Source organism: Vanellus vanellus (genome assembly GCF_965231255.1).
Source record: "Vanellus vanellus genome assembly, chromosome: Z".
NCBI lineage: Eukaryota > Metazoa > Chordata > Aves > Charadriiformes > Charadriidae > Vanellus > Vanellus vanellus.
Genome location: NC_138908.1, coordinates 76,850,346 through 77,052,361, shown reverse-complemented (window position 1 = coordinate 77,052,361; position 202,016 = coordinate 76,850,346). Strand labels below are relative to the sequence as shown.

The window sequence follows — 202,016 nt, the reverse complement described above, 5'->3', positions numbered from 1 at the left end:
CATGACGCTATCTGAGGACACATACAAGTGTGTGACCACGCATGCTCACATTATTAGTTATCAGGGTCTTCTCCAGGTCTGGGGTTAGCTGCTTACCCTGTGTACTAGTTGCATTTTCTATTACCAGCCACTGAATGCCTGCCTGAGGGACAACTGTGTAAACTAGCAAGTACTAATGCAGTAAGCAACCACTTCCTGAAGCATTTAGGAAGTCTGCTCCTGGCTTGCTGTATTTTCTCCAACACAAATTGAAGAGCAGCAGGATGCATCTCATTGCTGTCACCAAAATGGGCTGGATTTCCTGGACTTTCCCAAAGTCATGATCTAGTCCTGCCCTCTGCTTCAGGGCCCTCCATGATGTGTGTTGAGCCCCGTTGTCCCACGCTACTGGCGGATATTGCTCTAAAAGCACAGCCTCATGCTGTCAGGAAACATAATTCATACTGACCCCTTGCCAAGCCAGGCCATCGCCCCAGCGAGCAGCCAGCAGGGATAGCTTTTATTATCTGCTTTCCTTCATTTGCTGCGCCTCTCAGCTCAGGAAAGGAGGGTGGTGAGATTGCATCTCTTTCCTGCCCAGGTGCTGCCGGCCTCCTGCCCTCCCAATGGCCCAACACCTCTGGTTCGTGGCTCTGAGACCACCTCCTACAGCGAAAATGGCTCCCCTTGCATGGGATGCTCATTTTCTGCTTGTCCTCCTAGGGTGCGAGACCCACCTTGAACCACAGCCTCCCACCCTGAATGCCCTGGATGTGCTGGAGAGAAGGACAGTGCACGGCTGCCCTGCTGAGCTGGCCTTGCGCAAAGGCTGGAGCTCCTCCTTGGATCCATCTTGCTTTTCTGCAGCACATCAGCTGAGCCATTCCATTGTTTGGTCAAAGCACCTTCCAGGCAGAGGCTTGTGTGGCTGTAAAAGGAACAAGAGTGTAAAACCATCTCTTCTCCGGTAGCCTGCACCCTGCACTCCAAACAAGCCTGCCCAGTGCTCCTATCAGGGTGCGTCCGCTGTGCCCAGCCTCTGGGCGGCCTTCGCCTTCCTGCTGGGACAAAGAGCCCTTTCACACCCAGTGTTTTTCCCCAGTAGCTGCTGCTGCCTCCTGGTTTGGACCCATCCATTTAACTTAACTATTTACACACACAAAGGCAAAGGCCTTTTTTTCCCTCTGAACTTCCTGTGGTTTGGCAGTGGCTGCCGTTCCGAGGTGATGCTCTGCCCCAAAGACATGAGCCTGTCTTTCATGGTTCAGCAAAGCTTTGCATTTTCTCTATTGTCCCACCCATCTCCTGTCCCCCAAAGCACTGCAGAAAGATGGAGGCTGGGGGAAGCTTTGGGAGGCTGGGGCACTGTGGAGCTGCTGGCAGGGGAGGTTAACCTGGAGGCTCATCTCCCCACATGCATCACTCAGACCCACGCTGAGGACCACTGTACCAGTCCCCTCCTCCCTCCCGCTGCACCTCTCCCATTGAATTTCAACCTTTGGATTTGTTTATCTTGACCTGACAGACTAAAGATCTCTCCGAAGGGCTTTCAGCCCTGGTGTGGACTGCCACCCCATTGATAAACCACTACATTAACCTCCGGCAGCCTCCCACATCTGCGCTCTTCTCCAGTTTTCTCATCACTCTGGTGTCTCATCTCTTTTCTGAATCCTTCCCGTTCAATATCGTTGAACTACATGCTGGAGGGGAAGGATGACACAAAGTGCACTGCAGAGACATTTTGATGAGATGGACAAAGACCACCGCCACCCCACAATCCCTCCCTGTATTTATAGCCCCGTGTGTTTGGGTTAGGGTGGGAACAGCCCCCTTGCCAATCTGTGTGTGTTCTGCAGGGCTCTGGGTGATTTCAGAACAGCTCAGGCTGCCTAAAGCCAAGTGCCGTACAAAGCTCCCAGTCTCCAAACTGGTATTACCGATTTGTCAATCCCAGCAGAGGACAAGACAGATGGAGGAAAACGTAGACAGCCATAACCACACAGTGCTGTCTCATTTCTGTACAAGCTTCACATGGCCCATGTGCAGCACTCATTACCGCACCCCACACTGGGGCTGCACTGCCCGAGCTGTGAGCACAGACCAGGCAGTGCAAGAGGAGTGTGTGGCCCCTGCTCGAAATGCTCAAGGGCTGCTGGGGATCTGGGAGCAGTGCTGGAGCCCCCCCTGCAGCGAGGCAGGCCTATGGCAAGGTGACAGGCAGCTAGGGACCCTTGGGGACAACTAGCACACCTCACCCAACCCCCAACCCCCTTGACTGGCCCAGGTCCTGGGGGGCAGCGCAGGGACCCCCTCAGAGGTGACAGGGCCAAGCTCCCCTGGGTGCAGGCCGTGTGCAGTTGGTACAGGCTTTGTCCCTCCATGAGAGGACTGGGTCTCATCCCATGCAGGCCATGTCCGCCTGGTGCAGGCTGCAGACACCTGTGCTAGGACCAAGTTACCCTCGGTGACAAGCTGTACCCACCAATGCCAAGTCATGTCCCCCCTAGTGCTGGCTGTGCCCCCTGTCACAGGGCCAGGTGCCCCCTGTGACAGGTCCCAGCCCCCTGGTGCAGGCCATGTCCCCCTTAGTGCTGGCTTGCCCCCTGTCAAAGGGCCAGGTGCCCCTGTGACAGGCCCCAGCCCCCCGATGCAGGCCATGTCACCGCCAGTGCTGGCTGTGCCCCCTGTCACAGGGCCAGGTGCCCCTGTGACAGGCCCCAGCCCCCTGGTGCAGGCCATGTCACCACCAGTGCTGGCTGTGCCCCCTGTCACAGGGCCAGGTGCCCCCTGTGACAGGTCCCAGCCCCCTGGTGCAGGCCATGTCCCCCTTAGTGCTGGCTTGCCCCCTGTCACAGGGCCAGGTGCCCCTGTGACAGGCCCCAGCCCCCCGATGCAGGCCATGTCACCGCCAGTGCTGGCTGTGCCCCCTGTCACAGGGGCAGGTGCCCCTGTGACAGGCCCCAGCCCCCTGGTGCAGGCCATGTCACCGCCAGTGCTGGCTGTGCCCCCTGTCACAGGGCCAGGTGCCCCCTGTGACAGGCCCCAGCCCCCCGGTGCAGGCCACGCCCCGCCATGACAGGCCCAGGGCCCACCCCGTGACAGGCCCGAGCCCCGGGGTTCAGGCCGCGTCCCCTCAGTGCAGACGGTGCCCCCTCAACGACAGACCCAGCTCCCCCCGCGGTGACAGACCCGAACCTCCACCGCAGGCCGCGCCCCGCCATGACAGGCTCTAGCCCCGCCCCGCCCCGCCCCACCCCAACCCCCGCCCCCGGTCCCGCCCCAGGGCGCCGCTTCCGGCGGCGGCGGCGCGCGCATCCGGCGCGTGACGTGAGGCGGCCCCGGAAGGGCGGGGGAGGGGGGAGGGGGCAGCGGGGCCGGGCCGGGTCGAGCCTCCGGGTCTCGTCCCCGTCCCGCGTCCCGGGTCCCGCCGCCATGACGCTCGCCGTCTTCTTCGGGTGCACCTTCATCGCCTTCGGGCCGGCGCTCGGCCTCTTCCTCTTCACCATCGCCCGCGACCCGCTGCGTATCATCATCCTCATCGCCGGGTCAGTCCCGCACCGGCACCGGCAACGAGGGGGGTGGTGCCACCGTGGGTACTGGTGTGGGCCTAATGGGGGCACTGGTACTGGTATCGGTACTGTGGTGGCACCAGTGTCGGTGCTGGTACGAGTATAGACATGAGGGGGTACTGGTACCAGTGCTGGTACTGGTACCAGTATTTGTGTGACAAGGGTGCTGGTACCAGTATGGGTGTGAGGGAGGGTACCAGTATGGGCGTGACAGGGGTGCTGGTACCAGTACCAGTACCAGTACTCGTACCAGCACGGGTGTGACAGGGGCGCTGGTACCAGTATGGGTGTGACAGGATTGCTGGTACAAGTATGGGTGTGACAGGGGCACTGGTACCAGTGTCGATGCTGGTGCCAGTATGGGTGTGACAGGGGCACTGGTACCAGTGTCGATGCTGGTGCCAGTATGGGTGTGACAGGGGCACTGGTACCAGTGCTGATACTTGTACCAGTATGGGCGTGACAGGGTTACTGGTAGCAGTACTGGTGCTGGTGCCAGTATGGGCATGACAGGGGCGCTGGTACCAGTACCAGCGCTGGTACCAGTATGAGTGTGAGAGGGTACTGGTACCGTGCTGGTACCAGTATGGGTGTGACAGGGCCCCTGGTACCAATGTCAGTCCTGGTACCAGTATGGGCATGAGGGGGAATTGGTACCAGTATGGGTGTGACAGGGGTGCTGGTACCAGTGCCAGTACTGGTACCAGTATGGGTATGACAGGGATGTGGCTGGTACTGGCAGAGGCAGAATGGAGGGACCAGTACCAGTGCCATTGTGGGTACGACACAGGCACCAGTACCAGTACTCATACTGGGGCTGCTCTGGGTGCAATAACAGCACCAGTACCAGTACTCATACTGGTTGCTATTGCATGACAGGGGCATCAATATTGTTTCTCTTAGTGGTGCAGTCATGGGCACGTTAGGGACACCAGTACTCATACTGGTGGTCATGGTCATGATGGGATCACCAGTACCGTTGCTCATACCCTCGTGTGAGTCTGGTGGGGGCACCAGTATCCAGACTTGTACTGGTACCATTGCAGGCACAGTAGGAGCACCAGTACTTGTACTGGTACTGTTGTGGGTGTGACAAGGAGCACCAGTACTGGTGTGATTCCTTGCACAACAAGGGTAGCTGTACTGGTATTGTACTGGTACCATTGTGGTCACCGCATCACGTGGACATGTTGTGGAGGACACTGGTATCATTAATGGCATGGCATCAGTGGAACACTGGTATCAGTACCAGTGCAGGGTTGGTAGTGGTACTGGTGCATGCGTGGGATCAGTAGGGTATGGTGCTGGAACTGGTACCAGCGTGGATGTGAGCCTGGTGCTGCTACTTGTACTGGTGTGGGTACAAGGGGGCCACTGATGCCGGCTCTGGTTACCAGCAGAGGAGGATTGCAGGCACAGCAGTGATACCAGTACGGGCGTGACCTGCCCAGCACTGGTACTGGAACGGTGCTGGTACTGGTAGCAGAGTGGACAATGTCAGGGCACAGCTGCCAGTGCCGGTACCAACACGGAGGGGTGCGGATGTGGTGCCGAGGGGCACAAGCATGGCAGCAGCACTGGTACCGGCACTGGTCCCGGCACAGCACCAGTGCCAGCAGGCATTGTCTCTTGCAGGGCTTTCTTCTGGCTGGTGTCACTGCTGCTCTCTTCCCTCATCTGGTTTGTTGCGGTTAAAGCCAGCGACCCCCGGGATGAGAAGTTGCAGAAGGGGCTATTGATATTTGGGGTGATGTTCTCTGTGCTGCTGCAGGAGGCCTTCCGCTTCCTCTACTACAAGCTCCTCAGGTAAGGGCATCCCTAACCCCGCTCCAGTGCTGTGGGATGGTCTTCCCATCCTCCTGGCTGTGGCCCTGCCAGTTTTCAGCTGGGAGCTCCTGGGGTGTGGGGGATGCTAAGGGTGGCACCAAGCCACATCAGTCCTCACTGGTAGCGTGCTGGTGGTACCTGTGTTGATACGTTGACCTCTAGTGGGTCTCAGGTGGCAGAGCAGAGCAGTCCTAAGGTCTGGAGGACCCAGGGCTGAGGTGGTTGGTAGCGTCTTCCTGAATTTGGGACAAGTAGGCTGTGGGTTTGGGCTGCTGCAGAACGTGTCACATCCTCTCTGCCCTGGTGACTAGCACTGGCAGTGCTCCAGCAGCTCGGGGGCACGTCAGGCACTGAGAAATGCCAGCTTTGCTGTATGGGGGACAGAAGGGTTAGGGGTCTGCCCTGGCCTCCTGGCAAGTCTTGTTCCTTTCTTAGGGACAGTTTTATGTGAGCAGGGACAGCCTGAAGGTGGTTTCGGGGCTCTATGGGGCAGCACGTCGCCACTGGCCCTGTGCTCGATGCCTTGACCAGCCCGGGGCAAAGTCTCTGCGCAGCCTGAGCAGCTCCCGGCCTCACTGCTGCCACCAGCCCAGAGCGCAGGGGCTTGTACCACCTGATGGGTGAGCATGCGCTGCACCCTGTACTGTGTTCGGACGGATGGATGGACGGACAGATGCTGTACCAGGGTTGGGCAGGCAGACAAGGGAAGGTGATGAAGAAGGGGTGGGCATCCCTCATACCCACAGCCTTCCTGGCTGGCTGGGCACTGGCAAGGGGCCGGGGGAAGGCAGGGGAGGGGGGCCAGCTGCGTTGGCTTGCACCGCTCCCTGCGGCAGGGTGCTGCCAGAGGCAGGCAGACAGAGGGTAGCAGAGCTCCACGGAGTGGCCTCTAACACAAACCACTGCATTTCATTCGCCCTGGGGATCTCTGGTTGCAAGCGCTGCTGTCCTCGCTGGGCTGAGGAGCCATCTGGCATCTTCCTCACCTGCCACACCTCTAGCTAATAAAAATTATGAAGACCACCTCTCCCAGTTTCTTCCCCAAACGAATTTTTCTAGCTCTTTGAGTTCTTCCCTGCACCTTCTCCATTTCTTTTCAACATCTTCTAAGAGTGTAAATGCAAAGATCAGGTACACCTGCCTGGCATGTGCCTCCCCCACCGGTGCTGGGGCTGTTTTCCATGCAGAGGTGCTGCTTGCTTTGCATCTGACATCCCATTCACCCCAGCCCTGCCCTGCGGGGCTGGCTGGCATTCGCATCCATCTGTGGAAAATAATTCTGTGTGGCTTCTTGTGGTTTTCATGTGCCAATTTTTCTGGTGGTTTAGGGCGGTTGTGCAAATGCCCTCTGTGGTGGGTGTTGCGGTTTGTGATGGGGAGGTTATGAGGAGGGTGGGATGGTGCAGAGTGAGACCCTGGCTCCTGCCTGCTCCATCCTGGTGCTGCACCGTGCCTCGAGAAATGGCCAGGCTGTGCCGGGTTCCAGCATGATCTTACCCCACAGGAAGGCCATCGAGGGGCTGGTGGCCCTCAGCGAGGACGGCTGCTCCCCCATTTCCATCCAGCAAATGGCATACGGTGAGTTCTGTGCAGAGTGGGGCACCCCAACTGCGGGTCCAGGGGCAAGCCCAGGCAGGGCTGGGCATGGTGCTGGGGGGAAGGGGAGGGTTCTCACACCAAAACTGGTTAGGAGGTGCCTGGAGTGTCCCTGGGTGGCTCAGGGCCTGATGGAGTCCTTGTCCTGGCAGTGGCTGGTGTGGGCTTTGGGCTCATGAGCGGCGCTTTCTCCATGATCAATCTCCTGGCAGACGCGTTAGGGCCTGGCACTGTGGGCATCCATGGGGACTCGCAGCTCTACTTCCTGACCTCAGGTGAGCGACCAGCACCCTTTGCCCATGTCTCTCAGAGGCAGCAGACCTGAGGGACTGGGGCACAGCCCCTCTGCTCTATGCTGCACCTCTGAGTCAATCCCTGTACACATCTGAGCCCCTTTACAGTCCCCTGCCACATCTCTCTGTGCCAAGCCCTTTGCTCCATACCCTGTGATCTTCTCTGCTTCTCTTCCCCATCCCTCTCACACTCAGGGTCTGCCTCAGTGCCTCCCAGTCCAGCCCAGCAGTGCTCCTGCTGCCCTTTCCCAGCTCCTCTCTGTCCTTCCCTGACCCTGCGGGCTGGGCCAGGATGGGTGGTTCCCTGTTGACACCCCTCTGCCTCTACTTGCAGCTTTTATGACCATGGTGCTGATTTTCCTTCACACCTTCTGGGGGATCCTCTTCTTCCACGGCTGTGAGCACCGGCGCTGGTGGGAGATCACAGCAGTCGTTGTCATGCACCTTGCCGTTTCGGGGTCGGTGAGTAGCTGGGAGCAGAGCTCTGTGCTGAGGCTTGTATTCGGGGGTGGCCATGGTCTGTGTTGGTCACCATGCCAAGGAGGGAAACAAGCCTTTGGCACTAGTGGGGCAATTGGGTTTGGGGGACTTGCAGCTGGCTCTTCACAAACCAAATCCTCATGCTGGTGTCCCCTGTCCCACTCTACTCATTGAGGCGGTGATGCTGCCACCCGCTTATCCCTGTCGTGTCCCACCTGCTCACCCCTCCGCTCTCCTGCCTCTCTCCACAGACATTTTTCAACCCCCTGTACGTGGGCAGCCTGGTGCCCTCCTACCTGCTGATGGCCACTGCCGCTGCCTGGGCTTACCTACTCTCTGGGGGATCTGTACAGAACCTGCGGCGCTTCCTGCTCTGTGAGTCCTGCTCCATAAAGGGGATGGGGGACCCTATGGGTACCAGGATTGGTGCTGGGATGGGAAGAGGATGTCACTGGGGCTGGAACAAGGGCGTAATCCCTTTGGCTGCCAGACTGGAGGAGAATCTGGGTTTGGGGGCCGTGGTCAGGTTGTTGCTTCTCCTGGAGGAAGTGGGTGGAGTAAGGAGTCTGGTGAAAACTGACCCCCTGTCCTCTTGTTCCTGCAGGTCTACGGAGTGGAGCCAGCCCCCAGCCGGGATCCTGAGGCCCCGCGGGATGTTCCTGTCCCCGGCCACCCCTGCCCTCCCCTCCATCCTGGCAGCAAGAGCAGCCGTCACCTTCTCTGCAATATCTTTTCTCCTGGACTGGGGGACCCTGGCCAGTGGCAGCCAGCGGACCGGTGTGGCTGGGGCTGGCTTGCTCTGGTGCTGCTTTGGGAGCCCTCAGAGAACAGCTCAGTTTTGGGGGACCTGGCTTTGCTGGCCTCGCCACAAGCAGAGCCCCAGTTAGCCTGCCTGGGAAGGATGCTACCTTGGACTGCTGGAGGCCTGAGCCCAAAGAAACCCATCGCATCTCTCCCCACCGCAGAAGATGTGCTGTCCCCTGTGCCAGGGCTGGGGCAGGGGCTGCATCACCTCCTCACTGTGGGGTGGAGGAAGCAGCTTTGCAAAGCAGTGTCACGCTCTGGGTTGGGGCTGACCACTGCGGTGCTACTTTTTCCACCTCTTTGCGCAGCCTCGCTGCCCTGGGAGCTGCAGCCCCCGTGCTGGATTGCGGTAGCTGCAGTGAGCCGGCATCCTGGTGCAGGGAGGATGGTGCTGGGGTGATCTGAGGGGACTGACAGCACCCAGGACAGGGGGAGGATGGGGAAAAGACAATACTCAAAGGGCCCAGCAGACACGGAGGGGTGTTGGAGGGCTCAGGAGGAGATGCAACCCCAAAGCTGGTGCCGGCACAGCTTGGGGAGGGGATTCAAGGGGCCATTCCAGTGGGTCATTGCCCTCGTTTGCATTTGGGGGGGATTTTCAGGTGGGCACCAGCCCTAATCCTATGCCACAGGGCTGGAAGGGAGAAACTGCCACCAGGCTCAGGGCTGAGAAGGCAGTTTTATCCACAGTGGGCTTTTATACCAATAAAAAGAAGTACCAGAGACAAGCGGGGCTGTGTGTGGCCAGCAGTGCTGCCCTTGTGGGGGGAGGGTGCAAGCACCCTGCAGCGGTGGTGGCAGTGGCTTGTGCTGGTGTGACTGGTCTGGCAGTTGCAGACCCCCATTTCCTGGAGGTCTTGCTCCTGCTCTCTCCCTCCTAACAGGAGCTGGGCTCTAGTTTTAGTGCTTTGGGGTGGAGGCTGCTGAGAGCTGGAGGAACCTGCAGGTTCCTCCCCTCTGCGGGACCTGGCGTGTTTCTCTTGGTTTTGGTGTGGCCATAGAGCTCCCTGGGGCTTGGCTCCAGCTGCATTGGAGCCACCAGGAAAAGTGGGAGGTAGCTATGGTAGAGCTGGAGGGGAGCTGGGTGGGGGCTGGCCAGCAAGGAAGCAGTGGCTGTGCCACCTTCAGCTCTGCCTTTCTCCAGCCTTACTAAGCCACGGCTATGTTTTTCCAATGCTTTGCACAAATAAGAGGAGGAAGAAGTCCCAGAGCGATGGAGGGCAGGGCCAGGCTGTGCAAGGAGCCCTGTGCTGCTTGCTCTGGAGCTCTGCCCAGGGCACAGAGGTGGATGCTGCCTCTGCCAGTTGGGAAGGGGTTCCTACATGTGCCTCTCCGCTGTGGATCCAGCTCCACCGGTCCCCTTTCCTGCCCCACAGCTTCGCACAAGGACAGTGGAGAGGGCTTTTTGTTTTGTTTTGGTTTAACCTTTTTTTATAACAAAAATATCTGCTGGGGCCAGATACTGCCCCAGGCAAACAGTCCATATGGGCAGCCCATGCAGCCGAGGGATGCTGGAGTACTGTCCCTCCCTTGGCCTGGGGTGGGAGTGAGGGGAGGTGGGGTGGCAGGCTGAACCGGTGGGCCTGGGACTGCCACAGAGGCGTGGGGCTCAGGCGGTGTTCTCGGTGCTGGCTGCCGTGTAGATGACCTTGGATTTGGTCGGTGAGTCCAGCCTGGTGGGGGAGGAAGGAGCGTAGTGTTAGAGCAGGCAGGGAAGCCTTGCTAACCCATCTTGCTGCCCGAAAGACCACCCTTAACCCCTCTTCTCATGCCCCTGACCCGTGATACGCCCTGCGCCACCTCCTCCTGCAGCTCCCCATCGCTCACCGAGTGTTCTGGCTGCGGTGCTTGTAGATGTACAGCAGGAAGGCCAGCGCTGTGACGGCAAAGAGCACCCCGAAGAGCACGGCCAGCACATCTCCTGCAAGCCAACCACAGGCACGTTACACTGGGGATGGCTCCCTGCGGCTACTGGCTGAGGGAGATAGGGCAAGGCTTGAGCAGGCTGGTAGCCCAAAGTCAGAGGGGACACAAAGACAGCAGCCATGGCTGAGCATGCTTACCTGCATGAAATGAAGAGCTGGAGTGTCCTTCTGTAGAGGAGACAGAGGTGAGAAGATGAGCACCAGCTGCACAGATGCTAGGGCAGCCCTACCAATCCACCATTGCTGCCTGCCTGCCAGCTCAGTACAGGGCTGCCAGCACCCCCCTTCCCAAGCAGGTACACCCCCCAGCTCCCTTCCCCTCCTTGGGGCCAACCTGAACCTACCTGCTGCTACTGAGCCGTCACCACCTGAAAGAGAAACAGGGCAGTCAAGATGTGTTGGGGGAGGGAAGCGTAAAGCCTGCGGGGCTTCGGTTGCCTGCAGGACTCCCCGTCACCCATCAGCAGGCAGGATCCCTGACCCACAGCCCACATGAAAGCCCTGCTGAACCCAGCCAGAAACTCCCCCATGGCTCCTGCCGCCTGCCTGGGAAGCAGATGGGCAGAGTGCTGAGCACCGCAGCACCCCACGGTGGCACCAAACCATGCCAGAGAACCCCGGAGAGGGACACAGGGGTGAGCCCCGCAGGCAGCGATGGTGGGGATAGCTGCCTGCAGCGAGATGGTGAGGAGCATCGCGGCTGGAGGCAGCCGGATGGCTGTTGCTGGCAGGGCACCCTGCGCGGGGATGACTTGGTGGCCCTATGTGCTGGGTGAGGGCTGTGCTGGGCAAATATTTAAAAGCAACGCTGTCACGCCAGGTAAACAGCTGCATTATCGTCTGTACAGGGCTTGGGTGTTGCGCGCAGAGTGGCACTATCTGCGGGCCGTATCCAGCTGCGTGGCCACTGTGGGGAAGCCGCCACCTTTGCCCAGCAGCTCTGGGGGGCAGGAGTGGCCCTCCTGAACTGGGGGTGACTGGGGAAAGATCAACAAGTGTGGGCGCAGGAGGTGCAGCTGCAAGCGAAGTGAGACATGACGCCACAGCACTCCGTCGCACTCAGCAGCCCCAGGGCTAAAGCAGGCAGCTACCAGCACTGAAGCGGGGAGAAAAACCCCAATAACCCCATGCATGCAAGGCGGGGGGCCAGTAACCCCATCTGGGAGTACTGGAACGTGGTCCCGGCACTCCAGGAACCAGGGCTTTGAGGCTTTGTTAAAGTGGGGGTGGTTGGCTAGAAATAGCAAATAAGGAAAGAAAAAAAGGTGAGCTGGCTGACTCCCCCCTCATCCCAGCCACGGTGGCTGGAGGCTTTGGAACAGCCTCAGCAAGAAAGTGGTAAAAGAAAGGCTCAGAGGTAAATGGAAAATATGATAAAGTATCTAACAGGTTTACCAAAGATAGAGCATGCCAGCCTAACCCGATATCCTTCTTTGATAAGTGATATTCTAGACAAAGAAAACGTGGTAGATTTTATCTCTCCCAACTTCAGTGGAGCATTTGATGCAGTGCCACATGGGAAACTGCTAGCTAGGCTGAAGACCACGGTGATTAAAAGCCTGGAGCCGTTGAGCTGGCTGCAGGTGGGATGGTGAAGGGAAGTGCCTTGCACCACAGTGCGCGGCATTGCCCAAGGGCCTGGGACCAAGCCTATGTGCTGTTTCTGTTAGTCACCTTGACACAAGGTGTGGGAAATGCCATCAAAACAGAAAAGGAACAGGATGTTGGACAGAAAAAACCCATTGACCTCAGAGAGCAGCAACGGGCAAGAAGAATTCAGTGGTGCAGAGCGATAGTCACACCTGAGGATTAACAGGAATTTCTACTTATCACTGGAAATGACCAAGGCAAGAAAGCCCTTCGAGGACGAGCTGAAGACAGGCAGATGGGGATGTGTTGGGCAGGGGACTGTGCACCCAGCCAGGATGGCAGCGTGGCCCCACTGGCAGAGCACAGCTTTCAGGAGAGGACTCTGCACTGCCCTTCCCACAGGGCTTGGCAGTGGTGTGCTTGCTGCAGCTCCTACTGAATTTGGCTATTATGTCTGGGGATGAAGAAGCTAGCTGGGATGCTAGGACCTGGGTGTTTACCCTTGACCATACATTCGTTAGTCCTGCTACTGTTATTTCTGTATGACCAAGGATAAAATAGTTCCTAGAAACCGTTTTTCCCCACACAAGGTAAGACAAGCGCAGGAACGGTGGGGAGCGGGACGCCAAGCCCAGCGCGCAGCTGTAAGTCACCTGCCAGTCAGGGCTAAACCTGAGTGCAAACGCTGCATTTCTGTAAGAGACATGGAGCCTTGGCTCCCGCTCCTTGCCCCATCCCTGCATCCAGGTGCAGCCTGAGCACGCTCACGCATGCCTTACCAGGAGGAGGCTGGTGCTTCGTTGAAAAGAGGGTGGTCTGGAAGCTCGCCAGCACCCGTCGCCCGTGCAGGTCCTGCGCCAGCCGGTAATTGTTCTGCAGACGTTTGCTGTCATCGTTTCTCAGGCTCGTCACCAGCGTTAACATCTGTAAGGTGAATGGCGTGAGCAGAACGGGGTGCATCCCGCTTTTGGGAGCCAGGCGAGCACTGGGGGACCGGCACAGACAGCGCACGTGTGCAGGGAGAGGCTGGGCAAGACCCAGCACGGAGTTCATTGCCCTGACGGACCTGATCATGAGAGAGCAGCATGGTCTGGTTGAAGATCGTCCACTTCACTGTCTGGTAGCAGGGAGGGGTGGTCAGAGAGCCATTGTAGTGGAAGTAGAGTTTCAGGTTGGCAGGCAGCAGACCCGCAATGTTGAATCCAGGCACCAAGACTTCCTCACCTGGGATAAGAAACGCCACGGGAGTAAGAGTGGGCAATGGAGGACACCAGGCAGGACTGGCATGGAGATCATGGGCAGTGCCAGGGCCCACACTGCTGCCACTGGTGTGCTGGAGAAAGAGCAGTGGGTTTGCCCTGGAGGCTGGGGAAATCACGTGTGAGCAGAGGGCACCTTGGAGAGCTGTTCCTGCACAAGCTGTGCTATGCTCCCCTTCTCATGTATGTACGGCAAACGTCTGCTGCGGCCTCTCTCGGCCATGCAGCGTGTTCCTCTGCTGGGCTGCAGCCCCTGAGACAAGTACTAGCTGGGACAGGGTCTTACCTTCTCTTTCGATTTTGTACAGATGCTCAAGTATTTCCTGGTAGTATGGGTTCTCCCTTGGCCCAACCTGCAACACAGAGACCCCACAGCAATGCCAAGGGCAGGGGCCGAACAGAGACTGGCTGGTGATGGCAGCACCAGCAGGGAGGTATCGCTGCCTGCGAGAGCCACCTGATCCCGGTGACCTCTTCCTCCTATCAGGGCTGCTCTGCCCTCTCTCCCCTTCTCCCCAGCAGCACTGCACCATTGCCAGTCCCCAAAACTGTGGCTGACTCTGCCCACCCCAGTCCCACCCTCTGCTCTTCTTGCCCAGGGCTGGTCTATGGGACTCACCTCCAGGAAGGCTCCCAGTACGGCCAGGCCATCTGGGTGGACCATTGCCTCATTAAAGCTGTCGTACTTGGTGTTGTAGTGCACCACGTGGATCTGGAAGGCAAGCATGCAATGGATGCAGGACAGGCACCTCTGGGAGGTGTTCACCCCCACAGGCCTCCATCCTGCCAGAGCACGGGCTGGGGGAGACATAGAGCTGTGATGACCACCCGTCCTAGGAGGGGAATGTGCTGGTGGGACCGAGAAAACGTGCTGCTCCAAAGCAGAAAGCGTGGAAATCTGCCTGTGGGAACTTCCCTGGTGGGGGACAGCAAACCAGCACCCTGCCCTAGATGCTGGGGGGGGTCGTGCTGCAGAGCTGGCCTCCGTGTGAGGGCAGCAGCTAGAGAAGGAGGGATAAAACCAGCTGGGAGCTGGCAGAGCAAGAGGACAGTGTGTACAGAGTAAACAGTCCCTGCAGCTCCCAAAGCAGGCTGCTCACAGCCGCCCAGGGAGCTGGCTTCCCCAGCGCGGGGACCACCACAGCTCCTGCTCCATCAGCCCAGGACCGGGCTGCGGCACTGGGGACAGGCTGCGCCGCTTGCGTGCGGCCAGCCCCAGCCCACCTGCGGGCTGAAGGTGGTCTCCTCACCTCTGCACCACAGGCGGCTGCGTGAGTCTGGCTCAGCATGAGAGCATGGCCTCCTACACCGAACTCTGCTGCTGCGGAGCTGCCCGGGGAGCAGGGATGCTGGTCGGGGCTTACTGCGTTCACCCAGGGACCACCAGGGCTCAGAGCAAGACAGCGCTCCAGCACCGTCCCTGCTCAGCACCAGGAGGGGAGAGGATGCGTCCGCTGCCACAAGGGCTCCTTACCTCCGCAGCGAAGCGGCGCCCGTTGACGGTGTGCTCCGAGCCGGGTCCCGACGGGGAGCCCCAGTGCAGGTGCAGCTGCACAGCGCGGTACTGCTGGGCATAGCCGCCGGTGATGGCCAGTGACTTGGGCAGCTCGAGGAGGACTGTAGAGGCAGGAAGGAAGAGGTTGCTCAGTAAAACACAAAGCCCAGTCCATCCCACAGGTAGGCAGAGGAGATGTCGGCAGAGACAGAGTCACCCTGGACTTGTGAAAATTGGTCACAACAAACTTGCTTTCCGTCTTTCATGAGGCTACAGGCAGGTACTGACACCCAGAACTGTGCCAATGCAGCAGGGTTCAACTTTCAACTTCAGGTTATAGGACATCCCAGTAAATACATCAGCTTCAAAAATCGCTGCTATGAAAATGCTGGAAAGGGAAGAGCCCCTCTGCAGAGACTCCCAGGAGCCAGCTCCAAGCCAAATGTTATCCAACAATTTATTCAGTAAGTGAGAAAAACACAAAGAGACTGTGGACAAAATTCATGTAGAAAGATATTGGCAGAGTGGTGAATACCTATGAGAGGGCAGTTGGACACAGAGAGCTGCAGCGCTTGGCGAGCTGGGACCTTTCAAATAAAGTAGCCTGCAAGTGTCTGACAGCATTGGAGCTGGTGGCATGGAAGCATTAAGTCTTTTGAAAGCATTTAGAGCTAAAATTTTGCCTCTTTGGGTATGGTAAATATATACTTGGTTTAGATGGCTAAAGCACGTTAAAGTAAAAGGCAATCCTGGACTCATGCAGCAGTGTGGCAAATCTAAAAGCTGAGTTACCTGCACAAGCAGCAAAAATCTCAGGAGCATCCCTGGGCCCCAAGAAAGGCTTCTAAGCATCGTTTCCTCCTTTTTAGTATCAACTCTTTTTCTTTCTCCTTCTTTATAGGTGAAATGTCCCTTAGTCACATCGCCGAGCTAGGGCACAGGTTCGGGATTAACTACGTAACAGGGCTGAGATGAGTCATTTGTCCTCTCCCTGTTCCCCACCACCGGGCCACTGGGTTCAGAGATACAAAACTCAAATATGGGAAGTGGGAGAATGCTCCCTCCCTGGGAATTTATCTGCTTTTACTTTTCTTTTGTATACCTAAATCATTGCATTCCTTTTACTAGCTACCTGAGTTATTTTCAGGTCCTTGAAAAAGCTAATACAGCACATACACTTTATATTACAGAAAGGAGTAACTGTACAAATATCTCACTGGACTGGCAACTTTTTATTTATTTATGGCTTTTCATAAAGCAGACTGGTAGTTGCCAGAATAATAAAAAAAAAGCCATCTTATAAGCATGTGAGAAATTACTTCCCCTTCACCCCCCCCCACCCCCCAATGAAAATGCTCTGACTGCTTTTCTAAACACCCAGCAACACCAGATACCAGGGTGTCTAAAATAGCAACTACTGAGCTCAACGAGTTTAACTCTGCAGGCACGCTAGGGCAGGAGGCCATAATATAAAGCTCTGTGCATGCACGGCACGGCTGATCTAACCATGCACAGCGAGTCCAACCTCTTGAGTTTGCTGTATACACAGGTCAGCTCCATCTTGCTAGCTACCAGGGCAAGGAGGTGCCTTATCGCACCATCAGAGAGTTTTTAAGTCCCTTTCTCCACCACCTTTTCTTAGCTCCGAGACTGGCAGACACCAGCGTGCACCAGACACTCGGCTTGCTCCCAGAAAAAGCTGGTAGCAACCAGGACCCACCATCCCCAGCTGTGGGGTGATGAGCGGGAGATGTGGTTTTTCCATATCTGGCATGGTGAGACTGATGCTACAATAATGTAAGTTGTGTCCAGACTTTCCAAAAAACATTCTAAAATTGGAGAAGGGAAACAAAAGACCTATAAAAGTTTCTTAAGATCTTGAGATAACATCCTGAAGCACAGACTTAAAGAAGATGATCGACGTCGTGTCCTAAAAGACCAAGAGGTAGGTACCTTAAAGGCTAAGCCACAGCAGAGACTGACTAGTCCTTTCAAAGTGAAATGTAGGGGAGGAACCAGTGACTTCAAACCTGTGTCAGAAATACCAGGGACACATTTTGAAAGGAAACGTGGGTTTCCTGGAGCCAACTCCCAAAGGCAGTGAGTGGCGAGTCCTCCATCTCCTGGTTTCTCCCCTCCAGACAGGAAAGGACCTATAAAGGCTCAACATCCCCATGCCCCTTTTGGCCTTGAAGGCAACATGACTGCAGCCTGCAAGAGAATCCCCTTGCCAGAGCCGAGAGGAAGGGTGTCAGAGAAGCCCAGTCCTGCCAGGAGAGGCTAAGCGGGCTCTGATTGTGCTCCAGCATCTACCTGTGCCTTTGCACCCACCTGTGTGCCCGTTGTTCCTCAGCTTGAGCTTCTCGTTGGCGGGCAGGCTGTAGCCAGAGAGCTGGATTGGCCGCAGCTGGGGACTGAAGATGGTCTTGGCCGTGTCAATGTTGATGGGCGACTGCGCAGTGCCCGCGCAGTCCAGGTAGTCCACACCCCAGTGGTCCCGGTCTGGTACGAGGAGGAAGGGAGGGACTGCCAGTGAGACCACCCAGGCAAGGAGCCCACCAGAAAGGAGGTTTGGTGGGTGGTGAGGAAGGGGACAGGCACTGGCCAGGCAATAAACCATGCATGTAAGGTCAGTTTCCAGCAAGTTAGCATGGGAGCAGCTCTGTGCCACCATGTGACTGCATGCAGCTGTATCAGAAAAGGTCTCGGAGCATGGTGAGCTGCCAGGAAAGTCTATTTTTGGGGTGTTTGGGAAGAGCGCGAGAAGATCATTTACAAGTGGACTTGGCAAGCCAGGGAGCTGCTGCTCTGCAGCTCATCACACGCTTGTTGCCTTGCACAGCCTGGCCTCTGGCAGGTATCGACCTACCACTGCGCCCGCTCTGCTATTCGAGCAAGGTACCACAGTACCGCTGGGATGACACCAGCCCACAGCCACAGGTCTGACCGGTTCCCGGCTGTTAACTGCACCAGTACGGTCCTGCAGAGGGCCAACTCGCATGGCTGGGGTGGCTGCTTGAACTGCCACCTCTCCCCAGTCCCATAGCTGGCATAAGCATGGCTGATGCCCCAGAAACCTCCCCTCGTGCTGCAGGGTGCTGCTTCTAGCACGTCTTGGGCCAGTGCAAGCCATGGTTCACCCCCAGCCCAGACCCTCTCAGGATCCCCATAAAGATGGAGCTGGGTATTAGCAGGTCCAAGCCAACCCCTGGTCCCCAGTGGAGTGACAGTGCCATGGCCTGGCCCACCACCGTGGTGGGAAGGGGTGCATTTTGCACCAGCGCTTGCCGCGATGCCCATCATGGGTGCTGTGGAGAAGCCCCCTAAGCCATGATGGGATTGGCAGGACCGGGCAGGATGGGGAGGCAGGGTGAGAGAGGTGAGGACACAAGCTAATCCCTGGGCTGGTCAAAGTCCCAGCACAGGCTGCGAGTCCAGCCTGGAGAGCCTAGCCTTGCTCCCCTGCTTGGCAGAGGGTCAGGGGAGCTCCTGTTCAGGGAAGTTCCCTGCCCTGAGGGGGCATCCCCCCGCACCCAGGGGGATGGGGGAACCCTCGGCAGAGCCGATGCTTCCTGCTCAAATCAGAGCCACCCCCAAGCTCTTCAGCCCAGCCACGCTCAGGTCAGGGTCAGGCAGGAGGGAAGGGTGAGCCCTGGAGCGCTCACAGGAGCCCTGTAATCATTAACCACGGCTGGCTCAGGCCCAGGGTCCGCTGGGTGGTAGGAAAAAAGCAGGAGTAACTGCAGGGTATTTACCTTCATAGCTCCAGTGACTGTGGCCAGGACCTTGAAAAAAAAAGAAAAAAAGAGAAAAAAACCCCACATGAATGGAAGAGAAAGGTTGGCAGCAAACACACCTCTGCTAGGCAGTGCTCCCAGCCCTGGCAGCAGGTCTCTGGGCTCCCACTGCCTTCAGTCGCCCTCCCCGTCTTCATTTTCCCTCTCCTCCCCCTGCCCTGGCCAGGGGGACGCACCCGGAGGGCACTGCCTCCTCTGAGAAGGGCCAGGTCTCCTGCACGCACCAGCCAGAGGGAAAACCCCTGGTCTTGACGCTTTGCCATCATCCTTATAATGGAAAAATCACAGATATTGGCTTCCGTCACTGAGCAGCTGTACCTGCACTCCTGCAGCTACTCTGGAGAAGCCAAAACCTCCCCCTGTCCCAAGGAAAAGCACTTAAGGGGGCAGGTCTGTGGCTTCCCTGATCAGGCTCTGTAAGCAAGAGCAACTGGGGAAGCGGCCGTCCTGGTGGCACTCCTGCAATGCCGAAGCACTGGAAGGGATGTGGGGAAGAGCAGCTCCCGCACCACAAAGAGCAGCGAGCTGCATCGCACCCTCCTCCTCCCGCCGGGGAAAGCAGCCCCAGGACTTGCAGCAGCAGAAGCAAATGAGCACCAAAACCTTCCTCAAGAGCAAGTGTCCCTACCCTGCCGGCAGACTGACACAGGAAAACGTGCCAGAACAAACACCCAGCTCCCGTCTCGGCAGCCCCCTGCCCCAAAATCCGCTGATCACCCCAATTCCCATGAGGAGCTGTGTAAGGGTCCTACCATGCGCAAATCCTTTCCCTAGGAAAAGCAGGCAGGAGGATGGGGGAGCCTGTACCAAGACTTCTGCATGCCCCATGTCACCCATGGGGCACACAGTGGCCACGGCAGGGCAAGGATGTGCCCTGAGCCTCCCATGGCTGGGAGTGTCCCCAGTGCACAGACCTGAAGGGAGCAAAACCCTCCTGTGGTAGGTCCTGAGGATATGGCAGTGCTCCACACACCAGCCCTTGCACCATCACTCTCCTCTAGAGCTGCTGGCAAAGCCTGTGCTCCCAGCACATCACTGAAGATGGCCTTAGTGGTGCCCCAGAGCCTCATCTCAGACGGCCCTGATCATGACTTTGGCTGTCACCAGCCAACACCAGCTTTCCACATGCAACCAGCTCCAGCAGGGCTTGGATTTGCCTCAAGCAGAGAAACATGGCCCGGAAGGATCATCCCCATACCCCAACTGGCACGACAGGTAATTCATGGGCTCCTCCTCTGCCTCGTCCTTACTGGCTTGTTCATCAGTGCAGACAGGCTGTTGGCATATCCCAGCCCATGAGGGCAGGGGCAGAAGGTCCCAGGTTGGGAAAGGCTTGGGGCAAAGGGGGACATTCCCCCAGCAGCAAGGGGCAGCATCTACACTCACTGGGATCAGCTCCCCAGGGTGCAAGGACACGGAGGAGCATTTAGCAGGTGCAGTCCATCCCCGATACCATGTCTGTCCCTTGGCGGGGCCAAACACCCGCCGGGATGCAGGAGTGGCTCAGCAGGCGCTGCTCTGGTCCCCATCCCCGTCCCCACCGCTGACAACAGCTATCGACAGCCCCTTGCTATTAATAGGAGCAGATTCCAGCTCAGGGGTGAGAAAGGAAGAGGCACACTTTCCCAGGCCCAGATGTCCTGTGCGAGGACCCCAAGCCCAGCGGGATCCTGCCCTCCTCTCAGCAAGGATCCAGGCATGGGCGCTGCTGGGGGCCTTTGGTGCAGCTGCTGCCCTGGAGAGTGGATGGCCACGGCAAAACACGGCTGGGAAGTGCTGGAGGGGGCTTTGGGGCACCAGGAGTTGCAGAAATAGGACCAGCCCTCGGTGCTCCATCCAGCATCTCTGGTGACTCATCTCTGCAGTGCTTCTGATGCTCGGGAGCGATGCTCAGGAATCTCTTGCCCAGGCACAGGCTACTCCCAAAGGCATACAAAGAAGGTGCAGCAAGCAGAGGGCTGGGCAAGCCACAACTGCCCGCATCAGGCAGGAACACGTGTGCCCCAGGACTGGCTGCAGTGCCCTCTCCATGCCTCCTTGCATGGCACTGCCCTGGGACGCACCCAGCTGTGCTGCAGCAAGGTGAGATTCATCCTGCCCACCTTGCTCATGCAAAGGTTACCTGCTCCCTGGACACTGGCTATGCACCAAAATCCAGAGTACACCGACCCTCCTCTGGGAACACCCTGTATCTTCCCCCACCCTGCCCCTACTCTCCTGCCCCATCTGTCTCCATCATGTGCATGAGGTGGTCATGGACCATGTTTGCTGCTTTCTAGGCAGGATTCCCCTCCTGCAGCACGAAGGTGCCTATCAGCATGGGGAGCCCCCCCTGCCCTGAGGGGCACTCACGCCGGGGCAGTCCTGGCACAGGTAAGGCACAGTCGCCCGGGGGTGACACGCGGTGCCTTGGCTCACTGCACATGCCTCAACCGGCACAGCCCGCCCCGGCACCCCGCTTTCTGCTCACCTCCAGGGACTCTGCCTTGACAGAAAGCAGCTCAAACATCATATCGTAGATTGAGCAATAGCACCATGCTGGCACCTGCCCTGCTGCGTCAGCACTGTGCCACCCACCCCAGCCTCCCGTGTGTCCCCCCCGCCGTGCCCATCTGTTCCCACAGCCAAGGGGGCTCCGGACCCTCCTCGCGGCCTCCCACAGCCTCAGCTGGAGCAGCTTTGAACACCCCAAAAGCTGCGGCTGCACCCAGGAGTCAGTCCGATCCATCCCAACACAACAGAGTTCCCCGGGGGGGGGGCGTGTCTCAGCATCGGAGCCAAGGGGACCCACGAGCACTTATGCACGTACTGAAGCCACCTGAGATGTGGACGCAGCTACGGCATGGCCAGGCCGCCCACTCGGGGAGGCATCTCGCAAGCCCAGCTGTGGAGGGTTGGGCCACCTTGGCACATGCCCTGAACATCGAGGTGAGCCCAGCTCGGGCACCGGGCGTCTGCCCCGACCTCAGCGTGGCTCAGAGGAGCCCTGCAATACTCCGGTCCCTTCCACGTGGGGGCATTCGCAATCTCGCAGCCCTTTGCCATGAACATTAACCCACTGCCCTGCCCAAACGCCTATTTGCATAATTCCAGCCTGCCTCCCACACTCCCCGCTGCCGGAGCACGTCTTCTCCCTCGGAAAGCTGCATGGTGCCAGGTCTCCTTTCTGCTGAACCGCTGCCGCTCACCACAACAGACGTGGCTGCACCTCGGCAGCGGGTGCTGCAGCTCTTTGCACGCTCGGCCCTACCTCTTAGCACCCACAGCCCCGGCAGGGACTAAAAAGCATTTCCAAAAATCTAAGGGGGGAAAACAACCTTGCTGCTGCGATGAGCTCACTGGGAGATAACGTGCAAGAAGAGGACTCCACGGGGCTCCCAGCAGGAAAATGTAGTAGGGCACCAAGACGGAGCTGCCTGCCATCTGCATGTTCAGCCATGCAGAGCCTCTCCAGTCCTGCCGAGCACCGAACACGCCACCCCCTATCAGCCGGCGATCCAGCCGTGTCTCCCCCTTTCACTCGCTCACTCCTTTGTGCGTTCTCCCCCTCCTCTGTTGTTCGCTCCCTCTCAGCCCTCCCATTTTGGGATCCTGGCTCTGCCGCCAGCGCCAGCTCCCTTCCCTCCTTGACATCCAACACCATCCAACAACACTTTCCTGCCGAGTTCAGGCAGACGCTGCCATTACCAGCGTGCTGCTCGGCATGTCCTGCAGCCCGGGAGGAAGGGTAGGAGCAGCTTTCAGCAGGGTGAGGAGCCCTGCACCGATGCAGCAGGCTGCTCCCAGGAGACCTCACCATGGGGACATAAGGATGAACCAGGCACTCAAGGGACTCAGGATCATGAGCACAGAGCAAGGGGCACCCCTCAGCAGACCAGAAGGGAGACCAGAGGGTCTGCTCCCTCCATCCTCAGCTTTTCACATTTTAGGGGATACACAGCCTGAAGCTGCTGCAGGGCACCTAACAACACCGAAATGCTTGTGCCGTTCACAATGTGGATGCTGCCAGGCAGCACCGCAGCCATCAGTTCTGCCTGCTCACCTTAAACTCCAGCAGAAGTTCGAAGGCTTGTGTGTGGCGGGCAGGGCAGAGGGCTCGCTTCTGGCTCTCCTACGGGCTGGGCACATGGTGCCCTGTGCTCAGTCACAGGGAGCACGGGGATCCTGCTAGAGCCTCCTCACCCCACTGGGACCCAGCCCTGGGCCAGACCTGGGTCAAATCACTGTGGGATGAGGCTGGTTCACAGGGAGCGCCAGGGCAGGACCACCTTGCTGTGCCCCTAAGGAAGAAGACCCTGCCTGCAGATCAGCCCCAGACTGTGGGGGGACCAGTGGGAGCTCATGGCCCAGAAGGAAAGCAGGGTGTTATTCCTGATGCTCCGTGAGCCAGGAGGTACCAGGACACACAGAGGTGCACAGAGTGCAGGTCCTAAAGCAGAGACCAGCCACAGCAGCCAGGTCCCAGCCTACTAAGCACCTCCAAGCACCATGTCCCTTGAAAGCAATAACCTGATCACTGTACCTGAGCTGTGCCGCGGTGCTCACCCTGCCCACAGCCAGCTCCCCAGGACAGTCTGTGGCAAGCATGGCACAGGCATGGGGTCTGGGCAGCAGGCACACAACCCAAGCATCCTTCTGCCAAGCCACACGAGGAGCCTCTCTCTGTATAGGAGGGCTTTGCCATCCCAGCCCAAACTCTGCCAGCACAGCCCTGGTTTCTCCATCCAAACACCCCCCCCCCCATGCAGCACCCATGTCCTTTCAGCCCAGGACACCACCCCATGCGCTGCCCATGGGAGCACTGATCCTTCCCAAGCCTGGCTGAGTTAAAGCCCCTTTGTGTTTATAAACCCACCACAAGCCTTTGGGATCAGCCTTTAATCTGCCACTGGTAGCACAGGTCGCCACAGGGATTGTTCTTTGTGCTCCTGGGGGAGGGCTGCTCGGGCTGCGGGACCCAAGACTGAGCCAGTTTCCCCCCAGAGGGGCAAGGGTTTGGGTGGAAACCAACTGCACTGACAAGTGCCAAGGGAAAAAAGGAAACAATTGCAGGGCAATTGCAGAGATCCAGCAGAAGGGGGGAAAAAGTGGGGAAATCCCAGGGGACAGATCAGTGCTTGGCACTGGGGAATGAGATGAATAAGGGTTATTAAGCAAGAGAAATGGGCTCAGCTGGAGGAAAAGGGCATCACAGAATGAGTAAGAAGAGGACACAGACAGCAGGACAGGTCTCAATAGGAGGGAGGGAGGAAGGAAACAAGCTGCAGTGGGAAAGGGAGTTACTATTTCCCAGAGACACACATAACACAGGACTCAGGTCTCTGGGCAAGCCACGGGCTCCTCAGAGAGCAACTCTATGGCAATGCATCAGTGACAACTACTGACTTGTGCTGAGCACCCAGGGCTGCAGGGCCACCAGCCCTACCTCGTGCACAAGCCTCGAGGAAGAGGGAGGCAGCTCACTGCCCCGTGGTGGTGCTGAGACATGCAGCTTCTAGCGCCTGGCAGGAGCCTTGGTGTGTCCCTCATGGGACTCCAGCCAGATCTTCAGCCTCTAACACCGGTATAGCATGGGCCATGCTGCCTGGTCCCTACCTACTTCCCTGCCACCTCCTACCCCTCACCTCGTCCTCCCATCTCCATCCCAGTCTCCCCACCCACCCATCCCAAACCCCACACCGTGCCCAGCCGCTATGCTGCCAGCGCACCACACCGGTATGCTGAACGCCTGACGCCCTCCCACCCTGTGGCCTGGGTTACTTCATCTCTGTGGCAAGGACCATCTGCGTCCCCATCTCTGTCCAGTGCTCAGCCTGGCAAGAGCAGCTTTAGTAAAAAATATGATTCATTGCAATAACAAAAGCAGCTCCTGGCATCAGACAATTGCCGGTCCGTACCACAGGGCAGCTGTCCCGGCACAGGTCAAGGCAACTCCTTACCACAGGCAAAACCAAGGACACGCTATGAGGCTGAGCCTGGGAAACAAACCCGCGGGCAAAGCTGGGAAGAGGAGCACAGCAAGGGACAGAAACGTCCCAGCGCAGCGCTCAGCCCCACGCGAGCAAACGCATGGCGCTGCCCCAAAATCCCTGCTGATCACTGGCAGCACCACAATCACCAGTCAGAAAAGGGACCGAGACCAAAGACCCAGGACTTTTCCCCCAAAACAGTGACCCTGAAATCTGAAAGCCCCCATGCCACCAGCAAGACGGCTTCTGGGGTGTGTGTGTGGGGGGGCACATAACACCATCCAGCCCTGAGTTCAGGCACGTCCCCCATTTCCCATCACCAGCCGTGGGGCAGACCCCCACCAACAGCGCAATGGGGCCGGATCCCGTCCTTGCTGGGCTGTGGGGGGATGGCGTGGATGCAGGGCCAGGCACAGTGGACCCCGCTGAGGAGAGAGGCCATGCTGCAGGACAAAGAGGACTGGACGCCGTCCCGCCACGCCAGGGTCCCGGGCTGGACCCTCCGGGCAGTCACAGTAAAGCACTGCTCACTGCACAGCCCCGACTGCCCCTTTTCCAGCAGCCGTGAGCCCCCCGATCTGTTGGAAGAGGGGGCTAAGCGAGGGAAAAGGGCTACATGCATGGCGGGGGCCCCGCAGCCCCTGGGCAGGGGTCGGGCTGCTCAGGGGTTGGCGGGAGCGGGGACAAAGGCAGGGACGTGCTGGAGGGGGGGGCAGCTCCCTCGGCGGGGTGATGCCGGGGGGCCGCAGCCCTGCAGGGACACCCCACACTGGAGCACACTGGGACCCCTAAACAGGGGTGCAGCAGGAGGCACAGCAGCCCTCCCAGCACCCCCAAAAACTGAGCAAGGAGGGAAGCCCCCCAGCATTGGGGACTTCTCCCGCGAACCATTAGGCATCCCAAATCCAACACCCCATGCACAGAGGTGCCCTACGCATCAAGGATCCCAAACCCAGCAAAGGGGGGGGCGGGGAGGGAGGGGTACCCCATGCATCAGGTACCCCAAACTCAGTACTGGCGTGTCCCATAGCATCAGGGTACCCAAGGCACCAGGGACCCCAAAACTCAGCGCCGGGGTGCCCTACGCATAGGGGACCCCAAACCCAGCACCGGGGCTTCCGACACGTAAGGGGACCCCAGCGCCGGGGCTCCCGCCGTGCGGGACCCCCCCGCCCCCCGTGCTCACCTTTCTCCCGGGAGTGCGGAGTATCCTCGCCGCCCTGCTCCTCGTCCTGCTCGCTGCCGGCGCCGGGGCGGCCCAGGGCGGCCAGGAGCAGGAGGGAGACCCGCAGCGCGGCGCGGCTCATCTCCAGCAAGTGCGCGGGTGCGGCTGCGGGACGGCCGGTGGCGGTGGCGGCTCCGTGCCTGCCCGCCCGCCCGCCCGGCCGCGCGTACGTGAGAGCGGGCGGGGAGGAGGCGGCGGCTCTGACTCACGCCGCCGTTACCTTTTATAGAGGCTAAAGGCAAAGTCTGCCGCCGCCCGGCCCGGCCCGGTCCGGACAGGTGAGACGACCGATGCGGGACTCGAACCCACGACCCTCCTCCCCCCACCCCCGGGGGTTGCCTCTACCCCCCCACCCCCCCCTCGGCACACTCCTGGAGCCCCTGCGCGGGGGAGCGGGGGACCCCGTCGGCTCCTCGGATCCCTCAGCAGTGGGTCTCCCCTCTCCTCAGCGATGAGTGGGGGACCCCTCAGCCATGTGCGTCCCCTCTCCTCAGTTCTGGGACCTCTCAGCCACGGGTGTCCCATCAGTGTTGGGGTTGGGACCCCTCAGCCATGGGTGTCCCCTCTCCTCAGTGTTGGGACTCCAAAGCCATGGGTGTCCCCTCTCCTCAGCGATAGGTGAGGGACCCCTCAGCCATGGGTGTCCCCCTCTCCTCAGTGTTGGGGTTGGGACCCCTCAGCCATGGGTGTCCCCCTCTCCTCAGCAATGGGTGAAGGACCTCTCAGTGGTCAGTTTCCCTTCTCCTCAGTGTTGGTGTTGGGATCCCTCAGCCATGGCTGTCTCCTCTCCTCAGTGATGGGGTTGGAACCCCTCAGCCATGGCTGTCCCCTCTCCTTAGTGTTGGGTTTGGAACCCCTCAGCCGTGGGTGTCCCCTCTCCTCAGTGGGTGAGGGACCTCGCAGCAGTGGGTGTCCCCTCTCCTCAGCGTTGGATTTGGGACCCCTCAGCTATAGGTGTCCCCTCTCCTCAGCAGTGGGTGATGGACCTCTCAGCAGTGGGTGTCCCCTCTTCTTAGTGATGTACAGTTAAGAAAAGCATTTCTTTCTATCGAGGCTAGAAGATGACACTGCTCCACTCTGGGCAAAAGTCCTGCCTTTCTGCTGCTCCTCAGAGGTGCTAGGAACCGTGTGGGTGCAGCTCAGTGTATGCACATAGTGTACCTGGATCCCTAAAAGCTTTGAACAAGGTCCTGCACCAAATGGCCTTAGTCCATCTTCATAAGACACTGGTCTCCATGGTTAAGCAGACAGGCAATGGAAGGTAGAATGACAGGTCGGTTTTCAAGGGGGAGGGAGATACCAGAGATTCCTTCCTCAGGAGCTGCACTAGGGCTTGTGCTTTTCAGCACTTGTGGTTTTCAGCATCTTCATAAAATGTCTAAAAAGCACATGAGCAGCGATAGGGCAGAATTAGCTGTGGCACTAATTTAGGGCAGTAAAGGAGTGAAGCTGCCTTGAAGAGTTCTAGGGGGCAATAATGTTGCTGAGTGACCAGGGACACCAACAGCAGATTACAGCCCGTGTTGGTAGAAAAAGTGATGCACAGGTGGTGCAATCAAGGATGCACAGCACGAGGGTGGACTTAAATTAACTAATGCAACTTATAGAAGAGATCAGAGAGTCATGGTGGTATCAGCTCACTGCTTGCCAAGAAAAAAGTGAAGTGAACATCAGGGATTATCGAGAAACAAAGAACAAAACAAAAAAAACCCATCCTGCTGTTGTATAAATCTTGGGTGAAACCTCCTGTCAGTTATTGCCCATGGTTTTGTTTCTCCCATCACAAAAGGGTTAGAATCAGAAACATCAGGGACGGGGCCCCAGGGCTGTTCAGGGCAGGGGTGGTTTCCGTGCAAGGATGGAGCAAAGCAGGCATGGCTGCCCAGCCCGGTGAAGTGAAGTCTGTGCCTATAGCATCCCGGCTTGTACGGGACTGGGGAGCAGGGAACCAGCACTTAGTCTCTCAGGATAGAGGATTTAGGGCACAATCAACTGAAATCATCAAGCAGGAAGTTTGAGCCCAACCAGCAAAATATTTTGTCATGCATTGCAGAAGGGAATGGGGGAACTCCTTTCCCCAAAAGTGCAATTTGTGCATACGCAAGAAGATATCGAACAAGTTAATGGACTCCACGGCACTGCCCGAGTCCCAGCTCTGCGCCGTGCCCCATGGGCCCCACACCTCTGATAAACCAGTTTGCCCAGTTGTTTCTCAGCCCACATCACTGGTCATCCCAGCAACCTTCCTTTATGTATGTGCTCAGCGTAGCCCGTATGGACACATCCGCATCCACAGACTTGCCATGACTGCAAGAGGGATCAAGACCTGTCAAGCAGTACAGGAGATCCTGCTGGGTCTGGGTCTGGATTTTGTGCTGAGCAGAAGGAACGACGCCCAAAAAGCTGTCAGCTGGGAACACAAACCACTGTGCTGACCCATTGCGACCTGACACGGTGGGCTCCTGCCCTGTGCTGTGCCAGATGTTCCCTCGCTCCTGGATTCTCTGGAGAGCCCTGTCTCTGGTGGTGACCTGCTGGTAGGATCACTGCACTCCCGAAATGCAGACTTTCTCATGATTCACCTTGTTCCTTCCAACACCAGATAAACCGAACCATCAGATAAGAAGACATTCATTTATCAAGGCTCAAGGAAACAGGACCGTGGGAGAAAAACAAACTATAAAACCCAATTCCAACGTTCTTTCCTTCTTGTGTTCTTGTGGTTTTCCTTATTAATGGTCTTTATCTTGAATGAAGAGGAAGAAGGCAGCTGGATATGGCAGAGAAAGGACGGGGTCAGTCTATCCCTTTTCCAGGACAAGCCCCACACTGTTCCCACCTCACACCAGGGCATGTCCCTTCTGTTTGCTTCCCCAGAGAGGTTACCCTGTGTTCCCTGCTTTGACTCGGCACAAATGGAGTAATTGTGGAGCCGTCACCTTTGCTGCCTTGTCTTTCTTAGGTTTCATTGTCCTTCCTCTTCATTACTCTTCAAGGCTGCATGTATCATATCACAGAAGCTGTAAGCACACGTGTCTTCTTTCTACCTATGATCTCTTATACTTTGTCAGCTTTTTTGTAGACATGATACTTGGCAGCTGAGGACTGTTAGAATGAAAGGTGACTCCACCATCAGCGTACTTTGGATGTGTCTTCTGGGGTTGTGGATCACAGCCCCATCCCACGAGCCTCGCAGGCCAGGTGGAAGAGCACAGTCGTTTGTCCTCCTTTACGAGGGTCACAGCAATGTAATATCCTCACCAAAAGGTGTCCCCTGGGCTTCTCTGGTAGGCTGCTGTCAGAGGAGATCTGGTCAGCTGGATTCAGGCCCCCGTAAGCAGCCCAGCTCTGTGCTCTTCTTTGCTATGACGCATCTTGAAATGCACAGCATCAAACCCCTGCTCAGCTCAGCACAGATCCAGCCTGAGGCACAAAGCACTGATGTACCGGGGAGCTTCTCCGATCCTCGGCAGCACAAGATGCACTGGGCTGAGCTAGAGTGGATGTACTTCTGGAAACACTGGCTGGTCTTGTTTTAGCGCCCGTGCTGTGGGGAGGGGAGACCTCCAAGTGCTTGTGAAAGGGTTTATTCTCAAGAAAAAGATATAATTCCCAGGAAAATTAACTCACTCTAAGGAAAGGCTTGGACATACAGAAGAACTTGTGGACTCTGGGCCAGATTCAAGTTTGTAGGAGTAATCCTTTCCCACAGGATATACCAAAGAATTCCTGAGCTCTTTTGCAGGCTTATTGTCTGTTACTTTTAATGTAACAGCAGCGGGCACTGGTTTGTCAGTGCTGTTGTTGTGCCTATTCACAACTTAGAAGTTCCCTGGATGACTTCCAAGTGAAACCAGGCTGATCTATGCCATTCATCGAGGTGAATCCCAGACACCATCACCCACAGTTTGTATTTTGCTGCCGAGATTTGGTTAGAATTGCCTAAATAATAATCTTTCCTTCAAGGCAATATTAGGCTCCACTTTGCAATTGAAAATTGCATAAAATGTCTCCTACCGAGTGTTTTTGTTTTCATCTCTATAGCTGTACGTTCGTTGTGCTGGGACTATTGGCCGCCCAAGCCCTCCACCACCACAGTGCATAGCTCATCTCCGCCAAATAACCAACTTGCAGTGCCCAAGGGTAGGATGGCAAGGCATATTTTGAGGTGAGAGTGTTAATTAGCTTGTTGCTGTCCCTTGATTTTCTAGGACAATAGTTCCTAATTTCATAGTGACCCCAACACCTGTGTTATGGGACTCTAGGCCTGGTCTGGCCAGATCCTGGTCTGCTCTTCTCTGTAACCAAACTGTAGGAAGCAGGTAGCCAGAGGAGCCAGTTGGCCTGGGAGCTCCTGGACCAGGGCCACCCCTGTGGCATGGCAGCTGCTCTGGAGCTATGTGTTCTAGCAGCTCTAGTAGGGTTGGTTTTAAAATACATGTTTTTGTGTTTCTATATACAATTATAATGTATAATATTTATCCATTTTTACCTATTGGGGAAAACCACCACCAACAAAAAATCTTGAGTAGTAAGAAACTGAATTTTATTTTAACTTCACAAGATTTGCTTCCAGATCTGAGTTTTGAAATATCAAAACTTCTGGAAACTAGAAAGTCTGACTTCAGGCAAGGTCTACATAGGCGCCTCTGGATCCCTGTGTCAGTCTGTTCCAGGTAGGCAAGCAACCTCCCCAGCAGCTGCTGGCAAACGCCAGCTACAGCGTTGTCCCAGCAGGATAAAAATGTGGAGACTCAGAGCTGGCAAACACTTCCAAGAGCACTGAGCTGTGCCACGATCTCTCTCAAGCAGTGAATAAGTCAATCTTTTTAATTACAGCAAACAGAGCAAGATTTTACCTATAGCTATGTGCAAATTAGGACTGACAGCACTTGCCTGGGCACCGAGTCTGATCCCCCTTTGTTAAAAAGCCTCCCTCGCGTGGCCTCCCTCATGACTTGATCAAGCTGTATGTGGAAAGCAGTGATCCTCCTCCTGCCCTGTACTTCCTTGGGCTTATTATAAAACCTCAGTGTTACGAATCTGCTTTGATTTTTCCATTAAAGTGTATTTATTTGTTCCTATGTGAAGGCTGCCTTTTTGGTCGCATTTATTTCCTGATGTATTTATAGGCAGCAACTCTATCCCTTCTCAAACTGTATTTTGAAAGGTTAGACAGAAGCCCAAAAGAGCTTAGCTTATCAGAAAATAAATGCTCCTTCTTCTCCCGATCGCATTAACCCTCTGTACTTCTTCAAGTTTTAATTAATCTTTTCTGAGCGTACACATGCTGAATTACATATTTATCCTATATGGAAAATACTTCTCCTGCAACGTGTAAAACTGTTCACAGTAAGCATCCAATCAGGCGGTTTGCCTGCTCTTCTTTTTCATCTTCCTACAGCAGTTTATACCAGGAGTTCTCGTTAGCAGCTCATCAGCACTCAGGAATATGAGGTTTCGTGCTGCTACAGGCAGTCTTCACAACTCTGCTGCAATAGCTTGATTTTCAACTGCAACGGCAGCGTTTCCCAGCCTCATGTCACTGGCCCATTCATGCACTTTGTGAAGGTCCCTAATGACAGTATTTATGAAATTGTCCTAAAAGCCACTTCAGTGGGTTTCAGCAATATCTGTTTTACTGCATAGTGCCTCTTTTTTTGAGGTGACCTATTATTTTTCCCTGTTTGTTTGAATCTTTACAGTCCTTATCATCTTCACTTTAATTAATATTCACACATGAAATTACTTCAAATAACTTACAGAAATCCTGGTAAAGTAACCCAGAACACTTCCTTTGTCCAGAGAGATACTAGATTAGTTTGGTACAAAATCATTTTAACAAATATGTATTGTGTTTTATCCTTCTTTCTGCTTATTCTATAACTTTCCTTCTTCTGAAGATACCCAGATCCCTTTTCTCCACTGAAAGTTATTCTCTCATATTATTATTCTCTCATATGGCACCACCTCCAGCTGGACACCAGACCTGCAAGATGATCATTGCTTCTTTCAGCTCTCAGGTTGTGAACTCCGAGCTATTTGAATACCTTAATCTCCGAGCTTTACTCTGGATGGGGTGGCTTGTCCTTATACTTGCTTTTTGTTGGGTCCTCTGCTTCTGTTCTTGTGTCTGGCAACATGGGGGCACACCCTTGTTCAGTTGTGGAGACACAGCTAATGTTTAATTTTTAATCTTTACATAGGGGCCGTCTCCCCTCCGTTGTTCCCCCAATCTCATTCAAATATCAGTGAAGGCCCTTTTGTGGAGTATTTGAGTTTCCTCTGCAGGGTCTCAACTGGGAACAATTCTCAGGTTTTGCATGCGCATCGTCACCTCCAACCCACAGCATCCTTTGCTGATTGACCACTTTTACTGCTGCTAGCAGATTCTTTGTTCATTCTCAGTATCATTCACTGTAGTTACACAACTACTAAGGGCTGGAGTTGCCTCCTAAAATATTTACACATTATTCAGGACACAAGCTTCAGACAGCTTTTGTACTGAGTTAACAAAAAATTCCATGCCGCTCTTTACTCCATGCCAAGTCCTCGTGCTTCTCAATCCAGGTGACTTCATTAACTAGTTTCTGTAATTTATTTCTCTAACTGCTGTCCTTGGAATTAAGAATCATGACTGTAAACATTTCTAACCACCTGCTTTGTGTAATTAAAATTTTATCACTCAATACAAGGTTATTTTCTGTAACCAGCTTGTACACAACGATCTCCCCACATCTAAGAAACAATGTTAATGACCATCAACTCAAGCTAGCTCCCTGGGCATTTAAATCGAGCAAGCAGTGGCTGGTGCAAGTGGCTGCAGTTAGAAGCCACTAGCAAACCCTGAGCCGCATTGTAGTCACAGGAAACTACCAAGCTACTCCCCTGTCTGTTGCCGCAGTGTGAACTGGCACTAAGGAAAGAGAAACAACATCTCAATGAATAAGAAATGAGCAGAGCTGAGGATCTTGTCTGTAATTTACAGAAAGTTGTGAAATGCTTCCTGGTACGCATTTCCCCAGAACTGCAAACTCCATACCCCAGAAACCAAACGTGTTTCACTACTGAGAAGGTATTTGATGCTGGTTAGAACTACTCAGACAGATCACTGGCACCAGGAGTGACTGCATGGTGGCTATTTCTTCCTTAAGAGCTTCTCCAAAAAGGGAAACGGACTAACGAAGCCTTTGTTGGGGCCATAAGACCACAAGCCAGATCTAAAGGAAGGGGAATTAATGGGACAGCAAGTTAAAAATAACCACTCTGAATAACACAGCGTCTTATTGACCTAAAGCAGTTAAAACAAAATAGAAAGTGCCTGGGGTGGGGGATAGGATACCCCCATGGCAGAGCAAGCAGGGGAGTTTGTGGTTATAGACTTAGAGCTGCGAGAAGACTCCCTAGACCATTCTTCCTGGCGGTGCATCACCTTACCCAGTCAGACCTGGCACTGAGCCCAGTAGCTTGTACGTGATTTCAGTCTTCCCTTCTGGGAATCACGTGGTTTGATCAGAAACTTCAAACGATGGAGCTCCAAAAACTTAGGGGGACTTGGGATTTCCCTTAGGAGTCCCCTCCAGTTGATGCTGAAAAGACAGGCTTTGTATACATTTTTCACTAGTCTGACCGTAACCCTGTGCCACTGGTTCTGGTTCTGCCGTGCGCTAGTCCAGGATTCTGAACTGTCCCTGTGTATTTTCCCATATCACAGAATCACAGAACCGTCTAGGTTGGAAGGGACCGCAAGATCATCGAGCCCAACTGTTAACCCAGCACTGCCAAGCCCACCACTAACCTGTGTCCCTCAGCACCACGTCTGCCCGTCTCTTAAATACCTCCAGGGATGGTGAGTCCACCATGTTCCTGGGCAGCCTGTTCCAGTGCTGGACAACCCTCTTGGAGAAGAAATTTCTCCTAATATCCATCCTAAACCTCCCCTGGTGCAACTTGAGACCATTTCCTCTTGTCCTATTGCCTGTTCCTTGGGAGGAGAGACTGACCCCCCCTTGCTACACCTTCCTTTCAGGGAGCTGTAGAGAGCTACGCAAAAAATCCTCTCAATAGCCGCCTTGACAAACTAATCAAATGGAGCCCTTTAGATTCCTCTCTAGAGGGCATTTTCCCAGCCTTAGAGCAGTCTGTAATTTTTTCCTGTGGCCTCTCCAATTTTCCATCAAAGTTATTTCAAAACTGTGGACACCAGAACAGGACCCTTTACGTCAGTCACAGCCTCACCAAAACTGCTCATGGAATTCCCTGTTCCCACTTACTGGTCCAAGAGCCTTGGCTGGGAAAGCATTAGCTCCTCCTGGCACAGCATCCTGGTAGGAATTCATACCATTCTGCTTATAGGACTCCAGAACCTTTTTCAGCACATGGATTTCCAGGAAAAACTCCATCATTTCTTAAGCTTGCCCTACTCCCTGCCCGCATGCTTGGCTTTCACGGGCCATGCTTTCAAAGAAACCCAGGCCACTCAGGCCTCACAGTAAATCCTTGCTTTACGGGCCTTTGAGCACAGCTGGGATTTTACCAGAGGGCCCTTGTATTAACCTCCAAAACAGACATTACCCCCACCCAGAACCAGCCTCTGCAGAACTCCTGACAGTCAGCCCAGCAGGCTGTTTCACAAGGGGAGGGAACTGTTCAGCTGTCAAACATCTCCAGAAGCTGAGCTCTGGAGCTCAGGTGCTCTGAGCATCTCTGCTGCTGCTTGTGTGGAAGCCAGCAGACAGAAAACAGGAGGTATTTTAACGTAGCAGGCCAGGGTACGGCAGGGGAGACCCAGTACACTCTTTCATCTCTGTTCTTAATCATCATCCTCTTCAGAGATGAGCTGGCAAACTAGGCTGAAGAAAAGGAAGTCGGATTCACAAGTGACGCTTGCAGGGTTGTGACATAGGAGAGGAGAGCCAAGAGCGCAGTCAGAAAGCCGCACAGAGATCATGAGGCTCTGCCATATGCCAAACAGGCTTCCCTGCGGCATCATGGTAGGGCATCCCAGCACAGCACAGTGCTCCCCCCGCACCGGGAGCACCCACCCTCCCCAAGCCTTAGTGCCAGCTGCTGACCCGCAGCCGCAGGGGGGAGGCTGCATCTTTCACAGCAGGGCACTGGTGGGATGCAGAGGGACACGGCACACACAAAAAAAGAGATTTTTACTCATGGCTACGTGGCTTAATTGCCCGAATCGGGCTTATAAAAAGCTAACAGGTCTGAAGTCCCATCAGCACATGCTAGCCTTGATCTTTCGCAGTCCGTGCCTGGGGGCCAGTCATTCCTGCATGCAGTGGCAAGCAGCAGGAGAGCAGACAGGCAGGCATCTCAGAAGGGATTTGCAGCCGGAGCTCCCACTGGCAAGACTGGCTGCAACGCAATGTGTTACTGGGGGAAGCCCACACCCATGGCTGCTGCACAATAGTGGAAACCTAAAAGAGCTACAGATCGAACAAGCCAAATGGCTCTGCCCAGTGCAGCAGAGCTGCTGTGGGACACACTGTCCCCCTTCCCAGTGTTACGGAACTTTATTCATCTTGCCAGATTCAGGGGTAAAGAGAAGGGGGAGGTGAGCCTGCTCATCACAACCACGAAGCATTGCTTCCCACCATGGAAGGCAGTGTGGTCACCTCGCATCTGCCCTGCACAACATCTGTGGCCAGTGTCCATGCAACACATCAGCTGGAGATAAAATCACCCTGGAGAAGGGCTGGGAAAGCGCTTCTGCTAGGCAGCACTCGCAGGGCCAGCCCTGCCTCCTGAGTGGGCCCTGTGATACTGCTGGGTGACAAAGGCTTGAAACTAATTTATTAGAACACTAGCAGCAGAGCCAAAAAATGGTCTTTTGGGCTGAAAGAACCAGTGCTTTGCAAACAGCGTCCCCTTGCTCACCTCCCCTTCAGGCTGTTCGAGGCTTCGTAAACCCCAGGCCAGACCTGGCCAAGGCTCTATGGCAGCCTTATACCACCATGGAAAGATCCCAGATGTTTCTGTCTTCTCTGCTTTCAGTTTGCTGCTAACTTCTGGCACGTGGCAACGCTTCAGCTCCCATCCAAGTGATGCAGCTCTTTAGGAGACAGGAGACGCCAGAAGCTTTGGACCAGAGGGGCCAGCACAAACCAGCCCCCCGAGCCTGAAGGCTGCGGCTGATAATCTGCTGGGAGCAGAATGGGCAGCCCAGCACCACTGGGGTGAAGCCCCTGTGGAGCCGGTGGGACTGCACTACATAGACCATGTCTGCACCAGTTGCATGACACTGGGGCACTGTTTTAATTTAAAATGGATTAGGCTTTGTTTTCTTTTCCGCACAATAACATTGCACGCATTGTTGGGCGATAAAACCCACAGATAACTATGCCAGCGGGGTGTTGGGGTGGACGTGATCAGCAGCACAGTACGAGCTGAGACGGCGAAGAGGTGGGGGGGAAAGCCTATAGAAATGTGCTGCTGCTAGCAAAGACAGTGGCTCCTGGGGAGGCCCTTGCACAACCTCTCAATAGCTCCTTCCCAAACCAGTGCGGAGTGGCCAGCCACCCAGAATTTGGATGACAGCTGGAGCGGGACACAGGGTGCAAGGCAGCAGGGATGCCTATGAGCCAGCTATGCCTTGTGTCACTCCTACTCACAGCCATGCGACGGCGATGGCACTGATGACTCCTGGGAAGACACCGGGAAGAGGAGGCGAGGCATCTCAATTCACCACGGCATCTATTACTAAATTGCTGTTTTTCCCAGGCTGGTTCTGCCCCTCCCTGCCTGCCTTCCTCCTGATTTTCCTGGGCTTACAAGCTCTGCATTTAGTGGGAAGCACGGCCTGACCAAGGTGCTCTGGCAAAATAATTTTGTTTCCCAGGTTTCTTGGCAGGACCTGGATATCACATGCACCGGGTTCCTTTGCTACACTAATCTGTGCCTTTCGGCTGGCAGCAGCGCAAGGCAGAAGGTATGTTATTCGCCAGCACTGACCCCGAGCTGCAGGAAGCACTCCCTGAGCACAAAGGGCTTTGGGGTGTCCCAGGGCCACACAGCTCAGTTTGGGGACACCTACCTACACCCAACTGTGGTGTTAGAGACCAGGCAGTATTTCTGCCCCCTGCAGAATCAGAGGACTCTCTAGCAAATCCTCCTACAGCCTCATGAACTCACTACACCAGTGTTACCGACCAAGGTGGCCCTTGCAGGTCTCTGACACAGTTGTGCCTGGATCTCCTCTTCAGTCATGTTGGCTCCTGGCACATGTGATGCCTGAGGAAGCTGATGCTGCCAGCGAAATGCAGTAAGAGTGCTCCCACAATGCTCATATAGCAGCTGGGGACCTGACCCCATGTGGTTCTCTCTGCTGTATTTTCTCAGTACTTTCTCACCTGAAACCCTTCATAACCTCTCATGGCTTTTTTTAGCATCAATTTTGCTGCCGATGTGCTCCAGACCAGGAATCCCTTGCTTCAGACGGTAACAAAATGCACTGGTCTCCTCTGGGGTGCTTTGTCACTGCTAGAGGAACTGCACCTCCATGCAGGCAAGGACAACGGGAGCTCCTGTGGATGTGGTGTGGTCTGGGGCTCAGAGCATGCTGCAATGTACTGTGGTAAGCATAACCAACGCTGCTGCCCCAGGCAGGAAACGCAAGATGGAGGGACTCAAGGGCAGCATGAGAAAACCCACAGCCCCGCAACACCACCAGTGTCCATCTGCCCTGACCTGCTCGGCAATTGGAAAAGCCCAAAAAGGCAAGACTGCAAGTCTGTGCAGGTGCCGTAGCAATGTGCTCCCAGGAGAGAGGTACACGGGTGGCATCAGCAGGCAGCCGCAGCTGGTAGAAACAGAGCTGCCCAGAGGAGCAGAAGTAGGACAGATGCTCTGCACAATGCAGATAGGAGCAACCAGGTCCCACTGCTGCTCAAGGGATGCCAGGATAGCTCAGAGCCATCACAGCAGGAGACTGTCCTTGCATGGGGAGGTGGCCCAGGGCACTCGGCATAGGCTGCCACACCACCGAAACCTCAAGTGGGAAGTCTGAGAAGACAGAAAAATGAGCTGGCAAGAGCCACCAGTCAGCAGCAAAGTCAACGTGCACCCTGGGTCCTCCTGAGCTCGGGGAGGAGGCCTTGCATGATGTGGTGAGGACTGCATGAAAGCCTTGCCCTGGGCCATTTGAGAGGTCTGGAAAGGTGATCCTGTGGTCTCTTATGGGCTTAATGCTCTATGAATTGACAAGTCCTTTCCTGGTGGCAATTTAAATAGCCTTTCTTGTTACACAGAGACTCTTCATTAGCAGGTATAATTACAGCAGGAATGCAGAGAGTACAGTTTTAGTTCCATCAGATGCTGGTAATTCCCTCCTCCCACAATCAGTCTTCCAGCATTTTATTTGTCTGACGCATCATATTCTATTTTCTTAGAGGGGAAAAGAGTTAGGAAAACACTTAGCAATAACAAATTAAGTGTCATTAAGTCAGGCAATCACAGAGCTGAGACTTAATGCCCTAATTTATCTAACTCTTCCTGCAGAAGAGCTCCTCGGTGCTATATCCAGCTGTTGGTGCTGATGGACGTTACATACATCCAACACTTGAGAGCAATGGAGACATTTTGCATTTGACCTGGACTGATACTGCCTCTTCCAAGAAGTTCCAGACCTTTTAGCTCCTACCAGGACAGCAGAGTTAGGACCTTGCCAAGCCAAAGCTCATGCTACAAATTTAAACTTAAAGACAGCCCCCAGCTGCTGAAGAAAAGCCCTCTGCAAAGAGTAGGTTCTCCTCTCCTACTCAAGTCCAACTAGATGAACCATCTCCTTTGGCAGCAGTCCCTACAGAAAGGGATACAGTTTGCGCAAACGGGATGAAGGAAGAGCAACCGGACTGTTTTGGATTGGGAGAGGCAGGGAGGGACTCATTCAAGTGCTAATTACTCTTGCACACAGTATAACAAACCATCGTGAACACAGTGAGAAGATAAAATTGAACAAAGATGTTAATCACTGAAACTTAGAAAGAACACAGAGCTACATTACTGTTTTACATAGATACATATATGCATATATATATGAGAAGAGGAAGTAGACAGGACCTGCAAAACACATCACAGCGAGTTTGGCCAGTGCAGGCAGAATGCACCAGGTGTTAAGTGCAAAACCTGGACAACTGCAAAGTCATCTGCACACACTGCAGAGAAACTTAGGCCATTTATTATTAAACTGCAGGCTGGCCTCTTTCTCAAAACTGCATCTTCATCAGAGGATAAAAAACAGTCAGAGAAAAACTGAAGTTAGCAAACCCCAGCAAAACGAGCGAGGAAAACCCACCCCAGATCCAGAACTCCCGTGTCCTCTGTCTCTCAGCAGGGCAGTCTTGGTGGCGTTGCTCCCCGTGCTCTGCTGCCCACTGCCAGGCTAATGCCCGGGGACAGCTGTGGGGCCCATGGAGCCCTCATCCCAGGGGAGACTCAGCCCTGGCCCCTCGCTCTTGCTGCAGCAGAACCATGAGAGGATAGCAGGGTCAAAAGAGCAGTAATGAGCTCTGGGAACTTGTCAGACAAATGTGTTTTTAACAGAATCCCAAATGAGCTGCTGAAGGGGAGCATTAGCGCTGTCACGTGGAGCACATGATGTTGGAATTCATTAAGCCTTTGATGCAGGGTTAGCACCACCGTCCCCTGTCCCAGCCGTTAGCCATCTGGCTGAAAAGCGGCCAGGTTTCACGGAATCACGGAATCACAGTTTCAGAGCTGGAGGGGACCTCTAGACATCATCTAGTCCAACTCCCCTGCCAAAGCAGGATTGCCCAGAGCACATTACTCAGGACTGCATCCAGGCGGGTCTTGAAAATCTCCAGAGAAGGGGACTCCACAGCCTCCCTGGGCAGCCTGTTCCAATGCTCTGTCACCTGAACCGTAAAGAAGTTTTTCCGTGTATTTGAACGCAACTTCCTGTGTTCTAACTTGTGCCCATTACCCCTTGTCCTGTCACTGGGAACCATTGAAAAGAGCCTGGCTCCATCCTCCTTCAACCCACCCTTTAGATACTTGTACGCCATAATAAGGTCTCCTCTCAGCCTTCTCATCTCCAGGCTAAAGAGTCCCAGCTCTCTCAGCCTTTCCTCATAAGGGAGATGCTCCAATCCCTCAATCATCTTAGTTGCCCTTCGCTGGGCTTGCTCCAGCAGTTCCCTGTCCCTCTTGAACTGAGGAGCCCAAAACTGGACACAGTATTCCAGTTGTGGCCTCACCAGTGCAGAGTAGAGGGGAAGAATGACCTCCTTCGACCTACTGGCCACACTCTTCCCTATGCAGCCCAGGATTCCATTGGCCTTTTTGGCAACAAGGGCGCATTGCTGGTTCATGGATAATTTACTGTCTACTAGGACCCCCAGATCCTTCTCCTCAGAACTACTTCCCAGCAGGTCCACCCCTAACCTGTACTGGTGCTTTACATTCTTCCTCCCCAGGTGCAGGACCTTGCACTTGCTTTTGTTGAACTTCATTAGGTTCTTCTCTGCCCAGCTCTCCAGCCTGTCCAGGTCACGCTGGATAGCAGCACGGCCCTCTGGGGTGTCAGCCACCCCACCCAGTTTGGTATCATCAGCAAACTTGCTGAGGATACACTCTGTCCCCTCACCCAGGTCATTAATGAATATATTGAACAAAATTGGACCAAGTATTGACCCCTGGGGGACACCACTGGTTACAGGCCTCCAACTAGACTCTGTGCCGCTGATCACAGCCCTCTGAGTTCTGTCACACAGCCAACTCTCAATCCACCTCGCTGTCACCTCATCTAGCCCATACTTCCTCAGCTTCCTAATGGGGATGTTATGGGAGACAGTGTCAAAAGCCTTGCTAAAGTCAAGGTAGATGACATATATGACTCTCCCCGTCCTTCACCCCAGAACCGGAGGAATGGCCTGTGTTTGCAGCAGGTCGCAGGACCCATGGAGCTAGAGCGTGCATGCACTGGACGGGCTAATTGCAGTGGTCTTGAGAAAAAATGGCACCTCTTCTTGGAGCCCTTGGCACAAACAAGTCATTCCCTACGTCCTATGAGGCTTCTTCAGAGAAATCAGATACTTCCAGAGACGCTTCCTTTCTTCTTTCTGGGAGACAGGGTACAGAGGAGTGAAAAATTTAGTAATGGAAAAGTGGAACTACAGCTAGAAGTCCTGCATTTAGTTACTGAGATCCAGAACAGAAGCACCTCAATTTTGGTTGAAACCAGAACAGAACTGCAATTGAAAGCTAAAGGTAAATGTTACAGAATGTTTCTGGCTATGGCACAGGGTCATGTTTTGCAGCACTATCGCAAATACAAAGTCCCCTCTGAAACTCCAACTCTCCCTTGTTTGAGGACAGTTTGTAGATTAACCATGCTGTGGATGTAAAGACACAGAGGTGGTTCTATCCATAGCCAGGACATAGTAAACATCTTTATAGTTTGCTTTTTAGGCTTGAAGAAGCTCAGCTGCTTTTTCACAAGAGCTGAAGCAAGTACCTGTGTAATTCCATCTCAAAACAGTGGGGATTGCGCCCCAAGACACCTGTGCAGTTCTGTGCAGAGGACATGGAGCATGTCCCACACTGGTGGCCGATGTGAGCAGTGTGGTACAGAGTTGGCTTGGAGCCAGAGCAGCACCCGTGCTAACACACTCCCACCCAGCTCTGGCACTAGCAAACACAGTGGACACTTGAAAACGGCTCTGCAGGAAACAGATCATGTCAGGAACAGTAGCTCTGGATCAGGGGTTACCATGCTGGATCCAGGCTGTCTTCTGCAGAAGCGTTTCTGTGTCCTTGCACTGCAAACACTTGCCATTACCTAACATAGCGGGACTGCAGTCTGTTCCCCCTCACTCCCCATCTCTTACAGCCTTAAAACAGAGTGATAATTGCCTACTCCTAACTGGGATCTGCATGGTGTCATGGCCTCAGTTCCTCCAGGGGAGCCACCATGCTGTCCTTGGGCTGTGCTGAGCTGCCACAGTACCTGCTGCCGTCCCCTCACTCTCCTCCCAGCACACTGCATGCAGCAGGGTGAGGCTGGCGCGGCCTCAGCTCGTCAGGCCCATGCTGTGTGGTTACTGTCATTCCAGCCCAGAAAATATTTGGGTGAGATGATGCTTTTGGCAGAAACTCTCAGCAGCTGTGCTGGTGCCCACTACACCAACCGCAGCAGGGCTCAGTTGCTGGCGGACACCTCCAAGGACACAAAGCAGCAAGAGAAACCCTTTAAAACGCTCCCCCAGGTCTCCTGACACTGTGAAGTGGTTTTTCTTCCTAATTTTCTGACATCCTAATTTGCCAAATGTTTTTGCTTGACTGGAAGCCAAACACAGCTTTGGGAACGAAATCTGTGGTGCCCTGGGGGTTCCCCTGGCTGTTAATTGCCAGGACCTGTGATGCTAAGAGCTGACCCCAGACACAGCAAGCTCGATGCACAGACCAAAACACAAACTGAAAACTCTCCAGCCTGGCCTGCCCTGTCCCAGAGCAGCCGTGAGCCTCAGAAACACTGTTCTTCCTCCAGGGACCTTGCTGCAAACATGCCCCTGTAGTCAGCAGCGTACCAAAACATGGTGAGAGTGGGGTCAGTGGCTGCTCAGAGCCCCATTCAGGTGTGAATGTACTGCAGAAGGGACTAAAGACTGGCCGTAACTTTGCTGCTGCATTTGGGTCCCAAGGTGCTGCTTTGGGCTTTAATCCTGCACCTTCTTTGGATGCATTGTGTCTTTAGTAGACGGGGGCAGAAACATAGTGACCAAGGATGGGGAAAAGGCTGAGGTACTTAATGCCTTCTTTGCCCCAGTCTTTAACAGTAAGATCAGTTGTTGCCCGAGTGGCCAGCCCCCTGCGCTAGTAGGGAGGGGCAGGAAGCAGAATGAAGCCCCCATAATCCATGGGGAGATAGTGAGTGACCTGCTGCAGCACCTAGACATACGCAAGTCTATGGAGCCAGATGGGATCCACCCAAGGGTACTGAGGGAGCTGGTGGAAGAGCTCACCAAGCCACTCTCCATCGTTTATCAGCAGTCCTGGCTAACTGGGGAGGTCCCAGTTGACTGGAGGTTAGCAAATGTGACGCCTATCCACAAGAAGGGCCAGAGGGAGGATCCAGGCCTGTCAGTCTGACATCAGTGCCTGGGAAGGTTATGGAATAGATCATCTTGAGTATCATTACATGGCACATGCAGGACAACCAGGTGATCAGGCCACTCATCATGGGCTCTTGAAGGGCGGGTCATGCTTGACAAACCTGATCTCCTTCTGTGACAAGGTGACCTGCTTAGTGGATGAGGGAAAAGCTGTGGATGTTGTTTACCTCGACTTTAGTAAAGCCTTTGACACTGTTTCCCACAGCATTCTCCTGGAGGAACTGGCTGCTCATGGCTTGGGTGGGTGTACTCTTCACTAGGTAAAAATCTGGTCAGAAAGCCAGGCCCAGAGTGGTGGTGAATGGAGTTAAATCTGGTTGGCACCAATCACAAGTGCTGTTCCCCAGGGCTTGGTATTGGGGTCAGTTCTGCTTAATATCTTTATCAATGATCTGGACGAGGGGATCAAGTGCACCCTCAGTAATTTTTCAGACGACACCAAGTTGGGCAGGAGTGTTGATCTGCTTGAGGGTAGGGTGGCTCTACAGAGGGATGTAGACAGGCTGGATTGATGGGCCGAGGCCAATGGTATGAGGTTCAACAAGGCCAAGTGCCTGGTCCTGCACTTGGGTCACAACAACCCCGCACAGCATTACAGGATTGGGGAGGAGTGGCTGGAAAGCTGCCCGGCAGAAAAGGACCTGGGGGTGTTGGTGGACAGCTGGCTGAATATGAGCCGGCAGTGTGCCCAGGTGGCCAAGAAGGCCAACAGCACCCTGGCCTGTATCAGGAATGGTGTGGTGAGCAGGACTAGGGAAGTGATCATCCCCCTGTACTCGGCACTGGTGAGGCCCCAACTCGAGTACTGTGTTCAGTTTTGGGCCCCTCACTGCAAGAAAGACATTGAGAGAGACATTGTCTGGATAACAAGTGTTATGAGGAGCTGCTGAGGGAACTGAGGTTGTTTAGCCTGGAGAAGAGGAGGCTGAGGGGAGACCTTATCGCTCTCTACAACTACCTGAAAGGAAGTTGCAGCAAGGTGAGGGTTGGTCTCTTCTTGCTAGTAACAAGTGACAGGACAAGAGGAGATGGCCTCAAGTTGTGCCGAGGGAGGTTTAGATTGGATATTAGGAATAATTTCTTCACAGAAAGTGTTGTTAAGCATTGGGACAAGCTGCCCAGGGAAGTGGTTGTGTTACCATCCCTGGAAGTATTTAAAAGATGGGTAGACAAGGTGCTTAGGGACATGGTTTATTGGTGGTTTTGGCAGTGTTAGGTTGATGGTTGGAACTGATGATCTTAAAGGTCCCTTCCAACCTTGACAATTCTATGATTCAACCTCCTCCAAAGCATCTCTAAAGGTGCCCAAGTTGAAACTGCTGGAATCTTAAGTGGTGTGTAACCTCCCATATAAAGTTGGCTGCGGGAGGTAGAAAGGTGGCTAATAGGATGCGATTTTCTAGTAGTTTCCCAGGGAACTCCAAGTTAGTACTGAAGAACCAAATTAACATGCAAAAGGATAAATGAGACATATTGGAAGAAATTATGCACCCTTTTTCATATCTCAAAACCTCCAGGAATTCTCTGAAGGAGAGTAACCACAACAAATTAAATGGAAAGCCATAACAGAGTCTGTTAGAGTGGTAAGCAGAAAAACTGAAAAAAAAATAATCACCAAACCACTCCAAAACAAAAGGCTGTTTTCATACTGGAAGCTTGCCATAGAGTGAACAGATAACAGGTGTGAAAGACCATTCAGAGAAGACAGAGGGACAGCAGAAAAGCACAGTGAGTTATCTACACTAGTAAGGAAAAAAGGGAAATTCCCATGCTGCAACCTCCCTTTGCAGGGACGAATGAGGCAACCTGCTTCGACTGAAAGCGTCAGCAGGGTATGTTTCAAAACAAATTTATTACACGAACAGTAAATGACATAGATGGCGTTTATCGAAGAGCTCTGGAGGAACCCCAACACAGATCTCTCAGCTGGTATGGGGCATGCAACCTGTTGCTTAATTCAGCCCAAAATGAGATGGATGGCATGAGACAAATGAGATGCCAGGGTTGGGGTTTTGGTTTTTTAAGAGCTTTGGATGAATCTGGGGACCTATGGCTTGTGAATCTGAGTTCCACACTGGGAATTATGAATAGAATTCCTGGGCACATAAAGAAATGGGATTAAAGGGGAAGAAACAACCCCACTCTAGCAGAAGGAAGTCATGTCTCACTCCTTAAAGGAGTGAGGAGTCTTGCTTTATGGATATAGCTGGATAGATGGGTGTACCTGAATTCCCAAAACACTTTCAGCAGGATTCTACATCAAATGTCCTTAATCCCTCTTCTCCACATGTTTATTCCCATGGTTAATAACAGGGCAGAAGACAGCGAATAGAAAATTGTCTGTGTTTAATATGTTGGAACATACCAGTGCTGTCCTACCAGGATCTGTGCTAGGGCTTGTGGGTTTTGCTGTATTCAGAAATGGTCCAAGAAAGCATGTGAGCAGTGATGGGACAGAGTTTGCTGGTGAGGCTGAGATCTGCAGTGTAGAGTAAATGAGCACTCATTGCAGAGTTCAAGAAAGATCTCACAATGAACAGCTGGATGCTAAAGTCACAACTTAAAATCAGTGTTGGTAGCTGTAGAGTAATTTAGAAGGAGAAGCCCTATGTGCACAAGGAGGGAATTCAGACCAGTTATCTCCACTCAGGGAAGTGGCCTGGGGGTTGGGTCTGTGCTTCCTCCCTCCCCTCTCAGAGGAGATATAGCGGCATTAAGAAAAGGCAGGGAAGGGGAAAAGGAAAATCAAATGCATAGGACAGAGAAGACAACCAAAGGAGAGAAATGTACCTATATAAAATTATGTGCAGCGAGTGAAGTGTTTTGGAAACGATTACTTTTGATGTTTTATGGTATAGAAACAAGGGCATATTGATTAAACAATGACATAGCATTAAATAGTGACAAGCCAAACAAATTTAAGTACTTCACAATGCATCATTTGTCTGAGCAATTAATTGCCTAGGGTGGCTATGGAGGCAAAATAATCCAGAACTGATCAAAAGCAATCAGATGCTTTTATGGAAGAGCAACCCAGCAAGGACTGCTAAACAGAAGGATACTTTTGTCAGAATAAGATTAAACTGAGTATTGCTCGAAACATGTAGCAGGGGAAGCATGACTTTATGCCTACATTGCTCTAAGTATGCCCCACTGGCCACCTTCATAGCCAGGGTCCCGTGCTGGTTTGACCCCTACACGTCACACAGTAGTTTCTGTGCTCTTGTGATGCATCAGGAGGAACAACTTGAGAAGCAAAGCCCTGGTCAAGTAGCCTGTCCTAAATGTTGCTGCAAAGCAGTGGCACACCATGTGAGTATTTGGTCTGGACAGCAAACTTAGCTAGAAGGTAGGAAAGGCAGTATCTCAGGGATGCTGTTACAACACTTCACAGGCACTTGACATAAGCTGGAGTGGCGAAGGGCAGCATGGAGAGCTTTGCCCAGGCTGAGGGCCAAACAGGTCTTTAAAACACATTTGGGGAGGGAAACTTGTCAACATACACCATAGCATTGCCCAGGAAGAAAGCAAACAACATGAGGGCTGCCACTTTTGTGAAAAGAGATTAAGAGTCATCCTTGGGTCACAGGATCATGTTCCTAAACCTCGAGTCTATGTCAAAGATGATGGCCAGACTGAGGAGAGGAGAGGAGAGGAGAGGAGAGGAGAGGAGAGGAGAGGAGAGGAGAGGAGAGGAGAGGAGAGGAGAGGAGAGGAAAAAGCAGAGCTGTGAAAGGGGGAATAAGAAGTGCTGAGAATGGAAGGAAAGAAGAACAAATATTTCTGTTTTAGCCATCCTGATGGGGAATTGCTCACCAGATACCTCAAGGGCTAAAGGCAAGCCAGAGCTCTAGTTTGGACAGAAGAGACTGAGTAGGTCTTAGCCTAGAGGTGATTAGCTAAAAGGTTATTTGCAGCTAAGATCATTCAGATGTAAAGCATGGAGGGAGATAAGAAAGGGACACAAAAGAAGGAGGCAGGTTAGGGAAGCTCTCTAAAGGATGCACTGAAGCACCAATTGCAGGGATGGACTGTGTGGGGGATGACTAGGAAGGCACAGGTTATGAAATAAAATTCCTCGCAAGATGCCAAGCCCAGAGGTCCCTCTAGCACTTCCAGTTCTCGCTCCTGTGGACTGCAGATCCTTCTCGCTGCTCTTCTTACCTTTCTGGGTGCTGGCTCTGCCCAGCTCCCCATGCCTGGGCTTCTCTTCCCAGCCTTCCACTCTGAGCTCAGCTGAAGTCCCACGGGGCATGAAATGCAGTGCTCAGGGGACCTGTGGGCTGCCAGGCCCTCTTCTGGGTGCTGCCCCTGCTCACACAGCCCAATACAGCCTGTTGTTTGCCTTTTATGTGAGTACATCCCATTCAGTTCATCACACAGTAGCTGAACTATAACATGATGTAACATGAACGGCCTTCCCACTTAGGCTTACGCAGTTTGCTCTTTGCTTTTTCTAAGGTATAACTTTCTGAGTGCCGCAAGGGAAGCTGCTGCCAAAGGAAATGAGACAGGGCTGCTCGTGCAGCTGCTCCTCTTCAGCGGAGAAGATCGGGAGAAGATGAAAGAAATCCTTAGCATAACTCGTGCTCTCACACGGAGCTGAAGCTTGACTTTGGCCATGAACTGGAAGCATGCAGACAAAGATCACGCTGGAGATGTCAAATCTGCTCTTTATACTTTAGCAGCCTATTGTATTCCTAGCTCTTCCCCCAGCTTTTCCCCACTGCTGGCGCACATTTCTTCCCACAACAGCCCAGCACAGCCAGACTGCTCTCTAGAAGCCGGGATAGACCCTGTGCATAGGCAGAGCATAGAGTATTTGCTAACGCTCCTGCTGACTGGAGCCTTGCAGAAATTATGCCAATACCTCCAGTGCTGCATAACCTCCTCAGCCTGGCAGTTTCTCACCCTTCTCTTCCCCTGATTTCTTCTTGCCATGTCACAGAACAAGCAGAAGAGGCAAACGTGGAAGAAACCTGACCTGCCAGCCCAGGCACGCTGCCCAGGTTTGTGCCAGGCTTCTGGCTGCCCAAATCTCGATTTGACTTCCCACCCGCCAAATCAGGGGCAAAAGAAATCTGTGATCAATCTGCTCTGGTTCTGTGAAGCTTGACAGGAGATGTGCCATGCACATCCACCAGAGAAGTGTCCTGACGCTCCCCTGATGTTGTTCTCCCCCACCAGCATCACTCGTGAGCTGTGCCTGCAGCAGCACCCAGGGCATACTTAGAGGCAGCTGCTGGAGGAAAGCTCTTCACCCTCCTGGGTTCAGCATTATCCCTGCCAAGCCAGAGGAGCAAACTGCTTTTTGCAGCTAGACCTCAGCCCTGGGCTTATACCACGCTCTGTGGCACAGGAACTAGGAAAGAGTTACAGAGCAGCTCCGTTACTGAAATGCATTTCTCCTATGTGTCTCAGTTCTGTGCATTAGTGAGTTCTTAGAAATGTTTTGGCCATGAGGTGGTTCTACGTGCTACCCAGAAGGCAGGCTTTCCAGCTGCCCAGTGGTGGAGGAAGCCAAGGAGAACATTAGCACAGGAGCCAAGGCTGCCCAGCAAAACGCCCCTGGGCTTAGCCAGGAAGACTCTGCAAACAGCAGCCTTTGACTGCCTGGACTGGTTCTGTCCTGAACAGCCTAAAAGCAGCTGCCAAAACCCTGCACAAGGAAGAGAAAACGTGTGTTAACGCTGCAAGGCAATGCTGGGGAGAGCCAGGATGTCAGGCTGAAACAACCACTGCTTCCCTGTCTGGTCCCCAGCAGTGCTGCCTTGTGACCCAGTGCAGCTCAGCTCTCCTGCTCCAGAGATCACAGGGAAGAGAAATAGTCCCATGGTTAAAGGCAGCACTAAGACACCGCCACAAGGAGCCTGTATCACAAAAATAAGCTGCTTTGGCCACAGCCTATGCAACCTGGACTTGGCTGCACTCGTGTCTCCCAGGGAGGAGTGAAGCAGTGGGCAGTGTGGCTGTCCTCCAGCACAGAGGGATCTGCCAGAGGGAAATGGCTCCCACTGAGGCAGCAAAGAGGGGTCTTGCCTGTGACATACACAGGAGATAAGGTTGGTAGGGGAGGAGAGCACTATTAGAGGTGGCAGTTGCACACCAGGATTGTTGGCCCATAAGCCTACAGCTTCCCCATTGAGACACTTCACATGATCCTGTGTCTACCCTCAGAGGTGCGAGCCGTTCTCCTCCATTTGCAGTCCATGACTGAACTGACTGCAGGTAACAGAAGAAAACATTGAGCTTCTCCTTATAAGAAGAAAAGAGATTTATTTTAAAATAGAACATACATAACAAGTAGCATGGTCCTGTATGTTGCAAGCCCTCTACCCTCAGTGTAAAGTAGGATGTTGTCCAGCCTGGACTTCTAATGATTCCAACCAGGATGAACAAGAGTGTTTCGCCAATGATTTCCTGACTTGAGCTCCGGCTCAGGACTGAAGGGCAGCGTGCCAGCACACTGATGCTAGGGCAGGAAATTTCCTCTACAGAAAGATCTTCTTGCCCCTTGTCTCAGCTCCTGTTCATGTGCTCCTGCACTCAACAGAAAGGATTCACCAGTTTCATTCCTTACTTGCTAAGCCCAAGCCCAGCTCCCCTTGACACCCACAGCAGCGGATACACAGAACCAAAACAGAGACAGAGGACTTGAAGAGAAAGAGGTAGGAACCCAGTACGGGTATCTGTAAGAGAACAGGTTGTTGGGAGATATCCAGTTTGTGACTATAACAGTGCGAGGCGAGGGGTCTCCAGGCACGTTGAAGTATTGACACACAGAGCGTCAGGCACTGTGTATCTGTGCAGAGTGTGACTGTTCCCATCCTCTCCCCTCCGCCAGGATGAGACTGGTCCATATACTGCAGTCTCGGCCACTGAGACTGGTTGAGTGCTGATGAAAGTTCATTTCTGCAGCAGTCCTGTCTAAAGGCACAGGGCCAGCTGGGTGCAGCAAAACCAAATAAAAACAGAAAAGAAAAAAGACTGCTGTATGTCTGGATATGTTCACCCAGTTTGGTAAGGCACAGCAGCACTGGAACAGGACAGGGCTGAGCCACTTTGACCTGCAAGAAAGTCAAGAAACACAACTCAGCAGAGGACATAAAAAGAGAGCTCTATTCAGCAATCCCAATATGACACACTTGTGGTCATCTATGCAGATCTCACACACTTTGTCTTTCTTCTGCTTAACCTCAGACACAAGGAACATCCCCTGCATACATCAATACCCACATACAGGAAAGAAGCAACTGAGTCAAACACTTCAGGGAGAGGATTTTCTCAGCCATCACAAGGAAGACAAGACAGGCCCCAGCTAAACAGCTCCAACATGAATTGCTGGGAAGGGAACCATACAGGGAACTCAGCAGTCCCAGTGCAAGGCTGCAATCCCCGCAGCGGTTCTGCAGCCAACAGCATGGTCCTCTGTCCCAGCTGACACAAATACAGGTTTTTCCAGAGGCGTACAACAGCACCCCTATTGCTCCCTCCTGCCTTCAGCAACTGAATGGGACATGGATTTACCCACTGGCTGCACAGGGAAGCTGCTCATCCACTAGATGCTTTGGACAATTAATGCATTGGGCATAGCCAACTCTGTCAGATGGCCCTTCCTGGCCCACTCCATATACTCCTATAATGCACCCAGCCTCAGTAACCAGCTGTGTTTCCAGCTGCTGAGACCTTGTTTAAAGTCTTCACAGACTACTGCCTTTTCTTATGTTCTCAGCCTTGCCTTCGGCTCATTGCATCTGCCACCCCTCAGGGCTCTCTGCCCAGCACCCACTTCTGATATGTGCCTCTCTCCACAACATTAAGCCACTGCAGCTGACTACTGTAGTGTGCAGATATGCTTTCTGATAGTACTTGTCCTTCCAGCCTCAGGTCTCCAGCAAACTGTGAGCTCCCTCCAGCAGCCTCATTATTGTACTGCAAGTACACTGTGCACCACACGTGCTGGGAACCCAACCTTGTGCTGATTTTTCCCCATTTTTCCTGGTCTCTTTGCAGTCTTGAAATGGAAGCTGGTCACTGCCCTCTGTTTTTCCTGCTCTATTTCTAGGTAGTTGGTGGCCAAGAGATGCTCCAGGTGGAGCAGGAAGGGAAGAGCCCCTTTACTCCTCCATTTCCCAGGGAAGCTGCAATTGCTGTCTGCCCTCCTGTGTGCTGCTTCCTCTTACCGTGTCACTTGGGCTCTACATCCTTAATGCTGAGAGCTTCACAGCAGCTCTGTGCAGAATTGTTCAAGGTAGTGGAAGATAACTGCAGTGAGAAGCAGAAAGACAGCATTAGCTGAGCAGTGACTGGGACACCGACCACATCACAGCCCCTTCCTGTTGTGGACTTTTCTTTGGGCATCCCAGCAAGACCCTTTCCCAGCGTCTCTCCCAGCGCAGCACTTCCATTGAATACAATGGATCCCAAGACGACCAAATACAACCTGTGACCCAGGAGCCAGCGCTGCTCGTGGAAACCTCCTCTCTCCTGCCCCTGGGTAGGGCAGCTTCACGTGTCACAGAGTGGCTGTGGGTGGCAAGGCTTGGCAGAGGATATGCCCCAGCTCACCTGCTGGATTTCCTGCATCGCCAGGCGTATGGAAGAGTGGAAACGAGGGAAGGCTCGTTGGCTGCCTATCTTCTTGCCTGAGCTTGGCTTTGTCCTTGTCTTGTCCAGGCTCTCTTCCTTTTGGCAATTCTTGGTCCTCTTGAACCACACATGTCTGAGAACCGCGGCTGCTCCTGACTGCAGACCAGGTCTGCTGGTGGAAGGCCTGGAGGGGGGGTGCTGCTCCTCTGGAGGGGCTTCTCCCTTGGCTTCTGATGGACCCAGTTTGAGGCACTCCAGATCTTCATAATCCAAACTCTCACTGCTTTTCTGAGAGAGGAAAGAGTGGTTCAGCAGTGGCTTGCAGACCCTCCACCCACCCCAAACAGCACAACAAAAAGGAATACCCAGCTGTGACTACTGCTGATATTCAGGGGACAGGGACCTGTCCCTGAGACCACCACCAGGGCCTCTCCCCCACCCCAGGACTCCCCAGTGCCCAGCTAGTAGCGTTTCCTGGTGCATTCAGAAGAGGCCAAGCTCCAGGCACCAGTGGACTCCCCAGTGCCCAGCTAGTAGCGTTTCCTGGTGCATTCAGAAGAGGCCAAGCTGCTTGGCCAGAATGGAATATCCCAAATGGGAACATGAAAGCAAGATGCTGTCGCAGTGACTCTGTCTGCTCAGGGCACAGTCCATGCCCCATTCCCTTTTCCACCTGCAGATCCTCAACATTCACCTGCCCACAGGGAACAGTCAGTATCTCCATGAAGGGTTGGATGCCCACAGTCTGGTGATACCGAACCAGTTGGGTAAGCGAGGCGTGAGCCCGGTCTTCCCCCAGGATGACATAGCGTGCATTGGGCTGCACCTGGATCATGTAGTGTCTACAGCGGCCTTTCCCCCTGGGGAAACGGACAGACAGAAATAGTCATGGAATGGGGCCACAATGTCTCTCCAGGACCTAGTCATTACCTTCTGCATTTGTCTCAAGAGCCCAGATGTGATCAGGAGCCACAGTAACAAATATCACAAAGATGCAGGAGATGCGCCATGCTGGAGTGTCACATGCTGTGCTAGTAGGTGCTGGAGGAGCAGCAATTCCCCCAAAGTCAGTGGCAGAAGAAGCCCAGCAGCCAAGTCCAAACCCCAGCAGACCCTACCGCCTCCCATGTTGTTTTCCACATGAGAACTCTGCCCTACCCTTGCCTGAGGCTGTACAAAGACCATGCCCTTGCGGCACTCTGATGGCCTCTCCTCAGGCCCTCCTCTAGACTCATCTCCTCTGCTCCAGCCGCTGCTTCCTCCAACCTGGTTTGCCTACTCAGCCACATAGCACAGCCTAAGCAGGACCTGCACCCTTGGAGCTGCAGCACCCCACCCACAAAGAGATCTAGTTTTTGGCAAGAGAGAGACTACAGTGTCTTGTCTGCTACTCCAAACTGTCTGAAGGACCCACAACAGGAGAGCCTGAGCATCACCCTCAGCGGACTCCTCTGTGGAGGGGGTTAAATCCTCCAGCCATGCAAAGCCATGCAAAGTTTAGGACCTTCTTTTTCCTTCTCTGCAAGGCTCATTACCTGTATGTCAAGGTGTAGCCCGGTCGGCTCTGGCTGATCCGAACAAGGAAGCAGCCCAAAGGCTTGTCAATCAGCAAGTTTTCAGCTTCCCTGGAAGCAGGAAAGAATTTTTGAACAGACTGTGAGCACCTGCAAGGATTCCCATCCTATCTCACTACTGCGGGAGTAGTACAGGGAGGAGAGCCTCTGCCCCATGTGTTCCTAGCTAGAGATTTCAAGACTCAGGCTTGCTGGTGCAGGGAAGCATTAGCAGGCTGAGAAAGCACAATACTCTCCGTCAAAGCCTCTCCGGGCAAGGCTGCTCCAAACCTGCTCCAGTGGTCTGACTAGTGCAACAGCAACAGCTGCCTTCCAGCACAGAGCACATTACAAAGCGTTGATGAGATGAGGAGGTTGTGCACATATACATTTCCTATGCTTCAGGGCTGACGGAAGAAGACAGGATGCTGTGGGGTATCGGTGCTCAGCACAAGGTAAGTCCAGTGCCTTGGAAAAACACCAACTTGCATTACAGCACTGTGCTTCTCTAAAATTCTTGCTGGATGGAGGTCTTCCCCCTCTCTGCCCAACAGACAAAGCAGCGCTTTGTCCTTGTCACGTGCCTTGCTCCAGGCTAAAGGTGACTGCAAATCACCAGTGCAATTTGGGATTGCTCTGGCTCCTCTGTTACATGAGGCTGAGCTTACATTGCTGTATGGAGACTTAATTCCAGCAACAGGAAGCACCACTTAAAAAGTATCTAATCTTCAGTGTCTTTGGGAAGGACCTGCTGTGTCCTTCATTGTGAAGTGCTCGTGGCTAGCCTGTATTCAAATTCAGTTAGTTTTATCTTCCAGAGCTAGTTCCTCTCCTGTGTTCTTGGAACTGTAGACAAAAGCATTAATGCAGGTGAGGACCTTGTTAATTATCTCAAAAAAAAAGAAAAAAAAAACAGAGTTACCAGGGGGCTGTCAGCTACTGTAGTGTCTTTTACTAAGAAAACATGCTGTGCAATGTCTCAGTAATGTTCACACTGATAAGCTGACAAAAGCTAGCAACTTGCGATTTAATAAGACTGAAGGACTTTAACAGAAAGAAGATAAAAACTGGAACAAGATGATAATGGTGTTCAAATGGCAGACACACTTGGCAGCAATGCCCATACACAAGTCCCATCAAATAAGGAACACTGGCAGTTACCAAGCATGCAGCACCATAGATTAATTTGCACCCAGGGGAGACTATAGCCAGAAATTCTGTCGTCTACCTGCTAACCCCACTATCTTGCTCCTATCTGATAATTGGCATAATCAGCATTTATCTGATTATCACTCTGCTTGGAAAGCAGTGCTTGGCTCAGCCAAGAGAGGGAAGTATGAGGCATACCCAGTTGCAAAATTTCAAGCATTTAAATAAAGGTTTCCTCAAAAAAGCTTGAGAGTTCACAGTCTCGTAAACGACTCCATAAGAAGGCAGGGCTTTGTGGATGTCTCTCCCAGCCTAAACGGATGTAAGTTCCACCTATGCTGCACTATCCTTAGATGGGCAGAGGTATCAACAAAAAGCCTTCCTTTTCCTGTATTGGAGGGCTTTGGGAAATCTTTCTATTGGGTACTCAGTAAAGCCTCTCTTAATAGTTTTTTACATAAAAGTACACTGAATTCTGTATTCTTCTGCTGTAAACTGAGGTCTCCTCCTGACTTACACTGAGAGATATGAGAACAGTCATAATGACTCAGACAAAAGCCCATCTTCATTCTATACTACATCTCTGCAACAGGGTAAAAGCATATGTGCATTTCTTCTCCAAGTACTTTCCCAGCCTCCCTTCCCTGCACAGGAACTATATTTAGGAACCCACAGTGGACTTATTTGCCATGAGTTTCCACAGTCTTTCCTTGGACCCATGTAAAGTTTCAGCATTTGCATCCTGTGACGGGGAGCTCCAAGCTTCCCCCAAACGGTTTGAAGCTCACAGCCTAAAAGTGAAAGGTTATGCAGATCACTCCCATTCCTTAAGGAGACAAATCTTGGCAATCCAACCTATGCACTCATCCTAAGGGTACAGCAGCTTTTGCCTCCTTGCCACAGACCAAGCTGTGGCCACCGTGTCCAGCATACTCACCTCCGGCTAATCATCCCATGCAGCCAACTTGGAAAGGCCCCATCATCCTGCATGACCTTCTCAGCCTGTGTCTCTTTGAACCAGCGGAGAGTTGCTCCTCTCTTGCATTTCCTCATTTTTACCTCTTCTCCGGTCTGTTCCTCTGCCCCCAGAGCAGGGCGAGGTGCAGAAGGGTCCAAGAAGTTATCAAAAGGAGTGAACTGAAAGTGAGGAGAGGGGAAAGTGGGCATGAAAGGAAGGCCAAAGGCAGGGGACCTTTGAAAGGATCCTTTTGGTAATGATCCCATTCCTGAGTCCCTTAAGACAAGATTAGTCACAAACTACCAACACTGCTTTCAGTTCCTCAGAGGTTCTGACCACGCTTTTTAAATAACCACAGTAGGAAAGGATTCTCTCACTTCTCATAATAAGAATGACAATGTTCTCCTGGGACCACATGCAGGAGAACATGTGCATGCAGAAGCTGGAAGACACAGGGAACCAGCACACCTGGCTAAGGGGCCCCAAGTAGAGCCAACATTGCTACCTCTGTTAGTTTGCTGCGTGGCCGTGGCACTGGTGGCTGTGATGACTTATCAGGAGGATGGGGACAAGGCTGAGGGCGCCTCTTTCGTGGCATGGGGACTGGAAGGGAGATTCTTTCTGCAACAAGAGGAAAGAAGTAGATGAAATCTAGCATCCAAGATCCATGATATCCATTCTCCACACACCCAGGATAGGGACAGGCTCTGCTGCACGGGGCATGTGGGAAAGACACAGCTTGGCGCTTCTCCCAACACAACCAGGCAAATGACCCGCACCACGCTGCTTCTGCTCCCTACAGAGAAAGCCGCACTTTCAAATGGCAGAAACATTGGCATCTCCCTGCCACCACATTGGTGGAGCCCCGAGCCCCAGGAGAGCCAAGGGCAGGCCACCATCCCCTGGAGCTTACAGCACTTTGAGGTGATCATTACACAAGTGGCCATGCACAGGGGCAGTGGGAGTGGGAGCAACTCACTCTGGGCCTCTGCTTCCACTGCCAGCTGCCGGCTTCTTTCTCTCTCTGCCTCCTCCTGTAGCCGCTGTGCCTCAGCTCTCACCTCAGCCACCAGTTTTAGGTAACTGTTCCTGCATTTGAATCCCCTGAAAACTGTTCAGAGAAAAGCTGTGGTTAGAAAAATACATGTTCATCATGACTTTGTCACTCCTTGGCGGAAGCACACTGACTAATAACCCTTCACCAGTGCAAAGCCCTCAACATTTCAGTCACATTAATAAAAAGCAATACAGACTTTAGTTGAGCAGGCAGTCAAAACCATGTGAGAACTGTGTTATACTCTCTAAGCTGTCAGATCACAGATTTAAAAAAATCAAATTAGAGATCTAAGCTTTCATCTCTAATGCCAAGGCATAGGATACTTAGAAAACAAAGTCTCAAAGAAGGTCATCTGTTAACCATCTATCCTCCCGGTACCCTTCAGACACTACTCAGTAAAAACAAAGCTTTTGCATACAGGAGATGGGATTTCATTGATGTCAGCCCACAGGATAACCTTTCCCATAAGTAGCCATCACAGGGTTCATCAGAAGCTTTAGAGACATCGCATTATCGCGCCTACTCTACCAGCTACCAAGGCATATGAACTGAAAGCCACAATGTCATTTCCCACCGCCTACGCATCTTCCCCACAGATGAGAACAAGGCACAGCATGTGACAGTCTGATGTTTGTCGTACTGTACAGTGCATAACTGGAAGCTGCTTATATACTTCAGCAGTGCAACAACCCATACAGAAGAGAAGTACAACAGAGAGGGACCAGGCAGGATGACGGTCTCCTACTCCTGGTTGCACAGTCCTCATGGAGCCTGTGCAGAGGGAAGTACCAAACTGCCCACAGCGCCTGCTCTGGAGAAAGAGGCTGCCAAAACAGATGGTACCTGGAATGGAACGGAACGGAACGGAATGGAATAAAACACACCAAAACAAAATTTTATTCCCTTCTGCCTGTCTCTGAAATTAGGAATACGATCTGCTTCACTCATATTCTTTTCCCTATCCTCAGTTCAACACCACTCACAAAGAAGCCCTTGCTCCTAGGATAGTTACTCACATTTTGGGACACAGCCAAATCATATGCTTGCCCTGCTCAGCTCCTGCTTTCTTGCTCGCATGCTCACACATGCTTTCCCTTTCCAAGGCTCACACTGTCTGATGAGGATGAGGATGGAGGAAGTGGGCATCTGCAATAAGCACTCTGACTCCACAGGACCTTGACAGGGAGATGGTGCCTGGCCTGCCTTTCTGTCGTCTGCAAAGGTGCAATGGTGGAGCAGGGACTGGAGAAAAATTTTTCCTTGACCTGGTCTGAGATCAGGAGAGTTGAGGAACTCTCCTGCCCCAGCGCTCACCTTTCTGTATAACAACTGCTGCTCTTTCCAGTCGCTCCAGATACTTTGCCAGCTGTTCCTGGTGCCAATATTTAAAGAAAAGTCGTGACTTTCTGTGAAGTTGGGGAAAGAAAGAAGCAGTGAGAAACACTGTTTGTCTAAACGTGCATCCATCATCCTTTGGAGAGGTCTTTTCTATAGTTCTCTTTCCTATAAAGTTCTCCCTGAAGGGAACCAGACAACAGCCTATGTGTATAAAGTCTCTGAAGTTCGGGCCCCCCATTCCCAGCAGCTGTGATCTACACCTACCCACATATCCAGCCTGTCAGCTCTGTACTTTGCAGTATCTCCAAGCAGCTGAAAGAGAGGAAAAAAGTGAAATAAATAATTTTCCATCCAAAGTGAACACCACACAGCCAGTGGTTTTAGGTACATAAAGGGGGATAAAGGGCCTCAATGATTCTGCATTACATTCTCTGTCCCCTGTAACCTGATCACATTCAGCAACTGGCTGTCAATCTGTAGCGCTCCTTGAGGTACAGCTTGGATCACATTCAGAAACATCAGCAAAGGGGTTCCCAGAGGCAGATTTCCTTCAACTCTGTGGGAGTTGATTCTGCAGAGCTTATTTTATTCTCAGAACTGTTTTGCCTCATTTTGTTTCCAAGCTCTTTGGAGCACACAGGTTGCAAGGTCAGCACAGCAAGACTTCCGGGACAAAGCCTGTTTTCCAACTCCAGTTTCATTTTGCAGACTGTAGTGATAAAATTTGGGTCACTCGGAAAGATTCCCCAACACTTGGAACTGAAAGCAGTACTCTAGCTGCACCACAGAGACAGCTTCTTCCCTCTTGCCTGCAAATCCAGGCTGTGAAATCATAGTGGCACTTTTTGCCAATACCTTGCATAGCAAAGTAGAAGTGGTTTCCCTTCTATCTCAGCCAACTTCCACTGTGCCACGATCTATATCCATGGTAATTCTTTTCTCAAATGCATCCTATGATTTTTGTGTCTGAAAACACACTGTGCTGCCTGTTTACCATCATCTCTCTCTCATCTATGAGATTCGCTCTTGACCTCACTTGGGTTTGAAATGAATTCAGAATCGCCAGTAACTTCAAGGAAGCACTGTGAAGGCTGGAGGAGCTACTGCCAGGAAAGAACTTTTCTAGAAGAACATTCAAATCCTCTTCTTAAAAGACTAAAAAAAACCCTCAGCTGACTGCCTGACATGCTTCATTCTCACTATCAGTCACAATTGACTATGGCAGGAAGGAAGGACTGGGAAAGTGGAGAAGAGGAGGTGGGGAGTTGCTGCCCTAGATGCAGGAAGGAAAAAGCTGACAGCGTAACACTGCAGAGCTGGAGTGATGATTACATGTGTAAGGAACAGTCAGGTTCTGAAAGTGCTGAGGGTATATTGTGCCTGTACACATAAAAAAATCTTGGACCAGAAGCATCCTATCTAGCCTGGGAGACATTCAGTGCTGGCTGCTTGCTCAGAATTGTCTTTATCCTCATCTCCCATGAGACCATCAGGAAAAGGCCTGGAGAGGCACCTGGCTGAGCCCCTGCCATACTGAGTTCAGTGGGTACCCTTGATCATTATTGTGAGTTCCTAAATTGAGCACATTAGCCAATTCTTATTCCACAGGATACCGTGGCTTTACAGCAATTGAACTGAATTGCTACTTAGCAATTCTGGAAATATTTCATTCATCATTGTACCAAATGGTTTTTAAACACTGCCTTTGCCTAGGAATTTGTGTTTCCCATTACCACAAAAACCCATCCTAACTTTGTTACTTTTACTCAGTTTGCTATATTACCTTGAGAGCTAAAGTCTCTGAAGAACAAACTGGATTGCACATAACAAAGGAAAGATTCCTACCTTTCTTTTGTGAGGGAAACATCTGGTTTAACTAGAATAATTCCATATCTGTGAAAAAAAAACCAATTCAGCAAGGTAAGACCCCATCCTTGATGTGCTGAGGTGAACCATGTCACCCTCACAGTAAACAACAATAAAGCACTGTCTTTCCCACTCAGCCTCCCACAGCAAACAACCCCATGATCTCAGGCACGTGAACTTTAAAGAGACAATTTAACTCCCTGCCCACTTCTGTTTACCAGGGTCACTTCCCTAACAATATCTAACAAGGAATATTCAGAGGTTTTAACAAACCTTTCAACAAATTCCTCAAATGAGGGTCGCCAAGAGAAACCGTCTCTTCGGATACGGATTGTCTCCAGCAGTCCATTGTACCGGAGCTGAAGCAGCACCACATAGAGAAACAAACAGAAACAGGTCATTAGGACACCAGTTTGTTCCTCTGCAGCCACAATTTCCTTCATTCAACCCTACATTTCTTTAGTTCAAAATGAAGAAGTTTCTTTCAGAAAATGTCTCCTTGGTTAAAAGACTGAATTTATGACATCCTGTAACTCTGATGATTAACCATTCTCAGTTAAAAGTTGGAAAGCATAAAAACCAATGACTGAAATAACCTCATCTTCCAGCCATGGGTACTGTTTTGCCTCTGCTCCTTAGAGGACAGCCTTTTACTTCCAAATCTGGACACAGAAGTACTCTGAGGCACGGATGAACTTCCCTCTTAATCTTATCCTTTCTTATAAACATTGAACAGGCCACAGAGCTTTCTGAACTTTTCTAATAATTTTCAGTATTCTTTGAAGTGTCTGGATTTCAGACCTGACACAATATCCAAAGACAGTCATATCAGCACATATCAGCTCCTATCAAAGCGATCCCATCTTGGCTGCTATTCAGAGTTGTCCTGGCTGACAGTTAAGAACAGTCTCCTCCAGGAATCACCAGTTTTCATGGAGAAGGACTGTCTGTACCAGCCCCCATCCAGGAGATGCCAAGAGGCATCCCAGTGCCTGACATGCAGATCTCATTGCATTCATGAAAAAGAAACCAGAGAGAACCAACATTGCAAAACCTGGACCTAGCAGTCTGTGTCACAAAAACAACCAAGTACCCAGTACCTACATGCATAAAAAGTGTGCCTACTCTTTCTCTTGGAAGGGGAAGCTCAGACCAGTCAGCTTCCAGCTATCTCCACAGCCTTTCAGTGATGTCCCTCCCCACTGAGACATGGCAGAAGTACCTGTAAAGGACATGGCTTTTCCTCACCTGTAGCAGCACCACCTGGCTGTCCACCACACCTGGCTCCTTCTGGCTGTTGGGCTTTATACAGCGCACAAAGTGAGGGTTTGCAGAATACATCCTCTCCATGAGCATCATCAGGGAATGCTGGCCAGGGCAGAGAAAGATCAACAGTCCAGCAAGCCAAAGCACTGCCAGAGGCCGACGTGCAATATCCTGCAGTGAGAACTGTTTTCCCATCCCACAGCAACTTCCCAGACTCTGACAACATCCGGATCACTCCCACCATGACCAGCTGTGCTTGGCACTCAGAAAAACCGCTGTCTACATGCTGGATGTTATAACTATGCTTAGCAGCCCGGAAGCTCTCACAAGAACATCACTGCACTCATCTCAAGGGGCACTGCAGAGCAGCAATACTTTACCCGGAACTGAGCTCCAGCAGACTGTTTTCGTGTGCTGTTGAACTTGTTGTCTGCTCCTGGTATGACCTGAAACCAGACCCAAACAAAAGGATCACCCCTGGAAGGAGTGCTTGATTGCCATTCAAAGAGTTCTGCTGGAAGGCAGATGGCAAAAAGGAGAAAGAACAGATTTCAGGGGAGGGAAGACAAGTCAAACATATCAGCAGAAGCAAGCAGAAAACCTGGTAAAAAACAAAGGAGAAATTGTTGCAAGCATATTGCTCTCTGCTCTTATTTTCAACCAGTTCCTGTCTGCTCTGATTTTCAGGCAATTTGTCAATAATAGATATCAGATAATTTTGCCATCATTTATCAATTGCCACGTGGATGTGAAGTGCAATACCTTGGCTTTCACATGAGGCATCAGTGTCCCCGTTCTGGAGATAGCGGCTGGAAGAACAGAGATACTAGTTAATTTTGTACCTTTGCTCACAGTCAACCATTTCTAAACATTGAAACCTCACTTCACACACAGGTCTCCCTAAAAATACCGAATCACAGACAGGGTATTAGGTTTCACCATGGGGAAATACAAGGAAAGAGCTAAAGAAAGGGAGAAGAAAATGCAAATATATGAATCATACAATGCAGGCAATATTATTCTCTGCCACTGAGAAGACAAGGCAATAAGGTTATTGAACAACTCTAAATGACCTTCAAAAGAAATATCATCAACAGGCATCTAACAACACAGAAAAGTACAGATAGCAAACGGGAAGCTCACCCACAGCAGTCAAGACAGAGTGTTATATAAAGTCATTTAGCTAGAAACTAATTCAGTGACAAGATGAAAAATTCAGGGAAGTTGAATTTACTGAAGGATCTAATGACAGTCTTGCACACCCTTGATGCAACAGGCTTATATGAATTACAGAACCACAGAATGGTGGAGGTTGGAAGGGATGTCTGGGGGTCATCTGGGTCAACCCCTTTGCTCAGCAAGGCCACCTAGAGCCAAGTGCCCAGGACTGGATCTGGGCAAAAACCCAATCTGAGAACAGGTTATCTCTGTTGCTTATGAACTTTCAAAGAGTTGGGACTAGACTAAGTATCTTCAGTAACAGTGTGGAAGTGGTAATGAAGAAAGATACTCCTGAGTAGAAGCACTGAAAACCACAGTGGAAAATAGAAACAAAATTCATCAGTTACTTCTAAATCCCAGAAAGTGGCATGGACTGAACAGGAAAAAAAAAAAACCCACAAACAAACCAAAACAAAGAAAATTTCTGCACCAGAAGCACAGTGTTAAGCCAGAAAAATTCCAAGCAAGCACCCACCTGGCTTTTCTTTAAATGTTTACTTTCATAGAAGCCTTGGAGACTCTGAGGACTTACCAATAACTGGAAAAAGGGAGTGTAGTGGTGGGAGAGAAATAATGCATGACCTCAGAGTTATTTAACAAGTTGTACCTTAAAAACAAAATGTGTTTGAAAAGGATAATGTCTACACTCATTGCTTGTGGCTTTCCAGCACTCTATTTTCAGTGTGAACAGCTAGAAGCTATGACCTTATCCAGCTTCATTTCTACACAAGAACAGCGTATATGGAAAGGGCCAGTGGAGACAGTCCTGCACTGGCCCCGGAAAAGATGGGCTATCTGATCTAAGGGAAGATATCCGAGCAGTGGATAATTCTCTGGAAGATGATACAACCCGCTTTGCTTTCCAGCAAGGAACGAACAGCTCTGACAGCTCGGTATATGCCAGCAGTCCCACTCCAGGCTGCAGCCCTCCCAGAGTTTCCCTGGGGCTGCCAGCTGTGAAACACATTCATAGCACAGGAGTCTCATCCCCACACTTAACTCTTGCAAGGTGGGCCTTGATTCATGTGGGATGCCCTACCATAGCAGAGGGACTTGCCTGTGAACAGCACACTGAGCAAGGGGGTGACGCTGTTGATGAAGAGCCCATGGACGTTGGCTGGCAAGGTGTCTCTGTTCTTCTCTAGAAAACCCCCAGCACTATATTGTACCTAGGGGAAAGGGCAGCAAGTCACAAGGCCAGCAGTGCTCACAGGCTTGCTGTGAAAGCCACCTCCACAGCTTGCCAGGTGCAACTGTTAAACTGAATTTACACTAGCTTGCACATGCATTTTGTAAATGCATGTGCACTCCATTCAGATGATAATCCTGAGGAACAAAACCTTGCGGATGTCACTGAGGCATTAAAACCATAGGAGTGCAGCACAACACTGAGACATCTGCCTTTTTTTGTTCTTCTTTCCTTGATTATGAAGTTTCATTTACTTTTGTTCTATGCTTCACTCTTTTCCTTGCTTTCCCCCTCTTCCCTTTGAATAGGCTTCCATCCTGTTGTTATGCATCCACTTCTTTCTCTTGCTCCCTTCCTTTCTCATGTCTAGCCTGGCACTCTCCTTTCTATGTTAGATGCTATTTTTTTTTTAAGAAAGAATATCATACGTAATAACTTAGTCAACAATGGTGGGACAGGATTACTAAATTGCATATTAAAATAACCAGAACTGTCATGTCTGTTCCTGCTCCAAAAATTATCTCCAATCAGTACATCAAAATTGGTGGCAGTAAGGTTACATACATAGTCCTAAACCCCAAGGTGCTTAGATACCATTTGAATATATAAATAATTGCCTCCACTTTCAAAACACCTGGCTGCTCTCACTGTGTTCCTCAGTGCTTGCAATCAAATAGTGACTGCTGTGCTCTGGAACTCAATAGGTAAAGGTAAAGCCATTAGACTGTCCTTTGATGCTGCACAGCGTATGCAAGGCTTTTATTTTATGAAGAGCTGTTTTAAGACTAGAGTTCCAATAGAATGATGATGAGTACAGCAGATTCCCTTTGCTTCCCAGAGGTAGCCCTGACTTTTCTCGATGGTCGTCTCTTCCTATACCTTCCACAGAAATCCCAGGGAATCCTAGGAGGCAACTCCCTGGGAACACATCACTTCTGTTATATCATTGTTGGACCATACACTCCTTAACATCAAAGCCTTATTTGTCAAGCAACACATTTCCCCCCTCCTGCATATGTTACAACAGCATTCTTCCTGCAAACAGTACATACTTTCCCAGCATAGTGAATGATGCTGAAGCCCAAAACACGGCCCCGGCCTGGCTGGAAGTGTAAATTCCCCTTGAAGCTGCTGTTTAGTTTATCCACAAATGTCTTATCAGTTGCCTGCAAGAAAAGAGATTTCATAATCAAATGATAAGGCTGCAACAAAGACCTGATCAGGGCACATGGAAGCAAAACGAAGTGCTGGAAGTGACCTTGGCTATGCAACAGTTTCATACTGTACACTCTGAGTCTCCACAGGGACGCCAATATCATTACACTGTTCTTGATCTGGCTGTCCTGTCTCATCAGTCACACGTGGGAACACTGATACTCATCCTGCTCTTTAAAGTCACACTCCAACATAAGAACTCTCTCTGCAACCCAAATATTTATTGCTACATTCCCCCACACTATTTTCTCTGACCCCTGTCAATCTCATGCATACCTGAGGGAATGCACTCTGCTCATCCAGAAGAGAGAGGAGCCCAAGTGGCTTGGCCAGGAGCAGTTTCTGCAGGGAAAGGAGACATGCTACACATATCTAAAGCAGTACAGGGCATCCACTTTCACCCACACCACCCTTTGAAGAGGTTCTTCCCAGGTACACTTCTGCCCCATGATAACAACAGCAAGACTCCTCTCTTGGCTGGATGAAGCATTCTCTTCTGTCAGTCCTCTCACTCACCAGAATAGGTTCATTATTGTTGAATGTGATAGTCTCCCAAGGCAGCTCTTCTTCCTTATAGGCAGCCTGCTCCAGCTGGAAAATGTGCTGAAACAGAGAAAAAAAGAGGTTGGAGCACCCCTGAATATCTTCCTTCCCACCCTGAACAGAGAGCAGAGGCATGGCTCTCTCACCCATGGCATCAGAGATGCAAGATGAAACTGCTCTTCTGCATGCCCAACCTGTCACTTGCTGACCTTGGTACACAAAGCAGGAACACTTCTTAGAGTATAAGTGTCCCTTCTCTGCCAACGTTGGTCATTGCTTGACCCTTCCACTCCTTCCTTCTACTCCTTCCTTCTCTGCACCAGTGGCTTCCCTGCCACAGCAAAGAAGGTTGCTGCTCTCTACCCTGCCTCACTAATCACTGTTTCTGTCCTTCGAGGCTATAGACCTATTTTTTCCCAAGCTCTCCTTCATATGCCAGGTAGATCAGTGCTCTGCTTTCTCTGCCACACAAGGTGAGATCACTCACACCAGACTTACATGGTTGAAGAAGTGCTGCAACTGCTCATTGGCCAAGTTTATGCAAAGCTGTTCAAAACGATTCACTGCAAAGTTTTCAAACCCAAAAATATCCAAGATACCTAAAAGAGGGAAGATGAGCACATCATGGATCCTGCAGACCATCCTCACAGATAGCTGTGTACACCAACAGTGAAACCTCAGCCGTCACCAATGGCACCCCTCCCATAACTCCCCTTGGAAAGCTAGTTAGGAGAAGCCCTGAAGAAGTGGGAACCCCTGGCTCCTCTGGAAAGCCAGAGTGCCCCAGAACTACAGCCCCACAGTTTCTTCAGACCAACAAACTGCTCAGAGTTGGCCAAGGCCCTACAATCTTCATGCTGCCAACTAGTATCTCCAACATGATCATGTCTTTGACAATAGATCCCTGCATGCAATCTCTGTGAAACCTCATATTGTACCTTCCCTTCATTGTGGCTGAGGGACACACATTTGAGGACAGAAGAGGAGCAAGGCAGGCAGAACTCACCTATCTCACTAAGTTCCACCTCAGGATCCACCTTCTCAGCCAGCAGCTCATTGATCTTGCAAACGATCCAGCGAAATACTCGGCCATATGCCACCTTTGCAATGGAGTCCCGAGCATCTGCACAGAGATAACAATAGCAGCTCACTGTGGGGCTCCAAGGAGAGCACGGAACACAGCACACAAGCTGGCTCAATACATTCACCTCTAGCAACAACGTCTAGTGATTCATGAAGCTATTTTAAAGAGCAGATAAACATTAGAATTATGGGATGGTTTAGGTTGGAAGGGACCTTAAAGATCATCTGGTTCCAACCCCCCTGCCATGGACAGGGACATATCCCACTAGACCAGGTTGCTCAAAGCCCCATCCAGCCTGGCCTTGAACACCTCCAGGGATGAAGCTTCCACGACTTCTCTGGCCCCCCTGTTCCAGTGCCTCACCATCCTCAGAGTGAAAAATTTCTTCCTAATATCTAATCTAAATCTTTTTTTCCAGTTTAAAGCCATTCCCCCTCATCCTATCACTACATGCTCTTGTAAAAAGTCCATCCTCAGCTTTCCTGTAGGCCCCCTTTAGGTACTGGAAGGCCACAATAAGGTCTCCCCAGACCCTTCCCTTCTCCAGGCTGAACAGCCCCAACTCTTTCAGCCTCTCTTCATAGGGGAGGTGCTCCGGCACTCTGATCATCCTCGTGGCTCTCCTCTGGACGTGCTCCAGCAGGTCCATGTCCTTCTTATGTTGGGGACTCCAGAGCTGGATGCAGTACTCCAGGTGGGGTCTCACGAGAGTGGAGTAGAGGGGCAGAATCACCTCCTTTGACCTGCTGGCCATATTTCTTCTGATGCAGCCCAGGATATGGTTGGCCTTCTGGGCTGCGATCGCACATTGCTGGCTCATGTTGAGCTTCTCGTCAATCAGCACGCCCAGGTCCTTCTCAGGGCTGCTCTCCAGCCATTCCCCGCCCAGCCTGTTTTTGTGCTTGGGATTGCCCCAACCCAGATGTAGGACCTTGCACTTGGCCTTGTTGAACTGCATGAGGTTGGCTTGGGCCCACCTCTCCAGCCTGTCCAGGTCCCTCTGGATGACACCCCTGCCCTCCAGCATGTCTACCTCACCAAACAGCTTGGTGTCATCGGCAAACTTGCTGAGGGTGCACTCAACCCCACTGTCCATGTCACCAACCCAGATGTTGAACAGCACCGGTCCCAGTATCAACCCCTGAGGAATACCACTCGTCAGTGGTCTCCACTTGGACATCAAGCTGTTGACCACAACTCTTTGACTGGGACCATTCCTTATCCACCGAGTGGTTCATCTTTTGAATCCATGTCTCTCCAATTTAGAGACCAGGATATGGTGTGGGACAGTGTCAAACGCTTTGCAAAAGTCCAGGTAGATGACATCGGTTGCTCTTCCCTTGTCCACTGCTGCTGTAACCCCTTCGTAGAAGGCCACCAAATTTGTCAGGCATGAGTTGCCCTTGGTGAAGCCGTGTTGGCTGCTACCAATCACCTCCTCTTTTTCCATGTGCCTTAGCAGAGTTTCCAGAAGGATCTGCTCCATGATCTTGCCGAGCACAGAGGTGAGACTGACTGCCCTGTAGTTCCCTGGGTCTTCCTTTTTTCCTTTTTTGAAAATAGGGGTTATGTTTCCCCTTTTCCAGTCGGCAGAAACCTCACCAGACCACCATGACGTCTCAAATACGATGGACAGTGGTTTAGCAACTTTGCCAGTTCCCTCAGGACCCGCGGGTGTATCTCATCAGGTCCCATGGACTTGTACACCTTCAGGTTCCTCAGGTGGTCTTGTACTTGATCTTCACCTACAGTGGGCGGTTGTTTTCCCAGTCCTTCTGCATCATGGGCAGTGCGGCTGCAGTCTTTGCCAGTCAAGACTGAGGCAAAAAAGTCATTGAGTACCTTGGCTTTGTCTCTGTCCTGGGTGACCAGGTCTTCTATTTCCTTCTGGAGAGGGCACACATCTTCCCTAGTCCTTCTTTTCTTGCTGACACACTTATAGAAGGATTTTTTGTTTGCCTTGATGTCCCTGGCCAGATTTAATTCAATATGGGCTTTAGCTGGTCTAACCTGATCCCTGGCTGCTCAAACAATTTCTCTGTATTCCTCATTAGATAGATATCTGTCTGATTGTCCTTGCCCGCTGTAAGCTCAAAAAGAGCTCTTTTATTCTGAAATCTTCACAATCTTTCTACAAGATCAGATATGGCATATTAGGGCACCTGTGAGACCATCTAAAATGGAAAATTTCCTTTCCAAAAAAGTCCAGCTACTTTTTAGAATATCTAGAGACTTGCTTTCTCCTCTGCAGGTCTGCTGAGTATGGATCCCCTCACTGCTAAACCAAGTGAGAGGCTCCAAGTTGTACTTGAAAAATTGAATTGTTCTGCCTCTCCTAGCCCACAGCTGCCAAGTGTTCAAATGCTGTCAGCAAGAGCAGGATGCAATTGATGGAAAACTTGCTGATGTTCTAAGAAGGAAGAGACCAAATCAACATGACCTACTGCATGATGCACTTACTGATATATGTTTTTTTTTTATTGGCTAGAGAGATGCAAGAGAAGACATTTGGGAAACAGAACTAGCTAATTCCCTATTATCATTTTTTTCTTTCATTTATTTTAAGCAATAATCTAGAAATCCTGGGTTTTCATTCCTTTTTAAAAATTTTAAAATCTTTTATTTTAACTGAACCTTTTCGTGCAGATTCTCTTGGATTATTTTCTTTTCTTATTGAAAGGAAAAACAACACCTTGCACTTGTTACTTTAACATACTTCCCTTTCACCTTACTCCTTCCCTGGTAGTGTGCTATCTCATTGATTCTCTCAGTTATTTCTCCATCTACTACCTACAGCTCTGCACGCTGCCAGCGCTCTGCAACAGCAGCCTTCCCCTCTTTTGTACAAATACCTACAGTTTCCTTCTAGGCTGGACTGAGGGAGAAAGCAAGGCTAATTCTTGGTTTCTCATTTAATCTCTTCAGTCTCCTGGAGATCAAACAAAAGCGTCATTCATGGTCCTACATGTCAGTAAGAGACTAAACAGACAAACATTGATATACTTGCCTCTGTGCAAGCAAAACGAAGGGCACAGATGGACATCTTTGTTCACAACAAGTTGCACATGTGTGGGGATACCCTTCCACCAAATATGAGTCAGTCTTTCTAGCCAGCACATCTGCAATTCATTATGTTTCTTACCTTCTGCCTGCTGCTGGGTGTGAAAACGCTGAATCTGCTCGCCACGGGTCACTGACATTGTACAAATAAGGCATTTTAACAGTTCATCTTCTTGGACTCCAAACTGACCCTGGGAAAGAGGAAACAGATGACGACAGTCAGTAGTAAACCCTTATTCTACATGTGGGGATTGCATCTCCTTGCGTCTGTGCAACGTTCAGTGTAATGGGGTCATGATTCAGATTAAGGCCTTTGAGCTCCACTGTAAGATCAGCATCGCTGTTAACATCTCACAGCACTGGAGTCAGATGCAGGCTCCGAGATCTATTACCCCTGCAGTGACCAAGCTCACTCTTGAGCTCTCTCTGAAATACTTTCTGTTTTGCTCTCCCAGTGGTGCCACCTTTCACCTTCTTCAGGAGCCAGGCCAGTCCCTGCTGAATGGTTTAATGACTTATTGAACAGCACCACACGGAGGTGACTGTGCAGGTGCTGAGATGTCTGAGTTTCAGCAGACATCAGAGTCACATGAACCCACAAGAGACAGGAAACAAAGGGAACTCAGACACAACCAAACCCCTCAGTGATTACTTTCCTAGGAATTCCCCTCCCGTGGGCAAAAACAAGGAACAGACTTGAAAAAGTAAGAAAGAAAGAAGTTGGCTGCTGAACAGATGTAGGTGGTTGTTTCAGGTATGGTGTAGGAGGGAAACAGGCAAAGAGATGGGAGTGAAACCAAAAAACCAAAAGTGCTGGGATTTCAAATACGTCAACATAAAAAGACATAGAATAGGCAGAAATATGATACACTTTTTTGTTCTGTGTTGTTAACACAGTAGGATAATGTATCCATCCCATATAATAAAAATGGGACGGTCCTGAGAAATATATACTTCTTAATCCGTGATAATTTAATGTGAAATAGTAGAAAGTTTATTTCTGGATAACCAACAAAACCTGACAGCAGTTAAGGTGGTATCCTTGGACAAGATCTGCTGAAAACACAGAACTAGTGTTCAGATACTGCACACCTGAATTTCTCCAAGGCATCATCACATTTAGTAACATATAATGTTTAATTTCCAAAAGCTTGTATTGTATGAAGTCAACAAGGCACATGTGACATTGCCATATGCAAGACACTGTTTCTAGACACATGAGAAATAGAAGCTGGGAAATGTCTCTTTGGGAATGAATAGCAGTGAATACAAATGCAGTTGTGGGGTCAAACCGTGCATTTCTGGAAAAAACTCCTTTTCTTCAGGAGCCTTCACGTTCTGAGGCAGATATGCCCTCTGCCATCTCTGGCAGGAGCAGCTCCTGCAGTCACACTGCCAGTGGGAATCAGCATCATATCCATAAGGTTTCTGTCAGCTCTTGTGACTCACCGCTGCAGCCTTCAGCCATCCCCAGGAGACTTCACTCACTTTTACAGACCCATTCCTCTCCTCAGGCTCAAAGGTCACATTGCCCAGGGACAACACACCAGCCAAGATAGCCTGCATGTCCACTTGTTCCTGAAACACAAAAGAAAGGTGACTGAAAACCTATCAGCATATAACATATATAACATGGAGGCCCCAGAAGTTGGACAGGTGAAGGAAAGGCACAGGCAGCCTGTGGGAAAAGACTCTACACAAGCCTGACAGACCCAGGTGGTTTGGAAGCAACATGGAAAATCTAGAAAGGAGAAAAACAGGACTGAACCTCAAAACAGCAGGGAGAACAAAACCCTCTACTTGCATGATGCATAGGTGGAAACTAAAAGACCCCAGAACTGACCTGTTCTTGGAAGCCCACCATGTCAAGGGCATTGCACACCTCTTGGTATTTTTGCTTCCAGCACTGAGTTACATCCTCTGTACCAAATCGTCCACTTATGTACCTGAAAAAGCGTATATCCTATACAAAACTGTCACACAACCAGCACAGCAAGTCAGTCCTGCCCCAAAGGAACAAAGCAGATCAGCAGCAGTGGAGACATGAAAGGGAAAGAAACTCTTCCAAGGTGATGCAACAAAGAAGAGGCTCCTGACCTCCTAGCTTCCATGATGACCTATAAGATCTCTTCATGCAGCTCCATTCAGATCCCACTCCAGCTTCCATTCATTTGTTTACCTGTACCAAGCTCCACAGATAGAGCCACAGGGCAGAGGCATAGGCTCCATTATGCTGCTTTCCCCTCCATCCCCAATCATGAAGATTAAACTAGTCCTTGAAGTACCTGTAGAGTGAGGGATCCAATAGCCCATATATCTCCTTTTCCTCTGCAGACAGTCCAGCAAACATGTAGTAGAAGATATGGAAATTCCTCTCCCCGGTATCTTGTCGCACTACCCGTGACTTCTCTAACAGGTACTCACTCAACTTTGCACCTCGCACTGCACACAAGAGGGTGACAGGGTTAACTTTGCATCTGGGGCTGAACTGAGCTGTCCGGCATCTCTTTTTTGGTGACAGGAGCATGGAATTGTCTAAAATAGCTTTCTTGTGTGCAACACCTTCTAGGCTGCCCAGCACCCTGGAAATGGGCTTCTCAATGCTTCATCCCATCATCTTAGAGATGTTTGCTCATCTGCTTTAGCAGCAACCAAGGCTTCTGTCACTGCAGAGTATTATTGATACTTCCCTTGCACTGTCACCCCCATATCCTTCCTGTACTCACACACTGTCCAAACCCAGGCCTCATCCTACAGCTGTGGTTGCTGTAAGATTTTACTTAATTGCATACCCTTTCCATAGGGTGTCAAGTGTCAAAATTTCATCCTCCACAAGTTCTGGCCACTCAGTCCACAGCCTCCGGTGCCTAACCATCCCCCAAACTAGTAATTGCTCTTGACTTTACCTGTATTATTCTGGAAACGCAGCTGTATGTATTTTCCAAAGCGGCTGCTGTTGTCATTCATCACAGTCTGGGCATTGCCAAAAGCTTCAAGCAACGGATTTACCTAAAAAAAGGGAGCAAGTAGAACAAGCTTTCTTCAAATCAAGTGATCCAATCTAACTTACTTGGAAACATTTAATTTTAGCATTTACTGTTCAGCATTCAGCAGGAATAGAGACCACTACATGAGTACTCAAGAGCACCTATTTTATCATATCCTGGATAAAGAAACTGAAAGAGGCAAATATAACAAAGACAAAGCAGCATGAGATGACTGAAAACAAGCACAAACTGAGTTGATCTCAGTAAGATCACTGACTCATTTGTTAGAAGATAAGGTTGGTATAACAGATTTCCACAAAGCATCTGACGTGGTATCACTAGATAATTTGACTGCTATACTACATCAATAAACAAGGTAAACGTAGCACGCAGTAAATGAAGCATGACAACTTAGCTACCGAAATTCGTACACAGCATAAGGCTCAGGACAGTGAATTATAATTATAGAAACTAACAGAGCAATCAGACCAGCTTGGTAAACTGGATACAAACAAGGTCAAACAGCAATTTTTCCATATTCGAGCAAAGAATGCCCGCCAACTGGAAGAACGATACCTTATGGTACATGCTGGGCAGCCTGCTGAACACAACTTTACTGCGTGACACTGCAATCCCAAAAGGGCTAACTTAGTCCCTGGCATTGCCAGTCAAGTCTTTCAGGGTCCATTAGGCCAGGCACTGCGCTGAGCAAACACAGCTATCCTGCTTCCTGAACCTGCTCAGTTCAGGAGCAGCTTGGCAGTGTGGCCCAAGTCAGCTTTAAGTGGAGCCACATTCCCACAACAGAGCACAGGCATTCACCTCGGATGCACCGTGAATGATACCTCACTGAAATAATATGTCATCCCAAAGCACAGCAGAGTATTTACGTGGCAAGGTTTTGGTAGTGGGAAGGCTACAGGGGTAGTTTCTGTGAGGAGATCTCAGAAGCTTCCCCCATATCCAATAAAGCCAATGCCAGCCAGCTCCAAGACGGACCCGCCGCTGGCCAAGGCTGAGCCCATCAGCAACTGTGGTAGCACCTCTGTGATACTGTATTTAAAGAGAGAGAAAAAAGAGCAGCACGACAGCAGCCAGAAGAGACGAGTGAGAATATATCAGAGCAACAACTCTGCAGACACCAAGGTCAGTGCAGAAGGAGAGGGAGGAGGTGCTCCAGGTGCCTGAGCAGAGATTCCCTTGTGGCCCATGGTGAAGACCACGGTGAGGTAGGCTATCCCCCTGCAGCCCACGGAGGTTCACAGTGGAGCAGATATCCACCTGCAGCCTGTGGAGGACCCCACACCAGAGCAGGTGGATGCCTGAAGGAGGCTGTGACCCCGTGGGAAGCCTGCACTGGAGCAGGCTCCTGGCAGGTCCTGTGACCCTGTGGAGAGCCCCTGCCACAAAAGTTTTCTCTCATTTAAGATATCACTACATACCCAGCAAACGGAATTACTGAGCTACCAACGCTTCTAATTTGTGGTCAGTTATTTCACCGTCCTTATCCACTCTTTTTTTGTGTGTCTTATGTTTTGCTCCCTGACTTCCAGTGGTGTATCGTCAGCAGGCTTCCTGAGCCTAATGCAAGTTGTCTTGCAGCAGCATTGCTTCTCCATCTTCATGTACCATTCTGTAATGACCTACCTGAAGGATCTGCTGCTCCAGCTGTGAGTTGCCTTTGCATAGGTTCATTATGTGCTGCAGCAATAGCTTCGTGCTCTCTGTTTTCCCTGCACCGCTCTCTCCGCTGCCAAGAAAAAGCAAAGGAAATTCCAGCAGGTGTAAATTGTAGTTGTTCTGCCCCTTATGTCCTGGTGCCCCATGACTTGAGAGTGCTCTCCTGTCCAAGAGTTTCACAACTTTTTTCAGCTAAACTGCACATGTGAGTACAAACTTATACCACAGCTTTACACCGTGGGTTCCATGAGGTCCCGATTCCTCCCCAGGGGAAGTTTTCTCCATCTGCAAGGAAGTACAGGTATACCTCATGCCATCACTTCTGGATGGGGTGCACTGAACAGACCATCTGCTCTGCTTCGTAAGAAAAAATATAACTAACTTCTGGAAAACAACCTCCTTCAGAAGTGACCTGATACATCAGCTCCCCCACATATGATGGAGTTGACAGTTTCCTCTTTCTTCAAAGAGATTTGCCCCATCCATCTCATATCCACAACTAAGTAGTGAGACTAGTAGTTTTGTGATTTTTCACAGAAACTTGAGACACTGCAGCAACCTCAAATCTCAGGCTTTGTCTCATATTCACGTTCATCAGCTGATTGAGAACATGGGCACACCCCCACAGAGCTGCCCGCACACCCATAGCAGCAGCGTGCACGTCACTCTGCTGTCACACATGCCCAGCACCTCCGCCTCCAAGTCAAACAAGCAGCACTTGGAAAGTGCATTTTCCCCTATCCTGGGAGGGAGAGCGTACAATCAGTAAGACAACGTGTCCTTGACTGACAACATCATACTGGCAGAGAACTTCAGTATATGCGTAGAGAAAAAAATATGCAGGAAATACTAAGGTATACTTGAGGGCAGGTCTCTGTTTCCACACCTGACCTTTGAGCATCTGGTGTGGCTTTACTGCTTTGTAGCTCCCAGTGGCTCTGTGCTTGGGATCAAGTACCTGTCATAGGTGGCTAAGTGTCTCAAATACTACAACAGATTCCTGATCTCAAGCACAGATCAGGACATCACCATCTGAGTATGCACAAACGAAATAAGACCATTTTGACAGTTGAGAACATGTCATACAGACAGCACCCCTGATCAGTGTATGGGTTTTTTTTTGTTTTCAGTGAACTCCTTTCTCCACAAAAGCACTATCAGTCAGCACTCCTGCACTCAGTCACCAAGTTCAATCTTTTCCTTCTACCCTCCAACAAGCACAACAGCTTCACCAGGTCCTGCAAACACTCCTCATGGCAGGTGTGTAACTGCCCCAGGCTGTGAAGAAAAGCAAAGTCATCTCCAGGAGACCCAAGTGCTGTACCATAGCATACCCAGGCTGTGATTAACATCCATCAGGATTGGGAAGGCAAGGGGACCCAGTGAAATTTGCAGCACAGGACAACTAGATTGCAATGAGCATTTATCACCTGTGGGCAGCTGCTGCATTCAACAACAGCTTATGAAACATGTCACCCAGACCTCCCAGATGAAGTTGGAGACCACAAAGAATAATAGAGCCTGGTGTGTCCCCATGCTGTTCTAATGTGGTCTAACAGGAGTGCCTTCCTCCTCCCCCTCTGCCCCAACTTTGCTCATGCCAAGTAATCTTGGCCAGTAATCAAGTGTTTCACCACTTGCAGAGAGCAAAACCATGAACTTTGTGTGATAGCAACACACAGACAAGTTAATAGGGTTGCGAGGTGCACAGGAGTAACTCAGACTCTCATCTCTGAGACCACAAACTGCTAGCAGAAAACAATCGGACCACTGATTTCTTGGCAAATGCCACCAGTTATTCTTTCTTGTCTTCCATCTCCCCAGACAAATACTATGACTGTTCTCCATCCTTAAGAGCCCTACCAGCAGCACCTCTTCGACCTGCTGACTCCATGACTACCACTTCACTTGCGCTTTGTGACAGCACTTTGTGTAAAGCACAGGCACTGATGGCTTGCAGGCTAGAGAAATGAGTCTGGCTGGAGACTCAAGGTCCCACCACAACACCACTCAGCAGTGATTCAGCAAGTCGTTTCCACACCACGTAGCCTGAAAATACTGATAAACTGATCAGAAGGCCAATATAAAGAAGGAAGTATTAAATCAAAGAAGCTGGCAATTAAGAGTTCAACTGAGATGACACTTAAACTGTTCTCTACAATACCCAGAAAAGGCAGTTAGTGTTTTGAGGCTTTCTCTGCTAGTTGATGCTATCTGCTGCTCTGCACAGTTTCAGCAGAACAATAGTGACATCATGAAGTACTTATGACACTGGCACGCTTTTTGGTTACAAGAGCCCATTTTTTCCCCTCCTAGTGCACAGAACCGCCCACGACAATAAGATTTTCCCTGACCAGATTCCCAAAGGTCTTAGGGCGAAAAAGCTTCTGTTTATCTTTCTGCTGATGTTTGTTATATGTGAGAAGCTCCACTTTGGGAAAACAGGTCCCTTGCACGATGTATAACCTTTACTACAGCAGTTGGAGTGGGAGTTATTTCGCCCAAGAAGAGCACCCTATGGCCTTCCCCAGAGCCGGTTAAATCTTTCCAATGCCACATCCCTTCAGAAGCAAACCCGACACATTTAGCTGCGTTACCGGCACCGGCAGCCGAGCTGCTCCACAAAAGCCAGCTTTGTTTGTCTCGCACCTCCTGCCCGCTCTCCTGTCTGGAAAGCGGGCAGCTTGGGAAGCGGCACGTGCAGCCGGCTTTGGACTCGCCAACAGCGTGGGAGATGAGCTTCGCCCAAAATTTCAGCGGGGAGAGCCCAGGGAGGGCTGGCTGGCCACCACCTGGGCCCCCCACCTCTGCCTGGCTGTGGCGAGCCCCCAGCCCGACCCTGGTTGCCCACCGAGACCTCACCTGATGACGATACACTGGCTGTGTGGCTCGCCGCCCTGGTGGCCCAGCATGGCGTGGTAGGCCCGGCTGGCGACGGCGAAGATGTGTGGCGGCAGCGTGCCCGTCTGGTGGTGCCGGTACTGCTCGGAGACCTGCGGGGAGGTGCGGGGGGGAGACAGCGGTGGTGGAGAGGTGGTGAAGGGGCTGGGGGGACAGCGGGGCCCGGCCGGCGGGGGCCCGCGGGGAGGACTCACCTCTCTCCCGTACAGCGGTAGGGGCTGGAAGGGGTTCATGGCGATGAGGATGTCCCCGACATCGGTCTGGGGGAGAGGGGAGAGCCCGTCAGCCGAGCGCCCGCCCGCCGCCGCCGCCCCCCGCCCCGGCCCCCGGCACTCACGTAGACCTGCTGCCGCAGGAACCGCTCCCGCAGCCCGCCCAGCAGCGACGCCTCGTCCAGCTCCGACAGCGACGCCAGGTCCCCAGGCGGCGGGCGACGCTCCTCCGGCGACACCATGCCTGACCGCTGCCAGCGCCAGCGCCACCGCCCGCCTGGCCGGCCGGCCGGCCAGCCGCCCGCCCGGGCCCGGCCCAGCTCCGCTCCCGCTCCGCCCAGGGACCGCCCGCCGGGGCGGGGCCGCCGTTTGAACGCGGGGCGGCGGCGGGGAGCGGCAGGTAACGGGCGGCGGGGCCTGGGGGAAGGCCCGGGCTGAGGGGGGTAGCAGGGCCCGGAGTGGGGGGGAGCAGGGCCCGCAGTGGGGCGGGTGGGCCCGTCCCACTGCGGTGGTGGGGCGGTGTAAAGCGGGCAGCAGGAGGGGGAGGGGGGGGAGGGGGGACGCAGAAAGAGCCGCCCTGAGGCCTCCGAGGCTGAGCCGGCCCTTGCGGCCTTTGTCACAGCGGTCAATAAGAGAATGGCGGGGGGCTGGAAGGAACCTCTGGAGATCGTCTAGTCCGGCCCCCCTGCCAGGGCAGGGTCACCCAGAGCAGGTTGGACAGGAATGTGTCCAGGCGGGCTTTGAATATCTCCAGAGAAGGAGACTCCACAACCTCTCTGGGCAGCCTGTGCCGGTGCTCTGTCACCTTCAAAGTAAAGTTTTTCCTCATGTTCAGATGGAATTTCCCATGTTCCAATTTCATAGAATCATACAATGGTTTAGGCTGGAAGGAACCTTAGAGACCATCTAGTTCCACCCCCCCTGCCATGGGCAGGGACACCTCCCACCAGACCAGGTTGCTCAAAGCCCCATCCAGGCTGGCCTTGAACATCCCCAGGGATGGGGCCTCCACAGCTTCTCTGGGCAACCTGTGCCAGTGCCTCACCACCCTCAGAGTAAAAAATCTACCCTTTTCCGGTTTGTGCCCGTTGCCCCTTGTCCTGTCACTGGCCACCACTGAAAAGAGTCTGGCCCCGTCCTCTTGACACCCGCCCTTTAGATATTTGTAAGCATTGATAAGATCCCCTCTTAGCCTTCTCCAGGCTGAACAGACCCAGGTCTCTCAGCCCTTCCTTATAAGAGAGATGAAAGTCTCCTCATGCCTGGCTGATGGCGTTCATCCCGTTATCCTCCTGTGAACCTGCACTCAATAAATGCAGGTGTAGCCAGACTTTCCCCAGTTTCTCTATATGACAAGTCTGATAAACTGAAAGGCTTTGGGAAGCTTATTCTGCAGAGGGAAAGTCTCCCCATACTCAGAAGTGGGAGGTGGAGCTGCACAGCCCCTGGTGTGGCTCCCTTTGCACACACTTGTACCTACTTTAATGCATGTTTTTAAGGTAATTTAAAATTTGGTGAATACTTGGATGAAGATCATTTTACTAAGACAAAGCTTGCTTTAATTAAACTATCCCAGAAAAGAAAAAACAAGCAAAAGCATATTAAACTAAGCAGAAATATTATGATTGAATGTTACCATGAGGTGGTTAACACTCTTGAGACATCCAGAGTAGCTATGCTGTGATAATAAAGGGAAGGTTTTGCAGGATATTCCAAACAAAATTTAGAATCATTGCAGGGAATATTGCTAACGGGGCATCATAAGGTAGTTAACTGTACAGAAGGTATTCAGTGGTTTCTATACAGATTCTGAGAAGAGAGAATCAAGCTGGGGTGCTTCTGTCACGTGTAGGTGAAGTATTTTCTAGTCTACCCATGAGCTCCGGACAACTCTCGCCCTACAGACCTGAGACAGAATGTAATATATTTTAGAATAATGGGAGTGTTTGCACCACTTTATGTGAGTGGGAGTGGTCAAAAGCGGTGTAACTGGTTTTGTCTGTCTTTTTTTTTTTTTAAGTTATTATTTGTTAAAATAATTTGGGCTACAAAATGAAAATCATGACTTCAACCTTCCCTGGCTAAAGGTGCTCTTCAGATGGTAGCATTTTAGTCTATTATTGGTGAGTACTTTGTAACCACAACCTAATGCTAAGCTCTTGGATGGTATTCCCTGCAGTGCTGCCTCTCCCTCCGCAGGGGTGCCAGGTCTGCCCTGTTTGACCAAGACATGGCCTCGGCTAGGCTTGTGGTTGTGTCGTGAGCGAATATGAGGATAAACCTCTGGAGAAGCTCCCGCTACTATAAAATACTGCACATGTCCCTCAGCTATCTAGACTTTTGCTGACTCATGAAATGAGCCTTGGTACTCATTTGATGTGAAGCTTTGGTTTCAGACATTGATTTAGATATCTAAAATGTCTCTGGAAGACTGTATTTAACAAATTCCCTTCTCTATGACAACACATCTTTCTGTATCAATGTAGTTCATCCATGTGGGAGCCAGAATGTATGTGGAGGTATCTCAGCTTCCAGAGAAACTGAAGACTTTGTGCTGTGGCAAGTGTGCAAACAGCCTGCACTGCCTTTTGATCAAAAAGCAAAGCAATATTGAACTGGTGCTCTGCTAACACATGCCTCTTTCTCTGAGAGAGGGTGATAAAAGAGGGAGTGCTTTTCTCTGTACCAAAACCATGATGCTTTTGCAGAATAGCAGCAGCAAAGCCGGTTAATAAGTGAATAATGTGATTTACAGCAGTTGCTCAGTCTCTCTCATCTCTGAAACCACAAATGACTGTTGGAAAATGACAATGCAAACCACTTGCATCTTGGGAACTTCCATGGGAAAACAAGCAAGAGTGCTCCCTTTCTCTGTCTCTTCTCTCTTCTTCCCCCAGCAAAAGTTTTATGGCTGTTTTCCACTCCTACCTGCAGTACCTCTTCCGTCCCTTAACTTCCTTGGGTTTATTGGAAATTTTGCCTGAAGAATGCGGCAAAGAACAGGAAGAAGCAATTTGTGGATGGAATTGTATACTTGAGATTTGCTTACAGATGTATCGTAATGTACTGCTCTTGCTTTCACAGTCTAGTCTTTCTAACACTGTTCTTCTGGTTGATGCAGGGCTTACACGCGGGTAAGAAAGCAGAAGGAAACTTAATAATGGTTGCTGGCAACTGACTTTCCTTCTTTCATAGTAGAATGTAGAGTTTGTAGCTCAGAATCCTACCCTGTGGCTTAGGTTGTGCAACTGTTGTGTGTCCATCTCTCTTGGCTCTCCAGGATCAGTTACATTTCTGTATGTCAGCTCAGAGACTGCCATGAGTGACTTGTCCCTGCTGTTTATGGCCGGATCAAACACTGTTGAAGAGCAGAGGGCTCGCTGGGAGAGAAAGCGCAGCCGGACAGCCAAGGAGCTGCTGGAAACAGAACACAAATACCTTGAACAGCTGGATTTGGTGGTCACAGTGAGTATTTCGGCTCCTTCTAATATGTGGGTACCTTCAGGCAGCACGTACTTGTTTGTGTTGTCGTGAGGAAGGGACAACAGAAAGACTTTGCTACATCTCTAGTGCATGGGACAACTGCTGGGGCTGAAAGGTTTTTTTGTTGTTTTTCTTTTACTGAGAAGGCAAAGATAAATTATTAACAAGGTGGTGAAAAACAGATGCATCTAGGAATAATGAAATAGGCTCCACCAATGTTGTAGTGCTGTTCCACACATTTACAGTTATGGTCAAAGTTGCCAAATGGCTTACATCTGATAATAAATATTCACAACAAGACATTCACAATATTTGATATCCTTTTGACGTCAAGAGTGTGTAGGCTGCAACTTCTTGCTTCTGCTGTGTGTCAAGAATAACTTTTGAATGACCTTTGAATTTTACCTGTTTGAAATTCTCTCTTTTTTCCTACTTAGTTCTTTGTGACAATTTTAAAAGCCAAAGGGACACTGAAAACTGCTGTGTTGGAAACCATATTTGGACCCCTGGAATCCATATATTCGGCCAGCCAGTAAGTGAACAGATTGATGCGATCCCTGTAATTATATGCGGAGGACGCTATATTGGTGAGAAAGTAAGATTTCAGGAAATAAAGCTAACACCTTGTAAAACAGGCATTCACTTGTAGCACTGCTAGCTTTGGTGGCACTTGCAGGTGTACCCAGGAAACTGCTGATCTGTATCCACATATCTGGATGGCTAGTTGCTCTCTGGATAGTGGTTTAGACCCAGTAAATCTTCTCTGTGGTATTTTTAAGGGATGTTTTGTGTGGCTTACTTTGTGACCACCAAGCACATGTTTGGCACAGAAACTGGATGTGAGGCAGCGACTGATGAAGGAAGGTCAGCATAGGATTGAACCAGAGGGAGCTGTGAAAATGCCATCAGTAATGTACCCCTCACGAGATATCTTTGATTGTGCACAGTGTTCTGTCGCTTCACCTGGAGAGAGGGAATCTGGGACCAGGATTGGAAAATTTCTGTCAGAATCTGGAGCTTTATGGCCACTACGCTGAGAATTTGGAGCAGGCAAATAGAACCTTGAAGGTAAATATCTCCTTTATTCTTCATATTCTTTCTTCCCTCTTTCTCCATTCTGTGAAACAGCTACATGCTTCCCTTTTTCTTGTTTCTCGAGTGATCGGTTTTCTTCCTTTTTCTGGGCTTCTGATATTTTCTTGGTCTTTCTTCCATAATAGAATGGTGAGAACTTCTCTATTTATTTAGACCTTGAGATTTTTTAAGCTTGTTTCAGGTGTTTGTGTATGTATGTGCATATGCTGAGCACAGCTTTCTCAAACAGAGTTCTGTATTTACTCCCACTCCTCCTTGGCTGGCAAGCCTGGAGAGTTTGTGGTGGGAGCACTAGGGGACAGTGATCTCTTTCTGGAGTATTATCAGGTCTCCTAGTCTTTCCCACTACCACTAACTGTATCCTAACAGTGGGATTTCCTTTTCCTTCCCAATTTTTTTTCTATGGTAGAAGAAAAATTTTTCTTTCCCACTTACGTCTGCAAATACAACCTGTCTTCCAAGAAATTTCAGAAGGATATATTTTTATTCCAAAGTCTTGACAGCTGTATATGGAATTTAAACCATCTCACTTCCAGTTTTTGTCTATGCTTGTTCGCAGCTGCAGGATGTACTGGGAAGTCCTTCTGTTCTTTTTACAGGCATATATTCACACTTGATTTCCAAAGAGAAAAAGCCATTTTGGATACTTGCCTTGAGGTGGTGGGAACATGGGGTTGCACCGCTTTGTCTTGAAATGAATACCAAAAAGCCACAGGTTTTCCTGTCTGAGTCAACCTTCCTTCTTTTCTTTATTTCCATTTGCTGAATATACTAGCTTTATACTGCTGTGCATGTACGAAGAGGGGATATCGCTTCCATTACACGCTGGGAAATCGTGGTCAGAAGAAAGAGAATTGCTTGCCTATGGCTACAAAAGAAGTTGTTGATGCTTTAGGACTGCAATCCTAAATTCTACGTTTAAGAGTTTCAATTGTTCCAAGCTCTGGTGCAGTCTAGAGCACATATTTCTTTCTGTAGTCTCAAAGCTATGTCTTTTCTGCTGCACACAGGAGCAATTGAGGAAAAATAAGTCATTCCGGCGGTTTAAGAAGCTCCAGGAGACTCGACCTCAGTTTCAAGGGAGAAAGCTAGAGGATCTTCTTCCTTTGCCCCTGCAGAGGTTGCACCAGTAAGTATGCAATTCTGAGTCTTCAAGGTGTTAGTATGAGAGGGGAAAAAGGAACATAACAGTGTCTTGGTTGCTATGGGAGGTAAAGTTGCTTAACGTGTCTCAAAATTGGAGCATATAGACAGCAATAAAACAGACTTGAAGATGTACCTATAAAATAGAATCAGTGTATGTGGATGGGAGCTGATGCAGACAGATAGCTGTTTGGCCTCTGCTCCTAAGCCCTTCATCTAGCTCTTGGGTAGAACTGCAGTGGAGGCTTTCTGTCATCTTGGGAAGCTACTGAAGTTAGGCCCTGAACAAAAGCCAGAGATGGTCTCACTCCACTTTTGTGTGGGTTGCTGACCTGGAGCATCTCTTGTAGATGGTTGCTTTTGGGGAGAGATGAGATTAATGAAAGTGAGGGAACTTTTCTCCCCTCTCTGGTTATCAGGACCACATGCTTTCCTCGGATTTGGTGCCTACTGCAGTTGTCCGAGCCCTGGACAGATCCTGTCTGGATTGCTGCATTCACCCCTTGAGGCATCATCTCCCCTTTGAAGAGGCAGGCTGACAGCAGCAGGCGAGTCCTCCATGTCCTCAAGGGCTGCCCTTTGTTGGGGAGGGTATATGGGTAATACAGAGCACAGGTAGTTTGTTGGGAACACAGATGCTGCTGCTATAGAACAAGTAGCTGCTCTTCAACCACGACCTTATCCACGCTAAAGCAAATGTGAGAGATCGAGAGCCTAATTTCTTTGGAAATAACTAGGAGTGAGCATACCACAATTTTTCAGGTAGCCTTATGTAACCTTTTTAATCAGCTTCTCTTATGTTTATAAGCTTTCTTTTTATTGTAATTCTTTGGATTGTTCTTTTAAATTTCTAAAATAGCAGTATATTTGTTGCTGTCCAACAGTTTGGAAAAATGTTGGCTTTTTAACAGAAGGTCTAACTTTTTCATTAATCAGCTCTTTCATGTTCAAAGTTCTTCGAAACTCTGTTACATATACTGCAGGTCATATGACTTCTGCCAGTTGGTGAAGCTATTCAATGTGACATTTATTCTGCCATTTCAGATTGAAAATAGTTAGACTTTATTAGGAACAAGCATTTGTGGAGATCTGATCCTTTCTGGTAAAGGCTGGAGAGGAAAAAAGAAAAAGGCGGCTCGTAGTTCTTATAGAAATGTCTTTATTTTCTTGTGCGGGCAGGAAACATATGGTATGAATGCTACCATTCAGACATAAAAAAATTTAAATAATTCAAAGAGAAATTTGTCTGTTATTGAAGGTATTTTTATGTGAATGCTAAGTCTCATGAACTTAAGTGATGTGTGAGTTTGCTTTTATCAGATCGCCAGGAAATGCCAAAGGCTTGCAAATGTATAAAATACTTGGGTTAATTTAGTTGATAAATGTGAAGATAAAATGAATGTGATCAAAGAATTGTGACCAAATGCTGCTTGGTTAGGTTTAGAGGTGTGTACTCCATCTCCTGGTGGAGTGTTGTTCATTACTGTCTCTAATAGGAGATGCTGCTGTTCCTGGTATCTTTTTGTGAAATAGAGCTGCTCTCTCTATCTTAGGTACAAGCATTTCTTCAGAGACCTGCTGGAGAACACCAGCCCAGACAGTGCTGAGCACCAGAGACTTGCAAGTATGATTCCATCTGTAGATACTGGCACTCTCATCAGTGTTAGCCTCCTTGCTAATAACATTTGGATTCTCATCTTCTGTCTAGTTCCAGAGGAAGAAAAATCTTCCTTTCTCTGGGGTTCTAGTGGATTACTGTTTCCCTTCTCCATCTTGATCAAGATGTCCCTGAGAACACATTGGGAATAAAAATGTAGAGTAACCAACTGGGAAAGTGGCTTGGGGGTTAGGTCAGAGAAATGGCAGCTCTATTTTTTACTATGAGGGTGGTGAGACACTGGAACAGGCTGCCTGGGGGAGTTGTCAATACCCCAACACTGGAAGTGTTCAAGGTCAGCTTGGACAGGGCTTTGAGCAACGCGATCTAGTGAAAAATGTTTGTCTCTGTGGCAGGGGAGTTGGGCTAGGTGATCTTTAAAGGTTCCTTCCAACCCACAACCATTCGATGACTCTGTTGGTCATGTTCCTTAGTTTTCTGGGGTAAATCATGTCCTTCATGCCATATTTACTAGCTGTTAACACCACTTGTGGGGCATTTTTCCTGTTTTTGCTTCCAAATCCAGGGAATTATTCCTCTGTCTAACGTTCCATTGGCAAATAAATGTTTTCTAGAACCGCAGAAGTGTTGGCTGGAGAGAGGCCTCTGGAGGTCATGTAGTCCAATCTCCTGCTGAAATTACTGAACAAATCTGTTGTTGATATTTGGTTTAAAACATTTGTTCTTAATTTCTTATCTTATAATCTTATCTTTTCACAGCAAAATAGACAAGGCCTAATATGTACTCATTTGTGATAACCTCAGAATATGCTGCTGTAATTTCAGAGGCTGTGAAATCTGTTTCTGAGGTAGCTCAGTGGGTCCAAGACATCATTCATAAGAGAGAGAACTCATTGCAGCTACTTCGGGTTCAGAAACTGCTCAAAGGACACAAAACCCAGGTTTTGACTCCAGGTGGGTCTTATTGACAGCCCTGTTTTTCTTCTGCCAAGCTGAGATAACTGGAGATGTGCTTACCTTCATCTCTGACTCAACTCATATTAACCAGTTTTCCCCTTGTGCGCAAATTCTATGGTGGTAAAGGAATATAACTAGTAATTCAAGCCACATTTTTTTTTAATTAAGAATTTTTGAGTAAGGATAAGCAGCAGCTTAATAGCCTGACATTCAGATGGGAGAAGCTGATGACATGTAGTTAGAAAGTTACTAACAAGAACCTAAGGAGGTCAGGAGTGTAAGTAGGTCCTGGGTGAGAATGAAAGACAGACATTAAATAGTTTTAGAAGAGTCTAAGTAGTGGTGTTGTCCCTACTCCATTGCAGAAGCCACAGATTTCTGAGTATCAAGGACTGTGGTGTTTTTCACCTTAAGCTACAAGCTTCATGGAATTGTACTCACACCCTTAACATGAAGAATCTTCCTTTATCTGCATGGTTAAACTGTGCCAGAAATCAGAGTATTTGTGTTGATAGCTGAGATATATAAAAAAAGTCACAGTCACTGGCATGTAGGATCATCTAATTGGATAACAGGTTTCTTTATGACCTCTTGTGTGACCGAGTGCTCTCCATGCCCGAAACACACTCCAAGCTACATATGGAATATTGTGACAAATGTGTCCAGTCTGGGCAATTATGAAATGGTCACTTGGGGCTTCACCTGTGCCCTCACTAGACACTGCTATTGCAGAGGTCATCTAGAAACAGTGCTGCAGCTGGAGAGGAGTGTTAAAGTCACTGTGTCTAAAGGTCTCTAAGGCATACCTCCAGGTACTTGTGAATGTGGTGGTAATTCATATATGTGGAAAAAAACATCCCCCAGTGGGATGGGGGGGAGAATTGGAAGAGTAAAAGTAAGAAAACTTATGGGTTTAGATAAAAACAGTTTAGCAGGTAAAACAAAAGCCATGCATGCAAGCAAAGCAAAGCAAGGAATTCATTCACTACTTCCCATCAGCAGGCAGGTGTTTAGAGCCAAGCACAGGAAAGCAGGGCTCCATCATGCATAATGGTTACTCAGGAAGACAAACGCCATCGTTCCGAACGTCCCCCCTTTCCTTCTTCTTCCCCCAGCTTTTATTGCTGAGCATGACATCATATGGTATGGAATATCCATTTGGCCAGTTGGGGTCAGCTGTCTCGGCTCTGTCTCCTCCCAGCTTCTTGTGCATCCCCAGCCTGCTCGCTGGTGGGGCGGTGTGAGAAGCAGAAAAGATCTTGATGCTAAGTAATGCTTACACTGCTTACACAGCAATAACTAAAACATCCCTGTATTGTCCGTGCTGTTTTCAGCACAAATCCAAACTAGCCCCATACCAGCTACTAAGAAAAAAATTAACTCTCTCCCAGCCAAACCAGCACAGGTAGAAAAAGAGGTTAATTATCAGAGGTTGCTATTCTTGAAGATGCTCAGTCAATGGGCAGATTAATTTACAAGTATCTCTTCCATTCTTCTTAGGATCCTTTTGGTGGTGCTAGCTGAAAGGGAGCTAACACAGGTGTGCTCTGCTTATAGTGAGCATGAGCATGTGTAGGGGTGCCTGACTACATTAGGGTAGTGCATAAGTAAAGAGATAAATCAATTATCCTGAATGACAGAACTAATAAGGTAATCCCATGACAAAAAAAAACCAACACCCCCAAACAGTATAGCTAGACCAGACATGGCCATTGTTTGAAAGTGTTGGGTCCACTGCTTTTTTTGTCTCCGAATATTCTGAAATATGTAGTAAGACAAGTATTGAGGGTCTGTAGACACCTTTCCATTATCTAGAGAATTGTGATGGTCGTGTTTTCCTGTAGCTGGCATAAAATAGGTACTATTGGATGTGAGAAGTAGAAAAGTACAAGGCAGCTGGGTCTTGACAGTTTTGGGCCACCTTTCCAGAAACAAGCTAGCTTTTGCAAAACTTTTAAGATTGCATCCTATTACTAGGAGGGAAGAGGTGAGAACACATAATGCTATAGATTCAGAGAGAAGGGGCAGCTTTGGAGTTGGGTGTCTCATGTTTGGCAGTGTCTCTGAGATGTACTGGTCCCAATGACAAGAGACACATCTTTCCTTGCTGCCTTACATATTTAGGGCGAATACCATCTTGGCCAGAACTGCCTCTTTAACTGTTCTGTCATCCCGAGCTTCCCTAGGGATATTTCCTTGCCCTCCTTTCACAAGAATTTCCTAAATTGTGTGCCCCTGGGAATCCTGAACACGGATCCCAAGACTGCCAGCACAGTCCAGCTCAAACTGTATGCCAGGGAGTCTGATCACAGCTTAGCCTGAAGAAAACAGTTCCAAGTCCAACCCCATGCTGCTGTCACCTTCCTTCCATTTGTTTTTTTTTTTAATCGTGGACTGATTCCTGCATGTCACCCTTCTTTTTCTCAGTTTCTTATTCAGATAAGAGGAGTGGTTCCTGTGGAGTAAGCTAAGCAGGAATTCACTTGCCTCTATGTTTTGTGACTGTAGCATACTAAGTAAGACAAAATCCATAAAAATTGTGTTGTTTTCTGAAAGGTACTTACTAGTTCAGCCAAAAGCTAAGGCACAAAAAACAGTGGCTGAAATTCTCTGGCAGGTGTTTTCCAGACCAGGCCAGATGGCAATACCTTGTTATGGCTTTACATTCTTATCAATAATCTTATTGGCAGGTGTCTTCATAATTCCCATGAGTTGATGGCTATCTTGTACAATCATCCTTCTAGTTAGAGGCATTGCTTTAATTATTCCATTTTGTGTAGATGCCATTTTTTTTATTGCTGCCTACAACTAGGTTTATCAGATTGGTTTGTTTTTTTCCTGCTGATTTGTCTGCCTTTTGTTTTATTGCAATTAATTTCATGGGTAGATGACACTGGACTCTATTCTGTAAGAGAAGGTTGATAAGGTTACCTGTTTTAGAGCTTCCTTTTAATATATTGTTTTGTATCACCTTTGTTGTCTTCTCATTAGAACAGTAATCTGCATTCTGTAATCTGTTAATTACTGGAGGTCCATATACAGTTAGATGACCTGCAAAACGTTTTTTTTTTTTTTTAATTGGCACGCACAAGCAAACAAACAAGGGAAAAATAATAAATGTTCAAAGCTTCGGCTAACTTATCTTTCACTTCTAATAACAAACAATTGGGCAACACAATTTAAGATAGTTCATGGTGTGTTTTCTGAAGGCTTATGCTAATTTAAAGGTATGCATACCATTTTCAAACCATGTTTTTGTTCTGGTCTCTTTAAACAGAATTACATATCATAATATCCTCTTAATTAACATAGTAGATTTATAACAACTTCAGTCTGCTTGTCATATACTAAAAGTTTTGGGCCAGTTACTGCTTCTGCATGGGTGCTATCTGTGCAGGTGATACTGCCTTCTAGTGGCTGTGATTGATGTAGAACCTGGTAACCTACAAGGGTAGCTCACTGTGTTCCTGTTTGTCTTGTTACATTCTTTTTTTTCCCCCAATGATGATCTGACAACTGTCTTCATTTCCCTTGCATGCCTAGGGCGCTGGTATATCCGGGAAGGCTGGCTTTTGGTGGTGCCTTCAAAGGGAGAAGAGCTGAAGCGCAGAATGTTCTTCCTTTTTTCTGATATCCTTATTGCAACAAAGCCCTGCCACCCACTGCACCCATTGAACTCGAACAAACTGGCATGCCAGGCTGTCTACCTGCTTCACCAGTGCGTTGTGGATAAAGTGTTTGGCCACACGCAGAGCCAAGGAGGGCTCCTCAGTGTAAGTCTTTCCTCCTTCTGCCCTGCAGAAGCATCAGCGGAGTCAGACTTGCGAAGCAGGTCTCTCGCCGTCTCAGCAGCAGCAGGACTAAGACGATGAGAGTGGTGACAATGGTAGATGCAATGAACGAGCCTGAATTAGGGCAGCCCTTCTCTTCTTGAGCGGTGTAGGTCCTTTTCCCTTCGTGGCGTAGGCCCTCCTGAGCACTCTGGGGTACGGGTTGCTGGTTGTTTCACTTAGCTCAGGTGAGGAGGGTCTGATAAGACTCTGACATGCCCTCACCAGAGCCACATGTTGTGGGGACAGCTCCACAGTCGTGACAATGAATATGTAGTATTACACTGACTGTGGACTGAGCTTATAGAAAACCCTGAAAAACAGAGAGCGTGAAAAGATGTGGGTATTATTACAAAAGATATTGCTTGTGCATCTAACTCCCTGAGGCCTTCAGGGTCTTTGACTGGGACTGATGCCTTAGGTAGGGGTTCAAGTTCAGGACTTCCCAGGCTGCAGCACCTGGGGGCTGTTTTAGCTCATTCTTTGTGAGCTATGTGCAAGGAAGATTCTGGGCAAGCTGTGATCTGCAGATGGTGGTGGTGGAAGGACCCCTAGTGGCAGCTTGGAATATAGGAGAAAACGGTGAAAAGCTGCCGAGGACTGTAATTGCCCAATTCCAAACACCCTATTAAGTTAAAGTGAACTGTCATCTGTAGCTGGAAGGAACGAACAAGACTGGCACTTGCTCTGTACTGTCCAGCTTCTGGCTTCTCCCAGTACTGATGCTAAATTTTTCTACCTGGGTAAAAAAAAAGATGGAAATCAGCATACAGGGCTGAGCTGAGTTCAATGGTGATCGCTCATCTTTTATCAAAGTTGCTGCCTTGGCAAGAAATGACACAGAGTGGCACCAGATTCTGTTTGCCTTTCAGCTTTCCTTTCCACACAAGACGCTATTATTGATGTCCAGCGACCAACAAGATATTAATGACTGGTATCGGAGTCTCACAGCTGCAGTCAGGTAGGCATCTATTTTCCAGAGGTGGAAGGGGCTGAGGGAAGGGGGCAGAACATTAAAATGATCATATGGACTTGTATATTGGCATATGTTACATGGTTACATGGTGATAGAGAAGAGCTGACTTTGGCAGCCAGGATAAAACAAAAAGTAAGAACAGATTTCATGTTTTAACAGTAAACTTCCCCTTTGTTTTCTTCTACAGTCATCTGAAAGCCTGACCCACCTGAGTACAAGACAGACTGGCAGGACAACCGCCCCTCTTGGTAGAAGCCTACACAATCTTAGGAGAGTTGCATTTAGAGGGACTACGCAGTGTGCCTGTGAGATTATAAATGCGTTTCAGCTGTCCTAATCTTAATACAGATATTGCAAAAATTAGGTATGCACACTAAGGATTTGTATATCAAGAGCCCGTATCAAGACTTTTCCCCAACATGGCTTAGGAGCTTCTAGCTTTTCTACACTTTTTTTTTTTTTTTTACCTCAGGTTATTAATTTAAAGACAAGCAGAAAAGAGCCTGACTTGCTTTCCCTCATTAAATGTTTTTATCCAACTGTCTTTCTAAATCAGTCTACCTGCTTTTGCTTCTGGCTCCTTTGATCAGAACGGATGTTTTGGTTAACAGTAACATGGGCATAACACTATTTTCAGCTAGTGCTACAGGGCCACAGTCATCTTCCTCCCTTGGCATATTTTTATCATTCATATCCTTCAGTTTCCTACCAAAATAGTTTGACAGCTATTGTCCCTCCTCCTCTAAGAAAGTGACACGTGGGCAGATCAAGGGAAAATAATTCAGTACTTACAGTCCTACCTCTCAGTTTCTCATCAATCCCACAGAAAAGTTAATCTGCTGAACTATCCGAAAAAAAAATGGTAGGTAACATCAACTTACGCTTATCAAACAGGACTGGTATTTTTAATCTGAATCCTAAGACATTACACAGGTGAAACAGCGTTCGCCTTTGCCTTCAAGGCACACCAGTAGCCTTATTGCTTTGAAATGCTACCGTGAAAAACTTGAGCAGTGTCCCTGCAGAAATAGCAGTTTGGTTCATCTCTTCTATTGAAGGGGAAAACATGTTTGAACAAGATGTTAGGTCATCAACTGCAAGGAGAGCAATTTCAAGGTCATAAGAAATATAAAGATTAGAGGTGTCTCTGGAACACTGACTTTTTTAGAAGTTTGACTGTTCTTTCTTCTTCTTTAAACAGTACCACACGTCTTTCTCACTAGAAGTCATTATAACAGAAGTGGTACTGTGTAAACTCAATGTCCTGAAGAGAGAATACCAAATTTTAAGTTCTTTAACATAACTTATATTTTTGTTGGTTTTGGTCTTCCCATACAATAACTCACTACGTAAGATTACTCATTTGGCTGTTTGTGAAACTTGGGAGGGAGAAAGGAACCCAATCAACATATCTGGGCTTTTTTGCCTTTTTTCAGCTAGTAGCCACAGCTTGGACTTCCGAGTACTGGCTGTACTTGACATCAAAGACAAAGCTAAGAATTTAAGTTTCTTATCTCCCACTAGTTATATCATTCTCTGAAAAAGTTCTGCTACTCTCCCTTATTGTTCTAATAGGGTAATACAGAGATTTATTACAAACCTGCACCTGAGGCTGAGATGTCTACCAAGGTCTTGGGAGAGATGACCGTTATTCCTGCCCACATTGCTTCTGTATTAGAAAACAAGTTCCTTTGGTGCTGCCTCTTTTAAGACTTATCTCAGTGCCACCATCCTATCTGCATTCAGTGCTTCTAAAACAGCAAAACTAACTTGAATTTCACTGAATTTCCTGCCCTGAAAGGCTGCTCACTGGCTCCCAGAATACACTGTAGCTCTGTCACACTGAAGTGGAGATGCTGCCCGGAGAGTAGGGCTGTTGGGCCAGAAGCTGTAAGAAACCCAGTCTTTGCTGGAATAAGTTACAAATTCATGTGCATAAGAACATAATCCAAATAGAAGCAAACTCACTTTCTGAACAGAGTTTATTTACACAGAGACTATCAACCATGAGGGCTCCCAGCTTGATTTCCTTCTCTTGCTGAGTCTCTATTCAAACCAAGGAAGAAGCAAGTAAACCTTCAGCTTCTCCCCCTGTCACGGCAACTCAAGGTCAGCAATCAACCTTCAGGCCTTCTGGGACACCTTCCCCTCCAGTGCTCCAGGACAGCAACAAGCTGGCTGCTGCAGGGGCAGCTCAGCCCGAGCCCCGTCCCTGCCCTCCCTCGGGGCAGAGGAGGACGCCTAGACAGGGGTGCCCTCGGGGGCCTGCGGGGCTGCCGCCTGCTGCATGTCCTCACGGTAGCCCTTCAGGAGCTGGTTGAGCAATGTCTTCTCGGAGTCGCGGCGCGGGCGGATGAGCGGTGGGAAGGGGTTCCCCTTGAGCTCGATGACCGCCATCTTGGCACGGTCAAGGCGGCTGTCCCGGTTGGGGATCTGCAACAGGCGGGTGTAGCTGCCGGGGTGAGGCTGGAACCGGGGTGCCAGCACCTTGAACAGCTTGTGGATGAGGTCCTTCTCCTGCGGGGCGACACGCTCAGCTCCAGCACCGGGGCTGCGGGAAGGGGGGGACGACGGGACAACGAGGGATCTGTGTGGAATGGGGAAGGGTACCTACCGTCAGCCAGAAATTCGCCATGCGCATAGCGCGCTCGTTGGTATCCCCCAGCTTGGCGTACTCGATGAGCTGCGGGGAGGAAGGAGGCAGAGCCGTCAGGGTCCCTCGGCCGCCCGCCACCCTCCGCCGCCCCCGGCGCCCCGGGGTCAGGCCCCGGCCGCTCACCTTCTCGGCGTAGCCCCGCATCTCGTCGGCCCGCGCCCAAGGCGCCTCGATGCGCTCATGCCGCACCAGCGCCGTCACCAGGTTGCGCAGCAGGTCGAGGCGCGAGCGCGGGCCCAGCCCCAACCGCCGATGCACGCGCCCGTGCGAGATGGCCGCCGCCACCGACAGCCGCATCCCGCCGCTCTCCCGCCCCGGCCACCGCCGCCGCCGCCGCCGCGGTGCACCATGGGAGGAGACTCCCGACAGCCTCCGCGCGCCGCGATGCACGCCGGGAGTTGTAGGTCGCTCCTTGCACGGAACAGCTGCGCCGAGCGGGTCAGAGGGCCGCCGCCGGGCTCGGCGGGAAGCGGAGCTCGCAGCCGCGTACCGGAGGGCCTGAGCGGGGCACGGAAGCCAGGTGCAGCCCGGTAGAAACGGCCCGGCGCGTCCTCGGCCTCCCGCGGGAGGCCTGTTTGCCGCACGGCCGCGAGGTGCGCAGTACGCAGGCGCAAGAAAGCCGGCGCGCCCCGCGCGGCATGCCGGGAGCTGTAGTTCCGTGCGCCGGCGAGGCCGGCCGCCATCTTGCCGCCGAGCTGAGGCCCTGCCCCGGCGTAACGGCCCCGGTGCTGTCTCCGCGGCCTTCCCCTCCCCGCTCCCCCCTCCCACCCGAGCGAGGCCGTGCAGGCGGGCAGGCAGGGTGGGCTCTGAGGGGAGGAAGGAGCATGGCTGGCCTCCCTGCTGCCCCTCGCCCCGCAGCAGGGGCAGGGTGGTGGGACAGTGGCCGCGGGGAGACGCTCAGCCAGGCGCAATGGGCAGGCCAGGCCTGCCAGAGCCTTTACTTAATTCTCCCTTTCCCCCCAGTACTGGTGGTGGGATGGCAGAGGAGCCTTGGGCCCCCGAATTTCATCCCCAGGCTGCACAGACGCTGTGTATGCCAGCAGCATGGGGTAAGGGTGCTGGGTCCAGCCCCACAGGGCGCTGGAGTCGCCATCCTAGTTGTGGAGTTGGGTGCGAGCCGTATTTCCACAAAGACAGAAACCTGCCCTACTCTGCAAGAGGTCATGCCCCCATAGTCCTCCTGGCAGTGCGTATAATTCTGCTGCAAGAAAAATGCTACAAAGCAGCATAAGGAGGTGTCCTGCTACTTGTCCCTTGCAGGCAACGCTTCTGTATTTCGGAGAAAGGATGTGTAATAAAAGCATCTACCAACAGTGTAAGAAAAAATATCTTTGTTATTATGCATACGTCATAAAATCACCATCATTTTATACATATTTTAGTATTTCATATACTTATATAAATAAAGTGAACAGTATAGTTACTGGAATGTGTAATAGGAACAAACATACGGATTTTAATGTGAAATTAACAAATTCTTGGACCCCATCCCCATTTTTTGTTGCTTCTCTGGGTCTTAGTGTATTAACTGTGAAATACTTCTAGGAAGAAGGCTACTTAAGCTGTGAGCCCAACAATAACTCCAGGTGTTAACTTAATTCCATTTACAATCAATTTTCCTCTCCTTTTCCTGATTTAGCCTGACTATATAGGAATTAATCTGTGTCAGTACTCTAGGTTTGCAAGAAAGACTAATCCTTTATGTACTTGGCACAGTGTTGAAAGAAAACATTTTCCAAGCTTTACGATTTTGTTAAATCCATTAACAACCAGCATTTTCCCATCACTACACACTCTTGCAAATGTTTCCATTAAATATATTTCTAATATTAATAAAATAGCAAACTCTGTATTATCCCTCTGCTTATAACTTGATGTCTTAACATCAAAATAATATTTCTTTCTAATAAAATTATACATAATATTTATATGAAACAAAGTTGTCGTGTGCATAAGCCTAGTAATGAAACGAGGCACGACCGTAGATGTTTCTACATTCTTATTTTGGATTCTTGAGGGGGGTAGGGTGTTGTTACTTTTGGGGCCACAGAGTAATAAATAATTTATAAGGTAATGACTTCCCTGGCTCCCCGGTAACCAAGCCTGAAATGATTCCTCTGGTCTGGCCTTATAAAAGTTTGGGTATGCTGAAGAAAATGTCACTTTTCTATCTGAGTGTATGTGTTTATCCAGAAATCAATGAAATGTTTCCGATACAATGTGCTATGAAAGTTATCATACAATTAATCAGGAATAAAATGAGAAAGGTCTATGCAAAGAAGTTAGCTGGACGCAGACAGAAGGCTGAACCTTCCCAACCAGCTGTGCTCGGGCTCTCCCTGCTGCAGGAATTCCTGCATCATGTTGGGCGGGCTTATCTTTACCATCACATCCCCTCCTTGCTGCTGGGACTCGGCCAACAGCTTTGGGGCAGGGAGCCTGGAAAGAGGTGGGTGAAGCACGAGGACAAACCCAGGGAGCACTTTCCTTCACCTTTTTTATGGAGTAAGCACATCTGTTGGAAATGCAGCTCTAGGCTGTGAAAAACAATGATGCAAACTTCAGAAAGGGAAGTTACTGAGGTTTCCATTCAGTAAGGCACACAAACGTGCCGTATTTTATGTCCATGAGTCTGTAGGACAGCTTATAGTGAGACGTGTATTCTATCTATTTTTCTGGTCCAGTCTCAGAATTTCCCTTCCCGGGATACTAATGCACAGCAGGGTAAATTGTCACCTGCCCCTGAATTTGATGGTCAAACTGTAGGAACTTCTCGTTTGGTATTTGTCTACACTGGAAAAAGAAGAGCTTAGAACTAAAATAAGTGCGTTTTTTAGAATGCATCTTCTTGTGGGCAGGGGGCAATAGAATTTAGTCGTTAGGTAGGAAGTCACTCATCTAACTCATTATTCAGTATCTGATGGTCCAAAAAACTGCAGCTGCTAATTCTGTAGTGGGAATCAACCCGATCCAGCAGGTGATGGGGTGTGGTGGTAAACATATGCAAGAGTTGCATAATTTGCAAGCGTTACAAATATAACATTTGAAATTTAACAAATTTACTTAAGATTGCATATTCTTGAATGATGTTGTTTATACCTAGTTGCCTGCTTGAAATTAAGCAAATAAGACCTAAATGCCTCAGTTCATGCTGTCTTAGAGGTTTCTTTCAGCCTGCTGCATATAAGACTATATCTCTTTTGGCCACAGGTTCCTTCCCCAAATCTCACTGATTTTCCTGTTACCTAGTTCACAAGACTACTTGGATCTGCAGCTGCCGGCAGAGCTCCTCCCAGAGGAGAAGCCCAAAGACCACAGGGTGAAAGCACTTGGCATTTCTTCTAAGCTATCCCAGTAACTTGTTCATTTGTTTGTAAATATCGATATACATATACGGTGGAGTACAGAACGTTAATGTTCTTAAAGCTAATGCCCTTGCTTGTGGCATAGTGATAGTGAGGAGTTGGGAAACAATTACAGGACATCCTCTTAAGCTAATACACAAAGGATATGAAAGGCCTAGGCAGCCAGCTGTTTATACAACATGACCTGTTCCGGTGGTGTAGGGATTACACCAACTATCTTTTGGCCCAGAGAATATGGAAGGGAATCCAAACCCTTATGGGTTATCTGAAAAGGGCCTGCTTACATTTTCACCTGTATTTATTCTATGAGAACATGCAAGCCCTGAAAAACATGGCAAAAGAAGAAGTTTTTCTTCGTATTTGTAACATGGACATGACCCAGCACTAAACATACTGTAGAAGTAGCAGCTATGCAGATACAACATTGAAGCTTTGTGCTTAATATACTCCTTCATCTTCTAAGCATGGCAGAGTCCTCAGCAGCTGTGGTAATCCCAAAGAAACGGTAACATACATCATCCATGAGGTATGGTCTAACTTGTGCATCCAATTTTCCAGTGTAAAAAAAGGGCATTCCCTTTTATCCCCTTCACAAATACAGGATGCCATGTGCAGCACCTCATGTTAGCCATCCTCGTACCAGTCGAAAATGTTTTGTTGTGCACTCCTGCACCTACTTATATTCCTCGTACACCCAGCCAAACACACTGCAGCTCTGTTCCAGTTCCATGAATGCCATTTAGGTTGCTCTCATGCAGCAGAGGAACAAAACAAATGGAATCTCTTTGCAAATATGAGGCCTCTCTCTGGTCTTGATTTCACTTGGACTTCAGCATTTCGCCAAGGAAGATGTGCACTTACAGGAGGTCAGAATCTGGCTCCTTCTGCAAGGCTGGGATTGATTTTATACTTCCCAATGAGCCTACTTGATTCACTTATGCTTGGATTTCCTGCTTTATACATCCCCTGTTCTCTTCCTCATCTTTGTGTAATGCATCCAGAATGGATCCGTTGAGGAAGAGAACTGCCTTCACACCGAGCAGTGTAAGAATCGTAAGGGAAAAGTAGTGTTAGTTTAGGACAAACACATCTTTTTGACTCTCTTTGAACGATACTCTAGCAACACAAAGCCAAATATTCCAGATCTAGAAGCAGCGCCCTTGTATCACTGCTTCACCGTATTATTTTCGGCTTTTTCTGCCGTGGTGCGGCATAATAGAAAAATACATTTCACCTATAGCTGACCTCTGCTGTGAAACAGGGATCCACTTTCACACTCTCCTAAACCAGGGGGCAGTAGCCAGAAACTTGAGTTCAGTGGTATAATATCTTTACATGTATAAAGTAACTGTGGACCAAGGTTTTCATTATTGATGTCATTCAGGGACGATGTTCAGCTCCCCCTCTACCCCTGGCAAAATTTGGTCACTGGGTCCTGTGGACACAGAATGCAAGGTAGGCAGATGAAACGCTGTGGTCTGTGCCATTAGCTAGAGCGTGCCTTAATTGTATTACATACTAAAAAGTTTTTCTTTATAGTTTAGGTACGATGCACAGTGCAGGCTTGATGGTATGGAATTACTGCAAGGAGGCTACCATGAACCAGTAAAGCTACAGTATGGGCAGCATGGATGGGGAAAAGCAGAGAGAAAACTGGGAAATAATATATATATATATATATATATATATTTTACATTGTCAGTGCATATTGAAGAACTCTAAAGGGGCTCTATTTTTCAGTAGGCCTAGCTAAGGATGGGCTGCCTTCTGTATCCTGGAGTCTCTGGGCGCTCCCCGTGGTTTGTAGTCTTCTCCAGATCCAAAATCTACCGTGTCGTGATAGTTTGTAAATTCCTGAGGTAATGGAAACTCCTCTGTTGATGAATGAGTCCTGTGTCCAAACACTCTCTCTTGCAGCTCAGCGATGTCGTTTCTGATGTCTGCCATCATCAGCAATAGGAAATCAAATGAACCTGGTGGGCCCTGCAGTCACAAGGCATGGTCATTAGTTATATTCCACTTTGCTCCTACAGTTTTGAAACAGGTTGGTATAATTACTCTTGCAGGGGTAAGAGTAAATTACTGCTTCATTTCGACTGCCAGAAATTAATGGTCTTTATTTGAATCAACCTGCTCAGAAAACAATTTTCGAAAGAAGAAAAATGTTTTTGCGGATGGAGCCTACATTTACAAGACGATCAACTCTTTCGTTACTTAACAATTCCTTTGCTATATCTGCCTCCTAAGAGTATCTTGACACCTCATGGGAATAGAGGAGGTAAATCTTGGTTCCTTGTGTCCCTTCTTCTTAAACTGATAGAAATTGCAGTCTTAGAATGGCTAATCAATCAATAATTATTATATATTTAAAACATTTTCTCAAGAAATCTGGTATTTGGAAGGTATCTTTTCAATATGGTAACCCCACTGCTGTCCATCACTTATTAAATATATTAGTGATTACAACACAGAGAGTATCCATCTGTTTTTATCTGATTTTAGAAAATCATCATTTTGTTTTAGCTGACTTCACACAGTGAAGTACACTGTTTAATGCTGAGAACAGCCTACTGAACGCACTCTTAAAAAAGCCATTCTGCTAATGAGAAAACACCGTAAGAAATAATTTTAAAACAATTTCACGTGACAACAAATTGCAAATACTCATCCTCCTGATGACTTGCTCAAAGCCTACACCTTCCCAAATCCCAGAGAGAGACGAGGGGCGGGATTTTAAAAGGTTCCAGGGATCCAGCTCCCACTAGCACTCTGCATGGGATCTCGTGCTACTGCCTTCTGAGGATGTCGCACTGCTGTTGTAGGGCAGAGATGCACTTATTGCCTTCAGTGTCACACACAGCAAGGGAGGAGGTGTGTAGGCAAAACCACTTTGATGAAAACAGGTAATTACTTTCTTTCCAATAACATTTTCTGTGCATGTAAACTATCTTTCGCTGTGCTCTTGACACAGGAGAGGTGGTGTTTTTTGTTGTTTTTGTTTTTTTTTTTTTTTCCTTTTGGCTGACCCGTTGTTAGTAGTCAACATCACTCTTGTGGAAATTCCTCCTGTGAGCAATACTTACAGGTATTCCCTTTGGTCCTGGTGCGCCTCGCTCCCCCTGTAATCAATACCACCTCAGTTAGTTTGCTCTGACTAAAGGAAACAAAAAAAATCACAGTTTGCCTTTGCAGACTCCCTTACTGTCCCCAGATCAAGAATCGTCAGCTTACGTGTGCTCAGAAAAAGAAAAGAAAGTGAAGGAGGAACACGAGGAAATTGCCGGATTCTAGTGGGAGCGGACTTGGGCCCTTCTGATATTTTTTCTAGACAGTAACAAGCAAACCAGTTATCAGGAAAATCTCACAAAAGAGCAGTCTAATGAAATGGGTTACAGCATCAAACCTTCTTCACGGAAAAGCCAAAAGAGCTGGGGAGAAAGGAAAGAGGCTGTCTGGAAGATAGCCTGGCAAGGGCTATTTGGAAGACTCAAGGACTGGCAACCACAATACAGCAGAAGGAAGACATGAAGGGATGGGACAACAGGATGTTTTCAGCTTAGCAGAGTAAATTAGATGGTAAAAGGGTGTGACTGCAAGTGTGTAGAGGGTCTCTCTGGCAAGCCTGCCCTTCACCAGTGCATGTGCCCACGTTATGGAAAGCAGTACCTCTCCTCACCTTGCTACCATCTCTTCCCGGGGCTCCCGGTGGGCCCTGCAAGGAAAAAGAAAGTGTTCACAAGGTCGTGAGAAGTTGTGGAGCTATTGCCAAGAGTGCCATGCATGAGAATACTGACCACGGGGCCCCGTCTGCCCTGCTTAATATGTGATATGTCTGGAGATGGGCCCATAGGTCCCATTGATCCACGAGGGCCTGGCTGTCCGGGAGGTCCAGGTGACCCAGGAACTCCTTGACTCCCTTTTGGTCCCGGAGCCCCTGCAATTGACAGCAAAGGTTACCCACCAGGGAAAGCCTTCAAGACACCTCCTCAGTGCAAGCAGTGGGGACTGTCCATGTTTTGAACCACCCAATGGACTGGTTGCCTTAACACATCTGAATCCACCACAACAAAACCAACACAGCAGTCATCTGAGACAACATTACTTCTTGTCACAGTAACTATGAGAAATCTTCACAAAACAATTAAACCTTATGTATACAAAGAAGTCAAGACTGCCACTGCCAGGTGGTTAGGGACACAGACTGAGAATGAAAAGAAAAGCAGAAATGCATAATTTTCACACAAAGAAGAAAAGAACAAGTCACATCTGAGAAACGTCTCATAAAAAGGAAGCCTCAGAAGACTCATGGGAATGTTTGGTCAAAGGCATCTACATGACTGGCACAGAAGCAAGCCCTTTGCAGTGGTGGGTTACAGCTGTCTTTTGTCCAGTACAGAGGGCAAGGTGTTAGGGGAAAAAAAGGCTCTGTTCTTCCATTTTGCTTTATATCCTTTTCAGCTTCTGCTAGTTCAGCAGAGAATGTTAGTTTTTAGGTATCACACAGGCAGCAAAGCATATGTTTAGCTCAAGAGAAACTCTGTGAAAAGCGAAACAGAAAATCAGGCACCTGAAACAACAGTTGCACAAAATAAAGACCATTAAGGTCTCACTGGCTGAATTCCTTTATCATTAGAGGGGAAAGCACTTTTCTCCATACTGAAGGCACGTGAAAGACATAGAAAATGAAAGGCAGAGAGTTAAAAGGGTTCAGCAGGGCTGAATATTTAGAGTTGGGGTTCCCAAAAGGAGTAAAATCAGGTTCAGTGCTGAACCTCTGGGTCTCCTGCTGAAGACCCAGCCGCAGGGCTGCTCGGGGCAGGGCTGCGGCGGCGGCGGAGGAGGAGGAGGAGGAGGAGGAGGATGAGGAGGAGGAAGAGGAGAGCAGGGATGGTGTTCAAGCGGAACAGATAGTTCTACAGTACCTTGGAGAGCTCCGCCATGGGGAAACCAGGTGGGAGACATGCAGAGTCAGGCCTAGGTTAGAGAGATTGCAAGGCGGCGCACTGCACATTTCAGAGTCTGAGGCGGAATCTCTAACCACACTGTCCTTGCACTTACGATATACTGAAGACTGAAGACGCTCATCCTCCAAGAAAATGAGATAAAGACTCAAAAACCAAAGCAGGACTGCAAAAGTGGGGACAGATGGGGGGCAGCTCAGTAGGGTGTAAATCAAACCTCGTAAGGAATATCTGCTAGTCCTCTGTAAGAATCTTCCTGACACCCAGCACAATGCTAGAATTTCTTGGATTTATCGCCAACCCCAAATTAGATCTGCATTCAACAGAGTTTGCAAAATTTTTAGCATCACTGGCTGCAGGTTGCAAGGTGTCTGGCTTAAGTTAGAGCTTGAGGAACTCTCTGCTTTTCTCGTTGTTTCAAGCTATACCTTAGCAAAGAAGGTGTGAGTGGTGTTTTACTTTTCTTTTCAGATTCCTTTGAATCTGGAACACAACATAAAACCAACAAATGAATCCTTGCAAAACCAGATGAGGAAAAATAAAACAGCTGGTACAGACCCCCACAAAATGAAAGCATATTTTCTGCTCTACTAATGACACTGAGCTAAAGCAATAGGTATTCCTGAAATGAAACGGAGAATGTTTTAAGACGGAGTTAAAATACAGGAAATGACAACTGAAGCAGGCGAGATATCCCAGGGAGAGGGAGAAATTTAACACATACAGGACAAACACAGTTTGCACGCCAAGAAACACGTGGAGACTAAGACACAATGGATGATAGACAGGTGGCAGAGGCTGACCACAATGACCAGAAAGTTTTCTTTTCAAATTTAGCATAAACACAAATATAATAATAACAATCAAAATATGGAACACATGAAATCCTATCACACTGAGAGATTGAAGCTCCTTATTTTTATTCATGGCACTATTGCACATTCACATCTCTCTGGTCTGTATCTTACCTGGAGGGCCTTGTTGACCAGGCTGGCCTGGGGGACCAGGGATATACGCATTAGATGCAAGCACTTTCTCACCAGTGATTTGCTTGCTAAGATCAGCAGCATTATTTGGTAGCAAAGCAACCTGCCAAAACCAAAAATCACTGTAAGTTCTTCACCATTCAGCTGGATAAATTACATTCTTGGTTATGCTTTCATGTGGAGAAACAGCATATTTAAATACTTCAGGAAAATATAAAATGTTTAATCATATCCTTCTCTGAAATCATCAGAATAAATTGTTACTGTATGAGGCTGTTCACTTTTCAAGTCACTGTGGATATACTGCAAGTCAATCCAAATGGAGGGCAGGAGAAATTCAGGAGAGAGACAGCAATCAAACTTAAGTCTCATAACTGCTTGGGTCTTCTCAGGAAATGTTTTTTTCTTTATCTGAAGTTTTCTCTATTCATTTACTGCCCTTTCTCAGGGCAACATTTGCTCAGATATTTAAGTTCTCAATTGCTGCACAAGCCCCCAGCTTTTCACAGGTTTCAATGACAGCCCCAAATCCTTTGTGTATCTGGCCCTGTAACGATACTATTTAACCCAGCAGATGTCTGGATCTGCTCTGCATAGAGACACAAAGCTAAAGTCAGTGAGAATGTACAGAGAATTGCACACTATAGTTTAAAATGTCATTATCCGTTTCATCAGGCGTTTAATTATTCACCCTACAGTAATCTGCCCAGATTGAATATATATATAATAATTAAACATATTTAGAAATATTCTGCAAATGTTTAGTCTCTCCAGAGGCAGCTGAAGGGAGATGACAAGCCAGGAGGCTGTTCTGCAGCGAAGAAAGAAGTTTATTAGTGGTGAGTGGCTGCATGCAGAGTTGGGAATTTTGCTCTGCCAAACGGAACTGAAGAGCTATTTCAGCCATACCAGGACAGATCTATCCCCGGGTCAGGTTTATTGCTGCCCTGAATGAATTTGGCTCAGTGGATAGTTTGATGCTGGATTTAGCAACATTTGTGTGGGAGAGCTGCATTAAATAAAATACACGATGACTCCGGCTATCTGACAATGCTTTTACTCATCTATCTGGAGTTCCCTGCACTGGACCATTCTCAAGGCTCCTACTTGTTTCTGTAATGGTTTGATATACACCCTCTTGCCCTTAGTGCAAACCTAATGCTTGTAAAGCACAGAAAAAAAAAATAATGGTATGCACTTGCAGTACATACTGTAACTGGGCAAATTTCTTTTGGCAAACGAGTTATTGGTTAGGGAATGCACTTTAATGGCAGCCAGTGCTGCTTGGGGTTTGGGGTTGGATGCACAGAACAGTTCTGAAGGAAGAAAAAGTGAGGAAAAAAAAGTTAGAAATGTTGAGACAGTTCCTGGTGACATTTCCGAAACACAGTTTGATTTTTCAGACTGGAATTCAAAATGTGATGACAGGAATAGAAGGTTTATCAGCCATTTGTGACTCAGGTTTTGGAGAGCATAGCTGTTCCAAAGACAAGATGACTGCACTAAAGGCAAATTAAGCAACATGATGTAAGTCTTACAAGAATTTGGGAGACTCACTCCACTCCCGCCGAAATCAGTAGCTGGATGAGGTCAGCACTTCACAGGGTGTTTCGTACGTGCTTACTCCCATGAATCTGATCACATAGAAAATGGGGACCCAGCACACCTACTGGTGTGCCCTTTGTGCTGTCATCTTTGGTTTTCCAAAGGAAAAACATCTGCTTTCTTCACCAATCACCCTGCAGCTTTCTCAGCCAACATCCCCGTCATGGCAGCACAGACCAAAGCGTGGGACTACTGAAGACAGAGGGCTGCTCCATCGGTCACAGCACCTTACACCTGGGGCTGAGGAGGAAAATTCAAGTAGCTGGGGGCTCTCATAGCCACATTGGCCAGGGACCAGCACAAGGAAGTCCACTGGCCGACTCTGGTCAGCATGCTGTGAAGTTTTGTTTCCCGGAGGTGCATCCACCTTGTCCAGAGCAGCGTCCTGCTGCAAAACTTACATTATGTGAGACAAATCAAACAAGGCCTCTGCAGTCCCAACACTGCCATGCTAAAACCGAGACACACAGTTAAATCCTGTGACTACCTGAGAGCATTATATGTTTCAGGCAATTGTGAGAATATTTGCAGTGTCATCAGTGAGTGTTTCTCCTTAGGGGTGGCCATAGTTAAGTGACAGATTAATTGATATCCTCTTTAGAGCTTGTATTTAAACTTCTGACCAGGTCCTATTTTGGGCATCTACTACTATCCCAGCTGATAAACAAATGTCACTTAGTATATAGTCCCTGCCATGAATACTCTTCAGGTTATATTGCAAATGGCCAGGCTGGTGTGAAAAGGTGCATTTAGTGTCAAAGATGCATCATGAAGAGGATCGGGAAATGTATTCTTTTCTGTTGCTTAAATAGTGACTTGTTCCTGCCAGCAAGGCTGTTGTAACAACTTAGGAAGTTTTAAAAAAAAATCACATAGCTGCTGTTAAAGCATCTACACATGCTTCCCCACTGAGTCAGCTGGAATTGAGGCATACACTGGGAGTGCCAAAATACCCAGGCTCTGGTCTAGCTCACTGCTCTTTGATATCTTCTGGCCAGAAAATGGTTGTTACATGCACTGGGGCCAAACCATGTGTTTTTGATGTTGACTCACATCCTCTTAGGGATTGGCTATACTCACTGGCCTAATTTCTATTTCACCTTTTAACTGAACCAGGATCCTGGTCCAGAGTGACCTTGGCTTTCTCCATCCACAGCTCCAAATCTTAATGTGCCTTGGAAAATATTTTTTTTTTCCATGTGCGTGCAAATATTAGCGAGGGTAAATTTTAAAGAAAGAGAGTACTAGAAACAAGATTCCCATATGTTGTGTTGCATGCTGCATCTAGAGTTTTCAGTAGTTTCTAGGACATCTCTGGTTAGATGACTTGGACAGTACTGGACAGGAGTGATGTGGAACATGGCTTTCTAATTAAGATGTTTAAACACATGTGTGCAATAGGATCCAGCTTACTTGATTTTTTTTTTTTTTTAAATTATTGGCTGTGTGTCATCCCCCCAGTTTTTCAGCTTTCTACTCGTCTTCCTTCTGGCAAGGTCTGAGATCGACCTAGGACTGCCGAAAGCCCCCTAGTATATTGGGACAGTGCATCCCACTGATGACCATGCAAGGGGACCTTCTGTTCCTGATCCTAGAACTACTCTGTCCTGGATCTGGAATGAATGTTGCAATCCTCTAGAAAGGTACTGGTGCCATCACCAGAGGTGGCAGGACTTGAGTTCAGCCCTGTTCTTTCCTAAGGAGACACAAAACCACACCTCCCACCTCCAGAAGCACACACCAATTCCCAGTTGTAGGGTTTGCTAGATTGGATCTTTCACAGCCTCTACTGCTAAACATAATTTTGCATAAAGTTCATAGAATCTGAAAGCCTTAACCACAAGACTGAAGACTCATTGCCATAAACTGTCTCTCTGGAAGACAGAAATGAATTTTTCTGTGCAAAACAGAACAGCTTCAACCACAGATATTGAGAGGCGTCCTCCCCAGAAGAACTTGCCCATGGGGACCAGCTGGTGAAACACCAGGGTTCATGTCTCCCTGGGCAAAGAAGCAGCATGAGGCCAGATCTCTGCTCAGCAGGGACAAAAAGCTCTCCTCCCTGTGGGGGTACCAGGGGACCATCTCTTTCAGCTCTGCCTCTATGAGGCACAACCCAGTGGGCTTCCCCTTGAGGATGAAAAATAGATCAAGGCCCACTAGGAAGACACTTGGGGAAAATTTAGGCTATGGACCATGACAGGACATTAGCGATGAGGCTAGAGGGAGCTGCTTAGTTTGGTCACAGCTACTGCACAAGTGCCCACAGCGACAGGTATCGATGGTGTTCATTTTCCAGGACTGAGTTTTGAACACGGGCACCTAACAGTGGGAGTGAGACACGGAAGAATTCCCATTAATTCAGGCCATTGGTTTCCATCAATTCTTGCAGCAAACAACTTGTCCAACAGTGTGACCACAGAGCCCTCCCTGAGGGTCAGTGTGAGCCTACTCAGCATCACGGACTGCAGCTGGACAAACAGCCACTCAGAAGCATCGATCCTTTTTTAACCTGTTTGCTAACATTTGTTTGAAACACAGAATTTCCATTGCATGTGAAATGTTGTCACTTCCACATCTGTCTTCATGCTGATTCAGAAGAGAAACATGACATTTTGAGATTTTTTTGACAATGAATGTCTCAAACTTCAGTGCATTTAATTTTAGTGAAGCAGACTTCTTTCTTCCTAATATAAATTACATTGAATGAATAACATTAAATGCAACAAGCGAATATACCAAATTGCATTTTGACACAATTAAATTAAATGGTGAAATGATTACAGCCTGTCAGCACGCATTGCTGAGAATATTCCTGCAGAACATTTCTATTTCAGAGAATCTTAATGTTCGAAGGAGGTGTCACCAGAAAAGGCGTTACACCTGCACCCCTGCACTTGGCTCTCCAAATCCTGGGCTGGGTCTCTGGGTTATTTCAGTCCTATTCAAGTGCAGAAGGGGGCCGCATACAGAAGCGATTAAAGTTAAAGGCCAGGGGAAGATTTAAGTGCATTATTCTCGGCTTGCAAGGACACAGGTGAAAACAGAAAAGGCTGGGATGAGGATAATTTAAAAAAATTAAAGGTAATGTATCTGCTAGTGATGTTTGTGTCTAGCCACACACCTCCTATTTGGCAAGAACCCTGTATCAACACCCTATTAATGCAAAATCATGTTCTCCCACGTTCCTGCATCTGCAGAATGTTTTGCGCTTGCACACACTGAAGGTGGATCAAGTCCAAAATCCTGTGCATTCAGAATGAATGAAAAGCTGCGGCCAGCGCAGACTGCCAAGAAACCTGGGCTCAGACTGGGATGGGTGTTTGCCAGACTGGGTTACCAACCCCGTGGTTACCAACCACGCGCTTGGTTAGCAATCTGCTCACAAGCCATACAGAAGCATAAGGAAGAGATGCCATTCCTAGATGACTTTAAAATACGTTGCCATCATCTTTATGGGCACAAGCGGCATACGGCAGTGACAGCTCCAAACACTTAAATTTAACCTCAGGTGTCATAAAACATGCAGGTCTGGTAAAGACATGACTGATCAATGTTCATACCTTTTGCTTCAGTTGTAAAACCGTCTGCTTAATTTGATGAAATTCCTTACAAGAGGCACAGCATGTCCCTGATTTTGCCACATTTTCAGATTTCTCAGGAAGCCCAGCTGAAAGAAAGCAGTTTCCAACAGAAATATAAAGATCCAAAGCAAAGAAATTCATAACGTGATTGCAAAAGCAACTTGAAGGTTGTTACATTTCCCCAGACTGTGAAAAGAGGACAGCATCTTGCCATTATTAATGCTTTGACTGTGAATTGCTATGTAAGGCTGAGAAACTTCACAGGCACAGCTCTGAGCTCATTTTTAAAGCAGCTGTTTCCAGTTAACAGTCCCCAAAGAATTTCTTTTTTTAATGCCCGAAAAAGTTTACACCCCTTCTTTTATCTTTGTGTGTCGGGTAGACTAACCCTATAGATCTGAATTGATTTACAGTCCCCCAAAGGGCAAATTTTCACATGCTGTAAACTACAGTAAAATCCCTCACAATACGGTCATTTCATTCACTTTGCACAAACTGCTCTTTATCATCACCAGTTATTCCTCCGTGTGATGGAATGAGCCTGAGCAGAGATGGGGATTGAGATTAATGACAGGGATTTAAATCCACAGAAGAGAAAGGGTCACACCTGTTGATACTACGCATGAATGCGATCTTTTCAGGAATCCATTAAATTATTCAAACTGTAAGAGGTATTGTAAATGTTATTTTTTGTCCTTTTCCCATTCTCGTATGCAGTGAAGCACTTCTGCATCGCAAACAAACAAGCACTGTTTTAACAGATGTTCACTTAGAGAGAAAAGTGGTTTCTAAAACACAGGGTGACACACACTGGCAAACTCTAGGTGAGCTTTTCTTTCAAGTACAGTTGTTGAGAAGCATTAAGTGTACTGAGGCCCTGCACACGACGTGTGGACATGACTGAACACTGACCATTCAGACCATGTCCAGTAATGGAAAAGTGCTGCACGTGCTCCCGGTTAAAGCCAAAATCTTCAAAAAGGCTCAACTACAGTGTGCTTGTACTACTCTTCTCACTTGGACACACACTTTAATGTTCTTCATCTTTTCAGGAATGTTTATTGATTTTTGAAAACATCTGCATCATTTTAAATAAAACTGGAACTTTTTAATACTAAAGATATGTGGTACTTGACCTTAAGTGTTTGCAGGGTCCAGTAAGGAACACGGCACCCATCAGATGGTCATCTGTGGACCACCGTTTCACAAATTTAGGAAAAACTGATTTTCAGTACATTTAGTCCATTGGATATAATGCCACGTCAGGTATGCTTGCTTTTAGAAGACAATTCAGGAGTGCAGCATAAGCTGTGATCTACCTGGCTGGGGAGCAGCTCTGTGGAAAGGGATCCGGGGGTCCTGGTACACAACAAGCTCAATACGAATGAACAGTGTGTTGCTGCTGCGGCAAAGAAAGCCACCAGGATGCTGGGTTACATCTATGAGGGCATCGCCGCAGTGTCATTACCCCACTCTACTTCACTGAGTCATTACCCTACTCTAGTCAGTGCTTGTCAGGCCACGCATGGAATACTGTGCTCACAGTCCCACTACCCAAAAAAGATGTGGACAGGCTGCAGAGGGTCCAGAGAAGGGTCACCAAGATGGGCCACCATCTCCCCAAGGACTGGGAAGCCTGCCATATGAGGAAAGGCTGAGAGAACTGGGTTTGTTCAGCCTGGGGAAAAGAAGGCTTAGGGGAGACCTTATCACCCCATGTTCCAATATTTAAAGGGTGGCTACAAGGAAGACGGAGACTCCCTTTTTACTAGGAGTCACATGGAAAAGACGAGGGGTAATGGGCACAAGTCACTCCAGGGGAGATTCTGACTGGACACAAGAGGAAAATTTTTCACAATGGGAACAATCAGCCATTGGAATAATGTCCCCACGGAAATGGTGGATTCCCCAACATTGGACACTTTTAAGATTCAGCTGGACAGGGTGCTGGGCCTTCTTGTCTAGACCGTGCTTTTGCAAAGAAAGGTCGGACCAGATGATCCTTGAGGTCCCTTCCAACCTGGTATTCTATGAGTCTATGAAAGGTTTATTTCTCTTCTCTCCTAATCAAGTAGGTGAGGGCTGCAAGGGCAAGATGCTGGAATGACCAGCAGCAGTTAAACATTGGTATTAACGCTGAACTGATCAGAAGATTATGAAGCAAAGGCTTGGGGGTTTTCCCCACCCATCAACTGCCTGCTCTCACAGCTGCAGTTCTTTGACATTACAATAACCCATGATATTCCTCTTCATTTTATTTAACATTTTCATGGCAATAAACATACTGCTCTTCCTGGCCCTTTCTGATAGCACACAGCTTGGTAACACCTGAACAGCTTTCTGTACAGTATTCAGATGGCTCAAAGATCAAGTCAAAAAGTACTACTTGGAGTTTTGTGATGAACTCTAGATAACATATAATAGAATGTCACCAAACTGTAGCTCTGCTAACTCCAAGAATATTTGACCACAACATCTCCTAGAGGGACTCCAGCCTTTGGGTGAAGATACCCGAATATGCAGCATCTGCTTGTTCCCTTCCTCACTGCTGTATTTCTAATGCTAAGCATTTTGCCTTTGATTTTTTCCAAAGCCTCTTTTCCTGTAAGTCTTTCTCTGATAGACCAAAGAATCTGCAGCACACAGGGTTTTTTCTCCCCTTAACAAGGAATTGATATGCTGTAATCAAGACACCTCTTGATATTTCTATAAGTAAGTTTTCTCTTGACCACAAGTCAGTATTGTGGCTACCTCACGGAGTTCTTCCTCCCTCTCCAATTTTTCAGCTTCCTTTAATAAAACCAGTGTTTTGACATGTTCATTTTGACAATCCATGTAGGATTTAGAGATGTACATATATAGAGCCACTAGAAAAAATGCCTTTTTTTTTTTTTTTTTCAAACTGCAATAAAGTTTGGGTTTGGTACTAGTCTTAACCAAAATTTCTTTTAATAGCTATCTTACCAAATGAGTTCCCTCATAGCATGCACTCATTGTGTTAGGAAATGTTGCTGAAAGCAACGTACAGTCATAGGGAGAAGCTGCCAGTGCCTCTGCTATTTGAAACCTAATGCAATCCCAGTAGAATCAGGGGAATTACGTGCAGATCAAGAAGTGGTGAATCTGGCCTCGTGTTTCATTATAAAATCCAGTTTATCTTCCAGAAGGATGTGGTACATGGGGCTGACAAGTATAGATAAAACAGGGCTGTAACAATCCGTGGACATGAATGCGGGGTGGGAGGGTGGGTGTCAGCTCATGTTTGGGAAATATCATACCAGTGAGATTTCTGCAAATCCAGTTGGATTGACTTGTCGGAGGAAGAAGCCCAACAGCATCACATAAGCGAGTGTGAGCTGTGTCCCTGGAGAGAGGTGAAATCCCCCTAACTCATACCAGACAGAGGTGATGATTTGCCCAGGGAAGGAGTCATCCATCAAACATTCACTCTACCCCCATCTGATCCTGTATCACGACCAAACCGTGAATAAAGCCAGAACAAAGCATGGATAAAGCCAGAATCCACCTAGGACAGGCCAGAGGGGGCAGGAAGCAATTAGATGGAGCCACCCACGTGCAGTGCAGATACGAAGGTCACCTACGAGGGTCAGTTTGGCCAGCACTGAGCAAGGCCCTTACATAGCCTGTTTCCATTGCACAGGCCTACACCACAAAAGTAAAATTATTTCAGAAAAGGCTTAAACCAGCCCCATTTTATGAAGGGTTTCCAAAGCATGAAGTCTAGCTCACGCATGACGTTGCTATCCTGACGGGGGTCCTTTCATCTTGGCGAGACACCGGTGAGCCCCACGGTGCCTAATCGATAAGAGATCTGCTCGGCGGAGCAATGTGTTTTCTTTGCATGTGCTCAAAGACTCTGTCTTGCTGATGCTGGAAAAGGAGGAGATGCTGGCGGGGGAGAGCTCTGCGGGGAGCTGTGCCGCGGGCGGTCTTTGCATGGAGACTGTTGAGTTGATCATCTGTGTTGTATTATCTGGGCTCAGCCTGCTGAGATGGTTTCATTTGCCTACTTCAGCGCGGGTAGCTGTATTGTCTCCGTCAAATGTAACATGACTGCCTATGCGGGAAAAATGCTCCCTATTCTTGTGCCCCACTCACAAACCCAAAGCTCTCAGTCAAGCTTGCTTCTAGAGTCAAAAAAGTGCCTGGATTGCAACCTTCAGGCATGGCATGATGAAAACATGAATAATAATCCCCCGGGAAACATACAACATGGTTAAAGATGGAGAGGGATACATGTGGTTTCACGTCTCTCACACCAAACTTTAAAATCAAATTTAAGTGTTTCAGCTGCCATGAAAAGCAAATAATCTGTTTATTAGGAAGGAATTCCAGCGCAGATGTGGTGCTCTCCGGGGCAGTGCAGGGCTGGGGCTGACCACGGGGTGGTGCGTCACTACAGCCGGTTCCTCACAGCTGCTGAAAATCTCGATTTTCTTTGGGATGAGTTGTGGACACAAGCCCTGCGGAATAGCGATGGCCAACTCCTCTTTCATTTGCAGCACAGGTCTGGCAATTTAGCAATATTACCTTCGAGTACAGCAGTTCAACAGAGCAGAAAGCATCCTTCTCTGCTTCACACAGCTGATTTGGGAAACGTTTTGAGACATGGTGGGTATTTCATTTCAGATTAAGTACTGGAACTGACATTTTTATGTGCCATGTACATTCAGTGTTTTTCAAATATTAGAATGATTTCCACAGCCTTGAATATTTTGAATGGTCGGTTATCCTGAATACTTTGGGCATTACCCTGTCAGGAAATTTGAATTAGCTAGAGGAGAAGTTAACTAAAAAAACTATTTGCTGGGGGATTATATATGTTATGCCTCTTTCCTCTATGACCCCCACACACTTACAAGGAAAAAAAACATTTTAAAACTATGAGGAACAATTAAGTTAATGGAGTGGCTCCAGTTACACATTTTCAGAGGAAAATCAAAATTATAAATTGTTCTGGCCATCCAGTGGGATTTAGAGCACCCAATGATGCATGTGTTCAGGCATTAATTGATGAACCTATGGTAAGTCACCATTCATCAAGAGTTGTTTTTCTTTTTCCAGAGCACGGGTTATTCTCTTCTTCCTTTCTTTTTAAATTGTTCTATCAGTATTTAATCTACAGTACTCTAAATGCTGTAATGTAATAACTGGGATGAGGTCAAAAACTAAAATAATTTACACACAGCACACACCTATACTTTGAAACCAACAGTGAAAAGCAAGAACAAGCCCTCACTTTTACCCCTTTCCCATCACATATTACTTTCATTAAAAAAAAAGAAAAAAAATCTGACCGCAGTCACGAGACGCACAAGCTAATTGCAGATCAGCAGAATTCAGCATTACTCGAACATAATTAAGCAATTGATTTAAGCAATGCTTGAAAGGTGTGTGGAATTCGCAGGCACACCTCTCCTGAGCCTCTGAGTGCCCAGCGGCACTAACCACCCAACACAGGGCCACTTGCCGATCTCAGATGTTGGCATGTAAATACAAATTAAACTCACTGGAATTAATTTAATTAACAGATGAAATTAACAAAGGCTTATAAGGGTCAGCATCTGGCAATTTTTTTTTTCCCCCTGTGTCTCCTGAGCTCTGGACTGCAAACTAGGTATAATCCAGGTTGGTATGGGAGCAAAATATGTTTTTTAGCAGTTGGATCAAGGAGAAATGGTCTAACTGAAGCCGTAATGGCAAGTTTCACCGATCAGCCACTCTGCCTCTCCAGGGGAAGATCCTTTCTGCATCCTTCAATGTACTTATGCTCTTTCTTTATAGATGTGACTACTGATTTACTGCTGTGTGCGTGCAGCTCATAAACCGGGGAGGAGGAGAGCGTGCCGCAGGACCGCTCCACAGGCGCTCGGGCACCCAGTGAACAACCCGGGGTCTCCAGGGGCATCACCTACATCACCTGCATCCCAGCTTCAGACCCCCAGCCCCACGCGTAGCGCAGGGAGCAGTTCTTCTTTATGACAGGTCAACCTTTTAGGGGGCGCTTTGGGCCAGGACCTTTACCCCCCGCCACTAGCACATATACCTTTATCCCCTTTGGTGCACGTCTTGCCGTCCGCCTCCCGCGTATAGCCTTCGTGACACTCGCACCTGTAGCTGCCCACGGTGTTGACACAGATCTGAGAGCACAGCGTCCCGTTGCTCGTGGCGCACTCGTCGATATCTGGAGAGGAGCGAGAGCTGAAAACGCCCTGCAGCCGGAGGTTTCACACCGCAAATGCAACGAAAGACTTCCTTTAAAGGTACCGGGAGATTCCGTGGTTAAATAAATGAGTAATTGCAGCACCGCTGGTGCTTTGGGCCAGAGCTCTGGGCAAACTGCGCTATCATTATTCACACACCTGGCACTTTGCTGGTGAACACCGTGTGGCCGTTTCTTTGCATCGAAAAGCTTCCAAGCAAAGCTCGATCCTGCAAATCTTGGCTCCCTGGCACAGCAAAGGGTGCAGGGCCGGACTATGGAATCAGGGGGCATCAGCCACACAAGCACCACACATAAGTGATCAGTCCTGAATTAGGTACTGGCCATCTGGATCACAACCCAAGGATGTGTTTTCATAATTAGGCATGCTTATAGTGCTTTGAGGGTTACTGTTAGAATCGTGTCCCTCGTCTCAGGTCAAAATCCCAGATATGATTCAAAACCTGCAGGAGGAATTAATAAAAGGCAAATTACGTCAGCCTAAGACTTCAAAGTGTTTGGGTGCATATGTCTTGTTCTGGGTACTAACTCCTAAGCATTTCAGGGGGACTGAGATTTCTTAGTTCTGGGAACCAATCCTTCAAATAGTTAAAAACCACATTATTCTGTAATAGTAAAGAGAATAAGAAATGTTTCAGATCTAAACAGACTCCTAAAAGACCTGAGGGAGCAGGATACATCATTAACCGGAGATGAGATGAACACACGCTTCTACCCACCCAGGCAATAAGGCTTCTCTCTGTTCCTGTGCCTCTCCCGGTCATAGCGGTACCCGGGGTAGCAAGTGCATAAGACTCGCCCAAAGTTATCTGTGCACTGCTGTTCGCAAGGAGCTTCAGCACAGACATCGTAGTCTGGGGAGAGAAAAAAGTGGTTAGGAAAAATACCAAATAGTAGCTGGATGATACTATGACAGGAAATATTTCACCTCTCTGCTAAGTGACAAAGTCAAGTTACATCCTTTTTGAGGATTGAAGAAACCTGGAAATACAACATTCATGACACACGAGCAAAGAATTATAGTACAATTGTAATTGTTAATTACAGCTTTACAGTAGTTAGACTATTTCTTAACGTTGGTTTTTAAGCAAGGGGCGCTTTCCCAGTTTGCAGAATTTAAGAATTCTTCTCACAGAAATATTAAATTACCTAACATCCTTTTGCTGTTTTCTTCCACAAATTGTTAAGTGCTGATAGCAATGTTTCCTAAGCAAAATGCTGTGAAACACTGTGAGGCTAACTGCCAAATCTGGGCTGAAAGTATATAATAAAGAAAAGTTAATTAAAATTGAACAATAATTGTTCAAAGCCAGATATAACCCTTCTAGCAAAGAACACATTGTTACAAAACCATCATCACTCTTAATAATAGCAATGTGAAGATTAGGGTATGGTAAGTTGCTGGCCAGGCTTGTCAGTGAAATCCTGGAAGAGTGTCTGGAGTCCATGTTTGTAACCCAAAGGAGGGTGAATCTGTTTCCAATTTCACTGCTACGCAGCAGCAGAGCCGCATCCCAGGGACTGGACGCTGGAGCCAAACAGGGTCTGACTCGCATCCCAGCCCCTGGCATCAGGCTGGTGGTGGGGCTGGGGCTACGTGGGCGGCCCCCCGGCCATGGGTGCAAGGGCTTTGCAGCGCCGTGGGGAACATCTGCCAGGAGAAGAAAGGAGCTGAAGCAGCATCTAGCCTCAAAACCAGCCCAGGCAAACCCTGCTGGAGGTCGGGTTTTACGCCAAAGCAAGTGGCAGTTCCTGTGATCGTTTCAGGGGAACATCATGCAGCACACAGCATCCACGTGGTTGTCGCTGTGACCCGCCAGTGACTGGGCGCTGGACGGGCCACAGCATAAATATCCTGTCCCTGCTCCAGACAAAATACATCTAAACCAAACCTAAGTGTTTTGACTGAGTTCCCAGCAACGCACTGCGCTTCCATATATACAGCGTAAAATAATTAAACCCCAAACTCATTACTGACTCACGCTAACGACTAGCAGACATCTCTGGGTATGATGATTTTTCCAAACAATTAAAATGAACTAATAGATGGTAAAGCAAGTGAAACCACATTTGTTGTACAAAGTATATAGAGCCCATGTGTAGCACTGGGGGTAAAACTGACAGCGTGCCGAGGCACAGAAAAGCACCAAATGAGACTTAACGAGCTGCTGTATGTCACACCAGAGCCCCTTAGACCAAAAAAATGCCATCGTAATGGTGCCAAGCATTTCCCCCCTTGTGCTTGTCACCTTTTTGGATAGCGGGCATCCTTTCTTTCCTACTCCCTTTCTTTTCTACTGTTGATTTTAACTCCTGAAGCCTGCCCGCAGTGCTGTGGCGGTGCACAGCAGTGCCAGGAGCCCCAGCAGTAACCCGGGAGGAACAGCGCAGAGCCGTGCACGAGCATGGAAGAAAAAACATGGCCCTTGTCTTCAAACACCATCAGCCTGGGGGCTAGTTTGGGCTTTTTAGGTGATGCTGGGGCTGTAAACTCCCATTACACTTGGCACTACTAAATAGTCCCAAATATAAAGGATTAGTGGTGTTTTTCCTGGGCATGGTTGCCATTTTCGTTTTCCACTGAAATCAGATCAGGTGGAGAACAGGCTAGTATGCCCAGCGCTGAGATGAACGTGCCTGCTCCTTAGCCAGCGTGCCCACGCAGGGGCTGGATTTGGCCTGGCACACGTTCAGCCTATTCAGAGTGGAGGCAAAACGAGGTCTGTCCTCCCTGCACTTCCATGAATAGATGCGCCCTAATAAAATCCTAAAAAAACAGCACCGGAAGGGACCACCTTAACCGCAGGCAGGATTAGCTACGCCTAAACCTTTCCTAATAGACATTCATCTAACCTGTACCTAGAAATCCCTGAGGGATGGAGGTGCCCCACCACGCAGCCTATTCCCAAGATTAAATAACCTCGCAGATAGAAAGCTTTTTACTCATATCTAATCCAAACTCCCTTTATAGCCATTTAAGCCCATTATTTTTGTCCTCTTCTTCTTGGCCATGAAAAACAGTTTACTTTCCCCTTTGCAGCAAGTTTTCACATGCCTAAAAACTGTTATCACGTCTCCCCTCAGCCTCCTTTTCTCTAGACTAAACAACGCCAGTTCTTTTTAATCATCTCTCTTTTGCCGTATTTCATGTAATTAGTCTTTAAATATGGTTTTCACATCCACCTTAGCAGAGCTCCATCAAGACCGTTGCTTTGTTTACTTTCATACAAAGCTAGGGAAGGGTCCAGGAGGTGGAAATCTCCCTGCTGGTGGTTCCCACACAGTCAACCCAAATTACACAATGGCTGCGGGCAATGTCACAGAGCTGTGCATCCCCAGGGCTTCGGTCCCAGGTAGGACAACTCCCTCCCGAACAGTCTTCACAACTGGGATGAAATTGGGCAACAGCTCTGCATGCTCTGCAGAACCAAGGATGCAGGCGCCCTCCCACGTTCGAGCCCCTTGTCTGTCAGCCCAACCTAAGAAACATGGTTTGAGGATGATTCAAAGCCACATGGTGAGGATGAGGCTGTGCCAGACTTTAGGAAAATACAAAAAAAACCCATAATGCAGCAGAATAACAAATGTGTCTACATATTTTTCAGTGAACTCGGGAGTGACAATGCAGCATGTAAAGCTGTACCAAGGAAATTTCTGAAATAGCATTACTGAGGAAAGAGTAGATCTGATTAGTGTTTGCCTGTCATAGAGTATTTTGCTCTGCATTAATCCACAGCCAAGAAACTCATGTAACAAACCAGTGGTACCAAGGGTGCTCTCCAAAAACAGCCGTTTCAAACTACATCTGTCCCTGCTTTACTCTTGGTGATACCACGAGACAGGGCCTGGTTGAAGCTGTGAGTCTCCAAAGCAAAGAAGAAGGAGACCATTCAGGAGGAAAGAGTGAGGAGCTCTTTTTTGACCTGCTTTGCTGGTCAGGTGGAGCAGGAAGAGATGCTACAGGGGGAATCAGACACACAAAGCAAACCCCTCTCGAAGTTTCCTGAGGATCACTGCTCCCTGCTCCTGCAGCTGAAATCCAGAGTGAGAAGATGAGTCCAAAGCAAAGAAAATGCAGCCCCTGGGGGCACGGACTCACACTGGACTGCACTAATCTCTGTTGCTTTTTAAGGGCAGACAAGAAATAACAGAACAGAAACCAAAGATGGGCCTGGACTCTTTGGGAAAGTGTCTGTTTAAATAACATCTGTCCAAGAAGGAGATGGGTGTCTTCCCGAAGCAGCTGCGAGAGGGTGGACAAGGGAGGGTCTATCCCTCTCCCAAACCTCCTCCTGCAGCCACTGCTAAATCATGGAGAAGACAGGCCTGGAACTACTTCTCACGGCTTTGACTTGACAGTACTGGATTAAAAGGTGCAGATGTGCTCTAATAAGATCACATCTGTAATGTATTTATGTGCCCGTGTTGAGATATGCATTTCATACAGCTACTCTGTCAAGATTATGCCAAAACAATGTGTGAAGAGCCAAGTGATGTCTTCTAACAGAGTAAGTGAAATGAGTGCTTCACTGAATCATGTCTCTCATCCCTATACCAATGGCCCCAGATCATCTCAGATTTTATGGAAATTGCTGTGGCCTCTGAAGTTCAAGGCAAAATACAGATTCAGCTGAAAAAAGGGGAATGGAGATACAAAGGGAGAGAAGCCACAGCCAGCAGGGAAATTCAATTAGTGTCAGAAACTCCCAGGTTACTGAGATGCAGTTAATAGACAGGATTAAGCGAAGTCAGTGGGTACATAATAAAAGCTGCTTTCATAATCACCTAAACCCTCAAGAGATGAAAATTAGAAGCCTAAAATAATATATTGCCATGGCTCTCATTTTATTTTTGGTCCCATTACTTCTCCTGTTGTATCCATTATATTTAGTGAATAATCAGCATATACAATTGTTAAAATCTATAGGAAAGTTGGAGGCCAGACTGGAGAGTCCTGGCTTCTTTCCACCCTGAAAGGATTCAGGGCTACTGCCTCCCATGCACACAACCGCCTTGTAGAAGAAAGACTGCACAACCACTTCCTCCAACTGTCCGTCTCACACTGGAGCTGTCATCTCGTGTCACACACACTAAGACAAAACCCTCTGTAAAACCACGGGACGAGGAACTCCTTGTGAGCATCGATTTCACCCAAACCCTACCCAGCTCCCTGGAGCTCGGGCTGGCATCCTGAGCTGTTTCTTCACAGGGAAGCAGCAAATGCACAATTCCTGTTTTGAGAAGACGTAGGAGATTTTTTTCCCCTTTTTTTTTTTTTTTTCCCTTTTTTTTTCTTTTTTTTTTTTTTTTTTTTTTTTTGGCAACCAGTGTTCTAGTGTTTCCAGCCAGCAGCAAAGAAGATACAAATGAAAAAAAAAGCAGCAGGATGGGAGTTTGGGTTATAATCCCTGTTGGCTGGAGACTACAACTCAAAAACCAGCTGACTCTCTCCAGTATGTTAATTTGTCACTTTTCTTTTCAAAACATTATCATCCCAAACTGGGAAAACTCTCAGGTCAGCTTGAGGCTTTCCATATGTCATCAAATAGAAGGATGTGTTACCATAAACCAACTCTTAAACCTGCTTTTTGGATCAAACAAGGCTTACTGGCTTGCCGTCTCTGGCCATTTACTTCTGCCTGACAGTTCCTCTTCTCCTATAACTTCAGAGCCAATTTCATCCAAATTGGGCAAAGCAGTGGGAGTGACTGCAGAAGTCACATTGCTACTGCTCAGTGAAGCCGTCGGCTGGGTAGACCCAACAGAGGCCTCTCCCAAGGTTAAGGTGGGCAGAGCTCAGCCTTTTCCCAGATGAGAACTCGTTGCAGCCACCTCTGAGCATTGGGACGCCGGTACTGACGTTGCAAAGCGTATGGGCAGCTCCCCTCTGCCAGGAGGGATCATTCCTTTTTCACTAGTGCGTGAACTACCCCCGAGTAATGCCCCATCTCCCTTTGCCCCTGGTGACAAGGAAGCCGTGCCCACGACCAGGGAAGGCGGTGGAAGAGAGATGCCGTTTGGTGATGCTCTCCCCTCGCTGACATCTTTGGGAAACAGGTAACCAAAGGCAAGACTCACTCACCTAGTCACCCACTCCCTGGGCACGTACAAGCCAAATCGGCTGTGCCAGGTGCAAGGGGTACATGGTGAAAGCCATCAGCCAGGAAGGGTGTGCTCCTGGATGCACCGAGAGCTCCTGTGTACCCAGCCAAGAGCTGAATGCATCCCTCTGTTTGCAGCAGGTGATGGTACAAGATCTGTGCAGCTACCTGTACTTAGGGGAGGATCACGGCGTGGCATGCTAAGCAAAACTTTTGGAAGACGCTTTTATTTTCCCAGCAGTATCTTGGAAACAGTTCCCCACACTGACACATGAGATAGGGCCAAGCCTGTGGTTATATCAGGATGCTCTTCCAAACTGTCAATGCGGAGAACAGGGTAAACGGGGAATGAAAAAAGCACGGGGACATGAGGGGTAAGAACAGTGAAATCACATACCTTCAGGGATGCACTGTCCAAGGACAAACTTATAACCCTTACAGCATTTTTTCCTGAAAAACAATAAAATAAATAAATGAATAAATAAATATATTCTCTAAAGGTTGGTGCTGCCTTTAAAAACAGTCATGGGTAGATCCCGGATGTGATGAACCAAACAAGGTGAGGACCCTGAGCTTTGCAGTTGGAGGTATCTTAGCATTAAGGAATGCAAAATGGAAACCCACCACTCCGTCCTTGAGGCATTTTAAACAACAGCATGGCCAGCTGCCTGAGGACCCGGGGGCTGGGTATCCCAGTGTTGACCCACTCAACATCCCAAGTAATTTCTGGAAACCCTGCTGCCTTGGGTTGAAAGGATGCAGCACACCTCGGTGCTGTCCATATACATGACTCAGGTCATAATTTTCATGATACGGTGAAGGGTGTTTTCAAACATCCGTCATTACGATGTAAACTTGCAGAAAGGGCTAAGTCTCAGCGAGGAGTACACACAAGATAAATGTTATCAGTCATTTTTCATCTTTTAATAAACCTGGAAGGTGATAAGTGAAATATATTGGCTATTTCACCCACAGCAAAGGAGAGTATCTTATACAGGCGGGGGCACAGAACCGCAGTGTAGAGTCAATGGGATCGGACACTTTTTATGTGCCTATGATACGAACACAGTCTGAGTGCTGAGAAATTAACGTTTCTTACACACCGGCCTGTAATGACATCTAGGCATTCAGCTATATCTGCTTGTTTGATTTCTAGGCAGCAAACCACAGCAAGTCACCAGGACTCCCAGCAGCGCTGAGGAACCTTTACAAATGGCTGCGTCCCGTATCACCCTCGCTGCAGGGACCTGGTGACCTTCGAAGCGTCCCAGAGTGGTGGCTACCAGGACTGCCGCAAGAGAAACAAACTGCTGTTCAGTGCAGTATTTTATCAAGCCTACTTGAGTCTGAGGGGAAATAAAACCCTGTATTTTGCAAACTCACAGTTTTTCATGCTTTGTGGATATGCTGAAATATCTGCAAAACTGGGAAACCATCCATTTGGTCTTATCCTTTAGTTCAATAACTGACGCAGAAGAGTGCTAAAGCCATGGCAGTCAATGACACAACACTCCCCTAGACAACACGCAGCCATCACAAATCATCATTATGTTGAATTTAAATCAACTATCAGTTGCAACTGACCACTTAAAACAAACAATGCATTACTCCAAACTATGTAAAAACAAACTTTGGCTCCATATTTTACTCTCTTCCAGAGATTAACTGGAATATAAATTATGCTTAATGAAGGTTGAACATCTGAAGAGGAAGCCTTGCTTTGTTATGCAAACAGTGGTCCCTCATTAGACTTTTCTCCAAACACTGCTGTGAAGTTTTATCTGCAAGACAAACAAATGTGGGAGGAATGAGTTCAAAGGTGGATCGGGGAGGCTGTTCATATGCTGCAAGCCCTGCCAATGGCTTTCCAAGCGCACATTCATCTCCTCCTGTCTGCGGAAGAAAGGAGGCTGATAAAAGCTTGCTTGTAGCTGCTCTTCAGAGGAAGCCACAGCCTGGCTTGAGAGAGGGCTGGGAGATGGGAGAGGAGAGGAGGGCATCCCTGCCATGAGATGATGACCTGGGGGGTTGTGCCAGCCAGAACTAGCCAGAAAGAGGGAGCAGCAGCTTTCATCATTTCTACCTTTCTCCCTGGGAATTCCCACCTGATCTTCAGGCTTAGGACCCTTAGGGCTCCCACCCTTGCAGTGGCTTGTGGCAGCACATGCAAACCTCAGCCAGCACAGCCGGCTCCTGGGTAAGGGCTTGCCTGCTGGCAACCTCGCAGGAGTTGCCTCTCTCCTCTCAACTTGGCTGGCGATAGCTTTTGGCCGGAGTTGTTGGCTTTCTTGAGGTTAATCCGCGGTTTTATCTGCTTTCCTGGATTCTGCTGATAGCCAAACCGTTTGCCCCGATCTAAGCCCTCTCCCAGAGCCACACGCTGGGAACTCACCACACGCTGAGTTACAGCCATTAAATACCGCCCCGGCACCCTGAAGCAAGCAGAGCTTCGCGTAGCCTCGCCGGGGGTTGCTCCAGTTAAAGCACCTGGAAAATCGTGCTGCCCTGGCAGATATCCAAGCCCCTGCTGAAATCCGTTAGCTTCAAAGGCGTCTTGCAGCGATGAGTTCCACAGGGGGATGCAATGTTTCTGAGAAATTATTTCCTTGTTTTCAGCCTCCCTTTTAATCATTGTTGATTCTTCCCATCATGAAAGCTCTAAATCACACCTAAAGAAGTGGTTTAGAGGACGGATGCCCGGCTTTCAGGATCACACTCCAGAAACCAATTGCCCTTGGCAATAAGTTCCCAGTTCAGGATTACAGATCTCGGTATTAGAGTAGCCCATAGTCAACAGAGAGCTTCAGCCATCAGCATGATTTTGCCAGGGAAACTGCTACTTTAGGGTTAACGCACAGGAAATACAACACGAAAATGCTCGTTTCTCTGAACATTACATTGCAACCCTGGGATTCCTGCATGCTTTAGCCTTTTACATTCCTAAAGAGAAATCTGTCAAAATGATGGACACATGAGTTGATCATTAGCAAAGGCATTTTAATAGCAATACTCATTTTCAGCCATCCAGCTCCAGGTTGACATGTCTAATCAACGTTGCACAGCAGCGATCTCGTTATACATAATGAGAGATAAGAGGGGGTCCCCACCGATAATTTTAGCTACTGAATAACTTTCAGCAAGGCGGTTGCTACGCGGCTGTACCTGTGAGCGTGCATCAAACACAAGCTAATACACAGCTGTGTAAGACGCTCAACACTAAAATCTGGACCGACAGGGAAATGAAGCTGATTCATTAACTTTAAATCTGGTTTTCAGAAGGAGAAACTTCTGGCAGACACATCTCTTACAGCTTTTAAAGGGGTGCTTCAGCTATTAAAAACATAGCAACTGCTGATTCTCATGCGATCTTCACTCAGGAACAGGCACAAGCCCAAATTCTCAGAGGGTTTTGGGCACCATGATTTTGATCACTGCAGTGTCTAGATTTTGTGTTACGAAAATCCATAGTGATAGGGACTCTCTCAAAGCAAAGTCCCCCTTTTTGTCTGACAGGTAGCTGCAGGAGAACCAGCGAGATGCTGAGCTACCCCCCTCTGCTCTGGAGCTCGAGGTGCTCCTGGACCATGGAACGCCAGAAAACGGTATTTAGGGTCAAACCTTTGATACCAACAAGTACATCCATGGCTGGGCAAGCAGCGGATCTGCCTTTGTTGCTGGCTTTTGTGTCCCATCACCTTGCAGAATGAGAGGGGAGCTGAGATTTCCAGGACCATTTCCAGGACCATTCCCATGTCCCATCGCCCACAGGTCCGCCCTGCTCCTGACCCACAGCGGTGCACCGGCACAGCAACCCCCACCCCACCTTGCAAAGCGGTAGCTGCTTGATAGCATCGCCCCAGACGGGCAGGACAAAAGGCAAGATGCAAGGAATGTGGCTTAATTAAGCCACCACTTTATTAAGTTAGCTTATCTGGCAGCTATCAGCAGTAACTCATCTACTGCGGACCACATTTTTTTCCCATAATTGTTTCCACCTGGAGCAGGGCTGCCGTTGCCCCCAGCCCACCTCCTGCTCTGCGCCGGGACACTGCGGCCGGCGGCGGTGCTGGAGAGACCGGGATACGCTGTACCGAGAAAATACTTCTGTGCAAGAGGGAAGGGAGTGATTTAGGGTCCTACAGCAGCTGAAATGCTTTGGAAATGCAAACAATAACAGGATGAACATTTTAAGTGATAATTAACCCGTATCTGTCTGCAGTAACGTGTCAGTGACTGGGGACATGACAACGGCTGGCTTGGAGCTGCTTGATGTGTTATTGAGGTTTTGGTTAACTTCAGCAGAAAGGCAACTCTGAAACGCTGTCATGACAATTATGTTGAAAAAGATACATGATGGCCATGTAATAAAGGGAAGGCGAAGGGGAAATGTGAAGGGAAGGGAAAAATAAAAGCTTTATACTGGTTTCGGATGAACACAGTATGTTAAAGGAGCTCTTGCTAAAGATGTCAAAAGTAGAAACAGGGGAGAGTCCGCTCTAGGAAATACTTGCCTCCTAGGAGCAAAGCAGACACGGAACGCCCTACACCGAGTCAGAAAGTGAGTTCTTTTGACAGACTATTACCCTTACTTTATCCTTACAACGCTGGGGATCAGACAGACAGTCAGCCTCCGGGATGGCTCCACCCCCACAGAGGTAACTCAAGCAGAGGCACTTTAACTCCCATTCGTGGGGGGCAGGAGCACACGCACCGACAGTTTCTACAGCTCAGCTGGTGCCAAAGGTCTCTTCACTGGAAGATGCAGCAGCTCCATAGGTGGTCAGGCAGGTCAGATGCCCCCTCTCTGACACGCTATTTCTGGCCCAGGAATGTCAGAAGAGTCACAGTTTAGGGGGCATCAGAGCTGCTTAAGTTTTTATGTGGGTTTAAATGCATCGACACAGTTCTCCCAGGTTGGTGCTGGTACAAAATAACAATGGTACCGTCAAGCAAATGTATTTAATCAAAAAGGCGATTTCCTGTTGGGAAAAGATATTAAAAAAGAAATTTTAACCAGATTTCTTCAGACAACATCATAACATGAACTCAGAAGAACTTGTGCCATATCTCGAAGACCTGAGTCAGCAAAGACCATGGCAGGGCTGTGTTTAATTGCACAAAGGGGTCTTTGTTAAAATGGCTCCTTATTGTGCCTGTCCAGAGTTTCTTTTTGATCACCCTGACTTTGAGAAACACACACTGCAGCAAAAGTGCAAAAATACAGCAATTAACTTACAAAAGATAATTAGACAGCTATAAAGGCAAGCCAACAGGGTACCTTAAAAAAAAAAAAAACACCAACCAACAAAACCAACAAAACAAACCTTGTTTTCCTCATATTCTATATAAAATTCAAATGAGGGCCAGGTCTGTCTGCCAAAGCATGCACAGACAAAGCCCATCTGCAACGCAAAGGTATTAAGGAAGCAGCCCGGTAGCTGTGCGCAGTTTCGCCGTAATTCACATGGAGAAGATTTATGGCAACATGGTGTAAAACTGAATCCACTTTATTTTTGTTTGCCTTTCTGTGGGATACATACCGAAATCTTGAGTAAGAGAAGACGGCCTCCCTGCAGACACTTGCTCAGCATACACTTTGCCATGATTTCCAGACTCAGTCCTTTTTCACAGTTTTGTAAAGAGATAACTTATGTCCGCTTTGGGTGTAATGCAAGGTCCAAGGACAGCCCGAGCACTTCCAGTCACCATCCCGGCTGAGGGTGAATAACAGAGGGTATGGTGCATGTCTCCCACTGCCTAGGAAATGCTGCAGCACCTATGACTGCAGTTACGCGTAAGTATATTTCTTTGTTTCTCTTAACTGACTGACTGACTGAAGCAGGATTCGCCTGAACAACCACAGACAGTGATCCTTCACCAGCACAGCTGGAACTCAGACCTCTGACCGCAAATCACTGCAACCTATTACTTGATTTTTCTGAAAGTCAGATTTTCGGTGATTAATGCATTGCCCGCGTCTAAGCTGTGTTTCTCATCAGCTACTTAAGTCAAATAAATTTACCAACATATAATAATTTTCTTAGGAAAAAAAAAAAAAAAAAGCCCTGCTCTCTGCTCTTTTGCTCAGCTCTGGTTATTAAGACAGGTACCAAAAATGAAATCCCATTCCAGTTATTGCTAATGGGAAGGTTTTGCTAAGATTCACAGTTCCTGGGCTCCTATTCTGTGAACACAAGCCAGATTACCAGATCCTCCCCTGGTAAAAGCCACAGACCTCTGTTGACTCTGGGGAACCGTGCCAGCACTTCCCCAGGGAGACTCTGGCCAATGCTCTTGAAAGCTCTCAGACATGCTCCTCGGCTGCTCCTTACTGTAGTGTATTGTTAACTGACTCCTTCTCTCCTCGCAGTGCTGTTCCATGTCATCTTTTTATGGTCAAAGGGATTTTTACAGCACTGGAGTATAAACTCTGGTTCCCTCATCTCAGAAGGGACCTTCCAAACCGATACGATGATTTGCAGCCCCTGCAGAGCGCAGTATTTTTGAATGAGTGAAGCTCATTCCTCTATAAAAGAGCAAAAAAAGACCTCGAGGGGTTCAAGAAACCTTCCACCCTGCATAGGTATTGGTGGGGCTTGGAGTTACGATAGGTGCTGATCTGCACAAAACTGGAGAATGCAAAACTTCACAGATCTGGGGAATTTAACCACCAAAACCATCTGTCCCTATGTCCCTGTCCCAGCAGGTTTCATTTAAGAAAATGAGACGCGATAAGATGTTCAGAGGAGGTGTTCAAACAAAATCTGGTCGGGCAGACCGCTTCCCCAACACATCCCCCTGTGTCAGCAGATCAGCAGTCCCAGGAGACCATCAATTTTGGACTATTTAGGGCTTTTGGGAAGCAGAGAAAGGGGTTGGTACAAAAACCCTGCAGGCAGCCCCACAAGAAAAAAAGAGCTCATGAGCTTCTGCTCACCGCAGGAAGAAGTGGCAACTAAAACTCAGCTTTTTGGGTCACTTTCGTGCAGAATACAGGCTTTTAAAAATGTTTCCTGTGATCCTTCCTTCCAATGTGTAATGAAGGAAAAAGGTCATGCCGGGATTTCCACATGAACCGTACGGATGAGGGCTTCCCATTTTCAGGGAAGCCGTAACACTGTGCCACAGGGCCAGAACTAACATTGGCCCTCGTCAGTCCCGAGCCCAACCAGAGCCCTGGTGCTGCAAACACATCGACCGACCCCGGACTAATCAGCGCTTTTTTCTGTAGCACAGACCAACTGGAGGCACTGGTAACCATCGGTGCTCGTATCTCACTTGGCATACCGATGTCCAAAAATGAGTAAGTAAAAATCTGCCTGTGAATATTCTCGAAGCAAAGAAGGAAACTCTCAGAAAGAAAATACTACACAACTTCAAAAAGGTAATTACCGCTGCTGCCACTGGAAAAGCCATTTGTTGGATATTTTACACGCATGTGAACATCATCCTCAAAATCGCATATGTGATTCCTTCAGCGCTGGACTGTACTTTCGTCCCCTCTTTCTTGGATTTTTATTTGATTTTTTTTTCTTAAGGCAAGGGAATGCTCATGTGGTTTATCACTTGACAGCATGTCAAAAATAGCAGAACGATTAAATAAAAGACTTTTGACTGTTCTCATCTGCTCAGACTCAGCTTTATATACACACTGTCAGCTTTGCCTTGCTCTGTTTTCTTACAAATTTCTTTTATTTTCTGGCATTGTACCAAGAAAATGATTTTGTTTAGTTTTGCAGGTAAAGTTCGTATGGATTTTGCAGAATGAAATTAATGTTTGACAGGTGTGAAAATTGGGGGGAAAAATTAATTTTATACAAAGATAGCACTGCTTGCATTTACTCCATAGTCTAATACTGGCAAAGTATAATGCATCCTTATAAATACATTGTCATTTCTAAGAACAAGTAGCCTTCTAAATCTCAACTGAAATGATCCAAGATTGAGCCTTTGTTTTAAAATAACTCACCGCTTTGAGATTTAAAGTACGAAAAGTGAGCAAAAGTCTTTTTTTCCACCACCTCTGACTCCCAATTAGAGGACTGCAAGCCAGATTTCCTTCCAAGTCTGTAAATAGTATGTCTTGCTGACGGCACACATTCAGTTATTTATCTAACCCAAGGTGAGCCAGGGTACAGGACTAATCACAGCACATCTGTCCTGTCTCCTGGATTTTTTTAAACTTCCATGACTCTTCATTTTGTAGCTCCAATTTCCTACCAAATATCCACGTGAGATAGAGGGTAATAAATTCCATTTCAGTACGGAAGGCAGAGCCAGAGCGGCGCTGCAAGGAGCTGCGCTCCCTCGCTGGCTGCTGTGCTGGTGCTCGGTCACCGGAGCCAAACAGCAATAAATTGCTGGCAAGCTCTTAGACTTACTGAATCCAGTCCAATCCAACCCCGTTTATATAGCATCTTTCATCAACAAGATCACAAAAATGCTGCATAAGCAACGTCTAATAAACTCCTTTTGATAAACAATAAAAGGCAAGCGCCTTTCACACACGCATGCACAGAAAAAACATATCGTAGAAACTATGCAAGGAAGTCAGATTTCTAAAGCTAGTTCTCCAAACAGGACATAAATCCCAATTAACCTTCAGGGACAAGCTAGTAACTCGGTCTATGTTCACTTAGGGGTAACGTAAGGGCCTGATCCTGATTCTGCAGAAATCCCTGGCAGCTTTGCCATGAACATGTGTCAGGTTGGGGACAGGCTCGGACCGAGACTCGGGATGATGGGTAACCACACGCTCAGCTCTGAGAATGCGCTGCAGTTGGACTTCTTGGAAGAACTGTTTCAGATAATCGCTCGTGGCACAAACTTAATCAAGTCTGGCTGACATTTGTCATTGGAAACTGCTGCAAACCTCTTCCTGGATTTGATGGATTCGGGATTTGACATGTACCCCTGCTCCTGTACTCCATCCACAGGCATGCCATCTATCTATACCCTAGACCATCCCTCTACACCCCAGGCACAGACACAGATATTTGATCCAGATATTTTAATCCGCGATGGCTCTTGAAACTCAACTCCGGCAAGAAAGCAAGCAAGCAAGTCCAGCCAGGCAAAACTGCCCATTTAAATAGTCTAGAAGTGGGGAAAGCCAGACACAAAGCCATCAGCTTTTAGCAAAGTCAAACAGCATGGAAAAATAATTTAAGAAAGACGCAGCTCTCAGCACCTTGTTCTCTATGCTGGCTACCCACAATGTCCAGACGACACCTTGGTTTCCAGCGCTGAGCTGGAAACTAACGGACAGCACGAGGAAGATGTCTGTGTTTGGATACTCTGCCTGTCCGGTGTGGAAAACTCCTATTGAAAGGACACGAGACCACACAGGGTACGGAGGTTTATGTGAATTGTCTCAGATTAATGGGAAACTGGGCAGTCTCTATACACCATCTACAAAGGGTATGAAATGGCTCCTATCTTCAGAGCCCACGCTTTACAACAGCGCAAAAAGCATAGTGATCTAATTTTATACATTATGAATCACATAAGGGTGCTTAACAGCCACTTATGCCTAAGGGTTTTTATCCTTCCAGTACTGGCTTAGAGTCACCAGGGCATGACCCCGCTTCAGCACAGCCAAGGGAATTTTTCAAGTCAAGGTTTCAGCCATCCTATAAGCAGCAGAATTAAATCCTAGGGGAAAAAAAAACCCCTGTAATTTTAGAAAAATAGATTCACAGCATAATTTGGATTGCAAGGGACCTTTGGAAATCATCTGATCTAAGCACACCAGAAAGCAGGGTTAACTGCTCAGGGACTCACCCAGGTGAGTTTTGAATGTCTTCAGGGATGGAGATTGCCTCACTTCTTTGGGACCCTCTTCCAGTGCTTAACCACTTCACTTTTCCCCCTTATATCTACTTAAAATGTCCCTGCTGCAACTTGTGGCTCTTGTCTCAGGTCCATCTGCAGTGGACCTCTGATGAAGGTCTGTCTTTGTCTTCTCTGTAACTCCTCATCAGGTAGTCAGAGACACCAACTATATTTGCTCCTTCGCTCCCTGTTCTCCAAACTGAGCTAACACAGCTCCCTTGGGCTCCTTTCGAATACAATGTGCTCCAGCTGCTGAGCATCTTGGCTCCAGATTGTTGATAAGTGTACAAAACTGTAGGTAACCAAATCAAAAAAGTATCACTAGCAGATATTCTTTAAAAACATTAAAGAAATGGGAAACAAAAAAACCCAACAACTAAAAAAAAAAAAGTAAAAAAAAGTGATTTGCTAAATTGCAATGGAATTGCAGCTTTGGTCCCCCCCCCCCCCCCCCCACTGCTCCCACTGTTTTCTCTCCCTTCTTCTCTCCATTTTCACAATAAAACTTTAAATGGAGAAAACCTGAAAAAAATAGTAAATCTTGAATGAAATACAAACAATGCTATCTGTCATGACAGTATTTTCAAACAAAAGAGTTGGCCAGCTCTGATGGCTATCTAAGCAACAAGACCAAGTTAAAATTGTGCTTTTAATATATTTTCAACATCAATAGCAGCAATGGAATTAACTTCTTAATATAAGCCCTTGGAAATCTCTATAAAGACACTAAAAAAGATATTATTTCAAGAGTGTTTCACTGATCCAGATGTTTCTCTCATTTTTCTCTCTGTTTTATTGTTCCCAGAGAAGACCTTGTAAAAGCTGAAACTTCTTATTAAGTATACAGACTTAATGAATTGGACATGGAAAGAAATAATTCTTAACATAACATGTTCACAAGTCAGATCCATGTTTATTGTCCACAGAGATGATAGCAAAGTACTCTCTATATACAGAGCAGTCTCTGTTAGGACAGACTCTGTCTCCATGATCCACTTCCAGCATACAGAAAAGATTCATTTCTAAAACAACGCAGTACAAAAGTATGTTGAATTATGTCGTGATGCCGTACCATGGCCCCAATGCCAAGGATTATTTTTAGAGCCACACATCTGCAGGTTATTTGTTGCAGGGTAGGGTGGATGGAGTAAATCCTGAAACAATTCGCTAAGCAGACAAGCATTACTGGAACGAGCTGTTATTTATATGGTGTCACTAGAAGGTTTGGTATCTGGGACGCAGTAGTGGTATCTGCGCTGCCTGCGTAGCCGATGCTACTCAGCAGTCAGCAGACGATGGGAAGCTCGTGAAGCCGCTTTTCGATGCAGGCATTAGCTCCTCCGTTAAAAATGGCAGGAGGAGGAACGCCATCCGTCCCATCTTCCTGCCAACGAACGGGCTGTGGTGATTTCAGGATGGAGCGCCCCAGACCAGCGGTGCCCACTCGAAGCCAATGCATCCCGCTCCTCTTTAATTTGTGAGCAAATGTGTGGCGTGAGGCCAGTTTTAAAAATAAGAAGCAAAGCTATTTTCAGAAAATTCCTTCCATTTCCCCACTGCACCGTGTCCCACACAGGGCTTAGCTTTCAAGCCAGACAGAGCCTGAACTTGGTGTCAATTGCCCGTTAGCCAAGTACTAATTGCAGGAGCGACCGTGCTGTGCCCTAACCGAGCAAACCACAGCCCCAGCCCCATGGAGAGCCCGTTTCCTACCGCCTCATTTAATGGAGCTGGCACTGGCCGCCGCTCCTCTCTCCCCACCCTGCTGCTGGAAGATGGGTTTAGCCCTGAATAACCCACTGAGGTTGGACACAAGACTTTTATGAGATGCTGAAATGCTATCAAGTCAACTCATCCCTCATTTCACTCTGCGTACTTGCTATTTGCAACCACGCTTCAGCTGAAAGAAAGCCTCTCCTCCACCCCAAGCCCTCCTCCAGCCCTCTGCCCCAAAACTGGGGATGGGCTCTGCTGCCTGGGACAGCCTGAGATAGGACCAAGAGGCACTTTGCTTTGGCCAGCTATGAAACACTGAGAGCGAAGGGGTGGAATGGTGGAAATGAGCCAAAACTGTGGGGCATCCCGTGCTGCTGGGATGGAGACCTAAAGTAAAAAAACCTTTGGGATGTGGAAGGGAGCTGAGGCAGAAGGTCACAAACCCAAACCTAGTTCCTCCCATCCTCAGGTGGTTGGTGAGGATGTGGTCCTGAGCTGGTGGGGATCACTTGTGATGAATGTATGGGGAGCCTCAAGCGTGATGACTTCTGGGCGGAAACTTGCACAACTTCTTACACCGCTGCTGGATGCTGGAAACCCACCAACAAGCCCCCAGTCCTACCCATCTTTAAAAAAAATCATTCATCTAAACCAGATCTTTCCTGAGAAAGGAAAATTGCACCATCAGGATCTGTGACCTTGCCAAGACTATGTCGCCTGGGAAGAAAAAAACAGCTTTAGCTGGTTTAACCCCTTAATCAGAGGAACTAAGCCATATGACTTTGGCCTGGAGCACAGCTGGGTAGTGAAGGCATGTGCTTCACCCAGAAAAATGTATTTTTTAATTACCTGATAAGCTTTTTTTCTCACTTTACTTATTAAGAAATAAATATTTCCATGTAAAGAAACTGAGCATATCAATTTTAGACTTTTGGCCCACCGTGTCATGTTATTTTACTTTTTTTTTTTTTAATAGGAGGGAAATATTGATAGTTGCAAAGAAATTATCTACAAAGGTCAAAATGGACCCGGTATTCTTGTTGTGGTTTAAACTGCGGGGTGTGCTCCCAACCTGCCGCCGTGCCACCCTTCAGACGTGGGTGTATGTCCTCAGTGAGTAAATACCTAAGAAAATACATCATGTCCATTTCTAAAACACTTTGGGATGAAGGTGGTTTATATCTAAAAGTTATCACCAGCATGTAACTGCTGGGTTTATGGAGAGTGAGGTGGCCCACACAAAAGCACATTTAAACCTTCTGCATTATAGTGTACTTTGTCTCACATAATTGCTTTGTTCTGGGCTATTTCACTTCATCTAAAAAGAGAAGTTCCCTTACTCTGTGGTGCTCATTTTTCTCCTGCAATGTGTCTAATTTTACTGTTCCGTTGAGGCCTTTGCAAAATAGCAAGTGATGCTTCTAGCTGCCATTTTGGTATTATTGGTGCAAACCTAAAGATCTTCTTTCTTCCCTGTTGGCTTGCAGTATTGTGCAATTACCCTTGTATTAATTATGCATCAAAACTGAAACGGGGTTGTGTTTTCAGATACTATTGCCTGCAGGCACATATTTAATCTATATTACTACACCCCTTCCTCAAACCAACGCAAACCGGGGATGACTCTGCTGGACCTGGTGGAGCAGTTCCAGTCACAGGCAGCAATTCAGAGCTGCGATCACTGGAGCGACTCTGGTGTTTGAAGCACTCAAGTGTGCTCAAAGTTTGGGCTTATAACCAAAAAGAAAAGTGAGACCAGACAGAGATCAAAATCAGGGTTATTGACCAATTTACCCGGAAGATTGGGTAGGATATATACAGGTAGTGGTGCTGTCTAGGGGTAACATCACGCCTTGATGGCACACATGGAGGATTATTGGCTTCCTACTTTTTCAGCCTGCCTTTGCAGGCACTCTTAGAGCTCACCTGTACAGGATCAGAGCTTTTCCTTCCATCAGACACTGGTTTTCTCTACGAACGTCCCTCAGTTTGCCTCATTTCATCAGGTTTTCCCTCCCCACACATCATCCTGGAAAACTGTCCTGTGCACCAGCCCAGCCGTGGCATTCAGTGGTTTCGTCTGCCGCCACAGGGTCTTTTCAACTCACTTGAAATGTTTGTTTTCTTCTGGCGATTGGATTTTGCTTTGTCTGCCTTATTTCCGTGAGCCGCGATGAAGGCAAGCATCCTGCTGGGTGTCAGTTTGAAGACGTGCTCGCTGCTGCCCATGTGCTTGTTTGCTTGTGGGAACCCATCCCTCCCCTTCGCTCTGCTATGGGCTTTCGGCGTTTCTCTCACAACATCACTTTTTTGTAGGTTAATTTCGGTGCATCTGGGCAAAACCCCTTTCTGCACAGCTCGGGCTACTGTTTCTTGACAATGCGTAGCACCGTGTTTCTTGTTCTTCCTTTACCATTAGCACATTTAAGGCATTATCATACAAATGTCTCATTACTCTAACACCTACTGATACCTACCTAGGAAATACGGGGAAGGCTGGATCCTCGTGGAGGGACCTAAGCCTGCCTGCACAGCCCTTGCTGGAACCACACCATAAACCCGACAAGCTCGCTGTTGTTAACACGAAGGTTAAACGACTGCTACAACATGCATGTCCATCTCTGCTGGTGCTTTATTCTCCGCACAGTATTTAAATAGCATTTTCATGTCACAGCACTCATGGCTGAGAGGAGACCATTTTCCTCCAGGACATCCTCGCTGGCGCAAGGAGTAGTATCTTGCGTGGGGGGAGCAGGCTGGATCATGTGAAAAGGAAAGACCTCTTGCCTTCAGTGCCGAGTGAAGAGAAGACAGGCTTGATGTAGGTCTCATCTGCCTCGGCCACAGCAACTGCACCAGCAACATCTTAGGGTCACCTGCTGTTTTAAAAATCTCTTTTTCTGAGATTAGTTATGGGAGAAGAGTCAATTGAATGTGATGTACCTTGGTCTCTTAAAATCTCTTTTCCAAATAAAATGAGTGACAGCACTAAGAGCTTTTTCCAGCAGGGAAGATATGGCTGTGGCCTTGGCCAGCAGCAGGACAGTGCCTCATCACCTGCGGGAAGCGTTGACAAGCAATGGCAGATGCCACCTTCATCAACTGCCCAGGATGAACCACAATGGTTGATCACAGGCAGGACTTGCCACCTTCAACTAAACCAAACAACCTCGGGTGGTTTATTCCTATTAACTTATGGTTCTCTAATGTGTTTCATGCTATGACTGTCATTACTAAACTTCCAGCCGTTTTCGGCTTGATGCTGTACTTAAATAAGTATAATATAACATGACTGCTAAGGAAGCCTGGAAGATAAGGGAGTAGTGTATTTTTTCTGACTGGTTTGTCATGGCTGGTGTGACCATGCGTGACAGTCACTCTGGCTCTCCCTGAGTTAATTCTAGCTCTCCCTGGAGAATGCATGTTGTCTCCAAAAAGTGAAATCACAGGTAACTACATCAGGGCATCGGGCTGTGTTAGCCTGTAGAAACAATGCTAAATTTAGATGTGAGGCTAAATCAATATCAGCAAAGACAAGATTAGCTTTGCGAGCTTCATACCTCTTTTCCTCTCAGCACCCACATTTTGTGTTAATTTGGACTGCTCCTACATCCCCACCAATTTATCTACGTGTAATAGCTGTGCGTTGCCTTTGAGCCCACTCCACAGTTCACACCACTACGCTTGTGTGGAGGTAATATTTTATGCAGAATAAAAGAAACTAGTTGTTTTCTTTCCTGCTGTGTTCACAAGTTGGTTTTTCATTCCCAAAACACTTCAAGGAAGAAAACCCAACATTTTTACAGCCTGAGATATCAATCTGATTCTACAAAGTTGTTTGAAAGCGCTATATTATATCTGGCGTACTCTAATATACTTGGAATAAAGGTTTGGCATGTGGTGTGAAGCAGACTCCCCCAAACACATGCATGCAAACTCCAAACTGAAATTAATATCATGCACATTCCTTGAGAATTTTTAACCCCTTAGTTTGGATTTTTCCCCCCCTGCTTTTCCACCTAAGTGATTGCTCATCACTGTTATAAACTGATGGGCACAGTGTGCATTATAATCTCACCAACTGCATCATTTACATTCCCAAACGTGGAATCTCAGCCAGATGTCTGACTTATCTCCAAGGCGCTGACTTTGGGCATATGGTTTTTATTTACATGAATCACAATACTAACAGAAACTAACAGAAATCCAGTATCTATTATCTATCACAACTGCAGATAATAACTCAGAATACATTTATCTTGGGCTTTTTATTGTTGCCCACACAGACACATCTGTGGATGAATCTCCTAAAATGCAACAATAAAAATCGAATGAAAGGCAAGGCAGGATGTTAAGCAGAGTACTTCATTACAGATGAAGTTTGCAGATTGCATTACGAGCCGTAGAAAAACATGCAGCCTTTAAGTAACATGGAGATACCGAAGCAATCCGAGTTACAGTGACACTGAGAAACTAGGGGTGGCAGTAGGTCACCCCGAGCCCCTATCTCTGTTCATTCTTTGAAGCATCCAGCAAAATCCACAGCATTGGTGCTCAGCCCTAATAAATGTCATCACGTGCAAGGGGGTCGATAACCTGAAAACACCACCACGCTCTCCTGCTTGCACGTAGAGCTTGCAGCTTCTCCTGAGGGCTCCCGTGGCATTCGCTGGCACAAAACTCCCCACTTTTCGTTGAAATAAAAAGTATGCCTTCATTTAGAAATGTGTCGTATTACATGTCTTTCTCTGACTTGGATTTCCGGACCTTTCCACACTCCTAATTAGTACTGGTAGTAGTAATAATACGTTTTTGCTTCCATGATGTTAACCACTAGAGTATGAGTGCTGCAAATAGAAACTAAGTTCAACATAAAGAGATCTCCAAGAAAACCGATACTGCCTTACTTAGATTTCTTAGACTTATCACTTAGATAATTCCTTAGATTTACTACCAAATATATTTTCAAGCCAGACCCATGACAGGACATGGAAGGCAGACACATATGGACCAGGACAGAGTTCCCCACATTAGCACATTGTGAGCACAGTATAATCAATGCCATCACATCCCTTGTTATAACTACACACAATTTTTGGTGAAGTAGCTGCATTTCATCTCAAATTCACCCCGTCAGCGTGCACAGCGAAGGGCCTGGCTAAGCACGGGTCCCTCTGTATTCAACAGGGAGGGACAGACACTTCTGGAGAGTGGCTCAGCCTGGCGATGGCATAGCCAATCCCCCAACTACCGTGCCTTGGTTAAGTGCTAATAGGGAAAACCTGGGCTTTAGCGTCCCGTTTCTCAGCAGGGTTATCCAATTCTTTTAAACCTCTTTTTTCACAGCTTCTCTGCTATGGGAGGTGGTCAAAGGAAATGAAAAGGAGAAATCTTCACCAAAACCAACAGGAGGAGCTTGCCTCCTTGCTGACTCTGCTGATGGTCTCCAGCCACAGCCTGCAGCCCTCCTCCTGCCGTGGGGTGGGAAGACCCTGTGGAGGTACCTCCTTGAGGAGACAACCCGACCACCCCCACGCACAACTGCATCACCCTGCGTGGGAGGTTGGGTGTGCGCCTGCGGTTTGACAGCCAAGCGTTGTGAACCGAGAGCTCCGAGACAGAGAGAGGGGTCAGCCTTGAGGGAGCTCTTTGGGGAACTCTGTTTGCAGAGCTGCAGACAAGGGCAGCCGCCCCCTCAGTGGCGTAGCTCTAGTGACCCTCCCTGTGGACTAAGCTGTTTTGTAAACCAGGGAGATGTTGCAATACTAAAACTTCATTGCGTTTTAACCTCTCAGGAAACCCTTCCAGAAACAGAACTAGAAAAAAAAAAACCCAGACTACAATCATGTAATTAAATGCTGAATCATAAGAGAGCCACAGAAGTTCAGTGCAAATTATGCTGGCATGTGGTTAACACTGGCTTTTCTTAATTTGTGAGTGCTTTGTTGCCTGCAACACTGACTTTATTTGACGACTGTTTCCAACACAACACGTTGCCTTTCAGCATTCCTTGAAGCCGTCAGAGATGACGTTTGCCCCCCTGTACTTTTCCAGTTAATATCCAGCTTCTACTTTATCTGCCAGGATGGTTTAATGGATGTGGACCTGCAGAAGATGCAGTCAGAGCATCACAGGGTGACACTGAGGGCTGCCGCAGCAGCTCAGTGCCAGCCCAGGGACCCTGCACCACCCAGGAGCACTGGTGGATGTCTAAGGTGGGACAACTTTAAAGCACAGGCTGGGGAGAAATATCACAGGAACGGGCGCTCCAGTCTCTAGGTCTGGATCTTTCTAGGCCAGTGCGCAGTTCCTACACTGGTATCAGGGTCCCTGACTTAATCCCCTTGAGGAACAGGCTGAGGGTGCCCCACCACTGAGCATGGACCCCAACTTGCCCAATGGTCCTCCAACAGCTTGTGCCAGGAATCTCTGGGCACTGCCTATGTTCATTACCAGACGGTCCTGTTCTCGCTGGCACACAGCTTGTATCTCTGAATTTTAATTAATTCAATGCACACTGTTCACACATGGTGTCGTGCAGTAGTGTTCAAAGATGGCCAAGCAAGTTCTGAATGTGCTAGCGTGGACCTGGCAGCGGCACAGCGGCCTGCATCTACCACTCGCCCAGGCGTTGCTCTGTGTCGATATATTCTCCAGTCCTACAGCCTAGGGGGTAAAACAGGGACAATGGGAATTTTATGGCCCACTGGGGTGTCACCGCAATTGCAGTAAAGCATCAACTGTGATCAGTTCTTGTCAGGAGAGGATCTTTGAAGTAAATGCTGCTGGGGATTGATAAAAACAACTGACTGTGCTTGAGGAGCAAGCTCAGTGGCTTTAGATCCTCACCTTTTACCTGTGCAATGCAAACCTAGCGGGAAGTCCAACAGAAGCCTCCTGCCCTTGAACATGTCTGCACCACTGTCCAGGTGCTACCTGATCCAACCACTGTTGTCCTCTAAAGAAGGACGGGCAGGAACCATCTGCCTCTCCACACGCAATGAAGCAGTTACGAGAACATCTGAGATCTTATAAAAATGATGAATTTATTTTCCACAGATCAAGTCCAGTAAGTTTCACACTGCTACCTACAAAAACATCAACTGCACAGTTTCTGACCAGGATTTAGCTGTTACGTTTTGACAGAGAATAGCAAAATGGTCAAGACCGCTCTTGTTAGAGCCGGGCAGTAAATTACATGCTCTGCTCCATCCACAGAGAAATGTTTATCATCTGTTGCCAAAAACCACAGCGCCCTGGTGTTTCCTCGGGCTTGCTTTCCATTTCTACAGCCACCGAGGAGGCTGTTACCCTCGGGAAGTCTCATTTAGAATAAACAGTTCTTTATGTTCATTATCATAATTCCCAGAGAAAGGGCTGGAGGTAGCTAATTAGCAATTAAGCATGACCGATCAGGCAGCCTGGAAGCACCAGGCTGGACCCAGCTGATCTACGGGTGCATCTTTCAGGCTCAAGAGCCACAGCAAACCTTGTGACTCTTCCCCCGGCCTCGAGGACACCCGGGCTTTGAGCTGGGGAATTTATTCATTTTTTTGGGGGTGACAAATAGTTCGCTGGAGGAAGGGGAAACCTAACAACAGCGTTGTTTCAGGAAATGACTGATTTTAAGGGAAAACTAAGAAGAACCTGAGGGACACAGTGTTTCAGGTCCTCACTGAGAAGCAGTGTTTGCAGATCAGAAGTGGCTGACTGCTTCTCCAAGGCAAAAAGGACATGCCCAACCCCTAAGCACGGGTGTTTTGGGGGGAAGCCTAAATTGCATAGCTTGATTATTATTTTTTTTTTGTTGCAGTTCAGCCTCTGAACCTCAGTTCATCCCTGCTGTGATCTCTCCCCTGGGATGACGGCACGGCCAGCTGGGCTCTGTGAGCTCGGAGACGGTCACTGGCACCGCTCGGCCGGGAGCGCCGGGTGATGCTCACAGCCTCCCCACTGGCACCGATCAAGAGCTCCGGGGCAAGACTGCAGCATGGCTTAGGGTCATCTGCTGGGGCTGGGGACTCGCACCCACCATCACCTGCCTCGTCCCTCTCCTCCCAGCATCTCCCCCCATCGCGGGGTCCTGGACCAGGAGGCTCCAGTCCATCATTCAACCAGTGAGGGGAAAACAGGTCTGATAAGCAAACCTCCTCAGAGCAGGTCTGTTTTAAATCCAAGCAAGACGAAGCGTTTTGCCAGTTAAGGAGTTACTCACGGACTTTGCCGGTGGCACAGATTTTCGGTTCAGCTTAATGCCTTCACCCTAGATTTAGCTCAACTCCTAATAATGGGGGTTAATCTCCTCCTGTCAATGTGGCTTATTAAAAGATCACAGTAATCCCTCTGTGGGTTCAAAATCTACAAGTTAAAAATGTATTAACATACCCATAGCAGTGGCAGGTTGAAAGAAATGATACTCACACTGTGTCCCATCTGTAAGCTAGTGGTTGGATTTTGTTCTGCTGATTGTACTACCTAAAATAGCTGCTTGCTAAGATACAGCTTGATTGCTCACTGATGTTTTGTAACAGGCACAGAGATCGTCTCACTTTTGAAATGTCTAAGATTTCAAAGTCCCACAAAGACAGTCTTCCAATTCCCACTGGCCTGCAGGAAATGCTTGTAACCCATGGGTTTGAATCAAAACAGTGCGTTTTTATCAAATCTTGTTCAAGTTATTTTTTCCATTACCAATTTCTCCCCCCAAATCACTATTTACTTATACATTCTTTGCTACTTAGAAACACAGGAGGAGAGAACAAATACATCAGCCAGCAATGCACTGAGGATCATCTCTGGAAACACTAATGGCTTCTTACTCAGCAAACAGATTTTTGATGTAGGCACATCTAGTTCAGAGAAGGAAGCCGAGAGAATGGCACCATTTCACATGAAAACACACAGGGATGGCCAAAACCTTTATATAACACAATGGGATGATCATCAACGCGCTTTAAAAACAAAACCATCACTGTGGTGCGGAACTGCACCGTATACACGGTGCCTTAGAGACCCGCCTGCCCGGGGTTCAGCTGGGCGTTCAAATAGTTGGGCTTTTGAAATAGATGAGGAATCGCATCCAGATTTCCCCTGCGTCCACAGAGCCTGGGTGAGCCAACATGTGCTGGACGCGGAGGGAGAGCTTGGCCACTGCACCAGGCAGAGCATGTGGCTGCCTTCCCCACCTCACCTGAGCCTGCCGGGATCTGTCCCCGCGGGCCAGCAGGCAGAAAGGAAAGTGAGGAAACAAGGTCTGGCATGGCCCCCCCCCCCAGAAGGGGGAAAATAAAAGCAAAAAAAAAAAAAAAAAAGAAAGGCATCATTTAAGTTTCCTGTTGAATTGAAAGCAGAGGACCACACGCAGGAATAAGCTGAAAAAGGCAAGTCTTGATCTGCACAGAAGTTCAGCATCTCCTTGCTGAATGACCGCAGAAGGGTGCTGGAGGGCACTAACCTACTGTCTTCGCTCCAGCCTTCCCAAAGGACCTAGAAATGCATAGCACTGTCTTGCAAAAGTGGGAGAGCAATGAGGCGGCCCTGCGGCTGGGGTGACGCCACAGAGCTGCTCCCTTGTCATGGGGACCTGCTTCCCCTGCCACCGAGATGTTTGGAGCCAACAGTCCCGCTCCCAGCCAGCACAGGGGGACCTGGTATGGGGATGCCCGAAGAGCTAGGCAGAGCCCGGGTACCCCTTCCTCACTCCTCAGATGAACAACGCATGCCCTGTCCCCAGCATCACCCGGGAACCCCAGGGTATGGCAGCCCCTGCTCTGCTGCAGACCCCAAACACGATATGGGGTCGACCGGTCTATAACCCACCGACTTGCAAGAATGGGAAAGGAGCTCCCAGGATCTGCAGCTCTGGGACAAGATCCCTGAAGGCAACTCTAGATCTAAAATGGACTGCATCCCCAGCTCCCAAGGAGCTTGTGAGAGGACACCTGAACAGGCACACTTTGAGGAGGATCTTCAGATGTAAAAGGTCCGGAGAAAAGGGACAGGGATGTTCAAAAGCATCAAACGGTACTGGAAGGGAAACTTGTAAATAAAGCAAGGTCTTTTTAGTGAAAAGGGAAAAAGGGACTGTGAAAGGCAGGTGGAACAGAGGGCTGATACTCAAGAACAGTGGGGAGTCAGCGGGTTAGGAGCAGTGGTTAGGAGCAGTGCTGTGCTGCATCTCACTTCATCGAATCCAGGGAGGACCCAAGGAAGTGATGAGGCAGCAGACTTAAATAAACCAGATAACAAGCACTTTTTCTTGCAACACTAAACTGCAATACTTGGGGTGAGGTGGAGGTTAGAGGATTAAGGAGGTTTACACAGGACTCAGATGAATTCATGAGGACTTGGCTCTGGGTGGCCACCACAGCCAAAGCCTGTCCGTCCCCATCGGCACAGGCAGGTGTAGAGACGCTGCCAGCTGTAGACGGGAGGTAGGCACAGCAGAAGTCCTCTCCAGCACTGCTTGTGTGCTGCCGTCTCTCTTATCTAAGCTTGCACTAAGTTACCCATCACCACCCTATCTCAGGCCCTCCAAAACTGCCATCAGCTGAACACTGGTGGCCCGAGGCTGCATGGTCCGCTGTGATTTGCTTCGAAGCTCTTTTGCTGTAAAAGGGAATGTCAAGCACGAGCAGCTTGCTCTCAGCCTGCCCAGCTACCTGGGTTCGTTTGAAGGCAAGATAAAGCAGCCCCCCAAGTGTTATGACAAGAAGCCTTTTAGAAAAAATGAAGCACACAGACTCTGTTTACAAGAACCGCTTGTAAATGGAAACCAAAACCTGAATCTGAAAGGAAAACCACATGGCCATAATCTCTCCGCTGTGAAAGGAGTAGTAATTCCGATGTCACCCTGCAAGCTAAATGGTCTCCTCTAACCAAACGAGGATTACAACTGCATTCCTGGATCATACCTGACCCAGAGAGCACTCTGAAGTGCGGGGAGTGGAAAAGGCCTCCCCCCTTACTGCATTACATGCCCCTGGCACAGCCCGACAAAAGGTTATGGATCAGCTCAGTTAGTTTACAGAACAACCCAAACGATTTTCCTGGAATGAAGCCTTGACGTGAGCATTTCCAGCGGGGACGGATACCAGCCTGCTTCTACTGCTTCACTGTCAACAGGAAACGTGTGGAGTATGCGGTGGGATTCACTTCATTTCACAACTCAACCTATAGGTGCAAAGTAAACACCGATTTAGGAGGCTGTTGCAGTATTTATTTTGCCAGCAGATGTTCCATGAAAAGACTGGACTTCAGCTTGTACTTCACCCCAGCTGAACGATGGGCTGGGTTTGGCTTTGCTCTGGGTGACTGTGCAAGATGGGGCTCACAGTGGGCCAGTATATACCTATGTATGAGCATATGGACCAACAGATACATGAACTGGCATGTCTACAAGCAACAAGCCTTTATACCAGGGGTTTTAATGCCTTAGAGCTACAGCAAGGAGATTTCACCCAGGGGCTTCTGAAACTCCATTCTGCCTGCTGCAACGTGAACCAACTCCAGGGCTGACCTCCTCCAAAAACCCCATCTGCCTCTGGCATGGCACATGTGGAAATGTAGAGCTGGCAGAAAGTCTAAAAACGAGCCAGCAATGGCAATGCAACTGGCAAAGAAAACCCAAACCAACAGGTTATTGGCTTTGCTAGCACTGCCTAATGTCAACAGGGAATAAGAGACAGCATCAAAAGACCAAGACCAAAACCAAAGTCCCAGTTAGAAAGTCCTTCTCAGCAGCTCTCAAAAGAAGGCAGCAGTGTGTACTAACACAGGCCATTAAGTCAGCAGCATAGATAAATGTGCAAGAAAACACACAAGTCCTTGTTCTCCGTGAGAAAACTCTGGAGACAGAGACTCTTGTACCTACTCAGTTAAGCATCCTACTGCACAGCCCCGCAACACGATTCTCACGGGTTTTCACAAGGTAGGCACGATGAAAAGGCTCACTGCAAAGCACGCTCATCAGCAGGGACCTCCCATACTCCAGATCACCGCACGCAAAAGAAAGCAGGCGCTCACATGAAATCTTTGCCCTCAAACACAGCCGTCCCCTCCTGACACCCACGGTCACCAGCCTCGGTACTTGGGGAAACAAAACAGCACAGCAAGTCCGTAACCACACGCTGCTGAGCACTGCGATGGGCACAGAGGCAGCGCTGCCTGCAATTCACAGCACTCTCTCTGACCAGCACTTTGTGTGGCAAATACTCACATTAAAGTGATTGAAAAACCACTGCAATTGGTGCTTGCCCAACCGCAAATCCCAGTCAGCTCAGGTCCCCCAGCTACTGCTGTTTTTCCCAAATAATTTGCAACTTTCAGCTTTCGCCTAAGAATGCAACATGCTAGCAAATTCCAAGAAAATTGCTGATATTTTTAGCAGCATCACGCTCAGAAACCAAAATCAAGGAAAGATCCGTAAAGCATCACCCAAAAGCAAATAATTCAAGCATCAGAGGAGCTAACGGCTGTACCAACACCCTTTTCTAGCTGAGCTCTGGTTGTGCCTCAGTATACTTCTGCTGATTTAACAGAGGCACACGGCAAGCTTTCCCTACATCATAAATACAGCAATCATTTTTCAAGAGCTGAAATTTCACCAGTGGCCTTTGGTCACTGTGCTAACCACCACGACAGGCTGGCTTGTTGCAAAAGGGAGTTGTTTTCTTAGTCAATTATGCCATTATTTCCAAAAACATGCTCTACATGGCAGGATATAAATCTTGGCGGGCCTCTCCTGAGCACACTCTGCCCCACATAAATATCGGCAGCGGACAACCATTTAACAAAAGCATTAGACCCAAAAGATGAACAGGGCTGGATCGTGGGAGAACACTGGCGAGAAGCACAGCCCCGCGATAGCACAGCGGCCAAAGAAAACAGGGCTGCTCTGGGGCTGTCCTTCATGCAGATGAAAAAACAGAGATAAAAAAATGTTAACCCCGCAGGTAGCAGCCGTGCCGTGACTAGCGTATTTCAAATTCCAGGTGGTGTTTATTATTTCTCTTCTTTCAAGGGCTTAGAGCGTCTTTAGATATCCTAGCAGCCTGTGGGAGACACAGTGCCGTCCGCAACCGCAACGCGATGTCCGCTGGAAGTGCCGCATGGACAGGGAGAGGAGGATTGCTGTTTTTTTCCTCGAAATTGAAAACATTTCGCAAGATTGTGCTATCAGCTCCAGGGTATGAAAGTAAAGCTCAGACTGGGGCAGGACAAACAAGAGAGGATTGGTCTGCAGGAGGAGAGAGGGCGGCAGTAGCGCTGCCGCTCACTGCTGGGGTAGGCAGCTGCTTCACTGCTGGATCTACGTGACAAAAACGGCTTCAGAAAGGAGATGGGGAGAGCCCACAAAAAATAACCCTGTCCAGCAGGACAGTGAAGGGATGAGAAGGACCCCAGAAGTGACCGGACAATGTGCTCACTGAGCTCAAACGATTCATTCACTTTTTCAGTTATATGATCTGCTTGGTATTTATAGACTTCTCTGTAGCATCTGACTGGCAATCTGTGTTTTTGCATTTTTGGAAAAGACATTTCACCTTTTGCAATAAATTCTTGACCAATACAAGCAAAAAGAGATGCAAAGGAAACACTGGAAATGATCTTACTGATGGGCTAAGAAAACACTTCAAAACCGCATGTCAGCTAAGGACAGATTCATGTGCAGCACATCCTTATCTGTGCTACAGAGTTTTATGAAAGTATTACTGCTATGAAAGATAAAGAAAATTTACTAGCGCGCATACATTTCCAGCAACGTGCCTACATTTCCAAAAAGCATTTTATAGGATTCAGATTGGAGATCAGCAACTGAAGCCAAGAGGAAAGATTACAGGATTAAAACCACTCCATTGAGTGCAAAAGACAAAACATGACTACACAGTCAGAATCAGGATTTTACCAGTGGGAAAAGAAAGATGAATGAGTTGTCCAAGAGCTGTTTTCTAATGACTAGGTATTTCCTTTTATATAGGTAATTTTACGCAGTGAGCTAGGTACACACCCTTCTAGATACACACAAAAAGAAGTGGTTTCTGTGAAGCTGGTGGACAGTTTCCTCCTTTCTTTGCCAGGTAGGGAGCTGAAACACAGGGAGATTGAGATAAAAAAATCTCCGCTTACTGTGGAGCAATTTGTGATCACAAGAGGCTGAGTTTTCAGAGGTTTTGCACTATTTTGTGTTTGTTTAAAAACTGGTTCCCACTGACCCTGGGTGCAGCTGCGAGTGCACACTACTACTGCAAAAGCAAACCAAGGTCTCCAGCCAGGTATCACCTGAGAAAAGGTCGTGAAACATTTATTCTGCACCAGAAGGAGCTGGAAGGTGAGCTCCAGCTCTCCCCAACCTTCCCTTTCTGCAGCCCTTGCTTCATTTTTACACGTCTTCATAGAATCACAGAATCATAGAATTGCTGAGGTTGGAAGGGACCTTTAAGATCACCAAGTCCAACCATTAACCTACCCTGACAAAAAACACTTCTAAACCGTGTCCCTAAGTACCACATCTACCCTTTCTTTAAAAACCTCCAGGGATGGTGAATCCACCACCTCCCTGGGCAGCCTATTCCAGTGTTTAATAACCCTTACGGTGAAAAAGTGTTTCCAAATATCCAATCTAAACCTCCCCCAACATAACTTGAACCCATTTCCTCTTGTCCTATCACTTGTCACCAGGGAGAAGAGGTCAGCCCCCACCTCTCTACAACCTCCTGTCAGGTAGTTGTAGAGAGTGATAAGGTCTCCTCTCAGCCTCCTCTTCTCCAGGCTAAACAACCCCAGATCCCTCAGTCGTTCCTCATAAGATTTGTCTTCCAGACCTCTCACCAGCTTTGTAGCCCTTCTCTGGACATGCTCCAAAACCTCAATGTCCTTCTTGTAGTGAGGGGCCCAAAACTGAACACAGTACTCGAGATGGGGCCTCACCAGTGCTGAGTACATGGGGATGATCCCTTCCCTAGTCCTGCTCACCACACTATTCCTGATACAGGCCAGGGTGCTGTTGGCCTTCTTGGCCACCTGGGCACACTGCTGGCTCATGTTCAGCCAGCTGTCCACCAACACCCCCAGGTCCTTTTCTGCTGGGCAGCTTTCCAGCCACTCTGCCCCAATCCTGTAATGCTGCACGGGGTTGTTGTGACCCAAGTGCAGGACCAGGCACTTGGCCTTGTTGAACCTCATACCATTGGCCTCGGCCCATCAGTCCAGCCTGTCCAGATGCCTCTGCAGAGCCAACCTACCCTCAAGCAGATCAACACGCCCACCTACCTTAATGTCGTCTGCGAACTTACTGAGGGTGCATTCGATCCCCTCATCCAGGTCATTGATAAAGATATTAAAGAGAACTCGCCAATCATAGAATGGTTTAGGTTGGAAAGGACCTTGAAGATCGTTGAGTTCCAACCCCCCTGCCATAGGCAGGGACACCTCCCACACTTCCTCCAGTGTTCCCAGAAACAAAGGGTGGTACAGATAAAAACCTCTCTATTTCAGCCTCAAGATGAGGGAGTGGGGTGAGGAGGGGGCTGAGGAAGAAGGGGGATGCTAGAGGCGCAGATAAAAGGGGATTTCATCTTCCACCCCATCTTCTTCCCAGGGCAGACACCCTCCTTGGGACACTGGCTGGGGACAGAGATGTCCTGGCACAGCTTCATCCACCCACTGCCACCACAAAGGACTTTTCTGTGCAACCATTGGGCACGGGGAACAGCAGCACTGTGTACCTCCTTGTGCACCACAGAGGATAAGGGGGTGCCTTTTCCTCACTCTCTTCCTCACACAGTTGCATGTCAATAACTGCCAGGCATTGCTCACCATCTCCCTTCTCTTCAGGCTGTTGGACGTAGGGGAAACATAAGCCACAGGACAGTAACTTTTCATGTCAGAGGGCTGTTTTGCAGGGCTGGCATTTTTCATGTTTTTCATTTTTGCTTTAAAAGCTTAATAAAATAACCACTACCCCAAAGTGAATTTAATTAAGGTCCTCCTTGAAGCCCAGCAGTTGACTCTGTGCTAGAATATTACTTAATTTCATACTTCTTGAATCTTTGACAGAGCCAGAAAGCCAGCTATATGATTAGTCTTCTCTTTAGTTTTCTTTTTAAACACATCACCGCAATGCTAAGCAAATCCAGCAATTCTAATGAACTCTGTTTCGAATGCAAAACATGTTTTGTAGCACTTAAAAAAAAAAAAAATCAATCAAACTGCCAGAGATTGCTAAAATAGCTAGTATAAATTCTCTGCCATTTTCTACATGCGAAGGTCAAGCCTGGGAGATGAGCAGGCAACTCCGAGTTTGCAGACCGGCTCCATCTGTTTAACATAAAGTTTGGTTTTGGCAGTGAAAACACCAGAGGGGGGAAAAAACCCAAGCCTTATTGTCTGTGTTTACTAACTGCAGGGCCTGATCTTGCAGGGAGCTGAGTGTCTCAAGCCGCGGTGGGGTGGAGGGGACACACTGGTGCTCAGCCATCTCTGGGGACCGGCACAGAGCTCACTCGCTGCTTGTTTTTATTAAGTCACAGAAACCTGCGTCTTCATTGCAAACTCCCTCCTCCAACACTGCAGAGACACACTTGAGCGTTAACACCCTTTGCTTTTCTCTTTGAAGCTTTTACCGCGGCTTTCCCCTCACCCATCCCACTAGCCGGCAGACCCATGGCTCCACCTGTGGAACCACTCATGGGGTTGTCCTCTGCACCCACAAACGAGAATCGGGGGCAGTGAACGGCTGAGGCTGTGTGCATCTCCGGAGGGCTGGCGCTGCTGACCGCAGCTGCACCCTGTCTGCAGACAGTGATAAAGAGGGAGTCATGTTTTTAATACCAGAACGTGAGAAGACCTTGTATCAGCAAGGACATGAGAGAGGGAACTGCACAACAACTCCCTCCCCAGCATTCCTCCCAAGTGATGATTAATGAATGCAAACGGTCAGCTGCATGGCTGCAATTGAGGACAACACGCCGGCGAGACCGTGTGTTTGTGTAAGGAAGGAGGCGGCCGCCTCGCTGAAGAAGCGTGGAGGGGAGCCCTGGGCTGGCGGGAAGGTGGGGGCAGTCGCCCGCCCCGCGGATGCTCGGCGTTCCTGGCGCTGCCGGGCTGCCTGCTCCGGCTCGGTTTAGATCACTACCACGGATACGCGAGATGAAAGCCATCTCCTGTCACCTTCATTTCTACCTTACTTCCTGGTCCTAAGGGTTTGGTGTCCCTCTAGCGCTGGAGGTATTTTCCTCCTGTTGTCCTTTTATCAATCAAAGCCACAATATTGATACACCGGGTGAACCCCACGTCCCAGAGAAGCTGCAGAGTGCCGGGGGCAGAGGGGATGCAAGGGACAGACGTACACCTTGCAATGCCGTGGTGGGGCTGGAGAGCCATTGCCCCTATGGGGTAAAGCTCCACTCAGGGCATTCTTCCGAGGTGAGTCACAGCACGGATGGGGAGTGCCAGCCGGCTTTACCCACTAAGCAACAACTGAAAACAACTCAATAAAGGGAACAATGTTATTGCATCTTAGAATTACGCTTGTGGTAAAATGAAAACCTTTGCAAGAAACACAGAAGTCTGCCGGAGGAGAGCAGAGGAGAGGGGAGGAGGAGGAGGGCTATTAAAATGGAAGCCAGATCTGAGCTGCTTGTCGGGCTGAATTCTTTGCTGAGAATAATAAGCTTTTACCACAAAGAGAAAAGAAAGTTTGTTCGCAAGCTGGGATTTTTCCAGAACCTGCACAACATCTAAAATCCTACAGGCTTTCTTATCCCAATGAAAAATAATTACTCTAAAGAATATTCTTCAATGAACCCTTAGGGGACAAATTATGATACTTCTCTGAAAACACGCTGTTCTTTTCCCCTAACAAAAAAATGTTCTCGTGCTTGTTTCCAGGAGGTAGGCAGGCGAGCACCACAGCCAGCAGGACGGCTCTTTGGTAATCCATTTAATATCACGTGCTCCGTGGCAGCCTCCTTGCACCGTTCACAATGGAGCTACTTCAATTTTTATAAAACTCAGCAAAGTCCATCAGAAGTCCCATCTAGCAGCATCCCTGCGGAAATCCCCAGCAAAGGTACTTTACTATCCAGCCTCAAGCACTACAGGCACTTAAGAGATGTGCATGCACATTAATCAGTGTAAATCTTTCTTATAAGCACTGGGGAAAGTTGGCCGGCAAATTTGGTTTTAAGTATCCAGGAAATATGGCTTGTACACAACAAAACAACTGTTTTAAACAGGATGCAATAAGCTTTTCATGTAGGATATTTATGTTGCTGCGATGTTTTATAAATAACAGAGGAAAAATAGTAAATAAAAAAGGATTGGACTTCTGGTGAACACGCAGACTGTTTTAATCATGTCGAAGGTTGCAAAAAATGCTACTCTCTCGCCCTGCTGTAGCTGCCAGCCATCCAGAGTTTCATATATACCTCAAAGACTAAGAAGTGTGACACAGGCCAACAATGTCGTGTACAATCTTTGTTTTCAAAAACGGTAGGGTGCATTTTTAATATCTCTCCTATCTTATCTGAAGAACTCTTGACACGGCTGTCAGAACCACAATTGCTTCCAAACATGTATTATCACTAAAAAAGGGGAACAAAACCCCTACACACGCTCCGAAGTTCAGAGCCCAGCAGGATGTTCAAGGACCGATTAATGCCCCATTTGCTATGCAACAATTAAAACCAAGAAGTTAAATTCCACAGCTATCCTTGATGTAATTACATTACCAGTGGAATTACAGCAGGGAAGGGTTTACCCCTAATGCCTCTATATTATCAATACCAGATTTTTGATTGAACAGCACTTACTAGAAAAGTGCCTGAGTCAGTCCGCACGGCGGGAAAAACCCCAACCAGAGTATTTTTAAAACGCAGCATTCCACAGACTGAGTATTTTAAAATAGCTACAATAGGAGTTCTTTTATTTACTTTTCCTTTCATTATGTAGAACAATGGTGTGTTCCAGGCTCCCAGGAAAATTATTAATAGCACTTTGTTGATGCTGAGACCGTGGAACACGCTGCGTGGGGCAGGCGGGGTGCGTCCGCAGGCTCCTGCCCCGACTGATTTACCGCGATGCTGTGCAACTTGCTTTATTCCAAACCAGCCTCTCCGACCATCCTGCAGAGCCTCCCCTCAACGTCGTGTTCATCTCTTACGTGATCCCAACGCGGTTATTCCCCACGGTATGACTGGTGCGTACCCGCTCATGTCATGGGAGGGCTCACAGGCAATAACTGAGAGGATGGGGTTGCCTGAAGTATTTGCTGTAATTGTGCTCCGCAAAGAAGGGGGACTTTATGCTGCACTACATTGTGAAACAAATCAACTCAGCTCTATTAATTGTCAAAGTAATCTGATCCTAGTGTCATATAAATATATTTAAGTATGTGTGCATCTAATGAAGTGGTTAAACGACTAACTGCGAACAACTTATCAGATGAATTTTGCCTTCGCATCATCACACGTAAACAACGGGATTTGATAATGAAATCCCACTTTTTTAACTACGTCTCAGGAGCTCCCTGCTAAGTGGCTTGTTTTTGACTTGAACAGACCAGGTCAAGAACTCCAGGCAGACCTATCTGGCACTGGAAAGTGCTGACTAATCATAATTCAGGTGTCGTCTATGAGTGTGTCAATTTCGATGACATTTTCCACAGAAAAAAATCCCAGGTAATTTGAAGAGCATTTCAAAATTTCTTACACAGAAGTGTTTCGGGCAACAAGATATTCTAAAATTCTTATTTTATACCTTAAATTAGGAGAAAGCATGCCCTAAATATTGTTATTTGCTGTGTTCTGACACATTTGTTAAGTCTTTGTTATAATTAGTCCCTGCTCCTGACTGTTGGTGCCCAACCAACCCCAAACCCCTTGGGCTTGCTCCCGGCAGCATGAATGACAAGTGTTGATCTCCAGAGCACCGAGAACATGCAACTGCTACCAACCGCAGCCAGGCTCGTGCTGCTCCCAAATATCTCAGGTAACTTTGGTGGCAATGGTTAAGAGATGAATTTATCCTTGAACATTATATCTTTCCATTTAAAAATGTGTACCTTCCATTCTACTTGCAAGAAAAACTTGAATAAAGTGAGCATTTTTTTTTTTTCTATAAAGAATCCATTTAACTCTGTTCTGCTACTCGCAGTGCCTGTAATTTAGCTGTGGGCTCGCCTACTGATTTCAGCAGAGAAAACATCCGTGCATTCTCCAGCACTGATCTGGCCAGTTTGTTTGCTGTGATTTACTTTTAGGTACACTGTAAATAACAGTGTCCTGTTTCCATGGGTTATTTTTGACCTAGTGATGCTTCATTTACACACCGCAGTCACCCATTTTTTCTCCACGCTCCTCTTTCTGGTTTGATTTTCAAACGTGGCAGAACAGCAACAGCGAATCACAAAAAAATGCTACTCATTACAGACATCGACTAGATAAGCTGACGGCACTGAAAACGTTGGCTCCCGCTTTCAACCTTGGTAGTAAAAAGTCAATTTAATTTTGGTAAGTTCATGTGGCAATAGTTCAGGCAACCCCATGCTTTTGGACGTGATATGTAATATGGGCAGATAGCACGTGTTCAATTTCAGACCCGCAATTAAGTAGTTCTGTGAACGAGTCTGCATTAAAAAAGCATTAGGCAGCTCAGTGCCACCAGCTGCTGCTGCAGTTCAGCCGCCCCATCGTCGCTGCGCTGCGAACCACGTCCAGCTCCGAGCCCGCCGCAGGGCAGCGCGCGTTCGCTCTCCGAACTGAGGGCAGTGACTCACGGCGCAAATAAACCAACACATCCCTGGGTGAACAAGCACAGGATCCAAATATTAGAAAGGGGGCTCTGTAACTCAATAATGAGTAAAGACATCTGGCAAGCCCTAGCCGTGATCTTGTTGTAGCTGCAGTGTAACTCTCCGAGCCACGCCAGTCAGTGGTTTGATCAGATCACAGAACGGTCAGGGTTGGAAGGGACCTCTGGAGGTCATCTAGTCCAACCCCCCTGCCAGAGCAGGGTCACCTACAGCAGGTTGCACAGGAATGCATGCAGGCGGGTTTTGAATATCTCCAGAGAAGGAGAGTCCACAGCCTCTCTGGGCAGCCTGTGCCGGTGCTCTGCCACCCTCAAAGTAAAGAAGTTTTTCCTCATGTTGAGATGGAATTTCCTGTGTTCCAGTTTGTGCCCGTTGCCCCTTGTCCTGCCACTGGGCACCACTGAAAAGAGTCTGGTCCCATCCTCTTGACACCCGCCCTTTAGACACTTAAAAGCATTGATGAGATCCCCTTCTCTTCTCCAGGCTAAACAGACGCAGGTCTCAGCCTTTCCTCATAAGAGAGATGCTTCTGTCCCCTGATCATCTTCGTAGCCCTCCATTAGACTCTCTCCAGTAGTTCCTTGTATTTCTTGAACTGGGAAGTCCCGAACTGGACACAGTACTCCAGATGAGGCCTCACCAGGGCAGAGCAGAGGAAGAGGATGACCTCCCTCGACTGGCTGGCCACGCTTTCTGTAATGCACCCCAGGATACCATTGGCCCTCTTGGCCACATGGGCACATTGCTGTCTCATGGATGTTGGATGTTGGACAATCTTTTTTTCTGAATAAGACACCACCAAAATTCCCAGCCAATGTTGGGAGGGGGAGGTTGTCTTCCTCCCACCTCTGAAAAAGCAGGAGTGCCAAGTGCCCCAAATCCTGTAACAGGTCCCCTAGTAGGGGACAGGGCTTGGTGTCCTACAGCCAGGGTCACTGTATTGTTCCCTTCTATTATTAATAAACCACATCCTCCAGTCTGCATGGCAGAGGTTTTACCAACTACTTGTAAAAGGAGCGTTTGGGTCCAGAAACCTCTCTCTTTTCCTCAGTTATCATTCATAAAAGTAATACAGCAGGCAAGGCAGAGCTGGTGGCTCTATGTTCAAGATGCGCACAAGCTCAGGATGGACTTTTCTTCCCTGAATTAAATTTTCTTCTGGAGTCATGCATACTTAATAATTTGTGAATCTACCACCTGATAATTTTATTAGACATCTAATAAAATGCATCTAGATTTTGCATTATGAAAAGCAGCAGATGATTCAATCCTGACTTCAGAGACGTCTATTATGCCTCCTCTGTTGCTTCTTTTCCAAAATAATTCCTTAGCTGTTCAATCCCTTCCCATATGGAAACTGCTCCATACTTCTGATCAGTGTTGTTGTCCCCGTGAGCTGCCCAGCCATGGCAGAAATCCAGGCTGAGGGCTATCTTAATCTTGCCTGCCTGCAGGTGTGGTGGTTCCTGATGCTGGAGCTGCAGGACGGTGTTTGGACACCAGTCCATGAACTCCTTGGCAAAATGTAGGAAGAGAAGATGGCCCCTTTAAGCAGAAGATTGCTTCTCACAAAATCCCTGCAGAAGGAGAATGCCTTCATGTGTAGGAAGAGAAGAGACAAACATATGCTTCTCTAAATACACATTACAAACTTTATCAGAGGAAATGAACAGCAAACACTGAGGTTGAGGGTCAGGTAAAGGAAAGAGAAATTGTATGTGAGCCATGTCACAGCCTGGAAAGTATGTGAGCCATGTCACAGCCTGGAAAATGATCCTTCAAGACCAGCTAAGTGGCAGCTGATGCAGAGCATCAACTTTACGGGCTATGGAAAAGCACACAACAGTGCGGGCATAGCTCGCAAGTCTTTCAGAAAGAATCCGAAAGCAAAGTAGTCAGAGATCAACCTCTTCTGGGGCCGCTCTGGGTACCAATGAGTGTGACACAAGGAGACTGCTGCTTACCTTACTTTCTCTTCTAATTATCAACTAGCAAACAAACAAACAAGTGATAAGGCAGACATCTGCCTTGGATCCGGAACACAGCAGCCAGTGTTCGCCGTTCAATCCAGAGGCTGCAAAGCACGTGGTAAGATCTACGGAATTTAAGTCTTAATTGTGATATAAGGATAAAATTTAAACTTGTCTCACAGTTGCAGGTGTGCTGTAGCCCAGCATCGGTGCTGTGCCTGTGTGCACACCCACCACGCTTAATCATTCATTGCCTGGATGGTCCGGGACCTCCCCAGCGCGTCTCTGCAGGGTGGGGAGAGACGCGGGAGTGAGACCTGGGGACTCCTAGCTGGCTTCAACGTACAGCGTTTGGCTCTGCTGCAGAGGGTCTCCATGTGGGGATTTCGGACAGCCTAGACATTTCCTCAGGCTGTCCCCGCTGTGCACAGGACAGCTGATAGACCCTACTTGTACACTTCAATGTGCTACTCACATCAGGGTGGAGAATCTGCTCATCCCACAGGCACCCCAGTGCAGCCAAAGCTGAACTTTGCTGAAAGATACTTGCAAGTGGCCAGCAGAAATTGCTCCTGCAGGTGCAGAAATGGTCACGGAGGAGAGTCTTCTGTATATTTTTAAGGCTGGCAGGAGATGTTTTGTATGTAGTTTTAAGCTAATCGGTAGTGATGGATCATGGATGCGCTGGAGCACCGCCAGCAGGACTGTAGGAACTGAGCAGCACACCAGTTTGGGGAGTCTCACCTCATCCCACTGAAAGGCCACTGCAAGGAGCCCTGCAATGGTGCCTCCTGTCACCATCTGGGCAGTGACTGACTGTCCTCTTTGAGAAGTTTCATTCCCTGTGCAAGCTTTACCCTACGCCAAGATCGCAATAACTTAGTTTTGTGGGATTTTTTTTAAGCAAGCACTCTATCTGTAAGTGTGTGTGTGACAGGTGGAAAAAAGGATTAGAGAGGCATAAAACCCCACATGTTATAGAGAACTGATCAGAAAGTGAAAAACAAGGAATACGAAGAGAAAGGAGAATGCAAAAAATACACAGTATGACATGACTGAAAGCATCCTTGTCAAGATACACGCAGCGATGTCAGACCAGTCACACTGCATGTGGGAGAAACATCGTACACCACAAAAGAGCTGGGTGAAACTGCTTCCTAGTTAAGTGATCTATGGAGATGACAAAGAAGGTGTCACATAGACACTGCATGTATTCGTATCAAACGAGGTGTCACACAGACACCAGTGGCTCTCAGAGATGAGAGAGCCGATGCTACGCGGGAGCAGGGAGACGTTGCACACTCTTGGTTTAAATCCCCGTGTCTGACCCTTGGGAAGCAGCGGCTGCTGTGTAGTCCCTTGCTTGCTTCCTTTGCTGTTGCGTGCACCAAAGGGTTCACTGCTGATGTGCCACCACCACCACCGCATGGCCTCCTTGCACTACCCCAGTGTCCCGCATCCACATCTCGCCGCCTTTCCATCTGGACCCCAAAACACAAACGCTTTGGCACAGGGGCTGCTCCTCCTGCTCTGTGTTTGTGCAGTAATAATGCAACAGTGTCCTCCGCCAGGGTGGGGAATGCACCTCTGGGGCAGCACGAATAACAGCGATCCAGACCTCACTTTTTATTTCCTTGGCTTATGCAAGCGCAGGCATGCACAGGTTGAGGAAGGAAGGATAATAATCATCCCCTCGCTCATGGCTTTGGACATTTTCCTATTTTTACTGACCTCTGTGTTAATAACCAAAAAGTAACAGAGCATCGCTGCATACCGACAAGTCATTTCCATTGTTGGCTGGTTTTTCTTTTTGATTTACAACATTAAATCAGACTCATGATCAGAGCATTGCTGTGTACAGCCCGGCTGATGCAGTATTATTGTAGCTGTCGAGAATTAGACAGGTTTTAGAAGCTGGAACCAATTGCCAGTTACAATGAAAGAGGAACCTCTACATAAATGGCTCAGGATTTCCTGTTATTGCAGATTGATTTTTGTGATGCAAGGCAAGATTCATTTTTTTCCCCCAATAATTAAACACATGTGAAGTAGCATTCTTTCCAGTCCACAACAATGACTTTCCTGGAGATTGTTTTGACAGCGTTTTCAACTGAAATATTTTTCATTAATATAAATAAGTTTGTTTCTCAAAGTCACGACTCCACAATGATATCAGAGCACACAAATCTACTTTTTGAGAAAAGAAAGATGTTATTTTAAGGATGGTCACAACACAATTCCTTGAAAAAAGTCTGTCTTAATCCATTCCATTTGCTTGAAACTTTTTGGGCTTGCTTGCAAACGTGAGGCTGGTGCAAAATACTTCAGCATAAGGAAAAATATTTTGTAAGATAAGCTTTAAAAGTATGTTACTGTTTTATACAAGAAAATTTAAACATGACTGTGATTCAAGTCCACTGATTTTTTTTTCCTATATGGCATTACAAAGGTAAACTTCTCAGCCAGTTTATTACAGTTCATCCATAAAATAATTGCTTTTGATAGAAAAAATGTGCAGTGCTCATTACTGCCTGGAAGTGGACTATGGCCCCAGTCCAAGGCTTGTTGATGTTAGTGGGGATTCTTCCACAGACTTTAACATCCTAGTTAGCAGGAAATGCACAGTCAAGAAACTTGTTTTTCCAAATACCATGATATAACCACTGGAGATAACTCAACAGTTTCAAATGAGCATTGAGAATACTAGCAGGATAAGCAAAAATTACGACCAGGTTGTATTATTCCTACTCAAAGGGAACAGAAACTCACTCCGCAATAGCTCCGCTCAGTGCTTTTCACTGCAAAGCCTGTGGTCCTCGCAGTCCTGCCAGGCATCCCACTCCTGCTGAAAGCTGTGTGTGCTCTGCATCTCACCAAGCCCGGTCTCTGCCTCCACCCGCATCCTCCTTTCTCCCTACACCCCAGGGTGAAGCGCTCCCCGGTTTGCCCTCTCCTCAGTGCACATTTGGGGGTTCATCCAGAAGGCTGTCTGCCCCTCGCCCCTTTGCCACGGGAAAGATGAAAGTGGATCACATTAAGCAGATTTAGCCATAAAACAGCGAACGGGCAACTGGCCACACAGCCCACACTTCAAAGGGCAATACGCTTCTTGGGTCTCCGTCCCAGTAGAAAGGGCGCTGTGCAATAAACATCAGATAACTGAAGCCTGAAATGAGCTCTTTGTATTTTCACTGTTGCTTTTTATTAAATGTGGGATAACATATCTTTTATTACCTCCACTGAAGCAATTCATTTGTACCCACAACGGCTTTGGGTAAAGACCCAACTTCGTTTTCACCTTGACTAAGCCTTTCCACACTCTTGCCCCCCTTCCTCTCCCCCCCCCCCCCTTTCACTGTAGCTTTTTGTGCCAAATGAATGAATGCTCACTCAGGCTTCAAAGTACATGGCAGTTTAAAAGGACTTGTTTGTTAAGATCTCCCAGCTGTCTGCTGGGGAATTCCTCACAAAAGCAGATCTCCCCTTAGGGATTATTTCCCTACCTTTGAAGACCGTTTGCCAGCACGGCTGCTTTTTATTTGAGGAGGTATTTCAGCCTTGTGAAACGACAGAGCGTATTACACGTTACGGACAGTTTCGTTAAAACAGCTCTGCGGGCCAAGTATCTAAATGTTGATTTGCCGTACCTAGCTTCCACCTAGCTTTTTTCGTCCACCACAGTCCTTTGCACAGCAGTTCGGAGAGAAGAACCAATTGCCCCCCTCCCTGAAGCTGAAATAAATTTAAGGACAAAGCGTGCAAGTCCAGGACCAATGTCAGACATTGGCAACCCTGCCTCTTGCCCCCAGGCCCCTAACCCTTCTGTTGGGTCATGCAGCAGAAGGCCACCAGCGTCTTGCCGCTGCCGTCACCAAGCCCCCGTACACCAGCACCTGAGGCAAACCTCCCACGGCCACGCAGGGCTCATCACAGGGGTCTCTCTGCTTTCCCCATGAAAAAAAAAAAGGTGCCTGCAATGCCTTAAGCACTTAAGAGAGCTGCTGAGCAACATCTTAACATAAGCCCCCAATGGTTTGCTCAAGCAGCACTCCCCCATCTCACGGGCTTTTGCCGTGCTCCCTCACGCAGGCCCTTTGTTTTCCCTGGATCTGTCTGGATGTCTGACTTTGGGATCTGGATTTCATTAGGTGTCCGGGTGCCTAAAAGTCAGCCACTGCAATACCAAAATCCCTTTGGGTTTAGCCCAAAGCAACAGGCCTAACGACACCCAGCAGCTGTAGCTAGGCCAAGAAACATCCAAGATCATCAAATGTGATTGAAGGACACGCTCCTGAACCAAATAGTCTCCTTTCTAAAGAAGTACACAGTGCTCTCCTGAACAAGACACAGATGCATCTCATCTTCTAAGCACTGAGCATGCACATCTCCTTCTGACTCCAAACTGGGATTTAGGAGTGCTGAGGAGTTCTGAAAACTGAAATGGAAAGTCTGAGTCCAAAAAAGCTCCCAAGCTGACTGCTTTAAAGCTCACAACTGATAGTTGGGGGGCCAGCACAGCACAACCAGGTGAGATAAAAGGTGGAGACCAGGGGACAGCCCAAGGCACCTACCCTGTGTGCAGTCAGTGCAGGCAACTCATGCCTCCCTTTGCCAATTCTTCTTAATGTGTTAGAGTGGATAAGTGATCTCCGTAATGCGTATCACACTCTCCTCCAGAAAAAGAGAGGGGAGGGGGGAAAAAAAGAGAGAAAAGATATGCAAAAAACCCTCACGTTAAAAAGATAACTTTGATTATAAACACATGAGCTTAACATTTATTTTTAAATCAGTTAAGTTTAAGAATTAGTTCTGGGCATGTGCTGTAAAACAACATATGAATGTTGTGTTGTTTTGTTTTTTTTTTTATTCCGTAGTTAGGATAATGAAAAAGCTGCACAGAACAGCTATAACTGGACCAGTGTTCATTAATCATTTGTCTAAACCATTGCCCTGGTTGTCTTAACTTCATTTTTAGAAATTCACCAACTAACCCAAAACATATTTCTGAGGCCAACCTGGATCAAACCGAAGGGCTTCTCCCATGAGGTAATCCCCCAGCGGATTCGTCCCATACACACAGATGCTTTGTCTCCCATACGCAGAGCTATTACCCCAATATTGCCAAGCTGAAGTTTCAGCTCAAATTGTTTGCGTATGTTCAACTGGAAAAGCGTACGAGGAACGGCACGGATTAGCTGTGCTTGCTGTTACTCCTGGGACAGCACGGGCATGTCAGGCCCGTCGCTGTACAGATGACAGATACTCGTCTTCAAAAAGCTGCACCACTAAGTAAAGGGTAGAAACCCCAAACAGACCCAGAGGGACAGCAATATACTTACACCTGCAAAAAAATACATAGGCCTTGGTATACCATAGCCGAAAGGCTAAGGGCCAGCAAAGCCCTCATTACTTCACATGCACTATCACGTAAAAATTAATGATTCACTGTTAATGCTGGATTTTACATTATGGGGTGAGAAGTTCAAAAACAGAGAGAAACATTGAGAATGGAAAAGTTTCCAACACGAAGGAAGTGAACTAGTAGGATAAAGACCTGCCTTGGCTGTTAATAACGATTAATGCCTGTTAATTATCAGCTGCATAAGGTGGCAAGACCCTTGGCTGACAAAGCGTTCCGGAGAGTTACATTCACACAAGTCTGAGAGACACCAGAAAGCCCCCAGACATCCCAGCACCCTGGGAAACTGGCTGGGAAGAAACACAGTACATCCCAGAAGGAGCTTCTACACATTCATAAATTCTAACTGAATGTAAAACATCCAGGAAAGAGACCTCAGAGATGCGAGGAATCCAGTGAAAACATCTGTTCACTGCACAGGAAGATGGGTTACATAGCCAAGAAAATATTACACCGCCTCAAGAAAGATAAACTCGCAGCGTTAATATTCTAGCAATAGGCTTGAACCTCTAGAAATAATAAAAGCTAACGCTTGTTTAGGAGAAGACATGATTCAACTGTGGGTACTGAGACCTGTCCCTGAACTTTCGGAAAACGTGCTCTTCAGAGGAATATTTATCCTTTGTAATCACAAGAGAGGATGGCGACATGAGACAGAGACTGCTGCTGTCTGGGCACCTGGTGAGACTTGCTCTGGAAGCCCCTGTAGGCACAACAGCCCATGTCTATGGCACTTGGGATAACAGGGATCGGGAAAACAACTCGATTAAGCAAGGTCAATGTGAGGCATTAGCAGAACTTAAAAGACGCGGTCAACAGATTAAAAAATACACATTTTATCCCTCTGATGTCGAATACTTGTAAGAAAGTGAGAGGCTCTGTAAGAACAGAACTGGTTTAAATCTCAGACGGGACAAAGAAGAAAAGCCCATGAAGACAGAAGGAGCTTTGGCACCAGACCGTAGGTATCCATCGTCTTAAAAACACCCAGCCTGGCAACACAGCACCCGTGCTGAGAGTGGGAAAATAACATCACTCGCAGCAGCTGCCGAACTCATTAGCATCCAGCCTGTGTCTCCTCTCACAGCCACCCGAGGACATCCTGGAAAGCACAGAAATAAGCCCTTTTCTCAGCGTCCCACCTCTTCCACCCAAACGACACCCGCAGTTTACAGACACTCAAGTTTACAGATACTCAAGTAGTTACCTGAGGAGTCATTTACTGGCAGTTTGGTTAAAAAGCACACAGCTGCTTAGCATGCTTTACCTTTGCTTCTCAGGAACAGCCTCTCCATTAGTACTTGGTGAAAACCATAATTTATATCCTGGGTTGCATGCCACATCATGCAGAGATAACAAGCCTTCATTTCACCAGCTCTCCCTTTTCCTACAGTTTATCAATAAATCCCACGATCCACATTCTGTGTAAATAAGTCACCTAAGGAACATGCCTGTGGCAGAGCCTACATCTCCAGAGAGGCCACAGCACTCGCAGGCTCACCTCCTCTCTGCAAGCCCCCATGTTCATCTGTCCCAGAGGGGTTCATTGCACACCCAGCCCAGCGACAAGCAGCTGCTTTGCTTGGGTTCCCATCTCTCCGGGAAGCTGACAAAGGCCTGAAGTCCCTCTGTCCCCTGCTCACCCCAGCATGGCGATACACCAGCCTAAGGAAGGATGACTGAAGAGATGCTCCTTGGCGTCAGCAACGTCAGTGGGGATGAGAAGCAGGCAACCTGCAGGTTACCTGTAGGCCACGTTTTAGATAAAGGGAAGGTGAGGATGAGTTTGTTGCATGAGCCAAGTGGTGAAACAGTTTCCTGAGGTCCCTGAGAAGAGCCTGGCCAGGAGGTCCTCGCCTTCAGGGCTAGACCCATGCGGGGAGCTGGCCCCAGCCATGACCATGCAGGCAGCACCGCCCAGGGCTGGTGATCAAGCCCTAGAGCTGGACTGCCTGATGCTAGAGCCTTTCACACGTCAACCCAATGGAGGTGAGGCACTTTAGTGGTCAAGGACAGGTTACAGCTCTTGCACAGAAACCACCAGCGGAGCTGTAGAAAAGAAATGCATCATCTCAGCAGTACAAGGCCGCCAGAGCAAGCCTGGAAATCTGCCACAAATCCATAACAACGCCACAGTGGGCAGCTAAGGAGGTTTCGGAGAGTCCCAGCTGGGGTCAGCCATCCCTGTGCCAGCAGAAGCAGGCTGCAAGCTTTGCAGGTGCAGATCTGCCTATGCTAAATCTGGCCACGATTCCGCCCTGCTTCTACAAATGGGCAATCTCCTGAATAGAAGTGAGTACTTCAATAATTTCTTTCCTAATTGACTGGAAGTTAAAAGCTTTTTACTTATTGGAAAATATATTTTAAGGGATGTTTGTCCCAGAAATCAGATTTAAGCAATAGGAGGAATTAGAAACAGAGACTTTATAGAAGGAACTTTTGTGCTGGAGTAACTTTTACCAAGAAAATGTCCATAAAACATACTGAAGTCTGGCAGGCTGAAAACCCTCAAAATGTGTGACTATACTGTACCATCCGATATTACATCACTGGCACATTACAAGAAGCAAGGAGCATCAGATGAAGCTAGTAAGAATCAGGTACAAATAAAATAAACAAAAGTTTTACCCACACAATGGCCATTTGAACTGCGGACCTACTCGCCAAGGGATGATAAAAGTTTTCATCTGTCAAGGGGGAAACCAAACAAAGTCGCAGGAGAGACATCTGTTATTTTCAGGAAACAGAAACTATGTCCAGCTCTGTGAGTCCCTGAGTTGAAAATGGTTGAAAACTGGGGGAAAACTACAGACCAGTATTGAGGATAGTGACTTTGGCTACTCATGAAGATGACATTGGGACTGGTGGATCATCCGCATCCCCCAGCTCAATGTTTCTGGTGTTCCTAGGCGGTGCTTTAGGCTGTGGCATTGCAGCTCGGTGGACCGGAGGTGCCAGACGTGCAGAGTTAATAAGTATTATCATTGCACAGAGCTGTGTGGAGCAGCTGCAGCCTGCTCACCCCGGCCCTCTGCGTAATCGCATCGCACGCACATTTACCTAGGAGAGGGGACGATTCACCAGCAAACAGGCACAGACCATTTCTGTGTAGAGGAACCAAAGAACCTGCTTCAGTTAAACAACTAAAACCATCTTTACCCAACATCACGGTTACCACAGATCCCGCAGCTGAAGCCCATGTCCACATCAAGCGGTTTCTTCTGCTCTTGTTGGTGTCACCTCTGCTGCCCTCATCGCGGGTGAAACGCAGCGAGCCGCTGCTGCTGCAACTTGCAAAGGCACGGCTTTCTTGTGGTTTAAGTCTCAATATTCACGCACTTTTTGGCAACGGTTTGCACTGCAGTTCTGTTTTGTTTCATCAACTGACTAGTAAAAAGCAAATAATCCTCTAACAGGCATCCCTGCAAGAGAGACCCGCAGGGAACCGACTTAGACCTTTTCTTCTTCTGGACAGATGCTGCCACAGAGTAACCCATCCCTTTATCACTTCCATACCGACCTGACCACAATCCTGAATACTTCCCCAATACGTGTTACAGGGTATCAGCGATCATAACCCTCGAGCTACGGACATTTGGCAAAACCGAGAAGAATGCAGTCAGATAAAAAAAAAGTTAGTGGTATACAAACTCACTAAACTACAAAGTACAATTCTTAGTTGCATAATGCGGGCCAGCTCAATGTTGTTTTAATCTTAAAATAACAGAGCATCTAAGGTCTTGCATTTTTTTCAGCACCACAGGGAGCACAGGGAGGCTATGCGAACTGTGAGCTAAAATGGAGGGGATAGGTGACAAACAACAGTTTCGACAAACCCAAGACTAAATGTTGCCTTTTCTTCCTCCCCACCAGAATGTGATATTTTGACAGCTGAATGTGTCTCGCTCTCCCGAGAGATGCAAAGATACAGGCTGGGACTTGACATCACCAGTTGCACCAACAAAAAACACAAAACAGCTGCACACAAAGTCTGCTGCGGTTATTGCAACCGAAGCGTTCCTTTGCAGAGAACAGTGAAACTCGTAAGGTAAAACCTAAAATCACAGTGTAAATGGAGGCTGCGGATTTCAGTCTATCGAGGGACTCCGTTCCCGACGGCACAGCTTGGTGTGCAAGGTCTGCCCTTGGCAGAGCAGCCCCGCAGCCCCCTCCTTCCTAAGGTATTCCAATTTTCCTATTCTTTCTCCAAAAAAGGTTAATATAGGCTTCATCCCCCCAGCAGAGCTGCGTGCCTTGCCAGTGGCACGGCGAAGACGGCTCTGCTGAGCCTGGAAGAGAAGTTGTTGTGGAGAAATCTACTCCCTTGGAGAAGAGGAGGAATTTGGAGATAACAACAGCGAAGGATACAAACAATGGACACCCAGCAGACTCGCGCACACGGAGGGAAATGCCCTTGCACAATAGAAAAATGTATAAGGCACATTAAAATGCCCACCCAGGTTTGACAACACTGCAGACTGTCTCCTATTCTTTATCCTCTAGAGTCAAATACAAAACAAAGGCCTATTTTTTTAAGATTAAGACCAGAGACAGTGGGATTATATGAAAGATTTGACAAAGTGTATAATGGACGGACTCAGCATGCAAACGGGTTTGGGCGGGTGCCAAAGGCTCAGGTCACAAAAACTACATTGTTTCTTCTTTTTTCCCCTTTTAAAGTCTTTATAAATAAGCATTGTTGGACACAAGCTATTTGTCTTCTTATTTTTAGATATTAAAATGATTTTTTTAAACTTGGGAAGTACTTCAGATTCAACTTCTGCATGACAATCAGAAGCCTGAAATTAAATATGCTTCTGATTACAAATATGAATGAATTAAATATGCACTTCTGCTATTCGGGTTTAAAGGAGAATACTTCTTGGTATTCAGTTTAGTAGCACAAAGAGCAGTGAGTTCACCCAGCTTCCCGAATGCCTTCTGGCATTAGCATACAATGCGCTCAATGTGTATACGCACACGCATACGTCTTCCCTAAATGCGTATTAGTAACCTTGGTAGCTCCTGCAATGGGATACACTTGTTGCTTTGCCACCCCAAAGGTAATGTTCACTAATAATTGGAGTTAACTAAGTTGTCGCATGCTGTTCATGTCCTGACTGGGATAAGGAGGGTGGAACTGGACATGTATCATTTCGGGGAAAATTCACAAAGCTCCAGGACTCCATGGTAGCCAGTGAATTTTTGGTGTGCTCCCTGCAACACCCTGGTTGCTCCCAAACAGACATCCCTGCCATTGCAGGCAAGGTTGGAAGTATAGGTTTGCTTGTGAACATACTGAAATATATATATATAATAATTTAGGAATCCTTTTTGAACGCACGGACATATGATTCTCTGGGTAAATCCCCGGCAGCCCTGATACTGGCAGGGGAGTCCCTGCACCCGCTATGGCGTTTCCCCAGCCCAGGCACGGGCCACTCCATTAGCCACGTTAGGGACCTCTCTGGCTCAACAACAAAATGAAGGAAGACAAAGAGGGAAAAAACCCCAACCCAGCAACAAAAACGCAAGGTCCGTTCCCCACCCCAGTTCTTGGTGTCAGCCTGAGGCTGGCGTGCAGGCAGAGCTGAGGCAGTGCACTGCAGGGATTGCACCACGGAAGGATGTGGAGATGTTAGAAACCTGCAGTACCACCAGGTACTCTGTATCATGAAACTGAAGACGAAGCTCTACTTGAAAAACACCAATTTGTACAAGGAGAATAAAAAACACAGCATTTCCAATGGGACACTCATGACACCATCCATGATGGAGTCATCTTTTTTCCTAGCAACAAGTGAGGCCATTCTGTATGTCACGTTCAGCAGGTCCAAGAAGAGCTACAGAGAGGGAAGTGATCTTCAACCACAGTTTCTCTTTGGACCCTAAAGCTGCAAGGGCTGACAAAGGGAGGTGGTACTGTCTAAGCTGGCAGAGCCCCACAGGTTTGACCTGTCTCCAGAAACCCAGGAGCACCAAGCACAGCTTGCACTTCTTGCAAGTTTCCTCGTTGATCTGGGATGAGAGGGGCTCCTTCACAACCTCACAGCAGGAACCATGAAAGCACCTCAACTGCCGCAAAGACAGTGGCTCTGGGGTGCTGCAACCCCCGAGGGAGCGGGGTGCCACCAGAGCGGGGTCTCACCAGTGCAAAGTGCCAAGGGAGGCAGCCTGCAGCAGGCACAGGGATACTGCACAGCGGGGTGGTTGCTTCACTTAATGATTTTGGCTTTGGGGTTCATCTTCTTGAGCCACTGTGTAGACAACAGGTTAAAAATAACTAACAACAACAACAAATTTTATCCCTTCCCCGCCCAAGCTGAGCTTTTTCACAGGACAGCTGGGTATCAGCAGCTCAGGTGTTAAGCAAAGCCTCCAACACAAGATTCCCAATGAGACCACAGCGTTGAGCAACTCTGCCATAGCAGCCAAGATATCTGCACAGGTTGAGAGCACTGTGCTGGCCTTTCTCTACCCAGCAAACTTGCCAGCTGTTTGATTCAAAGCTTCCCTCATCCTCCAGGAATCCAGATGCAGCTTTCGGCATGATCCCAGCTCAAATTATTTTTAAAACCCCTCTGTGCACTTAAAATGACACGATAATTAAGATTAGAAAACAACAATCAATCCAGAATTTGATAATAACATTGAAAGCCTAAGAAAGAAAAATAAGATTGGTTTTAATTGTGCAACCCATCTGTAGGATGAATTTGTTAGAGACAATCTGGAGAGGAATCTTTTAAGTAAGCCAAGAAGTTTAGGAGGGATAAAAGGAATGTATTAGTGAATCCAAACTGTTAAAGCAAATTTCAGAGTGTTTTGCCATTGTTTAAGTGTAGCATTTTGGCTCTTCAAATCTTTCATGATTTTTTAAGAAGTATTATTTTCAAGTTACTGGGAAACTAAATCAGACCGTCACCTCACTAAGTACATGCATGTGTTCTCCAAATGCCCAGAAAGATGAAATACTGTAAAATAAGACAACTCTGGAAATTAATAGACACAAGAGCAGCATAAATAACCAGTGATGATAAGACCAGAAAACTGCCATAGGTAGGTTAAAACAAAGGCCATCTATCCCAGCCCTGTCTCCAGCAATAGCTTAGGGAAAGCGTATCAAAAACGGCCAAACACCGCATGATTTTCCTCCCGCACCCCTCTCCTCTTCCAGCAATGATGTGGCGGCATCCCAAGGAGGTGGCGTCCACAATGTGGAGCCTAATGGCTACCAGCAGAGCTGTCCCTTGCTATACGGCTGTTTTAAGATGACAAAACACGTGGAGTTCAGCTACCCCAGCGGGCGCTGCTCCAGCCCGACGTGAAGCCCCTGGACACTGCGCTCAGGGCCAGCGTTGCTCCCTAGGGAGCTGTGCCCCGTCTGCCTAAAGCACCCTGAACTGCCCTTATGGTCGACGGAAAGCCAACCCACGTGGCCAGCAATAAACCCGTCATCCCCATGTGCCCAATCACGCAGGAAAGCTGACCCTCGGGGGGTCTAACACCCACCCAGCTCTTCACCTGCTCGGGCAAAGAGTATGTCTGAGGACCCGAGACATCTTTGTGTCCTGGCTCCCATGGCTTGGGTTTCAAAATGTTCCCCACTCCACCCCAGAAGAGTCAGACTGCTGTGAGTCACCACAGACCCCCAAAATTAAGTAAACAGACCTCATTTGCCTTTGAAAATCCTGGCTTCACCAAAGCCAGTGAGACTCATCTCCTTCTACCCCCACCCCCTACCCCCCCCCAACTTCAAACATCCCATAGTTTTCTCTGGCACGGGATTTATTCAGTATTTGAACTGACCAGGACAATGAGGTAGATAATATCTTTTTTAAAAGCTCTCAATTATGTAAACACCTCAACTATTTTTGGTAAATGACTGCTGGTTTAAAAATTGTGAAAAAGAAATCACATAGCAATTATTATTATTATAATTATTTGCAAAATAATGACATATTATTTTTTGATTAAACAATGCTGCACTCAGGGGATTACAGGAAAAGGTCAAACAAAGGCTTTGGTGCATTAACAAAGCCACTCTGAAATCTTGGAAAGACCTCAAGTTCCTTAACAGTTTCGTGCAGGATTTGGGACTAAACTGCAGCTGCAAAGGTATGCTGTGTCAGGGAGCAAAGCGCCTCTCATGGGGATGCCTCTCCTCAGCCGGGAATTTGTATTTTCTGCTACCAATTCTCCTGCCTCTTATACTCCATACTGTCCTTCTTGACACTGTGTCCCTTGTGCTGTAACAGGACTATGTCCCTATTCCTCTCCATCCTCCTTTGTAGGGATGTACCTGAGCCGTGTAGTCCCGACACATATATAACAACTGCAGCATGGGGGGGGGGGGGGGGAGGTGTGGGACAACGACATGCTTGACTCAGAGGGCATTAATTCAGGGTGGATAGGAGACTTCTCATCATCGGGGACTAATGACGGCACAGGGTCCAGGGGAACGAAGGAGATGGTCCACGGAGCCAGAGCGACAGGGACGAGAGGGAGCATCACACGCGCCCCAGTCCGGGGCGGACAGGGACAATGTCCACTCCGCTGACATTGCTCCTCATCTCTGCCAAGGGAAGTGGACTTGGCACAACCAGAGGTGCGCTCTGCAGTAATGTGGCTTTTTATAAACACAAAATGTTTCCTTGGGCAATTTTTTTTCTTCCCCCCTCCCCCTCCCCCTTTTTTTTTAAACGCCTCCAAAGAAACAAATTGTGTTCCAAATTTTGGCACGCTTAAAGCTGTTGTTAGAAAAGTCTATAACAAGTTATCCTCAGATAAATTAGCCAACATTCTTTATTCCTCGGTGATATATCTCATCTTCAAGCCTGGCCACACATTTTGTTGTTTTCAGACCCAGCTCCACAGGATATCCACAGGATAACAAAGAGAATGTGAGTAAGGAGAATTTAAGTTCCCATGCCACTGACTGCTTCAGGCTCAGGACTCAGACTTTTTTATTTCTAAATTATTATTTTTTTTAAATTTATAAAGGATTTAATGTCATACTTTCACAGAAAAACGTTCTAGCTGCAGAAATGTAGCAAAATAGTTCCCCTCTCCTGTGGATTGCAGTTTAAAAAATATCTTGGTGTATCCCTCTGTTTTAAGGAAGGGTGAAACCGTGAAGACGCTAGAAGCAAAACATCCGACACCTGCTGTGACCACTTGGGAAATCTCTCTATGCAAAAGATTGAGAGCACAGACTGATTTTAAGGAATCTTTCCAGCGTTGAGTGATTTGGTGTATGCTGAATGAGATTTTTGCTGGCAGAGTGTATGTCACCTGGAGGTCAGGAGACTGCGACAGAAACATCAGGAGTCCATACCCTGAAGAAGGATCAAAGCAGAGCGCTGGCCATGCACGCGGCAGCTCTGCACTGCCAAGCTGCTGCTGCCAGGGCGCCCATCTGCCCCAGGCTTTGCTAATTAAAGCTTTGCCAATTAAAGCTTTGCCTTCCTTGGGTCCTAACCGTGGCGATCGCCATCTCATGGGGGTTTGCTCTTACCATCGGAGGTTTGGTGCAGGGCTGCCGTCAGGTCACAGACCCCACGTCTGCGACGGCACCAGCTCTGGTGCCGTAACAAACCCCAAAAGGGGATGCTGGCGACAGACATCTCACAATCTCTACTGCGGAGACCCTGCGATACGAACCAAAAACCTGCAGCCTTGATTAAGCACGGCTCGTTAGTTCCCTTCTGTAGTCCACAGGTCATCAGCAGGGAGGGGCAGGCCGCACCGCTGTGTTAGCATGGACTGGACTGCACACCTCGCCTGGGCCTCGAGAAGCGATCTTATGAAACAAAATGGAAGAAACTTGTCCGACATCAGCCCCAACAACTCAGTCCTTCCCCATTTAGCGCTCCCCCTCCCCCCGGCAGGGTTTAGGTTGGCCTTCTAGACACTTACATTATTTGCTATCTACTTGGAGCATCACAGAAAAAAAAAAAAATAAACACAAGAATTTAAAAAAAATAATCAGTGGGACATGACTGATCAGTGAAATCAAGCACAGTGGAATCGAGATGCATTTGCAAAGCACTGCTCTGATACCTGTGTCAGGGTTTGCACACCTCCGCTCCCAGGCAGTCCGGTCACTGAGCTGAGCTCAAAGCAGGGCGGCAAACACAGGCAGGTGGGGAGCTTTAAGCCTCCTTTAAAGGAATTTAGCTATGGAAAATATGGCTAAATTTCTCCAGGGGTCTGGCCTCCAGCTCCAAAACAGTTCTCGATGCAGAGGAAACGGCGTTTGCGCAGCGCAGCCACCCATTACAGATTTCAGGCAAAACGTGCAAGCCATTAGTATGCATGAGAGCTCCTTCATTCCTTTGTTGTAGTTCAACAGAAAGTACTGTGGAAATTCTGCAACTGAGTGTTAAAGGGGAAAAACAAGGGATAACTGTAGCCAAATGAACCTTGACAAATGTTGTTCCCCGGCCCCGTTAGATGCGAACAGATTACATATCCGCTTACAGGAACGTGCAGGTTTGCTATTACACTTCAGAAGGCATCTCCATTAATAATTTCAAGTATTTGGAAAAGTTCATGCACTCCAGCTGAGGAATTTTTGATCAGGTAAAAAATTTGATTTTTTCCCGCAGCCAAGTATGTACGTTTGGCAGAATGACACACACCCAGTACGACGCCAAAATTGTCTTAACCCTGGGGCAATACACCCCAAGTTTTTCCTGCTAGAAACCCCGCTCAGAAGAAAAGGACAGGAACACAGAAGAGAAATGGCATTGTTCCGAGGGAAGAAAATAAAAGTTTCCACGAAGAGGATAAAGTGTGCCTCTGTCCCAGCGGCGGAGGTCACAGGGCAACAGGTGGAATGAAAGCCTCCAGCAAAAACCTCTTCAGGGGTTACTTCAGACAGGTTTAAATCACGCTGCTTTCCATCACGCTGGCCTTTGACTCCTGCTATCGCCTGCCCCGGGGCACTCGGCCACACAAGCTTTCCGAGGCCGGGTTAGGAGATGTCCAAAGCATCTTGCTGAACGGGGAGTACGGCGGGGAAGGGCTGATTAACCGGCTGGATGAAAAGCCTGATTAGCAAAACGCGCATCAAAAAGGCAACGGCAGACCGAGCCGTGCCAGAAGAGTCTTGTGGAAGAGATACGATTTAAATAAGGAACGGAGCTAATTAGGCTTTTGGAGGGTAATTATGGATCATATGACTTACTGAAGAGTGAAATGCTTGTCAAACGTTGCTGGGATTTATTTAATCTTTTGTGATTAAATCCCCTTTATAATTCTAAGCTTTGGAATTACTCCCTCGACACCAAAGTACACATTAAACCCTCTAAATGGAGTTTAATTATACTCTGATGGCTGTCCCCACTCCTGCTAAATGCTGATAAAAGCCTTTGGTGTAAATACTAGTACTAAATCATAACCAAAGGGAGGCCTCTAATTCATAGCAATTATTGATCTACTGATATTTTGATGCATTTTCTTTTACTTGAGTATGAAAGATCAAAAAAATCCACAGTGGCGAGGATGCTGTGCCCACAGCTCTCTTGTGAAGGCAGACTGCCACCCCCACACCAACGCGGTCCAATCCACAGCCCTATGGCAAATCAACAGGAGAAAGAGCCTAAAACTCTGCTGAGGTCAAACACGCTGTGCTGTCCCCACCACCCAAGTTAACGATGTGGTCTGAACTTCATACCGAGCCTTCCTCGCAGCATCACGTAAAGCCTTGAGGAACTAGTTAAATTTGGGGGTGCAAATGTGTTCATTTACCATCACTGAGAAACACCAAATGATCACAGCACGTGTGATAGTTGAGGTCTCTCTTAGAGCTTTGAACTCCCGAGAGGTCAGTAACCAAGCGCCAATCTCGTCCTCAATTAAAGAAGGAAAAAATTCCACTGTTGTTCCTGATAAGCCAACCATAGTACTGCTGCCTAATTGCAAGAGTGCTGAAAGCATATGGGTTTTATTTTTGATTTATATGTGCAACCTCTTTCCTAACCCAGTTGTCAAAGCTTAAGATAATTATCTCAGAAAATATTGGATCAATTAACTCATAGATCAGAGATAGGTAAGAAAACGGCCTGTAGGCATCCCTGCTGGCTTAGGGCGGGCACTGAATGGGCTGTATTCCTCACCGCAGCGTCGTTTCACCAAGCATCATCAGCATTTGAGGCTAAAAATGTCTTTAAATATGCAATCTCAATTTCCATGAAAAATAACACCCAAGAGATCACTAGTGCGTGAGGATTTGCCTCCCGTAGGAAAAGTGTTAGTAGACTGTGTAGTGGACATAATTTTATCCAAAACCAGAAAGACTAACATCATTCACATAAGGCAAATTTTTAAAAAGCAGCACTTCTGACAAGAGGATTATGGATCTATCTGTAGCCTCAATTAATTGCGTGGTACCAGCAAGCCCTTCGGGCAACAACACAGCAGCTGAAAGTTGATGTTGCTGCTTCCAGTGTGACCGGAGACCTCACAAAATAGGTTGTTACCCAGTGTTGGCTAACATTTTCATTGCAGGGAGTCCTCTTCGGCTTTGTTTGTATAGTCATTTACTCTAAATCCATTAATGAATATTTCATTTCCTGCAGCTGTATTTTAAGCCACAAAGTTCTTGCTCACACAAAAATCTCCTAGTCAAGAACTTTAATCTGTATTAATTTGGCATTAGGAGGAAAAGATCAGAGTCTTGGTTACGCCCAAGGAGAGGATGTCCTGGCTTGCCTGGGACATGACCATACTTCCTATAGCACATGTCTGTCAGGCTGTCATTTATCACCACAAACCCAGGAACAGGTGTTACAAAACACCCCCTATGGTTTGGCCAGAAATAAATAATGTAATTACACACCCTTTAAACACCTATATTCAAAATACCATGCAGACTGTAAAAATAAAGGGCCCCCACCTTAAAAAATAAGATACAATTCCATAGAAAATCTCATGTACAGCAAAGCATATTTCTACTCTGGAGAAAAACGTGGTCGCATTATTAACACTTGAAGCACACACAATGTATTAGACCTGTACCAGCTCTAAGCTCTCAGCCTCATTTTATTTACAGCCCGGGACAGGGCTTGTCTGGCTGGGGATGTCCCGTGGATGTGCACGGTGCAAGCAGAGAAACAGATTTTCTCCCCCATCTCTGGGCATGGCATCCTAGGGAAACAGGAAATTAAACATTTCTTCACTTGAAAATACTTAGAGATGGCATAACTTTGAATCACAATTTTTGAGTTAAGTAGTCTATGCTTTCTTATCGATCAAAGATGAAAAAAATGTGTTTAAGAGGCAAATACAAAATGGTTCAAGGATGCTAGTTTTAAGCACAATTTTTTCATCATCTTTAATGAATTTATAATTCTGATGTTTAATCACATTTACCTTTCTCCAGTTTGGGTTGTTTGGTTTTGGGGTTGGTTTTTTTTTTTTAGTAACTAATGCTTTTGCCATAGTACTGAAAAGACATTACATAAAATACACAGTTTAATGGTATATATTATATCAGCATTATAAGCAATCATGTGGAAAGAACTCTGCTAAGGTTGGTAAAATGCAGACTGCAGTCTGGTGACTGCAGAAGGACCTATTCACACCTCCCTGTAAACATGAGGATAAAAGTCACTTTTAACTTCCGTGACCTCATTGATGCTCGATTTCTATCTAATTTGATACCTCAACCTTTTTCACAGTGCACATGCAAATTAGTAGAAACTTCTAACAGAACTTCTGCATTCCCTGTCATAGCTTCACGACCAAGCTCCTCTCTCTCTGATGGCTGTGTAGACTCCAGACCGAGAGGGTTTGAAAACGGAAAAATATGTTCTGTGTTTGTGCTCTATGAGAAGAGGAGAGCAGTGAGCTCTGAGAAATTTTAATTCAATGAATTGCGACTTTGACAAAACACATTCCTGTAGTTTTGTGTTGTTTGGAGCAGAATTTTCCTTCAGTCAGATTTTAAGCGGTTGCCTGCACGTTCATTCAATCTCTCGTTTGTTCTTGATAAAAGTTTGTAGTTCGGGGAATCTCTTCCCAAGCACGAAACTTTGGAACAACTTCTTTTCTGCTGGCCAGTTATTTTAAGTCCCTAAAAACGAATCCAGGCACTCTTGAAAGGTAATTACCTCCTGCTGGGCATCTGCCATTAGCACAGAAATTATAAACCAGCCTCTCAGCATTACCAGGAGCCTCATACAGAAACAAACTAAAAAAAAAAAAAAAAAAAAAAAAAAGATTTGAAACAAATTCCTTCCCTCCATTGTTTAAAAAACATTTTAACAATATGAAGTTGTAATATTGGCATTTGCTTTTACTTCTTTTTTTTTAATGTTACGCATAACGATGCTTTTTCTTTGGGAGGATCTCGGAAGCATGGGGACGTGGTGGCAGTGCAAGAATAATGTGGTTATCACCCATCTGCGGGCCGTGCCGGTTTCCCGGGGGGTGCGGAAATCTCATTAAGCTGTGTAACGAAAGACCGCGTACATGGATATTTGTGGCTTCCCCAACTGCGGGGCAGTTCACGTCACGCTGAGCCGCGGATGCACAGCTATACCGCGGGTATGGAGAACAGCTTAACGCCATCAGCGAGCGGGATGGTTTAACGCTTTAGGACACGTATCGTTTGAAGGCCATGACACTGTTAACCGCAAGCAGAGCCACGAAGCCAGCTCTAGCTCACAGCTTATCTCACGTTTACTCGATTAAATGGTCGTTAGGATTTCAAAAGCCACAGCGGATGAGCCAAGCCGCTCTCAGGAGGCTACGGGCCATTTACAAGAAATGCGTGTTAGGGCCATTTTGAGGAATAAATCATAAGCTAAGCAGAGAAAATGTGAGTCACGGGTTTTACTGAGAAAATCGCCACCTTTGTAGAGCCCAGCTGGGACACCTGGCTGGTAGAAGGAGAGGGTGGTTTTACGGCCGCCCCCCACGCCTTAAGCCGCCACGACTGCAGAAATTCGACATGCCACGCGCAGACGGGGCATTTGACTCCTCATCACCCCGGGGTGATCATCCGAAATGTAAGCAATGCCAACAGGCGGATCTGATGCTCGGCAGAAGGGAGCAGATGGAAAAGGTTCTCTTGGTCTGCGAGTATTTGTCTCTCCAAAACCGATCTTGGACTACAGCCATGTGACATACAGTATTGTTAAAAAACACAAGTAACACAGGTGTTAAAGCTGTTAAAAAAATGCATCCCAAACATATCTTTTTTTTTTACGTGCGTGATCCGTTATTTATTAAGTGTTTACTGAAACTGCTGATGTGAATTAAGTGCAAGGTCCCAACCACAGCACACTCCTGGGGATGAGTGAACGAAGATGGGCAAAGTCAGCCAAAGGAAAAAAAAAAAAGAACAAACCCAACAAAAACAGTGTTCCCAAACCCTCGGCAAACTCCATCTGCACGCAAACAGAAAGCTGCATAAATCTGTCTCGAAGCTGCCTCCTGGACAAGCACCGTCCAGCGGGGGTTTCCAGCGAAGGCCTCATAGACATCTCCGCAGGTCCTGCATCGGCGGAATTTATGTTCGCAAAAGAACGAGGACACAGAAGTAAGGCACTGCTTGTGAAACATTCACATATTGTAGCAGTACGTATAATAACTTTGGCAGTAGTTACCACCAATAAGCTAACTCCCTAGGTATCCTTTTTCAGATGAGTGCTTTATAAAAAAGAAAACATCCCTATTTCCCTTATTATTAAAAAAAAGGATACTAAAAAAAAGATATTTTTTTTTTTATTAGCATTGACATTCCTTAAAAATAATATATAGCAAGAAGGGGTAAAACAGCACAAAACAAAACTTGTTACAAAGTCAATGAAAGTTATCTGCAATATGTGCAAGTTGTAATTGCACTTTTAGTTTCTCCTCTCTTTTCCCAGATTGTCCAGAATGCAGGCATATTGAAATGGAGTAATCTGGGAAAAATCCTGAAGTTCAACCTTAGCCAAAACCTAAAAATAATAAATCTTTCTGAAAGGAAGCTCAAAAAAAAAAAATCGTTTCATGTTCTTTCTTGAGCCAACAAGGATGTAAAAATAAGATACAACCAGAATGCAGAAATCATTGTGTTTCATCTACAACAAAAGAGGTCTTCCAGGTTTTACAGAGCAGCACCGAATACCTGGCCTTCTGTCACCCAAGATATGACAATTTCAACTACATCCACTGAATTAAAAAATAATTTTCAAGATGCTGCAGACTTCAAACTGTAATCTCACCTAAAGAAACCTTTGGTACACTCACACAAATACAACACTGTAAAATGGTGCCTTAGAAAAGAATAAAGATATTTTATTTACATATCTGTATAAATAATATCTAGATATAAGTATATATGATTATATATGTATTATATAAAGTTGAGAGAGAGAGAGAAAGATTTGGTTATATTTATGCTAAAAGTAAATCTTGCCTTGGGAGCACTTTGCTAAAACCAAACCTTTTCTCGAGTAATCCATAAAGCAAACTTTCACATCTGAATGTGTAAAATCCCACTGAGTACAGTGATGCTATCAATATTCCTATCAGTTTCCAAGTAAACTCTGTTTGCCCAGACATTTACGGGGACCAGCAATGATGAAAAGCCCATTAAAAAATCCTTTGATCATCCTCTCTAAGCGGAGTTTAAAATCATGCCTTACCTACTTCCAACTATATCCGACATATTTTTAATTTTCTTTCTCTTGATGAACTGCATCAACCATTTGGATTTGTTCAGCTGTTTATGCTCCACAAGCATGCTAATCACACAAGTGATAAATGCCATCACTTGGGAATTTTGCATTTTCAATTGACTCTCAGTAACTCTTACAGTTATAAACATTAGGTCATAGTCTCAGAGTCTCTCTTTAAGGAGGCAATATATCCTGGAACACCATTTTCCTTGTGTGGTCTGAGCTCTAAAATACCACTGGCAAAATGTCAGCGAAAACGCAAGCAGTTTGGGTTTTTATCCCACAGTAAATATCACTTTGTTCCTCAAAACAGACCACCGCTAAGGCTCCACGGGCACTTCACGTAACCTCCGACCCGTCTCTTCCCCACCCAGCGAGTTTTCACGCCAGCTGATGGGAGACACGGATACCAGCAGGAGCTGGTCCTACTATCAGGCACGGATACGGTTTAGACTTGCTGCTCGAGAAATAAAAAAGTGTCCTCCGTGAGAGGCATCCAGCCCCCGCCGTGCGCCCTCGCTGCCCGCCCACGGCACCTTCCGATGGGAAACGTGCAGAAGGAGGGAGGGATGACGGGGGGTGGAGGGGTGGCTCCGCACGCCCAGACCAGAGGCTGTATTTAGGGAGCCTCGGGACAGCTTTCCTCAGACTACACGTTACTGTGTTCACACTGTCCTTCTTTGGGGATTTACGGCTCCTCCGTCTTCCCCTGAATGTGAAACACCAGTCGTGTCTTCAGGGCCCCTGTGGCGCTTCCTTTATTTCACCAGTGCTATGCAACAGAAATTAAAAATACCAGCCTAGCTTGGGGGGAAAAAAACCAAAAAAACACCCAACCCAACAAATGAACAAATGCCATACGGGTGTCTAAAAATCTGTTACATGGACTAGATTGTGAGTTGGTAATAAAATAATCTATATTGGAGGAAAAAGTGATTTTTATACCAGTTATCAATAGAGTGATCTCTTTCCACCCAAATCTGGGGATTTAAGAAAACGTACCTGCTTTCTATTTGGAGCACAGAGTTTCTGTGTTTTCATTCTGCTGTGTGCATTGGGATCACATTCAAGACAAGTGGAACAGAGATCCTAAACCCCACTAAAATTACAGCTCTTTCCTCACTGTGTCTTTTCTTAAAAATTACAGCAAGCTTACAGCTGTCACAGCTTAAAATACTGTTTCACATTTCCCTGTAACTCAGGTATAAATTACGGACATCAGGGATTGTCAGAGTCTACAAACTGCTTCCCACCCCGATCTTATGTTTGGATTTTCATTTCAGTTGATAGATGCAAGAGGATCATATATTGCCTGAGAAAACCTTACTTCTGATACCTCTCAAGAGATTAGAGATAATTTGTGTTCTTCCAATCTCTCACATAGTATTTGGTCATTTCAGACTTTTCCAAGAAAGTTAATGTTTCTTGAGGTCTCCACCCATTTTTGCTAAATTGTACCCCCTCTGGAGATCCGTCCCAAAATAACAGCATGAGATACATCTATTGGCTTTAGAACTGGAACTATATTTTCAAATCCTGAACTAGACACAGCAACTGCTCTTAGCCTGTATCAAGCAATTACAGCAAAAATATTTGGCTTATTTCTAGCTTCCTTTGGTAGGTGCCATAAAAAAAATATATAGTCATGTTCCCCTCTGTACTGCGAAGCAGAATGCAAAAAAGAAAAAAAAAAAAAAGTAAAAATAGGAGGGTGAGGTAGAATACAACTGTGGGAAGTGTGTCCAGCCACCTGATCCACCTGAAAAGGTGGCCTGGCTCCTTGGTGTCACTGAGGTGCCAGCTGTTGCTGGCTCACGTCCCCATGAGCTCCAGGGGCCATCCCTGTCGAAACTCGGGGAGTTTAGGCATGGGATTTGGCTTAGTCCAACACCACATTTCGGAACACATTGACCCATAGCAAGTAACTTCATCATGTCAGCACCCTATTTTTTTTTTAATAAACATGCAAACAAACAAACAAACAAAACCCACGAGGTAGAGTCCACTAGTTTACTTTTCTGTAAGATGTTTCATCTAGCGCATTTTACCTCCTGGCCTTAGACTCGTCAGGTTTTTAAATTGACAGAGAGTATTACATTACACTTAACAATTTCATCAGGATGTGGAAAAAGTTGTGGGTATTGTTTACTTTTACTTTTTCCATCCTGTTTGTTTTATACATGAAGTTACAGAACTGTCACCATGCGGCACGTGCCTAAACCAAGTACCCATGCGACTGCATTACTCTAACATTATTTTCCAGCACCCCTGAGCGCTCCTTGTGGCTAGTCACTGACTCGTGTGGTGGCTATTTCTAAAGAGCTGTTCATGACCGTATCTAGCATTAAATGTGTCAGTAATGCTCAAATATTTGGCAAGCTTGGGCTTCTTTCCGTTGAGCGACCAGAACGCCTTCGGAGATGGTCTGCCGCTGTGACTCACAATTGAGCTGTCCTTCGTTCATGTCCCAAGGACTTAAAAAATAATAAAAAGGACAGAATCTGCCCCAAAATCTCTGGTATTTGTCATAATGACCCGTAAATACAGAAGGTCAGGAGAAAACAGCTCTAAATGTTGGGTTGGAAGTTAAGTGGATGGCTGGGACGTGCTTGCCTTGACTTCATCCTGTAAATCCTCATTCCATACTAAGATCCGACTCATGGTAAAAGTCATCTACATTAAGCAATTTCTACACACAGCAGAAAGTACAGCCTCTCTCCTCCTGGCCATTGAGTCATTTCAAACTTGCTGAAAATTATTTTTTCAAAGACTTTTCTGTTCTTCTTGGCTGAGAAATACACGGAGAAGTTCCACAAAGCAGAGAGCTCATTCTAATAATGCTAATTATCCTGTTTCAGATCCCTGTTTACAGTAGTATGGAAAGGATGTATTTTGTCTTCATGTGCCCTTAAGCAAACCCGGGGCCTGACCTTGCAGCCTCTGGAACACAGTCACGTCTGTCGGGGAGATAATATCGCTCATGTCGCTCCTGTATCAGCTTTCTTCTGGCATTGGTTCAGTTCTTCTTATAAGCAACAATCTCCCTTGTCTCAGCCCTCAGCTTATTTGAAGCTTTTATTGATGCAACTGCTGCTTTCTCAGTTATTCCAACTTTAAGGGTCACTGGAGAGTCAACCTCCAGGTCAAGTCTCTGCTCTGTTACTATTCGGTAACAAGCATCTGTGAAAGTCACCTACACAAGAAACCCACCTCTTCACTCTCCTAACAAAAGCAAACAAACCCAAAATACCCCAACCGGTATATCAGCAGCCTCTGTATTGGATTTGAACAGGCAGCACACATACAAAAAGTACTCTTTTTACACGTCTCGACACATCTAATCCCAAAACTGCCACTTGGAACAACTTCACAAAGAGCTAAAATTCTGTTCTTTGAACAACACCATGAGCTATTCCCCAAAACCGTATCCTTGGAGATACTACATGATTGATGCTCAGATCTGGGGATTAGGTACTGAGAAAAGTATACTCAAGTGTTTCTCTCCATCCTCAAAAATGACTTCAATAAAATACTATTAACTAATTTAAAATCTCATTTTTCAAGAATTCTTACACATTCATGACATTAAGTCTCTAACTCCATTTCAGATTTTAAATCATGCTGTACAAAAGACTTATAATGATTTAGGTCCATGAAAGAGACTGACATTTAAAAAACCCCCACATTATCCCGCTAGGATTCAGAAGGATAAGTCAACATTCAGGGCTAGACAACACACGCTCTGCTCTAAGCATGTATCAGCAAGCGCCTTGGGAAGACCTTCAATTTAAACACCATTCTGTTTTATAGCAAATATTTTCTGTATTTCCTTGTTTTGTTTATTTCCAGGGATATTTGTTCCATGCTAACAATGACAAGGGAGACGTTCATAAAGAGTCAGCACCATCACAGGATGTTGAGCACAGCAATGGAAGTCATTCAGACAAGAGATAAGATTTCCCACGTTCACCACTGTCCATAACAAAACTAAAAGCCCAGGCAAAAGGCTGGAGAGGAAGAAGCACCCAATTCTATTCTAAGGCACCAGGCCATGATTTGTGAGACTGAGGATTTCCAGCCTGCAGAAGTCAGTGCTAAAACCACAGGCACTCGCGCAAGCGCGAGGGGTAGAGCTGGTGTCCCTAACAGCCCGCTTGTGCTGACCCCAAACACTTCCAGGCTGGAGTAAGCATGACCACAGCCTGGGGGCTGATGGTGTATTAGATGTAGAGGGTGGCGCTAGCACTTCCCCGGTGAGCTGGGAATACAATGGCTCTGTTTAACCAACTGGACTGTTGGTTACATGACATACATAAGGAATAAAATGACTCTGCGTGCGGCTTTGCAGGCTAGCGAAAGCATCTGAGCTACGCAGCAGAGGGAAGACAACTTCTCCAAGCTAGGTGCTTGAATATAGATGCCTGCAAGGGCCCCATCACCACGTCCAGACTTCCCAGTGCAAACCAGTTCCGCATCTAAAAGCTGTATTTCCACTTCAATATGGACTACACCTAACAAGACCGATGTCTTAAAGCTTGGTACTCATCATCATTCAAATAGCTATATAACTTTTAAACTAGGACTGGCCTGTACGTTTCCAAGAGGGATGTTGCTTCATTTTATCTCTAAACCATCACACGGGCTGTCCCTGTTTCTGAAAGCCGTCTCCCAGGTGTGACTCGCAAGTTAACAGCCAGAATTGCACCGGCTGTTCCAGCTGAGGTCTTGCCATGGGCTTACACAGTAGTATTAAAATTTTCTCACCGCTCCTGAAATTACTTCACCGCATACACTGTGGCACCACACGTGCCGTTCTCATTTTCCAGTTCCTGCTCTTCCCGTAACCAGACCCTTCCTCCTGTGCCTTTGCCAGCTGATGAGCCTCTCACTTCCAGAATCATCTCCTGGTAGAGACAATTGCCCCAGTACTCCCACTGGGCCAGATAAATTTATTTTACCTACAACAAGCGGCCTCTTTAAATGATACATGGAACAGCAACGGGTTTAGGTAATCCCTGTTGGGGATCAATTCCTGCCAAGTTTTGACCGCTATTTATTTTCTCTCATTCCCAAAGATCTAAGTACCAGAGGCGATGATCCACCAAGCAAGAGTGTTAGAAAAGCACAAACATTCCAGCGATTGCGTATATTCCTCTAGGAAAACACTGGAGAAAGTCTGACCAGCGTGACATCTCTAACGCAGACAGAAAATGCAGTTTTCTCCCCCGAGATGCACACCCCTTGGCTCTTCTCAGACAACTGAACAAGGGGCATTTCAGAGCACCCCCTCGCAGTGCTGGATGCCCTAGGGGAAATCGTGCCTCTGTTTCTCTCTGAATTCTAGCAAGAAGCCCAGAGTTTTCAAAGACATTGTTTTTCCCCTTATTTATTCAAGTTAACCGTCTTTTTCCTCTTCACCGCTGTGTCGGATTGGGCGTTTCAGGGATGCTCACCTGCATCTCTGCATTTCCAACGCTACACGCTCCAGAGTGAAAATGACCCAGAATTAATTTTGTGTTCCAAATCTGTGCATCTCTATGTTTGTGATCAGATCCATGCCTTTAGTTTCCTCTCAGCCTTACCCCCCAGGACCATGACACACAGCACGGGACAAGGACGGTGTAATCCTGCCATGCCCTGGCGCTGGCGGGGGCTTCTCCCTTCTGGGCATATCCAGTTCCTGCTTTGGCAGACTTACACATTCTCCCCAGACTCCTGATAAGGCTGAAGTGTTTTCCATCTCTCTGCTTACTCGCAGCACTGTTTAACAAAGTTAAAACATTTGCAAGCAAATAAAAAAGGAGACTTTGAGGCAACTCTGCAGCTATCTATACAGCGCTGCACGAGTTAAAGTCACACATCTAGGAAGGAAAAAAATGCAGCCCTGTAATCAAAACCACTGCTGAGGCTCTTGGAAATTAACAAGGGAAAAGAGAGGGTATGTTCTGCCTTGGCATTTGGAAGCAGTGCACATAACCCTAAAACTAAGCATCTTTCCTGCTCTTCGCAGTACGGGGATGTTGACAAATGCAGGAGAATTCAGAGAAGAACTGGGAGAGCGATCTAAGGGTGAGGGAATACAGAGCATCATCCTAGTCGGCCTGTCAAAGATACTGAACACAGACTTGATCATATTCTAAAATGAGATTTGTAATCTGGGTTGGCCAGTAAGTTTCAAAGTGCTACCACATAAAGAAATTAACCAGTCCTTACTAATCTTTTATTCCGTACACCCTCCACTTGAGCGCAGGTCCTCAGATGATACGTAGGCATCTGACTCCTACCAAAACCAATGGAGTGAAGCATTCAAATGGTTTGATGGTCCATCCCTTAGGGCATCACAGGGCGGAGAATAAACTTAACGCTGATCTTGACAAGACAGGGCTATAAATGCAAAGGCCTGCTTATAGTTTTTAGTGAAGATACACCAGTCTAGCAAAGATTTCCAACACTTTTTAGAATTGCACAACTTTATTTATTTATAAGCATCCCAGAACTGCTGACTATCCAAAGAAATTATTTAAGAAACAAGCTGGGGCTTGCTGGCTGTTTTTTTTTTTTTTTGTTGTTTGGCTTGGTTTTTTTTTTTTTGTGTTGTTTTTTTTTTTTTTTTTTTTTTAATCTTATATTACCCACAGTCAAAAATAACTTTAAAAATCTATGGTGAGACAGAAAAGTGCTAAAACCAGAACTTACTTGCTTATACGCAACAACTGCGAGGTAGATGATTCCTTGAAAAATATAAACCAATTACTTCATCCTGAAGGGAACTGGAAGACACTTCACAAAAGCTGGAGTCCTAATATCATTTTCACCATCACTAAAAGCAGCATAAATCTAGAGAAGCTCAATCAAAGCCAATGGAGCTACATCCAATTTGCACCGGTGCTGCAAAACAAGCTTTAACTCCAGCTAACTTTTTTTGTTCACCGGCACTGGAAAACAAACACGAGGTATTGTGGCTGTCTTGGATGAGACAGTAATTCATGTAGCATTTTTATGTGTATATGCTGCCATATCTCAACCCGAATTTCTTCCAAGAGAATTCATGCTCAGCCATTACAGATAGCTAAGACATTGCCAGAACCTTCCTAAGTTCAATAGTTGAGATGCTAAGTTTATAAATAATTTCCTTTTGTTATGATTTTCAGCTATATGCTGTAAAAGAAAAAGTTAAGGGCTCTATGGCTAAACCTCCATCTAAACATTGACTTGATGAAGGGAATGACTGACTATCCCACCTCGGAGCATTTAACAGAGAGGTACCTTGTGGAAAATTTACTTTTTAAGAAGGAAATTTAAAAAAAAAAAAAAGATTTTACAAGCAGAAGTAATAAAGGCTTACTATAAATGATGCAAACAAAAAGCAGTACGTGTCTGTGCCTCTCAAAGTCTTTTAAAGAGTACATTTGCTCTGAGTAAAGCAGGCAAATAAACTGCCACGCTCTGTGTGTCCTGTTATTTTTACAGCTGCTACCAAATAAAAAAAAAAAAAGTCTTGCATTTACTTGTAAAACTCATGCTTCAGTAAGAAGAGGTGCCAAAAAAAAAATTATTCTCTCCAAGAGACTAACAGTTGCACTTCATAAAGATATCATGAAAGGTTTCAGGGAACCTTCCGAATGCGGAATATCTTCCCACTATGAGGTAAAAGATGGAAAAGTATCTTCCAACAACTACATTTTGTCTCCAGTAACAAGGAAAAACTTGAAATTATTTAAAATGTGCATTTTAGCCATTTTCAAAATGAAAACTATTTCTAACAGAAGTTAACATCTGCTTCTGTATTTATGAAGAACCTGCTCCTCCAAAGAAGCCTTTCTCATTAAGAGACTTTTTTCATGGGCTTAGGAGCCCACAGTTTTCCTACAGGAAAAAAAAAAAAAGGGAGGGGGGGGGGGGTAGTGAAGTAGCTTTTCATTCAGTTATTGATATCTAGCTTCAGAACACACATTTGACAGCTGACTCCCAGACTCAAATTTTGGAAGCCTCTCTGCCGTTATCAAGCGAGCAGCTTGGGATGGTGTAAGGATTCACGGTACAGGTCTTCCCCACAGCATCCCCGTTTAGTTAACAGGGCAACTCAGGGATGGAAGGACCGCTTCTGAAATTCGTGTTCTTAAACATTCCCCACAAATACCAATCAAGTGGCTCCAGAGCGAGACACGACGAAGACTTTTCCAGTTCTTTGATGCTGCTTTGCAGCTTTTTTCCACATGCATCCCATTGTGAAAGGCAGGATATTGAACATTTTGAAACAGTTAATCTTCCTGCATCTGAGACTGGATTTCAGTAATAAACAACTTGCTGTAATTTTTCATCCTCTGGGCCACTATATTTCCAAGAAGCACGGTCAAGATGGCATTTAATAAAAGGATTGCTATATTTATTTGGTTCTTTCTTCCAAAAAAGAAGTCCTACAGAGCAAAGCACCACATCGGACAGTATGGAATACAGCCAGGGTCTTCAGTCCTAAGATACAATTAAAAGGAGTCTGAACACAGAAAGTTTCCTCTCTATTTCCACCCTGAAGATATATTTGTCCTGCATTAAATCTTCGTCAAATCCTTAAGGAAAATTTCTTGGAACAATTTTCTTTCCATTGGAACAACTTATAACTGTAATGGCTGTGAGGTCAATGAAAATGTTTGCAGTCTCTCCTTTCTGGTACTTAAAAATATCCAGCAGTCCATAATGCAAATGAGGATGTGTAAATAAATATATGCGTACATGTTAGCCATTCTTGCTCCCAACTACTTGTTTTCTGCTGCTCTTTTCACTCCACCACAGCTATTTTCACTGGAGATGTTCCAGTGATGTACCGTTAGCTTACTCCCACTGTGGAAATACTCTGGATATTTTTGCAACATAAGAAAACATCACAAAAATCTAATTTATCTCTTGGTGGATATGAAATAAATATACTTTAAAAAAAAAAGGAGCATTTTTTCTTCTTATCTCGAACAGTAGCATTTTGTTGAACTGGAATGACAGCAAATCACCGTAAGTAAACACAGTCCAGCAAGTTATTTGAAGATTCGATTTACGGCGACCTTCTCTGCTATAACAGGCACACTACATCTTCAGCGTAAGCCATCAAGTTATTTTTCCTGTGAGGCATAAATTTGGCTTTTTCCTCCATTTTATGGCTGGAGAAGTAGCTAGTACTGACATCCTGTAGTAAGCCTTAGTGGGTAACTGAATGCAGACTTTGGCATGATGCGGCTCCGTGAAGAGCACAGAAATTTAGCCCAGGATCCAGAACTACAAGTCAACTCCTGGCACGTCCATCCTAAGGTTAAAAACCATTGCCCCCCAGCACTGCTGTGTACCCATTGATGTGAATCTGGCGAAGCACCGTCCAGGACCCTTCCAGGCACACTCAGTAAAACTGCAACTCAAATATGGGTCATCGTGAGGACAACAAACAGCGCAAACAAGACTCAGGCCAATAAACTCAGCTTGGAAAGTCAAGCAGAGAACTCACTCTGTTGGTAAGATGCTTTCAATCTGCTTTAAGAACTTTTTGTGATCTTTTTTTTTTTTTTTCCGTGGAATGCTAAGAAGAATTATGAAGAAGAATTCCCAAACCGACGCATTTTGGTATAAGTCCAGGGAAGCCAACAGAGCTATAGAAATGCAACCCTCTGCTAATCTTTTCATACAGCATCTTTAGTGCCCGTGCAGGGGACCAAAAGAGCCATCCTTTAACACAGATGAAGTTCTAAGAATAAATAAGATAGGACCAGTCCTGCAAACACATTAATGCATACTAAGCAGTATTCTTGAGCCACACAGAGATATTTCTGTAGGAATTGGATGTAATTTAAGATCAGATACAAGGAGAAGGTTTGAAGGCACTCTGAATCTCTGTCGAACCCAGAGGAGACAAAGACCACAGGTCTGTCTTTATAAAACTTCTGCGGGTAAAGCTCTTCCCTGAGGTTAAATCAAAACGAAATTTTCGTTTCCCTTTAAGAAGTTTTAAAACTAAGAGGAAACAGGACGTGTTAACTTGGCCTGAAGGATAACTCTTTCCCTTTCTCCCCATTGACTGTATACAGAGAGAGCAGACTGAGCCTGGACTCCTAAAGCAGACTCTTCACAGGAAGGTCTGAAATCTGGGAAGTGTCAGGTTGTCCCCTCTTTCCCTTCCTCACCTGTAATTTACTGGGTTTTGTCTGGAGGAAAGAAATGTGGGGAACTGAAGGGTGAGACCGGGCAGGGAAACACTCTCGGAAGTCACATTTTTAATATCTTCTGGTTTGCTATTAAACAAGCTAGAAGGCAAGCAGGACAAGGTAGAATAAAAATGTCTCCCACATTCTCCATTTTTAATCACATCCCATTTTGTGTTTCTTCATTTTAAAAACAGAAAAGCTTGAAATGAGATTTTTTCCATGATTTTTTTTTTAAAGAAAGGAATGATCGATTTTCTATAGGCTCCTCATCTCGCAATTTTGTAATTTAAAGCAGTTTCACCAACTGCTCTCTGGAGACATATTTGTAGCCTCCAGGGCATAGGAAGTCCAGTGGAGTAGACGTACACATTCTTCAGGAAAAACAAAACAAACCAAAACAACCTAATGAGCTTTTAAAATCCAAATATACATCAAAACAACCTTTCTACATCTGCCTAAGCAAATATACAGTTTTCCATATAAGCAGCATATTATGTATTATACCAAGAAGCCGACATCTAAGACACCACAAGAGTCACAGTCTGAGGCAACGCTTGCCCATAGACTCTCCGGGCCATCGCGGAGACCAGCAGCCCAACCACGGTTGGGTTCATCATGCTACTGATTTCCAAGCAGCGGGCAGAGATGAGCACAGACTGCCAGCACGGCTGCCTGCCGCTGCCCCTCGCTCCTGCCTTAGGAAGCTGCAGTTAAAAGCACGCATCCCCAGGAGGTTCAAGCGTTTACCAAACAGAAGCTCTAGTGACCTGTGGTCCTTCAAGTCTCTCTCTCACTCTCTGCTTTTGACCCACTAAAATCTACCAAAGACCCTCAACCCCATTTTCACCCGTTTTTTCTCTTCGCACAGATGCTACTATAAAGATTAAAACAGTTTTCCCTTTGGCTATTTTTGTTTGAATTATAACTCATTTCAGCTCTCAAAGGCAATAATCTCTAAATTAAGGGGTTTTGTCAAAATTCCAGAGAGCAATGCTTAGAAAATGATACCGTTTTTTTTTTTTTAGCTATGATAATAAACTCTATAATGAAAATTGAGTATGATAATAACATCTTGTTGAATAGGCAAGACGTCAGATTTACACCATATATTAAATGTGTTGAATGTGATCATAGAGATACTCACATTCAACTGAGACATCAGAGCTCTCAGCAGGAAGTTATTTACAATGAAACAACGCAGCCAATAAAGTTATTTGCTCTCCCTTATAAAAAGAATTCTGAGCATACGTTTTTTTGGTGTGTTTTCACAATTTTCCAAATTGTCAGCATTTACCCATTACTCATCAAATATGGTGATACTACTTAATGTATTTCTTCATCCATTTTGCAGACTGTACCGTCTAACTTCTTGGATTTACCCATCTTGTTATGGAGAATTAGGTGGTCAACCTTCCCCCTGAGGGATGGTAATGAGACTCCGAAGCCAACATAAACACTGTTGTTTTACATCGGAAGGTATGCACCACTGATTTCTCCATAGAAAGGTTATTGTTTGTCATACACTTGCTAGCCCAGATGAATATTGTCCTGTATTTCTCCAAACTCTCTCTCTAGTGTAACTCACCTTTGACTTATAATAAGCCTATTCATTCTCCAAGACCAACCCATTTAAAAACTCAGATTATAGCTTTGATTTTGCCCCTCTTTCCCACTTAAAACATTGTGCATGGACCACTTTAGCTGCCAGCACATTTGAAAATGAAGGAGAAAATTTCTGTTTGATGCACATTTGCTACTGAACGGCTGCTAGTATTCATACAGTGAATGTAATCCCTGTGTATTTCACTCTATTTAAATTCCAGCATAGATCATCAATTAAAATGGATGTGGTTAGAACTTAAGTTTAACAAAAGTATATGTTTTTAATAGTCGGAGGTTCACTAAATGCTTTACAGTCTCGTACTTCATTTTTTGAACCAGGATCAACAATGGAATCAACACAACATGATGGAAAACACTCTTCAAGTGAGAAGGATTTTCCAAACACAACTAAGCTCTGCGATTACTGTCTGCAACTGAAATTGTTTTTCTCTTTGACTGTAAAACAGAGCTACCCTCAAGGAGATGCAAACAAATTGCTTTATTTTCCTAGGCCAAAAAGAACCCAAGTCAGCACTGTATGGATTCTGCTCTCCATTGTTTGTGCTTACAATTGGAACAACATAGAAGACACGGCCAAGTAGAGCAGTAGAGTGACATTTGCTACTGTTAGTTTACAGCAGAAGCCACCATTAGTTTGACAACTGAAACCGAGCAAACAGAAAATGGACAACAGAAGGAAAAAATTCAGAGCAGAATTTGGGGAAAGTTTTGGGGTTTTTTTTGTTGTTGTTGTTTGGGTTTTTTTTTCTGTAAATCAGCCAGCTCTGCTTATTTGGATGGTAGGCACAAGTCTCAGACTTTTGGTAAGGAATTTTAAAGAGAGGAACCCTGGAGTTGGGTCCAGAGGAGCCATAAGCAACACAAGTGAAGGTCTCCAGAGCAGATCTCCCTGTCACTGACTAAGCACAAAGCAAGCCCTCTGCCATCCCCAACAGCTCCAGTTGAAGTGACCCCGATATGGAACACTCAGCAATGACTCACACAGTGAGAGAAAAGCCATCTCAGGAGTCAGGGCACTGCGATGGAGACAAAAACAAAAGGTTAAAGTCAAGGTTTTGAGAGCTCAGCACAATCTCAATGAAAACCAAAATGACACATACCCCAAACGACCAGCACTGCGCAAGAGCGAGCGCCATCGGAAATGTGGTATGTCCCAGGTACAGTGTCTCTGCGCATCTGTAAGACAGCGGTCGGGGCCACACCAGGTATCTCGCACACGCCTCTTCGTGTGCCCTTGTTGCACACACACAGTAGGTGCTCGCCCAAACATGCAATGGCAGTAAAACAGGCAAGCGCAGCAGCAGTCTCAGAAAACCTCTCTCCCAGATGCTCTTTGTACTGGGCAATGGCTTTCACAGCAGAATATGGGCGATCCCATTTTATCTGGGATGCCTAGCCAGCCTGATCTATTTTTCCAAGTGTTGTTTAAATATTTCATGTTCAGCTGCTTCCCAGTAAGTCTGAGCTATGGCAACGAGCAAAGGCCATCTGAACTGAGTGAAGCCTGAATGGGCAATTTAAATATCTGCCGGCAAGGTGTTCCTCCTGCCCCCATATGGACCTGCACTTTACAGAGGGGGAGAGAGAAAAGAAGGGGAGAGGCTGTGAAGGGAAGATGTGTCAGCTCCTGTAGCTTAGCTCCAAGCCTAGTTGGGAGAACAGGCATCCTCCCCAGGGTGCGTGCATGTGTGTTTTTGTTTGTAGCCTGACCTCAGTGAGCATATACAATACTGAGGATAATTACAAAAGTCATATTCCCTTTGGCAGCCTATTTTTATTACATATTTCATATCAGCCACGGGAGGCCCTAAGGCTACTATTTTGTTTGTCTGGAGTCTCTGAGCTAGACGACATGCCCGGGAAAGTCAGTTCATATTTAACCCCATATTCTGCAGATGAAAACCATAATGCAATGCACCTGGGTTTCATTATCGATCAAACCACCAAGGAGGGCACTTACCATAAAGCTCTTGGCTTCCCAGGTTTAAAATTCTCCAAACTGCTTTGATGTCAACATCAAAAACTTCTGGACTACACGAACAACCATTTGCCAGACCTCATCCTTTAATTGTAGCATATCCTACCTCAGTGCACCACTCTCAGTAATTACGCAATGTTCCAAAAGATCATTAATTATGTTGGTTCATTTCGGAGCGAACTGGCTGGGCAGAGGAGACACTGCACAGCAAACCCACAGCAGCACCACGTTTTGCTGCAGGAGGCTTTGCTCCAGCCAGCAGCATCCACATCTGCTGAGATCTCAAGTGTCCCTAACCTCAACGAAATTCAGTAAGAATTAAGATCCTTAGCACCTGAGACAGCAAAGTGACCCAGAAAGTCACGGCCACCCAAATGCGGTATGGAAACTTACAGACACACACGTGGCATTGGTGTTACTCTTAACCTGCAGATACTCACAATGCGTCTCAGCAACGGCAAGCAATCTGTTCCCTTGGCAATCACAGCAAAGGAAATAGAATCAAACTAAGGACTGACCGCAATCAGAACCGCGATGCTTAAAAGTGCTACTTTCAAAGCAATAGTGAGAAAAAAAAAATCTAGGAAAGCTGGGAAAAATGTCTTAGCATCATTGTGGCATACACTGTTTTGTAAAAAAGTAGTGTACCGAAGCAAATTTTTATTTATTCATATGTATGAAAGTCTACCTGTGATGACAATTTCCAGGAAGATTTTTTAAGATGTATATATAAAATGGACAAAAAAACCTTTTTAACTAGGGGAACACTTAGCTTTCTTGCATCTCTTCATAAACATCACGCTAGTGAACAAATTAGTAGAATTAGTACTAGTGAGACTGGAGAGCAGCACTCCTTCCATGGATGTGCCACGTGGCAGAGCTGCTGAAGACCTCATTTTCATGATGATGGTTTGGTATGGAGTTCAAAAGGCCCCATACTATATGCATATTCACAGGCTTCTTCATAGGGTGAATAAATTACTAAGTTCTGACACTCCTCACTTTCAATCTGATCACCAAGTCCGATCACACAGCTCTCTGCAGTAGCGCTCACAGTCTATGTGTGCCTGTTTCAGATGCTGACGCTACCCTGAGAGATGCACAGAGTTAGCAGCTCATGGCACTTCACCACTGAACTACGCGCAAAAGAAGCATTGCTAGTTTATTGAAATGTAAAGAAACTCTTTTGGGACATGTACACAACACAGCTGTTGTGTATGTTTAGTTTTCTGAAACCAAAACAAAATTCAAAATCATATCCTCTCCTAAACTTTCAGCAAAGTTTCACCATGGAGAGCATTTGCCTGCAAGATAACTGGAGATTAAGCAGTACTTTGCTCTAATCAGATAAATTTCTCGTTTTACTGTTATATTATAATATATCAATTGGAGATCTTTCAATTCCATTAAAACTGAAACGGTCAGCAAAACTTCAGAGAGGAAACACAACAGCAACAATAAAAAATGAAATCCCTAAAAAGAAAAGTCAGAAGATAAGATGACAAAACGTCATCCTTGCTTACTCCAGCTGAAAGCTTCGAAATTGTATTCAGCATTTTTTCTCCTGTTGGAAAGCTCTGCCACATGCTCGCTGAGTATCTGGGAACCAGGAATTGCACATGGTCCCCAAGGGCATATTAGTGAAAGTGCTGCTCTTTGTGAAACAGCTACAATCCAACTTACTTGCAATTACTTTTATCTTTTAAGAATGTGCAAAATGATACAGTCTATAAAAATAGTAGGCTCCACCAGCAATATCAGCATTCAAGAGAGTAAAAAGAAATGCTTTTTGAGGCATGTGATCTCTGGTTAGCATCAGAATTAAGTAGGGTGTAAGTATACACGCATTCTCTTCTGCAATACATTTGAATTGTCTTTTTGTTATGAAGTGTAGAGCAATCTTTCACAGCAAAATTTAAAACCTGAAATGGAGGGAGGGCTTCTGTAAAATACTTATAGCTGCTAATTATCAGATGAAGGAGCTGTCAACCTACATTGAAACACGTTCATCCTATTTAAAAGACCTTTTGCTTGCGAAACACTACAAAGTTACTGATTAAGTTCTAAGCCGAGGTTTAAGCCCCACAAAATGTGGCTTATTTGCAGATATAACATGTGAAGATTTGCCTCATCTTTACAGATATTTTACCACCATTAACTAGGACTGTTCCGCCAAGCACTCTTATTCTAAACCTCCTACTCCCTGCTGGTCCCGCAGAAGGAAGGAGCAGGAGCAGCCTCCATCACTACACACAGAATTAGGGTATAATATATTCCCTGAGAAACTTGTACACTTCATTTTCAGCAAAAATTGCAGGAAATAGAGAGTGCTCACCATGATGTCAGAGAAAGACAGATAGTGGAAAAACTGATAATTTCTCTCATGATTTGTTTGTGTCTATTTCTTTAAAAAAAATCAGTTTCGTCAACTAATTTAGTTAATTTTATTTGCAAGTTGAGAGGGAATTAGACTTATAGTTTCAGCTGAATAAAAGGAAAAAAAAACCTTCCCTTTTCCCATGACGCCAATGGCTAAAGTGTTCTTCCAGGCTATGCAGATCCAGGTTCAAATTTTCATCTGCCCCCGATTCACACATGCTGGTTTCCTTAATTTAGCCCTTTGGTTTTATAAAAAAAAAAAAAAAAAAAAAATCTGAAAAGGAGCAAAACTGTTTCTTTCAAGTCAATTTACGGCAATATTTAAGTGTCTAGTAGATAAAGAGATTTGTACAGTCAGGGGATACAAATATTCTCATTTTCCTGTCTGCTTCACACTTGAATCTTCCTAAAACTGGTGACCGGCACACAGCTTCCCACTAGCAAATGTTTCTGTTACGTCTGTATATTGTCTTTCTAAATCCTTTTTACTACACTCTCTGAATTCTAACCGAATATAACACTGCAGGGTCCTGCACGTGGGTCGGGGCAATCCCAAGCACGAATACAGGCTGGGCAGAGAATGGCTGGAGAGCAGCTCTGAGGAGAAGGTCTTGGGGGTGCTGACTGACGAGAAGCTCAACATGAGCCAGCAATGTGCACTCCCAGCCTAGAAGGCCAACCGTACCCTGGGCTGCATCAGAAGTAGTGTGGCCAGCAGGGCGAGGGAGGGGACTCTGACCCTCTCATGAGACCCCACCTGGAGTACTGCGCCCAGCTCTGGGGCCCGCAACATAATAAGGACATGGACCTGTTGGAGCGGATTCAGAGAAGGGCCACAAAGATGATCAGAGTGCTGGAGCACCTCTCCTGTGAGGAGAGGCTGAGAGAGTTGGGGTTGTTCAGCCTGGAGAAGAGAAGACTCTGGGAAGAGCTTATTGTGGCCTTTCAGTATCTGAAGGGGGCCTACAAGAAAGCTGGAGAGGGACTTTTCACAAGGCCATGTAGTGATAGGACGAGGGGTAATGGCTTCAAACTGGAAGAGGGGAGATTTAGATTAGATATTAGGAAGAAATTCTTCATTCTGAGAGTGGTGAGGCACTGGAACAGGTTGCCCAGAGAAGCTGTGGAGGCCCCATCCCTGGAGGTGTTCAAGGCCAGGCTGGATGGGGCTTTGAGCAACCTGGTCTGGTGGGAGGTGTCCCTGCCCATGGCAGGGGGGTTGGAACTAGACAGTCTCTAAGGTCCCTTCCAACCTAAGCCATTCTATGAGTTGATGGACTGTAATGAAAAGGACTGCTGCTAAGATGTCCAAACTGAATTGTCACATGCAAGTGATAACACATGGAAGCACTGAAGAAAACTGCAGCAACATTAATGTAGTTTAACATGCCAACAAATTGTTTAAAAGCCTATCTGAGAGTGAAACAGGTTAACATCACATTCAAACAGCTGGAGCAACATGTGGATTGGGGCCTCATATTCTCATGCTGCCCAAATTTCATCAAATTTGATGAATTTTGCGTACAGTAGGAATTCAAAGTCTTATTTGCCTATTACATTGTCAACAAATCTGCAGAAGTTATTCTCTGTACCTACATGATGGGGCCATTACTACCAGGTACTTTATGCAGTTACATACACGAGTTTACACGAAATTTGCACATATCGTACAAGCTCCCACTGTTTTTTGCATCTGTTCCTCTGTACTCTTATGAAAATAAATACAGAGAACATCTAAAAAAATACAAATCAAACTAAGCCAAGGGCCAGACTGCACACATTCAAAAAGTAAAAATACATCTAATTATGTACAAGGTTGCTATGACCACAGGGAAAAATGCCAATATATTCTAAGCGCTTGGCCCCACTTTTGGCTTGGCCCTCTATTTGGCTCATCTTTATTCATGAGTAAATCTAGTGAAAAAAAAAAATTCAAGAAATATTTTCTGTGATGAAAAGATGCTATTTTTATTGAAGTGCTCTGCAAACATGCTGATCTTCATGAAAAAATCCAGCAGGAGTAATAAAAGGATGAATTTGCTTTCAGTCAAGAATTTATGCTTTGGAAAACTAATTTTGCTCAGGAATTTTGACATCTGACTTCAAATTTTTTTTTTTTTTCCATTTAACTAATTGCACAGCAGATCATTAGCAGTGGTGCATGTTGCCTTATGCCTGACATGTTATGACATGAGATAAATTTTGTGTCAGTTTTTTAATTTCTACACAAAAGGTAGTTTGACCTAGAAAAGAAATTAAGTGTGTATGCTAATAATAAATAGCACCTGATGTTAACTATCCTATTAAACTACCTCTAAAACTGTATATAAATTACTATATTATTCATAACTATTGTCATTATGAAATACTGTCAAAAAACTGTCTAAGAAGATGAAAAAAGGACTTTTATAAGAATAAATATTAGAAGACCAAAATCAAGTTTCTCAGAAACCTGGAGTGAAAATTCCCTAAAGCCACAGCTGAGTTTCTGTTGAGCTGAAGTTTTTTAAATGTTTGCTGTCATTCCAGGTGTGAAAACAGAATCCTAAAGTACTTGAATGTCCTACGAAACAAAACCCACATTGAGGCACCACAGCCTTAGTCAACACTAGCAAGTTTCCTGTCATCTCAAAATATTAATAAATCTTAAATTAAAACATGTTCTGCTGAGGTTAATTCCATGTGCCTGCTGGAAGCACACCTTGCTACCAGGAGCAATGGGGATGCTGCTCTTCCCCTAAGGTTAACCACCACAGGTGTGTGTGATGCTGCTGGTCCATGTCAGAGCGTGGCACACCTCCGAGGGGCAGGACCAGCAGCACACCACAGCACAGGTATGTGTGTGCCTCCGTTTTGGAGATGCTGCCTTGCTCTTGTGCATGTGGACATCACAAAAGAGAGCTCGCAGGGTGGGGGATAGAGCTCTCCTTACCTGGCCTTAAAGGTTAGACCTTGAAAACATATGATTACGTGGAAATTGATTTTTTCTTTCTTAAAGCAGGGCAGCCCTAGCACTCATAGATATAGAAAAAAATTGAAAACACGAACCAGGACAACATAGAGTGCAATGGAGTGATTTGGAAATGCTCATTCACAGTCTGTGCTGGTTTGGGATGGTGAATACTGCTTGGGATTGTGCGGGGGGAGAGCTGTGGAGGGAGGGAGGGCTCGGCATACCCAGAGCCCAAAGGTCAGAAATACCTTAGCAAGGATGAAGAAAGTACAAGTGGGACTTGGCAGCCAGACAGAGTCCTGCTTTCTTTGCATGGTGGCCTACAGCAGCCAGTGGAGCCTGTGAACTCCTCATCCATTACACACAAAGGAGACCCACTTTGCTCAGAAAGATTTTGGGACATGCAGTGACTAGCAGGATAGTCATGTGCGTGCTGTTTTATGCAGGAGTACAGCTTTTTCCTTCAGTAACTCTCCACTCAGCACAACCTTGAGTGCTCTGCTCCCAAACCAGAGAAATGCTGCAGGTTCAACCAAGTACTCTCCTTCCCTGCAAAACCTACACACTGCCTCTCTCCAAAAAGTGAGCAGCTATAGAGCCACTTATAAGCAGGCTCTGCCTCACCTTCACAGGGAGAGGAGAGAGAAGACAAGGGAAGCGGAGAAGGGTGGTCTCCGATCCTCGCAGAGCTCTTCGCAGGGGCTGTAAGGATGCTAACGCTGATGAGAACTGGGTGGTGGTATGACACCCTCCTGGGTGGCTGTGGCTGCTGGAGGGCATGGAGCATCCCCAAGCGTGCAAGCAAGGCACAACACTGCTGCACCGTGTGTCTGCGGCTCTCTTGGTATTTACACCAAATGGAAAACACTCTGGGAAGAAATGGGCAACCTCTGTAACACCCTTCACAAGCATCAGTGTGCCTTATCTTATTATTGGTGTACGTCAGTGGCTCCCTGCCACACGCAGGCACACACACGCAGGCAGAGCACAGCTGCCTCCACAAAGTAACCTCGCACAAGAAGCAGCTTTCATAGATGAAACGCCTCATCTGTGGGGATGGGACTAATCAGCGAAGGGATACGTGTGTGCTCGTGTTATGTGTCTATTTCTCCAAAAGCACATCTATTGTCAACTGTTTTGGACATTTGTCACCATTAAAACAGCTTTAAAATTCTTCTGAAAAACAGATGATGTTTCTCAAATACACAGCTGAAAAACAAAAACTCAGGGTTGGATTCATCTTACTTAATTTGAGAGGTCTCTGCCGAAGTCTCCCCCAGAGCTGGTAGCTGCAGAAGTTACTCATTCTGAGGGTATGATTCATCTACCTAAATGTAAATGTCTTTCGGGTGGCATGAATCCAGCTGATCTCACTGATTATCCTGTGACTGATGCAGCTATAGCTCCAACGCGCTCCTAGACAGCCAGGTCAGAGGAAGCCTCTCTCGCTGCATCAATGACTATCGGCCAGGATACGGCAACCAAAACCACACGCACCCTCTCCAGCGATGCCTTCGCAGCGGGCTACTAAAACCTTTCGTGTGGGCAACAAGCGGGACTTGCCAGGGGAGATGCCGAACGCCAGACCGACGAGTTACCCGTTCCCCGGCGGCTGGGGCGGTAGAAATGCCGGGGTGGGCTAGCAGAGAGCAGAGGGGAGGCGAACAGATGCCACAGCCGCTGTCCCCGCGCCTGACACCAACACGCGTGTGTCGCCCACGCTCGCTCCCCCCTTTCCCCCCCCCTCCCACCCGCGGCCGCGGCGCTCACCTGAAGCAGGTGGTGAGCTCGCCCGTGGGCTTCAGGCAGGGGTAGCGGGTGGTGGCGATTTTGTTCTCGGAGCAAACCTCCCTGCAAGGCGGGGAGTGGGATTATCAACAAAAAAAAAAAGGAGAGAAAAGAAAAAGAAAAAAAAAGAGGGGGGGGGGTGCGCACAGAAAAAAACAGCAGCACGGGGGTCCGCGGCCGGGGGGGGACATGACACCCACCTGTCGCCGTCCTGTGGCTCCTCCCGGTAGGTCCAGGCGTGCCCCAGCGCCAGCAGCAGCAGCAGGCGGAGCGGGGCCAGGCTGCCGGCCGGCCGCCCCATCGGGCCGCCTCTCCCCTGCGCGCCGCGCCGGCTCTGCCCGCCCCGGCCGGCGGCGGGGCTGCGCCGACCCGCCCGCTCCTCCCGCCCCGACGGAGGGCCGCCCCCCGCTGCCGCTGCCGCCGCCGCCGCCGCCGCCAGATGTGCCCCGCGGGGAGGGGCCGCGCCCGCCCAGATGTGCCGGCAAGATGCGGCCCCGCGGCGGGGCGGGGCGGGGCAAGGCGGCCAGATGTGGAGGGGTCGCGGCAGATGTGCGGCGGGGGTAAGGGGACGTCAATCTACCCCCTCCCGGTCCCTCGTCGTCGTTCCCCCCCCCCCCCCCTCCCCCCCTCGGCTGCAGGGGGAAAGGTGCGGGGGGTGCCCGCCCCAGCGTGAGCGGGGCAGAAAGTGATGGTAAGGTCTGAAACCCGTGGGGGTGAGCAGCAGCTCTCGGTGCACCATCACTGATGCTTTCCAGATTCGTCTTTATCTTCAATCTCTTTCCCAAAGCAGCAGAGCAGTTCAAAGCATCTCTGCTGCGACGGTTGTTTATCCTTGTGTACGGCTGCCACTTCCCCGCCATTCATAAAAAGGAGATTAATGACAACAGACTTTGATAAAGTAGTGCATCGGGTCTGGCCCGCTGTACCATATCCTGTTTTCACAGTTAAACTACCTGGGACCAGTGGAGCGAACCAGCAAAGCGACGATGCCTTTGCAAAGTGTTTGGCCAACGTATCAGCTTTGATTGAACTTCCTACAAGCATGAAAGGTTGCAGGGAAATGAGGGCATGCCAATCAGCCTTACTCACACTTTCACCTGTAGTATAAATGACCTCATTTTACAGCCAGAAAAATCAGTGATACGTGAGCAACAGTCTGTGCCTATATATTTCTATTCTATGATTTTTACAGACAGAAATGTCAGGGATGTGCAAGTAACAAACTGTAACTCCTCTATTAAACCAGCACAGAAGTAATAAAGGTGTGTAAGAAGACTCGAGCAACCCTCCCTTCTACTTTTTGCTCTGCCAGAGACAACATTTGAACAAATCATTTCACTGCTCAATGCCTCAGTTTCCCCATCTGTAACAGGAAGACCCTGATAGTGAAATAAATAAATACATGATGCACATCCCCATATACAAATCAGCTCTGATTAAGCTGTTAATCCCTTTGGTATGTTGTCCGGGACCCAGAAGAAGGCTAATGATAGATGGACTCTTACTTGGGAAGCTCTGGGACTTGTCTGAAGTTTTCCCTGTCTCGCGCAGCATCTGCTGTCACCACAGGCTGCTGTACGTGCAGTGAACTGCCAACTTCAAGGTATTTCTCTGCTCTAGGTGCCACTGCACATTTTCTCTGTTCTTGTGCTCCCTTAAGCAAGGGAGTTCTGCATGGCAGATTTTTATATTTTTTTTGGTTTTGCTTTTGCTGTTGAGAGGATGTTTTAGATGTTTATTCTTTGTAATTACTTCTTTTCCTTTATACAAATAATGAGTAAGCAAAGACAGGACTTGCTGTCTTGAAGCCAGTGAAAACTGTGAGTGTTTCTTGCAGGGCTAAGCCCCAGTCTCTCTCACACAGCCGCTCCTGATTTGGAGATAACAGGAACAAAAGCAGGACCTGGGTGCTTGGACCCAAGCGCTCGGGAGACACCTGTCTCCACATCGCGTTCTTTACCCTCCCACCCCAAGTGCAAAGTATCCAGTGACAAGGTCTGGAACGAAGAGAGGTTTGCACTGCTGTAACCCCTGCGATGTCTGTCTATAGATAACAAAGGATTTAATTTACCACATTCCACAAGTGGTTACAGTCCCTCCAAAAAGCTCTGTTTTTTAAAGAAATTTAATCATACCCGAGCACAGAGCCGCAATCCTTTGGATGATTTCTAACTCAGACCCAAGTGTCATGACTGCAGAAGGACTCTGATTTTCAAAGGATCCCTATAGGGGCCTGGCATAAGTATGTTCCCCAAAAGTGTTTTTTTCCTGAACTTTTGCCATTTGCTGCAGATCTGATTCACTACGTGAATTGCTTAACTCAGCTCTCTGCCTTTTCTTTAATGCCTGCCACCCACATAGCACTGTATCAACACACTGTACTATCTTTTTAATTAAAAATACTATAGCAGCTTACGTATGTTTTCATTTAACTCATGCAAACAGCCTTGTTAACTTAAACACGGTAACCTGCAGGTGAAGCTGATCCTGTACTCAACTCTGCCAAAGCAGGCCCCAAAATTTTAGATAGGAAAGAAATTAAGTGTGATCAATAGTAGATAGAAAAGAGAGGTTAAACAACATCCATACATTGCGGTTGGTAACCCTATTACTGCTGAATACATTAAAGTTGAGGGTTTCATCATTTTGCTTCATCAGCTTCATCTCAGCTTTAATGACCGTGCGGCCAGGGCCACCCTGAGAACACGGCTTGCTTCCTGGAAAGTGTGAAGGGTGGCGGTGGTTAAGGAAACACTGAAATGTTCCTGTTGCCTCAGGGAAGGAATGATCTGGGGCTGTTTTCACATATAGTAAATAAGCAGAATGTGATTTCTCGTGCGAGGGATGCTTTTCCTTGTGCAGGGTCATGTTAGTTTTGACTTGCCCAACTCAAGCACGTATGAAGTTGATTAAGCTGCACACTAAATCTTGGAATGCTCTCAAAGAAAAGAACGAGGAATTCAATGCAGTAAAGTGCTTATCAGAAGTTTTATTTATACTGTTTATGTAGGAAGATGCATTGTTTCCTGCATAATTTGTTCGTTCATAATGTTGTTAAATTAATAATACAAATTTGAGTTTCTTTTCTGGATTTTGCTAGCAACTGGAACAGCTCAGAGGCAAACTTTGATTGCCACCTCCAATGAGGACCCTTCAGAAACCCATTTCTGTAGTGAAAAGGCACAACCTCTACACATGGCAGAACAGGGGGAGAGAGCATACAGAAAAATTTAGAAATACACTGAGGTCATTCTCATCCATGAAAAGCTCACAAGATCTTGAGCAGTTATTGTGTTATCCTACTACCAATAGACCTCCATCGGAGCTATTGAATTAGGCCCAGTACAAATGCGCAGAGAGGTTTGCAAGATTAATGGCAATCCTGAACACAGAAGATAATTTTTTCCTACTTACCACCCCCACCTTTAAAAGTACTATGAACATCATGTTGGGGGGTGGGGAGGACCAGCGGTTAAGGGGTTTTTGTCTCTTTAAGATGTTTCACTGGAACCTTCAGAGGTATGCACTGTGATTTTTCTTAATCTGTTTACAACCGACATTTTCATCAGTGCATTTTCCATCTGCTTCAATTAAACAGCAAGTAACCAGTTATTGTAAATAGCCTTAATCCCACTACAGCATTGTGTTTGTATCAAGTGCCTTGGTGGCAACTCCACCAGATCTCCAGCTGCTGGTATTGACATGTTCAGGGAGATCACAGCAAGACTGAAGGTGTAAACAAAGAGAAAACAGAAGTTTTTAGGAACATCTTGGGCCTACTTTTTGGGTTTGAAAGGCCTTATGTTGGTTATTTGTGAATTAGGCTTCCTTCCAGGTGAATGCCCAGACTGAACCTGTCCAGATCCAAAAAATATGCCCTGAATAATTACATCTAGTTACCCAGAGAGAGATGTGGAGTTTCTTCCTAACTTTTCTGTGATTAACAGTTGCCTGGCCTTTAAAAGGCTGCGTGAAGCAAGGAACAAATAGGCAGAGCAAAGGCAAAGAGTGAAAGCAAAAGCTGTCAGAGGTGATCCATGAGTCCACAGGAAGGGGACAGTAAGGAACTGAGAGAAAGGACAGAAAAAAAAAGAAATAGGAAGAAGCAGAGGAAAACCAGGGAAGAGAAAGGAGCTGAAGAAACATCAGGGAACCTTGCAGTAGGGGCTGCGGTCTGCCCAGGTCTAAGCAGGTATTTCAACCTGAAAGAGGATGGTAGAGCAGCCATATGTCAGAGCCGGAAAGAGGTAGGAAGGGATGCTGAGAAGACGGTGGTATGGTCAAAGCAGCACGCAGTTATGTTTGGTGACAAAGAGCAAAGGGTGAGGAGAAGAAGGGCTAAAAAACTAAGGGAAGGGGGTTATGCCTCTTGCTTCTGTTGTGGTTGTGTCTTGAAAAGATGAGAAACAGAATCACGGAATCACAGAATGGTCAGGGTTGGAAGGGACCTCTGGAGATCATCTAGTCTAACCCCCCTGCTGTGAAAAACTGTGAAAGTGAAAATATTTTATTTATTTTTCCTACTAGATACCAGGTGTTATCTTACTTCTGAAGCCCAACATATGAAATACACCACAAAACATGCATTAAATAAAAATACTTTTTATTTTTATAAAGAGGGAAGATACTTCTCATCACAAACACTATTATGGCACTTAATCAATCTAGGAGAAAAAAAAGGCTCTGCTTTCTGTCAAAGGCATTTTTAGTAAAATGTGTTAATGCAGGACCAAGATAGTTGAAATGTGTGATGCACGTGTTTTTAAAAGAGCCATGGAAAAAGGCACCTCGGAAGACATGCAACGGTGACCATCAGGCATTGCCTCCAAAGAGCATCACAGCTACGGAAAGGAATTGCCCCGAACTGTTTCCTCCATTTCACAGATAATTACAGGGCTCATCTTAGATTAGTAGCAAAAATAAACACCTTTGGATAATATCAGCTAAAACAATAGCACTGCTGACCAAGCAGAAAATAGGTAAACGATACTTCTAATCCACCCAAGCAAATCCTGACCAATACATGGGACATGGCATGACACTAACCAGAGCTGACTTATTTTCTCAAGGGTTAGGTTTGAATTCCATTTTGTTATAAGAGATTAGAGCTGAAGAATGTGAGATCTTCCGTGGCATCCCAGCTATCAAACACCGTTGGCCTCCGAGGTGCGTATGTGCTTCTTGTCAGTCCAGGCTCCTTTGACAAGGCTTGGGCCATCGCTCTAAGTGCACGGACAGCAAGATAAACAGATGCCTTCTGCCCAGT

The 202,016-nt window shown here is 47.6% G+C and overlaps 5 protein-coding genes and 2 long non-coding RNA genes across 7 annotated transcripts; 2 read left to right on the top strand and 5 right to left on the bottom strand.

The window, feature by feature from the left end:
• Nucleotides 1-3,357: 3,357 nt before the first annotated feature.
• On the top strand, nucleotides 3,358-9,274 carry LOC309682978 (gamma-secretase subunit Aph-1b-like). The gene is made up of 7 exons (XM_082497162.1): nucleotides 3,358-3,524; nucleotides 5,184-5,354; nucleotides 6,880-6,953; nucleotides 7,124-7,246; nucleotides 7,599-7,726; nucleotides 7,996-8,119; nucleotides 8,349-9,274. The coding sequence occupies exons 1-7, from the start codon at nucleotides 3,412-3,414 to the stop codon at nucleotides 8,384-8,386; spliced, it is 771 nt and encodes a 256-aa protein (XP_082353288.1). The 5' UTR covers nucleotides 3,358-3,411; the 3' UTR covers nucleotides 8,387-9,274.
• Nucleotides 9,275-9,962: 688 nt separating this feature from the next.
• Nucleotides 9,963-25,953, bottom strand: CA9 (carbonic anhydrase 9). Its single transcript, XM_082498013.1, has 12 exons — nucleotides 25,770-25,953; nucleotides 18,573-18,602; nucleotides 17,149-17,319; nucleotides 14,797-14,939; nucleotides 13,942-14,034; nucleotides 13,609-13,675; nucleotides 13,130-13,287; nucleotides 12,843-12,987; nucleotides 10,818-10,928; nucleotides 10,612-10,641; nucleotides 10,376-10,469; nucleotides 9,963-10,221 (listed from the first exon to the last, which is right to left on the bottom strand). The coding sequence occupies exons 1-12, from the start codon at nucleotides 25,888-25,890 to the stop codon at nucleotides 10,158-10,160; spliced, it is 1,227 nt and encodes a 408-aa protein (XP_082354139.1). The 5' UTR covers nucleotides 25,891-25,953; the 3' UTR covers nucleotides 9,963-10,157.
• A 23,332-nt stretch (nucleotides 25,954-49,285) lies between these two features.
• On the bottom strand, nucleotides 49,286-51,645 carry LOC309683506. The gene is made up of 3 exons (XR_014270211.1): nucleotides 51,521-51,645; nucleotides 51,136-51,217; nucleotides 49,286-50,019 (listed from the first exon to the last, which is right to left on the bottom strand). It is a non-coding gene; the product is annotated as an uncharacterized lncRNA (long non-coding RNA).
• Nucleotides 51,646-57,606: 5,961 nt separating this feature from the next.
• On the bottom strand, nucleotides 57,607-59,812 carry LOC309683095. The gene is made up of 4 exons (XR_014270190.1): nucleotides 59,736-59,812; nucleotides 59,442-59,489; nucleotides 57,861-57,908; nucleotides 57,607-57,664 (listed from the first exon to the last, which is right to left on the bottom strand). It is a non-coding gene; the product is annotated as an uncharacterized lncRNA (long non-coding RNA).
• Nucleotides 59,813-77,210: 17,398 nt separating this feature from the next.
• Nucleotides 77,211-89,911, top strand: ARHGEF39 (Rho guanine nucleotide exchange factor 39; the record flags this gene model as incomplete). Its single annotated transcript, XM_082497597.1, has 9 exons — nucleotides 77,211-77,220; nucleotides 80,101-80,285; nucleotides 80,741-80,835; nucleotides 81,251-81,371; nucleotides 82,409-82,527; nucleotides 84,095-84,165; nucleotides 84,985-85,113; nucleotides 88,660-88,889; nucleotides 89,819-89,911. Exons 2-9 carry the CDS (start codon nucleotides 80,139-80,141, stop codon nucleotides 89,909-89,911), a joined length of 1,005 nt encoding a protein of 334 aa, XP_082353723.1. The 5' UTR covers nucleotides 77,211-77,220; nucleotides 80,101-80,138.
• Nucleotides 89,912-91,886: 1,975 nt separating this feature from the next.
• Nucleotides 91,887-92,913, bottom strand: MRPL17 (mitochondrial ribosomal protein L17). Its single transcript, XM_082498107.1, has 3 exons — nucleotides 92,702-92,913; nucleotides 92,537-92,605; nucleotides 91,887-92,439 (listed from the first exon to the last, which is right to left on the bottom strand). The coding sequence occupies exons 1-3, from the start codon at nucleotides 92,873-92,875 to the stop codon at nucleotides 92,164-92,166; spliced, it is 519 nt and encodes a 172-aa protein (XP_082354233.1). The 5' UTR covers nucleotides 92,876-92,913; the 3' UTR covers nucleotides 91,887-92,163.
• A 4,779-nt stretch (nucleotides 92,914-97,692) lies between these two features.
• CCBE1 (collagen and calcium binding EGF domains 1) lies at nucleotides 97,693-197,051 on the bottom strand (the record flags this gene model as incomplete). Its single annotated transcript, XM_082497285.1, has 11 exons — nucleotides 97,693-97,926; nucleotides 99,027-99,062; nucleotides 99,620-99,655; nucleotides 99,738-99,877; nucleotides 101,873-101,993; nucleotides 107,059-107,165; nucleotides 113,147-113,284; nucleotides 114,043-114,177; nucleotides 119,822-119,874; nucleotides 196,733-196,813; nucleotides 196,951-197,051. The coding sequence occupies 11 exons, from the start codon at nucleotides 197,049-197,051 to the stop codon at nucleotides 97,693-97,695; spliced, it is 1,182 nt and encodes a 393-aa protein (XP_082353411.1).
• Nucleotides 197,052-202,016: the final 4,965 nt, after the last annotated feature.

Coding starts and splice junctions, on each gene's coding strand:
- LOC309682978 (XM_082497162.1), top strand. CDS start 3,412: ATGACGCTCGCCGTCTTCTTCGGGTGCACCTTCATCGCCTTCGGGCCG. Junction 5,355..6,879: donor CTCTACTACAAGCTCCTCAG/GTAAGGGCATCC, acceptor CTTACCCCACAG/GAAGGCCATCGAGGGGCTGG. Junction 7,727..7,995: donor ACCTTGCCGTTTCGGGGTCG/GTGAGTAGCTGG, acceptor CTCTCTCCACAG/ACATTTTTCAACCCCCTGTA.
- MRPL17 (XM_082498107.1), bottom strand. CDS start 92,875: ATGCGGCTGTCGGTGGCGGCGGCCATCTCGCACGGGCGCGTGCATCGG. Junction 92,606..92,701: donor TGCGGGGCTACGCCGAGAAG/GTGAGCGGCCGG, acceptor TCCTCCCCGCAG/CTCATCGAGTACGCCAAGCT. Junction 92,440..92,536: donor TGGCGAATTTCTGGCTGACG/GTAGGTACCCTT, acceptor GTCGCCCCGCAG/GAGAAGGACCTCATCCACAA.
- CA9 (XM_082498013.1), bottom strand. CDS start 25,890: ATGAGCCGCGCCGCGCTGCGGGTCTCCCTCCTGCTCCTGGCCGCCCTG. Junction 10,929..12,842: donor GAAGCACCAGCCTCCTCCTG/GTAAGGCATGCG, acceptor CTGCTGATGGGT/GACGGGGAGTCCTGCAGGCA. Junction 10,470..10,611: donor CAGCTCTTCATTTCATGCAG/GTAAGCATGCTC, acceptor GTTGGCTTGCAG/GAGATGTGCTGGCCGTGCTC.